Source organism: Microcaecilia unicolor, chromosome 10, assembly GCF_901765095.1.
Source record: "Microcaecilia unicolor chromosome 10, aMicUni1.1, whole genome shotgun sequence".
NCBI classification, from domain to species: Eukaryota; Metazoa; Chordata; class Amphibia; order Gymnophiona; family Siphonopidae; genus Microcaecilia; species Microcaecilia unicolor.
In genome coordinates, this window is record NC_044040.1 from 174,839,023 (window position 1) to 175,127,380 (window position 288,358).

General features: G+C 44.9%; 2 protein-coding genes and 1 long non-coding RNA gene across 6 annotated transcripts; 2 read left to right on the forward strand and 1 right to left on the reverse strand.

The window, feature by feature from the left end:
- Positions 1-6,381: 6,381 nt before the first annotated feature.
- Positions 6,382-8,016, reverse strand: PAQR9 (progestin and adipoQ receptor family member 9). Its single transcript, XM_030216520.1, has one exon. It carries the CDS (start codon positions 7,951-7,953, stop codon positions 6,910-6,912), a length of 1,044 nt encoding a protein of 347 aa, XP_030072380.1. The 5' UTR covers positions 7,954-8,016; the 3' UTR covers positions 6,382-6,909.
- A 49,187-nt stretch (positions 8,017-57,203) lies between these two features.
- U2SURP (U2 snRNP associated SURP domain containing) lies at positions 57,204-235,863 on the forward strand. Of its 4 annotated transcripts, none has more exons than XM_030216897.1 (26): positions 57,204-57,329; positions 76,982-77,083; positions 96,317-96,431; positions 105,895-106,022; positions 114,451-114,518; positions 124,643-124,737; positions 131,481-131,516; positions 131,620-131,702; positions 144,174-144,339; positions 150,696-150,907; positions 151,795-151,838; positions 154,286-154,390; positions 155,919-155,985; positions 156,072-156,235; positions 157,722-157,884; positions 159,240-159,319; positions 163,141-163,228; positions 182,130-182,280; positions 192,925-193,083; positions 194,836-194,931; positions 205,815-205,881; positions 212,774-212,927; positions 213,498-213,608; positions 214,961-215,079; positions 219,252-219,422; positions 235,327-235,863. In XM_030216897.1, the coding sequence occupies exons 1-26, from the start codon at positions 57,285-57,287 to the stop codon at positions 235,463-235,465; spliced, it is 2,928 nt and encodes a 975-aa protein (XP_030072757.1). In that variant the 5' UTR covers positions 57,204-57,284; the 3' UTR covers positions 235,466-235,863. The 4 variants fall into 4 exon arrangements, with proteins under 4 accessions (XP_030072757.1, XP_030072758.1, XP_030072759.1 ...); XM_030216898.1 differs by having other exon boundaries at positions 182,130-182,249; positions 192,927-193,083; XM_030216899.1 differs by lacking the exon at positions 57,204-57,329 and adding an exon at positions 57,369-57,747.
- Positions 116,938-118,871, forward strand: LOC115479134. Its single transcript, XR_003943617.1, has 3 exons — positions 116,938-116,974; positions 117,671-117,674; positions 118,794-118,871. It is a non-coding gene; the product is annotated as an uncharacterized LOC115479134 (long non-coding RNA).
- Positions 235,864-288,358: the final 52,495 nt, after the last annotated feature.

Genomic DNA, 288,358 nt, shown 5'->3' on the forward strand with positions numbered 1-288,358 from the left:
CTTCTTGCCTAGGCCCACCCACAATCTGTTGTCTGGCTACGCCCCTGGGTGGGAGAATGTATCTTTGGAAGGAGGAATAGATTCCAGGAGATATGAGGGTGGTGGCAGGCAGGCTAGCAAGCCTGACCTTTCTTTTTCTTTCATTTTTGATTAACTGGAAACATTTTTTGAACCAAGTGACCCCTGAGGATCGTTACCATAGTTTTTTTTTTTTTTTTAAATTCTGGACCTTGATGTGAACTGCATAACATCCTAGTGACCTAGGGAGGACTTGGATGTTTTCATATCCCCATAGGATCTCACCATGGGGAAAGGCATATAGGAACCTATGTCCAGAAGGGGACCTGGACTCAATGTTGGAGAGAGACTGGGTGACTGTTGATAATCCATTTTGTGTGTGAGTACCAGATTCCAGACACAGCAATTGTTGGTCATTCGGAGGATATTAGCAGCCAGCTACTGTTGAAAGGACTCCAGAGCAGAGGACCCATCACAGCCTCCAATACTAGGAGGTGAAAGCAAAACTGACATATCTCTTTCTTCCTCCCCTTTCCTCTCCTAAAAATGAAATTAGTTAGCTATGTGAGCCCATCGAAATGTTCATCATCACCTTTTGCTATAGGCTCCTGGCTCTGGAGCAGTCATGGCAACAGCATTTCCCATCTTAGTCTCCTTTGTATATTATTTTACATGGGGCAGCTTGATGAAATGTTTCTATTTTACATTTGTGTTATTGTTAACTTAGTACTTAATAATTTTGGACCAATTATGTTTGTAATAATTGCACCTTATTCTGGGAAATACATGTTTAGATACTGAAAGCATTAGGCTGAGAGATGTTCACCAAAAGCTACATTACACTAATAAGATTCTAGGGGAAGTGTAGTAGAAAGTCCTGCTCTAAGATGCATGAGACAACAAGATTACATTTTAGATTTACAATATATAGGTAGCCTGTAAGAGCCTATAGCTGCACAAAAAGAAAGGTAGAAAAAAAGGATTTTTATAGATCTGGTGTTGCTCAGATGTGTAGCTGGGGGGCGCCAGGGGAGTGGCTGCTCCCTTAAACGGACTTCTGCCGGTGCCACTCTTTTCTATACCCATGATGTGGTTGCCATAATGGAGAGCTTCCCAAGGGCCGCCAACTGGTATGGTTTTCGGGATTTTCAAAATGACTGTACATGAAAGTCATACAGATATATTTTGTGGAAATCCCAAAAGCCAGACTGGTTTGTAGTCCTTAAGGGCTGGGTTTGGGGACTCATACTTGGAGAACTGTGTGGTGTCAGTATAATGCAGTTGGGGGCAAGATGGCTGCTGTTTGTTGCATTGATTATGACCTTTCCACTGTTGTGTAATTTCTTTTGCAATTTCCTATTAAACTTCTTCTTGTGATGAGTTAAAAAGAAGAGTAAGACATGCACTCACCATGCTGTACCATTGGTGACTCGAGTAGTGGACTGATGGATCATTTTTTAAATATCTATTTTGTCAGGCAGCATTTCACAGGTGATGCATGTACAGATCCGGCAATCTCTGGACATAGCAATTGTTGTTATCATTATTACTGTTCTTTCCTTTCCTATGATGATTGTATTTCATCTTTCTAATTTAGTTGATATGTTTGTTTATTATTATTATATTGTAAGCCACTTAGTCGTCTCTAATAGCCAGGATATCAAGCTATTCTTGAAACTAGATTTTTCTACCAGTGGAACATGGCCCCATTGCAAGAAGTTATGGGAAAAAGAGTGCCATCACCCTTGCTAGAGGCCAAAATCACTCTGAGCCCAGAGAGGCAAAATCTGCCAGCTCAAGCAGCTTTGTTGCTGGCTGATGATGTCAGTATCTCACCTGGAGCAGGCCTTGCATGATTTGAGTGCAGTTAATAGAAGCTGCATTTGTGGCAACAGTTCAGCTTTCTGCCAGTGTTAACAAAAACGGAGATGATGTGGGTGGTGTCTCAAGTTTGGAAATAGGCAATCTGGAGTTTTATGATGAATTAGTAAGTTTATTTTCTAGATAAAACTACCTTCTATAATGCTGGGCATACTTTGGGACACAATGGCTAAACTGGTTAAGTATCTCAAAAATCTTCACGGAATTTCAAACTACTGAGTCAACAGATCGCATAGATGATAATGTTAAGCTAGTGTTAGAGAGCGAGGCTGCCATTATTAAAGATAATGAGTGGATTCACAGAAGAATTGAAAATTAAGAGTCACTTTTACAAAAGCGTGGTAGGGCTACCGCACAGGTAGCTTACGCCAAATCGGTCCTACCGGGGTAGCACAGGAGCCTGGCGGTATTTCTGAAATTGGCGCGCACAGCTTCACGTGGTAGAAAATAATTTTCTACTTCCTACCACAGGGGCATTCCCAGTGGTAATTGGCAGTGCGGTCACATTACCACGCGCTGCCTGATTACCGTGGGGTTAGTGTGTGAGCCCTTACTGCCAAGTAAATAGGAGGCAGTAAGGGCTCACGCGGTACAAAGCAGGTGCTAATTTTGGACTTAGTGCCTGGTCATTACTGCTGAAAATAGAAATTCAGTTTTTTTGGCAGAAAGCGCTAAGAGATGGCCTGAGTACGCAGGAAAATCACCCGCTAAAAGTAGTGCAGGCCATTTTTTAGCGCACCTTTGTAAAAGGGCCCCTTAGAGAATAGGGTGCAATGAAGTTCCATATACTGCTCCACAAATGACACTTAAATGCTACTTGCTAGAAATTTGAAAAATACCCGAACAATCTTGGCTTTTGATTTGATACCATTTGTTAAAAAAGAAGGGCAATTACTGGCCCCAGGGTTGGATGTTTCCTTGGATATACTGAATTTGATTCAGACTTTTGAAAAAGAAGATCTGGGCGTTATTTCAGTTACACTGGTTGTGAATTTTGTCTTGGAATTGTGTAAGGACTGGGTTCTAAGACTATTCTTTTGAAGTAGGGAATTTTCCATTTTAAAATAGCAACTAATTAACTAACTAACTAACTTTCGCAAATCCCTGAAGACCCACCTATTCAACAAGGCATACCAATAAGAGCAACAACTAGAAATGTAATACATAGCAACCTTACCTATTATCAACAATGTTCTTGCTTATACCTGCTTGTCTGAATTTCGATTACGCTATTTTCTCTGACATCTCCACCTTACCTATTATCAGTAATATTTTTATACTTATATTAACTTGTCTGAATCTGGATCATGCTACTTTCCATGTAACACTAACTGTTATCTCCTGATCTACAATCTACTAATAACTACACATTGTAAGCCACATTGAGCCTGCAAAGAGGTGGGAAAATGTGGGATACAAATGCAATAAATAAATAAATAAATAAATAATAATAAAGATAAGAGTACATCTGGATGTTGCATGTGCTACTCAGAAAAGGAGTCAGCAGCTTTTGAGTTTGAGGTTGCGAGTGTAACAGCTTGGCGATCTCTTTTTGTTAATTTTTTCTTGTGTGTGTGCTACAGTTTAAGTCTGATAGATATATTTTTTATGAGCCAGTTCATCTGTCCACTTTTCTGAATTCAAACTGGTAGGAGGTTCACTTCCACACACCCCGCCTTCCATCTTGGAACCACTGGTAACACTGACTCCATAGTTGAATTTGCTCTGCTTAGGCTACCTGCCAGTTAATCTTTGTATTGATAATTTTCCTCAATTCAAGGCATCATCTTTGTGGTGATATTTTCTTGTCTTCTTTTAAGTGTATGCATTAGCAGCTACATATGTTTCTGTTACAAATATATAGAAAGCTAAAAGAGAAACATAATGCAAACAAATGACATTCCCTGCTTTGGTTTCAATGTACTAATGTCAGGGTAGCTAAGGCACAGGACTGTCTAAACTGACCAATCAAAAATTATTCCAGCTGCAAAGATAGTAACATAGTAGATGACGGCAGAAAAAGACCTGTCCTGCACGATCCATCCAGTCTGCCCAAGAAGATAAATTCATATGTGCTACTTTTTTATTTGTACTGTCCTCTTCAGGGCACAGACCGTATAAGTCTGGCCAGCCCTATCCCCGCCTCCCAACCACCAACCCCGCCTCCCACCACCAGCTCTGGCACAGACCGTATAAGTCTGCCCAGCATTATCCTCGCCTCCCAACTACCAGTCCCGCCTCCCACCACCAGCTCTGGCACAGACCGTATAAGTCTGCCCAGCACTATCCCTGCCTCCCACCACCGGCTCTGGCACAGACTGTATAAGTCTGCCCAGCACCAGTCTCATTACCTGGCAGTCAGTCGTATTTAGTCAAATGCTTGCTGTGATATTTTATTTTTTTTTGCATTTGAACTTTGTAATGATGTCAGATGCCATGAGGATTGCTTTAATTTATACTGGGTACTTAAATCCTGTGAACAGCTGCTACTCCGTAATCTTCGCTAGAATTGAAATGCTTGGTGCCGTACAACATCCCAGGATAATATTTTACAGTTTAGACCAATAACCATATGATACTCTATATTAGATTTTGGGCTCTCAAAATCCCTTGTTTCAACGCCTAAGTTAATGTACAATAATTCCGAAAGATACACTTGATCCAGATTGTGCTTAATATCCCAGCCAGGCCTCTAACAGCCATTGATAGAAGGTTTGCTAGGGCAGGCTTGGAGTAGACCATTGATCTCATTGGATTTTGTTTCCTAAAAGCAATCAGGTTTTTAAAGATTCTATCCCGTCTGCAAAGTTTGTTTTCAATGTAGGGTTCTCTAAACATCAGCAGAAGCTGCAGATTTTCAACCAATCCAATAATGAATCTTCTCATACACCTTTGGGCTCAACAGACCTCTAAGGGGCCCTTTTACTAAGCTGGATTAGGCGCTAATATGCGCCTAATGCAACAAAAAAATGTAGTACCATGAGACACGCACAGGCATCCTTTGAAATATGTGCATGCTAACTGTGTGCTAAAAAAAAATTCAAATTTTTAAAGGGGACACGTCAGGCAGACAGTGAGTGTTCCTGTGCTAACCAGTTAGCACATCTATATTACCGCTCGCTAACTGGTTAGCTACAGATAATGCAGGAGCCCTCTCTGCCTACAAACTATGTGGTAGTGGTAAGTACTCATGTAATAATTTTTAAAAAATGGCTGTATGCTAATGACATTAGTGCATGGCTATTAATGTAAAAAATAAGGAAAAGGCTTTTTTTATGGCTGCAGTAAAAATGGCCTTACCGTATGCGAAAGACCCATGTAAGGGCACACTAAGACCACTTTTTACGGCAGATAAAAGACCCCTTAAATCTGAACAGTTTTTTTAAACTAACAGGGGGAAAAAAGCAAAGTGTCTAATTTACTAGGCAAACTAGGTTACTTTTTAATTTTTTGCTAATCGATCATAGTACATTGCTTTCTTGAACTGTGGACTTTTACTGTTGCTTTCCCATGTAATATTTAACAGTGTTACTTTAGTGTCAGATTTAGAAAGTGGCATAGGTTCTGGCTGATGGAAGCCTTTCTGTACAGCTGAGCCATCAGGGATTGATTTGCACAGGGTAACAAGCTTCTTTGTGGCTGTTTCTTAGAGTAGGGTCAGACAATAAGTCATAATTGCCTCTCACTCTCATCCTACATATGATCTGTGGTTTGTAGTACATCATTGCTTCTTTTAACCTTGATCTTGTGTGAGGGAGGTTATGAAGATGATCTGCAGGGCCTTTGATGAAGTTAACCTGCACAGAAATGGAGGATAGTGCAATGAAGAAATATATGGTGGAATTTCAAGATACATTTGGAGGGGAAACGGTTACATTTGTCTGGCTTTTGCATTGCACCATTAAATTATAAGCAATAAGGGGGTTGGATGTATTTTTTTTTTTCAACCAGTTGCCTCCCACACGCTGAAAACATTCCTTGTGCTTCCCTTCTCTTTCTGTACATTAAGTCATCATTTGCAGAATTCAGTTTGATGCTGCATAACAATTAAGAGGAACGAGCAATCTGGTTCTCTAATCATGAAGGGTCTGGTTTAACGATCAGTGCAAAGAGGAACTGTTAAAATAATAGATTAGACCACCAGAGCTCTGTATTTGTAAACTAATGAAAAATCTGAAATAGCACCCCAGATTTTCAGCCTCCTACTCCTCTCTACCTAGTTTCCTTTGTACTGAAGCTGTTTAATGCTGATTATGGGCCTCTTACTGACCTGTTCCACCTTCTCTAACGTTGTTTTTGTTTGTGATCCTCTGAAACTGCCAAAATCCCTTTGACCCATTGTCCAAATAGCCAAAAGCACCTGTCGACTCACCAACTTGATCTATCTGAGGCGTTTTAGAGATTGAACACACTGTATAATTAAGAGTAAAGTAAGCATTCTGATTACCGTTCCTAAGGTCAAACAGATTCCGAATCAGAACGGATTATATTGTGATTTATTGAATGAGACACCTGAGTACTCAGCGACGCCCCAGTAAAATATGGAAAGGAAGCGGGGGTGTTAAAAATGTCAGGGCACACAATTTTCAGTTCTGCACTGCTGACTCGGAGCTGCAGTGCAGTCCAGTTCCTAGAAGCAGTTACTGCAGCCGGTGGGCTGTTGGCTATCAAACCCCAATCCCACTAGAAATAATGAGGCCGGAATAACAGCAAACATAATGAGGTAAAAATCAAAGAAATCCAGTGTAAATTATGCACAAGACCAGAAGTGACCTGATGTACAAAATAGAAAAGTAATCGTTTCACGTATGACTACTTAATATCCTAAAAGGTTAAAATAATTTACTAATCTTCCTGTTTCATGCGTTTTAACATAACAATATGTCATAGTAATCGTGCTGTGTTAACTAAAAGGGTCTCTTAATTTCCTGCAGCTTGCAAGATTCATTCAAATGCCCTGTTTTGCTCGATTTTTGTCAGTTAACGTTCACAGTTGAATATCTGGAACCGTTACTCTTCTTTGCAGAGGTTTGATCTGCTTAAAAAATTTCTCACTACGATCCCCAAACAAAAGATTAAAAGCATCATGAATCCTAAAGTCCCCGAAAAGGTGGGCGACGTGGGTGGAGATTTTAAAAACTGGTCAAGTCCGTCTTCCACGTAATGCATTTGATCATATATGCTAAGAAAGGTGAAGATGTGGAATAACTGGTGACTGTGCCCTACGATATCAAAAAGCCCAGGATGGATCCTCTCGGGGATTTTGCTGACATTGAAAAAGGCAGCTACTAGGAGCCAAAAATAGCGCCTGTAAAAATACAAAACCAGAGTCGGGTTTTTGCGGTTCAGATCGAAAAGCAAACTTTCGATCATGACCGGGCAGGCCATGCTCAGAGGCATGACGAAGACGAAGGTGCGGATGGCAAAGGGGTAGGAGCAGTCCCCGGTTCGACTCTTGCAGCAGGCAAAGGTGCAGGTCACCGCTAGGACAAAGGCCACCGGCAGCACGAAGGCGCTGTAAAGACCCAGCAGCAGCGCGTAGTCCACGTGCCAGCCCAAGCCGCGCAGATAGGGAGTCATTGCGCTCGAATCCAGCAAAGTCAACTGGGGCAGCAGATAATAATAATAAGCCACTGTGCTGCCGAAGCCATAGTAGCTGATGGAGGCATAATCCAGATAGAAGAAAGCGGTGCGCAGGCGCAGAGAGTGGCAGCTGAACACATGGGCTGTGCAACTCATGGCAAATGTCAGAACGACTCCTGAAGCGTAGCACCAGAGCGGTAGCAAGAAGGGGTGATGGAAAGGCAGGTCAGTGGCCAGGAAAAACAGCTGGTAGAACTTGCTCAAGCACACCACCAGAGGAATGAAATGCGTCCAGAAATTGAGGGTCTCGTTGGTGGGCTGGAAGATGGAAGCCAGGCACTCCTGTGCGGTGCAATGCAGCTTCCTGTAGCCCGACAGAATAAAGCACTCCACGAAATCGTCGGGGACCTCGTCCCATCGCAGCAGAGGCGCGCTGCTGTCTTTTCCCCGGCTGTAGGATGGCAGTGGCATTATTAGAAGCTGCTGCTGCAGCTAAAAAAAAAAAAAAAAAGAAGGGAAGGGTTAAATACCTCCTTCCCAGCACCTGAGTCTCTCAGCGATTGGAAGCAAATGCTGAGTTGCAACTAACCACTTCCCTGCTGGAAGGAGAAAGGTTTGCTCTTCTCCTTCAGTATCATTGCGGCACTTGCACCACGTAGCTCTTCTGCATAATTGAGCATCGCGGTAATTCAAAACCTGAAGGATTTCTTGGCTGTAGAAAAGTGCAGCCTCGGGTTCTCGGCTGACGTGCCTAGGCAGTGCAGCCGCCTGCTCGATAATGTAACCGTTTGGTTAAAGTATCAATTATTTGTTTTAGATGCGTAAATCAGTGGCGGACGGCTGGCCCTTTAAGAGATTTAAAAGACCGCAGAGGTAGGACAGGCTGCAAAAGTGACAGCCAGAAATGCAAGCGAGACAGATGAGCAGAGATCAGATGATATCAATTTCATTTATTATGTTTCTATACTGCCTTCCATAGACCAAATCAACAGCAATAATAATAATAATACCTTTTTGAGAAGATAAGAAGGGAATAGTGGTGTGAATGAATCTTTCCATGCTGTTTGAGGACACAATGAATGCCAGACAGCATTAGCAAACAGGACAGTGCAATCCATACATATAGAAAGGCATTGCTAACAATTGTGAGTAATTTAATCTACTGATTGGCTCCAACTTGCTGATGAGAAACCTCTAAATCGCTATAACAAGCAAGTATAACATACCCCTAGAAAAATAATCAATCTTGTTGATGGAGGAAAAGATTTCAGATGCTCGGCTTTCAATTGAATATTTTCCAATATAGAAGCCAGGTGAGCTTCCTCATAAGTCTTAAAAACATCCCTCTATGATATACATTTTAATGATTTTTATGTTTTTTTTCCTTTCTTTCTATATTAACCATAATTTTTTTTCATTTTTCAGGAACTTAATGACTTGAGGACAGTTATCTTAGTAAGGCGTGGCTTGTTTCAGTTTGCTCTACAGAGCACCTCTGTTTCAGTTATCGCTTCCTCAGGAGTCAAACCGCCATCCCTCTTTGTAACTGTGAGTACCAAGCAACTATTCTGTACAATGCATTGGAGAGAAAGGAGATCATCTGGGAAGCCAGATTTCAAATTCTGCTCCTCCCACTGATGCTCCTTGTGACATTGAACAAGTCACTTCACCCTCCATTGCCTCAGGCACAACTTGGATTGTAAAAACACTTAGACAAAAACTTCACTTGTATCTCTGCTTTGTACAGGTGAGTAATTAAATTTAAAATCCAAATGCAAGATATGCAATCAGAGACCAAGAAAATGCAGTAGAAAAATACAGAAATACTCCCAGTTGTACTGGGCATCATTGTCCTAATTTTAAAAATTTCCAAGTGCACTTCATGAATTGGTTATACATACTATAGCCTACAAACTCTAGAAGGATGCATAGTTATTAAGGCAAGCATTAGCAGTATATCTGAGAGATTAAAATTATAGCAAAGGTACCCTGGCGTAGGAGTGAGGTTCATTACAGTCATGATTTACACAAAACTAACACACCTGTAAAAAGAACAAGCAGCTTAAATAACCGGAAAATCTATATATAAACTGAACAATCAATGTGATCTAACAAAAAATGTTAGGGAAAAGAAAAAGACCTCGGAATTAGAGCTATATTAAATTCACTGACCCCCGGATTCTATATTCGGCAACTAAAGGTGCATTGTGCAACTTAATTGATTAATGAGCCAATCAGTGCCAATAATTGGCTGTTAACAACTAATTATTGGCATTAATTGGCCTTAATTGGGAGTTATGCACACATCGTGTAACCCCTATACCCCCAGATTCTATATATGGGGCTTAGATTCTGTGCGAAAATACGCATGTATCTTAATATGGCAGAACAAGGTAATTAGTGTTTGTAATGGCAATTAACAAGCTTGGCAATAATTACAATTTATGTGCAGAAATCGCTAAGCATATTCTATAAAGAACTACTACTATTTCTCACTTCTATAGCGCTACAAGGCATATGCAGCGCTGTACATCATACACGAAAAGACAGTCCCTGCTCAAAGAGCTCACAATCTAAATAGGATGGACGGACGGACAAACAAACAGAACAACTAAGAGGTAAGGGATAAAAGGGTACAGGGCAAGTGAGTAGTGGTTAGTTGTGAAAAGCAGCATCAAAGAGGTGGACTTTCAGCCTGGATTTGAAAACGGCCAAAGACGGGGCTAGACGTACAAGCTCGGGAAGTTTATTCCAGGCGTGAGGTGCAGCGAGATAAAAGGAACGGAGTCTGGAATTAGCAGTAGAGGAGAAGGGGACAGACAGGAGAGATTTATCCACAGAACGGAGTACCCGAGGGGGGGGGGGCGTAGGGAGAGACAAGAGCGGAGAGGTACTGGGGAGCGGTAGAGTGAATGCACTTGTAGGTCAGTAAGAGAAGTTTGAATTGAATGTGGAAATGGATAGGGAGTCAGTGAAGTGACTTGAGGAGAGGGCTAATGTGAGCATAGCGACTCTGGCGGAAAATGAGTCGTACTGCAGAGTTTTGGATTGATTGAAGAGGAACTGCGCCTAAATTGCAAAGCATGCAGTTCAAAATAAATGCAAGTAGCTTAAAAGGGGCATATTTATGGGCATTTCATGGATGTTCTAAAATTTCCATGTGTAATTACAGAATATGGGTCAATGCGCCTATATCTACATGCATGGATTTACACCAGGTTTTTATTGGCGTAAATGAATGCCTGTAGATTTAGGTGCTATGCTATCGAGTAAGAGTATTCTATATACCGCACCTAAATTTTATAGAATAAGCTTAGTTCCGCATGGATTTTTTAGGTACCAATATAGAATTTCCTCTGTAGCATCTAATTTCAAGGGGGCATGCTTAGGGGCATTTCGAGATGTTCCTATGAGTTATGTGCATTTTTATAGAATATGCCCAATTCTCACCTAATTTAGGACCAGCATTTACACCTGATTTCAGCAGGCATAAATGCAGGTGACTTAAATTAGGCATGGATTAGGCACTTAGGTGCTATTCTTTAAAATGAGATATCCTTTATAGAATAGCGCTCACCGCATTATTTTTTTCTGCACCAATTTTTTCAGTGCAGTTTACTGAATCTAGTCCTCAGTGCATGTGCTCCAGGTTTGTATAATTTCTGGTCAGAAAAAAACTCCTCCCAATCTAATTTAAATGTTCAAGCACACACACACACACACACACACACACAAATCCATAAACGTTCAATACAATTCAGCATTAATGTATTGCAAGGACCAATCCGGTAACGATTATATAGGAAGAAAAAAGTGGAACAACAGTCTATCATATTAGTCTATATAACCATGTGAAAAACGACTCCAAAATCCATTTATCTCCAAAAATGTGGGTTGTACTATAAACTACAGACTTCATGAAATCCCAATTCCCAGGGGCCCTCTGTTTTGTGTAGTTGCCGGAGCCATCACTTTTTTTCCATCTTGCTGAGGTCTTTTTCTCTACCCTACCGTTTTTTGTTAGATCACATTGATTATTCAGTTGCGGGGACCACGTGGTAACATCTAGATTCAGCAGTTTGCACAAAACTAAGCCATTTGGACACCTTGCCCGAGAAAGGACAAATAGGATCAAAATCAAAAACTTTTTTGCAGATGGTTGTATAGAGTTTTCTTTTTTAATATTTATTGTACTTTGGATAGAGTAGTCTCCAGAGGGACAGAAGTGATTGGGCTTCTGAGGCATGCCAGATAGGAATTATATTATACAGTTTATATATCGCCTTTAAAAGAGGGGGAGGGTTCTACACTGTTGTATATGTTTAACTCAACATTGCTGACTTGGATTGTATGATTTTGCACCTGTGCTGTATTACGCTGCAATTGTTGTCAATAAAAATGATTCAATATATATCGCCTTTAACCATGAGGATGCAAAGTGGATTACATATAAAAATGGATATTAATCCCCTATAAACTAAATTATTTAGGGCCCCTTTTAAGGGGGCCTGCGGTGGCGTTGGCAGACTGATTTGCCGCGCACAAAAGGCCCTATTTTACCGCTGTGGCTAAAAGGTTGTTTTTGGCCCAAAAAAGAGAAAGAAATGGCCCTGCACTAATCACAGGGCTTGGTGTGCGGCCATTTCCAGAGCGAGCCTTTACCGCCACCTATTTAGGTGACAGTAGGCGCTCCCACGTTAACCCGGTGGTAACAGGGCAGTGTGTGGTGCTGCCTGATTGCTGCTAGGTAAGCCCAGGTGCAACAAAAATGAAAAATATTTTTGTCATGCTGGAAATGGCATGCACTGGGGGGGGGGGGGGGGGGGGGTGGAACATACTGCCAGTGGTAGTTCTGATTTGGCTTACAATAACACAGTGGTAGCTCTACCATGGCATTGTAAAAGGGCCCTGTGGAGGGGCATAATCAAACAGGGTGCCCAAGTTTTCATGAGGGTGTCCTCGCAGGACAGCCCCGTAAAGGGGCGGGGCAACCCATATTATCGAAACAAGATGCGTGATAATATGGTCGGGGACGCCTAAATCATGAAATTTAGGTCGACCTTCGAGATGGTCGTCCTTACGTCGTTTTTGAGATGGTCATTCCCGGTTTTCGGCGATAATGGAAACCGAGGACGCACATCTCAAAAACGACCAAATCAAAGCTATTTGGTCATGGGAGGAGCCAGTATTAGTAGTCACATGCCAGGACACCAATCGGGCACCCAAGGGGGCACTGCAGTGGACTTCACAAATTGCTCCCAGCTGCATAGATCCCTTACCTTCGGTGCTGAGCCCTCCGAACCCCCCCCCCCCAAACCCACTCCCCACAACTGTACACCACTACCATAGCCCTTACAGGTGAAGGGGGGCACCTAGATGTGGGTACAGTGGGTTTTGGGGGGGTTTGGAAGGCTCAACATTTACCACCGCAAGTGTAACAGGTAGGGGGGATGGGCCTGGGTCAGCCTGCCTGAAGTGCACTGCACCCACTAAAAACTGCTCCAGAGACTTGCATAATGCTGTGATGGAGCTGGGTATGACATTTGAGGCTGGCATAGAGGCTGGAAAAAAATGTTTAAAAATTTTTTTTTTGGGTGGGAGGGGGTTGGTGACCACTGGCAGAGTAAGGGGAGGTGATCCCTGATTCCCTCCGGTGGTCATCTGGTCAGTTTGGGTACCTTTTCGAGACTTGGCCGTGAAAAAAAATGGACCAAGTAAAGTTGGCCAAATGCTCGTCAGGGACGCCCTTCTTTTTTCCATTATTGGCCTAGGACGCCCATCTCTAAATCACGCCCCAGTTCCGCCTTTGGTACGATGTCGACATGCCCCCATGAATTTTGGTCATCCCCGCGATGGAAAGCAGTTGAGGATACCCAAAATCGGCTTTCGATTATGCCAATTTGGGCAACCCTGAGAGAAGGATGCCCATCTCCCAATTTGTTTCGGAAGATGGGCGTCCTTCTCTTTCGAAAATTCACCTGTTAGTCTACGATTATTGTCTTGTGAAGAGATATGTTTTAAGAGCCTTACAAAAGTGCATGTAAAATGATATTTTATGAATCTGAACAGGAGTGTTCCATATTTTAGCACTTTGATAAAGAAATGAATGTTCCCAGATAGAACTATAATTTACATTTTTCGTTGAAGGAAAGTCAAGAGTTAATCTTTGAGCACTTCTCAAAACTGACCTATTGATAGGAAATACTAAAAGTCATGTTATATTTTCAGAACCCAATCTGTAAAAACATTTAGGGCCTCTTTTACAAAGCCGCACTACTGATTCACGGTGTGGCAAATCAGAGGAAGCCCATTCAATTCCTATGGGCTTCCTCTCATTTGCCGCACAGGAATCACTAGAACGGCTTTGTGAAAGAAGCCCTTAAAAACCAAGCAGGCCTTCTTAAAGTGAATATGTGATTCTATTTTATGTTTAAACTGTTTTATTAACAATTCTCACAATACAAAGTAATGTAGAATATGCATATAACATTGTTTGAAATACAAAACAGCATTTTTACAACATATTCAACTTCGCCAAACACTTTTCATCCCCATTTTTTCCCCCCTTCCCCCTCCCCCTCTTGACAATTCCTTGGCCCATGCTAACAATAGGTTTTGAGTGACTCTTGTTCCTAATATCATACTCTTGAATACTTCATTAGGTAAAATAGTGCTTATCACAAAATATCAGTAACTAAACATCAAAGCTCTAGATCACTGCCAAGCTTAGCCATTTACGTCTCACTCAACCCCTCCAACCCCCCACCCAATACCTCCCCCCCTTGCAAGCAGAATTCCACTTTAGATTAAATTAACTACTCCAGGCTATCCGTACTCTCTATTATTCTACTATTTATCAGGCATTAACAAGCAGACTACGTCCCCTTGGACTAAGCATTTGCAGGTATGGTTCCCAATCTGCAGAAATCGCACTCTACGTTTAGGCGATCGTTTTGAATCCCTAGCCTCCCAAGAGGCCAGGAGATGCACCTGATTGCGCCAATGCCAGTAAGCTGGCCCTTCCGATGAGACCCAGTATTGCATAATGCATTTTCGCGCTACCAAGCTCAGCTTTCTGCATAGCATTATAGCGGGGGCTCCCAATGGGGCAAACGCTCTTGGTTGATCCAACAGAAACTGCCGCTCCGTTCCTTGAACTCTGTTCCCCAATCGAATCAAAAACCCTCTTACCCTCTGCCAAAACATGCGCACCTTGGGGCATTGCCACAATGCATGATATAACGAGCTGGGACCCCCTCCGCATTTAGAGCATCCCGAGTTGTCCGGCCCCAACATATGAGCCAGTTGTGTTCTAGACATATACCCCCGTAAGACCACTCTATAACCACACTCCCTCAGCCTCTCATCTGTTACCAACGCCCGTATGCCCTTCAAGGTAGCTGACACATCCCATGTTGCCAGGGAGATCCCCATATCTTGTTCCCATTTTCGCTTAAGATCAACGTATTGCCTCTGAGGCCTACGCCTAGCCAGTGCCCCATACAGTGCTGATACAGACTGTTTCTCTATCTGCAACTCCTCAATGAAAACCCTTAGCAGCTCTCCCATCCGCCCTCTCAGGGATATTTGGCTCAAGGACTTCACATAGTGTCGGACCTGTGCATAGGCAAATCTATTACCCCAAGCTGATCCCACTTTATCTTGAAGAGCGTCAAATGTTATCATTTCCCCATTGTCCAACAATAGGTGTTCCAATCTTGTGATGCCCAGCCCTTGCCACCTGCCAAATGTCGGGTTATCTATCCCTGCCTCAAAAACAGGATTGCCTACGATTGGGATTTGATCTGTAACGTGTGGTTGGCCCCCCATTTGCCGCATCCACCACTGCCACGCCTCCCGAAGGGGTTGTAGTATGATACTTTTTTTAAGTTTAGAGGGGAGCTGACTTCGAGGTAAGTGGAGCAATGCTAATATATCATAGGGAGCAAAAAAAGCTTCCTCCAAGCCCATAGGTGTATAATGCTGCGTGGCATTCACCACATCTACTAAGTGGCGCAGCAAACACGCCTGATTATATAGGAACACATCCGGGATACCCATTCCCCCCTGTCTCCAGCTCCCTATTAACTGATTTTGGCTAACTTTAGGCTTTTTGCCTGCCCAACAAAATCTACTGAAAAGGCGCATCATCCGCTTCAAATCAACTCGCAATAGACGTATGGGTAAAGTTTGAAGAACGTACAACCAGCGCGGAAACAACACCATTTGTACTACATGTATCCGTCCCATTAATGACAGTGGCAGACTCATCCAAGAGTCCAATTTAGTTTTTGTATATTCCAGTAAGATTTTAACATTCAACTGATATAAATCTAATGTATTCATTGTGAGTCGGATTCCTAAGTATTTAAAGGACTCTCTGGCCCATCTCAACGGAAATTCGGGAGCCCAATCCCTCTGGTTCACCTCTGGCGAAGCCAGCGCTTCTGACTTGTCTAGATTAATACGGAAACCTGAGTAGTCGCCATATTCGCGGAAGGTTTCCAATAACGTATCTAAGGATTCCCTTGGGTTTGTGAGATGTACCAAAATGTCATCCGCAAATGCTGCAATCTTAAACATGTGTGTCCCTAAGCCAACTCCCCGGATCAAAGGGTTTGCCATGATGTCTCTAATAAGGGGATCTAAAACCAAAACAAAGAGAAGAGGGGACAATGGGCACCCCTGCCTCGTGCCCCTCCTAATACAGAAACTTTCCGATTCTATCCCGTTTACTCTCAGAGTGGCACATGGGTTGGCATATAAAGCATGTATTGCCTCAACAAATCTCCCTGAAAATCCATATTGTTCCAACGTGTCAAAAAGAAACTTCCAGTGAACCTTATCAAAGGCCTTTTCCGCATCAAAGCTGATCAGCAATGATGCTACCTTCGCCTGCGAGCTGTGTTCTAGTGATGTCAATATTGCTCTCAAGTTCTTACTCACAGCTCTACCTCCCACAAATCCTACTTGACTTTCATGAATCAACCTTGGGAGCAGCCTCGCCAATCTATTAGCCAAGATTTTTGCCAATAACTTGGTATCATAATTTAACAGGGAGATAGGCCGGTACGATGTCGGCTCTAGAGGGTCCCTCCCCGGTTTCAACAAAACTATTATTTGAGCCCTATTCAAGTCTGGGGGTAACCTTTGTCTCTCTATCACTTGGTTCAAAAATCTAGTAATTGCAGGTATAACCCCTCCTTCCATTAATTTATAGAATTCTCCCCTTAACCCATCTGGTCCCGGGGCTTTTAGTCGTGGGCTGTGAGCAATAACCAAACTGACTTCATCTTCAGTAATTAATTGATTGAGACTATCCAGCTCTTGTATTGTAAGCTTTGGTAGAGCCAGATTTTCTAAATACATCTGGTTTAGCAGACCGTCTTCCTCTGGGGAAGCGTACAGCTCTTGATAAAAGGCCCGAAAAGTTTCACATATTGCTTTGTCTGATGTGTGGAGCCCTCCCCCCCTTTGTCTCAGTGCCAAAATATTCTTTGTCCCTCCCCGGGGGCTAATTATTTTTGACATCAACTTGCCTGTTTTATTACCATGTTTATAGAGCATATATCTATAGTATAACTGTGACTTGTGTGCCCTTTCTTGCAAAAGTACATTTAGGGCGGTCTGAAGTTCCAACACTTGTTGTTTATCACCTATCGCGTGTGTCTCCCCATATCTCTTCCGTGTCTTACAAAGTTGGGTACTCAAACGCAAGATGTTTCTATCTCGTGTCTTCCTCACAAAGTGTGCATGACTTATCACTTCGCCTCTAAGAACCGCCTTAGCCGCTTCCCAAAACAAAACTGGGTCTTCTATGTGTTCTTGATTATGAGTACTATATTCCGCCCAGCAAGCTTGTAACCTGCCTTTAAGCATTGGATCTGAACTGAACTCCAGGGGAAATTGCCATTTGTATTCCTGTGGAGTTGTACCGCTTGGTATCCATTCTATCTTAACCCAGGCGTGGTCCGACACCATGTACGGTCCTATCTCCGCTGTTGTCACTTCCCCAAACATCTGACGTGATGTCAGAATATAGTCAATTCTCGACTGAGTGGAGTGGGCCCGCGACAGGTGTGTATAGTCTTTCTCACCTGGGTGCAGCACCCGCCACACATCAACCAGGCCCAACATCTGGCTCAACTGTAAGAGGCCTCTATTATTATAACATGAAGAGGCCGTCTCCGGGGCTGATCTGTCCAGAGAGGGGTCCCAAGTTGCATTTAAATCACCCCCCCAGCACTATAGCTGCGTGCGGTTGCCTAAGCAAAAAGTTTATCAGAGTTTGATAAAACTTCCGATCATATCTATTTGGAGCATAAACATTACAGATAAGCAGTTTCTGTCTCCCAACTACCACTTCCAATATAACATAGCGGCCTTCAGTATCAATCAGAAGTGGATTAATTACAGAGGCTATGCCTTTTCTAATTAGTATCGCTACTCCTCCCTTTTTACCTTGTGCATTTGCTGCTATACAATCCCCGACCCACCAGGTGCTGAGCTTGGCATGTTCAATCTGGTTCAGATGCGTCTCCTGCAAGAGTGCTATGTCCGCCCTTTGCCTATTTAATTGCTGTAAAATCTTAGAACGTTTGATTGGCGAATTAACTCCGCCTACATTCCACGTTAGTATTCTTACTATTCTTGGATTTGAAAGTGTGTGCCTTTCTCCATAAATGTCCACTGTTGTACTCGAGGGGGACATCCCAGCCTCTGCCCCCCCCCCACTTGCACCTCCACTGTGTCAACTTCATTGTTATGTTCTACATCCTTACTAGTTAAGACTTGTGCCCTGCTTGCATCCCTCTTCCCTCCCCCCCCCCAAACCCTATATCCCTTATTCTCAGGTCCACCAATTAGGACCTTAACTTCCTTACGTCTCTCCCTCCCCCCTCCGCATTATACATTGTTACAATAAACATAAAACATAACTTTCTTGTCAAGCTGAGCAGACACTTACAGGGTCTCCCCCCTCTTACCAGGGGTTCAAATCGGTTCACCCACAGGCCATGTCTGCCATATAGTGTCTTAATTAACAGCAAAAAAAAAAAACAAAAAAATCAACATTCAAGTCTAACTCACAAACCATAGGACCTTAACTTTCCAACTGCAGCCTTCTTGCCAAGTTTTCTGCTACTATAAGTGGTCCATCTTTGTTCTTGGCTGGGAGATTACTGTAGTGTCATATCTTGACCAATCAGGTCTCCGCTGACCTCTCTGTATGACATTACTCAGTGTTCTCAGAGTGTTCTCTTTCTATGCTGTTCAACTTGCATCTGAAGATAATGTTCCCAGCTGTTGTAGAAATTCTTTAGCCGCCCCTGCCGTCTCATATGTCTTAGTAATACCATTATGCGTGACCCGCAATTTGGCAGGGTATTGTAGTGCAAATCTTATTTTCTTTTGGAATAGCGTTGAGCAAACCTCCGAAAACTGTCTCCTCCGTGTTGCTACCCCTGCTGAATAATCTTGGAAACATCTTACTGGGATTCCTTCATACTCCAATGCTTTCCCAGCTCTCAGCAACTTCATCACTTCTTGTTTTTGCGCATAGTTCAAAAATTTTAGAATTACCACTCTTGGCTTATTGGTGCCAGTCATTTTCATCCCGATGCGGTGAGCCCGTTCTATTTGTATCGGCCCCGAGGCTTCTGGGTATTGTAGTTCACTGGCAAACCAGCGTGCCAAAAAAACCTCCAAGCCCCGTTCGGGTAACGTTTCTGGCAGGCCCACCACTCGGATATTATTTCTCCTGGACCTGTTTTCTAAGTCCTCAATCTTTTCCTCCATCGCCTGCAGCTTTTTTTGAGTTATTTCTTGTATTGTCTCCACCTCCGTTACTCTATCCTCAATTTCACTCACACGTGTTTGAAAGCCTGCACAATCCCGAGAAAGATCTGTGAGCTGTTCTTTTACCTTTTCCAGGTTAGTATTTATGGGGGAAAGCCGGCGATCCAACATAGCTTCTAACACTGAGGACATTTCTGAGGTTATTTCGGCGATCCAAGCCGATGACACTGTTGGGCCCGGCGGACTTGCGGGCGGCGCCATCTTGTCTTCTGCTCCTCTACCACGGAGCTTATCTTTATGTACATTTTTCGCTGCCATTACGCCGCCAATTAAGTTAAAGTGTACGTTGCCGGCCTCTCTGCCGTTTCAGGCTGTGGCGAATTTCGTTTTTAGATCGCGGTTTGTGAGCTGATCATGCGGAGGGGGGATTGAAGCCGGAGAGATCTTTTTCCTTCAACCCCTCACGGTCATGACGTCACCGGAAGTCCATGTGATTCTATTTTAAACCAGTGCAACCTGTTCACAAGCGGAGAGGCTTTGAAAATTTTTTCTTTCCTACAAATTCTTGCAGCTGTATTTTGTAGTAGCTGCAACTTCCTCTTTAATTTCTGAGTGATGGAACAATATAAAGAATTACAATAATCTAAACGAGGAATGAAAATTGCCTGAGCTATAGTCCTGAAACTTACAGGGTTCAAGGAAGATCTTATAGCTCTTAATCATCGAAGATTCAAGAAAAATTTCTTCAGAAGTTCATTAATCTGAAATTTGAAGGTCAAATTTGAATCCAAAATTACTCCTAAAACTCTAGATTTATTTTCACATTTAAGAGATTCTCTTGAGGGCAAGATTAACTGAGGACGTTTTTGACTGATCACCAAACCATACTAGCTTAGGCCTCTTTTACTAAACCGTGCTAGCAATTCCTGGTGCAGCAATGCCAACAAAGCCCGTTTTGAATGGTGTTCATTGGCATTGCCCTACAGGAATTGCTAGCTTGGTAATGGTGAAAGAGGCTCTTCATTTTTTACTTATTTAGCTTAAGGAAATTAGTTTTTGCCCAATTGTCTACTGTAACAATATATTGCTTTTCACATAAGAGAGGGAATCTTCAAGAGAATCCACATCCAGACGGTCCAGGACAGGAGCACCTTTCAAATCCAGCCTCCTCAGACGATATCACTTCGACTTCCAGAGACATTAGCCCTGATTCCTGCTTGTAAGAACTATAACAAATAAAAGAAACGAGGCTGTGAATCTAATACCCAAAAGGTTACACACTATTGTTTGTTTCACCATTTTAACAAAAAATAATTAATTTATGAAACTTTTTTTTATATGGGGAATTATAAGCAACAACTGAAAGATAAAAGAAGAACTTATTATACCAGTGTGATAAATGAGACAAAGTTAGATTTGAAAAAAAATTATATCAGTTCGTAAATCATTGAAGGGATCCGACAAGAGTTATTACATTCAGAAGACAGAAATATTTCTACAGCTAATTGCTGGATAATTATTTTAGGGGGAAAGTAGAGAAATTTCATCAAAACATATTAGTAACAAATAATTTGACAATGATTCAGGACTACAATAACAGTACTTTAGACTCAGTTCCAGCCGATAGATTGTGGAGCGAATTTAAACCGATTAACATGGTAGAGCCAAGAGAGATGTTTAAGAAGTATAATACATCATTCTGCATACTGGATATTTGTCCTCCCTACATTATGAAGAGGCTTCCCAACTGTTTTTTGATAGGTTGAGAAAATGGCTGAATTCATAGTTTGCTGCTGGGATTTTTCTAGAGCATAAAACATGTAAAAAATGTATATATATTTGGATGTTTGAGGATGTGCCTGAGATGTATTATCCCAGAAGATGTCTGGCCGTCTTAAACTTATGGAATCCACATAGAACTATACTGTATAGGCTAAGGCAGAATATAAGAATCTTTTGTCATGTAATGTAATTCTCTAATGTGCTTTAAGATTCCGGTCATAGGCATAAAAAACCTTCCATATTCCTTTACAGTGACTACTTGTACAAACTTATTAAATGTGAGAATGTGTCTGAAAATCTAATTCCAGTGAATAAAGCAGGTGATGTGATCCATCTGACCAGTTCTTGCTCTATTCCATTGTTGTATCAGGGCTTGCGTACATATCTCTGCTTTGAGGAGTAATAGCTTTAATTGATGTAATCAAATCTCACTCTCGCAAATACTGCCCATTCCCCCCATACTAACTGTAAACGCAGTCTACGCTATTACAAATCATTTGTATTAAGCGAAATACATCAACTGAACTGAAATTCTGTAACCGTCTCTCTTGTAATATGTAAGCCACAATGAACCTACCAATGGGTGTGAAAATGCAGGATATAAATGCAATAAGTAAACAAATAAATAACACAGGGCTCCTTTTTCTAAGCTTGTGCTTACCACGGGATGTGCTGGGGTGTTCCATGGTAAGTTCCAAATGTGTATGCACAAATCACATGCGAAAAATTTGTAAAAAAAATATTTATGGGAAGGGATGTGCCTGGAGTCGGACAGTGAATTTTTCTGTGCTAATCAATTAGCCACTGATATGGCAAGGACAAACCAAGATCAAGTATACATATGTAGTGTCACATCATACCTTATGCTATGAGTTTATCTTGTTGGGCATACTGGATGGACCATACAGGTCTCTATGTTAGAGTGGTATATTAAGCTATAAACTATAAACTGTGATACTATCTACATTGCTACATGCTAAGGGCCAGATTCCAAATAAGGCACCTAAACAAATCCATGCGGTAAACGTTTCTGGCTAAGCGTATTCTATAAGTGGCACCTAGATTTAGATGGGGTATATAGAATATATTTAGTTGATATCCCCGTGATTTACACGCACTGAGCCATATTTTATAAATGTGCACGTGAATTTTGTATCACCCATGGAACGCCCATTTCCTCACCCATAACTTTGTCCCTTTTGAACTGCGCACATTAGAATTTAGGCGCAGTTCATTACAGAATATGATTAGAAAGTTGTGTTCATAAATTCTAATTATTGCCAATTATTGCTTGTTAGTTGCACTGATTAGCTTGTTAAGCCAATTAAGTTACATGTGTAGTTGTGGAATCCTAGGCGTGCTATATAGAATCTGGGGGTAACTGATTAATGTGGGATTAGCGTGTGTGTCCTTACTGCCTACAAAATAGGAGATGGTTAAGGCGTCACTTGTTAATTTTTGATAGTGTCTGCATGCTAATGACAACAATAGTGTATGGCCATTAATTCAGAAAATGGAAAATTGGTCTTTTCCTAGCATTGTTAAAAATGGCCTTAACATGCGGGAAAGACCCGTGTAAGGGTGTGCTGAGGCCGCTTTCTACTGCAGCTTTGTAAAACAACCCCATAGGATTTAAATGGCTATACGGTAAGAGGTGAACATATTCTTATGCATACATGTTTTGTGTGCAAAAGTCCTTCCTACATCAGGTGTTGAGCTATATACACAGAACTGTGCACACAGCTGAGCACTCCTCATTACATCAGTCTACCAGTGTAGGTATTAATAACGGTAGAAGCTAACGGATAACATCAACGCTAGGTTACTGTAATGCACTCTACTTTGGTGTGACTACAAATGGCTTGCACCAGCTCCAATTGATTCATAATGCTGCAGCAAGACTGATAGAAAGCTGTAAGCAACATGACCACATCACATCTTTTCTGCAGAAACTCCATTGGCTACTAGTGCAATACCGAGCTAAATTTAAACCTCTGTATCGGATTTTCAAGGCTTTCAAAGGAAATGGGCCAGAGTACTTGAAGAGCACACGAAAGAGAAGTCCAAATCTCCCGTGAAATCAGAACAAAACACAAAAAATGGCGGAAGATAAACCAAAACAGACCAAAAAAACCAAAAAACAAGGGAGTAAGAGCCAGGGGTGTATCTGCGTGGGGCCACAGGGGCCTGGGCCCCCGCAGATTTCGCCCTGGACCCCCCTACCATCGACCCTCTCCACCTCCCCCTCCCTCCCGCACGCCCGCCACCAACCCGTCGCCGATCTTTGCTGGCGGGGGACCCCAAGCCCCCGCCAGCCGAAGTCCTGTCTTCCATGCAGGATGCAAGTTGCAACGCTTCCTGTCCTTCTGAGTCTGACGTCCTGCACGTACAACGTGCAGGACGTCAGACTCAGAATTTGGAACTCAGTCTGACGTCCTGCGCGTTGTACGTGCAGGACGACAGACTCAGAAGAACAGGAAGCATTGCAACTTGCAGCCTGCATGGAAGAGAGGACCTCGGCTTGCGGGGGGTTGGGGTCCCCTGCCAGCAAAGGTAAGTGACAGCAGCAGGGGAGGGTTGGCGGCGGTGGGAGGGGGTGGAGAGTGTCATTGGTGGTGAGGGGGGGTCTGGTAGTGGCGGGGGGGGGGGTCCGGAAATGGCGGGGCGGGGAGAGGGGATCAGTGGCGCCGGGGGGGGGGGGCTAAAATGTGCCCCCTCCCACTGGCTCTGGCCCCCCCTACCGCCAGAGTCCAGATACGCCCCTGGTAAGAGCGCCAGAAAAGTTTAATGGGACCCTACAGGGTCCATGTTTCGGCCAACAGGCCTTCCTCAGGGGTCTAAAATAAAACAAAACAAATAAATTAACATATGTACAACTTAAATATGAAAGTACAATTGTTCCAAAATTTAAAAATTAAAAACATGAAAAGTGAAGGTTAAAAACAAATTAACAATGAGTCCAAAGATGTAAATGAAATGCCAAAGCGCATAGACACACATCACAGACAAAATTAAAATATCAGGACCTTATAATAGGAAAATTATACCACATAAAATATGGGTTATATACTGAAGAAGGTAACAACGGTACTAATATGTGTTCCATATCATCATGCTGATCAATCCATAGACTGGTGATCAATCCATAGACTGGTGGGTTGTGTCCATCTACCAGCAGGTGGAGATAGAGAGCAATCCTTTTGCCTCCCTATATGTGGTCATGTGCTGCCGGAAACTCCTCAGTATGTTCTCTATCTCAGCAGGTGGTGGTCACACACAGCAGCAGCTCTGGCTAGGTCTCCAAGCCTAATTTTTAGGTTTTGTTGAGTACCTGGGGTTGAGGGCTCTTCTTGAGCAAGTGCAAACCTGGTGGCGCCAGGTCCCTCCTTTTCTCCCCCCTCCCGCTGGCTCCGTTAAAAAAAAAAAAATTTTGGACGTCCTTAAGGGCGTTTATTTTGACGTTTATTTAAACGTTTATTGCAGCTACTCACTGGGACACCAGGTCGTTACAGCTCGGAGCGAGAAGCAGGTAATTTTTACCTTTTTATAGCGGGCAGGGGGTTCCCCGATCGATCTCCACGTGGCCTATGGCGTCGGAGGCTGAGGGCGCGAAGAATCACTCCCCGGACCGCGTGTGCGCTTCTAGCGGGGATGCGGGGGTCTTAAAGTCTGATTCGCCCTTGTTGGGTGTCAGTTCGGAGGCCGGTCAGTGTCCTGGGTCTTCCTCCGATGCGGCGGTTTTTCCCGCCATAAACGCCCATCCCCCGCTGCTCGCCTCCGCCATCTTGGCCGGCCACTCTGCTCGGACGGCTTCTTCTTGGGCCGCCCTTGAGCTGGGAGATGTTAATGCCATGGCCGCCCTTGATTTGGGCGACGGCAAAAAAGCGGCTAAAGTTAAGCGCCGTTCTTCCCGCGCGGCTCCTTCGGGGAGTGTCGCACCGGACGCCATCTTGGATGCGCAGCATGTTTCTCCCCCGCTCTTGCGAGCGCCGGTTGAGGGTGCGTCTAGGGCTGTGGCCCAGGCTGCTGAAGTGCACAGTCTGGGGGGTTTCTTTCCCGAGTTTATTTTGCTGCTGCATCAGGCCTTCCTTATGCAAAACGCTGCCCCTTCTCCCTTGTCCGATAAAGGGGTTGAGGCCCCCGGAAGTAAACGCCCTCGGGTGGATTCCCAGGCCTTAGAGGACTCTGTTTCCTCTGATGTAGATGAGGGCAGCATATCTGAGTTCTCCCAACGGTCCTTTGGGGATTCCTTGGAGGAGACGGATTCCCGCTCGGATGGAGCGGATGACCCCTCTGCAGCGCGGATCTTTCGCTCAGAGGATTTGCCCAACCTGTTAGTGCAGGCCATGAGCATTTTGAAGATTTCCTCTCCAGAGGACGTCTCTCCCTCAGCCCCTGTTGGCTCCGCCATTATGCTGGGGACGAAGCGCCCGCCTAGAACCTTCCACGTGCATGATGCCATGCACACCTTAATTTCGGCTCAATGGGATGTCCCGGAAGCTAGCCTCAAAGTGGCTAGGGCTATGTCCCGCCTCTATCCTTTGCCTGAAAGTGAACGTGAGGCCTTTCTTTGGCCTACCGTGGATTCTTTAATCACTGTGGTGACTAAGAAAACGGCGTTGCCGGTGGAAGGTGGCACAGCCCTAAAGGACGCCCAAGACAGAAGATTGGAGGCAGCCTTAAGGTCGTCCTTCGAGGCGGCTGCCTTAAGTTTGCAGGCCTCAGTTTGCGGCTCCTACGTGGCCAGGGCGTGCCTGACGATTGTGCAGCGGGCTTCCCCCTCGGATCCTTCCTTGAGGGCTGATTGGCCGGCCCTGGAATCGGGCTTGGCTTATTTGGCAGACTTACTGTATGATGTCTTGAGAGCCTCGGCTAAAGGTATGGCTCAGACAGTCTCTGCGCGGCGGTGGCTTTGGCTAAAACATTGGTCTGCGGACCATGCCTCTAAGTCCCGCCTGGCTAAGTTGCCTTTTAAAGGCAAGCTGCTCTTTGGGGTCGAGCTGGACAAAATTGTGACCGATCTCGGCACATCTAAGGGCAAGAGGTTACCAGAGGTCAGGGCTCGGGCCAGTGCTTGCCCCGGTATCTCCAGAGGACAGTTTCAGGAAGCCTGTCGGTACCGCCCGGGCAAGTCGGGCTCCTCTGCCCCCTCTTCCTTCAAGAGGAACTTCTCCCCCAAGCAGCATTCCTTTCGCAGAGACCGCCGTCCCGGAGGTGCGCCCTCCGGTCCTCCCCCAGGGTCTCGTACCCAATGACGGGGTCCTGGTCCATGGCCCAGTGCAGATTGGAGGACGCCTGTCCTTGTTTCTGGGCGAGTGGACCAGGGTAACTTCAGACGCTTGGGTGCTGGAAGTCATCAGAGACGGCTACAAGCTAGAGTTCTGCCGACCCTTAAGAGACGGGTTTGTACTCTCTCCCTGCAAGTCTCCGGTCAAAGCTGTGGCAGTGCAGCAGACCTTGGACAATCTGATCCGCCTGGGTGCGGTCGTTCCGGTGCCAGAAAATCAGCTTGGCAAGGGACGTTACTCCATTTACTTTGTGGTACCAAAGAAAGGAGGTTCTGTACGGCCTATCCTCGACCTCAAAGGGGTCAATCGGGCCTTGAAAGTTCGGCACTTTCGCATGGAGACTCTCCCCTCTGTTATAGCGGCAGTGAAGGCAGGGGAGTTCCTGGCATCCTTGGACATCAAGGAAGCGTACTTGCATATTCCCATCTGGCCTCCTCATCAACGCTTTCTGCGTTTTGCAGTCCTGGGCCGACACTTCCAGTTCAGATCCCTCCCGTTCGAGTTGGCTACTGCTCTGCGGACCTTCTCCAAAGTAATGGTGGTCATCGCAGCCTTCCTGCAAAAGGAAGGAGTACAAGTCCATCCTTATCTGGACGACTGGTTGATCCGAGCCCCCTCTTATGCAGAGTGCGGCAAAGCTGTGGACCGGGTGATTGCTCTTTTGAGCTCCCTGGGGTGGATCATCAACTGGGAGAAAAGCCAGCTGTGCCCGACTCAGTCCCTGGAGTATCTGGGCGTTCGATTCGACACCCAAGTGGGCAGAGTGTTCCTGCCGGACAATCGGATTGTCAAACTTCAGGCTCAGGTGGACCAGTTCCTAGTAGCCTCTCCGCTTCGGGCTTGGGACTATGTGCAGCTGTTGGGCTCTATGACGGCCATGATGGAAGTAGTGCCCTGGGCCAGGGCTCATATGAGACCACTACAACACTCTCTGCTGCAGCGCTGGACTCCGGTGTCAGAGGATTATGCTGTGCGCCTTCCCTTGGACCCAGCAGTGCGCAAGGCGCTGAGCTGGTGGCTGAAGACAGACAAGTTGTCTGCAGGGATGCCTCTGGTGACCCTGGAGTGGATTGTCGTCACGACGGACGCCTCTTTGACGGGCTGGGGAGCCCACTGCTTGGGAAGGACAGCGCAGGGGCTCTGGTCTCCTGCAGAGGCAAAGTGGTCTATCAACTCCTGGAACTCAGAGCCATTCGGTTGGCGCTTTTGGAGTTCCTCCCGGTACTGGCGTTGAAGCCAGTACGGGTCCTGTCGGACAATGCCACGGCTGTGGCCTATGTCAACCGCCAGGGAGGTACCAAGAGCGCCCCTCTAGCCAAGGAAGCCATGAATCTATGCCAGTGGGCGGAAGCGAACCTGGAACAGCTGTCAGCAGCCCACATTGCCGGAGTCATGAATGTCAAGGCGGACTTTCTCAGTCGCCATACCTTGGATCCCGGAGAGTGGCAGTTATCGGCTCAGGCGTTCTTGGACATCACGAAGCGCTGGGGCCAGCCGAGCCTAGATCTGATGGCATCATCGGCCAATTGCCAAGTGCCGCGCTTTTTCAGCAGAGGACGGGACCCTCGATCTCTGGGAGTAGATGCTCTTCTCCAACAGTGGCCGACACAGGAGCTTCTCTATGTGTTCCCACCCTGGCCCATGTTGGGCAGGGTACTAGACCGGGTGGCAAAGCATCCGGGCCGAATAATCCTGGTGGGGCCGGACTGGCCCAGACGTCCCTGGTATGCGGAATTGATCAGGCTCTCAGTGGACGACCCTCTGCGGCTGCCAGTGGAGCAGGGCCTGTTGCATCAGGGTCCCGTGGTGATGGAGGATCCCTCCCCCTTTGGTCTTACGGCCTGGCTATTGAGTGGCAGTGTCTGAGGAAGAAGGGCTTCTCAGACAAGGTCATCGCCACTATGCTGAGAGCGAGGAAGCGCTCTACTTCTACTGCTTACGCCAGGGTTTGGCGTACCTTTGCAGCGTGGTGTGAAGCAGGCTCACTTTCTCCCTTCACTGCCCCAATTTCTTCAGTGCTGGCGTTCCTGCAAGAAGGTCTGGAGAAAGGCCTGTCGCTCAGTTCCCTTAAGGTCCAGGTGGCGGCTCTGGCTTGCTTCAGGGGCCGCCTGAAGGGTGATTCCCTGGCTTCGCAGCCAGATGTGGTACGTTTTCTCAAGGGAGTTAATCACCTGCGCCCTCCTCTGCACTCAGTGGTGCCTGCGTGGAATCTCAACCTGGTGCTAAGAGCCTTGCAGAAGCTGCCTTTTGAACCCTTGTTGAGGGCATCTCTGAAAGACCTGACGTTGAAAGCAGTCTTTTTGGTGGCTATCACTTCAGCCAGAAGAGTTTCCGAGCTCCAGGCACTCTCATGTCAAGAGCCTTTTCTGCAGTTCACTGAGGCAGGAGTGACTATTCGCACAGTGCCTTCCTTCCTGCCCAAGATTGTTTCTCGCTTCCATGTGAATCAGCAGCTCTGTCTCCCTTCCTTTCGTAGGGAGGACTACCCAGAGGAATACTCTGCTCTCAAATATCTGGATGTGAGACGAGTCATCATCAGATACTTGGAAGTGACCAATGATTTCCGGAAATCGGATCATCTGTTTGTAGGTCCTCATAAGGGTCTGCAGGCTGCTAAGCCTACAGTGGCAAGATGGGTCAAGGAAGCCATTGCAGCGGCTTATGTGGCCGCGGGGAAGGTGCCGCCTATTCAGCTGAAGGCTCACTCCACTAGAGCTCAGGCGGCCTCGATGGCAGAGGCCGGGTCCGTTTCCTTGGAAGAGATATGCAAGGCGGCAACTTGGGCATCGGCCCATACCTTCTCCAGGCATTACCGCTTGACTGTGGCTGCTCGGGCGGAGGCCCGGTTTGGAGCTTCAGTGTTGTGGTCAGGGATTTCAATGTCCCGCCCTGGGTGAGTACTGCTTCGGTACATCCCACCAGTCTATGGATTGATCAGCATGATGATATGGAAGGTAAAATTATGTATCATACCTGATAATTTTCTTTCCATTAATCATAGCTGATCAATCCATAGCCCCTCCCAGATATCTGTACTGTTTATATTCTGGTTGCATTTCAGGTTCAAGTTTAGTCTTCAGTTCCTGTTCAGGAGGACTTCGTGTTCAAGTTTTTTCAATTGGATTCTTCAAGAGTTCAGACGAGTTTGTGTTACAGTGAGCTGCTGCATTCCTCTCCCCTCCGTTTTTCGGGGCTGGATTGAGACCTAAATTCTGCCGGCGCTCCCTCCCGCTTCGTTCGGCTGTAGGGCAGCTTTGTACCCCTCCCGCTTCGGCGGTGTTAGGGTCAGTCAGCTCCTCCCGCGGTTGCGGTTGCAGGATAAGCCAGATCCCCCCGCATCGGCGGGGTGGTGTCCCTCCCCCGCTCCGCGGGGATGAGCTGGACGGATTCCCCTCCCCCACTTGTGTGGGGATGAGCTGGGTTAATTCCCCTCCCCCGTTTCGGCAGTGGTGAGCTGGGCAGAGTGTCCCTTTCGTGGGTGTAATTCTTTAAGTGCTGAGTCCTGCGGATGGAGCTTGGATATCGACATACTGAGGAGTTTCCGGCAGCACATGACCACATATAGGGAGGCAAAAGGATTGCTCTCTATCTCCACCTGCTGGTAGATGGACACAACCCACCAATCTATGGATTGATCACCAGTCTATGGATTGATCAGCTATGATTAATGGAAAGAAAATTATCAGGTATGATACATAATTTTACCTTAATAAAAATCAATCCTACACTTCATGGATAGAATACAATGCAATTATGTAACATCATTTAGAATATTACAAAATAACATAACCAGCAAACACAGACAGTTGGTAACATATACAGAATTGATCTGAAAGAGGAAATAAAATGTGTAGAGCTGATGTGAAAGAGGAGATAAGAATCCTAACCGTTATTTAATAATATAAATAGAAATATGGATAAAATATTAATATTAACAATATTAATAAAAATATTAATATTAACAATAAAGACAACACCACTTAAGCCATCAAAAACAGGTATATAAAGATGAGAGATATAACATTATGACCTACCCTGAATCTGACGTTTACAGGTACACCTCCAAGATATTCATGAAACAAAAAACCAAAATACTGCAGAACAGAAAAAGAATCACAATATGGATGGTTAAACTTATATTGTTCTGCAGAAAAATGAATATAAAAATGTACTCACATATGGCAAAAATAGTAAAAGAATATCATGGCTTAAAGATATAGGCAAAATTGCCTAACCATTTAAATATAAGCATAAAGAAAATAACGAAGAAAACCCTAGAAAAATGACACATAAAAGTAACTGACAAGGAGAACCGAGAGTGATGAGTTATGTATACATCGTCTATATGGGTTTATAAAAAGAACCAAGAGCAATAGACGTAACCAACCGTAATATGCACGAAACAGAAAACGGAAATAGCCATCAAAAACATATGAGATACGATACCACAAGCCGTTTAATATAAATAGCTACCACCCGCCCTTTAAAAGTACTTGAAGAACAGGATCTCCCCTCTATACACCTCCAAGGTTGCTAAGGTCTTCCCAAGCAATTCCCACTAACCACACCCTCTCCAAAGGACATCACACAATATGATATCCATCAGCAAGCCTTCTCCATTGTAGTTCCCACACTCTGGAATGCACTCCCTGAAAGGCTTCACTTAACACAAGACTATCTCTTCTTCAGGAAGCAGGTAAAGCCTGGTTCTTCTCCAAACCTTTAATGGAAGAAGCAGTTATTTAGCTAGTCACACACAGAAGGACTAACATTGGCTGTAGTTACTGCAGCAGGACTTGCTTATGACACACCGTTTCTGACTCCAGCTGCAATTTTTCCTTAAGTTAGTCATGTTTATCTTCTATCTAAATTCCTGTTACTATGTATTATCTGTCTACTAGTAAAAAAGGCCCGTTTCTGACACAAATGAAATGGGCGCTACCAAGGTTTTCCTCGGAGTGCGTATGTTTGAGAGAGAGTGTGTGTGAGAGTGACTGTGAGAGAGAGAGAGTGAATGTGTGTGTATGACAGAGAGAGTGAGTGTGGGTGCGAGTGTGTGTGTGTGAGAATGAGAGTGTGTGCGAATGCGTATGTGAGCCACATTGAGTGTGAGAGAGTGTGTTTCACACAGATACAGTGTGTGTGAGAGAGAGTGTTTGTGTAAAACAGAGTGTGAGAGAGTATGTGTGCGATACACAGACTCTCTGTGAGAGCGAGTGTATGAGATCGAGAGAGTGTTTGAGAGTGACTGTGTGACACATAGAGTGAATGTGATACAGTGTGAGACATAGAGTGTGTGGTAGACAGTGTATGAGAGTGAGAGAGACACTGTGTATGCCAGAGATACCTCCCCCCCTCCCTCTGTGTGGTCGCAGGACCCTCTCCCCCTTCCTCTGTGTGGTCGCAGGACCCCTCCCCCTCCCTATCTGGTTCCCCTCCCCCCTCCTTTTAGGTCTCCCTCCCCCCCTGCTTTCAGGTCTCAGGCCCCCTCCCCCCTCCGTATCTGGTCTCAGGACCCCTCCCCCTTCTTCCTCCCCCTCCCAGGTCTCTGGACCCCCTCCCCTCTGGTCTCAGGACCCCCTCCCCTTTGGCCTCAGGACCCCTTCCCCCTCCGTTGTCTCAGGCCCCACCCCTACTGCTCTCGCCACCACGCCCCCCCCCGAGGTCGCAACTGCTCACCCCTTCACCCCCCCGGGGTGCCATCGCTCCTCCCCTCCACCCCCCCAAGGTCGCCGCCGCTCCCCCCCCCCCCCGTCCGACGTCAGCTCAGCTGCCATTTCCAGCCACTGCTGCTTCTCCTGTCGAGCAGCAGTGGCCGATACAAAAACAAAAAAAACAACTTAAACCTGCAAAAATGCTTTCAAAAAGGAAGCGGGGCACCGTAGGCAGCCTTTGGCTGTCAGCTCTGCATCCGCTTCTCTTCTCACCTCTCACATCACTGCACCTGGAGTAAAAGCCCGGAGGAGCGCAGTGACATGAGAGGTGAGAGGAGGAGCAGGTTTAAGTTGTTTTTTTTGTTTTTGTACCGGCCGCTGCTGCTCAACAGGAGAAGTGGCAGTGGCCGGAAATGGCAGCTGAGCTGTTGTTGGATGGAGGGGGGGGGGGGGCGGTGGCAACTTGGGGGGGGGGGTGGAGGGGTGAGGGGCGAGGGGCGGCGACCTCGGGGGGGGGGGCGTGGCGAAGGGCTGAAACTGCACCTCCAACGTTCCGCACGCTGCTGCATTTTGATTGGGCACTTTCGCTGCTGACGCACCCGGAAGTGGGAGGCGTCAACAGAAGCACGAATGCCTCAAGGCTTGTGTCCACGCAGTCAGCTTCAGAACGTTGGAGGTGGATTTTATTACATAGGATATGTTCCACCTCTGTTTGCTCCCTGTGCTATTAAGATGTTTTAATGTGTGTTGTGTTGACAAACATAGTAACATAGTAGATGATGGCAGATAAAGACCATTATGGTCCATCCAGTCTACCCAACAAGATAAACTCATTGTATGAGTTACTTTATACTTTATATGTACACCTGACCTTGATTTGTCCTTGTCAATTTCAGGGCACAGACCATAGAAGTCTGCCCAGCACTAGCTTTGCTTCCCAATTACCGGTGTTGCCACCAAGTCTTCATAGGTAACTTAGTATTACATAATTTCATTTTCAAAACACTTAAACTTACAGAGTTCCATAGGTTATTATGTAACTTTGTAAGTCTAAGTGCTTTGAAATACACCTCAAATGGGTACTATTATTTGAATGTTTGTAGCAGTTTTGTAATCACTTATTGGGTATGTCCATGTTATTCTCGCTATACATCCCCTTGGGTGAATTTCTTCAACAAGGTGAGATGGCCGCCATTAGTTTCCATTATCGGCGAAAACCAATGGTGGCCATCTCTAACGCCGGCGATCTCTAAGGGCGGCCCAAATGTTGAGATTTGGCTGGCCCTGACTGTATTATCGAAATGGAAGATGGTCGGCCATCTTGTTTTGATAATACAGTCAGGTACGCCGCTTGACAGGGCCCTCATTTGAGATGGCCGCCCTTATAGATGGCCGGCCCTGTTCGATTATGCCCCTTCAATTATAGTGGGGTATTTGTCAGGCCTGGGAATGCATTAAGTTCCCAAACACAGAAGCACAGCATAAATTTGGATGGGATTTAGTAACCTGCTCTTTTTGTTTGCTAAATTTGAGCTTGGGATCCTGCCAGGTACTTGGACCTGGATTGGCCACTGTTGAAAACTGGATACTGGGTTTGATGGACCTTCGGTCTGTCCTAGTATGACAACACTTATGTTCTTATCACAGTTTATTAAGAGGGGCCTAAATACCTGGAACCATAGGAGCCAACTTTTCAAAATTATTGGGGGTGCTAAGCCCAATGGAAATAACCCCTCCCTGGACACATACAAGGAATTTTCTCAATATTGGGGGTGCTCAAGCACCCACAGAGTCGGCTCCAATGCGGAACGTAGCAGTTTGCTCTTCTGATTTTTGGTTGTTGTCTTAGTTATTGTTTCTGGATTTTTAAAGCAATAGGGATTCAAATTTCAGTGGGTGCCCACAGGAGCTTCACTGTTTTCCATGGAGCCAGTAGTGGTTTTCCCTCTGCACTGCTCATACATTAACACAGAAAGCTGTGGCTTTCTAGGGGTTTGTGTTTCTTCTATTTTGGGCTTACATGTTTATGTTCTTTTGGTGTAATTCAAACATCCCATTTCATGCAGACACTTATGTTTGCTTGCAAAGTGTCACACAGTCTGCAATCTTTCTAATAGATGTCTGTGCTGCTTGCTTGCTTGCTAAAAAGAGAACTGATAAAGCATGTTTTAAAATTTTCCCAGGGTCGAGCAAAGCTATAAGGTGCACTAGAGAAACTTTTAGCTTTGCACCCACTCCCAATTAACTGTCAAGTCCCTAGCCCATCTTATCCCCAGGGGGTTTTATAATTAAACTCTACAGTCATGATTACCCCCAGTACCTACAAGAACAATCCTGACCAAAATGGACATCATGATTTGTTTTGCATAAATGTACATAGTACATGACTTGGGGGGGATTGTCAGGTAGAAAAAGTGAAGGCCAAAGCCAGAAGGATGCTTGTGTACATAAAGAGAGGCATGACCAGCAGGAAAAATGAGGTGATAGTGCCATTGTATAAGTGTCTGGTGAGGCCTCATTTGGAGTACTGCGTGCAGTTCTGGAGTCCGCACCTACAGAAAGATATAAACAGGATGGAGTTGGTCCAGAGGTCAGCTACGAAATTAGTAAGCAGTCTTGAATGCAAAAATTATAGGGACAGGCTTATGAACCTCGACATGTATACGCTGGAAGAGAGGAGGGAGAGAGGAGACATGGTAGAAATGTTTAAATATCTTAAGGGCATTTATGTATAGGAAGAGAGCCTTTTTCAAATGAAAGAGGGGGCATATGACAAAGTTGAGAGGGAATAGGCTTAGGAGCAACCTGAGGAAGTATTATTTCACAGAAAGGGTGATGGAGGCGTGGAATGGCCTCCCGGTGGAGGTGGTGGAGTCGAGGACTGTTCCAGAGTTTTAAAAGGCATGGGATAAGCATGTGGGATCGCTTAGGAACAGGAAGAATTAGGGTTTACAGAGGATGGGCAGACTGGATGGGTCATATGGCCTTTATCTGCAATCATGTTTCTATGTAAATAGCAAGGACAATTTCGAAAGAGCATTCAGGAGCCCTTTTATTAAGGCGCACTAGGCCTAACATGGGCCTACCATGCACTAAAAGGGTACTACTGTGGGATGCACTGAGTTGTCCCACAGTAATTTCTCACTCAGTGTGTGCTAATCCTGCACTGGAAAATATTTTTTACTTTCCAGCGCAGGAGGCATGACCATGGGTGGAGAGTAGGCATGCCTGCACTGATCAAGTAGCATGGGCACATTACCACACACTACCCAATTAGCGTGGGAGCCCTTATTACCTCCTAAATAGGTGGTGGTGAGGGCTTCTACGGTAATGGCCACACGCTAATGGGGAAAGCATGTGGCCACTACAAAAAAGCATGGGATGGTGGCCATTTTATCTCTGTATTAAACGTGGCCGCAATGCATGGAAAATCCAGCTGCTGACAACAGCGCCGGCCACTTTTTAGCACAACTTGGTAAAAGGACCCCTTATCGAGTTAAGTGGGCTATTTGAAAACTGTCCACCCTTCCTGCCAGTAAAGTTACATACTGATGGTTCTTTGTGTTTGTGTGGCTGAGGGAACCTAGTCATTTTCATGAATTGCAGCTGTTTCTTGTGGCTGCTCTAGGTGACTGCCTAGTTCACCTAACAGTTAAGCCAGCCCTGCTTTCTCTTTCTATAAGCTTTACTAAAAATAGGAAACCACAGAGTTTGATTCATCCTCACAATTTTGGGCATTCACCGGATGATTAGCGTCTGATATTTAGGGATTTGATAGATAAAAGGGTTTATTCAGAGGACATACAAGGCAGTCAAATATTCAGTACAGTTTTACGAAAAGAAATTTGGGATATGCACGAGGCAGAGCTTCAAAAATTGTTTCACTAAAATCCTTTGAGATATTGCTGACCTGGCCATATGAGATAATTCATCCCCATGTTCCCTGTAGATAGTATATCCACACCATCTTAAAGTAGGAGTAATCTTTTTGGTCATCTGCTTTGCTCACTTCTCTTGCTATTTTATATGGGAATAAATTTGTTTAAGTTATTTTCTTTTAGTCCCAGAGAAAATCACGGGAGCCATGTGTGCTGTCTTTGTTTTTATTCTATCATATTCCAATCACATAGACTATGGATAAAGTGACAGGAAAAGAGCCTTCACAAATAGGTTCCTTGGCAATTTTTATCACTGCTTTCTCCACCAAAGATCACAACACATCTTTCTAAAAGCATTCTGCCAGACCTTCAGGCTCATTTTCAAAGCACTTAGCCTCCCAAAGTGCTTTGAAAATATGCCTCAAGCTTACCACCTACACAAACATCCTCCTAACACTCTTACTGATCAAACGTGTAGAGATGGCTCGGGTACTGCTGGTGCTGCAGTACCAAAACCGTCAGCACTCTACCAGAAAGAGAAAACTTTTTTTTAACCCAACATACAAGTTTCTCTGCCCTAACAGTTAGGTTACCCCTAGGGCTGTATCTTCCTTCCTGACTGATAGGGTAGTAGGATCTATCCCTTGGAGGGAAAACAGGGCTCCTATAATTAGCCAGCATAGGGGAGGGTCTTTGGCCTACAGCCCCGCACCATTGCACCAAAACTGTGGTAGGGGACTAACCATCACTATTAGATTCCAAGCTGCAGCAGCCTCTTTATTGGGGCAAAAACCAGTCTAAGACTAACACAGTCATTGACCTGGAGAAGTCAGGAGTGGGAGCCAGCCTCAGGGCCCACTAAATTGCTGGACTGCGTCTACAGGCAGAGAGACAAGAGGTGCCAAGTAATCCAACTGGTGAAGAAGAACAGTGCCCAAGGTAAAGACATATCTATTCTCCAGACTTCCCTCTGGAAGGACCCATCAGTATAATGAGAATGTAAATATAAGAGGACTAAGGAAGAAGCTTGCATAGGAATTGTAAGTGGTGGGGGGGGGGGGGTTGGGGGGGGAGGAATACACAAGGAGAGATTATCCCTGTTGGCTATCCAAGTTGCAGTAAACCCTTCACAGTTGGACGCAACCTTTACTGTGTGAACTGCTTTATTGCTTCAGAGACAGATACTTTGGCTTTCTAGCATTGCTAGCCCCCACTCTGCCCTTAAATCAGTCCTCAAAATGTTATTCTCACGTCCTCTACTCACACTGTAATCATGCAACCATATTTCCAAACTCATATCCATCACTTATGCTCACATAATGCTAAATTTCGAAAGAAAAGTCACAGGACACTAAACCTAATAAATAAATAAAAACACTGGTAACCCACCACACCATCTGTCTGTGCCCCTGGTTTTCTGCTCATGATTAGAATCAACACATCACTCCACTTTCTTTTATATTGTTCCATCGCTATGAAATTCCCTCCTCACAGATATTAGGGCAGAATGCTCACCATTTCAAAACTCTCTTGAAGACTCACCTCTTAAACCTGGCCTTTAACTAAGGCTTGTAGGGGCTGGTATTGATGGTTTAGTTTGCAGCTTAACTTTTCCCCCTTCCCTGATCTTCATCCTCCTATCAATTTAAATGTACTTCTTTTCCTTTTTGATTGTAAACCGCTTTGATTTCAGTTCTGAAAGGCAGCATATTTATTTATTTATTACATTTGTACCCCGCTCTTTCCCACATACAGCAGGTCCAGTGCGGCTTACATAGTAAAAGAAAGCATCTTACAAGGTAAAGAATACAGTAAAAACAAGGAATTGTAGGAACAGTATTATAAATTGTGATGATCATAACTACTTACATTATGAAAGGCATTACAAAGGACATGTGAAAAGAACGTAATGAACTAGAATAGGGAAGGTAGACAAGGATATGATAGGTGAAAGGGAAGGAGAATGGGAGGGAAATGGTAAAGGATGGAGGGAAGAAGAGGGATTGAGTATAACATTGGGGTCAGAGTAAGCGTCGACGTCTTAGCAGGAGTATCGTAGGTGATCTGGTGGAATCAAGTTCTCAATAAACATAATTCAAGAAAGTATGGGACAAGCACAGAAGATGTGTGAGAGAGGAAGGGATTATAGAGATGAGCAGTTGGTGTGAGACTGGAGAGGCTGTATCATCATTAACTGCCATCATTTTCTGTGTTTCTGTTTTTAAGATATTCTCTTTATTTCCCGCTGATATTTTTCCTGTACCGTAGTACACCTTACTACTACTACTTAACATTTCTAAAGCGCTACTAGGGTTACACAGCGCTGTACAATTTAACATAGAGGGACGGTCCCTGCTCAAGGAGCTTACAATCTAAGAGACAAGTGAACGGACAGTCCGATAGGGGCGGTCAAATTGGGGCAGTCTGGATTTACTGAACGGTAAGAGTTAGGTGCCGAATGCAGCATTGAAGAGGTGGGTTTTAAGCAAAGACTTGAAGATGGGCAGGGAGGGGGCTTGGCGTAAGGGCTCAGGAAGGTTGTTCCAAGCATAGGGTGAGGCAAGGCAGAATGAGCGGAGCCTGGAGTTGGCGGTGTTGGAGAAGGGTACAGAGAGGAGGGATTTGTCCTGTGAACGGAGGTTACGGGTGGGAACATAAGGGGAGATGAGGGTAGAGAGGTAGTGAGGGGCAGCAGACTGAATGCATTTGTAGGTAAGGAGAAGCTTGAATTGAATGCGGTATCTGATTGGAAGCCAGTGAAGTGACCTGAGGAGAGGGGTGATATGAGTATATCAGTTCTGGGGGAATATGAGACGTGCAGCAGAGTTCTGAACAGATTGAAGGAGGGATAGATGGCTAAGTGGGAGGCCGGTGAGGAGTAAGTTGCAGTAGTCAAGGCGAGAGGAAATGAGAGCATGGACGAGGGTTCGGGTGGTGTGTTCAGAGAGGAAAGGGCGAATTTTGCTGATGTTAAAGAGGAAGAAGCGACAGGTCTTGGCAATCTGCTGGATATGCGCAGAGAAGGAGAGGGAGGAGTCAAAGATGACTCCGAGGTTGTGGGCAGATGAGACGGGGAGGATGAGGGTGTTATCAACTGAGATAGAAAATGGAGGAAGAGGAGACATGGGTTTTGGTGGAAAGACGATGAGCTCGGTCTTGGACATGTTCAGTTTCAGGTGGCGGTTGGACATCCAGGCAGCAATGTCGGATAGGCAGGCTGATACCTTTGCCTGGGTCTCTGCAGTGATGTCTGGTGTGGACAGATATAGCTGGGTATTATCAGCATAGAGATGATACTGGAAACCATAAGATGAGATCAGGGAGCCCAGGGAAGAGGTGTAGATTGAGAAGAGAAGGGGTCCAAGGATAGATCCCTGGGGAACACCAACAGATAGGGGGATAGGGGTGGAGGAAGATCCATGAGAGTGAACTCTGAAGGTGCGGTGGGAGAAATAGGAGGAGAACCAGGAGAGGACAGAGCCCTCGAACCCAAATGAGGACAGTGTGGCAAGAAGTAATTCATGATTCACAGTGTCAAAAGCAGCGGATAGATCAAGGAGGATGAGGATGGAGTAGTGGCCTCTGGATTTGGTCCTTCTCATGGACTAACTTTTAATATTACTCCGGGGTACAAGGGCACTGCTGCATTGGAGCCAACTCTGTGGGTGCTGTGAGTGCTTGAGCACCCCCAATATTGAGAAAATTCCTTGTATGTGTCCAGGGAGGGGTTATTTCCATTGGGCTTAGCACCCCCAATAATTTTGAAAAGTTGGCTCCTATGCACTGCTATATTATTTCCTTGTGGTAGCTATATGCTTACTTTGTTATGTTACAAGTTTTACATGAGGTAAACTCAGGGTAGTTACAAATAAAGGCTCGTGGTATCATTGATCCATAGAATCTGGTTCTGACTGTATTGGAACTAAGGGAGCAGAAGGAAACACCACAAAAATAAAAAAATGAAAGAAACTCTTCCAAACCTTTATGTGGTACAGCCTCCTTTCTGGCCTCAAGCTGCATGTATGGGCCCCATTACTTCATCTTATTTAAAAGTATTTTTCTTTAAATGTTGAACAATCTGGGTTAATCATAACAACTGAATGCTTATAATTAACTTGGTCATGACTGTATTCAGGGTTAAGTTATAACATATTTGCCTAGTTAGACTACACACAACAGGCAGAGAAGAGCCCTCACCAAAGAATGGCTCACCGTGCATACGTAACCTTCAGCACAAAAAGGTTATTTTAAACATTTTATGTCCATCATTAACCATATTGTATGAATCTATACTCACTATTACAGCCTGTAATGTACTGATAGTAAATTATACATATTCAATCTGTATCAGTTAAAACATTTGCTTATTGAGGGCAGATTCTCTTACTGATGCAAAGTCTTTGGGTACTTTTACATGTGGCGTTTGTATGAATTTTCAAAAGGAAATTTCCCCAGGGCCCGCTGAGAATAAAAGCATTGCAAAATTGAAAATGTAATCTACACGTCTTGCTTCCCTGCTTCTCTACATTGTAGCCAACCAAAAGTATCGTGGGTAATTTTCAAACAGCCAAGTTACCTAGGTAAACTGGTATTTACTAAGGTTGCATGTTAAATTGCAATTAATACAATATTTATTAATCACAATTAAAAATATTAATTGCAGGCATGCAGCACATGGTTTGGGGAGGAAGGAGGACAGTAGGGAATAAAGAAACTGTCACTCACACCCAAAGAGATTTACTTTACAGGAGACGGCAGGAGCTTGGCCCATTATTTATTTATTTACAGCATTTATATCCCACAATTTCCCACCCATGGGCAGGCCCAATGTGGCTTACAACAATCTGCATAAAAACACAGCATGTCAGGGGTCAAACAATTTATGTCCTAGAAGTATAATGGGGAAAAGGCGAAGCGAGGTAAAGTAAAAGAGAAAGAGCAGCGGTGAGTAATGTGACACCGGGGTAAGACAGATCAGAAGGTAGAGATGCCTGGCGGGAGTGATGCACACGCTTTGCCAAATAGAAAGGTCTTGAGGTGCTTTTTGAAAGTAGGGTGATCAGTAGTAAGTTTCACCAGTTTAGGCAGTTCATTCCAGAGATGAGCGCTAGAGTAGGAGAAAGTTGATGCATAGGTGCTTTTGTATTTAAGTCCATTATATACTGGGTAATGGAGGTTTAAGTACGTATGTGAGGATCTGTGGGAGTTCCTTGGTGGCAAGTTGATTAGGGTGTCCATGTATGCAGGGGCTTCACCATAGATGATTTTATGCACCAGAGCGCAAATTTTAAAAGTGATACGGTCTTTGACAGGAAGCCAGTGCAGTTTCTCTTGCAGAGGCCTTGTACTTTCAAATCTAGATGCACCATAAATGAGCCTGGCAGCCGTATTCTGAGCTGTCTGTAGTTTTTTCAGAATCACATCTTTGCACCCTGAGTAGATGCCATTGCAATAATCAAGACGGCTAATGACCAGTGATTGTACTAAAGTGTGAAAGACGTCTCTAGGAAAATATGGTTTTATGCGTTTAAGTTTCCAAAGAGTGAAGAACATGCTTCTGACGGTAGAAGTCGTATGTTGCTCCAACATTGTTTCGGTCGACTTTCACTCCTAGGATTTTCAGGGATTCAGAGATTGGGAGGGTAAGCTCAGGAGTAATTAATGCTTGCCGTGTGTATTTGTTATAAGGGGAGGAAAGAATGAGGCAATGAGTTTTCTCAGTATTGAGCTTGAACTGAAAGGAGTTAGCCCAATCGAGCATGGTGTGTAATCCAAGTCGTAGTTCCTCATGGATCTTGCTAAGGTCTGCTTTAAAAGGAATAGAGATAGTGATGTCATCAGCATAAATAAACAGGTTAAGACCAAGTTTGGATAGGGCAGTGGCCAGAGGGACCAGCATGATGTTGAAGAGAATCGGCGAAAGTGGGGAGCTCTGTGGCACACCGCTTTGCCTTCCAGATAGGAGATAAGCTTGAGCTGGAGTACACTTGATAGGTTCTTGATGTTAACAAACCTTTCAACCATGCTAATATGTTTCCACTTGTGCCAAAGTAATCAAGTAACTGTAGCCAGTAGGTGGAGCTAGCAGCCATACTGAGTCACCCAAAACAATAGCAAACACTTATGAGAAATAAGGACCACCTATGCGTGGCTTGGTGTGGACCAATAGTTTGCTTTCTTTTGAGTGTATCAAGATGGCAGCTATGGCTTGTCTTGTCAAATGACACCCTCTTCTGTCAGTTAAATCACCTTGCTCACACTTGTGTGACTGCATCTCTCTTCCCTCCTATCCTCCCCCCCCCTGCAGTGTGCTACCTGCCTGCCTGCCATGCTCTGTGTGCCCTAGTAGCCGGCTAAAACACTAAGATAATGTATGCATTTTGCTGTTCTTAAAAGACAGTATGTATAGTTATTTACTAATGCTGAATGCGTTTTTGGTTTTTATGGCTATTTATTAATAAATACAATTTTAAGTTTTCCTTGTTTCCTTTGTTATTAATCATGATTAAACATTTTAATCACAATGCAGCCCTAGTATTTACATGAATAGTTGGCTTCTGAAGGTTGCTCTTTTAGAAATCAATAGTCAAAGCCCTTTGTGTGGGCAAAAACATTTTATCCACAGAAGTTAGGAGATTTAAGTATTGCCCAACTTGTTTGCAGATGAAAGCATGTTTATGATTAATCAATGCATGCATTTTTATCTGCTGGTCCAACCATTATGCATGACTAGGTGGTTGCCTATGGCAACATCTTCTTGAGTTCAACAAAAAGTAGATGCTGTCAGAGTAAAACAATAACACAGCCACACAAACTCAAACAAGCATTATAACTGGATGTTTTAAAGTTGATCATGATTGAGTTTAATTATCAAAATCTTGGGGGACTGCGCAGACTAGGGGTCTGAAAGTTGGGAGGCAGGGCTGGTGGTTTGGAGGTGGGGATAGTGCTGGACAGACTTATACGGTCTGTGCCCTGAAAAAGACAGGTACAAATCAAGGTAAGGTATACACAAAAAATGACACGTGAGTTTATCTTGTTGGGCAGACTGGGTGGACCATACAGGTCTTTTTCTGCCGTCATCATCTACTATGAGAGAGGTTTAAGATGAAAGATTCACCCAGGGCATCCACTACCCTTGCACTGGCTGTACTGCAGACTACAGAGAAAACACTGGGGGCAGAGGGAGGGTAGGGAAGGGGTGTCCAATGTGTGACCCATGAACCAAATGTGGCCTATCTGAGCTTCAGATGCAGCCCATGAGACTTCTTGCTAAACAAGTTTTTGTTCTGATCAGCAAACACAAAATATTTTGAAGCACTTCAGAGCTAATTTTTTTTCTCCTCAGCTCTAATTCTAACCTTCCCTCTTGCTACAATCAGATTATCACAGACTCTACATACATATTTTTGTTTATATTTATTGACTGATTTAGCTAACTTGGGTAATGTAGCATAATCCATTGCCACAAATCCTTTAGTGTATTTAGAAAATGTAAGTATACTGCTTCTACCCTCTAGTGATCAACAAGAGTAATACAACTGACAATGGATTTTTAAAAATCTTTTTATTATGATTTATTCTCTAAGGAAAGGTCCACCAAATTAGAAACCATCAGTGCTGCTTGACTACTCATAGGGGTTGCATTTCCAATGGCAATCACCATCTCCTTCTGCTGAGGCGCCATGCCTATCCTCACATGAGGACAACACACCTCCCAGTCCCAAAACCTTGGGTCTTCTATCCTGTAAGAAAATGTGATTAACCTTTCTGAAATTTTTTCAGTGTCAATATGTTCAGTAATAACCATGGAAAAGAAGTGTGCAGACTGAAAGCAATGAGACACCACAGCTGAAGAGTACACTGCTGTGATTCTAGTACAGTTATGTGCTCATTCATCATTTCCCAATGAAGACCTACACTTTATCAGAAGTAACTGGTAATGCTATGGAAAAAAAAATCAATATATCAGCCTTGCTATACCGCTAGGCTTTAAAACAAAGATCACAGTGGTGTATAATAAACACAATAAAATATGAAAATACCAATAAAATTGACAGTAAAGTTCATCACTCAAGACTATTCATCCACAGCATCATTAAAAAGAATGGCCATTTTATAAACAGGCACCTACCGACATATACGCTGTGTTCCCCTAATCAGCATCTTCGTGTTGTTCCTTCTCATCTTCAGATTCAATCTGCTTCGTGCTGTTGTCTCTGTTTTACCCCTGTTTACTAAGCTGCACAAGCAGCTGCCATATGCTAATGCTGACGGGCTGTGTCGGCTTTGCCGTGCAGTTTAGTAAACGGGAGGGGGGGGGGGGGGGGGGTTAGTGTTCTTGCTTCTACTTTATACCTTTGCTCTGAACTGTCTTTCCTGAAATTCAAAACCTTAATGAAAACTCATTAACCGTGCCTTCCCCTCTATGATAGTTTGATCTTTTTTGGTCAGCCGCTTCCCTTTGTCTCACTAGTGCTCTGTCCCTCCCTGCACTCCCTCTCTTTCTTTTGTATCTCTACATTGGTAGTTGGGTCATGTGTTTGTTCCCCCTCCCTTATAATTATTTACTTGTAACCTACAGGCTCATTTTCAAAGCACTTAGCCTACCAAAGTTCCATAGAAACCTATGGAACTTAGCCTCCCAAAGTGCTTTGAAAATATGCCTGCTAGTCTCTTTTTGTATCCTTCCTGACCCCTTCATACAAGTTGTTTTTGGAAACTGCTTAGATATATTTACTATTTGCAGTATATTAAACAAAAGATGAAATGTAAAAGGCACATGTTTTTTTTTATAAAATACAAATAATGCCAATGTCTTAATATAGGGTGAGATAAACAAAAGTAGTATCAAAATCACCTATCCCAATAAACAAGTATATCCAAAACATAAGTACATAAATTGCTGCCATACTGGGACAGACCAAATGTCCATCAAGTCCAGCATCCTGTTTCCAACAGTGGCCCAATCTAGGATACAAGTACGTGGTAGGATCCCAAAACAGTACATTTTATGCTGCTAATCCTAGAAATAAACACTGGATATCCCCCAAGTCCATCTTAACAATGGTTTATGGACTTTTCCTTTAGGAAGCTATCTAAACCTTTTTTAAACTCCACTAAGCTAACTGCTTTTACCACATTTTCTGGCAACAAATTCCAGAGTTTAATTACATGTTGAGTATTAATGAAATTGTATTAAAAATTATTTTAGGATCCTCAGAGAAGAGGCTTATGAGCTTTCAAAGTATGATTTCCTTATGAACTTTCAAATTATGATTTCACAAGAAAGCCACCATCTGCAACTTTAATCATGAGATCCAAATAATCAGTGACTCCATCATAAAGGATAAATAACAGAAAAAAAAAAGTATCTTAGAAAATCAAATAGAGAACCAACATGATCATGTTTCAAGCACTAGCTCTTCTTCAAGGTGCCATTAGTTGAAAAAGCATTAAAGCTGATTTCTCTCTGATGATTCCCAAATGAGAGGATGTGCACAATATATTTATAATGGAGTCACTGATTATTTGGATCTGATGACTGAAGTTGCAGATGGCAGCTTCTTATGAAATCATACCTTGAAAGTTCATAAGCCTCTGCTCTGAGTGCCCTAAAATAATTTTTAAAAAAGATTTGATGAGATTTTTGGATATACTTCTTTATTGGGATAGGTGATTTTGATACTCTTTATAAAATAGGCATAAATTACCACTACGGGGAAATTCTATAAATGTTGCCTAAAAAATTAGTGCCAAAAAAGCATGTAGCAGTATTCTTTAAACCAAGCCTAAAGTTAGGCACCCTTGATAACAATAGCACTTAAGCCCAGGGACCATGCCTACATTTAGGTGCAGCCATTTGCACCAACAAAAACTGCTACTACTGCTATTAATTTCTATTGCACTACTAGATGTATGCAGTGCTGTATACATTATATGCAGGTACTTTTTCTGTCCTTAGTGGACTCACAATCTAAGTTTTTGAACCTGGGGCAATGGAGGATTAATTGACTTCCCCAGGGTCACAAGGAGCTGCAGTGGGAATTGAACTTAATTCCCCAGGATCTCAGTGTGCTGCACTAACCATTAGGCTACTCCTCCTTCTCCAAGATGTGTATGATGACCAGCTGCTATAGTGGGATTTGAACACCACTTGGTAGCATCAAAGATCAGTGTGCTAGCCATTAGACTACACTACATAGACAAATGTGGAGCCCTCTTATTTACAATTATGCACATAACTAAATGTCATGCCCCTGATCCAACCCACTCAGAACTGGAGATGTTACGGGCTAGAAATTTTATAAGTAACTAGCCCTCCCATTTTTGCACCCCCTTTTCTGACGTGTAAAATGTAGGTGCGCATCCTCCACCTATATTTACATGTGTACATGTTAATTGGATCTAAGTAGTGCCAATAATTGCTTGTTAAAAAGCCACTTATTGGCGCTGATAAACTTATTCAATTAAACTGCACACACTCAAATCTGCATGTGCCCATGCATGCACATTTTTTAGCGCTTTTTACAGAATTAGGGGGTATATGCCTATCTGCCTTTACATAGTAACCTTCTGGTAAGTACCTGTGCACATGTACACAGACTCTCACCCTTTCATAAATCTCCTGCTTTATTTTATGTGACGGGAAAATTAGGTTCTTATCGTGATAATTTTCTTTCCTTTAGTCATAGCAGATGCAGCCATTACAGATGGGTTGTGTCCATCAACCAGCAGAGGGAGATAGAGAGCACACTTTTTTCAGTGCCTCATACCAGCTTGCTCCACTGCCTCTCTTCAGTATTTGAAGCTTCCAAAGCAGTATGGCAAACCGCAATGGGAATAACATGAGCTTTCCTCACAGCAAACGATGGCCCTACAGCAAAGGGCATTAACTCAGAATGGAGGGCATGAAACATCCTCCTGGAGGGCATAAACTCATCCTCCACTGAGACATAACTGGAGGGAATAAACTCATCCTCCCGGAGGGAATAAACTCATCCTCCAAAACATGAAACTGGAGGGAATTAAGTCATCCTCCTTTAATTGAACAAGAATCCTGAAGACTGTTTTCCGACTTTCTCCGAAGGACGGAATCTCCAGGAAACATGAACAGAACCTGAAATAGATTTACAGCAGATAGCAATCAGACAGGGAGGGATCATGGCTGCATATGCTATGACTAAAGGAAAGAAAATTATCACGGTAAGAACCTAATTTTCCCTTCCTTGTCATCAAGCAGATGCAGCCATTACAGATGGGATGTATCAAAGCAATCCCTAGATAGGGTGGGAACAAGCCACACCACACGCCAGCACTTGCGCTCCAAAATGTGCATCCCTCCTGGCAGCCACATCCAGCCTGTAATGTCGGGCAAAAGAGAGCTTAGAAGCCCACGTTGCTGCACTACAAATCTCTTGAAGAGAGAGTGCTCCAGTTTCAGCCCAAAAAGAGGAAATTCCTCTAGTGGAATGCGCCTTAAAGGCATCAGGCGGAGGCCGGCCGGCAAGCAAATAAGCTGAAAAGATAGATTCTTTGAGCCAGCGGGCAATAGTGGCTTTAGACGCTGGAGACCCTCAGCGAGGACCTGATAGCAAAACAAACAAATGATCAGAGGTCCTGAAAGAGTTAGTAACTCGCAGATACTGCAGCAGAGTCCTGCGCACGTCCAACAGGTGCAATTGCCCAAAAGATTCTGGAAACTCCTCCTTGACCAAGGAGGGCAAGAAAATAGGTTGGTTTAGGTGAAACGCTGAAACCACCTTAGGCAAAAAGGAAGGCACGGTCCGAACCGTGACCCCGGACTCTGAAAATTGCAGAAAAGGGTCTCTACAGAACAGCGCCTGGCGCTCTGACACCCGTCTCGCCGAAGTAATGGCCACTAAAAAGATGGCCTTCAGTGTCAAATCTTTCTCTGAAGCATGCCGAAGCGGTTCAAAAGGAGCACCCTGATGGGCTTTCAGCACTAGCCCCAGGTTCCAAGCTGGACAAGGTGCACGCACAGGAGGACAGAGCCGAAGCACCCCTCTAAGAAACCGTGCCACATCTGGATGAGCAGCTAAAGACACACCTTCAACCTTGCCACGCAGGAAGGCCAACGCTGCCACTTGCACCCGCAGGGAAATATAGGCCAAGCCTTTGTACACCATCCTGCAAAAAGTCCAGAATCGGCGAGACAGGAGACCGCAGGGGTGTGATCTCTTTGGAAACACACCAGACTTCAAACTGGCGCCAAATCCTGGCATAAGCCACGGAAGTGGAATGCTTGCGGGCTTGCAGGAGAGTGGTAATTACTTTATTGGAATAGCCTTTGTCCCTCAATTGTGCCCTCTCAATCGCCAGGCCATAAGACCAAATCGGCCGGCGTCCTCCATGATCACTGGACCCTGTGACAACAGGTTGGGAACCAGAGGTAACTGAAGGGGATCCTCTACGAGCATCTGTCGGAGGTCCGCATACCAAGGCCTCCTGGGTCAATCCGGGGCAAAGAGAACCACTTCTCCTGGATGCAGCTGAATCCGCAGGAGCACTCGCCCTATCAAGGGCCACGGAGGGAACACATACAGTAGGCCCGGAGGCCAGGGTTGAGCCAAGGCTTCCAACCCCGCTGTGCGAGGATCTCTCCGTCTGCTGAAGAAGCACGGGACTTTGGCATTGGAGCTTGTCGCCATTAGATCCATCACAGGCTTGCCCCACTTGGCACATATCTGCAGGAATACTTCGTCTGCAAGTTCCCACTCCGCTGGATCGATCTGATGCCTGCTTAGATAATCGGCTTGCACTTTGCTCTGACCTGCAATGTGAGCTGCCGACAGAAACTGTAGATGCAGCTCGGCCCAGTGGCAAATTTGTTCGGCCTGCGCGGCTAGAGCTCTGCACTGAGTGCCGCCTTGTCTATTTATGTAGGCCACTGCTGTTGTGTTGCCCGACATCACTGACAGCCAATCCTTCCAGGGTCACTTGAAAGGCCAGAAGCGCCTGAAACACCGCTTTCAACTCTAGGCGGTTGATGGACCACTCCGACTCCTCGGGTGTCCATAGACCCTGGGCATGCTTCCCCTTGCAATGTGCGCCCTAGCCTTTCAGGCTGGCATCTGTCACCACTAGGCACCAATTGAGGAGCGCCAGCGGCATTCCTCACCGCAGCATGCTGTCTGAGAGCCACCACTCCATGCTGAGTCGGGCCGCAGGGAGCCAAGAGAGTCTGCATTGATAATCCTGAGATACTGGAGGCCATCTTTGGAGTAGAGCATACTGTAGAGGTCTCAGGTGCGCTCTCGCCCAGGGCACCAGTTCCATGGTGGCCGTCATCGATCCAAGCAGCTGGACAATGTCCCAAGCTCGCGGGCGGGGCATCCTCAGGAGCAGACGGACCTGATTCTGAAGCTTGCACCGCCTTTGCTCGGGTAGGTACACATACCCTGAGGCTGTGTCGAACCTGGCCCCCAAATATTCTAGAGACTGCGAGGGGGTCAGGTGACTTTTGGCCAAACTGACGACCCAGCCCAGAGATTGAAGTACTGAGACCACTCTGGCTGTTACATGCTGACTCTCTGCAGCAGAGTTTGCTTGAATGAACCAGTCGAATACCCTCTCGCCTTAGAAAGGCAGCTACTACCACCATAACCTTCGAAAAGGTGCGGGGAGCTGTGGCGAGGCCAAAAGGCAAGGCCCGGAACTGGAAATGCTTTCCCATCACTGCAAACCTCAGAACCGTTTGGTGCAGGGGCCAAAATGGTATGTGCAAGTAAGCTTCTTTCAGGTCCAGAGACGTGAGAAACTCTCCTGGCTGTACCGCCGCAATGACGGAGCACAGGGTTTCCATGTGAAAATGCCGCACTCTCAGGGACTTGTTTAATTCTTTTAAGTCCAGAATAGGGCGAAAAGATCCTCCTTTTCGCGGCACCACAAAGTAGATGGAGTAGCGGCCGCAGCCGTGTTCGGCAGGAGGTACTGGGGACACGGCCCCTATCTGAATCAGACCTTGCAAAGTCTCCTCTACCGCTGCCCGTTTGGCGGCAGAACCGAATCGGGACTCCACAAACACGTCTCTTACAGGGGCGTCGAATTCTATTCTGTAACCGTCTCTGATCAGGTCCAAGACCCACTGATCTGAGGAAATGTTGGCCCACTCCTCGGCAAAGAGGGAAAGGCGTCCTCCGATGACAGGACTCGAGGAGAGGGCCGGCGCACCATCATTGAGAGGGTCGCCCCTGAACTCCAGGCCTTGAGCCAGTGGCTGTGGAACATTTGTCCGAGCGAAAGGAGTTCCTCTGCTGAAAACGGGCACGAGAAGTGAACCCAGCAGAACGCCCCGGGCGGTACCTTCAAGCTTCATGGAAGCGAGGTCTGTAAGAGGAGTAGACCGCTGCACCCTTAGAGGAAGGCCGAGGCCTATCTTCGGGCAAGCACTGGGGTTTAGCCTCACCCAGGCCCTTCACAATTTTCTCCAACTCCTCACCAAACAGGAGAAGGCCTTGAAAGGGCAACTTCACCAACCTTTGCTTAGAGGCCATGTCCGCCGCCCAATGCCGTAGCCAAAGAAGACGGCGAGCCGCCATTGCTACTGCCATGTGTTTAGCTGAAGCTCTGACAATATCATAAAGGGCTTCAGCAAGAAAGGACAAGGCCGACTCCATCCGCGGAGCCACATCTGAAAAGGGCTCCGCTCCATCACCGGGCTGTTCCACTGCCTGTTGCAACCAAGCCAGGCAGGCTCTAGCAGCATAACAACTGCATGCAGACGCCCGAATAGTGAGACCTGCAATTTCAAATGACCGTTCAAGTGCTGATTCCAGTCTACGGTCTTGAATATCCTTCAGGGCAACACCTCCTTCAACAGGGAGGGTAGTTCTCTTTGTCACAGCTGTGACTAGGGCATCCACTTTAGGCATAGCAAAGCGAGCCATATGCTCCTCACTCAGAGGGTATAATTGCCCCATAGCCCTGGAAACTTTCAAAGGTCCCTCGGGGTCAGCCCATTGAGCCGAAATAAGCTCTTGGATGGAGTCATGCAAAGGAAAGGCTCGAGCAGGCTTTTTGGTACTAGCCATCCTAGGATTCACAGAGGAGGCTATGCCACTGGTAGGGTCCTCAATAGAGAGAGCCTGCAGGGCATCAGAAATAAGCGCTGGCAGCTCATCACGGTGGAAAATCCTCAACGCGGAGGGATTGACAAGATCCTGAGTCACTTCTGCACCAGACTCTGGCTCCTCAGACCATGAAGGCCTGCCAGAGTCCTCCGAATCTTCGCAGCCCGACCACGGAGGGGGGGGGGGGGGGGATGGAGGTGCAGCACTCTCTGAAGGCGAATGAGCCCTTCTGCGCTTCATATTCTGCCAATTATCAGGGAATAACGCCTCAGAGGGCATACCCAGGCTAGAATCCACCGGGGGGGGGGGGGGGGGGCATTAGAAGAGGCCCCTGCAGGGCTTTGTGGGAGAGCTCATTTAAGCATGTATGCTTTATGCATTAATAAGACAAAATCAGGGGAGAAAAACTCACCCTGGGCACCAGGATCTCTGCCGGGGCCTCCCCCCGGGCTCAGGACTCTCCGTCTCAGCGGAGGTCGCGCCATGTGGTAAATTAAAAATGGCGTCCGCTGCCAGCTCAGAGTGCGAAGAATCGTCGCTCGCCATGCTCGGGCCGGCTCTAACGTCTGTATAGCACGATTTACAGAGCCCTGCTGTTGATCTGCACTTGCCACACTTGGAACAGCGCTTTACTGTCTCCGCAGCCATCGCCGAAAACGGCGGTAAAATTAAAAATGGCGGTTCGTGCCAAAATCGCTCCAATCGCAGGCCCACCCCGGAGGAGTCAGAAAACACTCTTACCTCACTGGACCGAGTATCACAGCTCCGGTCTCACAGAAAAAGGCAAGGATAAACCTCTGTTCCAGCGTCTAAGCACCAAAGCGCGACGCGACTTTTTTTTTTTTTTTAACTCTGTGAGGAAAGCAGAGGTAAATAGAACTCCAGAGGCTCAGGTGAGTGGGAAAGGCAGGGAAAGGGCGAACTTATGTGCCTGCATCCACTGTTGGTGGGGAAGGACAATGTGTCCACATCCACGGAGGTATGGGTAAGGCAGGGAAAGGGCGAACCTATGTGCTTTTAAAGTGAAGCTGCTATAGCCTCCAACACCCCTGCTAACAACTGGCAAAAGCACAGGAGCAACCTCCAGGCAGATTTTGGATGGAGCTCGAAGAAGCTGCAGCCACTCTGCTAGGGGAGATAGAGAATACTGAAGAGAGGCAGTGGAGCAAGCTGGTATGAGGCACTGAAAAAAGTGTGCTCTCTATCTCCCTCTGCTGGTTGATGGACACAACCCATCTGTAATGGCTGCATCTGCTTGATGACAAGGAATCTGTGTGTCTTTTATAAAATAAATACATAAGTCACATTTCTACCCTTGGGAATAAGGGATAGGATTTGATATGACACCTTTCTGTGTTTACAATCAAAGCAGTTAACATATTATACACATGTACTTATTTTGTACCTGAGGCAATGGAGGGTAAAGTTACTTGCCCAGAATCGCAAGGAGCTGCAGTGGCAATCAAACCCAGATTCCCTGGTTCTCAGGCCACTGCAGTAATCATTAGTAAAAGAATGCTGTTCGAGTAAAAGGTTGTCCGCACAGACTTTGAACACTGGGCAATTTTACAAGATCCTATTTCTGTGCATAAAATTATACTTCACCTATAAAAAAAACTCATAAGTTTACACCAAATAATCTTTTATTGATTATAATTGTATCATAGGCTACCTTTTGTGTTTTCCTAGACCATGTCTGCCCCATTCTTTATTTGATTTTGTTTACATCACAAACCGCATTTACTGATTCAGCGGTATATCAAATAAAGTTGTTGTTGTTGATGATGAGAATGATATATCTTCTTAATTATATTAAATAGAGTCAATTTGACTTCAAGAAAAAAATATATATCTGAACAAAACCACCTTATTCTTTTTTCTACAACACACTACAGTAAAAAGCCTGGTGAATACTGCATTATCTTCTGCTAGAATCGGAAGATTCACGATCTGTCGTCAGTCACATCTGAAAGAAAGCATGAAAGCAAGTGAAAACTCAGGGGTCAATAAGTAAAGGGTTTATGCTCCTAACTTCGAAAGACACAGGGCCGTGCCTAGGGTCTCTGGTGCCCCCCTGCAGACTATCAGTTGGCGCCCCCCCCCCCCCCCCCCCCCGGTATGGCACAAGATGGGAAGGCTTATAAGCCTTTTTTGCGAAATACTTGATCGCAAATAATTTTTTATGATTTTTAACCGTGAAAATGATCGCTCACCACTTGCCACACTGACAGGAATTGTCAGCAATATTCTTAGAAAACAAATTGCTATACATTGCAAATAAGATAGCAGATGTAAATTCTCAAAGTGGACATATTCCAAATACTAAAATGAAAGTAAAATGATTTTTTCTACCTTTGTTGTCTGGTGACTTTGTTTTTCTATCCATATTGGTCCGAGTCTCTGATTCTGCTGCTCTCTATCTGTTCTCTTAACTCCGTTTCCAGGGCTTCCTTTCCATTTATTTCTTTACTTTCCTCCTTTCTTCTTCATTTCTTGCCCTACATCCATAAGTAAAAGCTGTGTCCTCCTCTGTGGAATTGACTGGAGGAGGTATAACATGGATCCAGCTTTTGCCTATTTTCTCCATCCATGTGCAGTTTTTCTCCTCTCTTCCCTTTCCCTCATCTCCATCCATGTGCATCTTCTTCTTTTTTCTTTCCTCACTTCCATCCATGTCCAGCACTTCTCCTCTCTCAACCCCTCCATCCATGTTCAGCATTTCTCCTCTCTCGTCCCTCCCCTGTATCCATATAAAGCAATAATTCTCTCTCCCCTCTCCTCCATCCAAGACCAGCATTTCTCCTCTCTCCCCGCCAACTCCTCCATCCATCCATGTCCAGAGAATCACACCATAATTGCAATTCCTCTTTGTTATAACAAAAGGCCCATAAGAATTGTACATAGAAAATGGAGGATGTTGCAGGGACACTGACCTCACACAATTATAACTGTTTAATTATCATCTCCCCTTTTCTTCAGTGATTATATTTTTCCCAACACCCATTTCCTCATTCAATTTTAATCTAATACTGATTGTACATTGTTCTGATGATTGCCTAATGGGCTATATTAAACACCTAATAAACTTGAAATTTAATTTGTAAACTGCTTAGGATTATCCCTAATAAGCAGTATATAAGACTAATAAATGAAATGAAATCATTTTCTATACTGCTCAATGTCTAGGGGCAATGACTGTTTTATGGAGAGTGTTTGAGATGGATGAACTTGTTGACAGAATAAGCCAGAAGGATACTTGGGCGAGCAAGGAGAGTAATAACCAGCAAGAGAAAGGAGGTGATAGTGCTCTGTATAATTCTCTGATCAAACTGTGTACATTTCTGGAAGCCGCACCTTCAGAAAGATATAAATAGGATGGAATTGGTCCAGAGGATGGCTAATAAATGCTCAGTGGTCTTTGTCATAAAGCACATGGAAACAAAGATCTCAATATGAATACCTTGGATGTGGGGGGGGGGGGGGGGGGAGGAGGAGATATGATACAGACATTTGAATACCTCTGTGGCATAAATGCACATGAGCCAGGACTTTAAATTGATAGGAAGCTCTGGGAGGAAAGGGCATAGGATGAAGGTGAAAGGGGATAGACTCAGGAATATTCTAAGGAAATATTTCTTTATGGAAAGGGTGTTGGATGTGTAGAATGGCCTTGCAGCAGGGGTGATGGAAATGAGGATTTTATTTGAATTCACAAAAGATAAACAAAGAGGATCTCTGAGTAAGAGGAAAGAACAGTAGAGCTCAAAAGGTGGCTTGGATGGACAGACTTAATAGGAAATATGGAGACCTATTTTCAAAGCACTTAGATTTACGAAGTTACATAGTAACCTATGAAACTTTGTAAGTCTAATAAGTGCTTTGAAAATGAGCTCCATAATCTTTATCTGACATCATTTTCTATGTACAATTCTTATGGGCCTTTTTTTATGACAAAGAGGAACTGCAATTATGGTGCTATTTTGTAAACAGAAAGCTAATCTGTTTACTTTAAACTGGATTCTTCTGTTGGATTAGAAATAATTGTCCAATGGAGAAAATATTATGTTTTGCATTTTTTTCAAGACATGGCCAGAGGTCCAAGGGCAATTATTATTATTTTAATTCAGGTAATGTTTGGCTATACATATTAGAAGGTTGGGTCCATTAGTTCTGAAGGGAATGTCGTCATGAACCCTATCCATCCATCATTATTACACAACAGTTCTGAGATCCGCAAGAAGGCAGATAAGATGGCCTGTCTGATACTGTGGGATATACCCTAGGTAAACATTACAACGTTGTCAAAGACAAGGTAAGTGATGTCAGCTTCTCCCATTGCACTGCAGCACTTGTTCTGTCTCGCTTAATTTGAAACAAGCCAACAGGTGAAGTAGACAACACCAGAATCTCATAATAAGACTTCATTAGGAGAGGAATGGGAGTGGGTCATACTGTGTCAGACCAATGGTCCATCTAGCCCAGTATCCTGCTTCCAACAGTGGCCAATCCAGGTCACAAGTACCTGGCAGAAACCCAAATAGCATTAACATTCCATGCTACCAATCCCAGGGAAAGCAGTGGCTTCCCCCATGGCCATGTCAACAACAGACTATGGACTTTTCCTCCAAGAACTTGCCCAAATCTTTTTTAAACCTATATACGCTAACTGCTATTATCACATCCTCTGGAAACGCATTCCAGAGTTTAACTATTATTTGAGTGAAAAAATAATTCCTCCTATTTGTTTTAAAAGTATTTCCATGTAATTCCATTGAGTGTCCCCTGGTCTTTGTACTTTTTGAAAGAGTGAAAAATCAATTTACTTTTACCCATTCTACACCGCTCAAGATTTTATAACCTCAATCATATCTTTTCCAAGCTGAAGAGCCCTAACCTCTTTAACCTTTACTCACATGGGAGGACGAGGTGGTGGAGATGAAAACGGTAACGGAATTCAAACATGCGTGGGATATGCATAAAGGAATCCTGTGCAGAAGGAATGGATCCTCAGAAGCTTAGCCGAAATTGGGTGGCGGAGCAGGTGGGGGGAAGAGGGGTTGGTGGTTGGGAGGCGAGGATAGTGGAGGGCAGACTTATGGTCTGTGCCAGAGCCGGTGATGGGAGGCGGGAAGTACTGCTGGGCAGACTTGTACGGTCTGTGCCCTGAATAAGGCAGGTACAAATCAAGGTAAGGTATACACATATGTTTGTCTTGTTGGGCAGACTGGATGGACCGTGCAGGTCTTTTTCTGCCGTCATCTACTATGTTACTATGTATCATTTTGGTCACTCTCTTTTGAACCTTTTCTAATTCTGCTATATCGTTTTTTTTTAAGATATGACAACCAGAACTGAATGCAATTGTCAAGGTGAGGTCACACCATGAAGCGATATAGAGGCATTATAATATTCTTGGTCTTATTTTGCATCCTTTTCCTAATATTTTTAGCACCCTGTTTGTTTTTTGCCTGCCGCTGCCACACACTCAGCAGATTTCAGCATACTGTCTACAATGACACTTAGATCTTTTTCTTGACTGCTGGCTCCTAAGATGGACCTTAGCATCAGGTAACTGTGATTCAGATTATTCTTCCCAATGTGCATCACCTTACATTGCTCCGCATTAAATTTCACCTGCCATTTGTATGCCCAGTCTCCCAGTTTCCTGAGGTCTTTTTGCAATTTTGCACAATCTGCATTGTGATGCTATGAATAGTTTTGTGTCACCTGCAATTGTAATCACCTGACATATCGTTCTAATTTCCAGATCATTTATAAATATGTTAAATAGCACTGATCCCACCCTGCAGCACTCAACTATTCACCTTCCTCCATTGAGAAAAATGGCCATTTAACCCTACCCTCTGTTTTCTGTCCAATAACCAATTCCTAAGCCACAGGACATTTTAATTTTCCTTTCATGAGGAACTTTGTCAAAAGCTTTCTGAAAATCTAGATACACTACATCAACCGGCTCACCTTTATCCACATGTTTATTCAAGCCTTCAAAGAAATAAAGCAGATTGATAGGGAAGAAGACTTTGACTGAACCCATGCTGACTCTATCCTATTAATTTGTCTACACAGACTATTTCTTCTACACTTTCCTGCGACAGAGAAATATCGACGTACCAACCTGCGCAACCCTTTTCCACCCGGGCCGCGCGTCCCACAGGCGGTCGAGAAACGTAACGCTACTGAGACGCAGCCGTCCGTTCTGTACTCCGGTAATCGATTTAGTTAATCCCACCCCCTGTCTTGTTCTCATCTCACAGTCGGCGCTCGATTCGCTGTAGCTGAGCTACACGTAAGATGGCGGACAAAACGGCAGGCGGGTCGCAGAAAGCAAATCCAAAGGTGAGTCGAGGCTTTTCTTACCGTGTAGCTAGCTGGTGAAGAAATGCCGGAGAAAGCGAGTCTGAGGTTCTTGTAAGAGCGGAGGTTGATGGCTGACTGGTGCGGGTCGTCGCGGTGGACGGCGGCCGGCTAGACGTGCGCAGGTTCTCGGGCCTGTTCTCTTGCGGCCCGGCTAGGCCTGGCACAGTGAGACATGCTGTTGGTCCTCAAACGGCTTCGCTCCTCGGGTTGGATGGTCCTTCAGCGCCGTGACGTTGGTCCTAAGAAAGGTGGGCTGCTCTGGTGAGCGATCTGGTCGGGAGGCTTGCTGGAGGGGGCGTCGTGGTGCTGAAGGTTGCGCCCGGGATTCCGTGGCTGTTCTTTAAGAAAAAGCCCTGCCCTGACTTCTTAGCAAGGCCTACATCCAAATTCTATAAAGGTATGATTCTACCAGCTATTAGTATAAAGTATTTAATGTTTGTTTTCGTGTACGTTTTGTTCACAGTTGGAAATAGGCACGTATTTTACGTTTTTGATGTATATATCAAAATAACAATAATATATGCCTGTTAGTGTAGCGGTGGTTTCTGTTCGTGCATTTTATCGTGTACATTCCAATGTTTCCCTGAAATTAAGAGTGTAGCCAGAAATCAGAAAACTAATGGGATGTGGCCATGCATAAATTAATATATAAGGAGCTAATCCAGTGTTAAACTAGTCAATTTTAAGCAAACTAATGGATTTGGATTTTAGCTTATGTCTTTGCATTGGTAGCTCAAGCTATGTTATGGTTGGGTTTAGTCTGTATTTCCTGGAGAAGATGTTTTTAAATTTGTCTTGAGTCAGTGGAGGGTAAAATAACGTGGGCAAAGTCCCTAGGATCATTATTGGGAGGAGAGATCAATTTTGAAAAAAAATTAGAATTGTTTATGAGAATTTATAAACTACCTATACAATGTGATAAAGGGACCTAGGTAATGTGCAGTTAAAACACACATAAAGCAATACAAAAATCAAAACGCCCACAGAAAATATCAAACATCCCTCCCCCCCCCCCCCCGTTTACTAAGCTGCACAGCAATACTGACTCAGCCCATTTAAAGTGAATGGGTTGTGTCGGCGTTAGCAGGTGGCAGCTGCTATTGCGGCTTAGTAAGATTACTAAAAATCAAACAAAAAAACCCCAAAAAACCAAACCTCACAAGAAACAATGGACAACAGTATTTGCAAAATTTTAAGACATTTCATTATTAGTTTTCCTTGCCATATGTATACTGGGTCACAGATACTGTGTGTGATCATAATGTTACATGATTGATGTATTAAACTAGAGTTAAGTTCTGTAAATGTGAGCCTCAGAATTTATTTATATATTTATTATTTGTTACATTTGTATCCCACATTATCCCACCTCTTTGCAGGCTCAATGTGGCTTACAATTCGTCATGGATACTGAAATAGAAGAGAGTATATATTTGGCTTTACAGAGTGTTTTGGGTTACATGAAGATGAAATACATGATAGTATAAGAGCAAAAGGCATTATAAGATAATGCTGGATGTATTAAGGGTTGTACAGTTACATGTGTTGCTCATTGTGATATATCTTGTCAAAGAGATAAGTTTTTAATGCTTTACGGAAGTTGGTCAATTCATACACCGTTTTCAGGTGCCTTTGAATGTTTTATTGTTACCTTGAACTGTTGCAAGATGGTAACAAATAAGTGCCTTTAAATAAAATAAAATGGCTGCATAAACACTGATACATTTTGCTTTGTATTAAATGTTTAGTTTATATTAGCTTGTAATGTATTCTGTAGCTTACGGTAAACAGTTCAGATATAAAGTGAATGAAAGGTTAGTTTGTATGAGGATTTATCTTTTGTGTCTAGTTGAGTGAGCTCTTTGTTCCTATTGGTTGAAACTTACCCCCCCCCCCCCCCCCGTTTACTAAGCTGTGCTAGTGCCGACACAGCCCATTCACTTTGAATGGGCTGTGTTGTCATTGCTGTTAGTGTGTGTTAGTGTAATAGAATAAACGGCGGTGCATATCTGCTTAATATACACAGTGACCCAAAAGGTTTACAGTTGGAGTGGGTACCTGAGACAGTGGGAGAGAGAGTGACTTGTCCAAAGAGTGTCAATAACTGACAGAAGTGGGATTTGAACCTTGTCTTCTCTGGCTTGAACCCCATTGTACTAAGCACTAGGGTGCTTCCTCTTTTTTTTTTTTTTTTAATACGAGTGTTACTTGTTTTATAATAACCCTGTTTATATAATTACGTTAGTGGGCCCTATTAAGTATAAAAGCTGGCTGTTACAGTAGTAACTAAAATGATTAGAAAGCTTGGCTCTATTTTATCATTGAAGTTGAATTGCCTGGAAGCCAAGGGATTAGATATAATTCATAGGTGTAGCACTTCATGTCCGCAGTGGTTTATGGTTTATTAAAAAGTGATGAATTGTCTTTCCTCATTAAGATAACAAGGCGATGCACAAATGAAACCAAATAAAACAAAGTTAAAAAAGATCACCACTAAATTAAATAGGAAAAAGTAATCAGAAGAGAAAAGTGAGACCCTTGTAAAAGGAAACAGACTTTGAACCTAGTGAAACTGCTGGAGACCATCAAGGGTTAATTGAATGGTGAAGGCTTGTTCAAATATGTGCTTTCAGCAGACCTTGAATTTTTGGGGTAAGAGCGCTAAAGCCAAATCTGAGATTGAAGGAAATTCGAATGAAGGTGCCCCCCAAAAGAAAGCACGCTCTTGGTGGAGTCATAACAAGCTTCCCTTAGGGATGGAATACAGAGACGGTTATCATTGGGAGAGTGAAGAGTTCTGGGTAGGGCATAGGGAAGGATAAGGGATGACAAGTACAGGGGTATGCCAGAGTAAAATACTTTATGGGCAAGAGCCAAAATTTTGTATTGAATATGGTAGGGAAACCAGGGTTGCTTAATGAGGAGAGGAGTAACATGGTCAAATCTAGATGCGTTGGTGAGAATTCGGACAACTGTATTCTGAATCATTTGATGACGACCAGTTGAGTGCTGTGGGAGACCAGAATGGATGACACGAGTAATCTAAATGTGGCATAAGGGTGTAGAGGGAGGCTTTCTGTGATGACGGGTCAAGATAATATTTGACGTATCTGAACTGTCACAGGAAAAGAAACAAGCTTGGGCCAGACTAGTAATTTGTTGGGTGAAAGAGTTCCTGATCTATGATGATCCCCAGGTACTTAAAATGGGATACTGAAGTTTGAAATGGTGGGAGAAAGTGAAAGACCCAGTTATCCAGTTCACAGTACATTTTGATGGGTTGAGGACAAGGAAGTTGTCTGCTAACCAGGTTTTAATAGGGGCCAGAGCTGCATATAAGTCGGTAAGATCAGAGGTTAGAGAGTTGTTTTCATAGAAAAGAAGAAGGGCTAAGGAAAATATTGAATAAACGTAGAGCTTTTGTGGCATCCTGCAGGACATCGGATAAGAATCTGAGAGTGAGGAGGCATGAGAAATGTAGAATGTACGAAAGTTGAGAAACACAATAAACCATGAAAGAACCGAGCATTAAGTCTTAAGACGATCATGGTCAACAAGGTCAAATGCTGCTATAAGGTCAAGAGGTACTAGAAGGGTGATGTTACCAGAATCCAAAGTTTAATGAAGATCACTTAAAAGAGCAGTTAGAATAATTCCAAAACTATGGCCAGGGTGGAAACCGCATTGCCGAGGCTTCAAAATGTTGCAATCCATTGTGTGAGCCAAAAGTTGTCTGCAGATATATTCAGTAATTTTAGAGGCGATACAAAGATTAGTAAAAAGATGATAGCTGGAAGTATGGTCAGGACATAAGTTTGTTTTTTTAAAAATTGCCTTCACTACAGCATTCTTCCAGGTAGTTGGGAGAGAGACTGGTTGAAACCATGTGAAAAATGAAAGGTAGGAAACAATGGTAAGGAATAGTGAGCCAAGATGACAAAATTGGATATGAGAAACTAGTGAATCTGATGGAACCAACGAGTTTGGTAAGTGAAGTTAAGCTTGGAATAGAGAACAACTGCCAAGAATGAGTTGACAGTTTGGGAATAGCAATGGAAGGGGAGGGCAAGAAAGGCTGGTTGAGGAAATAGGAGAGGGTGGATTATAAGGAAATATAACCATAGAAGTGGGTAATTGAGAAAGGGATCCTGAGGAGGACAAATGAAGTGGGGAATGGGAAGTGGTAGGACAAGAAGGTGGAAGCTGTAGTGATGATCAGAGATTGGCTATTTTATTGATAAATGAAGTTGCCTGAGCATCAGGTGAAAGGGAACTCATAGGAGGATTTTCCGAGAGCTTAAGTTCTGTGAGCCTGAAATCTGGTTTCGCCACCAGTTTTCATTAGTAGTTAGCTGCAAAACAACCTGTGTTCTGGATATGTTTAACCAATTGGCCGTATGTGTAGAACCAAAATTGCAGTTGCTGTGAAAGAATTTCAGGTGTTAAAGGGAAAACTATGTGTACAATCATCTAAGTTGATTTGTGTTAGAGATGATTGGAAGCAACTTTATTTTCAAATGATTTTTCAATGTTTAAGGGCCCTTTGACTAAATTGCTTTATAAAGTGGCCTTAGAGCGTACTTACACAGGTCCTTCCTGTGAACTAAGACCATTTTTACCGCAGCAGTAAAATGGATGATTTTTTTTTTCAAGCTTTAATGGCCGTGCATAATGTTGACATTAGTGTGGAGCCATTAAAAAAAAAAATACCACATTAGCACTTAGCAACACCTATTTTGTAGGCAGTAAGAGCTCACATGGTAATCTATGCTAAGTAGTATGTGGTAATGAAAATGAGCTGATAAGTGAGGACGTGCCCACTCTGCCCCAGGCATGCCCCTTCCATTCAACAATAAGCAGTATTTTTAGTACATGGGTAGTGTGCACAAATTATAAACTTACCACAGGAAAATGCCTGAGCGCATCCCGTGGTAAGGCATTTTAAGCTGTGGTAACTGCGCACAAGCACTTACTGCAGCTTAGTAAAAGTACTTTTTAATGATCACATTTGTCTGATTAATGTACACGTAAGAAAATAATAGTATTAAATTTGTAGATGCAAATTTGTTTGTAATAATAATAAACTTCCCTGAAAACTTAATTCCGTTTGTCTATAAAAATACACATTTTGGGGGGAACGACTTATTGACCAATTTTTGAAATATCAAAAGAATTGTTCAAATCAAGATTTAAGGGTGAAAAAATTGGATTCCTACAGTTAAGGAGATGAGGGGAGAGAGGATGAGAAATAGAATCTTATGGTTATGGCTCTCACCAGTGGAATGAACTCCCAGGAGATATTCAAATGGAGGATAGGAAAACATTGTGAAAGATGATCAAGACATGGTTGTTTCTGGCATAAAGATACTTTCAAGTCAACGGGCTATTAGGATGAGGTGGGGGGGGGGGGGAGGTTCTGACTGAGACTGAGGTTGCTGAAGCTCTTTATTTTATTTTGCTTTGCTTTGTTGAATATGGTGTATTTTATGATTTCATGGATGTTTAATTGTGGACATCTTTAAACAAATAATCCAGTAACTGTTGTATAGGTGGTATATTTTTTTAAAATACAAGTTTAAAATTAGGGAGTGGATTTTAAGACTGCATAGTCCTTCCTCTTGGTTTAAACGAGGGGTTTTTTTTATCAGTCCTTGGATAGGTGTGTCCCAATCAGGTTTTCAAGATATCCCTCAATGAATATGCATGACATAGATTTACATGCACTGCAGCAGTCTGCTTCCAACTTGTAGGAAGTTTACTCATTTAAAAACTTGATTGGCTAGGTTTGTCTTGAGGACAAACTAATATGTGCCACTTACAACAGAGTAACATAGTAGATGATGGCAGATGATTGACCTATATTGTCCATTTGGTCTACCTGACAAAATAAACTCATAGCATAAGGTATGATGCATATTTGATCTTAAGTACATAAGTAATGCCACACTGGGAAAAGACCAAGGGTCCATCGAGCCCAGCATCCTGTCCACGACAGCGGCCAATCCAGGCCAAGGGCACCTGGCAAGCTTCCTAAACGTACAAACATTCTATACATGTTATTCCTGGAATTTTGGATTTTTCCCAAGTCCATTTAATAGTGGTTTATGGACTTGCCCTTTAGGAAACCGTCTAACCCCTTTTTAAACTCTGCCAAGCTAACCGCCTTCACCACATTCTCAGGCAACAAATTCCAGAGTTTAATTATGTGTTGGGTGAAGAAAAATTTTCTCCGATTTGTTTTAAATTTACTACACTGTAGTTTCATCGCATGCCCCCTAGTCCTAGTATTTTTGGAAAGTGTGAACAGACGCTTCACATCCACCTGTTCCACTTCACTCATTATTTTATATACCTCTATCATGTCTCCCCTCAGCCGTCTCTTCTCCAAGCTGAAAAGCCCTAGCCTCCTTAGTCTTTCTTCATAGGGAAGTCGTCCCATCCCCGCTATAATTTTAATCACCCTTCGCTGCACTTTCTCCAATTCTACTCTATCTTTCTTGAGATGCGGCGACCAGAATTGAACACAATACTCAAGGTGCGGTCGCACCATGGAGCGATACAGTGGCATTCTAACATCCTCACACCTGTTTTCCATACCTTTCCTAATAATACCCAACATTCTATTTGCTTTCCTAGCCACAGCAGCACACTGAGCAGAAGGTTTCAGTGTATTATCGATGACGACACCCAGATCCCTTTCTTGGTCCGTAACTGCTAACGTGGAACCTTGCATGACATAGCTATAATTCGGGTTCTCTTTTCCCACATGCATCACCTTGCACTTGCTCACATTAAACATCATCTGCCATTTAGCCCCCCAGTCTCGTAAGGTTCTTCTGTAATTTTTCACAATCTTGTCGCGAGTTAATAACTTTGAATAATTTTGTGTTATCAGCAAATTTAATTACCTCGCTAGTTACTCCCATCTCTAAATCATTTATAAATATATTAAAAAGCGGTCCTAGCACAGACCCCTGAAGAACCCCACTAACTACCCTTCTCCATTGTGAATACTGCCCATTTAACCCCACTCTCTGTTTCCTATCCTTCAACCAGTTTTTAATCCACAATAGGACATTTCCTCCTATCCTATGACCCTCCAATTTCCTCTGTAGCCTTTCATGAGGTACTTTGTCAAACGAGTCATTCCGTGTCAAGTGGACCAGGGGTCCCCACCTCACCATCTCAGATTTTGATGAAATTTGGTACATAGTTTCTTTGTGATAAAAAACTAAGCTGTGCAAAAGTTTAGTTCAAAAGACTAAAAATTGGAGGTTCTAGGGGACCTCAAGTAAAGGGTTGCAAAATGTCGCCTGAGCAAAAATGACATTTTGGGCCAACTTCCAGAAGCTGTAAAACTGGAAGTTTTAGTAGTACAAGGGGGATATTTGGAGAACCTGCACTACATTTAGGGCTTAATGAACTGGCAAAACCCCATGTTTCTTGTCCTCTTACTTTGTGAATGGTTTAGGCTCAAACTTTGCCAAAAAAACGGCAAAAATCAATTTACAGCGATGTTGAGGCTGCTGTAGTTTCTAAACTAGTTGGCCTTTCAGGTTGATTTTTGGTAGGTGTACTAAATGCACGGCTGTAATGAGGCATTCCAATTTGCAGCACTTTCCTTCAAGTGGTTGAAAAATTATAAGCGTTCAAAGTTGGTATAAAAAGCATTTTTGCCCATTTTGGGCTATCTTTGATGCCCTTGATCTCCAGTGGGACAGCTTCAATATTCTTTCTTTTAGCACCATTAGAAAGAGCAGATTTCCTTCTATCAGAATATGTAATTTTCATTTTGGAGTCTCTTCATATAAGGATTGCAAAAATGCCCTCAAATGTTTGCGGGCAGCAGCCTGTGATTTCTTCACTACACCCTTGATGCAAGTGTAGTAAAACTGATTCTTCTTTCAAAAAGCACCAAATTTTAAAAATAAAGAACACATTGAGGCATATTTTCAAAGCACTTAGCCTTCCAAAGTTCCATAGAAACCTAGGGAACTTTGGAAGGCTAAGTGCTTTGAAAATATGCCTCTATATGTTATAAAACTGTATTCAAGAAAACTAAAAAAAACAGGAATGTTTTTTAGGATGTGGAAGGATGAGGCCAGGTTTCAAAACAGGTTTAAAGAAAACTGCAGTCAGTTAGGATGACCGACTTGGCCAATTATGATTGGTGGACCCTGTTGCAAGGCGTCTGAGTGTCTGTTGCTGGTGTTTCTTCACCCTTGCTACAGTTTGACCTCTTAGTGAACTGTAGGCATCAAAGTAAGCCTAGCAACACTCAGGAGCCAGGAGGTACCAGAAGCATACAATTGGGCAATGAAACAAACAATTCTGCCTTGCAACAGGGTTCACCAATCATAATTGGCCAAGTCTAACTGGCTAAAGAAGTTTTCTTTAAACATTGTTATAAAACTGTGTTCAAGTAAACTAAAAAAACAGGGTGGAAACCATTGTATACATACTTCTTGTTGAAGAAACTCGCACCTGCACCGACAGGCTCATTTATATTGAATTAAATGCCACAAATGAAGATATTAATCACTTTAGACTGAAGTAAAATTTTACCCATTGAAAACCTGATTGCAAGAATAAATGCGTTTGTTGAACTGATGCTAATGGTCATCAATGGATCCAGAAAGATCAGATGAATTTCCACTTTGCTCAGTTGGCTGTTCAAGTACATCAGAGTGTCATTTACTGACATACAATAAAAATAAAGGTTTGAAATTAATTGAAGAGCTTCTGCCTGATCAACAGAAGTTGTTACAAGAGCGTTCTGGTCAACTTTTCGATGCTGGATCAACTATTTGCCTTCATGAGTTCAAAATGGCTGCCGAGTAGATAGGACGTGATTTTTAGAGCTCCTGGCGAACCTACCTTATAACTCCTAGAATGCCCAAGAGAAGGGGGAAAGCCGCTGCCGCAGCCTCCCAGCGGCTTGGAACCCCGACTCAAAGAGGACCCATCGATGCGTTTTTCCAGCGGGTTTTGGACACAAATACATCGGTGAGCGGCTTGCTGTCGACTCCAGTGCAAGTTGAAGGTGCGAGTGAGTCTTTAGAGCTGGAAATCTCCCTTAGCCCCGATGCTCGAACACCACCTCCTCCTCCTATGCCTCGGGAGCTCGGTGCTCAATTGGTAATGTCTTCAACTCCAATCCCGGAAGTGGATGTGAAGTTAGGCAGTAGTGAGGCAAGCAAAGATCTAAGAACAGAGCTTACCACGACGGCTGAGTCAACTACGGAGGATCAAAGTGTTTCCAGTATGGCAGGAATCTTTCCACTGCAACAAAAGACGGAGGTAGGAGCTTTTTCATTTGCTCAATTACAGGTTAAACCTCCTGAAGTCACGTTAGACTGCCTTTGGACCTTAATAGTAGATTTAGGCAAGGCATTAATTCCCCAAGTACAAAAGGTAAAACATGAAGTTGAAAGGGTGGAAGAACAAGTAAAACAAGTAAATATTCAAGTGGAAAAACAAGAAAAGGATATAAAACATTTACAAGATGTACAACAGACTATCTTAAAGGATTTAACAAACTCTAGAAGGAAGATAGAGATTTTGGAGAACTCTACCAGAAGTAACAATTTACGTTTTGTGAATTTTCCCTATCTGAAAGAGATATCTCCTAGAGAGATGCTGAAATTATATTTTCAGGAAATTTTTCAAATAAAAGAAGAAAATATTCCCTTGTTTGCACAAGCATATTATCTTCCTTTCAGGAATCAACAGGTTTCAGATACTCAACCCCTTAATGTGACGGATTTGCTGGAATCTTCTATAACAGACCAAGCAGCAGCCGCTACCTTGGTAGCGACTGTTACTTTTTCCTCAGATAAATTTTGGATTTTTAAACTATTTTTCAAAAATCGTGAAAAGACCTTTAAGGGACATAAAATCAATGTCTACCCTGATGTGTCGAGAGAAACACAAGCACGGAGGAAGAAATTTCTTCAGAAGAAGCAGGAAACGTTACAAATAGGAGCAACTTTCTTTTTAAAATTTCCCTGCAAATGTTTGGTTACCTACCGGTCTGAAAAATTTGTCTTTTTTGATCCCTCTCAACTGGAAGCATTTATAACATCTAGAAGGATAATTGGAACAATTCTACCAACTATAAACAATGTTTGATGATATAAAGAATGTCCAAATCACACCTATCTACTATTTTGTTTTATTTTTATTTCCTTAAAGTTCTTCAACTGTAATCTATATTTTGAACTCCCAATGTGGACTTATATTGGTTTCTGAGGAAATAGTTGGTAATAGATTTTGTTTGATATTGTAACCTCATTTACTGATTTTCTTATCAATTTTGTGTAGTAGCGAAATTGAAATATAATAAACAATACAATTATAAAAAAAAAAAAAACAAAACTATTTGCCTTCATCATGAATCCTTACTGTTGAAAAAGTTTGAATTTTTGCAAAGAACCTGCTGTAACCCATTTTCCAAAGGTGGTCATAATGCAAAAAGGGGCTTAAGAGTGCTGGATGACACACTAGCAGCCCAGCTAAAGGCCTTAACAAGCAAAATATTTGTGCCGGGTCAGAAACTATGTCCATCTTGTCGAAAAGACGTCAGTAACAGAGCTGCTGATTCTTTATCATCATCAACAACAGCAGATGATGAACACAGTGACATTTCTGGCAAGTTGAACAAAAGTTTGACATCTCTTGGTATTTCTCCATTAAAGTTCAAAAAAGTCAGCAAGTGTGATGTACGAGGCTACACCAAGCGCAAAATCAGGCGAGTGCAAAATACTTTGAGTCATCATCTTGCAGTTGCTGGTGGCTTAGACCTAAATGAGTTTGAAACTCAACCTTCTACCAGTTAGAAATGTGACAAATGTTCTGATTATGATGACCTGCTAAACGAGTTGAAAACAAAGTCCAAGTTTCAGCAAATCATGCAGAAAAGCTGCAAATACTAACTTTAGCACCAAACAGCTGGTCTATTGAAAGAATTACCTCAGAATTCATGGTTTCAACTAGAATGGTTAAAAAAGCAAGAAATCTGAAATCAGTTTGTGGAATTCTGGCAAAACCAGACAAGAAGAAAGGTAAAGTTTTATCAGAAGAAACAGAAAAAAAAAATTCTTGGCTTTTTTGAAGATGGTGAATTCAGTAGACTGTGCCCAGGGAAAAAAGATTTTGTCTCTGTCAGAACTGGCACTGAAAAAATTCAAATGCAAAAGCGCTTGCTGCTTAGCAATCTAAAAGAAATGTATGTTGCATATCATACTCGAAATGGGCCATAAGTGGGTTTTTCCAAATTTTGTGAGCTAAGGCCAAAATGGTGTGTCACTGTTGGCTCATCTGGTATGCATTCAGTGTGTGTTTGTGTCATTCATCAAAATGTGAAGCTTATGCTTGCTGGAAGCCATCTGCTGAACGAAGATTACAAAGCACTGATGGCTAAAACTGTGTGCAATTTGGAATGCAAAGAATGCATGCTTCACAGGTGTGAAATATGACCAGGTAAAGATGTGCTTGAAAATTACCTGACAAGTGTTCAGTGATGCTGACCCAGGTGAAACAATCGAGTTTAAGCAGTGGGTTCATACAGATCGCACCACACTGGAGACCAAACAGATGTATGTTGATGATTTTGTATCTGAGCTTGCATTGAAAGTTTCAAACCTGTCAATTCACCATTACATTTCCAAACATCAGACACAATACTTAAAAACTGTTAAAGAAAACCTAAATCCTTGTGAAATTGTTGTTCTCTTGGACTTTGCTGAAAACTACTCCTTTATTGTCCAAGATGCTGTTCAAGGTTTCCACTGGGAAAACAGTCAAGCTACACTGCATCCATTTGTTGTGTACTTCCGTGATGCTTCAAGTGAAATTCAGTGCATAAGTGTTTGCATAATAAGTGACAGCTTGCGGCATGATGCAGTTGCTGTACATGCATTCTTGGAAAAATTAATCGCGTTCTTGAAAAGCAAAATTGGAGAAATAAAATATGTAACATACTTTAGTGATGGCTCAGCTGCACAATACAAGAACTTCAAAAACTTTGCCAACTTGTGCTATCATCAAACAGAATTTGGAATAAGTGCACAGTGGAATTTCTTTGGCACAAGCCATGGCAAGTCACCATGTGATGCCATAGGTGGTACAACAAAGCGACTAGCTGCTCAGGCTAGTTTGCAACGACCTAAAATTAGCCAAATTCTCACAGCACAAGGCTTGTTTGAATTTTGTGGTCAAAAAATAAATAAAATCAAGTTCATTTTTGTTTCCAAGGATGAAATTGAATCTTCAAGATCTGCACAAGAGGAAAGATTCAGTAAAGCTTCCACAGTTGCTGGAACTCGTGAAAATCACCAGTTTATTCCCATTGACTTGAACCAAATTTCAGTCAGTAGAGTGTCAAATGATTCCTCCTCCTCATTTGTTGTCAAACTTTGTCAGTCAGATGACCCAGTGAGTGTACCTGGCATAAATGTGTCTCAACTTCAGCCTGGGCAGTATGTTGCCTGTGTTTATGACAACAAATGGTGGATTGGCAATGTCTGTGACACATCATTTGAAGAACATGATGCCTTGGTCAACTTTATGCATCTATGTGGGCCTGCACGATCATTTCATTGGCCTAGCAGAAGAGATTCTTGTTGGATTTCTGAACAGCATATTCTAGCAGTTCTTCCAGTACCAGCAACTACAGCACTTGGACGACAGTATACATTTCCAGAAACAGCAGTGAAACTTATCAGTGAAAAATTCTTGTCACTTCAGCACTGAGGTTTTATTTGGGAACCATTAAGACACCCCCATTAGGCTTGAGAAACTAGGCAAAGACAACCAAATGAGGCTTGGGAACCTCAAGTAAGATGCCCACCTTCAGGCTTGGGAACCTGTGCCAAGTGGCTGGACTTGCCTGGCTATCGGGCGTGACCTCTTGGCGATGAGGTTGCCACTTCCTATTGAATTGGTAGTGGCGTAGCCACCATGGACCATCGCATGCTTAAAGCAACTGAGTGACTTATACAGCAATTAGAAACATCGATGGGCCCTATATCCGTTTCATCTATCATTCAACAATACTGGCCAAAAAACACTTTTTTTGCAATCCTTATATGGAGAGACTCCAAATTGAAAACTACATATTCTGATAGAAGGAAATCTGCTCTTTCTAATGGTGCTAAAAGAAAGAATATTGAAGCTGTCCCACTGGAGATCAAGGGCATCAAAGATAGCCCAAAATGGGCAAAAATGCTTTTTATACCAACTTTGAACGCTTATAATTTTTCAACCACTTGAAGGAAAGTGCTGCAAAGTGGAATGCGTCATTACAGCCGTGCATTTAGTACTCCTACCAAAATCAACCTGAAAGGCCAACTAGTTTAGAAACTACAGCAGCCTCAACATCGCTGTAAATTGATTTTTGCCGTTTTTTTGGCAAAGTTTGAGCCTAAACCATTCACAAAGTAAGAGGACTAGGAACATGGGGTTTTGCCAGTTCATTAAGCCCTAAAAGTAGTGCAGGTTCTCCAAATATCCCCCTTGTACTACTAAAACTTCCAGTTTTACAGCTTCTGGAAGTTGGCCCAAAATGTCATTTTTGCTCCGGCGACATTTTGCAACCCTTTACTTGAGGTCCCCTAGAACCTCCAATTTTTAGTCTTTTGATCTAAACTTTTGCACAGCTTAGTTTTTTATCATAAAGAAACTACCGTATTTTTCGGACTATAAGAAGCACTTTTTTCCCCTAAAATTTGGGAGGAAAATGGGGGGTGCGTCTTATAGTCCGAAGGTAGATTTGGCTGGCTGGCAGGCCGCCCGCCCTCCGAGTTCGGGATCGCCCTCCCCCCGGCCCTGTCACCACTTCTCCCTACTCACGTCACGCAATCTTCCCTTGGTCTAGTGACGTTGGGGCAGGAAAGAGCCCCCTCTTTCCTGCCCAGCGCGCTGCTCTCCATCCTCCTGTATGCAGCCTGACGCGGCCATTTGAATCTCGCCGAGACCGTCAGGCTGCATACAGGAGGATGGAGAGCAGCGCGCTGGGCAGGAAAGAGGGGGCTCTTTCCTGCCCCAACGTCACTAGACCAAGGGAAGATTGCGTGACGTGAGTAGGGAGAAGTGGTGACAGGGCCGGGGGGAGGGCGATCCCGAACTCGGAGGGAGGGATTCGGACAAGACGCACCGGAGCACCTAGGTTTTAGAGGAGGGAAAAAGGAAAATTTTTTTTCCTGTTTTCCTCCTCTAAAACCTAGGTGCGTCTTATGGTCCGGTGCGTCTTATAGTCCGAAAAATACGGTATGTACCAAATTTCATCAAAATCTGAGATGGTGAGGTGGGGACGACCTTTAAAATTGGTCCACTTGACACGGAATGACTCAAACGCCTTTTGAATATCCAGATACACAATATCAACTGGCTCCCCTTTGTCCACATGTTTGTTTACTCCTTCAAAGAATTGAAGTAAATTGGTCAGGCAAGATTTCCCCACACAAAAGCCGTGCTGACTCGGTCTCAGTAATCCATGTCCTTGGACATTTTGTTCAAATTTTATCTGTTGCACGAGTCAGGTGTTAAACGAAGTTTCCCAAAATTTGAGGTCTCTAACTGCAATAGTTGCAGATCTAGACCCTCTTTTCTGAAAGGTTGTCAGTCTATGAGCGCGCGACATTTACCAAAATGCCATTTTTGGGGTCTAATAAAATCCAAACACATTTATAAGAATGGCTAAAAAATTCAAATCCTGTACAGTTTTTGATGCTAATTCCAATGAAATACATTTTAACATTATGGATGCAAAATCCAGTCAAACAAGTTGACTCAAAGTGTGAATCAAAATTGGTCGTGACTCATTGGAACATATTTGGACCAATATTCAGACCGCAACAACTTCCATGCAAAGATACGGACTTGAAATTTTGAACAAGCATTATGCTTGTGCTGGACATAATACTGCCAGATTTGCAACTAACCAGCATCTATAACCGCCCTGCAGGATCTCTTCAAAGGTGGCACTGTCAGCGCAAATGGTAAAATGTACCAAAGTTCAAAGCCAATTTATTAAAAAAGAGTCTGCCTGAATCAGCTTGTGAACAGTATCATCTGAAAGAGAAAATTGTGCTCTACAACACTGATATGTTTTTGTTTTGATTTATGAACTGATTTCTTCGTCAAACCACCAATACAGAAACCTCCTATTTGTAAAATCAGAATGTTGCCCTTTCATCTCTGATGAAACATCCATTTGAGCGTATGGAATCATCGTTAACCAAGAATTTGGTCTGGAAAGTGATTTTCCTAGTAGCTGCTATTCTAGCCAAAAGAATTTGTGATCCTCGGGGCTTTTAGTATAAGGTTCATATGTGTCTGTTTCATAATAAGGTAGTTCTGTATACTTGCCCTAAATTCCTGTCAAAGGTGGTGACACCTTTTCATATGAATGAAGAAATAACTCACCATGTGTTTTATCCTAAACTGCACAAGCATTCATATGAGAAGGCCCTCCACATTCTTCACAGCAATTAGGCTCTTGCTTACTATTTAAATAATCAATCAATCTACACAACTGTTTTAGCACCAACAGTCAGTGGCAATGTGTATACTAGTAAATTGGCTAGTTTCCTGTATTCAATTATGCTACGAGCAGATGGGATCCTTCTAACCAATATAGTCGGACCTCATGAGCTTGGAGCCACTGTGGCTACTGTAGCTCTGTTGAAATCTGGTTTGCATCCTTCCTGGGGACCCGAGAAGTAAAGGGCTCTGAGGGCCACACTCCATCTGGCAAAGCAGGCCTGGGCAGACTCGATTATGCAGAGCCTGAGGGGGACCCCCTGGTGGATCTGGAAAGCCTGCACATGCTCTTCTTACCGGAGAACTCTACGTCAGACCCCAATCCTCCCCAGTTGGAGAAGGAGGTGCACTCACAGGTCATCTGGCTTCTTAGACAGGAAGAGCTCCCCAGCCTCATTGATGCTGTCATAGAAGTATTGCAGTTGTCCATCTCCACCCTGGAACTGGACAAAGGAGACCCACTTCTGGTGGCCCCCTCCCTTCCTTTTCTACAGATGTCTCATACTCATGATTCTGGTGGAGCCTCTGGAAGGGATGAAAGCCCTCGAGATGTTCTACCCTGTAGTGCCGAACTGCTTGAAGTTGAGAAGTGCTGGCAGGTCCAAGGTGGGTGCCTCAAGTAGTGCTGGCAGGTCCAAGGTGGACGCCTCATGTCAGCTCTGACCAAGGTCATCACTGTCTTGGTGGTAGTGGTGGGGGGTGTTCACCACTTGAGACACATGAAAAGGTGGTGGAGCACCTACTTAAGCAAGCCTTCAGCATATTCCTGGTTCCCCAGAGGAGGCGAATTTAGAGTTGGGGACAATCTTTCTGTAGGATGACCTGTATGACAAGTCTGTATTTCATCTTGTTTGGTTGGGTGGTTATAGCCAGGTGGCAGCTATGGCCCTACCAGTGGTCAACAGGTGTCTTCAAGGTGCTCTTGAGCATGCTGCCTTTCAGGATGTGCTTCTTTTTTGGGAAGGATCTGGAAAAGTTGGTAAAAGACCTGGAGAGGCTTAGCCTCTGAGCTTCCCAGAGGTATGTCAGAAAGCCTGTGGCTAGTTGGACCTGGGCCTGGACAAGGCCCATTTCCTTGTCATCAGCAGCAGATGAATCCATTATGAATGGGTTGTGTCCACCTACCAGCAGGGGGAGATAGAGAACAGTGAAAACCATAGTGCCTCTAGGATGGCTAGCTCCATCTGCCTCTCAGTATTTCTCTATCTCCCAGCAGGGTTGGACGCAGCTTGTTCAACTCCTTGAAGATTCTGCCTGGGGTGGCTCCTGTGCTTTTGACAGTTGTAGCAGGGGTGTTGTGGCTAAGTGGAGCCCACTTTAAAGGCACATAGGTTCGCCCTTTCCCTGCCTTACCCTTCCCCCTGTGTGGATGCAGGCATATAGGTTCACCCTTTCCCTGCCTTTCCCACCCTCTTCTGCCTCTGGAGTACCTCTGTAGCTGTTTGCCTCTAACTTTCCTCACAGCGTTAAAAAAACCCCCAAAAAACAAATCGCGCTTTGGCAGAGCTGCTATTTCTGAGGCTTTTCCTGACTGTGCAGCGTGACCGGAGCTTGTGGACTCGGTCCTTTGAGGTAAGAGCGGTACTCGGCTCCTCCGGGGATGGCCCGTGGATGGAGTTCCGATCGGGTTGATTTTGGCGCGAAGTCGCCATTTTGAATTTTATTCCGCTGTTTTTCGGCGATGGCTACTGAGGGAGCTAACCGCTGTTCCCGTTTTGGCAAACACAGATCAGCAGCGGGGCTCTGTAAAACGTGCTGTTTAGATGGTAGAGCCAGTACGAGCATGGCGAGCGATGATTCTTCCTGCTCGATGGAGCTGGCAGCGGGTGCCATCTTGGAAACGCCGCATGGCTCGACCCCCGCGGTTGCGGAGGAGTCTGAGAGCAGAGGGGCGCCTCGGGCCGAGCCTACCAGAGGAGCTCCGTTCCCTGTAGCTCCTAATTCAGAGACGGGAGGTCAGGTTGAGTTTTTCTCCCCCGAGTTTGTGCTTATTTTATATAAAGCCTTCATGCTGAAAAGAGCTCTGCCGCAGGTGTCTGACACTGCGTTGCTACCTGGTCCCCCTCCAACTGTTGATGGCCCGGGGCTGATGTCAGACGTGGATTCCCCTGAACGTTGGATGCACGCTAAGCATAGACAGGTAAATTCCCCGTCGGAGAGTGGCGCACCCCACCCCCCCAATGGTTAGGCTGTGGGGACTCTGAGGGATCTGGCAGGCCTTCGTGGTCTGAGGAGCTAGAAGAAGTTGCCGGTTTGCCACGGGATCTGGATGATCCCACTGTGGTTCGGATTTTCCAGCGCGATGAGCTGCCAGCACTTATCTCTGATGCCTTACAGGCCCTCTCTATTGATGATCCTGTTAAAGGCGAGGCCTCCTCTGGTAATCCGAGGATGGCGAGTACTAAGAAGCCTGCTCGAGCCTTTCCTTTGCATGACTCCATCCAAGAGCTTATTTCTGCTCAATGGGCTGACCCTGAGGGGCCCTTGAAAGAGGCCAGGGCGATGGGGCATCTTTACCCTCTGAGTGAGGAGCACTTGGCCTGTTTTGGGATGCCTAAAGTGGATGCCTTAGTCACGGCGGTGACAAAAAAGACCACCCTCCCAGTAGAGGGAGGGGTCGCCCTGAAGGACTTTCAGGACCGGCTACTGGAATCAGCGCTAAAACGGTCCTTTGAGATTTCGGGCCTAGCCTTAAGGGCGTCTGTTTGCAGTTCTTATGCTGCTCAAGCCTGCCTCTCTTGGTTTCAACAGGCAGTGGAACAGCCCGTGGATGGTGCGGAGTCCCTCGCTGAGGTTGCACCGCGAATGGAGTCGGCCTTGTCATTTTTAGCTGACGCACTCTATGATCTGGTCAGAGCTTCGGCTAAACAGATGTCTGTGGCGGTGTCCGCCCTCCGCCTTCTATGGCTACGGCATTGGGCGGCTCACATGGCCTCTAAGCAAAGGCTGCGGTGAGGAATGCCGCTAGCGCTTCCCGATTGGTGCCTGGTGGTAACGGATGCCAGCCTGAAGGGCTGGGGAGCACATTGCCAGGGAAGCTATGCCCAGGGTCTATGGACACCCGAGGAAACGGGGTGGTCCATCAATCGCTTGGAACTGAGAGCGATATTCCAGGCTCTTCTGGCCTTTCACAAGACTCTGGAGGTACTGGCTGTCAGAGTTCTGTCAGACAACACGACAGCAGTGGCCTACATAAATCGTCAAGGCAGCACTCAGTGCCAAGCACTGGCTGCAGAGGCTGCTCAGATATGCCACTGGGCCGAGCTACATCTTCAGCTTCTGTCAGCAGCTCACATAACAGGTTAGAGCAACGTGCAAGCCGATTTTCTAATCAGTATCAAATCGACCCAGCGGAGTGGGAACTGGCAGATGAAGTGTTCCTTCAGATCTGTGCCAAATGGGGAACGCCCGTAGCGGATCTTATGGCCTCATCCAATTTGTGACCCCAGTTGGGTCTCAATCCACAGTTTGAGAAGTCCTGGCTTTTGTGTTATCCGAAGACTGCAATGGCGGTACAAAAGTGGTGCTGAGCATTATCCAGAGAGTAGCAATATTCAGTCTACTCTCCGGATAATTTCTCGGATAAAGTTAGGATAAAAAAACTGCTGTCTTGTCTTTATCCAGTTATTAATTCTGGAAGCAGTTTGAATATCACTGCTATTTGGATAGCAGCACAGCATACCTATGTACTATTTAACTGCTGCAGCTGGTATTTAAAAATTTTGTCCACAGTGGTGACTGAATATTGATTCAGTTGTTTCTCTGTCTTTGGATTGTATTTAAATTTAATTGCTGTCAGCTACTGACTGTGGACAATTTGTAAGGAATGTAAATGCAGGATATTGCGCGCAGACAGCGTTGTCTGAAATTAATCCTGCGAAATAAAGTTAATTGGTTTGCAGCTTATAAACATTTTATAGTACATCTTCAGGTCTTTAACAAAAATTGAGTTTTTTGTTTTCTGGTGTCGTCTCTTTTCTATGTGATACACTTGCAATGTAATTTTGTTTCATTAATTTTGGAGAAATAACCAATGTGATGCAAAATCTTTTGATTTGAACAGGTTTTTTTTTTTTTCTCTCTTTTAGCAACCTTTGTTGGAAAGCAAACTTAAAGCATTCAGCATTGGCAAGATGAGCACAGCTAAGAGAACTTTAAGCAAAAAGGAACAGGAGGAAATGAAAAAGAAGGTAATGTAATTTCTAGAGGACTTTTTAAAAAAACTTTTTAGATTGAAGTTTTTTAGTGACTTACCTTAAAACGGAATATTCACTAATACTAGTGAGAACTGAAAGAGTAATCCTAAGGAGAAATTTTGCAGACTTATTTAAAAACCCGTGATACGTTAACTGCTTGAATTTTCACTTTTATCACACAATTGTTTGTTTCTGTGGTACGTTATGCAGGAATTATGAACTGTTGCCTGAAAAGGCCTGTAAAGCAATTGCAAGTATTGTGATAAATGTGCCCATCCACGACAGGCTAATGGAAGGGTATTGGATATAAAACTTGCAGGTTGCTATTGACAACATTTGTAGGCTTGTAAAGAGGACTACTACTATTATTTAGCATTTCTATAGCGCTACAAGGCGTACGCAGCGCTGCAGAAACATAGAAGAAAGACAGTCCCTGCTCAAAGAGCTTACAATCTAATAGACAAAAAATAAAGTAATCAAATCAATTAATGTGTACAGGAAGGAGGAGAGGAGGGTAGGTGGAGGCGAGTGGTTACGAGTCAAAAGCAATGTTAAAGAGGTGGGCTTTCAGTCTAGATTTAAAGGTGGCCAAGGATGGGGCAAGACATAGGGGCTCAGGAAGTTTATTCCAGGCGTAGGGTGTAGCGAGACAGAAGGCGCGAAGTCTGGAGTTGGCAGTAGTGGAGAAGGGAACCGATAAGAAGGATTTATCCATGGAGCGGAGTGCACGGGAAGGGGTGTAGGGAAGGATGAGTGTGGAGAGATACTGGGGAGCAGCAGAGTGAGTACATTTATAGATTAGTAGAAGAAGTTTGAACAGGATGCGAAAACAGATAGGGAGCCAGTGAAGCGACTTGAGGAGAGGGGTAGTATGAGTAAAGCGACCCTGGCGGAAGACGAGATGGGCAGCAGAGTTTTGAACCGATTGGAGAGGGGAGAGGTGACTAAGTGGGAGGCCAGCAAGAAGCAGATTGCAGTAGTCTAAACGAGAGGTGACAAGGGTGTGGATGAGGGTTTTGGTAGAGTGCTCGGAAAGAAAGGGGCGGATTTTACGGATGTTGTAAAGAAAGAAACAACAGGTCTTGGCGATCTGCTGGATATGAGCAGAGAAGGAGAGAGAAGAGTCAAAGATGACCCCAAGGTTTCGAGCTGAGGAGACAGGGAGAATGAGAGAGCCATCAACAGAAAAAGAAAATGGGGGGAGTGGGGAGGTGGGTTTGGGGGGAAAAATGAGAAGCTCGGTTTTGGTCATGTTTAATTTCAGGTGGTGTTGAGACATCCAGATAGCAATGTCAGACAAGCACGCTGAAACTTTAGTTTTGGATGCAAGGTGAGATATCAGGGGTAGAAAGGTAGATTTGGAGGGAGTCAGCATAGAGATGGTAGGAAAAGCCATGGGATGAGATTAATGAACCAAGGGAAGAAGTGTAGATAGAAAAGAGGAGGGGACCAAGAACAGAACCCTGAGGTACGCCGACAGGCAGAGGGATAGAAGTAGAAGAGGATCCACCAGAATGAACACTGAAGGTGCGGAGGGAGAGGTAGGAAGAGAACCAGGAAAGGATAGAGCCCTGGAATCCAAGTGAGGACAGGGTATCGAGAAGTATGCTGTGATCGACAGTGTCAAAAGCAGCGGAAAGATCAAGAAGAATGAGGATGGAATAGAGACCTCTGGATTTAGCCAGTAATAGGTCATTGGAGACTTTAGTAAGCGCAGTTTCGGTTGAGTGGAGAGGGCGATAACCAGATTGTAGTGGGTCAAGAATAGCATGTGAGGACAGAAAATCAAGACAGCGGTGGTGAACAGCACGCTCAAGTAATTTGGAGAGAAAAGGGAGGAGGGAAATGGGTCGGTAATTAGAGGGTCGAGTGAAGGCTTCTTAAGGAGAAGTGTGACCACAGCATGTTTAAAGGCAGTAGGGACAGTTGCAATGGAAAGTGAGAGGTTGAGAATGTGACAGATAAAAGGAATAAGAGCAGGTGAGATGGCATTAAGAAGGTGGGTGGGAATGGGATCAGAGGAACAGGTGGTACATTTTGAGGAAGAAAAGAGAAGTGTAGTTTCCTCTATAGTAACTTCAGGAAAGGAGGAAAAGGAATGAGGGGAAGGAGAGAGAGGGGAACGGACTAGTGGAGGGAGAGGTGGCGAGGTAGAGAATTCAAGGTTTATCTTTTGAACCTTGTCGTGAAAGAATTCAGCAAGGGTCTGAGGAGATAATGAAGGGGGAGTTGGGGGAGGGGGCACCTTGAGAGAGTTCAGTGTGGTGAAGAGAAGTCGAGGGTTAGAGCCAAGAGAGTTGGTCAGTTGGATATAATAATTCTGTTTGGCGCGTAAAAGAGCAGATTGGAAGGAGGTCAGCATGAACTTAAAGTGTAAGAAATCAGCAAGGGCCCAAGATTTCTGCCAGAGGCGTTCGGCGGAGCGGGTACAGGAACGTAGGTAGTGGATATTAGAAGTCAGCGAAGGTTGGGGTTTTGTACGCCTTATTTCTAGTCTCCATCTTCTGTTTCTCAACTCAACCCCCAAAGGTTGTCAACAGTCAAAACACCAAGCATTAAGGATGGATCCTCTCCATCCTTCTAAGTGAGCATAAAAATCAGTCACCAGCTTCAGTTTAGTTTCCTTTTCCCTTGCCTTCCATTGTCTTCTCCCCATCCACTGCATGTGCAGCACTTGGAAGTTTTGCTTATGCTTCCCTATTCCTTGCTGCCCTTATGTGCTGAGAGCTGTGGGCTGCCCTCATCTTTAGTCAGAGGGAGCACATGCAGTTTATCCCCGCCTAACCCTCCTAGCCCCTATTGTGGTTCAAAGCAGGAGTATCTACCATTCCTTTTATCTGGCTGCCTGTCCTGGATCACAGTGCAGCAGCATGGAGTTGATGCAGCCGCAGGTGTCATCTTCTGTCAGGGGTATTCCTGGATTCTGCCAGGTACTTGTAACCTGGATTGGCCACTGTTGGAAGCAGGATACTGGGCTAGATGAACCTTTGGTCTGACCCAGTATGGCAGTTCTTATGGTCTTAGGTGTTAAACTGCTGGGGATGCCTAAACATTTTGTGCTGAGATGCAGAGGTGCCTCAGGATCAAGTAGTTGTTGCCAATCACACTTCCGAGAGCCACTGTGTGAGGCTTCAGCTTGGCCCTGTTGGGCTATGCTACAGGGATGCAGGTCCCCCTTCTCCTCATCTCCTGTAACACTGGGTGTTCCCCCTTAGGGCTCCACCTGCAGGCTTAAAAGAAATCCTTTTAACTTGATCTGGGGAGGGGGAAGAAAACCCACAATAAACAAGGGAAGCCTGATTTAATTTGTTTCCCTTTTAGCGCATCCAGAGAGAGCCAGGAACATGGGAGATGCCAGAGGCCTGGGCCAAGGGAGGTATGCATTGGCCTGTCATGTAGTTGGGCATGCTGGCCTTGCAGGCTTTGAGGGGTTTGCAATAGCTGGCACCTAAGTCCTGCTGCTGGTTCTATCAGCTGTTTATGTAATGGGCAATTTTTTACTTCAGGAATGGCCCTGGGGCTGCCGGAGCTAATGTCTCCCCTCCATCCACTGAAGCATCGGGATTCAATGAGAGTTCAGTTGGCAGCTTGGGCGCAAGCCAGAGCAATGTCTCCAGAGGATATTTGTAGGATGGCAACTTAGTTGTTACTGCATTCATTCATCAGGACATGGGGCATGGGGTACATAAGTACATAAGTAATGTCATACTGGGAAAAGACCAAGGGTCCATCGAGCCCAGCATCCTGTCCACGACAGCGGCCAATCCAGGCCAAGGGCACCTGGCAAGCTTCCCAAACGTACAAACATTCTATACATGTTATTCCTGGAATTTTGGATTTTTCCAAGTCCATTTAGTAGCGGTTTATGGACTTGTCCTTTAGGAAACCGTCCAACCCCTTTTTAAACTCTGCTAAGCTAACCGCCTTCACCACTTTCTCCGGCAACGAATTCCAGAGTTTAATTACACGTTGGGTGAAGAAAAATTTTCTCCGATTTGATTTAAATCTACTACACTGTAGTTTCATCGCATGCCCCCTAGTCCTAGTATTTTTGGAAAGCGTGAACAGACGCTTCAGATCCACCTGTTCCACTCCACTCATTATTTTATATACCTCTATCATGTCTCCCCTCAGCCGTCTCTTCTCCAAGCTGTATAGCCCTAGCCTCCTTAGTCTTTCTTCATAGGGAAGTCGTCCCATCCCCGCTATCATTTTAGTCGCCCTTCGCTGCACCTTTTCCAATTCTACTATATCTTTCTTGAGATGCGGCGACCAGAATTGAACACAATACTCAAGGTGCGGTCGCACCATGGAGCGATACAACGGCATTATAACATCCTCACACCTGTTTTCCATACCTTTCCTAATAATACCCAACATTCTATTTGCTTTCTTAGCCGCAGCAGCACACTGAGCAGAAGGTTTCAGTGTGTTATCGACGACGACACCCAGATCCCTTTCTTGGTCCGTAACTCCTAACGTGGAACCTTGCATGATGTAGCTATAATTCGGGTTCTTTTTTCCCACATGCATCACCTTGCACTTGCTCACATTAAACTTCATCTGCCATTTAGCCGCCCAGTCTCCCAGTCTCGTAAGGTCCTCTTGTAATTTTTCACAATCCTGTCGCGATTTAACGACTTTGAATAACTTTGTGTCATCAGCAAATTTAATTACCTCGCTAGTTACTCCCATCTCTAAATCATTTATAAATATATTAAAAAGCAGCGGTCCTAGCACAGACCCCTGAGGAACCCCACTAACTACCCTTCTCCATTGTGAATACTGCCCATTTAACCCCACTCTCTGTTTCCTATCCTTCAACCAGTTTTTAATCCACAATAGGACATTTCCTCCTATCCCATGACCCTCCAATTTCCTCTGTAGCCTTTCATGAGGTACCTTGTCAAACGCCTTTTGAAAATCCAGATACACAATATCAACCGACTCCCCTTTGTCCACATGTTTGTTCACTCCTTCAAAGAATTGAAGTAAATTGGTCAGGCAAGATTTCCCCACACAAAAGCCATGCTGACTTGGTCTCAGTAATCCATGTCCTCGGATGTGCTCTGTAATTTTGTTTTTAATAATAGCCTCTACCATTTTCCCAGGCACCGACGTCAGACTCACCGGTCTATAATTTCCCGGATCTCCCCTGGAGCCTTTTTTAAAAATGGGCGTTACATTGGCCACCCTCCAATCTTCCAGTACCACGCTCGATTTTAAGGATAAGTTGCATATCACTAGCAGTAGCTCCGCAAGCTCGTTTTCAGTTCTATCAGTACTCTAGGATGAATACCATCCGGTCCAGGAGATTTGCTACTCTTCAGTTTGCCGAACTGCCCCATTACGTCCTCCAGGTTTACCGTGAAGTCAGTAAGTTTCTCCGACTCGTCCGCTTGAAATACCATTTCCGACACCGGTATCCCACCCAAATCTTCCTCGGTGAAGACCGAAGCAAAGAATTCATTCAGTCTCTCCGCTACATCTTTGTCTTCCTTGATCGCCCCTTTTACCCCTCGGTCATCCAGCGGCCCAACCGATTCTTTTGCCGGCTTCCTGCTTTTAATATACCGAAAAAATTTTTTACTATGTTTTTTTGCCTCTAATGCTATCTTTTTTCATACTCCCTCTTGGCCTTCTTAATCTGCGCCTTGCATTTGCTTTGACACTCCTTATGCTGTTTCTTGTTATTTTCAGACGGTTCCTTCTTCCATTTTCTGAAGGCGTTTCTTTTAGCCCTAATAGCTTCCTTCACCTCACTTTTCAACCAGGCCGGGTGTCTTTTGGACTTCCGTCTTTCTTTTCTAATTTGCGGAATATGTATGGCCTGGGCCTCCAGGATGGTATTTTTGAACAGCGTCCACGCCTGTTGTACAGTTTTTACTCTCTCAGTTGCCCCCCTAAGTTTTTTTTTTTACCGTTCTTCTCATTTTATCATAGTCTCCTTTTTTTAAAGTTAAACGCTAACGTATTTGACTTTCTGTGTACAGTTACTTCAAGGTCGATGTCAAAACTGATCATATTATGGTCACTGTTATCAAGCGGCCCCAGTACCATAACGTCCCTCACCAGATCATGCGCTCCACTAAGGACCAAGTCTAGAATTTTTCCTTCTCTCGTTGGCTCCTGCACCAGTTGCTCCATAAAGCTGTCCTTGATTTCATCAAGGAATTGTATCTCTGTAGCGTGTCCCGATGGGTCTTCCTTTCCTAACCCCCTTTGGTCTGACTAGGGGGGGTTCCCAATGGGGCCTTTGGGGCTTTTTGGCTGCAGGGCTTAACCCAGCTGGTTAAGCAGGCCATGTAGTTGGATCTTGGGTCCCCACCCAGTAGTATGGTCTCGTTTTGGGCTCCAAACTATTCATATCGGATTTGAAGATTCCGGAGGGGCTGGCCTTCTTGAAGGTGATGGGGAGGACTCTGAGGCCTTCTCGGATTCAGTCCTCTGTGGATTTTGATTCCAAAGATTTTTGCTCCTTAAGAGGCGGAGGAAGAGTGGTTTCATGTGATCCAGCTCTTTCACAATGAGGAGCTGTCTCGCCTTGTTGACAAGGTCATGAGGGCTGTGGCTGTACTGATGCCACCCGCCGTGGATCACACAGAAGGGGACTCGTTGCTGGAGGTCTTCTAGGGGACTCCAAAGCATTTCCCGCTTTATAAAACACTCATCCGTGTAATGACAGAGAGGGAGACCCCAAGATGGTCCATACTAGGGTGCTTGATCGCCTCTACAACTTTGCTCCTTAGGAGGTGGAAAAGTATTGGATGTTCCTCAAAGTGGACTCCCTGGTTATGGCAGTCATGAAAGCAACCGCAGTGCCAGTCTAGGGGGACTCAGCCTTTAAGGAGCACCATAAAAAGGTGGAGCAGCAGCGTCCAGTATTCAGGTCGCTATTTGTGGTAGTTATGTCACTAGGGCCATACTATGTTGTATGTAGCAGTTGCCGGAGTCCGCCGAAGTATCTCGCCTGGAATCTGGGATGGCCTTTCTTGCGGACATTTTGTTATGATCTGGTCCATTTGGCTTCCTGCTCGTTGGCTGCTTTTAGTGGTGGGGTGCCATTAGTTTTGACTCCGCCACTGAGTCATGGATGTGGCCTCTAAAACGCTTTCAAGCCAGCAGCCCTTTAGGGGGTGCTTGCTCTTTGGTAATGACCTGGAGAAGTTTGAAGGATATGGGGGAGGTGTAGCCTTCCATCTCCCGGAGCGGAGGCAAAAGAATGCTCGTGTTTTTCAGTCTCTGTGGGGTGCTCCAAGGAGGTGGGCTGCTTTAGGTCCAGTTTGGGTAGGAGGTCAGAATAGGTCCTTCAAGCAGGGGTCCGTTTGTGGCCCAGAGTGAGCTGGGCAGTTGGGTCCCTTAGGACGGGATTGCAGTGTCCAGGCTTGCCTGATGAGGGTGCACAGAGCCCTCATTGGTTTCAGTGGAAGGCAGGTTGTTTCTCTTCCCCAACAGGTGGGTCCACGCCATCTTGGATTAGTAGGTTCTAGAAGTGGACGAGAGGGGATACTCTCTGCAGTTCATCCATCTGGTTCTAGACACCTTCATGGCTACCGCTCGTGGTTCAGCCCTAAAGTGCCAGGGTGTCGCTCTTACCCTTCAACATATCTGTGATCTAGGAGTGGTGGAACCCATTGCTCTTGTAGAGCACTGCCTAGCAAGGTACGCCATCTATTTTGTGATCCCATAGAAGGGCGATTACTTTTGCCCCATCTTGGACCTCAAATGGTGACTGCTTGTCTGTGAGTCCAGCATTTCCAGATGGAAAACCTCTGCTCAGTCATCACGTCAATGTGGCTTGGGGAGTTTTTGACTTCCTTAGATCTCCATGAGGTCCATCTTCACATCTCCATTGCAGCTCAACAGGAGATATCTGCACTTCTGTCTGTTGGGGCAGCACTTTGTTTTGGGCCTTGCCTTTTGGTTTGGCTACGGTGCCCCACATGTTTTCCAAGGTGGTGGTGGTAATGGCAGCTGTACACCTCTGTCATCAGGGTATTTGGGTTTATCCCTACCTGAATGACTGGCTGATTCAGACTGAGTCAGCTGCATAGGCCCATTTCGGTCACCTCTCAGGTCATTTCCCTCCTGGAACCAGGTGGCCCAAGGGTCATCTGGTTCCATCTTAGTCCCTGGAGTATCTTTGAGTCTGGTTAGACACGGCCAAGAGAATGTTGTTTCTTCAAGCAGAAGGGATACAGAATCTCTGAGCACAGCAGCACAGGTTGTGCAAGCTCCCAGGGCCCATGGTCTGGGACTATTTACAGCTCCTTGATTCTATGGTAGGGACTCTGGAGGGTGGTGCCTTGAAGGTGAGGGCACACATGTGCCCACTGCAGTGGACCCTGTTATCCCAGTGAGCCCTCAAAGATATTAGCCTCTGCCTCTCCTACCCAAGATGAGGCTCTGTCTAGTCTGGAGGGTCAGTTTGCTTCTCCTGCTGAGAGGGATTCGGCTGGATCATCATTGGATTCTGGTTACTACAGATGCAAGCCGCCTTGGCTGGGAAGCTCACCGCTTGGGATGGGTGGCTCAAGGAAGCTGGATGAGGCAGGAAGGCCTGGTCCATCAGTTGTCTGGAGACCTGGGCGGTTCAATTATCCCTGCGGAAGTATCAGCTGCTCCTCAAAGGGAAAACGGTCAGAGTGATGTACACCAAAGCTGTGGCTGTCGGATGTCAACGAGCAGGTCAGAACCAGGAGTCAGTTGGTGACCATGGAGGCCACATGCCTGACGGACAGAGAAACTATCAGCTCTGTGGTACATATTGTAGGCACACAGACTTCCTAAGTTGCTCTCTCCTGGATCCAGGAGAATAGCTGCTGGGGCATCGGGCCTTTCAGCTCATTCTGGATCACTGGAGTACTTCATGGTTCGACTTAATGGTGTCCAGAGCCAATGCAAAGGCAAAGTGCTTTTTCAGTTAGAAGGGGGTAGATGCCCTTGTTCAGCCATGGCTGTTTAGAGGACTTCCCCCCCCCCCCCCCCCCCCCCCCCCGCTATGGCCTCTAATCGGTTTGTTTGCTGTGCAGGATTGTGTGCCATCCTTATCTGATTTTGCTAGTGGTCCAGACCGGCCTTGCAGGCCTGGTATGCAGATCTCCAGCGCATTCTGGTAGAGGACTCTCTTTCATTGCCTAGGGGTCAGGGTCTTCTGTGGTTTCTACACTGCTTCACTCCAGAAAGTTCTCTATGTCCCTGACTTATGTCGGGATCTGGCATGTTTTTGAATCCAGATTGGGAATCAGTCTCTGTCTCCTTGGAGAACTCAGATTCCTGATATCTTGGGTTTTCTGCAGCAAGGCCTAGAGCATGGGCTGGCTTTGAGCTTTCTGAGGGTCTGAGTAGCTCCTCCGTCCAGTTTTCAGAGGAAAGTGAAGGGCACCTCTCTGGCCTTGCATAGAGGTGACATGGTTCCTAAAGGAGGGTGGCACGTCTGCGCCCCCACTTCGCCTTTCCTTTGTTCGATCTTGGTCTGGTTCTCTGGGTGCCATTGAGGCGTCATATGAGCCTCTGCACTTGGCCTCCATTAAGGAGCTCACTTTCAAGATGGTGTTCCTGGTGTCTATCACCTCTGCTTGTCGGATGTCTGATCTACATGTTCTGTCTTGTCAACACCTGTATCTTTCCTTCATGGAGATCTCAGCGTCCCTGCATATGGTCCCCTCCTTTCTGCTAAAGGTGCTGTCTCTGTTCCACATTTGCCCTGTTTTGTGAAGGAGGGTTTGACTCCTGCGGACAGGAGGCTCCACAAGCTAGATGTCTGGAGAATGCTGCTGTAGTACCTGAAAGAGATGAATGAGTTTAGTCTCTGACCACCTCGTTGTACTTTTCCACAGTCCCTGTAGTGGCCAGGCAGCCCTTAAGGCCTCCATTGCAAGGTGGATCAAGGCAGCTATTGTGTCCACCTACATCTGCAAGAATCGTTGATACCTCATGGACTGAAGGCCTACTCTACTAGGGCTTAGGCAGCTTCCAGGGCGGAGGCTAGGCGTTTGTCCCTGAGGCGATTTGCACAGCGGCAGCTTAGTCATCACACTATATTCTTTTGACAAGCATTATGGATTGGATGTGTTGAGTCTGCTCTGATTTTGGCAGAGCAGTCATTTTGGGAGGGGGGGGGGTGGTCTTCCCCTTTAGTCTGCTTCAGTACTCCCATCCATGCAGAATAGTGGAGTTGATGTTAAGGATGGAGAATTTGTGTCCTACCTGATAATTTTCTTTCCTTTAGTCAGCTACACTGTTCTGCAACCCGTCCTTGGAAGACCTTGGCCCGAGGTTCTGGGTGTGCTCTGTGATTCCTTTTTTTACTTAAAAAAAAAAAAAAAAAATCCAAAAAAACCCCCGGACCAATACGGGGTTACCATGATATGAGTACCATTCTGTGGTGGTCTGCTTGCTTATCATTGCAGCTGCAGTGTTGATGGGTGCTTTGCACAAAGGGTCCTTCTGCTACTTGGTCAGATGAATACTGGGTTGTTCCAGGGAGCACCCCAGCTTATACTGGTGATGTTGCTGGTAGAATTCATTTTCTCTGCTTCAACCTGCTGGTAGGAAAGGATTACACCCATCTGTGCAGAACGATGTAGCTGACTAAAGAAAAGAGAATTTATCAGGTAGGACATAATTTTTCCTTATGGCATTTTCTATTCTATTCTTCATTCCTTTCATAATTAATATTCAGTTAACTTTTTGGCTGCTGCTGTACAGTGAGCAGAGGATTAGGATCACTGTGCGTAAATGGATGTTCTAGAGTACACATCTATTATCTAGAAGTCACTAATTCTTTTTGCAAATTGGATCATAAGGGGTAAAATGTCAACTCTGGGATGTTGCATTATGGTGGTAGTTGAAGTGGTATACATTCTTAACCAGAAAATGGCCTCACATGGAGGTCTCTCTCATTCAATGAGAATTCATTTGGCAGCTTGTGCGCAAGCCAGAGTAGTGTCTCCAGAGGATAAGGATATTTGTAGGATGGTGATTTAGTTGTCACTGCATTCGTTCATTGGGCCAAGGGGACACTAACTTTGGTAGGGCCATTTTGGAGAGAGCTTTATCGTCTTTCCAAACTAAGGGGTAAGCTCTGGTACATCTGAACTGATCTAGTAGGATGATAAGGAAGGTGAAATTTTCTTTTTCCTTGGTGTCCCTCTGGACCGGCCCAAAATGACTGACTTGGGTTGTGCACGCCTCCAGCAGGTGGAGACTAAGAACACTGAATCTTGACAGAGCCAATAAGAGCCCAGCTCAGCTCTTGCAAGCCTCAATATTCTCTCCAGCAGTTGAAAGATGTGGTGAGCCCTTCAGTCTTATTCTTTATCTATCTTTTTTTCTTATTAGAAAAAAAAAAGAAAAGAAAAAAGAGGAGTACTTTCTTTTAGTGTAGCACTTTCTTAATCTGTGCGCTGTTTGCTTGTTCTTGGCTGGCAGAGGGCCGCAGGGGTTCTCTAGTTCCTCGGTGGTGTGTGCTCCTCCCACCTCTCTCCCCAGGCAGACCCTTGGTCATTGGGTTCTCTTAGCTCTATTACCGGCCTCCATCCATTCGAGGGAAGGGTGCTGTAGAGCCGCAGGAAGCAGTCACAGTTTAACAGAAAAAAAAAACTCCAAAAAAACCCCAAAACAACAGGCAGTGAGAGAGAGCATACAGCAGAGTAAAAAAAAAAAAAGAAACCAATGCAGCTCCGCTCTCTCCCTTAAGTGACTGTCTCCCCTCAGAGTCTAATGCTGGAGTTCAGCATGGCAGTATGGTGGAGAAATTGCACGGTCGGCGTTCTGCCATACCGCCACAGGGGTGTGTAAAATATGTACCGATTCTGATCCTTTGGTGCCTGTAGCATCTGTGGACACGGGAGCTCGGAGTTTGGCTGCTCCCTCTGTAGCAGTTATGTTGTTGGATGTGGGAGTGAGCAGCAGACTGGCCTTGGTTTTGCTGGGAACTTCTGCCATTTTAGATCAGCCGGCCAAAGCAGGGCAGGCCACAGTGAAGCTCTTGCGGCAGTCTGTTAGTTTCGAATGAGCCTGAAGGAGCGCACGGAGGGATACTTGAGGGGAGATTCCCTCCGGAGTTTGTGCTAGCAGTGTACAAAGCCTTTTTATTAAAGTAGTCCTCCCCTCTTCCTGCTGTGGCCCCAGAAGCATCCAGGGGAGCCTTTTCAGGTGGAAGGATACCAGGGTTTCCTGGGAGGATCAGAATGAGGTGGGATTCAGAGCCCTTTGAAGCAGATCTAGAAGCTCTGGACTTGGACATAGATGAGTTGAGGGGTTATGAGCTTGTTTTTCCTGCTCAAGAGGATTTGCCTTCGGGGGAGGACCCTTCAGTGGCAAGAGTCTTTTCATAAGGAGGATTACAGGAACTTTTTGTGTTGGTGTCGTCCACATTGAATTTTGAAGCAGGGCGAGAGGCTACGGAACAGCACAAGGTTGATCCCTTAGTTAAGGAGGTTTGCAAGTCTAGCAGATCTCTTCCCATGCATCAGAACATAAGGGATATTGTTCAGGCATAGTGGGATGCTCTGGATGCCCCTTTCCAGCTAACGCATTCCATGATTCGACTTTACCCTGTGCTGGAACAGGACAAGGACTGGCTCAAGCCTCTAGTAGTGGATGCAGTGGTTTCTGCAGTAACCAAAAAGAATATGGTACCGGTGGATGGAGGCATGGCTCTCTGGGACCTTCATTTAAAAAAAAAAAAAAAAACAACCCCAAAAAACAGTAAGAGTACTCAGTTGGCAGTGGTCGATTGCCAGCAATGTTTTATGGGTCTGTGGCTGTAGAGCTGAGCTGCGCATAGATGTTACATTTGTCTCTTCTTTCCTCTTGCTTTGCTACTGAGATACTGAGGCTTTCAAGGGCTGAGTTGGGCTTTTATTGTCTCTTGTCAAGATTCAAATTTCTGAGTCTCCACCTGTTGGAAGGCGTGCACAACCCATCAGTCAGTCAATCTGGGCTGACCCGGAGGGACTAAAGAGAGCAAATTAGCAGGTAGGACTTAATTTTGCCTTACCTGATAATTTTCTTTCCTTGAATCTGGTGGGTAAACTAGTCCAGGACCCCCTCCCCCCCCCCAATCCCCGGAAGAGTGAGGGTTTTGGGAGAGCGAGGGTTTTGGGATATCCAAGGATTCTTTGACACTGGTTGTGTAAATATAGTTTAATGTTTTCCAGAGGTGTTCCAGAAGTATTTTTTGCTTTCTCAAGTATTTAAATCTGGTTCTACTAGCTACTTGTTGCTTTGTAGCTTTGGGATTAGCATACTTATCCAGGCTGCAGTACGTGTCATTACATTCCTTTTTTCTCTCTGTCTCCATCTACTGGTAAAGGGATGTAACCCATTCCTTGTCATCAAGCAGATGAAGCCATTACGTATGGGTTGTGTCCATCAACCAGCAGGGGGAAATAGAGAGCACTCAACTTTTCACAGTTCCTCATGGCCAGCCAGCTCCACTGCCTCTTCAGTATTCTCTATCTCCCCAAGCAGGGTGGCTGCAGCTTCTTCGAGCTCCATCAAAATTCTGCCTGGGGGTGGCTCCTGGCTTGCCAGTTGTTAGCCGGGGTGTTAGAGGCTATAGCAGCTTCACTTTGAAGGCACATAGGTTAGCCCTTTCCCTCCCTTACCCATGCCCCCGTGGATGTGGACATATTAGCTTGCTTTTCCCTGTCCTTTCCCACTCAGTGGATGCAGGCACATTGGTTCGCATTTCCCTGCCTTTCCCACTCATCTGAGCCTCCGGAGTTCTTATTACCTCTGCTTTCCTCACAGTGTTAAAAAAAAATGGAACAGAGGTTTTCCTTTGATTCTTCTATGGGACCGGAGCTGTGATACTCGGTCCGGTGAGGGCCCGCGATCGGGGCGTTTTTGGCGCGGAACCGCCATTTTGAATTTTCCCGCCATTTTCAGCGATGGCTGCAGAGAATGTAAAGCGCTGTTCCCGGTGTGGCAAGTGCAAATCAGCAGCGGGGCTCTGTAAATCGTGCTGTACAGGTGTAAGAGCCGGCCCGAGCATGGCGAGCGATGATTCTTCCCACTCAGAGCTGGCAGCGGACGCCATTTTGAATTCTCCACATGGCGCGCCCTCCATAGAGACGGAGAGCCCTGAGCCCGGGGGGGGGGGGGGACCTCGAATTGAGGCTATTCAGGGAGCAGCTAGCCCCGGACGGGATCTGGGTGCCCAGGGTGAGTTTTTCTCCCCTGATTTTGTGTTGTTATTGCATAAAGCATACATGCTGAAAAGAGCTCTCCCTCAAGGGTCGTCTGAGGCCCCTCCTATTGTTCCCCCCCCCCCCCCCCCCGGTGGATTCTGGCCTGGGATTGCCCGCTGAGGCTATTTTCCCTGATAATTGGCATAAAGAAAAGCGTAGAAGGGCTAAGGAGGATTCGGAGAGTCTGGCAGGCCTTCGTTGTCTGAGGAGCCAGAGTCAGGTGCAGAATTACCACAGGATCTGGATGATCCCTCCGCGGTGAGGATTTTCCACCGTGATGAGCTGCCAGCGCTTATTTCAGATGCCCTACAGGTCCTTTCTATTAAAGAGCCTGACAGTGGCACGGCCTCCTATGTGAATCCTAGGATGGCTAGTACCAAAAAGCCTGCTCGAGCCTTTCCTTTGCATGACTCCATCCAAGAGCTTATTTCCGCTCAGTGGGCTGACCCCGAGGGACCTTTGAAAGTTTCCTGGGCTATGGGGCAATTATACCTTCTGCGTGAGGAGCATTTGGCTCGCTTTGCAATGCCTAAAGTAGATGCCCTGGTCACTGCGGTGACAAAGAGAACTACCCTCCCTGTGGAAGGAGGAGTTGCCCTAAAGGATATACAAGACCGTAGGCTGGAAGTAGCACTTAAACGGTCTTTTGAAATTGCAGGTCTTACTGTTCGGGCGTCTGCATGCAGTTGTTATGCTGTTGGAGCCTGCCTGGCATGGTTGCAACAGGCAACGGAACAGCCCGGAGATGGAGCGGAGCCCTTCTCGGATGTGGCTCCGCGGCTGGAGTCGGCCTTGTCCTTTTTGGCTGATGCTCTTTATGATATTGTCAGAGCTTCGGCTAAACACATGGCAGTAGCAGTGGCGGTTCGCCGTCTTATTTGGCTACGACATTGGGCAGCGGACATGGCCTCTAAGCAAAGGTTGGTGAAGTTGCCCTTTCAAGGCTTTCTCCTATTTGGTGAGGAGTTGGAAAAAAAATTGTTAAAGGCCTGGGAGATTCTAAACCCCAGCGCTTGCCCGAAGATAGGCCGAGGCCTTCCTCCAAGGGCCAGGTGGTCCACTCCTCTTATAGACCTCGCTTCCGTGAAGCTAGAAGGTACCGCCCGAGGCATTCTGCTGGGTTCACTTCTCATGCCCGTTTTTCAGCAGAGGAACTCCTTTCGCTCGGACAAGTGTTCCGCAGCCACCAGCTCTAGGCCTGGAATTTAGGGGCGACCCTCTCAATGATGGTGCGCCGGCCCCCTCCTCGCTGCCTGTCATCGGAGGACGTCTTTCCCTCTTTTGCCGAGGAGTGGGCCAATATTTCCTCAGATCAGAGGGTTCTGGACCTGATCAGAGATGGCTACAGAATAGAATTCAACGCCCCAGTAAGAGATGTGTTTCTGGAGTCCCGATGCGGTTCTGCCGCCAAACGGGTGGCGGTAGAGGAGACTTTGCAAGGTCTGATTCAGTTAGGGGCTGTGTCCCCGGTACCTCCTGCCGAACACGGCTACGGCCGATACTCCATCTACTTTGTGGTGCCGCGAAAAGGTGGGTCTTTTCGCCCTATTCTGGACTTCAAATAATTAAACAAGTCCCTGAGAGTGCGGCATTTCCACATGGAAACCCTGCGCTCCGTCATTGCTGCGGTACAGCCAGGAGAGTTTCTCACGTCTCTAGACCTGAAAGAAGCTTACTTGCCCATACCAATTTGGCCCCCGCACCAGAAGTTTCTGAGGTTTGCGGTGTTGGGAAAACATTTCCAGTTCTGGGCCTTGCCTTTTGGCCTCGCCACAGCTCCCCGAACCTTTTCGAAGGTAATGGTGGTAGTAGCTGCTTTGCTCAGGCGAGAAGGTATCAGGGTTCACCCGTACCTAGACGACTGGCTCATCAGAGCAGACTCTGTAACAGAGAGCTATCAAGCTACAGCCAGAGTGGTCTCAGTACTTCAATCTCTAGGCTGGGTGGTCAATATGGCCAAAAGTCACCTGACCCCCTCACAATCTCTAGAATATTTGGGGGCCAGGTTCGACACAGACTCGGGCTATGTATACCTACCCGAGCTAAGGCGGTGCAAGCTTCAGAATCAGGTCCGTCTGCTCCTGAGGATGCCCCGCCCGCGAGCTTGGGACATTGTCCAGCTGCTGGGATCGATGACAGCCACATTGGAAGTGGTGCCATGGGCGAGAGCGCACCTGAGACCTCTGCAGTATTCCCTACTTCAAAGATGGTCTCCAGTTTCTCAGGATTATCAATGCAGACTTTCTTGGCTCCCTGCGGCCCGACTCAGCATGGAGTGGTGGCTCTCAGACAGCATGCTGCGGCGAGGAATGCCGCTGGCACTCCCCGATTGGTGTCTAGTAGTGACAGATGCCAGCCTGAAGGGCTTAGTGACAGATGCCAGCCTGAAGGGCTGGGGCGCACATTGCAAGGGGAAGCATGCCCAGGGTCTATGGATACCCGAGGAGTCGGAGTGGTCTATCAAACGCCTGAAGTTGAAAGTGGTGTTTCAGGCGCTTCTGGCCTTTCAAGTGACCCTGGAAGGATTGGCTGTCAGAGTGATGTCGGACAACACGACAGCAGTGGCCTACATAAATCGACAAGGCGGCACTCAGTGCAGAGCACTAGCCGCGCAGGCCGAACAGATTTGCCACTGGGCCGAGCTGCATCTTCAGTTTCTGTCGGCAGCTCACATTGCAGGTCAGAGCAACGTGCAAGCCGATTATCTAAGCAGGCATCAGATCGATCCAGCAGAATGGGAACTAGCAGACGAAGTATTCCTGCAGATATGTGCCAAATGGGGCAAGCCCGTGATGGATCTTATGGCGACAAGTTCAAATGCCAAAGTCCCGTGCTTCTTCAGCAGACACAGAGATCCTCGCTCGGCAGGGTTGGATGCCTTGACTCAGCCCTGGCCTCCGGGCCTACTATATGTGTTCCTTCCGTGGCCCTTGATAGGGTGCGTGCTCCTGTGGATTTGGCTGCACCCAGGAGAAGTGGTCCTCATCGCCCCGTATTGGCCCAGGAGGCCTTGGTATGCGAACCTCTGACAGATGCTAGTGGAGGCTCTCCTTCCTTTACCTCTGGTACTGAACCTGTTGTCACAGGGCCCAGTAGCCATGGAGGACGCCTGCCGCTTTGGTCTTATGGCATGGCGATTGAGAGGACGCAATTGAGGGACAAAGGCTATTCAAACACAGTCATTTCCACTCTCCTGCAGGCCTGCAAGCGTTCCACTTCCATGGCTTATGCCAGGATTTGGCGCCAGTTTGAGTCTTGGTGTGCTTCAAAAGCGATCACACCCATGCGGGCTCCTGTCTCGCCGATTCTGGACTTTTTGTAGGATGGTGTACAAATAGGCTTGGCCTATAATTCCCTGCGGGTGCAAGTGGCAGCGTTGGCCTCCCTTCGTGGTAAGGTTGAAGGCGTGTATTTAGCTGCTCATCCAGATGTGGCACGGTTTCTTAGTGGGGTGCTTCGGCTCTGGCCTCCTGTGCGAGCACCCTGTCCAGCTTGGAACCTGGGGCTAGTTTTGAAGGCCCTGCAGGCTTCTCCTTTTGAGCCGCTTCGGCGTGCATCGAAGAAAGATTTGACCCTAAAGACCGTTTTTCTTGTGGCCATTACTTCGGCGAGATGGGTGTCAGAGCTCCAGGCGCTGTCCTGTAGAGACCCATGTCTGCAATTCTCAGAGTCCGGGGTCACGGTTCGGACCGTGCCTTCCTTCATGCCTAAGGTGGTTTCAGCGTTTCACCTAAACCAGCCTATTTTCTTGCCCTCCTTTGATAAGAAGGAGTTTCCAGAATCTTTTGGGCAGTTGCACCTGTTGGATGTGCGCAGGACTCTGCGGCAGTATCTGCGAGTTACTATCTCTTTCAGGATCTATGATCATCTGTTTGTTTTGCTATCAGTCTCCGCCTGTAGCCTTTAAGGCACATTCTACCAGAGCGAATTCTTCCTCTTGGGCTGAAACTGGAGCACTCTCTCGTCAAGAGATATGCAATGCAGCAACATGGGCTTCTAAGCTCTCTTTTGCCCGACATTACAGGCTGGATGTGGCTGCTAGGAGGGATTCGCGTTTTGGAGCACAAGTGCTAGTGCGTGGTGTGACCTGTTCCCACCCTATTTAGGGATTGCTTTGTTACATCCCATACGTAATGGCTTCATCTGCTTGATGACAAGGAAGGGAAAATTAGGTTCTTACCTTGGTAATTTTCTTTCCTTTAGTCATAGCAGATGAAGCCATGAGCCCTCCCTGTATGATTGTCGGTATGCTGTGAATCTGTTTCAGGTTCTGTTCTTGTTTCCTGAAGTTCCTTCCTTGGGAGAAAGTTGGAAAACAGTCTTCAGGATTCATGTTCACTTATGGGAGGATGAGTCCATTCCCTCCAGTTTATGTTTTGGAGGATGAGTTTATTCCCTCCAGGAGGTTGCGTGTATCCCCTCTAGTTATACAATAAGGAGGACGAGTTTATTCCTTCCAGGAGGATGTGTTCATTCCCTCCTTTTGAGTTAATGCCCTTGTTAAGGGGCCATCGTTCGCTGTGAGGAAAGTTCATGTTATTCCCATTGCGGTTTGCCATACTGCTTTGGAAGCTTCAAATACTGAAGAGGCAGTGGAGCTGGCAGGCCATGAGGCACTGTGAAAAATTGAGTGCTCTCTATCTCCCCCTGCTGGTTGATGGACACAACCCATATGTAATGGCTTCATCTGCTATGACTAAAGGAAAGAAAATTACCAAGGTAAGAACCTAATTTTCCCTTATTTTGGACTGGTCTAACAGGATTCAGGATAAGGAAATGATCAGGTAGAAGTAATTTATCTGACATTTATATTCTTTTATTTCCAAAATGAGCAAGTAAGATATTTTATAAATTTTATTTTCATAACTGCAAGTGCTTCCTACATGTAGGACAGAAATATATTCAGAGATAAGTAAATACAAAGTTGGGAAAAAATGGAGCCCTATGCAAAAGAGAATATGTGTGTTCAAAGTTTTTTGGGATTTTTTTTTTTTAATCAAAGCAAAAACTTATTTTGTCTGCATAGGAGGATGAGAAGGCAGCTGCTGAGATCTATGAAGAATTTCTTGCTGCTTTTGAAGGAGGAGATGTTAGTAAAGTGAAAACATTTGTAAGAGGTGGAATTGTTAATGCAGCTAAAGGTAGGTGACCTTGGAATCCATGGCTTGGAGCAATTCTATTTGCATTTTCTAGAGGGGAGGGTTTTTAGGTTTTTTTTTCAGGGCCTTTGGCTGTTTGAATGTTTTATTGTAATGTTTTATGTGTTTTTTTTTTTTAATGAGTGGTTCATTGTACCTCGCTTAGATGTTTGGATAGGTGGGCTATAAGTGTATTAAATATTTAGTAAAGGAGCAAAGAAGAGAAATGTAGTTTTCTTGTTTATATAAGATATGAAGTGAGGAGTATACTTGTTGAAATTTTCTTTGCTGCTGTGTAGTTTTTCTAAAATTTTGTTTGGTCAGTGACAGTGATGCTGAAATCTGCAGAACTGTGGAGTCTACTGATATTGGACTTTAAATATTTTGTTTTGTATTCCAAGATAAAAAAAATAATATATAAGTATAAAGTGATACATTTATCATATATTATGTTGTATGTGTTGATTTTGAAGCTGGAGTTGAAAGTCAGTACTCCGACTCCACCCAAAATTGCTTCCAACTTCATAGCCCTGGAAATCTGGTATGTGGCTCATGATTTTTATAGTTTCTAACTACTGTTTCCTTGTCATCAGCAGCAGATGAATCCATTACATAGTAACATAGTAAATGACGGCAGAAAAAAGACCTGCATGGTCCATCCAGTCTGCCAAACAAGATAAACTCATATGTGCTACTTTTTGTGTATACTTTGATTTGTACCTGTCCTCTTCAGGGCACAGACCGTATAAGTCTGCCCAGCACTATCCCCGCCTTCCAGCCACCAGCCCCACCTCCCACCACCGGCTCTGGCACAGACCGTATAAGTCTGCCCAGCACTATCCCCGCCTCCCGCCACCGGCTCTGCCACCCAATCTCGGCTAAGCTCCTTAGGATCCATTCCTTCTGAACGAATTGGTTGTGTCCACCTACCAGCAGGGGAGATAGAGAACACTGAAAACCATAGTGCCTCTTGGCTCCTTGTTCAGCTACTTGAAAATTTCTGCCTGGGGAGGCTCCTGTGCTTGGCCAGTTGAGCTGGGGTGTTGTGGCTGCTGGTGCCCACTTTAAAGGCACATAGGTTTGCCCATTCCCTGCCTTACCCCTTGTGGATGCAGGCACATAGGTTCGCCCTTTCCCTGCCTTTCCCACTTCCCCCTTGTGGATGTAAGCATATAGGTTCGCCCTGTCCCTGCCTTTCCCACCCTCTACTGCCTCCGGAGTACCTCTGTAGCTGTTTGCCGCCAACTTTCCTCACAGCGTAAAAAACAAAACAAAAAACCCGCGCTTTTTATGTGCTGTTATTCTGAGGCTTTTATTGACGTGCAGCATGACCAGAGCTCGGTGGACTCGGTCCTTTGAGGTAAGAGCGGTACTCAGCTCCTCTGACGAGGGCCCACGGACGGCGTTCCGATTGGGGTGATTTTGGTGTGAAGCCGCCATTTTGTATTTTATTCCGCCGTTTTTCGGCGATGGCTGCTGAGGGAGTTAAGCGCTTTTCCTGTTGTGGCAAGCGCAGATCAGCAGCGGGGCTCTGTAAAACTTGCTGTTTAGACGGTAGAGCCAGTACGAGCATGGCGAGCGATGAGTCTTCCCGTTCAATGGAACTGGCAGCGGGCGCCATCTTGGAAGCGCCGCATGGCTCGATCCCCGAGGTTGCAGAGGAGTCTGTGAGCAGAGGGGCGCCTCGGGCAGAGGCTACCAGAGGAGCTCCGTTCCCCGTAGCTCCTAATTCGGAGACGAGGTCAGGCTGAGTTTTTTTCTTTTTCCTCCCCTAAGTTTATGCTTATTTTACATAAAGCCTTCATGCTGAAAAGAGCTCTGCCGCAGGTGTCTGACACTGCGTTGCTACCTGGTCTCCCTCCGACTGATGATGGCCCGGGGCAGATGTCAGAAGTGGGTGCCCCTGAGCGTTGGATGCATGCTAAACATAGGTAAATTCCCCGTCGGAGAGTGGCACACCTTCTCTTCCCCCCCCCCCCCCCCCCCCCCCCCCCCCCGTGGTCGGGCTGTGGGAACTCTGAGGGATCTGGCAGGCCTTCGTGGTCTGAGGAGCCAGAGGAAGGTGCCGGTTTGCCACGGGATCTGGATGATCCCACTGCGGTTCGGATTTTCCACTGCGATGAGCTGCCAGCGCTTATCTCTGATGCCTTACAGGCCCTCTCTATTGATGACCCTGTTCAAGGCGAGGCCTCCTCTGGCAATCCGAGGATGGCGAGTACTAAGAAGCCTGCTCGAGCCTTTCCTTTGCATGACTCCATCCAAGAGCTTATTTCTGCTCAATGGGCTGACTCAGAGGGGCCCTTGAAAGTGGCCAGGGTAGGAGCACTTGGCCCGTTTTGGGATGCCTAAAGTGGATGCCTTAGTTACGGCGGTGACAAAAAAGACCACCCTCCCAGTAGAGGGAGGGGTTGCCCTGAAGGACATTCAGGACCGGCGCCTGGAATCAGCACTAAAACGGTCCTTTGAGATTTCGGGCCTAGCCTGCGTCTGTTTGCAGTTCTTATGCTGCTCGAGCCTGCCTCTCTTGGTTACAACAGGCAGTGGAACAGCCCGTGGATGGTGCGGAGTCCCTCGCTGAGGTTGCACCGCGAATGGAGTCAATTTTAGCTGACGCCCTCTATGATCTGGTCAGAGCTTCGGCTAAACAGATGTCTGTGGCGGTGTCCGCCCGCCGCCTTCTATGGCTACGGCATTGGGCGGCTGACATGGCCTCTAAGCAAAGGCTGGTGAAGTTGCCCTTTCGGGGCCTTCTGTTATTTGGAGAGGAGTTGGAGGGGGATGCTAAACCCTAGCGGTTACCTGAGGCTAGGCCGCGGCCTTCTTCCAAGGGTCAGGTGGTTCCCTCCTCCTCCAGACTTTGCTTCCGTGAAGCTCGAAGGTATCGCCCGGGCGCTCTGCTGGATTTACTCAGCGTGCCTGTTTTCAGGAGAGGAACTCCTTTCGCTCGGACAAGCGATCCACAGTGGCCGGTGCTAGGCCTGGAGTTCAAGGGCGACCCTCTCAATGATGGTGCGCCGGTCCATTCCTCCTTTACAGCTGTAGGAGGATGCTTTCCCTCTTTCTAGAGGAGTAGACCAAAATTACCTCAGATTAGTGTGTCCTGGACCTGATTGGAATTCAATGCCCCGGTAAGAGACGTGTTTTTGGAGTCCTGATGTGGTACTGCCGTCAAACAGGCGGCGGTAGAGAAGACCTTACAAGTCTTGTTGCACCTTGTGGTGGTGATCTCTGTGCCTCCCGCTGAACACGGCTGCGGTCGTTGCTCCATTTACGTTGTGGTGCCGCGAAAGAGCGGGTCTTTTTGGCCCATTCTCGACTTGAAGGAAGTCATTGCGGCGGTACAGCCGGGAGAGTTCCTCACGTCTGTGGACCTCAAAGAAGCTTACTTGGGAAGGCATTTCCAGTTTCGGGCCTTGCCTTTTGGACTTGCCAAAGCTCCCCAAACCTTTTCAAAGGTAATGGTGGTAGTAGCTGCCTTTCTCAGGCGAGAGGGTATCCGGGTTCACCCGTACCTAGACGACTGGCTCATCAGAGCGGACTCGGCAAAAGAGAGTCATCATGTCACAGTCAGAGTGGTCTCAGTACTGCAATCTCTGGGCTGGGTTGTCAATATACCCAAAAGTCACCTGACCCCCTCTCAATCTCTAGAATATTTGGGGGTCCGGTTCGACACGGCCTCAGGGTTTGTTTATCTATCCGACCAAAGGCGGTGCAAGCTTCAGAATCAGGTCCGTCTGCTCCTGAGGATGCCTCGCCTGCGAGCTTGGGACTTTGTCCAGCTGTTGGGGTTGATGACGGCCACCTTAGAAGTGGTGCCATGGGCGAGAGCGCATATGAGACCTCTGCAGATTGCCCTACTTCAACAATGGTCTCTGAAGTCCCAGGATTATCAATGCAGGGAAGCTATGCCCAGGGTCTATGGACACCCGAGGAAACGGGGTGGTCCATCAATCGCTTGGAACTGGGAGCGATATTTCAGGTGCTTCTGGTGATTGATGGACCACCCCGTTTCCTCAGGTGTCCATAGACCCTGGGCATAGCTTCCCTGGCAATGTGCTCCCCAGCCCTTCAGGCTGGCATCCGTTACCACCAGGCACCAATCGGGAAGCGCTACCGGTATTCCTCGCCGCAGCATACTGAGAGCCACCACTCCATACTGAGTCGGGCCGCAGGGAGCTACGTGAGTCTGCATTGATAATCCTGGGACTTCAGAGACCATTGTTGAAGCAGGGCAATCTGCAGAGGTCTCATATGCGCTCTCGCCCATGGCACCACTTCTAAGGTGGTCGTCATCAACCGAAGCAGACCCAAGGGCGGGGGAAGATAAGGCCCCCTGAATGACTGCTCTGCCAAACATCCAACCTGTAGTGCTTAGCAAAGGAATATAGCGAGGAACATGTCACTGCCCTGCAAATCTCCTCAGGCGAAAACGACCCAGGCCTTCAGTTCTTGAGGTACTGGACGACCCAAACCGATGTGGACTCAATAGCTACCTTAATCTGTCTCACAATAGAAGTCAGAAGCTACCTGGCCCCTTTCGAGGGCCATGAAAGAGCACAAAGGTGATCAGAAAGATGAAACTCATGCATTTCCTTCAGTTACCGGACAAACATCCTCCGGACATCCAGTTTGTAGAGCCTCCGGTCCACAAGGAATGAACCCCCTGTCACAAAGGCAGGCAAACACCCTCCTGATTCACATCAGAAGGATGGGACCGTACACAAAGACACCAAATCCTTCGCAAAGGACAGATACGGGTCCCAGCATCATAGGGCCTGAAGTTTCGAGACCCTCCGAACAGAGGATCGCCACCAGAAACACTGTCTTAAGTGCGAGATCCTTGATGAAAGCAGAGCGCAAGGGCTCAAAAAGAACCCAACAATATATGGAGAATGAAAATGAGGCCCCACAAAGGAAAGAAAGGATGAAATGGAGGTTCCAAGTGTGTCACCCCCTTCAAGAATCAAGCCACCTCCCTGTGCAGAGTCAGAAGTGCCCCCACCTTTCCCTAAAAGCTGGAAAGTGCAGTCACTTGGACCCTCAGGGAGCTCAATGCAAGCCCCTGCTCCAAGCCCTGCAACAGGAACCCCAAGACATCGGGAACCTGGGCCCACAGGACCATTTCCTGCATGAGGATTCAAAAGCCCGCCAGACCCAGACATAAGTCTGCGATATGGAGGTCTTCCTGGATCACAGCAGAGTAGAAATCACTGTGGGGGGAACCTATGTCTCTCTAAACACCGCCTTCCAATGGCCACACCATAAGCCAAAAGGAATCCGGATCCTCCATGTTTACTAGCCCCTGCCAAAGGAGCTCCCAACCCCTGGGCAGAGGAAGAGGGTCGCCTACCATCAGACACTGCAGATCCACAGGACCAATCCAGCACCACTAGCAAGACACTCAACACTCGGCCCACTACAGGTCACGGAAAGAACACAGAGTAGGCTGAACCAGGGCATCTAGCCCCCGAGAAGCCAGGTCCCTCCATCGAATGGAAAAGCTCTGCCATTGCAATGGCTTGAGAAGCCATCAAGTCACGCTGCAGCGGTCCTCAGTGGTCCACTTTGAGCTAAAAAGGCCTGTTGCTTCATTTGCCACTCTCCCGCAGAGAGCGGCAGAGAAAGTCTGCTTGCACATTGTCCTTGCCTGCAATATGGACCACTGAAAGAGCCTGCAAATGCACTTCTGCCCAGCGGCAGAGGTTCATCGCCTCCAGAGACACCACCCGACTCAAAATCCTGCCCTGCCTGTTGACGTACGCCACCGCTGTCGTGTTGTCCAACATCACTAACCACTTTTCCTTCCAGAAGCTGCTGAAACTTCAACAAAGCCAACCGGACCACCTGGGTCTCCAGGAGGCTGATGGGCCAGGACACCTCCAGGTGCCTTGTGCTACTTGCCCCAAGGCAGCAAGATCCCCAGCCAAGGAAACTCACATCTGTGGTGACCAGCACCCATTGAGGAGGATCCAGAGGGACCCGTCCTCCTCAACAGGTTCACTGGACTATCTCATCAGGCTAGACTGAGCCTGGCCTTGGGTGCGAGTGGTAGCGGAAGTCCTGAGAGGCCAGAGTCCGCCAAAAGGACCCACTGCAGAGGACACGTATGAGCCCTAACCAGAGGCACCTCTTCTAGAGTAGCTGCGATAAAGTCTAGAAGCTGAAAGTAGTCCCAGACTGTGGGCCACGGAAGCTTGCACAACCAGCATTTCTATGCCCACAGCTTCTCCACCCACTCCTCTAGGAGAAACTCCATTCCTCGATTCATGTTGAAGCGAATTCCCAGGTACTCCAGAACCTTAGACAGAAACAGATGGCTCTTGGGATGATTCGCAACCCAGCCCAGGTACTCTTCCAGAGAGCACCACAGATTATAACTAGTGATGTCACTGGTAGAATTCAGTTTTCTCTACCTTCATTTGCTGGTGGAAGGGGATAACACCCGCTGGTTCAGAACAATGCAAACTAGCACTAAGAAAGGTCTTTTATTATTTAAAAATAATATATTCTGGCTTGGATACTGTGTGTTTAGCAGAGAGATGCAGACTGCAAGCTCTGAAAATCCACATCAGCCCTCACTGGTTTACATTCATACAACCAAACAGCCTCAGCCGAAACCAAGTGATGAGTTTTGGCTGCAGTTTCAGTTTCGGCTAAAAGCTTTCAGACAGTTTCTGTGTGAGCCAAAACTGAAAAAAGCAGTTTTGGTTAGCCTCTAACCTCCTTGCTTGTCGATGTTTGCCATAGCCGTGGCATTCTCCAACATTACACAGATGCTCTTCCCTTCCACCAGGGGGAGAAACTTTTGTACAGCCAATCACATGGCCTTCATCTCCAGCCAGTTAATGAGCCAGCCCAACTCCAGCCAGATCACAACCCCTGCATGATGTGACCCCAACTGGGCCCCAATTGAGCAGACGGAGGAGACTGTTCCACCATGACAGAGCGGCTCCTGTGCAGGGCCCCCAGAAGGGGAGAGATGCAGCTCGAACTCTTGGGACTGAGCTCAGCAAGAAGGCAATGCTGACTGCAGTAGATGCATATGCACATGCACCCAGGGAACCACTTCCAGTATCACTACCAAGGAGCCAGGAAGCTGCAGATAGTCCCGTCCCAAGCGCTCCCTTGAGCAGACAGATCCCACTTCTGGGACTGCAGTTTGTCAATCTATACCTCAGGAACTCAGTCATTAATTAATGGGATTCCACGTGGGTCAGCTGGCCATCTCTCACTACAAGGGCTCTGCTTGTGTGTGCTTCTCTCTCTGCTGCCAACTTTTTTTTTTTCAAAGAATTATTCCCCCAACAATAAGAGAATAAAACCTACGCCAAAATTCGAAATTTTGTTTTTACGTTTTTAAACTAACACTGCAGGAGAGTCCAAGAGCATGATGAAGATGGAGTAATCTCCTCCCCCCTTCCAAATACACACACACTCTGGTAAAGGCCCCACGAGTCCAGAGCCCAAAAGTCTCTTTAAGCTAGAGCCCATGGGCTAAGGACTGGGGCTAAGAAGGGAGGTTACCTCCAAGCTCAATTGGGATAAGAGCTGTAGTCCAAATCCCAGGAACAGCAATGGCCCAAAGGACTCAACTGCAAGAGATGCAGGCAATAGCCTGTGTCCTGGGAAGTCAGGCCTGCCAGGACCTATTGCACCAGCCCATATCTGTATCTGCTGGAGGCAGAGAAACATTTAGGAATTCCAGGGTGCACCGATTCATATCTCCTTTATACCTCACAAAGGGGACTTAAACTTGCTTGTCTAGATTGGTATAGCAGAGACCGAAAGGAAAACTTGCATCAAGTTTGTACAAATTATAACTCTGCCACAGCAGTACTTCAAAACAAGATTGTGACAGGGGGTTCATTCCTTGTGGACCGGAGGCTCTACAAACTGGATGTCCGGAGGATGTTTGTCCGGTAACTGAAGGAAATGCATGAGTTTCATCTTTCTGATCACCTTTGTGCTCTTTCATGGCCCTCGAAAGGGGCCAGGTAACTTCTGACTTCTATTGTGAGACAGGTTAAGGTAGCTATTGAGTCCACATCGGTTTGGGTCGTCCAGTACCTCAAGAACTGAAGGCCTGGACCGTTTTCGCCTGAGGAGATTTGCAGGGCAGTGACATGTTCCTCGCTATATTCCTTTGCTAAGCACTACAGGTTGGATGTTTGGCAGAGCAGTCATTCAGGGGGCCTTATCTTCCCCCGCCCTTGGGTCTGCTTCGGTACATCCTGCGGGTTCAGAACAGTGAATTTATTTATACCTGTTGATTTTCTTTTCTAGATTCCTGCTGGACCAGTCCAGTATCTTCCCTGGAAGACTAAGGCATTTGAGATCTCTTTTGAGCTTTGCCTATTATCTCACTCTATATAGTTCATTCAGAGTTGTGAATTTGTTGTAAGCTGCAGTGGTTTTGATGGGGTTAAAATGGTGTGTCTTTGACAAGGACATTCTAGAGAATTCCAGGGTGCACCAGCCCTTTATACCAGTGATGTCATGGAATAGTTCAGTGTCTTTATCTCCATCTGCTGGTAGGGGGGATTCATCTTGCTTGTCTGGACTGATCTAGCAGGACTTGAGTAAAGGAAATTGAACAGGCATGAATATATCTTACCTTTTATATGTCTTACTACTACAACACATAAAATTTTGTATCAGCAGAAGAGAATGGGACAGGACGGGGACAGAGCCCACGGGGACGGGGTGGGGATGGGGACAGAGCCCATGGGGGACGGGGACAAACTTTTTCCCCATGTCATTTTCTACTTTGAAGCCTGTTAATGAATTGGACTGTTGTTTGTTTGAGTGATGCAGACAACAGTATTTTGATTTTTTGTAAAAACAAGCAAACATGATGGCCACATCTAGCAAAATTTGCATGGGGGATCCTGTACATCCTGCTACCCAGCACATCTTCTAAGAAGACATCTTCTATTGCAGGATGGACTGTGCAAGACAGGAGAGCTAGACTGAATCCTGAGATTGTTGATGACTTATTCACCCACAGATTTAAAAAAAATCATAATCGTACTTCTTAGGGCATATTTCTCCCCTCTAGGGCATACAGAACGGGTTGTCTTTTGTACCCCTGGACATTTTAACAGGGTGAATTAGGATTTCTTGGAGTAGTAGAGATCAGCTATTGTTGGGGTTGGAAGGGTAGAAGGGTGGTGGCGAGGAGGGTTACTGCTCTCTGTTATTGTTTTCTGTTTGTAATTTATACAGTTGCACAGCATATTGTTCCTTTTTATACTTTAATAAAAAAGATTTAAATATAAAATCATAATTGTTTGAGGCTTCTTCAAATGAAGACAGAGCCCATGGGGATGGGCCTGCGAGGACGGGATGGGGCGGGGACTGAGACAAAACCCTGCGGGGATGGGGTGGGGACGGAGATCTAACTCATGGGGACTGGGACAAACTTTGTCCCTGTGCCATTCTCTAAGTGTCATTTCTTTTTCCTCAGAGGAACACGAAACAGATGAAAAAAAAGGTAAATTGTACAAACCTTCATCACGGTTTGCTGATCAGAAAAGCCAGCAAAGCAGCAATGAGAAGCCTCCTTCTCTTTTAGTGATAGAAACAAAAAAGCCGGTAAGTGCAATGTTGACATACTTAGATGTAATTATAGTCAAATATACAGTCTTAGGGGCCTGTTTAGTAAACTATATTAAACACATCCTACTCATTTAAGGATTTGTACCTTTATTTAACAGCTTAATCTCTAGCTGTAGTACCACAAAACTACTGCTAGAGGTCAACGATATCATTATGAATCCAACGATCAATGGGCTAGAAGTGACTGGGGTGACAGGATTACACCTGCCTTCCATAAGGCATGACGGAAATCTCTTGTAAAAAAAAAAAAACAACCCAGGGGTGTCTGTCCTGTCAGAAGAGGGAGGGGTGGGGTGTGGAAAGGTGAAGTTGTTCTGGGTTGTTGAGAGGAAGGCAGAGGTGGGTAACTTTGCACCTGCCCCTTTATTCACACTTGCACTTGTCTGGGGGCAGGTGTAAAAGCCAACATTTGAAAGTTTTTGGTATACATGGGCATTCCCATAGTGAAATAGGGAATACACATCTACATTTTGGGATGCCCAGGACATAGCTCCTTTGAAATCTCTGCATGGTGTGAAGTTCCATGGGTAAATAGTGGCTTTCTAAAATCACTTTTTATACCTGTATCCAATATACATACATACATGCCACTGTTTACGTATGGAGGTACTTCTAAAATAAGCGCTATTCTGTCCTACCTCCTTTTTTAAAGTGTAATGTCCAAGCTAAGATCTAGAAACTGATATTGAGCAGGACTGATGTATGGATTTTTATGTTTTATTTCATGTTACTCAGTGAAGATCAGCATTCACTGTCTTCTCCAACCTAGTCTGTTCACTGCTGCCTTGACTACCCCTCTGCCTTACCAGTTACCATCCTGCTTTCCCATTCATTCACCTTACTTCATCTCGGCTGATAAACTGGCAGAGCTATGTGTGTGTGTGAGGCCTGTTTTAATTTCCCCTCTTCTAGACCTCTATCTGACTCCTTCACACGGGGGACTAAAGGTACTTATTCCATATAACAGGTTCTGTATAGTTTCTCTGACCTCCATTGTCACCCAATCCCAGGCTTATTAAAAATCTGTCTAAGTTTCTCTAAAGACTGAGTGTCACTTGTATGTGATCTACCTTGTAGGCTAAATGTTAGGTAAAGAGGAGACAGAATCTATAAAAATAGAGACAGAGAAAGGTTTAGATAGATAGGTACATTTTATTTCTTACCCAAAGACAAGTCTTCAAATTGGTACAAATACAGACATCAGATTCTGGTTTCAACCGCACAGGGCTCCGCCGTCTGACAGAAGCGTTGGAGAGGAGTTCTCTCCTAAGGCAAAAGTCTCCCCTCTTTTATACCCAAACCTCTCCATAGAAGTAAATGGTGGGATACCTAGCTCTCAATTTCTGAGATGATACTTTCCCACGCGGTCTTATCAGCATGTTTTGGGAAGCGTTGAGATAACAGTTTCTCATCTCTCTGTTGCAATACTTTTCACACCATCTTATGAACTCTGTATGACTTCTGTATCCCTTTTTTTTTTTTTTTCACAAAAGTAATAAGCTTCTTTTTATTCATCTGATCTGATCCATCATTCTTTCATTACAGGTGCTGTATTTGAATTAAAAATTGTACCAATTTGTGGCAGGACTCATTGTTCAGACCAGCTTTTTTTTGCAGATTCTCAAATATTAAATCACTTACTTGTTGTTTGGCCTAGTCAGTACTTTTTCAGTTGTTCTAGGCTGCATAGCTTTGGCCATCAGTATTCCATTGGTAGCCTTAAAGCCAGGCCATATATTAACATTCCCCTCTTCACCCTATCCCATAGGGTGACACCAGGGTTAACGTACCTTGGTACCATCCATTCCAGAAGGTATTCTAGGAGGCCATCAAATTGTCTGCGTCTTAAGATCAACTGGTACAATTTTATTTTTTTGCTTCAACCTTTTAAAATGCATGTTTTGTCTTATTCTTATCTATGTGATTATATATACATTACTATCAATCAAAAATTCTTTGGTTATATACTGATTATATCTTAATTATACATTTGCATAGATTTGCACATTTTATCACATCATCTTATAAAGCTTTATATGGTTACATTATATCCCCCTGTGCTATTATCTGATTATACAGTTGCAGACATCTCTCCAGTGTCTCTAACAGTTGCATAGCGATTGGTCCTTCTCAGAGGGAGATAGTCCAATGTGTTATCTCCTGTGGTGTTAGGAAGGAGATTTTCGTGCAGGGTATACTGTCCTGCTGCTGTCTTTTTCATTATTGCGGTTTCAATTAAGCGTTCTACTAAGCCTCTAGCACAAGGGATTATGCAACATCCTATTAAAACAAAAATTGCCACCACTATGATTATTGTCGTGGCTGCTGAGATGATAAATGTTTTCCATTTACCAAAAGCTCTATCCATCCAACCTATCCAGGATGTATCAACGCCAGAGTTCTCTGCCAATTCTTGTGACAGGGAGGTTAAGCCTTCTAAAGCTCTGGTAATTGATCCATCTGGAGCTGTATTGTTGGGGATAAAGGTGCAACACTGTGTACCTATCTTTTGGCACACCCCGCCATCCGCTGCTAGAAGTTGGTCAAGAACTAATCTATTTTCCAACGTCATCCGGCTAGTGGCGTCTAATTGTGTTGCAATTCCTTGAACTGCATCCCTAGTGTAGTTCACAAATCTCTGCTGATTGTAATATATATAGTTGATCCAGTCAAGGTTCTTATTGATAGTCGCCCACCAAAAGAAGAACAGTGGTGACCAGCCGTACGCTGACCGTTCACTCTATCCTTCTTTCTCTTCCTTTGAACGCAAGAGGGGATACTTAATTTTGTGCGTTCAAATGTTCTCTGTTTCTCTCTGTTACTTTATTTTCCTTCTCTCTCTTTCTCTCATACTCACCTGCCTCTCCCTGCCGCTACTTTCTGTCCTTCTGTCTCACACGGACACTGCCCACTTCAGGGGTATTGGGCACTATTGTTCTGTCCCATTTTCTTGTTCTTACCCCTGTCTTTTACTCCTCTATCTTTTCTGTCTTCTCCCTTCAGTTCTACGGTCTGGGCGGTAGGGCCGTGGGCCCTGATTTCGGCCATTATTGTCATAGCGTTGGTCAGCATACATAACAATAACAGGGGGAGAAGTGTCAGGAGTATTGGTATCAGGGTCAGAGCTCTTAGAGGCTCTTTTCTCTTTGAGATCTTCAGTCTGTAGCACCTCCAAGTTAGTGTGTACTGTCTTACGGTGTTGGGCTTCATCTTGCTTGCTTTTAATAAGCCGTCTGCAATGATGAAGGATGTGTTCACGAATTTTAGGCCATTTTTCCAATTGGAGACCTACGGTGTTCTCTAACTTAAGTTTAATTTCTGAAGGTAAGGTTCCCTTCAGTAAATGGTAGAATACTGGGAGGGCATTATCAGAGTCAAATTTTTCCTCTGTTTCTTCCTTATAGAGGTCTTGGAGTCTGAGTAAATAAGCCTCAATAGGCTCTGAATCCATTTCCCATCTTTGGGAAGTGATAACCGAAAAGTCTTTAAGGGTCGGATACATGGTCCGGATTTCCTGAAATATTTTTGTCTGAATTTCAGTCAAAGGGTTACCATCATATTGGGTATCTGTAACAAATTTTGCATAGCCCGATTGAGTGAATATGTCAGTGACACTAGCGTGTGGGGTTCTGCCCAGGAGCGCTTTCATATCGCCGACTGATAGAGTAGTCCCCAGGGTAATGTCCTGTAATTTCTTCAACCATCGGTTACCTCCCTGTGCAATGTCCGGGAGTTGTAGTATGAGGCTATTCAATTCAACAGCTGAAAGTGGGGTGTATTCCGTATGAGGGACACCTCAGGAAATGTGTGTAACAGCTGAAAAGATAGCACAGGAGCATAAGATAGAAACTATATATCTGTAAGGAGAAACGGAAATCAGAGGTTATAATGCAGCGTAAGGAAAAATAGCCGAGAAAAATGTGGACAGGAAGGGGGGGCTGTGGGCTGAGTAATTAGAGAAAAAGCATAGTTCAGAAGACTGCAGAAACTGATTAGGGTCTTCTGGGAAGGGTAGTGCACAAGGCTGTAGATCTTGCATACACCACGAACTGTAAAGGAAAAGTATATAGGTGAAGAAGTATAAGGACAGTTATCAGATGAACGGATAGAGTGACAAATCAAAGTCATGAGAGGCAGGGAAGCGTAAAACACCCGCAGATAAGAAACAAGTCCTTAGAGAGATAAGGGGAAAACAGCAGTTGGACGACGGTACGCAGCTACAAAGCTGAACACTGTTTTCAGCTGAAAAGGAAAGAAAGTTGTAGGAAGTCCAACCGAAAGAATGAGGAGGAATAGAGTAAAAGGGACAGTCCCGAGACATTAAAAAAATCTCGTGGATAACTGTTTCAGCACAAGATCAGAAGTATGTGTCGCACACACAGAATGAAGGCAATAGCAGATGTGGAAAGGTGGGGGCTGTCAGTACTAGGAGCAGAGAAACCAGAAGGATTTTAGAGGAGAGCAATCTGAAAGCGTGCTGTTCTCCCAGAGTAAAGAAAATTCCCCCGATACGGGAACATACAGATGAGAAAAGAGCAGGATTAGACCCAGGGGACTAATAGGAAGAGGTAGGCAGAAGAAGTTAGGATGAAGGAGAACAGGAAAAGGGATAGGGGAAGAAAGTAAGGTCGACAGAAGGAGGAAGAACAGAATACATAGTGAGAACAAGGGGACAGGGATTTGAAAAGGAGGGATTAAGACAGGACCCAGGGTGGGATGTGAAACAGAAAATGCGCAATCTCTAAGGATTGTTAAGCGAGAATGCTAGCATAAAGACCAATCCAAAGATTTTGAACATTGAAATAAACTTGCAGCAAACCCCAAATCGCAGTCGCCTGGATTCGGTGTTATGCACCATTCACACAACAAGCACAGTCTTGCGCACATCACGCAAATCAAAGAGGTGGACAGGATGGGAGAAAGAAAAAGGGGGTGAGGAAGAACGGAACAGAATATTGAAAGACAGAAACAAAGGTTTGAACGCAAATAGAGATCAGCATAGACAAGGGCAGAGAAGCAGGTGTGTTAGTTCAGCGCAAGGCATGAAGACAGCAAGAAGATAGAAGAGTGTGTAAGATAGGTGTCAGAAAAAGTTTAGCGCTCAAGAAGGGAACCTACAAAGAACGGATAGAGGAAAATTGGACAGAACAATAGTGCCCAAAACCCCTGCAGTGGGCAGTGTCCGTGATAGGGGAAAAAAATGAAGGAATAACAGCAGGGAGATTAGGGAAGGAAAGATGAGAGAAAAGAGAAATAATAATAAAAAAAGTCATAGAAAGAAAACATAGAACCTTTGAACGCACAAATTTAAGTATCCCCTCTTGCGTTCAAAAGAAGATCAAGAAGGTCAGTGAGTACGGTCAGCGTTCGGAGTCACCACTGTTTTAATTTCCCCTCTTCTAGACCTCTATCTGACTCCTTCACACGGGGGACTAAAGGTACTTATTCCATATAACAGGTTCTGTATAGTTTCTCTGACCTCCATTGTCACCCAATCCCAGGCTTATTAAAAATCTGTCTAAGTTTCTCTAAAGACTGAGTGTCACTTGTATGTGATCTACCTTGTAGGCTAAATGTTAGGTAAAGAGGAGACAGAATCTATAAAAATAGAGACAGAGAAAGGTTTAGATAGATAGGTACATTTTATTTCTTACCCAAAGACAAGTCTTCAAATTGGTACAAATACAGACATCAGATTCTGGTTTCAACCGCACAGGGCTCCGCCGTCTGACAGAAGCGTTGGAGAGGAGTTCTCTCCTAAGGCAAAAGTCTCCCCTCTTTTATACCCAAACCTCTCCATAGAAGTAAATGGTGGGATACCTAGCTCTCAATTTCTGAGATGATACTTTCCCACGCGGTCTTATCAGCATGTTTTGGGAAGCGTTGAGATAACAGTTTCTCATCTCTCTGTTGCAATACTTTTCACACCATCTTATGAACTCTGTATGACTTCTGTATCCCTTTTTTTTTTTTTTTCACAAAAGTAATAAGCTTCTTTTTATTCATCTGATCTGATCCATCATTCTTTCATTACAGGTGCTGTATTTGAATTAAAAATTGTACCAATTTGTGGCAGGACTCATTGTTCAGACCAGCTTTTTTTTGCAGATTCTCAAATATTAAATCACTTACTTGTTGTTTGGCCTAGTCAGTACTTTTTCAGTTGTTCTAGGCTGCATAGCTTTGGCCATCAGTATTCCATTGGTAGCCTTAAAGCCAGGCCATATATTAACAGGCCTATACAAGATAACCTTTTGGGGTGCTATTGGAGAACATGACACTTAGTATAGAATACAAAAAGAATGGGAGCTTGCCACATTCTGGCATTAGATGGTGGAATGTCAGAAGCAAATGTTCCCTCTTATCTCTAAATCTGAGCTCACAAAACTCAAATAGTAAAAGAACTAATTCCACAGTCAAGTATTATAAAAATAAAATGCTTATTTATGTACAGTAGTAGCAAAGATAATACGCAGAGAAGGTAAGAATAAAGACATGGGAAGTCTTATCATAGAAACAGCACAGTAAAGGCACACAAAATTCCTAGGCAGACTTATAACTCGGACTACTCTATCCTCATTGCACTACACAAGAGTACATAGCAAACATACACCATGATGTAGACGTCCGGCATATGGCAGAGTACACCTCAGAAGGTCAGTCAGATGGACAGCACGTCTGCTCCTTGGATGGAATGTCAACACAGCCACCTTTGTATCGGATATGAGTGCCTTTTTATACAGTAATGACAAGCTACAGCTGGGCTAATGAAGTGCATTTTGGCCTTGGGGTTGATGTTGTTGCTTCACGGGCCACATGATTGTTTCACTAGCACCACATTGAAGGAGTCACCTTGACACACAGCCAGGGTTTCTTAAACAACGTGCAATTTTGCCAACTACAGTGTCTCTCCGTCTGCAGGGGAGATTCCAAGAGTCCTTGGCTGATCTGGCCATTCCAGCGGTGCTGATGACAAAATTATTACTATGATACATTGTCACCCTTGGCAACATTCTTTATCTGTATGCAAGGTTGAAGCCCATTAAGCAACAGGCTCTAGCAGTGAAAGACGAAAAGTCTGAGTTTGTCTTTTAAAGTCAGGTTGTGGTAGCCCTGTTCTAGCAGCAGCATCTGTTCCCAAGTTCAAGGTCTGAGAGCCAGCTTACTCTGTCCTTTTTGGAGGCCTTGCTTTCTCTTACAATACAAGCTTCTCATGTAAAGTAAACTTGCGTTGGAAGCCATTATGGGAATAGCCTCTGAATCTCCTGGGTCTGGATATCCATCCAGTTGATTCTGCCCACTATTTAGGGGTAATTCTGGATTCTCAACTCCCCTTTGCTCCTCATATCGAACGTTTGTAAAACCAGTTTTACATTCTCTGACAGTTACGTTCCGTCCGCCAGTATTTCAAATCCCACACTTTTCTTTCATTTCTCTTTCACTCCTCCTCACCAGACAAGACTACTGTAATGTAGTGTATCTGGGCTGCCCCCGCTTTCATTTAAAAAAAACAAACAACCCTTCAAACCTTACAAAATACTGCGATTAGGCTTCTTTGTCACGCCTGTCGTCGTGACTGTTCTTCTCTGCTTTTCAAATCCAACCATTAGCTTCTGGCCGAACAGAGTTCAAACTTCTTACTCTCACCTTTAAGGCCTTTTGGATAGGCCTCCTTCAGTATCTAGCAAATCTCACCGTTCCGTACATCCTGGCATGAACGCTCCACTCTTTCAATGATCATAGGTTAGTACTTCCAGGTCCCAAACAAGCTTCTTTAGAATGTACACATCATAGTGTGTTTTTCTTTGCTGTACCCTCCCACTGGAATTCACTCCCCTTAGATATTTGAGTTGAAACTTTTTTGACAAATTTAAAGGCGCTTTAAAGACATGGCTGTTCAAGTCAGGTTTTGATTGAGATTTTTGATCTCTGGAGTCCTGTGTTTTCCCTATCCTCCTGACCTTTACCCCATGTTTTCCCTCCTTTGCCCTCCCTTGTTTTGTCTGTCCTTTACCCTGCCTTTCCCCTCTTTCTGATTCTTGTTATTTAGCATGAAATGTGATGACCTGTTTGACTGGTTCCCTCTTTCCTATTTTTTGAATTTGTAGTTCCCTTCTCTTTTCTTGCCTTATTGAATTGTGTTGTCTTTGATCTGCTTAGATAGGAATGGCGGTATATCAATGCCAGTAAATAAGAGTGTAAGCAAGCAGGTCTAGGACTCTGTTGTTTGAGGACACAGATGGTGGGAGGAGTGAGGAAGAGGTACAAGGGGGGAGGCTTGTATAAAAGAAAAGTGGAGGGGAAATGTCAATCTGTGATGCCTGCATAGTAGCACCATCTCTGTATATTACAAAGTTTTCATTTTGTGTTTCTCTACTGTTGTCTTGTACATCTTTTTTTATAGCCTTTGAAGAAAGGGGAGAAAGAAAAGAAGAAAAGTAACTTGGAACTGTTCAAGGAAGAATTAAAACAGTAAGTTTGACAGATGAGCGTATATCATCCAGGGGATAGTTTCTGCACCAACTAGGTATTTCTGTAAACTGTCAGAGATCTGAGATCATATGGACTCCTGAATCAGGGAAGTTCCAGATGTCTGTCCATTTAGTTATTTTCTGCTTTACACAAATGCTTGATAACTAAAGAAGTGTGAAGTGAGAATACATCATAATTTGGTTCATTATAAAATAAAAATGTATACATAATACATCTGATTATTTCAGAATTTATATTCTGCACTATCTATTGATTGTAGGCTGATCTCCATCCGTATTACCTTCACTACCTAAGATAACCTGACCATTACCCTTACAATATATACATTGTACAGGATTAACAGTTCAGGCCAGAAAACACTGTCATCAGATTATAGCAGGTTGATGATATAGGCTTCCTGAAATAGCAGGGTTATAAGCTCAGGACTAATCCAAGGAAATACCGTTCTACAGAAAGGGTGGTGGAAGCGTAGAATAGCTTTCTGGTGGAGGCGGCGAAGACAAAGACTGTGTCTGAATTCAAAAAAGTGTGGGACAGGCACATATGATCTCTTAGGGAGAGGAGGAGATAATTGATGCTGCGGAGGGGCAGACTGAATGGGCCATTTGACTTTTTTTTTTTTTTTTTTTTTTTGTTTCATATTTTTATTAAGGTTTTTCAAAACATAAAACAGGAAAAATCAAACGATAACAATCCATGGCAAATAAAATAAGCATAAATGAAAAGACTTTTATCTGCTATCTGTTTTTATAACTTCCACAAGCTGACCCTGTAAAGCCAAGGTTAAAACCTCAAAGGACACTTCTTCAAAGCTTGGTTTTATCTCAATTGGATTATTGTAGTTTCTTGCTTCTAGAGCTTCTGTTATCCCATCTGAAACCTCAGCAGATGATGCAGCTTGATTTTTGAGTGGAACCTAGAAAATGCAGCACATTATGCCTGTTCTACATTAATTACGAATTCATACAATCAAGTTAAACATTGTATTGATTCATAGAGCTCTATAGAGTGAGGCTGTGCTCTGTTTGAACTTTGTTATGAAAATGTACAAACCTTTTGTTGTCTGTCTGGATGGGACTTGGCTACTTTCTATTCTGCTGTTTGGAAGACACGTTCTCCAAACTTCAATCTTCTCACAAGTGGGTGATGCCGATCCGTGTCGCCCGTTCTAACTTTTGCCATAGTAAAAAAGAGCTTTGTGAAGTGCGAGCGCCTTCCCGCCCATTGCGGGAACGCGGTCTCCTCTGTTCTCTTTTTTTTTTGTGTGAAGAGAAGGTGCGTTTTTTTTTTTATTCCTGTCCTCACTTGCTCAGTTCTTGAGAACATTTAACTGCCTTTTGGCTACTTTTTCTCATTTTTCTTGTGGTTCCTTTTATTTGGGCCTTTTTCAAGTACTTTTTTTTCCTTAGTTTTATTTTGCCCGGGTTTAAGTTTTCTTATTTTTCTGTTGTCGGGCCGTTTTTAGGCCCTGACTTTGGTCGGGTTTTTCCTTTTCTTTTTTTCCGTGCTTTGTCCCTTTTTTAGGCACCATCAAGTTGTTTAACTTAGCCGACAAAGTTTTCCCGTCCATGTACACGAAGACTCGCAGTGGCTTCAAATGCTGTACTGGGTGCAGTTGGACTATCTCTGAAAAAGACACCCATTCTTGGTTTCTGCAGTGTCTTGGGCCCGACCATAGCCCTGCTAACTGTGTTCTTGGTCTTAGCATGAAGAAGAGGACCCAGGTTTTCCGAGAGGCTCAACGAGAGAGAATGCTTGGAGTAGAGGTCTGAACGGGGTTTGCGGGGATCCCGCGGGGTTTGTGGGGATCCCGCAGGTTTCCCCCTGGTCAGCGGGAGTGCCGTGGGGACGGAGCCCTGGTCAGCGGGAGTGCTGCGGGGACGGAGCCCTGGTCAGCGGGAGTGCCACGGGGATCGAGGCCGCAGCCAAAAAAAAAGGCCGGCCAAAAATCGTGGCTGGCCAAAAAAAAAAAGCCCCCCAAAATCCGGCAACCCGCACACGGCATGAAAAAGCCGCAGCGGGTCACGGAAAGGGGCAGCAGAAGATTCAAATTTCAAACAAAGCATGGTTACATGAAGATTCAAAAAGAATGTCTGCTGTTGGTTCGCCCCTTCTTTAGGTAGGCGGAGACATCAAGCTCTCCTCCAATGAGGCGCCACTCAGAGTCAGCAGGAGAATGAAATTTCTCGTCTTTTTTGCCAGCCAGTTGGACTTCGTTAATGATGTCATACTGCTGAGAACAGCAGGCTCCAGCCAGGTCCGCTACCAGTGAATAAAGGCAGACTCTGACCATGCTTAGAATCAGAGACTCGTCATCAGTGCTGTAGGAGGAGAGAGAGGAGGACAGCAGCAAGCAGCAGCACGAGGAGCACTGCAGGTGGAGGAGGACTTCTCTCATAGGTAGCAGGAGCAGATCAGCTGTGTCAAAGAGGAGAGTTCTTTGCTTCGGTCTTCACCGAGGAGGATTTGGGGGGGACACCGGTGCCGGAAAGAATATTTGAAGCGGGGGAGTCGGAGAAACTAAACAAATTCTCTGTAACCTTGGAGGATGTAATGGGTCAGTTCAGCAAGCTGAAGAGTAGTAAATCACCGGGACCTGATGGTATTCATCCCAGAGTATTAATAGAACTAAAAAATGAACTTGCGGAGCTACTGTTAGAAATATGCAATCTGTCCCTAAAATCGAGTGTAGTACCGGAAGACTGGAGGGTAGCCAATGTTACTCCGATTTTTAAGAAGGGTTCCAGAGGAGATCCGGGAAATTATAGACCGGTGAGTCTGACGTCGGTGCCGGGCAAGATGGTGGAGGCTATTATTAAGAATAAAATTGCAGAGCATATACAAAAACATGGACTGATGAGACAAAGTCAGCACGGATTTAGTGAAGGGAAGTCTTGCCTCACCAATCTAATGCATTTTTTTGAAGGGGTAAGCAAACATGTGGACAATGGGGAGCCGGTTGATATTGTATATCTGGATTTTCAGAAGGCGTTTGACAAAGTGCCGCACGAAAGACTCCTGAAGAAATTGCAGAGTCATGGAATCGGAGGTAGGGTATTATTATGGATTAAGAACTGGTTGAAAGATAGGAAGCAGAGAGTAGGATTGCGTGGCCAGTATTCTCAGTGGAGGAGGGTAGTTAGTGGGGTCCCGCAGGGGTCTGTGCTGGGTCCGTTGCTTTTTAATGTATTTATAAATGACCTAGAGATGGGAATAACTAGTGAGGTAATTAAATTCGCCGATGACACAAAATTATTCAGGGTCGTCAAGTCGCAGGAGGAATGTGAACGATTACAGGAGGACCTTGCGAGACTGGGAGAATGGGCGTGCAAGTGGCAGATGAAGTTCAATGTTGACAAGTGCAAAGTGATGCATGTGGGTAAGAGGAACCCGAATTATAGCTACGTCTTGCAAGGTTCCACGTTAGGAGTTACGGATCAAGAAAGGGATCTGGGTGTCGTCGTCGATGATACGCTGAAACCTTCTGCTCAGTGTGCTGCTGCGGCTAGGAAAGCGAATAGAATGTTGGGTGTTATTAGGAAGGGTATGGAGTCCAGGTGTGCGGATGTTATAATGCCGTTGTATCGCTCCATGGTGCGACCGCACCTGGAGTATTGTGTTCAGTACTGGTCTCCGTATCTCAAAAAAGATATAGTAGAATTGGAAAAGGTACAGCGAAGGGCGACGAAAATGATAGTGGGGATGGGACAACTTTCCTATGAAGAGAGGCTGAGAAGGCTAGGGCTTTTCAGCTTGGAGAAGAGACGGCTGAGGGGAGATATGATAGAAGTGTATAAAATAATGAGTGGAATGGATCGGGTGGATGTGAAGCGACTGTTCACGCTATCCAAAAATACTAGGACTAGAGGGCATAAGTTGAAGCTACAGTGTGGTAAATTTAAAACGAATCGGAGAAAATTTTTCTTCACCCAACATGTAATTAGACTCTGGAATTCGTTGCCGGAGAACGTGGTACGGGCGGTTAGCTTGACGGAGTTTAAAAAGGGGTTAGATAGATTCCTAAAGGACAAGTCCATAGACCGCTATTAAATGGACTTGGAAAAATTCCGCATTTTTAGGTATAACTTGTCTGGAATGTTTTTACGTTTGGGGAGCGTGCCAGGTGCCCTTGACCTGGATTGGCCACTGTCGGTGACAGGATGCTGGGCTAGATGGACCTTTGGTCTTTCCCAGTATGGCACTACTTATGTACTTATGTACTTATGTACTTATGTACTTAGAGGGAGGGAGCAGGATGGAGCAACTGGCACTGAAGGAGAGAGAACTGGAAGGCAGCAGAAGTTCAGCAGCTGTGGTACTGTGACCAGAGCCAGACCAGAAGAGAAGGGGCAGTGAGTACTACTAGTGATTGTGAGTGAGTGAGTGGCTAAGTCATCCACAGAAGAGAACTGCACAGAGGTGAGCTTAGCTAACTACTTTTATTATTTATATGTATAGGCAGTTTATTTCTCTCATGGTGGGAACTGGCTATTTTATGGGGACGGGCGGGGATGGAGGAGATCACTCACGGGGACAGGGGAGATTACTCACGGGGATGGGCGGGGACGGGGGAGATTACTCAAGGGGATACGGGTTAGATTCTGGCGGGGATGAGCGGGGACGGGTTTGATTCCGGCGGGGATGGGTCGCATTTCTGTCCCCGTGCAACTCTCTAGTTTTGAGCCAAGTCCAGTTCCTTGGCATTGATGTTGAGTATCTCACCGGGAGCATCAGTAAGCATGTCTACTTCAAGACCCTTAGACCCTGGGAGCAGTGAAGTGTCGAGTGGGTCTCCACCTGTCTCAAGGCCTCCTGCTGTTCAGGCACCCCGGGACCGTTCATCGCCTGACCCGACCCCAAGGTGGCGTGAGGATTCGATGTCATCCTTGGCACCTAGGAGCCTTCGCAGCGTGCTTTGGGCGAAGGCCAAGAAGCATCGTCATTGGTCACCCTCGACACATGGTTCTTGGAACTCTGCTTTTCCCGGTGTTGGCCCTAGATGAGCATATATGGGCCTTGCTCTTAGAGCTGTTGGATGGCCTTATGCAGCGGTGTGTGTCAGTATGGGGGTGCTTGTGCCTGTCATACCCTCCCATTGCAGCCCCGTCTGGACCTCAGCCTGTGGTGCTGCCTCACCCATTGCCGCTTGCAGCCCCGGTGTTGACTGCCACCCAAGCCAGTACCCCCTCAGAGTCAAGATGGGAGCTGGCTTCTCGAGGGCGCACGGATCCTCTGCATCGAAGGAGGTTCGGTCTCTGCAATCCCATAGGGAGATACATCCGACACTGAGGATGAGTGCTAAGGGTATTCAAAGGAAGATCCCAGATACTTCTCTTCAGGTGATTCTTATGGGATCCCCTCTGAATCCTCCCTTTCACCTTAGAGATGATCTCCGCTGGAGAGCTTTTCATTTCCATCTTTTGTTAAGGAAATGACTGATGCCATTCCATTTCCTTTGGGAGTGGAGCATGAGCCCAGGGCTAAGATGCTCGAGTTCCTGGACTACACATCTCCTCCTAAGGAGGCTGTAACTGCCCCTCTCCACGAGGTACTCAAGGAAGTTCTCATTAAGAACGGGAAGTACCCTCTGTCAGTCCCTGTAATGCCCAAGAAGATTGACACCCAGTATCGGATCCACAGTGAACCTGGTTTTGTTAGGCCTCAGTTATCTTAAAATTCTGTGGTGGTGGAGTCCGCTCTCAAAAGAGCCAGGAGTATTAGGTACTATGCCTCGACGCCCCCATGTAGAGAAGCTAAAAGCCTGGATTCTTTTGGGAGGAAGATGTACCAGGCTTCAATGCTCATCTCTTGTATACAATCCTAGCAGCGCTTCACAAGCGTCTACTTGTGAAACTCAGTGTGACAGCTGTCGGACTTGGTGGATGCAGGCCAAGCCTTTTTGGCAGTTGGTCAAGCAGCAGAAGGCATGTTGAAAGTTCTTGGCCAGGGGCACTTATGACACTTTTCATGTGGCATCCAGGATCTCTGCTCAAGGTATAGCAATTTGCAGACTCTCATGGCTGCATGTTTCTGACTTGGAACACTCTTTTTCAGCAGCGGTTGGCAGATGATCCTTGCCGGGGAGATAACCTTTTTGGAGAAAAGTTTGAGGAGGTCGCTGACCAAATCAAGAAGCATACTGATGCAATCTCTTCTCTCTCCCGTTGGGTGCCTTCTGCACTTACCTCCTCAGCTAGGAGGGGTTTTGGCAAGCCAAGCAGGGATCCCTACTACTATTCTAGGCGTAGGTACACTCCTTTGGCTCACCAGCCTACTCAGGCTCAACCCCAGCATGCTTGTTCACATCAGCAGTGTGCGCCTATGGCCCCTGGTGCTCCCAATCAAAGCAAGGTGGCTTCTTATAACCTTCGACCAGTGGGTTCTTCAAATAGTTTGTCTCTGATACACTCTCAATTGGCATCTCTAAACCTCCAGGTTGCCCGATGAGAACTCATTCATTCAGCTCTCAGCACAGGGGAGGTACTTGTAGAGGAACTCTCTGGCCTTCTAAAGGCCCATGTGGTTGAACCTGTTCAACGGGAGGAAGGGCAAGGATTTTATTCCAGGTACTTTCTTGTGGAGAAGAAGATGGGAGATGTGTCCCATCCTAGACCTAACGGCCCTGAAAAACTTTCTAGTCCGAGAAAAGTTCAGGATGGTTTCTCTGAGCACCCTTCTTCCAATGATTCAGGAAAATGATTGGCAATGCTCTCTGGACTTAAAGGATGCACATACTCGCATTCTGATACTTCCATCCCACTGGAAGTATCTTTGATTTTGGCTGGGAACACATCATTTTCAGTATCACGTGTTACCTTTTGGCCTCACATCAGCTCCAAGGGTCTTCACCAAGTGTCTAGTGGTAGTTGCAGCATTTCTACGCAGACTTGGAGTCCATGTGTTCCCGTATCTTGACGATTGGCTGGTGAGGAGCACTTCAGAGGACTGTTCTCGGTGGTCCATGCCGATGACTATATTCAGGTGCTAGAGCTTACTAGGGTTCATTTTAAACTACCTCAAGTCCCCTCTTCACCTTGTCCAGTGATTGGATTTCATAGAAGCCTTGCTTGACAAACAGAGGGTTTGAGCCTACCTTCCGGAGATGCTTGTGCCCAAGGTTCATGCCTCTCGGCAGGTCACAGCTCAGCAGATGTTGAGATTACTGAGCCACACGGCTTCCACAGTGTACATTACACCCATGACATGTCTTCACATGAGATCAGCTCAGTGGACCCTGGCTTCTTAGTGGTATCAAGCCACAGGGAATCTAGGAGATGTCATTCAAATGTCGCTAGAGCTTGTATACCCTCTTTAGTGGTGGACAGTTCAATCCAGTTAGGGACTTCCATTCCAAATTCCTCAGCCACAAAAAGTGCTGATGGGGAGCTCATATAGATGGGCTTCACACTTAACATGTTTGGTCCCCCCAGGAAACAAATCTTCAGATCAAGCTTCTGGAGCTTCGGGCAATCTGGAATGCTCTAAAGGCTTTCACAGATCGGCAGTCTCATCAAATTGTTCTTATTCAAATAGACAATCAAGTTGCAATGTACTACATCAACAAGCAGGGGTGCACCAGATCACACTCTGTGTTTCAGGAGGCCGTCCGGCTGTGTAATTGGGCTCACCAACATGACATTTTCCTTCGAGCCACTTATCTGTCGAGTGCAAACAATACCCTGGCTGACAGGTTGAGCAGGATAATGCAACCACACGAGTGGTTTCTCAATATGGGCATAGCCTGCAAGATCTGAGCATGGGGCACCCCCTCGGTAGATCTTTTTGCCACTCAGCTCAACCACAAGGTCCCTTGGTTCTGTTCCAGGCTTCAGGCCCATGGCAGACTAGCATCAGATTTCTTCCTCCTCAGTTGAGGGACAGGTCTTCTGTATGTGTTTCTTTCAATACCTCTAGTAGGAAAAACTTTGTTGAAACTCAAGCAAGACCGTGGAACCATGATTCTGATTGCACTGCACTGGCCATGACAGATATGTTTTCCTCTTCTGGAATTATCCTCCGAAGAACTGTGGAGATTGGCGTGTTTTCTGACCCTCATTACACAGAACGAGGGGTCTCTTCTACATACCAACCTGCAATCTCTGGCTTTCACAGCTTGGATGTTGAGAGCCTAGAACTTTCTTCCTTGGGTCTTTCGGAGGGTGTCTCCCGAGACTTGCTGGCTTCCATGAAAGATTTCTCTAAGAGGTGTTACTCTTTAAATGGAGGAGGTTTGCTGTATGATATGACTTAAAGGCCCTAGATCCTGTTACTTGCCCTACACAGACCCTGCTTGAATACCTTCTACACTCGTCAGAGTCTGGTCTAAAGACCAACTACGTATGGGTTCACCTTAGTGCAATTAGTGCTTATCAACGTGTAGAGGGTAAGCTCGTCTCTGGACAGCCTCTACTTGTTTGCTTCATGAGAGGTTTGCTTTTGTCAAAGCCCCCTGTCAAACCTCCACCAGTGTTATAGGATCTCAACGTCGTTCTCACCCAGCTGATGAAAGCTCCTTTTTAACCACTGAATTCCTGCCATCTGAAATACTTGACCTGGAAGGTCGTTTTCTTTTGTGGCTATTACTTCAGCTTGTAGGGTTAGTGAGCTTCAGGCCTTAGTAGTGGATACACCTTAGCTTCATCACAACAGAATAGTTGTGCTCACACATCCTAAGTTCCTGCCAAAGGTGGTGTCAGAGTTCCACCTGAATCAGTTGATTGTCTTGCCAACATTCTTTCCCTGACCTCATGCCCATCCGGATGAAAGCCGTTTGCACACCTTGGATTGCAAGAGAGCATTGGCCTATTACATGGAGCGGACAAGGCCTCAAAGACAGTCCGCCCAACTTTTTGCTTCTTTTGATCCCAACAGAATGAGGGTCGCCATCGGTAAATGCACCATTTCAATTTGGCTGGCAGATTGCATTTCCTTCACTTATGCCCAGGCTGGGCTGGCCTTGGAGGGTCATGTCACAGCTCATAATGTCAAAGCCATGGCTGGGTTGGTAGCCCATTTGAGGTCAGCCTTCATTGAAGAAATTTGCAAGGCTGCGATGTGATCTTCAATCCACACATTCACATCACACTACTGCCTTGAGCAGGATACCCGATGTGATAGTCGGTGTGGGCAGTCAGTGTTGCAGAATCTGTTTGGGGTCTAGAATTCAACTCCAACCTACTAGGCCCATTTTAGTCTATTCCAGGCTGCACCCTCATTCAGATTGTATATAGTTTCAGGTTAATCTGTGTTATGTGCTCGCTGTTGCGAGGCCCAATTGACTGTTGTTTTGGGCGAGCCAGGATGCTAGGGATTCCCACTTGTGAGAAGATTGAAGTCTGCTTGTCCTCTGAGAAAGCGAAGATACCTGTAGCAGGTATTCTCTGAGGATAGCAGGCTTCATAATCTCAGTCCCGCTCACCTCCCTTTGGAGTTGTCCCCTTGGTTATTTTTTGCTTTAGTATTAAACTGATGACGGGCGGGAAGTCACTCATGCGTGCGCACTCATTTTTTTACTATGGCAAAAGTGGACTGGGTAACGTGGATTGGCGTCACCCATTTGTGAGAATATGAAGCCTGCTGTCCTCGGAGAATACCTGCTACAGGTATGTATCTTCGCGCTTTGGGACACGTGATTGCTCTTTTTCGGTTGCAGGTCCTGGAGCATGGAGTCCAGTTGCCTATGGGTCTGTGGGTTTTATCTGATACTCCTTTAAAGAAGAAGTTAACAGCCTTTTTATTTATCGGTGTATTTTCTTGAGAATGTGTGCAGAGTCCTGTAATGCTGGTTGGTAGTTTGAGATGTGCACTTTCATGAGATCACATGCAGAATCTTGATGAGCCAGGTTAACAGGTTGGGATATACTGTTTTATGTAGGCAGAATATGGTTTAGTTTGTTGTTTTTTTATGTTTATTGTAACCTGCTTAAATATTTGACAGGCAGGCTAGAAAAAAATTAAATACTATGGGTAAGAATACAAAACTCTATATTTAATGCAGACTATGTTAGCCTCCTGAATATCGTTAATTTCACTTATTTTTTTTTCCTTGTTAAAACTTAGCAATGTTTTATTCACATAAATGAAAACCTATACTATTTATCTAGAATTCAAGAAGAGCGTGATGAACGCCATAAAACAAAGGGCAGGTTAAGTCGATTTGAGCCACCTCAGTCGGACTCTGATGGTCAGCGGCGATCTAGTAAGTCATTGGCTTCAAACCATTCTGCAAACAAGCCTGAGCTGATGGTATTAGCAATATGTTGCACCTCATAGATTTCAGGCATGTGGTAGAGGGTTTTCCCCTCCTGGTACTTTTTCTGTTGCCCTACCCCTTCCAGCCATTTTCAAAATCCTTTCTCTCAATTTCTTCTACACTTTTTTTTTTTTTTTTTTTTTTTTAATCACCTTTTCAGTTGTCTTTCTGTTTCATTGTGCCTTGAGCATTCAGTTCCTTCATCCTTTCCTCCCTCCTCCTCCCCCCTTTATCTCCATATGTACTTTGTCTCACTGCAGCACGCAGAGTACAAGCAGCAGTGGGTGACAGCAGAAGAGAGTATGTTCCCAGTGCTTACTGCTACTCTTTCTCTTCCTTGTTGGGTTTGTTTTCTAAACAAGCAACATGTGAAGTGAGAGCAATTGAGGACTTCGAGCATGTGCTCACTCTGTCACTGTACTTATGGCTTTCTGGTGCATGGTGTCCTGTGGCCTGAGAGGACAGTGGAGAAGCAGATGCCCAAAGTAAGAAAGTGTTCATTTCTTATCCTGGAGTTTGCTGCATCTCCGCATGTGTGGCATATATCACAGATTGGAAAATATAGTGATGATTTTTACTTTACTATGATATTTTTATTTTTTTCATTGGTCTTGAAGGCAAAGTTATAACATTTAGCATGCTACAGCTGAAATGAAGACTGTGATGAATGTATTACAAAATATTCAGAAAAGAGAGCTTTTCTCTGAGGATAACAGGCTGCATTCTTCCCTTATATGGGTGACGTTATCCAACGGAGCCCTGGTGCGATCGCTGAATCACTAGCACTAGAGAAAGTTCTAGCAGAATCCCACCATGCATGCACTGGTGCCTTTCCGCCTGACGCTGGAGCACGGGTCCATCTGTCCCCCCCCCCCCCCCCCAATGGAGCTGCGAAGATGTGTTTGCGTAGTCTTCTCATGATGCACTTTTCAAAATTTTCCCCTATTGCGAATGCCTTCCCCTGCAGTTAATCATCTTTGAAAATTTATTTCTCCCGTTTTCCCTTCTCAGTTTTTTGGCTTTCTTTTATAATTCACGAATGACTTTGCGGTTAAGCCACAGCCCTAACCTCAATTTGGACACTTCCTCATTGTTCGAGTTTAATTTATCAGAAATTCTTTTTTCAGTGTCTCGGAAGGCACCCAGTGGGTTCAGGCGGTGTGCTAAATGTTGCCGTATTTATCTCTTACGGACCCGCACAACTGATGCATTGGGTTCCTTTTGATCTTTGTCTTCTTATGCAGGCCAGGACACAGAGTGCGATTGGCTCAACAGGAGAAGCTTTTTGGCTCTTCAAAGGCCATCAAACAACAAAGTACTGGGAATTGGAAGGAGGCTCAACACACAATGGGACTTGAAGATAAAATAGTACTTTTATTACATGAAATACTCTTTTTCCAATATTGTAAATTATATTATAAAAGACTTGACATGACACCCATGTTTCAGCATGAGGAGTTACGCAACAGGGAGGGAGTTGGTTATCTAGGGGTCTTTGAAAAGAACTTGAGTGTTCAAACTGGTCAAAAGAACCGACTCTTTAAAAAAACACAAAGAGGGGGAGAGCTCCGCTCCTTCACTATCTGTACTGTTCTAGCATCGTCCTTCTCGATGTGCTTCTCGATGGGAGCACTGGGGCATCGGACTCTTCCGATACCTGATAAGCGCCGGCATTAAGAGGAATGCTCCCCCTCCTTGGAAGAGGTGACAGTCATCGAGCGGCCAGGTTCTCATTACTGGTTTAGCACCGATGACTTCGCTCCAGCTCCCATGCCTTTGTTGATGTCCGTCCTTGATGAGCGGTTGTGGATCATGCTCTGAAAGGAGCTGGTGCAGTTGCTGCAGGGAGGAAGCTTTCCTGCAGTCTGAGAAAAGGGCTACACCTCGACGCTCCTCGGAGCGTGGACGTCATACCACTAGATTAAGGCTGATGCACACTCAGTCTTCTGATTCAGAAGAGGAAAAGGAGTCTGACTGGAACCGCTCATGGATATCAGACAAAGATCCATGCTGCATATGTCTAGTAGCGCTATAGAAATGATAAGTAGTAGTAGTAGTAGTTACCTCTTTTCAGTTTGACCTACAGTGCCTCTTCCTTACCCTGTAAGTCCTGAAATTCATCTTTAACATAAAATGCAACTCTCTCTTTCCTTTCTTCCTACCCTGTCTTTCCTGAACAGATTATAGCCCGGTAGAACTATACCTCAGTCAGGATTCTCCATGAACCACATCTCTGACTGCCACTAAATCCAAATTGGCCTCTTTCATCACAACCTCTAGATTCATCTTTGAAAACGCTGACATCCTGAAGAGTACTGCTCTAGGTATACCATTGGTCCCCAATGTTACCTCAGTGCTCCAAAGAAGAAAATATGATGCCAAACAGAAAACTGCAAAAATGTGGGAGAGCTAAAAAGGAACTAAAAAAAAGTCAGTGGCTGCATACAAGCACATTCCTTGCCCTGAAGCCCTGTTGCGGAAAACCGAAAGACTAGGTGTGCAGAGAAACCATGAAACAGCCATTGGAACAAAGCCATGAAGGAACTTACCTCAAACCCTTCATGAGGATTTGAAGAAATGGAAAAAAAAAAAGAGAAAATTTTCTCAAGAGAAAAAATGAAGGGGAGAAGGAGAACTTGGTACCTCCAAGTATTACACTGATCCCGGAATTTAGTTTTCCACAGCAGCTCTACTCTCTGGTATTTCACACAGACACTGTCTGAAGCTACTGCATACTAGTTCCAGCTACCGCTGTATCTAAGCAGCACCACCAGCTGTATGGCAGTGTGTCTCTAAATGCTTCTGTTGCACTTTTGCACCTTTTAATTGTATTGGACAGCTGCATCTCAGGTCAATAAGGCGTACCTCGTCTGTGCAACATAACCAGCCAAAGTAGTTGACTAATGCTTTAGCCCAGAATAGTGCACAATGGCACCATCCAGCCATATTCTGTTACACTATTTAGCTCTGGCTCTCGGCCATACCACCTGGCTTAGGCATGTGTCTGCATCAGCCAGTTTATACACCTGCACCAATGTATTGCTTGGCTTCCGTCAGCCATCTACCTTGATCGCCTGATCCAGATAGCAGTATCACGCAGTTGCTCCAGCTGGTTGTATTACTCAGTGGTACCAGTCAGAGCTAAGGCACTTTTCCCCCAGTTGCTAGTATTGCATAAGGGTTCCAGCCAGCTGTCAGGCGCATTTGCACCACCTAGTTTTATTGCTTGCTTGCTCCGCCTGGATGAGTTGCTCGGTGGTCTTGCCCAGCTGCGCTGCCATCTATATTGCTCAACTCCACTGCCTGACAGTGTGATATAGCTGTATCAACCAGATGGGGGATTTTTGGCGGCTCCAGTATCTTGTTCTTGGATGACTGTCTTGTGCTTCATGCTTTATTCTGGACTACTTTTGTCCTGGCTGGTGAATAGTGTTCCCTTCCCTGGCTGACTCGACTGTTTCTATTCTAGCCATGTTGCTCCTTCTGTATAGGGATGGATGGGCATCTGGCTTCCTTTGTACTCTGCTTAGATTTAAGCAGACTATAAATGAATAAACCATATCCATCATGCATATATTGCAGGACACCACATTGCCATGCTCTCTTTCTGTCATTTGGACATTTGTCTTCCTGGAGCAGGCTATTAGACTAAGTGAATCAGAAGTTCTTGCTCTTAATCCTTATCTGTAGTCTGTGGCTTTTCAGCCACTTTGAGAGCCTGTAAAAGGTGCTACTATGTCCTTCCACCCTTTCCTTATAACTAGTAGATTCCTCTTCAACAAGTATCTTCTGGTGCATTCTCTTCTTTAATATGATATGTGTTTCTACTGCGTCACAATGAACTAGGGAGCAGAGGAGGTCTTTCCTTCAACTTTCTTGTGGTCTTAGTACCACTTAAGCTGAAAAAGGGCAGTAAACCTAAGACACTCCCTCCATTTTCATAGGGGAATTCTCTTCCTTTATTTTCACTTCTATTTGTGTCATGCGACATCTGGTAACACTTTTCTGCTAGTTGGCTACTGATTAGGTTTCAGTGTCTGTTGCTAATTCTTCCTAGCAAGTCAACTTTGGTACTGCCTTTCTTGCTACCTTCTATGTTTTATGGTATCTTGATAAAGGATCATGTCCCTTGGCTGGATCATATCATTATTTTATGGATGATTTTTACTCCCCATTCTTGTATACATTCCAGCTGGTCTATTTTGCTGTTCAGCATTTCTTCCTCAGGGGTTAATATTTCCTTTTCAAGTAAGGCTTTGGAATCCTTCTATGGTCCGTCTTGGCTTCAGCATGGCTGCTGTATCACCAGTTTTGGTCTTTGCACTCCTGACTGATTGGACCTTATTTTTTGCTTCCACCATTAATTTTTTCTTCCTTATCATCCATTCAAGACCAGTTGAAAACAAGTAAGATGTAGCAAAGCATCCTTAATGTCCTAACTGTTTAATTTTCTTTTCTTTAGTCCTACCAGATCAGTCCAGAAGCCCTCCCTCATGGTAATTGAATTTCTTTTTGTTGTTTCCTTTTGAGTCCATTCTGTTTATGGCATCGTTCCTCATGGATATTGCCATGATGCATTACGGATCATATATCTCCTGACTTGGTGGAAGGTACTGCATGTCAGTAGAGCCTATGCTTATCTGATTGGTAGATGTATTAGCTGAGTGTGGAATTTTGCCTCAACTATTCATTATGAAGTGACACTTTGAGCACCATTACTTGGCTATTCATAATACTGAACATTCTATGGCTGCACAATCCCTTTTAAGGGAAGACACATGGAACTACTTTCTTGCTTTGTATCCATAGTCGCCGAGAAGGAGGGGGGGGGGGGGCAGGGGGGGACAAAATTCCCGGCGCCGCAGTCCCACCCACCCTCCATTGTCGACCGTCTGCCATTGGGCCGGGCCCCCTTCATTGAAATCACAGCACCTCTCACCTCCATGTGAAAGTGCTGCGGGCAGCAGATCGCCTCCCTTCGGCCCTCCTTCCTTCTCTATGCCCAGGCGATCTGCTGCCTGTAGCGCTTTCACACGGAGGTGAGAGGGGCTGCGATTTCAATGCAGGGAGCCTGGCCCGGTGGCGGACGGAGGGGGGGGGGGGGGCGGGTGGAGGGCAGAGCGGCGGCGACCTCGGGGGGGGGGGGGGGGGGGGGGGGGGGGGGGGGAGCGGCGGCGGCGGCTTTGCCCCGGGCCCGGCCCAGTCTCTTGGCGGCCCTGTTTGTATCCATCTGTGGTCGACAGACACACCCACTTGTTCTGGATTGGTCTGGTAAGACTGAAGGAAAGAAAATTATCAGGTAAGACATAATTTTTCCTTTGTCTTCCACACTAATGATTAAAATAGATTTCATAAACAAATTACTTATTGCCACAACTTCTAGTCTGAGAGATGCAAAAAAGACCCAAGGTCAGAAACACACTTAGTGTAATCTTTACTTTGAGCATTTATTCCTTCATCTCTAAAGTAACAGGACTCTTAAGTCAAAAGAATATGATCTAGTTTTCAAGCATCCTTGAATTGTAGTTTACAATTTAAGATCATTTTATTTATTTAAAATGTTTATGTACTGCAACTCTGGTATATGTGGTAGATCTAGACCTACTCCTGGATGGAGCTTTGGTTCTTCACAGCAAGTTTTGTTGGCTCACCTCTCTGCATTTACCAAATTTTCAATAAGGCAGCGTGCATTTGAGTTTCCCCATGCTTGTGGAATAGCGGACCCTAGGAATCACCGTTGAAAGTTAGAAATAAGTTATTTGAAAAAGAACTGAAGGCCTGGCTGTTTGACTTGGCATTTGACCAATAAGTTCTGGTGGGGGTAGGGAATAGAGTTGGAGTGATAATGTGCAGGTTCAGCAATTTTTTTTTTTGGTGGTTTTTTGTGTGAATTTTATGTGTCTCATTTATATGACCAATGATTTTTAATATGTATTGGTTTCATGGTTTTTATTTTAACTCTGTTCGATTCATGTGAAAGATGAGATCATTATAAATAGAAAATAAATGAATGTTGGAAAAACTGGCATATATATAGTCCAGATTAGTTTGCTGTAATATCTGATTATATCATTCATTATGGGACTAGTGGAATTGTCGAAAAGCTTATTAGACTGGTGTGCTTCACTGCTAATGTAATGAGGCTGCTTATCTTTTTTTTAATAGAGTATAATCCATTTAACACAATTTTTTTTTTCTAATTGTGCTTTTTGCATGCTCATGGAGAATAATGGAGACCAGAATGAACTCCCTGTTCTGGGAATTTCTTGCAAGGAGTACATGAAAAATAATATTGTAATGCAACAGGGAGCATTGTAGCACTTGGGTCACTCGCCTACTGTTAGGTTGTAACCCAGCATACTAGTATATGCTGATATGGAGGGATTGTATAAGAAAGTTTTAAAAAAAATCTTTAAAAATCAATATTGAGGTTTTCTGCACTCGAAGCCCTTCTTTGGTTTTAAAGCAATTAGAAGCAGTATGAGGTTCTTTGAGAAAGAGGTGTGAAACTTGCTGTGGGATCTGAAATATTGATGCTTAAAGCATCTTAGAGATCCAAAATGACGACTTGGCCATTCAGAAATAATGTATAATTTTTACTAATGAAATCATTAAATCATTTTTCAACTGTGCTACTTCAATGCATGGAAATGGGATTAGACTGAATCCAGGTATCTTCCTTTTTTCAGTGGATGCTCCCTCCAGAAGAAACAGATCATCTGGTGGTAAAACATCTATTGTTTTGTTATTCTGAAACATATCATAGAATTAGAATAAGAAGTTAACCTGTGTTTGACACTTTTTAATCTAGTTTTCTCCCCTTTCTAGCTCTAGATGATTATGCACCAGGTTCACATGATGTGGGAGATCCAAGCACAACAAATCTGTACCTTGGAAACATAAATCCACAGGTAATATTGGAGATAAATAAAGCCAACGCACTTATAGGCCTCAATTCTGTGAAAATCCTGAGCTGGATATTTGTCCGAATACCTGGCTGTGGTATTATATTGCAAAGTATTTATTTTGCTGTAACCACTGGAGACCTACCCATCTGTATTCTTTCTTTGACTTACATGCTGAATAAATTGGAGGGATTAGAGTTCTCATTGAAAATTAGTCTGGCCAGGGTTCGCCTGTTTTGTTTTGTTTATTAAGACTTAATATACCGCTCACATTAACTGGCAGATGTAAGTGGTGCTCAGAATCTGGTTCAACGTACTCACAATTTGTGAAGGCATAGTTTGTGGGGAAATTCGCTCTTCCATCAAGCCAGTCCTAGGCGTTTCTATTGGCGTGAGCAGGTTCCCTCCCTGCTCGTTTGCGTCCCCGTCTGGAGTCCGAATTGCAGGACCCGCCTCCGCGTCTATCCCTCTTAGCTGTGGGGGAGCTGCATGCTGAATGGGGCTCAAAGAAACCCCATTTTCACTGCTGGCCAACTCAGGAACCTCGGCGCCGATAGCAGGAGAGGAGGCTTGCCTGGGACCAGTCGTCATCCCAAACTGCTCCAACATCGGTTGCTGCTGGAGGTAGGACACAGTTGGGGGTAGAGGGATTATCCCGCACTTTGCCTCTCCTTTTCCCCATATCGCAGGAGATTCAGAGAGCCTTCGCAGCGTTTGCTTAGAGAGTGTCTGGGCGCGTCTGAAGCCATAACTCACTATGAGGCCATCTTGGATCGCTCCAGTCCAGACAGTTGTATGTTGTGTTTAGCGGTAGTAGCTGCTGACCTTTGTAAGAATAAAATCTTTCTTCCTATTGCCCTTTCCAGACCAGTCTAGAATTTATAGATTATGCCCACCAACCAACATTTGGAGACAGAGCCTAAAGACCCATAAATTTTGCCCTGTAAGGGCACCGTGTAGCCTTAGATATTCAGTATTTCTCTGTCTCGAGCAGATGGTTATGGGTGAACTGTGCAGCTTCTGGTCTAAAGACAGATATCTACTCTTGGGCTAGTTGGCAACTTGAACCCAGTTGAGTGTGTGTGTGTGTGTGTGGGCGGGGGGGGGGGGGCCCTTTTTTGTAGACTTCAGCTGCAATAATGGTGCAGGGGGGTGGGGGGCAATGAGCCAAGGAGATCTTAGAGGTGATTCCTCCCTCCTAGCTTATTTCAGACATATTTCATTTCCCTGTGTCTAGAAATTAATTTCCCAGAGAAATAATTAAAATACATATGGAAGAATAATTTTCTTTTTCTGCTACATAAGACAGGTGTCTCAACAGGAGATGTCTGTAGGAAGGGGGTGTTCCCTCCTAAGTAGGTTAGTCTTGAAGTAGCTCAGGCCAGCAGCCATGCTTGTGCAGCACCAAGACACTGGTTTTCTTAGTTTGCATGAGCTGCAACATTAGGCTGAATCTCAGCTGCATCAGCCACCACTGAAGTAAATTGTGGCATCTGTGAGGTGGAGGCCCTGGCAGAGGTGTGCCAAATGCTGCTCCTGCTTTGGAGACTGGTGTGGGACTATGGAGACTGTTCTTTTTGTCAGGCCGTGACACGTCCTATGACTGAGCTTGGGAAGAGCCCTTCAAAAGGATAGAGGAGCATTTATAGGCAAGAAAGAGAGCCCTATTAGTTTGAGTTCCATGTGGTTCTTGGGTGGAAACTGAGAAGGGCAGTTGTGATACTTTGCAATTTGTCTTAATCTGCTTTGGCCTTGGAGGCCCTAAGTGAGAGAACGCCAAGGAGGGTGGTGGGAACATGCAGAAATTTCTGCTAATCTTGAAGGAACTTGTGGAAATTCGGAGGAATCTCTGGGAGTAGGGCTTTTATTTACTCTAGAATTTGTTTTGCTATGGATGTGGAATGTTTTTTTCTGGGTGGTAGTCACTTCTTCCAAATATCATTTATATCTTAGATGTGACCTCTCAAGAGCCAAGCCATTACACAGAAAGGAGCTTGGCTCTTCATTATAACCAGCCTCTAAAGGCCTTTTTCCTAGGGAAGATACAGAAGTGTTTCAATCTTGAGACTGTCCTTTTGGGAGGATCTTAAGATGGATTAAGTCTGTGAATTTAGGTCTCTTGGGCCATACTAGAGCAATTAGAATCACTTGGCCTGAGTGAGCCGAGTTTATTTGAAGCACCCAGCCTAGTATCGGAAGTGGCCAAAACATATACAAGAGCACTCCCGATTACGAAGGCTATAATAGCACATCCAGCTCTTTGGAGCAGTGCTCTTTTCACCATCTGAAGAAGCAAGAATTATCCTTTGTTGCCTTGAGATCCATTTTAACAGCTTGCCCCACTGGTTCATTACAAGCGTGAAGGCTGCAGGAGACTGTTCCACAAATCCAGATCTAGATAATGCCTGTTGAGAAAATTTGCCTGGATATTCGGAATTCTGGCAGCATTCACTGCCAACAATCGGTGAATACTGCTCCACCCAAGATATCAAGAGACTTGTGTCTCAGGCCACAGGAATACTTCTGGTGCTTTGTTGATGTAAGTTACCATGGTCCTATTGTCAGAGAACACCCTGTCTGTTCTTCTGTGGTCTGTGCTAGGCACTGGTGCTGACTCTCATATTTTCTCCTTGGGGTATTTTTGAAATGGAAATCCTGTAAAATAAATCCAATTCTACAAAAGGTCAGTGAATCTAGTCATTTATTTTAGAATGGTATAAAATAGCCTGTTAACAGGGAGGAAAAACCGGCAGGGGACATTGCTCTCCTTGTAGTTTTTCCTAATCCACTAGTCCAAATGGTTACATTGTATAGCCTAAAATCACGGATGATGTAATGAATCCAGATAACAAAATACAAAGATCCGGGGTCTGACAGGATACAGATGGTCAATTCCAGGACCATAAAACATGATGATTTCTTAACCATAAACAAGTCATTTTGGAGCTTGAGAGTCAAAGAAACATCCCTCATTAGTCACACTTGTCTGGCACCCTGGGGCCTTTCAGACCTTCAGGAACAATCAATCTACATAGATTGGAAAAAAAAAACTAAAAAAAAACCCAAAAACAAGTTGGTCTCCTATAACCTAGCAGCATTTTTCTACTAATTTCTTTGATTAGCTAAAGATATTAATTCTGCATTTACCAAATCCACAGTATCTTCCCTCCCCCCCCTCAGAAACAGCTTTAGCAGCATTCCTGCTGGGAGGCAGATGTTGTGGAATATGTAGGAACTGGTATGTGTCTGTAGTGTGGCTGTCTCCTACTGCCCCATTTGTAATGGGAGAGGAAGTTCTTCCTACATGGTCCTTCTGGTTGCAGTGGGGCTGCTTGCAGAGACTAAGCAGCAGGCTCCCATGGCTGCTTCAGGAGAGCTGATTTTGGTGTGAATGGCAGCCATTTTGTCATCAAAGATAAGAGTGCTGAAGTGAACTCCAGAGTTCTAGGAAGCTGGGGGCTGTAGAGCTGTCTCCTTCCTCCATGGAAGGGAAAGGAGGGGAATCCGGGGAGCCTGATATAAGTTACAGGCCCTAATTGACTGTTTTGAAAAGGGTCTTCAAGTGGTCCACCTGAATGCCCGTGGGCCTTGGGGGGGGAGCCTGGTCTTATCTGGGGGTCTTTCTGCAGTGAGCACAACTGTGGTTCATCTCAAAGGAAGTGGCCTCTGGGGTATACTGTCTGGTGGATGCCCTTAATGGGTGCACCTGCTCCAGCAGTCTTCCTTGACCCTTATGTGGGAGGTGAGGTGCAGTCTGCCCTGGTGAATGAGTGCAGGAAATCTCAGTCGGGGATGAGTCTGGATTATACAAACAGATGCATTTCTGTGGTTTGAGAGCCCACTGCCAGGGATTGCTGGCACAGGGCCTTTGGTCAATTCATGAAGCTTCTTGGCCGTTCATTTGCTTGAAACCAAGGTTGTTCATCTTGCTCTACAGACATTCCTGCTTTTGATCCAGCACAAAGTGGTTTGAGTAATGTCCAGCTGTGAGATGGCAATAGCATATGTAAATTTCAAGGAGGCACCAAATGTCGGCTAGTGGCAGAAGTAGTGTGTCTTCTGGTGCATTCAGTGGAGTTTCATCTTCTACAGCTGTTGGTGGCTCACATGGCAGGATTGCAAAATGTTCAGGTGGATTTTTCTCAGCAGGAACACTCTGTACTCCAGCGAGTGGAGTTTCTCGGCCGAGGCATTCGACTGCATTGTCCAGCATTGGGGGACTCCAATTATTATGGATCTCATTGCAATAGTAGCCAGGAACACCAAAGCACCCAGGTTCTTCTGTCGGTGGAAAGAGATGTCAGAAGGCATAGGTGTGTTGGTTCAGCAGTGGCTGACAGGTTGCTGTATGTGCTTCCTCCTTGGCTTCTGCTGGGCAGGGTCATTCAGCATTGTGGATATGTGGTCTTTGTACCTCCAGATTGGCTGAGGCAGGCGTGGCATGGAGATCTAGTATGGCTGTTGAAAACTCTCCCCTGCCACTGAATCAGTTCAGGACTCTGTTGGTACAGGAACCAGTGGTGAAGCAGGATGTGACTTTGTTCTCACTTACGACATGGCTCTTGAGGGGACAAGGTTTATGAAGAGGCTATTCTTCCCACATTATAGTCACTTTGTTGCATTCAAGGAAGAGGTCAACTTCATTAGCACATGTGAGAATCTTGCACATGTTCGAGGACTATTGTGAAGAGTCAAGTAATGCCTCTGAGTGCCTCTGTGCTGAACATTTGGGACATTCTTCAGGATGGTTTGGAAAAGGGCTTGTCATTTGCATTCTTGAAAGTCCAAGTGGCAGCATTGGCTTGTTTTCAGGGGTTCAGCCTGTGGTAAAATGTTAGGTTCTCATCCAGATGTGGTGCATTTCTTGAAGGGCATGAAACAATGGAGACCTCCTCTATACCCATTGGTTCCTCCACTCTGCTCCCTTTACTGGTGATGCCCCTGAAATAGTTCAGATCCTGATTTCCATTTGCTGTTTGGGTGACATAACCCCCTCCAGTCTAGAAGGGTCTAGCAGGACACAAGGAAAGGACATTATTAGGTAAGGGTAAATTTCACCTTTCTGAAGCTTCACAAATGGTTTTTAAACTATGGGGTAGTAGAAGATATTTGTATAGCGGGAAGTCCTAGAAGTAGATGTCTTTAGTGCCAGGAAAACATGAAACTTCCATGCCAAATGAATATAGGCTGTCTTTAGATGCTTTCAAAGCTTCTTTATGCGTATCCCCCATTTTCCGAGGACAAGCAGGCTAATTGTTCTCACGACTGGGTTGACGTCCACGGCAGCCCCCACCAACCGGAACAAAATTTTGCGGGCGGTCCCGCACGCAGGGCACGCCCACCGCGCATGTGCGGCCGTCTTCCCGCCCGTGCGCGACCGTTCCCGCTCAGTTTTTTCTATTCCGCGCTGGAGAGAGACGTGTTGTCGTCTCTCTGTCAGCCCCGGAAACCGAGTTTTTTCTCCTTCGTACGCGTTCGCGTCTTTCTTTCTTTTTCAATTGTGTTAAAAAAAAAAAAAAAAAAAAAAAAGAAGAAGAAGAGAGTCCCCTCGTCGTTTTTAACGAGGGCACTTCGTTGCGGCCTTGTGGTCGCGTGGTCGTTTCTTTTTCGGGTGTGCTTTTCACCGGCACCATCGACGACTTTGACTTCGCCGACACGATTTTTCCGTCGATGTCCTTGAAGGTCCCGAGCGGATTCAAGAAGTGTGGTCGGTGCGGCCGGCAGATCTCGCAGACCGATACCCACGCTTGGTGTCTCCAGTGCCTCGGGCCGGAGCATAATACCAAGACGTGCACCCTGTGTCTCGGCTTACGGAAGCGGACACAGGTGGCGAGGCAAGTTCTTCGGGACCGTCTTTTCGGAACTTGCGCCGGCCCCTCGACGTCGACCTTGACGGCATCGGTGTCGACGGCTGGATCTTCAGTACCGGTACCGATGTCGGCGAAATCGGCACCGACGATGGCACCGACCCCAGGAGTACAGGTACCGTTGGCCTGCCGGCGGGGGCAATCGGCCCCGGCCACTCCCTCTACCCAGGGCCATCGGGACCGAACCCTGTCAGACCCGATTCCTCGAGGCCGGGGGGGTTCTTCCTCCTCTTCGTCTCTACCGCCAAGCGCCGATGACGGGCACCAAAAGAAAACCAAGAAGCACCGTCATCGGTCGCCCACGGCGCACGGGACTGCCAGCTCCGGCACCTCGAGGGATGACTCAACACCAAGGAAGCGGCAGTGCCGAGAGGAGCGTTCCCCCTCGGTTGAAGAGGTGTCGCTGCGTCAGTCCGCGGGTGCTTCGGTACCATATCCTGGACCCGAGCAGCTTCCGGCACCGACACCTACACTGGCCCCCCTGCCTTTCCCGACAGCGGGCCTTGATGAGTGCCTCCGAGCCATCCTTCCGGGGATTCTAGAAGGGCTGATGCGCCAGGCTCTGCCCCGGCGCTGTTGATGGAGGCGCCGGTGTGCTCCAGCCCGATGCTGCGGCCTCCGACGCCGCTTGTGGCACCGGTGTCGACCGCCACGCAGGTGGAGTCGACATCGATGGTGGGAGCTTCACCCCCTGCCGGCGCGGGACTCCACCGATCGACGCCATCATCGGGGACGTGGTTCCTCGCAGTCGAGACGGGCCCGGTTGAGGTCTGAGCTGCAGGAGCTCATGTCCGACACCGAGGAAGAGGCCTCGTGGGGGGAGGAGGAGGACCCCAGATATTTCTCCTCAGAGGAGTCTGTGGGCCTTCCCTCCGACCCCACTCCTTCGCCGGAGAGGAAACTCTCGCCCCCTGAGAGCCTCTCCTTTGCTTCCTTCGTCAGGGATATGTCTATTTGCATTCCCTTTCCCGTGGTCTCTGTGGATGAGCCGAGGGCTGAGATGCTTGAGGTCCTCGACTATCCATCACCACCTAGAGAGTCTTCCACGTTGCCGTTGCACAATGTCCTCAAAGAGACACTGCTTCGGAACTGGCTGAAGCCATTATCTAACCCCACCATCCCCAAGAAAGCGGAGTCCCAATACAGGATCCACTCTGACCCAGAGTTGATGCGGCCCCAATTGCCTCATGACTCGGCGGTCGTGGACTCTGCTCTCAAGAGAGCACGGAGTTTGAGGGATACCGCTTCGGCGCTCCCGGGGCGGGTGTCTCGCACTCTGGACTCGTTTGGGAGGAAGGTCTACCTACCAATCCTCCATGCTCGTGACCCGCATCCAGTCATACCAGCTCTACACGAGCATCCACATGCGGAACAATGTGAGGCAACTGGCGGACCTGGTCGACAAGCTCCCTCCGGAGCAGTCCAGGCCTTTTCAGGAGGTGGTCAGGCAGCTGAAGGCGTGCAGAAAGTTCCTGTCCAGGGGTATCTATGACACCTGTGATGTGGCATCCCGAGCTGTGGCCCAAGGTATAGTGATGCGCAGACTCTCGTGGCTGCGTGCCTCTGACCTGGACAACCGCACCCAGCAACGACTGGCGGATGTCCCTTGCCGGGGGGATAACATCTTTGGCGAGAAGGTCGAGCAGTTGGTGGACCAACTACACCAGCGGGAAACCGCTCTCGACAAGCTCTCCCACCGGGTGCCTTCAGCACCCACCTCTACAGGTGGACGTTTTTCCCGGGTTTGGCAGGCTGCACCCTACGCCTACAGCACGCATAGGTACACCCAGCCGGCCCGAAGGCCTCCTCAGGCACAGGGACAGTCCCAGCGCGCTCGTTCCCGTCAACAGCGTGCGCCTAAGCAGCCCCCTGCGCCTCCACAGCAAAAGCCGGGGACTGGCTTTTGACTGGATCCATGGGAACATAGCTGCCATCAAAGTGTCCGTTCGGACGACCGGCCAGTCGGAGGGAGTTTGAAAGCTTTTCACCAAAGGTGGCCTCTGATAACCTCCGACCAGTGGGTTCTCCAAATAGTGCGGTGCGGATACACCCTGAATTTGGCCTCCACTCCACCAAATTGCCCACCAGGAGCCCAATCCTTCAGCTCCAAGCACAGGCAGGTACTTGCAGAGGAACTCTCCTCCCTTCTCAGCGCCAATGCGGTCGAGCCCGTGCCACCCGGGCAGGAAGGGCAGGGATTCTATTTCAGGTACTTCCTTATGGAAAAGAAAACAGGGGGGATGCGCACCATCCTAGACCTGAGAGGCCTGAACAAATACTTGGTCAAAGAGAAGTTCAGGATGCTTTCCTTGGGCACCCTTCTACCCATGATTCAGAAAGACAATTGGCTTTGTTCCCTGGATTTAAAGGACGCTTACACTCACATCCCGATACTGCCAGCTCACAGACAGTATCTCTGATTCCATCTGGGAACACGGCATTTTCAGTATTGTGTGCTGCCCTTTGGGCTCGCCTCTGCACCACGAGTGTTCACGAAGTGTCTTGTGGTGGTTGCGGCGTATCTACGCAAGCTGGGAGTGCACGTGTTCCCGTATCTCGACGATTGGCTGGTCAAGAGCACCTCAGAGGCAGGAGCTCTTCGGTCCATGCGGTGCACTATCCACCTTCTGGAGCTGCTGGGGTTTGTGATAAATTACCCGAAGTCCCATCTCCAGCCAGTCCAATCTCTGGAATTCATAGGAGCGCTGCTGAATTCTCAGACGGCTCAGGCCTTTCTTCCCGAAACGAGGGCGCACAACCTCCTGTCCCTCGCTTCCCAGACCAGAGCGTCTCAGCAGGTCACAGCTCGGCAGATGTTGAGACTCCTGGGTCATATGGCCTCTACAGTTCATGTGACTCCCATGGCTCGTCTTCACATGAGATCTGCTCAATGGACCCTAGCTTCCCAGTGGTGCCAAGCCACTGGGAATCTAGAAGATGTTATCTGCCTGTCCGTCAGTTGCCGCAATTCGCTGCACTTTTGGACAATTCGGACCAATTTGACCCTGGGACGTCCATTCCAAATTCCGCAGCCCACGAAGGTGCTGACGATGGATGCATCTCGCCTGGGATGGGGAGCTCATGTCGATGGGCTCCACACCCAGGGCCTGTGGTCCCTCCAGGAACAAGATCTGCAGATCAACCTCCTGGAGCTCCGAGCGGTCTGGAACGCACTGATGGCCTTCAGAGATCGGCTGTCCTACCAAATCATCCAAATTCGGACGGACAATCAGGTTGCTATGTATTATATCAACAAGCAGGGGGGCACCGGATCTCGCCCCCTGTGTCAGGAAGCCGTCGGGATGTGGCGTTGGGCTTGCCAGTTCGGCATGCTTCTCCAGGCCACATACCTGGCAGGCGTAAACAACAGTCTGGCCGACAGACTGAGCAGAGTCATGCAACCGTACAAGTGGTCGCTCCATTCCAGAGTGGTACACAAGATCTTCCGAGAGTGGGGCACCCCCTCGGTGGATCTTTTCGCCTCTCAGACCAACCACAAGCTGCCTGTGTTCTGTTCCAGACTACAGGCACACGGCAGACTGGCGTCGGATGCCTTTCTCCTCCCATACCTTTGGTGGGGAAGACCTTACTGAAGCTCAAGCAAGACCACGGCACCATGATTCTTTTTGGCCCCGTCAGATCTGGTTCCCTCTACTTCTGGAGTTGTCCTCCGAAGAACTGTGGAGATTGGAGTGTTTTCCAACTCTCATTTCGCAGAACGACGGAGCGCTTCTGCACCCCAACCTTCAGTCTCTGGCTCTCACGGCCTGGATGTTGAGGGCGTAGACTTTGCTTTGTTGGGTCTGTCTGAGGGTGTCTCCCGCGTCTTGCTTGCCTCTAGAAAGGATTCCACTAAAAAGAGTTACTTTTTCAAGTGGAGGAGGTTTGTCGTTTGGTGTGAGAGCAAGGCCCTAGAACCTCGTTCTTGTCCTGCACGGAACCTGCTTGAATACCTTCTGCACCTATCAGAGTCTGGTCTCAAGACCAACTCAGTAAGGAATCACCTCAGTGCGATTAGTGCTTACCATCACCGTGTAGAGGGTAAAGCCATTGGAGAGCCTTTGGTCGTTCGATTTATGAGAGGCTTGCTTTTGACAAGGCCACCTGTCAAGCCTCCTGCAGTGTCATGGGATCTCAACGTCGTCCTCACCCAGCTGATGAAACCTCCTTTTGAGCCACTGAATGCCTGCCATCTGAAGTACTTGACCTGGAAGGTCATTTTGTTGGTGGCAGTTACTTCAGCTCGTACAGTCAGTGAGCTGCAGGCCCTGGTAGCTCATGCTCCTTATACCAAATTTCATCATAACAGAGTAGTACTCCGCACTCACCCTAAGTTCCTGCCAAAGGTGGTGTCGGAGTTCCATCTTAACCAGTCAATTGTCTTGCCAACGTTCTTTCCCAGACCACATACCCGCCCTGCTGAACTTCAGTTGCACACATTGGACTGCAAGCGAGTGTTGGCCTTCTATCTGGAGCGGACACAGCCCCACAGACAGTCCGCCCAATTGTTCATTTCTTTTGACCCCAATAGGAAAGGGGTCGCTGTCGGGAAACGCACCATCTCCAATTGGCTAGCAGATTGCATTTCCTTCACTTACGCCCAGGCTGGGCTGGCTCTTGAGGGTCATGTCACGGCTCATAGTGTTTGAGCCATGGCAGCGTCAGTGGCCCACTTGAAGTCAGCCACTATTGAAGAGATTTGCAAGGCTGCGACGTGGTCATCTGTCCACACATTCACATCATATTACTGCCTCCAGCAGGATACCTGACGCGACAGTCGGTTCGGGTAGACGATGCTGCAGAATCTGTTTGGGATTTGAATCCAACTCCACCCTCCAGGACCCGATTTGTTCTGTTCAGGCTGCACTCTCAGTTAGTTGTTCTTCGTAGGTCAATTTCTGTTATGCCCTCGCCGTTGCGAGGTTCAATTGACCTGGGTTCTTGTTTTGAGTGAGCCTGAGAGCTAGGGATACCCCAGTCGTGAGAACAAGCAGCCTGCTTGTCCTCGGAGAAAGCGAATGATACATACCTGTAGCAGGTGTTCTCCGACGACAGCAGGCTGATTGTTCTCACCTACCCTCCCTCCTCCCCTTTGGAGTTGTGTTTTACTCATTCCTTTGCTTGTCATTCAACTGAGCGGGAACGGTCGCGCACGGGCAGGAAGACGGCTGCGCATGCGCGGTGGGCGTGCCCTGCGTGCGGGACCGCCCGCGAAGTTTTGTTCCGGTTGGTGAGGGCTGCCGTGGACGTCAACCCAGTCGTGAGAACAATCAGCCTGCCGTCCTCGGAGAACACCTGCTACAAGTATGTATCATTCGCTGACTCCTAATATCTAAGACTCCACATAAGATAGGACAGGGCCTTTATAGTCCCATCCAGGCATTTTTAAATCTGATTTCCTTATCTGTGTCAGCTATTGGTCGAGTCATCTACCAGAGTTTCTTACTTTAATTACTGAAGATCAAGAGAATTCTCCACTCAAACATCCAGTCAGTAGTAATCAGTACATGAATGTTGAGCACCTATGAATAGTATCCCTCCAACATTATCAGATAATAGAGGATATCTTGATAATAGGCAATGACACTCAGGAAAATCTTAAGTCAGATAGAAGAAATTCTTTTTCTGGTATATAGCAATGCTCAACACTTCTACTTGCTCACCATGAAATTTGCTTCACTATTTGTTCCAGTGTTCCTTGTTGGTCTACAGACCATTTCACTGAAAGTGTGGCATTTGACACACTGCAGCTTGGAGAACGACATCTCTGTGATTACCTAAACGAGGATACTCGTATGGTATCACTTGAACTTTTCTGCATTGCTTGGAGAGCAGCACTAGCGCTATTATACAGTTGTGACCCCTGAAGCAGGTGGTACTTCTGCTGAAATACGTCTACATGTCAGGTCTGTAGACAATTGTGGTGCTTAAAAAAGACTGGTCTTCTACTCTACTGGCTGCAGAGTACTTTTGGTCCACCCCTATTTCCTTGCTTTTCTGAGAGCAGTAGCAGCATACCATTCTCACAGAGACTGAAATCCTGCATTTCTATATCCATTAATGTCCAACGTATAAGGGGGTTGTAGCACACACAACCCTCAGTTGGGAAGCTCCAATTCCATGGGGCCTTAGTGTTGCTCTAGCCCAGCTCATGATTCGGAATCCCTGTCTAGGGATGTTTTCTTCTTGGTTCATAACATTCAAAAGACCTTTTGTGTACTGACTACAATATAAAGGTACAGATTTTTTTTCCAGCTTAGTAAAAGGATACCCTTAACCCTCCATTGCTCCTGGTACAAAAACTTAGATTGTGAGCCCACTTGGCTTATAATATATGTAAATCTGCTTTGGTTGTTCCACAGAAAGGTTGTATAATAAATCCTTTTATTCCTTTACATTATTTTCATAATCTTTAATGAAACCCAATTTAGTCTTTATTTTTTATTTTTAAATAAGTGTAGACCTTGGAATTTAGCCCACAATTTTTGTATGGGTTGTCTGGCAGTGATGGTTGGGAATAAACTTTGTCCATAGTAAAATTTTGTTTGAAAAAGAAGTTGAAATAGATTTTCACACTATTGGATTAGAATATAATTGTTTTTTCTTTTAGATGAATGAAGAGATGTTATGCCAAGAATTTGGGAGATTTGGACCATTAGCCAGTGTTAAAATTATGTGGCCAAGGACAGATGAAGAAAGAGCAAGAGAAAGGAACTGTGGTTTTGTTGCCTTCATGAACAGACGAGATGCAGAAAGGGCTTTAAAAAATTTAAATGGTATGGATGGTTTATTTTGTTTACATTTACGTTCATGCCTTTTTTTTTTTTTTTAAATCTCAAAGCAAGATGTTTCAGTTACACTACGTATTTCCTTGCCTCCAGGTGGCTTATAAATCTATATTCAAAGCGATTTAAATGGCCAGAAACTACTCTTGGCAGGTTAAATCGCGTGTTTGGGGCTAAACTCTAATTTTCAACTGTGCATAACCAATTAGTACCATTGAAAATGACCGGTAGTGCCCAACTCAAAACTGGCTATTTTGGGTGCCAGTTAAGTGCTGATAAAATATTTCCTAATTATGACTTCTGCCATTGTTTCGAATCCTAGTAGGCCTAAAACTTTGGTCTTGACTTTTGTAGTCAAATATTGGGAAAATTCCATATGGTAATATATTAAACAGGTATTGGCCAAAAAATATTTTTCATGGCTTTAAAGATACCTTTAAATACTTCATTAACTGCCTTTTCCTTTTTCATAGATAATGCCAATGAACACACATTCACCCAAATACATATTTTTTAATTCTCCTCTAGTAACCCTCAGTTCCATCCTGGAACATGGACACAGCCTTGCAGCTTCCATTTATGGTTGTGTGAAAATAGGAAAAGAAGGTTCCTTAACTCTTATCTGATAACATCTATGTCCCCTCTCATCTCCTCAAGTAAATTTAACAGCAGCCTTCTGTTTTTGTTAGACATCGGCTAAGTCCCCCCCCCCCCCCCCCTCCGAAGCTGCTTCTGAAGAACCAGTGCATTTCAGCACATGTTTTAAAAATTCACGAACTGTGTAACTATTTACTAAGACTAAGATGTATTACCTGTTAACATAGCAGTTAATGCATTTATAATGAATTTTGATTATGACCAAAAAAAAAAAAAAAGTACTGTCATCTAAGATTAGTCATGCTACATGAATCATTCCTGGACAAAGCCACTGTGTGAACACTATTTTGTGTTTAGTCATTTGGATTATTGCAGTTCAATCCTTGTGGTTTTTAATTTGAAAAGGAGAAACTTCATATTTTGTCATGGCTTTATTTACCCAAAATGTGAATCAAATAAGGGTAAAATATTTCCCATAAACAAATTGTAAAAATAGAATTGAAATGTTGTATATAAAATGTGCTCAGTTTTTTTTATTTAGTGCCACATATAAAATGAATGAGAAGGCAGCTTGAGAAAACACAGCACATAAAAAAACTAACAAGTACACTTCCAGTAAACTTATTCACATTGCACTGATATAAAATCCAAAAAGTGCACTTATCTTGGTGCTGGTCAAACTGCTGGAAATAATAACTCTGAAGTCCTTCTCATTGCCTGAATTCCAAATGGCAATCATTTTCAAAACCAGAAATTATTCATAGCAACTTTCCTTTACCACACGTTTGTGTTTTCTTAGTGTCAGCTCCATTGTTCAGAATGAATGGGTTGTTACCCCATCCTACCAGCAGATGGAGGTAGAGAAGACTGAATTCTACCAGTGATATCACTGTATAAGTTGCAGTGCTCCCTGGAATAATCCAGTTTTGTTTTTCTCTACCTTCCAGGAGGTGACAGGTCTGCTGTTGGTGCTCCTGTCCCTAGCCTAGCTCCCCGCTGTGCTGGCTGCAGCTACACAATATAAAAGGGGCATTCAGGGAAGACAAGGCCATAGCAGAGAGACTACATTCTTTGCTTTGGCTTTCACTGAAGGAAATGTAGGGGAAACACCATTGCAAGAAATGGTACTTGGTGCTGATGAGTCAAGAGAAACTGAAGCAAATCTCCGTAAACCTGGAAGATGTAAGGGGGCAATTTAATAATTTAAAGAGAAGCAAATTGCCTGGACTGGATGGTATATATCCCAGAGTACTGATAGAACTGCAGAGCTATTGTTAGTAATATGTAATCTCTCTATATAAAAGGCAACCCCAACGTTCTGAAGCCTCCACGGAAGTTGAGGCGCCCGAGATATCCGGTGTGCCCTGGAGTGTCTGCACCGCCCTCGCGTCAAAACGTCATGACGTCGAGGGCGGAGCTATAACACTCGGAGGGCCGAAACGCGAGGCGAACGCGAACCCCGAACAACGCAAATAGCTCGGAGGGACGGAGGGAGGGTCTGCACCACCCTCGCGTCAAAACGTCATGACGTCGACGGCGGAGCTATAACACTCGGAGGGCCAAAACGCGAGGCGAACGCCAACCCCCAAAAAGGCAAGTAGCTCGGAGGGATGGAAGGAGGGGGATAAAGATGAGCTGGTCGATGTTGTGTATCTCTGTTTTCAAAAGGCATTTGACAAAGTACCTCATGAATGACTCCTGAGGAAATTAGAAAGTCATGGCATAGGAGGTAGTGTCCCATTGTAGATTAAGAACTGCGTAAAAGAAAACGAGTAGGATTAAATGGCCAGTATTCTCATTTATAAATGATCTAGAGATGAGAATAACTAGTAAGATAATTAAATTTGCTGATGATACAGAGTTATTCAAAGTTGTTAATCACAAGAGGAAGATGAAAAATTATAAGAGGACCTTATAAGACTGGGAAGACTGGGCATCCAAATGGCAAGGTTATACACTAGACGTCACCATCCAGGAACAGAGGGTTTTGACGATGATACGTTAAAACCCTCTGTTCGGTTTGCAGCAGTGGCTAAGAGAGCAAATAGAATGTTAGGAATTATTAGGAAAAGAATGGAAAACAAATCTGAGAATATTGTATCACACCATGGTGCAACCGCACCTTTAATATTGTGTATAATTCTGGTCACTGCTTCTCAAAAACGATATATAGAGGAATTAGAAAAGTACAGAGAAGGGTGACGAAAATTATAAAGAGGATGGGATGACTTCCCTATAAGGACAGATTAAAGAGGCTAGGACTCTTCAGCTTGGAGAAGATATGCCTGAGTGGAGTGGAATGGGTAGATGTGAATCATTCCATTTTACTTTTTATAAAAATACATGGACTAGAGGCAGTTGGCCCAGCAGAGTATGAAAAAGGTTTGAATACTTTTTTGAAAGAAAAGTCTTAAACTATTATTAAGATGAACTTGGGAAAATCCACTATTTCTAGGATAAGCTGCATAAAATCTGTTAGGTGTTTTTGGCCTGGATTGGCCACTGTTGGAAACAGGGTACTGGGTTTGATGGACCTTCGGTCTGCCCAGTATGCCAACTCTTATGTTCTTACGCTAAATATCTATCTATCTTTACTGCCTTTTTGAAGGAATTCACTTGAGGCAGTGTACAGTAAGAATAGATCAAACATTAGCAATAGGCAATTACAGCAGTAAAAATATTCCAATAATACAAAGTATGGCATAGTATACTACTTATGTCAACACAATAAGTAATAGAACATTTTAATTGATAGTGAAGGGTAAAGCAAAGATGGAACATATAGATAGGTAAGAAAGTAAGAAGAGTTAGAAAGTAAGGTGACTAATTTAAAGCTGCACATGAGATATCCTGCTGCAGTATGTGCAGCCCGAGTCACTCCTTGTGTGTGTGTGAGTTAGACTAACAAGTTAGTTACTTCTTCCATTAAAGGCCTAGTTGAAGAGCCAAGCTTTTACCTGCTTCCTGAAGTAGAGATAGCCTTGTGTTAAGCGGAGTCTATCAGGCAGTGCATTTCAGAGTGTGGAGGCTACTCCGGAGAAGGCTTGCTTGTGGGTAACACTTCGTGTAATGTCTTTGGAGAGGGTGTGTTTAGGGATACTCTTTGGGAGGACCTTAGTATCCTTGGAGGTGTGTAGAGGATCATCCTATTCGTCAGGAACTCGGGGCCATTTCCTTTGAGGGCCTTGAAGATCAGACACAGAGTTTTAAATTTAGCCCTGTATTGTACTGGCAGCCAATGAAGTTTTTGTAAAAATGGTGTGATGTGGTCACATCGCTTGCAACCTTCTGTTAGTCTTACTTTGTTCTGAATCAACAGGAACTGTTGCAGGCTTTTTGTAGTCAGACTATTGTAGTAATCCAGTATTGATGTTATCGTAGCATTCACAACTGGGATAAGATTTACCTTCTCGATGTAAGGAGAGAGACAGCAAATAGTAGAAGCAGCTCTTGAAGTTTGCTTGGTTTTGGGGAATCGAGAGTAAGTGTTGAATCTAACTGTATTCCAAGGTTCCTTACTTGTGATTTGAGGGGGAGTTCGTACTTCCCCAAAAGGATTTTGATGTCAGGTATGTATCCACTTGTGTTAGGGACGCGGAGAAGCTCGGTTTTACTTGGGTTCAGGCAAAGTTTGTTGTGTTTAGCCCATTCTTGAATTGATGTTAGACAGGTGATCAGTTTATACAGGACTGTAGGTAAGTCAGGTTCAATGGGTATGAGTAGCTACACATCATCCGCATAGATGTAGAACTGAGTGTCCATTGACCAAATCAGCTCAGCTAGTGTCTTGAGGTAGATAGTGAACAGAATAGGTGACAGTATTGATCCTTGTGGTATCCCACAGGTCAGTGCCCATGGTGGTGATGAGTTGCTGCCAAACATTATGGATTGTTGGCTGTCTGATAGGATTTGAATGAAGCAAGTACTCTTCCATTGTGCTAGCATGATATCATGATCCACAGTGTCAAAAGCTGCTGGGAAATCTAGCAGTACTAACACTGAGGGAATCCCCTGTCTCGATTTCTGTGAAGATCATCTGGATACAAGGACTGTTTCTGTTCCATAATCAGGTCTGAATTCAGATTGACGTGGATTTAGCCAGTTTCTCTCTTCTACCCAATCATTGTTTGTTCTATGAGTTTCCCTAGAAACGGGATGTTGGATACTGGCCGGTAACTTTCAAGTTTGTCCTGGTCAAGGTTGTTTTTCTTTAGCAAAGGGTGAACCACTGCCCTTTTTAATGCTGTTGGTAGTTGCCCATTAGAAAGAGAGGTGTTCACAATTTTTGTGGCACCTTCTATGAGGCCCATACTTGCCTGCTGCACTGTTTTTATGGGCAGGGGTCGAGGGAGCAGGTAGTTGGTCGAAGGCCTCGTAGGATTTTGTCAAAGCTCTCCTCTGTCATTGGGTTAAAAGTGTTCCGTCTGTCAGGAGGGGGCGAGTTTGTGCATCAATCTATGTATTGGATGGATGTTTTATATACTTTTAAGTCAGTGAATCTCAATATGGTTCATCAGGTAAAATATTATAAAATTTAATCAACAAATCATACAGAAGGAACGTCTCTATCCAGATACCCAACCTTCAAACCTCTAAGTTTTTCCAAAGACTATTTTAATAAATAGGTCTTACACTTATTTTAAAAGTCCATTGTTCTGGTCCCACACATTAGAGCCTGCTTTTGAGTCTGTTAAAAATATACCTCCCATCCTTTTCAGGGCAGCCTGTTAGAGGAACACAGGCATATATATCCCTGGTTATAGTCCTTAAAACAATTCACTATGTCTCCTCCAATCCATTCAGAATTTTGAAGATCAACATTGATATTTTGAATTTGGGTCTCTTCAATAGGTGACCAGTGAAGGTCATATAATGTTGGACGTATGTGATAGCTTAACTTAATTTAGCACTCATAATTACTCTTGCTGCCATATTCTGTTAAAGCTGGAGTTTCTTCAGCTGATATTTAGGCAGACCCACATGCAAAGCATTGCAATAATCCAACGTGGAAGTAACCCAACCATGTACTAAGGTAACCAGATTTAATAATTCAAAATAGGAGCATTAAATAATGAATATTCCATAAGTGATATTGACACTTCTTGACCACCATTCCAGTATGCTTTTCAAAAGTGAGATGAATCCAACAGTACTCCTAATAATTTAATGTCCTCCTTTAGTGTCAAATATGTCCTTTGTTGATTATAGAAGTAACAAGTTATAAATCTGTCTGCGCAGCCACACATCTGTCTTTGTATGATTGCAGGACTGCACTAGGTCTATTTGGAATCTAATGTTGTTGCTGGCACAAGAAATATTATAAGAAAAGGTCACATGATTAAACAAAATTAAAAAAAAAAAAACAACCTTGTAAATGGTTTCACTAATTTCTTTCTTTCTTAGCCTTGTTTGAATATGAAGAGAGAGATGAGATAGTAGTAATGTTGGTGTGTGGCAGTTTGCCTGTATGTTTCTCTCCCCCGCCCCCACACCACATAAATTTTGAACAAATGAATTGGTTTGGAGGTAGGTCTTTGGGAATACATTGGAACATTTTAATTTTAAAACTGGAGGGGGAAGAAGGAGGGTGTGGAAGAGCTGCAAAGTTGTGGTATTTGCCTTAGGAAGTACTTTGAGATTAAGACCAAGGCTGGGTTGAATATTGCTCCTTTGAGTGGTGAGCAAATATATTTCTGAATTCAGGTCAAACAGTTACACGTTTTCTTGTTTCCTCCTCCCCCCATCAACAGGAAAAATGATCATGTCCTTTGAAATGAAACTAGGCTGGGGCAAAGCTGTACCTATTCCACCTCATCCAATATACATTCCTCCTTCCATGATGGAGCATACTCTTCCTCCACCTCCATCAGGACTGCCTTTCAATGCCCAGCCCAGAGAGAGGTTAAAGAACCCCAATGCTCCATTGTTACCGCCACCAAAGAACAAGGAGGACTTTGAGAAGGTAATTAAACAGAATATAAACAGGGGTAAAGATTTTTATAAATACAAAATCTATGGTAATCCATTTGAAATTTTTTTTTTTAATTATGTTTAGATTTAGGTTTTTTTGGGTTTTTTTGTTTGACCTATAGAAATGCATGAGAGACAATTATGTACTTTAATCAGAAGACCTCCATTTTGAGATGTTTTAGTTTATTAGACTTAGTTGAGATATTGGGCCTAATTGTGGGTTTCACCATGTTGTCACAGGCCATTGCTCGCCACCCTACTGCTTTTTAATTCTTTGTGAATTGTCATATTTTCAGTACTCGAACATAGGGATAAATTTAGACAAAATTCCAGTGCCTTTCATTAATATTGCATACATATAGAGTTAATGTTGTAGATGGCTGTTAGTTGCTGGAATATTATAGTTTAGATACCTTTAAATCCCTATAAACAGTAGACAGAGGATTTTCTGTGTTAAGTAGCTTAGTAAGGGAAGGGTAAGTATTTAAACATTTTAGTATATTGATGGATGCGTCAAAAATAAAATCAGGCTAACATTTACAAGATTAGGAAGTAAAAGAAAAATTATATGGTTCAGGACAAGTAGTTTAGAATTGTTCACAAATACATACACTAGTTTTAGTTCTCAGTGTAGTACGTAATTGGTGTATTAATGTGCATTCTAGTAGGAATGTTCTTTTATTTCACTTTAAGTGAACATTTAGGGTTCACTGGACACAGTGTGCCTATTATATACTTGCTTAGTGTAAAACTTCACAGCAGTGATTGCCTGCAGAACTTTTGATATGTAGTAATTTAAATGCATTTGTATATTTTTGCTTGTTATTTAACAATACTCACATATTCTATGTTTATTATCTGATGTGACTTCATATACAGACTCTGTCGCAAGCCATAGTCAAAGTGGTTATCCCAACAGAAAGGTACATGTTTTTTCTTTACTATTACTGATGTAAATATAGAAAATATCCCCCTCTGAATTAAAGAAAAAAAGTGATTTGTGATCTTGAGGATAAGGCAGTGACTTCACTGAGCAATGGTTTAGTGACTTAAAAAAAAAAACAAACCTCTGTCTTTTTACTACTTGTTTACTCTCACATTTCTTAAAGCAGTTTGTTTCATTGTTGGATATTTAATTTTGTTAATTGCTTTCTCAACCACTGAGATGTCATTGAAGGTATTGTCTTGTTTTATAACAGAGTTCTACAAGGCTGATTTTTGAGTATCCCAGACCATGACAAACTTAACATGATATCTTTATCTCCACTTTGGATATTCAGCAACACTTACCTGGTTTTAGCTGCTGAATATCACTGGCTAAAGATACCCAGTTAATTTTAGGCACTCTCTTTGTAAGATCAAGGTTGTCCTGCTAATTTTACCGAATATTGGCGTCTTGCTAAACTGAAGCCACACTCCTAGAATGCCCAACTTCTGTTGCTTCAAATCTTACCCATTTATAAATAAGGAAATACTTCTAGAATCATAGGCTTGTTTGGGTAACTCCTGAGCTTTCCTAGACAGATCTTCCAAATATCAAGCTCAGGTATATAATTGGACTTTTGTAAGTAATAAAGCTGTCTTTGCCTTTGTGGTGTTGGGAAAGATAACAGTAGCATACTTAAAATAGACTTTTCTTCTCCAACTTCTACATATTACATTCGTATCATATTGACTCAAGTCATCTTAAAATAGACTCGTGTGCTAGTTTATGGTAATGGTAGTTGTGACCACAATAGAACAGGAAATAATGTAGAAATGTGTGAAGATTTTTTTTTCACTATGTTAGGTAGCTTAAGATGTTTTAGGTGAACCATTGCTCAGTGATGATTCAGTCTTTTCCCAAAGACCTAAACACAACACTGGTTGAAAAGGAAATGAATACAAGCAACCACCAAATTCACTATGACCTTTGACATTGGCCTTGGTGAGCAACACCAGCTGAACTGTCTGCGGCAGCGGGGGACCAGGAAAACATCAAGGGATGAATTGGGAAAGTATACAGTTTTTGACCAGACATTGGTACGATCGGCTCCAATAAATATGGTTTTTATTGTGATTAAAAAACATTTTGGTTTGCTGGCCAGCTTAAGGCAATAGACATTTTTAAACTAATGCACTTTAAACTATCATCCATTTGTACTACACTGTTTTTATTCAGTGAAGAGATAGTGGCTATATGCTGTATTTATTTAGAATAAGTTTTCAAAACCAACAATACAAATATGTTGGCTTAATTTGATTTATAAAATGTAGATAGCTGTTGTAATGGTAGAGTAGTTTTGGCACCGTTTCAAGGGATAGTAGAAAAGAATAAAAAAAATAGTGATTTTAAATGGCAAACCCTGACTGCTGGAATTTTTTGTATGTTAGAAATGTTGGTTTGTATCTAGTTGACTTTTACAGCCTTGTAGAAGCTGTATGCTTTCTTTGCTTAGTTTTTCAGTTTTGAGTATTGTAGGTACCTATGGTTTTCCACAAAGAAAAAATTGAGTTCTAGATGATATATAGGTGATGTAGCAAAAATGTCCTGGTAGTCCTTGAAAATTTTGTATTAAGTTTTAAAAGTGTAAGGACAGAATTTCTATATCTGCTGGGTCTCTAGATAAGTTTCAAAAGTTACAACAAAATATCTGACATGATATTGAAACAAACATTTTAAATATATTAGTTGATCTGTAAGCTATTAGCAACTGCCTAGTTTGAATTTTGGGCCATAAGCTAAGGACCCACCTGATCATTAAATTATTTTTATGTTGTGATACCCAAATTAATATAACTTTAGTTATTTAATTGACCAATACTATTTTTTTGTACATGATGAACATGAGAACAATATTTTTAAGTAGGCCCTAATTCACTTTCTTTACCTTTTGCAGAAAATAAATTTAGTTTAGTAGTAGTTTGATTGATTCAGCTACTTTACAGAGCTGCAGTTTAGACCCCCTTTTGCTAAGGCGCACTCACGTTTTTAGTGCACGCTAAAATTGGGCATGCGCTAAACGGAGACGCTAATGTATTCCTATGGGTGTCTCTAACGTTTAGCATGCGCCCAATTTTAGCGCATGCTAAAAACATGAGCGTGCCTTAGTTAAAGACCCCCTCAGTGGTGTATAGAGACCATAGCGTTACTGTGTTCTATAATGACGCAACAGAAAATATGAGCTCAGATTAGAGAGAGGACAATCTCTCTGGTAGCAACAGTTACTTCTTTTATGATGAAAACATTCCACCCATTTCAGGTTATGTTCACTTTATAGCAGTGCAGCAAGTATCTTTCCTTGTACAGGGCATAGTACCTTAGGTGCAGTGTAGTTTTATGTAGTGATAGGTCTGAATACATTTTTCTTTAACTGTGTTGTTGTTGTAGGAATTTACTCGCTCTGATTCATCGAATGATTGAATTTGTGGTGCGTGAAGGGCCCATGTTTGAAGCCATGATCATGAATCGAGAAATCAACAATCCAATGTTCAGGTATTCTTCTTGGTTGTATTGATCTTAAAATACTTCTACATACGAGAGGAGAAAAGTTTGGAATATTGAGCTGTGGATTTGAAGGACTGGTGTACGTTCAGATCATTTCTTCCACTGTTCAATTTCATCTTGATAGTTTTTAAAATTTCTAAGCTGCAATTTACCTAGCTGGTAATGGTTGATGATGATAATGTTCATTTCCCCCTTAACATTTGAAAATTATGATTTAAGAATCCAAGCAGTCAAAATGTGCTGTTAGAGTACCCATCCCAAAGACAACTAAGTATAGTACTAAATTATAAGAGCATTACACATTGTTGGGATGAAATGTTGCCTGAATCTTAATAAAGCAGTACAAATGTGTATGACTCAATGTTATCTTAAATAGCAAGTTTTTGTTTCTAAAAAGCACTATACAGTGGAATAGTAAAATTAGAAAATTGAGAAGCATGGGTTTCCTGAAGCTGGAAGGTGATAGGGAGTTGAAATCAGGTTAGCATAGGCGTACTGATTCTAGTAGAAGGAGTAATTCTAGGAGTCGCAGAAGAGAGCACCTGTGATTGAGTAACGAGATATTGACTAGAAAGTGAGGCAGTTGTAAAAGTGTTAGATTGATGTAGCAGGAATGGTGATGGCTGTGTGAAGCATGTATGTGAAGTAATGTGGAGAGATCCAGAATCTTTTCAAAGTACTGTAGAAACTAACACAGTAAACAGTGGCAGAGAACATCAGCTGGCTCAGTTATTGCTGTCCTTACTGCCAAGGACATATCCCAACTGCTAGCCACAGAGAATGATCACCTATAGGATATCGCCCCTTATCCAGTAGAGTCTGTTGTCTTTCTGCTTTGTAGCTCACTCTTGTGGGTAATTAAACATACAAGATCCCCTATTCATATCCAGTATTTATTCCCTCCTGTATCACAAAATCCCATAGTAGAGACTGAAATCATACTTCAAATATCTTGACATGAGACACGTGCAGAACTAACTCATTTGGAGACATTGGTCCCGTAATAATTCAAAGCAGCCACCCACACCAGTGAAACTGTAGCTGGACCTGGCCTTTCCAGATGGTACCCTGGCATCTTCAGCCTGTTGTACAAGGAGTACATTTCCTGTATTTCCATTAGGACTTCTGACATTTCATATCACCCACTTTAGCGTTCATTTGAGTGTGATGATACTTGTTGAATCATTTGAGTGTGATACTTTAAAAAACTTGGGCTGGTAGGTTATGCTTTTGCTGTCTCTCTACTTTTTTGCAACTAAGTACCCTCTTCTTATCCTATGCCTTTGTGAAGTCTTATTGTTTTAGCTTCTGTCACTTTCTCCAGGAGGGCATTCCACACACCCCTCATCCTTTCTTTGAAAAAATTTCCTGACATTGCTTCTGAGTCTTCCTATTAGAATATGATATCATGACTATTTTAGAACTTCTTTTCAGAAAGTCAGTGGAAGATGGGAGGAATTCATTTGAATTACTAACTGAAGCAGATTTTTACATGTATAAATGTTTCTCTTTCTAGATTCTTGTTTGAAAACCAGACTCCAGCCCATGTGTATTACAGATGGAAGCTTTATTCCATTTTACAGGCAAGTAAACATAAAGAAAAAAACCCTATCCTTTATGTTAATGTTCAGAACTTTATATCTTAGAACATTTTTTTGTTTTTGTTTAGGGAGATTCACCAACTAAATGGCGGACAGATGATTATCGTATGTTCAAAAATGGGTCATTATGGAGGCCACCACCATTAAATCCATATCTACATGGAATGTCAGAGGAGCAGGAGGCAGAGTCATTTGTAGAAGAGTCAATCAAGAAGGGAACACTTAAAGAAGAGTAAGGGAGCCAATACAGATGCAAAAAAGTTTGTGATAAAGTGTTTTTATGGGTTCATATTGTACCACAAAAGATACATGCATGTTAACAGGGGTTTTAAAAATGCTTTTCTCCGAGGACAAGCAGGCTGCATTATTCTCACACATGGGTCGACGTCCGTGTCGCCCCGGGAATTCACATTTTGCCATAGCAAAAAACAAAAAAAAAAACTTTGCTAGAGTCTTCTGGGACTGACTTTCCTCGCAAGCGTGTACCCCAGTTATTTTTTTTCTGCGACGAGTTGCGGCAGGTTCCTCCTGTGCTCGTTCTGGCCCGGGAAAGAGTTTCTTCTGAAGAACGATTTTTTTTTTCTATATTTTCTTCGTTTTCTTTTTAAAAAAAAAAAGCATAGGATACCCTTTTGTTAAATCCTCATGCTTTTTTCTTTATTTTTAAGTTTCCTTTCTTTTTCGACGCGGTCGGTTTTAGGCATTGAGTGAAGGCGAAGAAGCACCATCACCGATCTCCTTCCAACACACGGTGCTGGGAGCTCCGGGGCGTCGAAGGATTCGGCACCCGAGAAGCATCAGCGCCGAGAGGACCACTCCCCCTCCATACAGGAGGTGCCAATGCGTCGGTCTCTTGGCAGCCCGGTACTTGCTCCTGAACCTCAACAGGTTCGGCCTGTGATTGCTCCACTGGCCCCTCAGCTTTCTAAGCTAGTATGAAAGCTGATAGTTGTGGGAGCAGCATCTTCAGGCCTGATTGGGAAGCCATGGAGAGGGGAAGAGAGAGATTTAAAGGCATGCATGGGGGAGAAAGAAGAGGTGAGGCAGGAGAAGGTCTGCTTGGGGGAGAGGGGGGGGGGGGGTATAAAAGAAGATAAAGGATGTGAGAGAGGGCCGCATTGGGGTGGGTAGGGGGTTCTGTAAGCACCAAGAAGGCATACACTTATTATCCTACCGCTGTTCTTTGTGATCTTGGGCAAGTCACTTAATTCTCCATTGCCTTAGCTTCAAACTTAGATTATAAGCCCTTTGGGGACAGAAAAATGTACCTACTGCACCAGAATGCAATTTGTCTTGAACTTTTGAGAAAAGATGTGAGCTAAATCCAAATGTACTCATGCTGTTTCATCCAAAAGATCAATTATTTGGATACAAGGGTTAGACAGAAATATATTTTATCCCAAATCTGTAACTTCTGAAAAAACTTTAGTCCTTTTCGATTGTGTGGACAATTTAAAAGGAATTTCCATGGGTAAAACAGGTCACATGCAGAAATAGCTTTTTATAAAATTGCCTAGAGTATGTGTGAGAGAGAGAGAGATGGAAGCTTAAACGTATACAGCTTGTATGCATGTAAGTTTATCAGACTTCATTGTTTTTCGGGTGTGAGGTTTGGCTTTATTCATATAAAATATGTTCATGCACATATGAAATGGTAATTTTATCCTCTTTTTTTTTTTTTTTTTTTTTTTTTCCCTTCCTTTTTTTTGAAATTATAGACAGAGGGACAAATTGGAGGAAATACTACGAGGGTTAACGCCTCGGAAGAACGATGTTGGCGATGCTATGGTTTTCTGCCTTAACCATGCTGAGGCTGCTGAAGAAATTGTAGATTGTGTTACTGAGTCTTTATCCATTCTGAAGACTCCACTTCCAAAGAAGGTACAGAATAATGCATTGAAGCTGACTATACTTAGTCATAAATCCAGCAGTGCTAAACAGAAATTGTTGTTACCAAAGAAGGTAATGCTGGGGTTGAGGAGAATTTTATTGAACTAAAACTTGCTTTAATTTTTTTTTCTTTATTCCAATTCTGTCTTTAAGTTAAAGGGTTCATAATATGTTCTTCAATAATCTTGTTTAGCATGGAAAGACTGATGAACTGCCCTAGCTTTTTGTCCTACAGGACTTATAGAGTGGCTTACAACAAATGTAAATACAATTTCAAAAGTGCAAATGACAAAATGCAGCACATTTTTATACTGCTACTAGACGCAGAAGCTCCATGAAGGATCTCTTACAGTATAGTTAAGACATAGACAAGAAGCTTCTGGAACATGGTTAGCATCAACAAGAATGTAATTGTAAACGGCTAGGGTTGAAGGTGTGAAAGCCACCTTAAAAAAAAAATCAGGTTTTTATGTAGGATTTTTGGTGTTTGTATGCTGTCCTGCACCTGTATGGACAGACAATGATACATTTTGAATTTGGCTGGCGAGGGTAACATGCCACCTCAGGAAGGGTGTTCTAGACAGAGAGAGCAGTAGTGGAGAGTTGGCGATGGAAGGGAAAGGGACCAATAGGATCTTACCACCCACTGAATGGCTGCAAGTAGATGTGAGGGGAGGGGGGGGGGAGAGCGGTGAGGTAATAAGCTGTGACACAGAGTACTTGTAGATGAGTTGAAATGTGAACTGTGTAGAAATGGATGGGGACCTGAAAGATACGTTCACAGATTATGCTAAACAGTTGCCATCTGCTGTTTTATAGGAATTCCTGCTACAGAATGAATGCTTTTATAGAGTAGTGAGGTGTGGTAGGGTAGTGACATTGCACAGAATGATAAACTGCTGTAAATGATGATGCAGCTTGGAGAGCAGATTACTGGGGGGGGGGGGGGGGGGGAGGGGGAGTGGAATATGATAGAGGTATACAAAATCCTGAACGAAGTGGAATGGGTAAAGGCAAATCAGTTTTTTTACTCTTAAAAATTACAAGAACTAGGGGACACGCCTCGTTGCCAAAGGATGTGGTAAAAGCAGTTAGTGTAGCTGGGTTTAAAAAAGGTTTAGACAAATTCCTGGAGGTAAAGTCCATAAACTGTTATCTAGGCAGACCCTGGGAAAGCCACTACTTGTCCTTGGGGTCAGTAGCATGGAATCTTAACTACTTTTTAGGATCAGATATTTGTGATCTGGCTTGGAAGCAGGATACTGGGCTAGATGGATGTTTGGTCTTAACCCAGTATGGCAATTCTTATGTCCTTATGCGTTCATTCTTTTTGCTTTTTGTTGTAGATTGCCAGATTGTATTTGGTATCGGATGTGTTATATAACTCATCAGCTAAAGTTGCCAATGCTTCATATTACAGAAAATTGTAAGTGTGTTTTCTTAATTTGTTTTTTTTAATTCTAGCAGAATTATACAATGACAATGAATCTCTAAATATTGGAGTGCTATTTTCTAATCTGTTTCATAATGTAATTTGGGAAAGCAATAGCCAACTAAAAGCCTAAGGGGTCCTTTTATTATGCTGCAGTCAGCACTAGCACGTGCTTACTGCAGCTTAGAATGGCTTACTGTGGGGTGTGCTCAGGCAGTAAATTTGAGATTTGTGCACTCAAACTGTGCTAAAAAAAAGATTTTATTTGTCATGCAGAGGGGTGTTTTAGGGGTGCAGAGTACATTTCTGTACTGATCAGTTAGAGCAGCTACATTATCATGCGCTAACTAATCAGCACAAGATTAGTGCGTGAGCCTTACCTCCTACAAAATAGGTCTCAGTAAGGGTACATTCGCTAATTTTTTTTTTTTAGTGGCTGTGTGCTAATGACAACATTAGCGCATGGCCATTAATTGAAAAAGTGGAAAATTGGCTCTCTTAATGCAGTGGGAAAAAATGCCCTTAGCGCACAGGAAAAATCCACATAAAGACATAAGGCCACTTTCTAGCACAGCTTAGTAAAAAGACCCTTAAATTAGGCCTGTGGGAGGTAATTTTGTAAAGCATTCAGCTTTTCTATAGTGTCCTCCAGATCAGTACAGGCACATGAGTTAAGTGCATTTACCAGCAGATGGAGACTGAGAGCCACTGACTTCTATGTTACCTATAAGTAGGCTGTGCAGTCCCCCTAGAACCAGTCTGTTTTCAGTCTCCAGCTGATGGTAGATATAGTAAGTCTGTGCAGTCCTGGGAGTAGGCCTTGAGAGTTGTTTTGGTTCTGCTTATTAAATAACGAATAAAAAAACCCCAACAAAATAAACAATAATACTGGTTTGTTGCTGTTTCCCTCTCAGTGCAGTTGTATTTCTTTCTGCTGGACTGAGGTGGGGTCCGCAGGTGTCTCCTTTGCCTTGGGTGTTCTCCACCTGGGTGGCTGGGTCTCCCCCACCCCCCTCACCTCCCCTTTCCGGTATGTAGTGCCTCATCTGCCTTTCTCGGTCTCGGGATAGATGGGCAGTTCCGAGTGCCTGGAGGTCTGCCTACCTTCTGGCTCCTCCTTTTAAGTTCATGAGCACATTATGATTCAGAGCAGTTTACAGGTATTCAGTCTATGCAGCAGCTTTTCTTGCAGCTATCTTTGCAGCATTTCGGGACTGCTTTGGACAGTGTTTGGCGTCTTCCTTGGGTATCCGCGGGAATGGTAGTTTCTTTATTAGGACTTGTTAGACTGCATGTACCAAGCAAATGAATCTAAGTTGTGTAGTGTTGTGCAGGGGCGAGTTCTGGCTTGGTGGTAGCACTGCACAGCTCAAACGCTGCTTGGTGTTCTCTTAAAGAGGATTGGACATCTCCAGGGTCTGTAAATATTGTTCAGACCATGCAGGCTCCATGATTGCGGTTGCAGCTGATCCGGGGGCTTCTTTGGAAGTCTCCTATTAGCAGCATGGGGGCTGAGGAGAGCGCTGGTAATATGGAGGTGCTGCTGGCAGCACCGAGCCCTGAACCACCTGTGTGGCCGGATCCAGTTTCTACCCCCGCAACTGGATCTTGTGCTGGGCTGTCTCGGGAATCTCTTGAGGGGGAGGTTTCCTCTGGATTTTATCCTTGCAATGTATCAAGATTTTTGTTGAAGTAAGTCGGGGGTTGTATTTGACTTGGAAGAGCAAGGTTAGATCTGGACAGAGAAGAATTTCTGTAGGCAGATTAGTTTTTTCTGAGGATGAGCAGGACAGGGTTCAGGAGGAAACCTTGGAGCCGACGATGGCCAGCGTTTCGTGCCACTGCTTCAGGGTCTAAGTGGCGGGGTTATTTCTGCAAATGGAGAATATCGGTAAGGAGACATCTCTTAAGGTAGCACAGTAGCGCTATCAATCTTACAGTCAAAAACGTGCCGGTAGCGTCCCACGATTGAAAGATAAGTTTTCTTTCAGTTTGTATTAATAGTATTGAGTGTAGCCTGTGTCATTTAAAATCTAGATGGATGCAATGAGAATGTTAACACCATTGCAATAAGAGCGATTTTGAAAATTAGTTACCCATCTTTAGATCAAAGGTTTTTGAGACCAATGATGAACAGAGGACCAAATTGGAGTCCGTTTTAGCTCTATTAGATCATGTTGATCTGGGAGCTCTGTGAGGCCATTTTTCCTTTGATAACATTATTCATATTGAGTGCATTTTCAGTTTGTGGAAGTTTTCAGTAATTGATCTTGCGATTGAGCACTTCTACACTTTATATTTTGTACACTTATTTTATAAAACATACATGTACACACAGAGTACATGCACAAATTTATACTTTCTTTAGAGCAGGTATAAATTTATGCATCAGCATCTGTACACTGTTGGGATCCTATTGTTGTATAGACATATAGATTCCGTCACCTTTTTAAAGTACATCTAAAAATGGTGCTTTTTTGGATATTCTACATAGGCACTTTTTTGTAATATTACCCCTTAATGTTTGCTAAAACTTCCAATCTTTGACATTTCCAAGATTTTATGTATGAATACAATTTTGGGCAGTGCTTTGCAGGAAGTTTGGGTTTGTGGAGGCAGTATTGATCCCTCAGGGAGGAAATCGTTGCTATCACTTGTAAAGATGAGGAGGCTAATGTGAAGATGGTGAAGCTCCCACCTCAGGCTCCCAGGTCCCTCTTTCACTCAGGGTGAGCTAGTTCTTAGTATGCAGATTTTATGCAAATTCAGATCCTACCCCTTTTTACTCGGGGTGACCTGGTTCTCAAAAAAAGCAAACAGAGTCAGGTCTTATCAACAGGATTTCTTCCATACAAATCTTTATTTCCGCCCATGGGGGCACACCTCTCTTAGCTTAAAACACTTTCACAAGCTCAACAGTTCTTCCCGCTTAACCATTTCCTTTCTTCCTCTCAGTGCAATCTTCCAGTTTAAACATTTCTTCTTGCACAGTCCCATGTCCCTTTATTTCTTCCCCCTGAGCCCTTTCCCACTGGCATTTGGGCTCAGTACTAGCTCAGTCCAGGACACCCAGTCTCTTCTCAATATTAACTCTGGGACACACAGTACCTCTTCACTGTTCTAACCACAGCCTTGGCATCTGGGACACACAGTAGTTCTCTTCACTGTTCTAAACACAGCCTTGGCATCTGGGACACACAGTAGCTCTCTGAACACATAGTTCTTATCCTGGCACTCTAGGGCCTTCTTACCCCAGCCAGCTTCCCTGCCTTGCACCCAGTTCACCACAAGTCAAAAGGGCTCAGCCAGTACTTCACCTGGGGATCTCCAGCTCCAGCCACCAGCCCCCAGCTCCAGCTACCAGCTCTCTTCTTCAGCTGCTAGCTCTCCCTCTTTCTCCTTTTCTCAGGTGGGGTATTAAGGGTTTAATGGCAAACAGGACCCAGCCCATAACCGGCTGCACCTGTTTCCACCCCCAGGACTCTCCCCGGTCCTAGCGAGCTCCAGCTTTACCTCCCCTTTGACTCACCTAGCCCTTCTCTCTGGACATTTTAGGGGGGTCAGCGCCCTCTAGGGGCCTAACCAGGGTAGGACAGCCTCATAATCCTTACACACTCCGCAGTGATATACAGCAACCCCAATAGGATCCCAGATCTGATTTGAGTTGGAGGAAAATTTAAGGCAAAAAAAAAATCAGTAGCGACACATTCTGCTAATACCTAAATCTGCTGAATAGTGACACTCTTTGCATATTTGCAATTCAAAAGAATTATAAGCATGAACAGCTTGAATTGTAATCCTGTTTTTTATTTCAGTTTTGAAACAAAATTATGCCAGATATTCTCTGATCTTAATGCTGCCTACCGAGCAATACAAGGACATTTACAGTCAGAAAACTTTAAGGTATTTGAATTTTCTCTTATATACTAAAATTTATAAAATGTAACATTCTCTTTTGCTGCAAATGCTGTGATTGGTTAGCAGGTCTGTTTTCAACTTTGCATTAACCCCCCCCCCCCCCCCAGTATTGCTAGCTCCAAATAGACGTTGGTGAAAGGTTTTTATAAAAGTCTTTTTTTTTTTTTGTTTGTTAATCTTTTACAACATAATAATAGAGCAATACATGTATATGACTTTACACTTGACTAGTAAATAATGAAAAAGAATTCAAAGAAAATGAAATGAATAAGCCCTAAGATTGTACCTCTAGCCCTCAATAAACGAGAACTCTTTATTAGAAACATGTGAGGAAAGTTTTACTACAATCCCATCAAAATCAAAACTAACTGCTCCTTGACTTATCAGGAAAGATTTAAAAATTAGTAGATTTGTGATTTAATGTGGGGGAGGGGAGGGGCTGAGTTCAAATCTAGAGCTTTTGGGTTCCTTTTTCTTTTACCTAATAACAAGGTTAAAAAAAAACCAAACAAAACATATTTAGAGGAATGAGTTAACAAAACATTTGCATGAATTTTCTATGAAAAAACAAAGCATCCAAATAGACAACAGTGAGCTTAACAGCAGAACTGTTTCCTTCTCTTTTGTGTTTCCCTAGCTCTATCAGAAAAATCCAAACAATATAATTGAAAAAAGAAAGGTGACAGTATTTAAAGAAGAATTGTAGCCAGCCAGTTTTTAGCTCTGTGTCAATATCACCAATAAGGTAGCAGGAATATACGTTATGACCTCTGATGCAGGCACTTGCCGAAACATGGCTGTGCCGGGTCGTTAGGTTATTAACCTGACTCTAGTTCTAGTGACATACTTATCCCCTTGGCCTTCTCTGCTTTTTGCTTTCTTGACCAAAGGTATTTTTCATTAATCTACCTGGGAGGATAACTCAGATTTGGGTTAGGTTCTTGAGCCTCTGGTAAGAATTTTGTCTGCTATAGTGCAAGAACATAAATCCAGAATTAAAAAAAAACAAAAAAACCTTGAAAGAGGTTGCTCAGGTACAAGTTATGATGAGTAGAGGAGTGGCCTAGTGGTTAGGGTGGTAGACTTAGGCTTTGTAGAATAATACGAGGAATTGCAATCTTCAAATTATTAGTTTTCCTGAGACACTTAAGTCTCCTTATGAGATTTTCAAAATTTCAACCAAATAAAGATTTCAGAAAGTTTATTGTTTCCTATAAAGAATATACCCTGTTTCCCCGAAAGTAAGACCTAGTAGAGGTTTTCCTGAATTGGTAGATATAAGGCCTCCCCTGAAAGTAAGACCTAGCAAATTTTTGTTTGAAAGCAGGGCCGCCGAGAGCCGGACAAGGCCGCTCCCGGGCCGCCCCCCCCCACCCGAGGTTGCCGGGCCCCCCCTCCACCCACCCTCCGTCGCTCCCGGAACTAACCTTAAACGCCTCCTTTCACCTTCGCAGCAAGCAGCAGCAGGGCAGACCTCTCCTTCCGTGCCCCACCCTCGCGGACGTTACGTCCGCGAGGTGAAAGGAGGCATTTAAGGTTAGTTCCGGGAGCGACGGAGGGCGGGCGGGCCAACCCCGATGTTTCCCCGAAAAATAAGTCAGCCCCTGAAAATAAGACCTAGCGCTTTTTTGTGGGCAAAAATTAATATACGACAGTGTCTTATTTTCGGGGAAACACGGTATTATCAACTAAGAAGAAGCCTGAGGAATTTCAGCAGAACATTGATCACTGGATTGAACACTGGACATTAGAAAAATCTGAATTGGAATTGGCTGTTACATGAATACGTTTAAGTAAATATTTTCAAATACGTATAAATGCTTACAAAGCGCATACAAACGTATGTATGAATTTAATATAAAAATATATAATATGAAAGTATAATCAGCATAAATCAAACACAAGCTTACTTCAAATTTAAAAAAAATGAATGAATAAATGAGTAAACCTTTAAAAGACATACAAATTTTTGTTAATGGTTGCACAGTAATGGCAACATTGGTGTATGGCCATTAATGCGGAAAATGGAATATTGCCCTTTTTCCGCGCACAGACCACTTTTTAATGCAGCTTAGTAAACTCAGTAAGTTTTCACAAACAATAAGCTCCTCACACCTAAAGGATTGAAAAGATGTGTTATAATTTTGAAAAATGTTTTAGAAAATGAGTAGATGATGGCAGATAAATACCTGTAAGGTCCATCCAGTCTGCCCAACAAGATAAACTCGTATGTGCTACTTTATATGTATACCTGACCTTGATTTGTCCTTTCCATTTTCAGGGCACAGACAGTAGAAGTCTGCCCAGCACTAGCTTTGTTTCCCAATTACTGGTGCTACCACCTAATCTCCGCTAAGATTCTGTGGATCCATTCCTCCTTGAACAGGGCTCTTTTGTGTTTATCCCACGCATTTTTGAATTCTGTTACCATTTTCATCTCCACTACCTCCTGTGGGAGGGCATTCCAAGTATCCACCACTCTTTCCATGAAAAAATACTTCCTGACATTTTTCCTGAGTCTGCCCCCCTTCAACCTCAATTCATGTCCTCTAGTTCTACTGCCTTCCCATCTCCGGAAAAAGTTTGTTTGCGAATTAATACCTTTCAAATATTTGAACGTTTATATCATATCACCTCTGTTTCTCCTTTCCTCCAGGATATACATGTTCAGGTCAGCAAGTCTATCCTCGTACATCTTGTAACGCAAATCTCATACCATTTTTGTAGCTTTTCTTTGCACCGGCTCAAGGTTTTTTACACCCTTAGCAAGATACAGTCTCCAAAACTGAACACAGTACTCCAGGTGGGGCCTCACCAATGACTTATACAGGGACATCAACACCTCCTTTCTTCTGCTGGTTACACCTCTCTATACAACCTATCATCCTTCTGGCTATGGCCACCGCCTTGTCATTCTGTTTTGTCACCTTCAGCTCCTCAGATACCATCATCTCAAGATACCTCTCCCTGTCTGTGCATATCAGACTCTCACCGCCTAACGCTTACGTCACCTTTGGATTTCTACTCCCTAATTGCATCACTTTGCACTTCTTTGCTTTGAATTTTAATTTCCAAACATACCATTCTTCTAGCAAGTGCCTTAACTAAAATATTATATAAAAAAATGTAAGCTTACAGTAAGTGAATCCAACAAAGACACTGTTGCACCTTTCAAAACAATATTGACCAGAAAGGTTACAGCAGAAGGAAAACTTCCTAAGCAGAAACAGCAGCCTTAAGCTGACCTAAGTCTCTCAAAATGTGGCCATGTCTTCAAGGCCCTAGCTCCTGATAAGATCATGCCAATCATGGAGTCTCCTAGGGCCCTGTTTATTAAGTTGCACTAGCATTTTTAGCACGTGCTAAAAATTAACACGCTCTAACCATGTAGATGCCCATAGGAATATTTTGGGCATCTTCATGGTTAGCACGCGCTAAAAACGCTGACACGCCTAGTGTGCATCTTTAGCCTTCATTTTTGCTAGAGTGTTTTCCTGTGAGGGAGTTGGAATAACCACCTCACCGGTGCTCCCTCCGTAGATAGGTATGATTCTGCATCATTGGCACATGTGGCCACAACTAACACTACGTAGAATGCTCCTGAAGTGGACTGAGGTGGTGAAGTCTACTAGTCAGGGCTCAGTAATGTTTCCATCACAAATGGCACCAGGCTCCCTGATTTCTTTGTTGACATAGCTGGGTCAGCACCTGAAGCAACTTTCTGAATACCTGACTGTGACACAGAGGTGTCCATTGGACTCTACTACGAGCTGTCAGGATTCAGAAGGATAAACCTGTGGCCTGACAATATTTCAAGCAAGTAATAATGGTCAGATAGCAAGAGAAACAGGTGCTGCCACCACCATCTTGGCTTCCCTTTCATTTTTAATTTTATATTCAATGTCATTGTCCTAGTAAATGTCAACAGAAAAAGCTTATCCAGTCTGTTTAGTTATTTTGCCCCCACTGATAAAGATACCACTCAGTTGCCAGTCAGAGTGCAGCCACCTTTAATATTTCTTCCTAACATGGGCTGTACTTTTCTTTTCTTTCGTGCTCTTGCTATTTTAGGTACCGCAGCTCTCTCATTTTTCTGTGCTTAAACAGAGCACTGTAGTCATCTATCCTACTTGGTCCCTCTTGTAGGCTGTCACAAGCAATGTGAGTGCCTGTATTTCTGTTAAGAATTCTGATTAACGACAAAACTTGCAATAACAGTACACAGTTTATAGAGACTTCTCAGGGGATGAAAGTACATAGCTTTATGAGAAGTAGACCCAGAAAAATAGATGCAACAAATTTATTTGAAATACTATATTCTGTGACCAACGAATCTTTGAGATTCATCAAGAAAAATACAACAATTAGAAGGGCCCTTATTTTCTTGCCTAAGTGTTTTATGACTTTCATACCACAATTAAAAGGGTAAGTATGTGTGTTAGTCTTAGTTGTGCACAAACGTATTCAGCCAAAATCTGGTGGTCTCACCTTCCAAATTCTTTATAAATAGATTATAAATGCTATATACTGGCATTGGTGTAATACTACCACTCTTCTGGTCTCATCTGAGTGTATTTTTGAAGTTCTCCGAGGACAAGCAGGCTGCTTGTTCTCACATATGGGTGACGTCCACGGCAGCCCCATGTCCGGAAAATCTTCCTAGCAACAAAAGTTGCTAAAGCCTTCGAGTGCGCGGCCATCTTCCCGCCCGTCGTGCGAGAATCCCGCTTCAGTCTTCTTTTTTCCACGGTCAAGAGCGGCTGTTTACTGCGGTTCTGTGCCCCAGTAAAGAAGAGCCTTCGTTTTTAGCCGGCTTTTGCTGGTTTTTTTCTTCTCCGTTTGTGCTCGTGAACGAGCTGTTTTGTTTTTCTTTCAAAAAAAAAAAAAAGGTTTTTCCCTTAGTTTCTTTAGTTTTCCCCTCAAGTTTCCTTTTGTCGTTTTATGCGGCCATTTTGGCTGCTCATACAGGTTTTCTCCCTTTTTTGTGCCTTTCCTTTGGCACCATCATGAATTTTGATTTCACCGCCGCTATTTTTCCATCGATGACATTGAGGTTCGCCAGCGGCTTCAAGAAGTGCACTCGGTGCAACCGGGCAATCTCAGGCACCAACCCTTACGCGTGGTGTATCCAGTGCCTTGGGCCCGACCATCGCCCAGACGCATGTAAGTTGTGTCTTAGCCTTAAAAAGCGGACACAAGCGTCGAGACAAGCTCAACGGGAGCGCCTGTTTGGAGCTTTGCCTGGTACTTCGGCGTTGGCGTCGACAGCGGTACCGAGGACGGCGGTGGCGGTATTGATGTTGGCACTGGAGAGTGCATAGACCTCGGGAGCTCAGGTAATGGCTGTCCAGAGACCGTCACATGCTAGCAGCAATGAACCATCGAGTGGGTCTCCACCTTCCTCGACGGCTCCTGCGGTACAGGCCCATTGGGACCAACCCCTTTCGGACCCGACCCAGAGGAGGCGTGTGGATTCCACGTCCTCGTCGGTACCGAGGGGTACTGGTGATGTGCCTCGATCGAAGGCAAAGAAGCACCGTCATCGGTCCCCTTCTCGTCACGGTACTGAGAGCTCCGGGGCGTCTAGGGAATCGGCACCTGTGAAGCGTCGACGCCGGGAGGACCGCTCACCCTCTATATAAGAGGTGTCAATGCGCCAGTCTCCGGACAGCCCGGTACCGCGTCAACTCCTGTACCGACTCCACAGCTTTTCTCGACAGACACTCTTGACGAGCACCTCCACGCCATTCTTCCAGGGATCCTGGAGGGGCTGCTGCGAGAGTCTGTTCCGGTACTGGGGGTGCTTGTGTCGATAGATGCGGCGGCTGGCTCCCCGCCTGTGGTGGTGAGGCCCTCGATGTCGGTGCCGCTTGCGGCCTCGGCTGCCCCCCCCCCCCCCCCCGAGTTGACTCGACGTCGATGGAGGGAGCTTCATCGCTGCCGGCACGGGAGTCAACTTCTTGGCATCGCCATCGGGGACATAGCTCCTCAGCGTCGAGACGGGCTCTGCTTCGGACTGCAGTCAGAGAACTCCTGTCCGATACCGAAGGAGGGGCCTCATGGGAGGCAGAGGAAGACCCAAGATATTTCTCTTCTGAGGAGTCTTGTGGCATTCCCTCTGACCCTACTCCCTTCGTCAGAGAGAGAGCTTTCTCCCTCGGAGAGTTTGTCTTTCTCGTCCTTTGTCCGGGAAATGTCTACGGCCATTCGCTTCCCGGTGGTAACTGAGGATGAGCCCAGGGCTGAGATGTTTGAGGTCCTAGACTATCCTTCGCCACCTAAGGAGTCACACTGTTCCTCTACATAATGTTCTTAAATAGACACTGTTGAGGAACTGGATGAAACCCTATCTAACCCCACCATTCCCAAGAAGGTTGAATCCCAGTATAGGATTCACGGGGACCCAGAGTTGATGGCCCAGTTGCCTCATGACTCAGGGGTTGTGGATTCTGCTTTCAAGAGAGCCAAAAGTACAAGAGATTTCACCTCGGCACCCCGGGACGGGAGGCTCGGACTTTGGACTCTTTTGGGAGGAAGGCCTACCAGTCAGCTATGCTCATCTCCAAAATCCAGTCCTACCAGCTTTACATGAGCATTCACTTGCGGAATAATGTGAAGCAACTGGCGGACCTGGTCTATCAGCTCCCTTCGGAGCAGGCCAGGCCTTTTCAGGAGGTGGTCAGGCAGCTGAAGGCGTGTCGTAAATTCCTGTCCAGGGGTACTTACGATTCTTTTGATGTGGCGTCCAGAGCCGCTGCTCAGGATATAGTGATGCGCAGACTCTCATGGCTGCGTGCCTCTGACCTCAACAATCGAGTCCAGCAGCGGCTTGTGGATGTTCCTTGCCGGGGGGGGGGGGGGGGGGGGGATAATATTTTCAGCGAGAAAGTCGAACAGGTGGTAGAGCAGCTCCACCAGCGGGAAACCGCATTCGACAAACTCTCCCACCGGGCGCCTTCAGCATCTACCTCATCAGGTAGACGGTTTTACGAGGGAAGGAGGAATGCTCCCTATGCTTACAATAAGCATAGGTACAGTCCACCTTCCCGCCAGCCTGCTCAGGCTCAACCCCAGTGTGCTCGTTCACGTCAACAGCGTGCCTCCTCGACAGGTCCCTGCAGCGCCCCAGCAAAAGCAAGGGACGGTTTTTTTGACTGGCTCCAGGCAAGCATAGCCGCAATAAAAGTGTCCATGCCAGACGATCTACCGGTCGGGAGGAGGTTAAAGTTTTTTCACCAAAGGTGGCCTCTTGTAACCTCCAATTGGTGGGTTCTTCAAATAGTCCAGCGGGGATACTCCCTCAATTTGATCTCCAAATTGCCCACCAGGAGCTCAGTCCTTCAGCTTCCAGCACAGGCAGGTACTTGCAGAGGAACTCTCTGCTCTTCTCAGCGCCAGTGCGGTCGAGCCCATACCACCGGGGCAAGAATGGCTGGGATTCTATTCCAGGTACTTCCTTGTGCAAAAGAAAACAGGGAGGATGCGTCCCATCCTAGACCTAAGGGCCCTGAACAAATATCTGATTCGAGAAAAGTTCAGGATTCTTTCCCTTAGCACCCTTCTTCCCATGAGTCAGAAAAACGACCAGCTGTGCTCCCTGGACTTGAAGGATGCTTATACTCACATCTTGGTACTGCTAGCTCACATACAGTGTCTTCGATTCTGTCTGGGAGCACAGTACTTTCAGTATTGTGTGCTGCCCTTTGGGCTTGCCTCTGAGCCCCGGGCATTCACCAAATGCCTGGTGGTCGTTGCAGCGTCTCTACGCAGGCTGGGAGTGCATGTGTTCCCTTATCTCGACGACTGGCTGGTGAAGAACACCTCGGCGGCAGGGTCACTACAGTCCATGCAGATGACTCTCAAACTCCTGGAGCTACTAGGGTTTGTTATAAATTACCCAAAGTCCCATCTCCTTCCAGTTCAACAACTAGAATTCATAGGAGCTCTGCTGGACTCTCAGTTAGCTTGGGCCTATCTTCCCGAGGCGAGGGCGGACAACCTTCTGTCCCTGGTTTCCTTGGCCAGAGCGTCTCAGCAGATCACAGCTCGGCAGATGTTGAGACTTCCGGGCCATATGGCCTCCACAGTTCATGTGACTCCCATGGCACGCCTTCACATGAGATCTGCTCAGTGGAAGTGGACCCTAGCTTCCCAGTGGTATCAAGCTGCAGGGGATCTAGAAGATGCAATCCTGTCGTCCACCGCTTTTCACAACTCCCTGATATGGTGGACAATTCGGTCCAATTTGACCTTGGGACGTCCCTTCCAAATTCCTCAGCCTCAAAAAGTGCTCACTATGGATGCATCTCTCCTAGGGTGGGGAGCTCATGTAGATGGGCTCCACAATCAGGGAGCTTGGTCCCTTCAGGAATCAGGTCTCCAGATCAATCTCCTGGAGTTGCGAGCGATCTGGAACGCTCTAAAGGCTTTCAGAGATTGGCTGTTCAATCAAACTGTCCAAATTCAGACAGGCAACCAGGTTGCCATGTACTATGTCAACAAGCAGGGGGGCACCGGATCTTGCCCCCTGTGTCAGGAAGCTGTCCAGATGTGGCTTTGGGCCCGCTGTCACGGCATGTTTCTCCAGGCCACGTATCTGGCAGGCGTAAACAACAGTCTGGCTGACAGGTTGAGCAAGATAATGCAACCTCACGAGTGGTCTCTCGACAGGGCGGTTGTCCGCAACATCTTCCGAGAGTGGGGCACCCCCTCGGTGGATCTTTTTAGCACTCAGATCAATCACAAGGTTCCTCAGTTCTGTTCCAGACTTCAGGCCTATGACAGGCATGCCTCGGATGCCTTTCTCCTACATTGGGGGTCAGGCCTTCTGTATGCGTATCCTCCCATACTCCTGGTGAGGAAGACTTTGCTGAAACTCCAGCAAGACCGCGGAACCATGATTCTGATTGCGCCCTTTTGGCCGCGTCAGATTTGGTTCCCTCTTCTTCTGCAGTTGTCCTCCGAAGAACCGTGGAGATTGTAGTGTGTGTGTTTTCCAACCCTCATCACTCAGAATGATGGGGCGCTTCTGCATCCCAACCTCCAGTCTCTGGCTATCATGGGCTGGATGTTGAGGGCGTAGATTTCGCCTCCTTGGGTCCTTCTGAGGGTGTCTCCCGAGTCTTGCTTGCTTCCAGGAAAGATTCCACGAAGAGGTGTTACTCTTTTAAATGGAAGAGGTTTGTCATCTGGTGTGACAGCAAGGCCCTAGATCCTCGCTTTTGTCCTACACAGACCCTGCTTGAGTACCTTCTGCACTTGTCGGAGTCTGGTCTTAAGACCAACTCTGTAAGATTTCATCTTAGTGCAATTAGAGCTTTCCATTATCGTGTAGAGGGTAAGCCTATCTCGGGACAGCCTTTAGTTGTTCGCTTCATGAGAGGTTTGCTTTTGTCAAAGCCCCCTGTCAAACCTCCTCCAGTGTCATGGGATCTCAATGTCGTCCTCACCCAGCTGATGAAAGCTCCTTTTGAGCCACTGGATTCTTGCCATCTGAAGTATTTGACCTGGAAGGTCATTTTCTTGGTGGCTGTTAGTTCATTTCGTGGAGTCAGTGAGCTTCAAGCCTTGGTAGCCCATGCTCCTTATACTAAATTTCATCATAACAGAGTAGTCCTCTGCACTCACCCTAAGTTCTTGCCCAAGGTGGTGTCGGAGTTCCACCTGAACCAGCCAATTGTCTTGCCAACATTCTTTCCCCGTCCTCATACCCGCCCTGCTGACTGTCAGTTGCACACATTGGACTGCAAGAGAGCATTGGCTTTCTATGTGGAGGGGTAAGCCCCTTCAGACAGTCCTCCCAAATGTTTGTTTCTTTCGACCCCAACAGAAGGGGAGTGGCTGTTGGGAAACGCACTATCTCAAATTGGCTAGCAGATTGCATTTCCTTCACTTACGCCCAAGCTGGGCTGACCCTTGAGGGTCATGTCACGGCTCATAGTGTTAGAGCCATGGCAGCGTCAGTGGCCCACTTGAAGTCAGCCACTATTGAAGAGATTTGCAAGGCTGCGACGTGGTCATCAGTCCATACATTCACATCTCATTACTGCCTTCAGCAGGATAGCCGACGCGACAGTCGGTTTGGGCAGTCGGTGGTGCAGAATCTTTTCAGGGTTTAGAATCCAACTCCACCCCCCTAGGCCCATTTTTATTCTGTTCCAGGCTGCACTGTCAGATGTTTATTCGTAGGTCAATTTTTGTTATGTCCTCGCTGTTGCGAGGCCCAATTGACCCTGTTGTTTTGAGTGAGCCTGGGGGCTAGGGATACCCATCAGTGAGAACAAGCAGCCTGCTTGTCCTTGGAGAAAGCGAAGTTACTTACCTGTAGCAGGTATTCTCTGAGGACAGCAGGCTTATTGTTCTTACCAACCCGCCTGCCTCCCCTTTGGAGTTGTTTTTTTCTTTGTTTTTACTTCATAAGTTGACTGAAGCGGGACTCTCGCGCTACGGGCGGGTAGATGGCTGCGCATGTGCGGTGTGCGCAGCCGCGCGCTCGAAGGCTTTAGCAACTTTTGTTGCTAGGAAGATTTTCCGGACCTGGGGCTGCCGTGGACGTCACCCATATATGAGAACAATCAGCCTGCTGTCTTCGGAGAATACCTGCTACAGGTAAGTAACTTTGCTTTACTGATTTCTGCAATGCTGTTTGGGCTGTCTGGGGCCTCTGTTTTTTTTTTCACCTAGGTATTCCTTTAAGCAGGGCTGACCCAATAGGATTTTGGGAGCTGTGGGGCACATCAGTCTGGTGAACCTAATCACCTGTGCCACAATCTCCGTCCCTCTCCAGCTAGCAGAAGAACTGCTTCTTAGAGTTGCTTCCTTATCTGCTTCATTGTGAACCATGCAGTTCCATATAGTGGTCTCTGATTCTCTGGCCCCGCACAGTTCATTGAAGCTAGTATAGCATGAGACATCCAGAGGTCAGAAGTGCTACTACATAGTAACATAGTAGATGACGGCAGAAAAAGACCTGCACGGTCCATCCAGTCAGCCCAACAAGATAACTCATATTTGCTGCTTTTTGTGTATACCCTACTTTGATTTGTACCTGTGCTCTTCAGGGCACAGACCGTGTAAGTCTGCCCAGCACTATCCTCGCCTCCCAACCACCGGCTCTGGCACAGACCGTATAAGTCTGCCCAGCACTATCCTCACCTCCCAACCACCAGCCCTGCCTCCCAACCACCGGCTCTGGCACAGACCGTATAAGTCTGCCCAGCACTATCCCCGCCTCCCAACTACCAGCCCCGCCTCCCGATCTTGACTAAGCTCCTGAGGATCCATTCCTTCGGCACAGGATTCCTTTATGCTTATCCCACATATGTTTGAATTCCGTTACCATTTTCATTTCCACCACCTCCTGCGGGAGAGCATTCCAAGCATCCACTACTCTCTCCGTGAAAAAATACTTCCTGACATTTTTCTTGAGTCTGCCCCCCTTCAATCTCATTTCATGTCCTCTCGTTCTACCACCTTCACATCTCCTGAAAAGGTTCGTTTGCGGATTAATACCTTTCAAATATTTGAACGTCTGTATCATATCATCCCTGTTTCTCCTTTCCTCCAGAGTATTCATGTTTAGCTCAGCAAGTCTCTCCTCATACGTCTTGTAACGCAAATCCCATACCATTCTCGTAGCTTTTCTTTGCACCGCTTCAATTCTTTTTACATCCTTAGCAAGATACGGCCTCCAAAACTGAACACAATACTCCAGGTGGGGCCTCACCAACGACTTATACAGGGGCATCAACACCCCCCTTTCTTCTGCTGGTCACACCTCTCTCTATACAGCCTAACAACCTTCTAGCTGTGGCCACAGCCTTGTCACACTGTTTCGTCGCCTTCAAATCCTCAGATTCTATCATCCCAAGATCCCTCTCCCCGTCCGTACCTATCAGACTCTCCCGCCTAACACATACGTCTCCCGTGGATTTCTATTCCCTAAGTGCATCACTTTGCATTTCTTCACATTGAATTTTAATTGCCAAACCTTAGACCATTCTTCTAGCTTCCTCAGATCCTTTTTCATGTTTTCCACTCCCTCCCGGGTGTCCACTCTGTTACAGATCTTAGTATCATCCGCAAATAGGCAAACTTTACCTTCTAACCCTTCGGCAATGTCACTCATTCTTCTGCTGGAGGAAGGTTGAGAGTATTGAAGCACAAGGCTTATAGATTGAATTCAACTTTTGTAAGATGTTGCAATATATGCATTCCCAAAATTGATATCTGATGTGTGGGTTTTTCTGTATTAATGCATGCAGAAAAAGCACTATTTTGTACAGTCTGAGTTGACTCTGCTGTTTCAAACCAAGGAGGAAGTTATAAGTATTAACTGTTTATAGCTCTGATTAATTTTAAATGCTACTTCTGTTAATTCTACTTCTTCAGTAACCTTTTATCGTCCTTGTTTGTGTATGAATTTCAGAATTTTAAGAAAGCTCTTTATAAAGTTTCTGAAGCTTGATTTTTAAATTTTAACTTCAGCACTATTTAAGATTACCTTTCGACGTCCTTTCTGTGTCGTTTTAGTATTTCTCCGAAGACAAGCAGGCTGCTTGTTCTCACTGAGGGGTGACATCCACGGCATCCCCCTCCAATCGGAATCTTCACTAGCAAAGATGTTTGCTAGCCCTCGCGCACCCATGCGCACCGCGCATGCGCGACCGTCTTCCCGCCCGAACCGGCTCGTGTTAGTCAGTCTTCTTTTGTCCGCGCTCGGGACGGTCGTGTCTTGCCACCGTTTCGTGCCCCTCAGAAGACCTCGTGCGTCTTTCGTGTTTCTAATCACTGTGTTTCAAATAAAATAAAATAAGAGGTTCCTTTTTTCTCGTATTTTTAGTTTTCTTTTCCCCAGCGTAAGTATTCTTTCGCTTTCGGGAGCGGCCTTGTTGGCCGCCCGTACGGGTTTTTTCTCCCCTTTTTTCTCGGTGCCTCTTAAAGCGAATTTTGATTTCGCCAGCGCGATTTTTCCGCCCATGTCATCGAAGCCTTCCAGCGGCTTCAAGAAGTGCACCCAGTGCGCCCGGATAATATCGCTCACTGATAGGCACGCTTCGTGTCTTCAATGTCTGGGGGCTGGGCACCGCCTGCAGGCTTGTAGTCTTTGTGCTTTTTTACAAAAGAGGACTCGGGTAGCGAGGTTAGCCCAGTGGAACGTTCAGTTCTCCGGCGCTTCGACGGCAACAGCATCTCGGGATTTGTTGGGTGCATCGGCGTCGGCAGCACAGAAGTCTTCGGAGCTTGCATCAGCGTCGGACGGTATCGAGGCGGTCTTCCTCCTGCATCATCGGTACCGAGACTTCGAAAGAGTGCGTCGGCGGTACCGGGACCCCCGCTGGTGTTGATGTCGTCGGACGGTGGTTCTTCGTCTGGAGTGCAGATGAGGGCTGTCCATTCCCCTGTTGGTGGCGGTGAGCCTTTGGGTAGGTTCTCCTCCTGCCCTGAGGGCTCCTTGCGGTACAGCCCCCCCCGGGATCGACCTTCTTTGGCCCCGGTCCCGAGGAAGCGACATCTGAATTCTACGTCCTCATCGGTACTGGGGAGCTCCGGTGACATGCTTCGCTCGAAGAAGTCGAAGAAGCATCGTCACCGGTCGCCTTCCCGACTTGGTACCGGGAGCTCTGGGTCGCCGAGGGAGTCGGCACCCAGCAGGCATCGGCACCGGGAGGACCGTTCATTCTCCATCCAGGAGGTGTCGGTGCGCTCTGCCCCGGACAGCCCGGTACCGCCTCCGTGCCTGGAACAGGTTTTGACCTAGACGCCTGCATCGGCTTCTCAGTCTTTCTCCACAGCCGCTCTGCACGAGAGTCTCTGGGCCGTTCTTCCTGGCATCCCGGAAGAGCTGTTGCGCCCTTCTCCGGTACCGGGGGTGCCTGCGCCACCGGTGCCATCGAGTGAGGCGACAGCTGGCCCTTTGCTTGGGGTGAGGTCCCCGGCTTCGGCTACCTCCCAGGTGGACTCCCCGATGACGTAGGGGGAGGCAGCTTCGCCGCTGCCGGCCAGGGAGTCCATCTCTCGACGCTCCCACCGTGGCCGTGTTTCCACGGAGTTGGGACGGGCGCGGCTTCAGACGCAGGTTCGTGAACTTTGTGTCTGATACCGATGACGAGGCCTCGTGGGAGGCAGAAGAGGACATCAGATATTTCTCTGACGAGGAGTCTGATGGCCTTCCTTCTGACCCCACTCCCCTGAAAGGCGGCTTTCTCCTCCCGAGAGTCTGTCTTTCTCTGCCTTTGTCCGGAAGATGTCTATGGCCATCCCCTTCCCGGTGGTCGTGGAGGATGAGCCAAGGGCTGAAATGTTTGAGCTCTTGGACTATCCTTCTCCACCTAAGGAAGTGTCCACAGTACCCATGCATCATGTCCTGAAAAAGACATTGCTGGCAAACTGGACCAAGCCACTAACTAATCCCCACATTCCCAAGAAGATAGAATCCCAGTACCGGATCCTTGGGGATCCAGAGCTGATGCGCACTCAGTTGCCTCACGACTCTGGTGTGGTGGATCTGGCCCTGAAGAAGGCTAAGAGTTCTAGAGAACATGCTTCGGCGCCCCCGGGCAAAGACTCCCGAACCTTAGACTCCTTTGGGAGGAAGGCCTATCATTCTTCCATGCTCGTGGCCAAGATTCAATCATACCAGCTCTACACGAGCATCCATATGTGGAATAATGTGCGGAAGCTGGCGGACTTGGTGGCCCAGCTCCCTTTGGAGCAAGCCAAGCCGTTTCAGGAGGTGGTCAGGCAGCTGACGGAATGTAGGAAATTCCTGGCCAGAGGGGTATTTGATACCTTTGATGTTGCGTCCAGGGCCGCTGCTCAAGGTGTGGTGATGCGCAGGCTCTCATGGCTGCGTGCCTCCGACCTGGAGAATAGGATCCAGCAGCGGATTGCAGACTCCCCTTGCCGAGCGGATAACATTTTGGGGGGAAAAGTCAAACAGGTGGTAGAACAGCTCCACCAGCGGGATAACGCTTTCGACAAATTCTCCCGCCGGCAGCCTTCAGCATCTACCTCTTCAGGTAGACGTTTTTATGGGGGAAGGAGGGCTGTTCCCTACTCTTCTGGTAAGCGTAGGTACAATCCTCCCTCTCAACAGCCTGCGGCCCAGGCTAAGCCCCAGCGCGCTCGCTCTCGTCAGCAGCGTGCGCCTCAGCAAGGCCCCACAGCTCCCCAGCAAAAGCAGGGGGCGAGCTTTTGACTGGCTCCAGCAGAGCATAGCCGAGACCAAAGTGTCCGTGCCGGACGATCTGCCGGTCGGGGGGAGTTTGAAAGTTTTTCACCAAAGGTGGCCTCTTATTACCTCCAACCGTTGGGTTCTTCAAATAGTCCGGCAAGGATACGCCCTCAATTTGACCTCCATGCCTCCAAATTGCCCACCGGGAGCTCAGTCTTTCAGCTTCCAGCACAAGCAGGTACTTGCAGAGGAACTCTCCGCCCTTCTCAGCGCCAATGCGGTCGAGCCCGTGCCACCGGGGCAAGAAGGGCTGGGATTCTATTCCAGGTACTTCCTTGTGGAAAAGAAAACAGGGGGGATGCATCCCATCCTAGATCTAAGGGCCCTGAACAGATATCTGGTCAAGGAAAAGTTCAGGATGCTTTCCCTGGGCACCCTTCTTCCCATGATTCAGGAAAAAGATTGGCTATGCTCTCTGGACTTAAAGGATGCTTACACGCATATTCCGATACTGCCAGCTCACAGATAGTATCTTCGATTCCGTCTGGGAACACGTCACTTCCAGTACTGTGTGCTACCCTTTGGGCTCGCCTCCGCGCCCAGGGTGTTCACGAAGTGCCTGGCTGTGGTAGCAGCAGTGCTCCGCAGGCTTGGAGTGCACGTGTTCCCTTATCTCGACGATTGGCTGGTGAAGAACCACATCCAAGGCAGGAGCTCTACAGTCCATGCAGATGACTATTCAACTCCTGGAGCTACTGGGGTTTGTGATAAATTATCCAAAGTCCCATCTTTTCCCAGTTCAGAGCCTCGAATTCATAGGAGCTCTGCTGGATTCTCGGACGGCTCGTGCCTATCTTCCGGAGATAAGGGCCAACAATCTGTTGTCCCTCGTCTCCCGGGTGCGAGCGTCCCAGCAGATCACAGCTCGGCAGATGTTGAGATTGCTCGGCCACATGGCCTCCACAGTTCATGTGACTCCCATGGCTCGTCTTCGCATGCGATCTGCTCAATGGACCCTAGCTTCCCAGTGGTTTCAGGCTGCTGGGGATGTAGAGGACGTGATCCACCTGTCCACGAGTTTTCTCGAATCCCTGCACTGGTGGACGATTTGGTCCAATTTGACTCTGGGACGCCCTTTCCAAATTCCTCAGCCGCAAAAAGTGCTGACTACGGATGCGTCTCTCCTGGGGTGGGGAGCTCATGTCGATGGGAAGCTGGTCCCTCCAGGAACAAGGTCTACAGATCAATCTCCTGCAGTTACGAGCGGTCTGGAACGCTCTGAAGGCTTTCAGAGATTGGCTGTCCCACCAAATTATCCAAATTCAGACAGACAACCAGGTTGCCATGTATTGCATCAACAAGCAGGGGGGCACCGGATCTCGCCCCCTGTGTCAAGAAGCCGTCAGCATGTGGCTGAGGGCTCGCCGTCATGGCATGTTTCTCCAAGCCACATATCTGGCAGGCGTAAACAACAGTCTGGCAGACAGGTTGAGCAGGATTATGCAACCTCACGAGTGGTTGCTCCACTCCAGAGTAGTGCGCCGGATCTTCCAAGTGTTGGGCACCCCCTTGATAGATCTCTTCGCCAACCACAAGGTCCCTCAATTCTGTTCCAGTCTTCAGGCCCACGGCCGCCTGGCATCGGATGCCTTCCTCCTAGATTGGGGGAAGGCCTGCTGTATGCTTATCCTCCCATACCTCTGGTGGGGAAGACTTTGCTGAAACTCAAGCAGGACCAAGGCACCATGATTCTGATTGCTCCTTTTTGGCCGCGTCAGATCTGGTTCCCTCTTCTTTTGGAGTTGTCCTCCGAAGAACCGTGGAGATTGGAGTGTTTTCCGACCCTCATCACCCAGAACAAAGGGGCGCTTCTGCATCCCAACCTCCAGTCTCTGGCTCTCACGGCCTGGATGTTGAGAGCGTAGACTTTGCCTCTTTGGGTCTGTCGGAGGGTGTCTCCCGTGTCTTGCTTGCTTCCAGGAAAGATTCCACTAAGAGGAGTTACTTCTTTTTATGGAGGAGGTTTGCCGTCTGGTGTGACAGCAAGGCCTTAGATCCTCGCTCTTGTCCTACACAGACCCTGCTTGACTACCTTCTGCACTTGTCTGAGTCTGGTCTCAAGACCAACTCTGTAAGGGTTCACCTTAGCGCGATCAATGCATACCATTACCGTGTGGAAGGTAAGCCGATCTCGAGACAGCCTTTAGTTGTTCGCTTTATGAGAAGTTTGCTTTTATCAAAGCCTCCCATCAAACCTCCTCCAGTGTCATGGGATCTCAATGTCGTCCTCACCCAGCTGATGAAACCTCCTTTTGAGCCACTGAATTCATGCCATCTGAAGTACTTGACCTGGAAGGTCATTTTCTTGGTGGCAGTAACTTCAGCTCGTAGAGTCAGTGAGCTTCAGGCCCTTGTAGCCCATGCTCCTTACACCAAATTTCATCATAATAGAGTAGTCCTCCGCACTCACCCTAAGTTCTTGCCGAAGGTGATGTCGGAGTTCCATCTGAACCAGTCAATTGTCTTGCCAACATTCTTTCCCCGTCCGCATTCCTGCCCTGCTGAACGTCAGCTGCGCACATTGGACTTCAAAAGAGCATTGGCCTTCTATCTGGAGTGGACACAGCCCAACAGACAGTCTGCCCAAATGTTTGTTTCTTTTGATCCCAACAGGAGGGGAGTGGCTGTGGGGAAACGCACCTTATCAAATTGGCTAGCAGACTGCATTTCCTTCACTTATGCCCAGGCTGGGCTGGCTCTTGAGGGTTATGTCACGGCTCACAATGTTAGAGCCATGGCTGCGTCAGTGGCCCACTTGAAGTCAGCCACTATTGAAGAGATCTGCAAAGCTGCGACGTGGTCATCTGTCCACACATTCACATCTCATTACTGCCTGCAGCAGGATACCCGACGCGGCAGTCGGTGCTTCAGAATCTGTTCGGGGTTTAGAATCCAACTCCACCCCCCTAGGCCCATTTTTTATTCTGTTCCAGGCTACACTCTCAGTTAGTTGGATAAGTTGTTAGGTCAATCTCAGTTATGTCCTCGCCGTTGCGAGACCCAGTTGACCATGTTCTTTGTTTTGAGTGAGCCTGGGGGCTAGGGATACCCCATCAGTGAGAACACGCAGCCTGCTTGTTCTCGGAGAAAGCGAATGTTACATACCTGTAGAGGGTATTCTCCAAGGACAGCAGGCTGATTGTTCTCACAAACCCGCCCGCCTCCCCTTTGGAGTTGTGTCTTCCTGTGTCTTTGTCTTGCTACATACGGGACTGACGAACACGAGCCGGTTCGGGCGGGAAGACGGTCGCGCATGGGCGCGCGAGGGCTAGCAAACGTTTTTGCTAGTGAAGATTCCGATTGGAGGCGGATGCCGTGGACGTCACCCATCAGTGAGAACAATCAGTCTGCTGTCCTCGGAGAATACCCTCTACAGGTATGTAGCATTCGCTATATGTACACACACAGTGCTAGTGATCTGAGTGTACAAAAATTCCGTACAATGATCTGTGGCCTGGGATTCACTGTGGAACAAGTCTTAAATGGCATTGAAGTTACATTAGATCTGGTAAACACTTTTATAGCATGAAAAGGGTTTGCATTAGGCTTCATATGTTGTGAACAGTTGCCATAACTTTTAATGACTTTCTATTGCAGTCTTAATCATCTATAATTATATTAATAAGGGTTTTTTTTCTGATTTCTTTTAAGCAACGGGTGATGACATGCTTCAGAGCATGGGAAGACTGGGCAATTTATCCTGAGCCATTCTTGATCAAACTACAGAATATTTTCTTGGGACTTGTAAATATAGAGGAAAAAGAACCAGTGGTGGGTATTCAGAACCATGGAAGACATATTAAGAACATTTCTTTAACCTAGGCACCCACATTTACGTGCACGTTACATGTGTAAATATTAAAAATACTATGTACTCAAATATCCATGCCAGTGCTAGCAGGGCACCAGGACTATTCAATTACTCAGTCAACTTACTGAACATGTATTTTCTAGGGGGCTGTATACATGGGTGGTGAGTAGGCAGGGCAGAGGCATGGCTCTCACTTACATGCGTAACTTACAGAAGTTGTTTTCTTGCCACATTTAGGTGTCCACTCCTATACCAGTTTTAGGACTGGTGTAGTTGTGGGAACCTAAATGTTAGGCATACCAATACTGGGTTACACTTGCCTTCTATAACAGAACCTAGGCGCCTACTTGTGGTCTTGGTGCACCCAAATATAGGTGCCTGGTTATGGAGTTACCCCCATTTATGTCTAAATGATAACAGAATACCAACTTGTGTATTATGTTGTTTATTTTGCATCAGAATGGATTGTGCTTGACATGATTTGTACTGATATAAAATATATATAAGCAGGTATCAGAGCATGGAAACTTGGCAGGTTGCCTGTGCTAGTGTGAGATTAGCATGTACAGCAACAGTTTCTGAGAACAGGACTACTGATTACCACAAGTGTGTGACATTACATCCAGATACCTCCTGATACTTGGACGTATCTCGGAGTTTGAGAAGGGAAACACCACTACCAGTACCACATCCTGCCATCTGGCTTCGTGTCCACTCATAGAATGTTTACAGCAGTGATTTTCAACCTTTTTTTCATCTTGTGGCACACTGACAAGGCACAAATATTTTCAAGGCATACCATCAGTTTCTTTTAAGGTTATATATGTTATTTAACAAGCGAGTATTAAAATTGTTTAAAATTCCATAATTACATTTTTAATCATTGTGTTATCTTTATAGTTGAATATTTTTATTAAAGACACAAGTTGGCAAAAGGACAACAAAACACATCAAAGATAATGAAATTAGCCACAAATAACATGCATTCAGAAACATGAAAGGCACAGTTCAACAATATTCTGATTCTCATGTCATCTGAGCCATAGCAAAATAGCTCTGCACTACTAAGCACATTGTAAAAAAAAATACAAAACCTGAAAAAAATAATAACATACGTTTACAAATGTCAACAGTAGCACTAATTCCTATGACTCAAATAACAAGAACCCTACATATGAATAGGCAGCACTACAAATATTACCACTGGTAAAATAGAACAAATGGGGCAGAAGTTAAATGCCCACAGAATACTATACCTCAGTCACATGCCAAACAGACAGACCCTCACCAAATACAGAATGGGATCACAAATTAGAAATAGAGATACAACAACAAAAATTGAACAGGGAACCCCAAGAAGTCAAACTAGGCATGTATCACATCATGGGAGAAATGAAAACAGGAATGTATTTCCTCTTATGAAGAATATAATACAAATACATCCACGGTGGACATTTCCTAAACTAACATAGTTAATAAATTCTAAATAAAATACTTTTTTTCTATCTTTGTTTTCTGGATATTTTTCCCATCATGTTGGTCCTAATTTGTTTTTCTGCTTTCCTGTCTTCTCCTTTTTCCAGGGGCTGCTGTCCACTTCTCGTTTCTCTTTCCTCCTCTCTTCCTTATTAATCTGTCTCTGACATTGATCTTTCTCTTAGCTCTTTCTTTTTCTGCCTCTGTCAACTCTGATTTCAACTGCTTTCTCACCCTGCAGTCCTCCATCTACTTCTTTTTACTTTTTAAACTGCCTTTATTCCTTCAGTGTCGCTATGCTCATATTAGCCTTTTCCTCAAGTCAATTCATTGGCTCCCTATCCATTTCATTTGCATCGCTCATCAGGTTTGCAGGTCAGTTTGGAAGATGTTGAGGTTCTTATGTCACTTGACTTCCACTGTGCATGCCTCCATTTATGAGGTGTTCAGTGGACTCTGGCTTTCTAGTGGTGTCAGGTCACGGGGCATCTGAAGGATGCCATCTCAGTCACCCCAGAGTTGTGGCAATCCCTTCTCTGGTGGACAATTCTGACCAATTTGACTCACTTTCATTCCAAACTTCTCTCCCCCCCCCCCCCCCTTCAAAAAAAAAAATAATAATTTTGACCACAGATGCATCAAACCTGGAATGGTCTGCTCATGTAGATGAGCTTGACACCTAAAGTCACTGGGAACTCAGCTTCACATCAGTCTCCTGGAGCTGTGGACAATATGGAACACAGTAAAGGCTTTTTAAAGAGAGGCTGTTAAACCAAGTTATTCTGATCTAAACAATCAGGTTGCCATATACTATCTCGATTATTCAGATCTAAAAAATCAGGTTGCCATATACTTTCTCAACAAGTGATATGGGATCCTACTCTTTGTGTTAGGAAGCAGTCAGGATGTGACAGTAGGCCACTAGTCATGTCATGGTACTCAGAGCCACATACCCACATACTTGGGAAAAGACAATAATCTGGCATACAGACTGAGCAAGGTGATGCAACCGCACGAGTGGTCTCTCAGTATGAACGTTGCCATAAGATCTTCTGAGAGTGTGACACCCCTTGATTGATTTTTTTGCGAAAGTAACTCAGTACTGCTCCACACTCAGATCGCATGACAGACTAGCATTGTATGCTTTCCTCTTAGATTGATAGGAGGGCCTTCTGTATGCATATCATCCAATCCCTCTAATAGGGGAACTCAAGCAGGACCAGGGAACCATGATTCATCACGCCTTATTGGCCAAGGCAGATCTGGTTCCTCTTCTGGAGTTTTTGTCCTCTGAAGAACCTTGGAGGTAGGAGTGATTTTTTTTTTCTGACAGAGAATGAGGGGGTCTGTTGTGAATCCCAACCCCTAGTCCTTGGCCCTCGCAGCTTGGATGTTGAGAACATAGAACTTGCATCTCTTCAACTGCATCATGGTATTTCCAAGGTCCTGCTGGCTTCCAGGAAAGGTTCCTCTAAGAGGAGCATTACTTTCAAATATAGAGATTTGCTGTCTGGTGTGAGGGCAGGGCCCTTGTTCCTTTTTCTTGCCCTAAACAAATAGTGCTTGAGTACCTTCTACACCTCTCTGAGTCTGGTTTAAAACCCAACTCTGTAAGGGCTCACTTTAGTGCAATTAGTGCTTACCATCACCATGTAGAAGATAAGCCCATCTCTGTACAGGCTCTAGTTGTTCCTCTTCCACTATGTCATGGGACCTCAACGTCATCTCACGGTAATCTGTCTCCTGCTGTTCTCTGAGAACACCTGCTACAGTTGAGTAAGTTCTCTATATTTGTAGCTTTTTATGTTGAAAATAAGATTTCCAGTTCTTTGAGAATTGGTGTAACGTCCATTGATAAAATTGTGTGTAGATTTTGCCCCAAAATGTATTGTAAAACTCGGATGGCAATTTTGAAACTTGTACCTGTTTAGAGCATCCAATGTGGTATAGGATAGGTGAATGTTAAGTCTGAATTGTGCACAGTGAGGGTAATTCCATAAGGAGGCACTAATGTGTCTGTACACCTTAATAACAAAATTTTTCTAAGCTGCTTCACAAAATTAGACATTCTGTAAGAGAGGAGTGCTTTTGTGCCTGTTTGTGCTATTAGGATTGGTCTTGTATGTGTAAACCGACCTCTCTTCTTCCCTCATTCTTTATTTCTGTGGATAACACTTTCATACGCCTTGTCCCATAACCTTGCTGCCCTTTGAATCCTCTCACTCTTTTTCTGCACATAATCTAACAGACTGCTAAAACTGTCGTTTCTTTCTCTGTAACATCTCCAAAATTTGTCCTTTCCTTTCTGTGCATACTACCAAAACCTTTTATCCACTCTCTTTATCACCTCTCACTTAGATTACTGCAACTTGCTTCTCACAGGTCTCCCACTAAGCCATCTCTCTCCCCTTCAATCTGTTGAAAACTCTTTTGCACGACTTATATTCTGCCAGTGTCGCTGTACTCATATTAACCCTCTCCACAAGTCACTTCATTGGCTCCCTATCCATTTCTGCATACAGTTCAAACTGCTCTTAGTGATTTACAAGTGCATTCACTGCACAGCTCCTTAGTACCTCTCCACTCATTGCTCCCTACACATCTCCCTGGGAACTCTGTTCATCGAGTACATTTCTCTTATCTGTACCCTTCTCCTCCACTGTGAATGCTAGACTCCGTTCCCTTTATCTCGCTGCTCCATATGCCTGGAATAGACTTCCTGAATCAGTACACTAAGCTCCATCTCTGGCCATCTTCAAATCTAGACTAAAAGCCCAACTTTTTGAGGCTGCTTTTAACTCCTAACTCCTATTCACTTGTTCATTACCCATGTCTGTTTTATAATTCCCACCTTAAATAATTCCCTTATCCCTTATTTGTCCTGTTTGTCTTGATTAGATTGTAAGCTCTGTCAAGCAGGGACTCTCTCTTACATTTTCAGTGTACAACGCTGCTTTCCATATCATCATGCCGATCAATCCATAGACTGGTGGGTTGTGTCCATCTACCAGTAGGTGGAGATAGAGAGCAATCCTTTTGCCTCCCTATATGTGGTCATGTGCTGCCGGAAACTCCTCAGTATGTTCTCTATCTCAGCAGGTGGTGGTCACACACAGCAGCAGCTCTGGCTAGGTCTCCAAGCCTAATTCTTAGGTTTTGTTGAGTACCTGGGGTTGAGGGCTCTTCTTGAGCAAGTGCAAACCTGGTGGTGCCAGGTCCCTCCTTTTCTCCCCCCTCCCGCTGGCTCCGTTAAAAAAAAAAAAAAAAAAAATTGATCATCCTTTAAGAGCGTTTATTTCAACGTTTATATCAGTGTTTATTGCAGCTGCTCACTGGGACACCAGTTCGTTACAGCTCGGAGCGAGAAGCAGGTAATTTTACCTTTTATAGCGGGCAGGGGGTTCCCGTTCGGTCTCCACGTGACTTATGGCGTCGGAGGGCTGAGGGGCGCGAAGATTCGTTCCCCCGGACCGCGTGTGTGCGTCTAGCGGGGATGCGGGGGTTTCAAAGCCTGACTCGCCTTTGTTTGGGCGTCAGTTTGGAGTCCGGTCAGTGTCCCGGTTCTTCCTCTGGTGCGGCGGTTTTTTCCCGCCATAAGCGCCTATCCCCCACTGCTCGCCCCCCCATTTTGGCCGGCCACTCTGCTCGGACTGCTTCTTCTTGGGCCGCCCTCGAGGTGGGAGACGTTAATGCTATGGTTGCCCTTGATCCGGGCGACGGCAAGAAAGCGGCGAAAGTTAAGCGTCGTTCTTTCTGTGCGGCTCCTTCTCGGAGTTTTGCGCCGGATGCCATTTTGGATGCGCAGCATGTTTCCCCCCCTCCCCCCCCGCTCTTGTGAGCGCCGGTTGAGGGTGCGTCCAGGGCCGTGGCCCAGGCGGCAGAAGTGCACAGTCTAGGGGGTTCTCCCCTGAGTTCATTTTGCTGATGCATCAGGCTTTTCTTATGCTAAACGCTGCCCCGGCTCCCCCCTCTGATCAAGGGGTTGAGGCCTCCGGAAGCAAACGCCCTCGGGTGTACTTCCAGGCCCTAGAGGACTCTTGTCTCCTCTGATGTAGATGAGGGCAGCGTATCTGAGTTCTCCCAACGGTCCTTTGGGGATTCCTTGGAGGAGATGGATTCCCGCTCAGATGGATCGGATGACCCCTCTGCAGCACGGATCTTTCGCTCAGAGGATTTGGCCAACCTGTTAGTGCAGGCCATGAGCATTTTGAAGATTTCCTCTCCGGAGGACGTCTCTCCCTCAGCCTCTGTTGGCTCTGCCATTATGCTGGAGACGAAGCGCCCGCCTAGAACCTTCCACGTGCATGAAGCCATGCACACCTTGATTTCGGCTCATTGGGATTTCCCAGAAGCGAGCCTTAAAGTGGCTAGGGCTATGTCCCTCCTCTATCCTCTGCCTGAAGGTGAACGGGAGGCCTTTCTTGGGCCTACCGTGGATTCTTTAATCACTGCGGTGACTAAGAAAACGGCGTTGCCGGTGGAAGGTGGCACGGCCCTAAAGGACGCCCAAGACAGGAGATTGGAGGCGGCTTTAAAGTCGTCCGAGGCGGCTGCTTTAAGTTTGCAGGCCTCAATTTGCGGCTCCTATGTGGCCAGGGCGTGCCTGACGCTGGTGCAACGGGCTTCCCCCTCGGATCCTTTCTTGAGGGCTGATTGGCCAGCCCTGGAATCGGGCTTGGCCTACTTGGCAGACTTGCTGTATGATGTCTTGAGAGCCTCGGCTAAAGGTATGGCTCAGACAGTCTCTGCACGGCGGTGGCTTTGGCTAAAGCATTGGTCTGCTGACCACGCCTCTAAGTCTCGCCTGGCTAAGTTGCCTTTTAAAGGCAAGCTGCTCTTTGGGGTTGAGCTGGACAAGATTGTGACCGATCTCGGCACGTCTAAGGGCAAGAGGTTACCAGAGGTCAGGGCTCGGGCCAGTGGTGCCCGCCCCGGTTCCTCCAAAGGACGGTTTCAGGAAGCCCGTCAGTATCGCCCGGGCAAGTCGGGCTCCTCTGCCCCCTTTTCCTTCATAAGGAACTTCTCCCCCAAGCAGCATTCCTTTCGCAGAGACCGCCGTCCCGGAGGTGCCTCCTCCGGTCCTCCCCCCAGGGTCTCGTACCCAATGACGGGGCGCTGGTCCATGGCCCAGAGCAGATTGGAGGACGCCTATCCTCGTTCTGGGCGAGTGGACCTGGGTAACTTCAGACGCTTGGGTGCTGGAAGTCATCAGAGACAGCTACAAGCTAGAGTTCTGCCGACCCTTAAGAGACGGGTTTGTGCACTCTCCCTGCAAGTCTCCGGTCAAAGCTGTGGCAGTGCAGCAGACTTTGGACAACTCTGATCCGCCTGGGTGCGGTCGTTCCAGGCCAGAAGATCAGCTTGGCAAGGGACGTTACTCCATTTACTTTGAGGTACCAAGAAAGGAGGTTCTGTCCGGCCTATCCTCGACCTCAAAGGGGTCAATCGGGCCTTGTAAGTTCGGCACTTCCGGATGGAGACTCTCCACTCTGTTATAGCGGCAGTGCAGGCAGGGGAGTTCCTGGCATCCTTGGACATCAAGGAAGCTTACTTGCATATTCCCATCTGGCCTCCTCATCAACGCTTTCTGCGTTTTGCAGTTCTGAGCCGACACTTCCAGTTCAGAGCCCTCCCGTTCGGTTGGCTACTGCTCCGCGGACCTTCTCCAAAGTAATGGTGGTCATCGCGGCCTTCTACGCAGAAAGGAGTACAAGTCCATCCTTATCTGGACGACTGGTTGATCCGAGCCCCCTCTTATGCAGAGTGCGGCAGAGCTTCAGACCGGGTGATTGCTCTTTTGAGCCTCCTAGGGTGGATCATCAACTGGAGAAAAGCCAGCTGCGCCCGACTCAGTCCCTGGAGTATCTGGATTTGATTCGACTCCCAAGTGGGCAGAGTGTTCCTGCCAGACAATCGGATTGTTCAAGCTTCAGGCTCAGGTGGGACAAGTTCCTAGCAGCCTCTCCTCTTCGGGCTTGGGACTGTGTGCAGCTGTTGGGCTCTATGACGGCCACGATGGAAGTAGTGCCCTGGGCCAGGGCCCATATGAGACCTATACAGCTCTCTCTGCTGCAGCGATGGACTCCAGCTTCGGAGGATTACGCTGTGCGCCTTCCCTTGGATCCGGCGGTGCGCAAGGCGCTGAGCTGGTGGCTGAGGCCAGACAAGCTGTCCGCAGGAATGCCTCATGACCCCGGAGTGGTTTGTCGTCACGGCGGACGCCTCTTTGACGGCCTGGGGAGCCCACTACTTGGGAAGGACAGCGTAGGGGCTCTGGTCCCCTGCAGAGGCAAAGTGGTCTATCAACCTCCTGGAACTCAGAGCCATTCGGTTGGCGCCTTTGGAGTTTCTCCCGGTCCTTGCGTTGAAGCCAGTACGGGTCCGGTCAGACAATGCCACGGCCGTGGCCTATGTCAATCGCCAGGGAGGTACCATGAGCGCCCCTCTAGCCAAGGAGGCCGTGAAGCTATGCCTGTGTGCGGAAGCAAACCTGGAACAGCTGTCAGCGGCCCACATTGCGGGAGTCATGAATACTGCTCAGGCCTTCTTGGACATCACGAAGCGCTGGGGCCAGCCGAGCCTAGATCTGAGGGTGTCATCAGCCAATTGCCAAGTGCCGTTCTTTTTCAGCAGAGGAAGGGACCCTCGATCTCTGGAGTAGAGTGCTCTTCTCCAACAGTGGCCCGACACAGGAGCTTATCTATATGTTCCCGCCTTGGCCCATGTTGGGCAGGGTGCTAGGCCTGGTGGCAAAGCATCCGGGCCAGATAATCCTGGTGAATCCGGATTGGCCCAGACGTCCCTGGTATGCGGACTTGATCAGGCTGTCAGTGGACGGCCCTCTGCAGCTGCCAGCGGAGCGGGCCTGTTGCATCAGGGTCCCGTGGTAATGGAGGATCCCTCCCCCTTTGGTCTTTCGGCCTGGCTATTGAGCGGCAGAGTCTGAGGAAGAAGGGCTTCTCGGACAAGGTCATCGCCACTATGCTTGAGAGCAAGGAAGCGCTCTACCTCTACTGCTTATGCCAGGGTTTGGCATACCTTTGCATCGTGGTGTGAGGCAGGCTCACTTTCTCCCTTCACTGCTCCAATTTCTTCAGTATTGGCGTTCCTGCAAGAAGGTCTGGAAAAAGGCCTGTCGCTCAGTTCCCTTAAGATCCAGGTAGCAGCTCTTGCTTGCTTCAGGGGTCACCTGAAGGGTGCTTCCCTGGCCTCGCAGCCAGATGTGGTACGCTTTCTCAAGGGAGTTAATCACCTGAGCCCTCCTCTGCACTCAGTGGTACCTGCGTGGAATCTCAATCTGGTGCTAAGAGCCTTGCAGAAGCCGCCTTGTGAACCCTTGTTGAGGGCATCTCTGAAAGACCTGACGTTGAAAGCAGTCTTTTTGGTGGCTATCGCTTCAGCCAGAAGAGTTTCCGAGCTCCAGGCGCTATCATGTCGGGAGCCCTTTCTGCAGTTCACTGAGGCAGGAGTGTCTATTCGCACAGTGCCTTCCTTCCTGCCCAAGATTGTTTCTCGCTTCCATGTGAATCAGCAGCTCTGTCTACCCTCCTTTCGTAGGGAGGACTACCCAGAGGAGTGCTCTGCTCTCAAATATCTAGATGTGAGACGAGTCATCATCAGATACTTGGAAGTGACCAATGATTTCCGGAAATCGGATCATCTGTTTGTGCTGTTCGCAGGTCCTCGTAAGGGTCTGCAGGCTGCCAAGCCTACAGTGGCACGATGGGTCAAGGAAACCATTGCAGCGGCTTATGTGGCCGCGGGGAAGGTGCCGCCTATCCAGCTGAAGGCTCACTCCACTAGAGCACAGGCGGCCTTGATGGCAGAGGCCGGGTCCATCTCCTTGGAAGAGATTTGTAGGGCGGAAACTTGGGCATCGGCTCATACCTTCTCCAGACATTACCGCTTGATTGTGGCTGCTCGGGCGGAGGCCCGGTTTGGAGCTTCAGTGTTGCGGTCAGGGATTTCTAAGTCCCGCCCTGGGTGAGTACTGCTTCGGTACATCCCACCAGTCTATGGATTGATCAGCATGATGATATGGAAGGTAAAATTATGTATCATACCTGATAATTTTCTTTCCATTAATCATAGCCGATCAATCCATAGCCCCTCCCAGATATCTGTACTGTTTATATTCTGGTTGCATTTCAGGTTCAAGTTTAGTCTTCAGTTCCTGTTCAGGAGGACTTCGTGTTCAAGTCTTTTCCATTGGATTCTTCAGGAGTTGAGGCGATTTTGTGTTACAGTGAGCTGCTGCATTCCTCTCCCCTCCGTTTTATGGGGCTGGATTGAGACCTAAATTCTGCCGGCGCTCCCTCCCGCTTCGTACGGCTGTAGGGCAGCTTTGTACCCCTCCCACTTCAGCGGTGTTAGGGTCAGTCAGCTCCTGTTGCGGTTGCAGGATAAGCCAGATCCCCCCGCATCGGCGGGTGTGGTGTCCCTCCCCCGCTCCGCGGGGATGAGCTGGACGGACTCCCCTCCCCCACTTGTGTGGGGATGAGCTGGGTTGATTCCCCTCCCCTGTTTCGGCGGTGGTGAGCTGGGCAGAGTGTCCCTTTGTGGGTGTAATTCTCTAAGTGCTGAGTCCTGCGGATGGAGCTTTGATATCGACATACTGAGGAGTTTCCGGCAGCACATGACCACATATAGGGAGGCAAAAGGATTGCTCTCTATCTCCACCTGCTGGTAGATGGACACAACCCACCAGTCTATGGATTGATCGGCTATGATTAATGGAAAGAAAATTATCAGGTATGATACATAATTTTACCATGTCTAGTAGTGCTATAGAAATAATTAGTAGTAAGTTGTAGTAGTATTTAATGAGATGCATGTATAAGTGATAATTCTTCTGTTCTATATGCTCAGATTACCCCCAGTTTGGATAAATAAGTGGATTAGCAACTTAGATAAACTGGATATGAATGTTAAAACAGGATATCTAGGGCTTGGCTTGTCAATATCGTTTTCCATAGATGTAGAATGTTGAATGTTCATGAATCATTGTGGAGCACATCAAGGATTAGACTAGTAAAAACTTTAGAATCTGAATTTAATAGGTTTTTCAGAGGCCAGAAGCACCTTGAAGAAAGGGTAAAACGTATCATTTTATTAGTCGAACAGTAGATAATGTTTCTTTTATACATGATTTTTGCTTACAGGATGTCCCGGATGACCTTGATGGTGCTCCTATTGAGGAAGAATTAGATGGTGCACTTTTAGAAGATGTAGACGGAATTCCTATTGATGGTGCGCCTATTGATGACATTGATGGAGTCCCTATTAAGACGCTTGATGATGACATTGATGGTATACCATGTAAGAAGATTTCCATTACTATTCTTTGGAGAGTATGCTGTCAATATTTTTCTTGATGGATTAATAGAAAATGCACCAAAAGTCTTTGTGAACATTTGTCATGTTAAGGTTTTAAAGAAGAAATATTTAGGTCTAGAATTTGGTTTCGAGCAGCAGAAAGCAATACAAAACTCTATTTTTAGAATAAAAAAATGTATGACTGAATAGTTTGTTTTAGGTGTATTCTGCAAATAACTGTATACATCTTGAGGTTTCTTTTGTCCCAATCTTTGTATGCACAAACAAGTGCATAGGGGGAAAGGCTGAAACAGAAGAAGTAATGACCTGCAGGATGATGGGGAACGGGCGCCCATCACCCAAAGCAATGGTGGGTCTCCACCCCCTTTCTACACCTACACTTGCATATCTTTTCTCCTACTTTTCATTTTAGCTTTAGATTTAGCTGACAGTTTTTCATTGGTAGCCAAGGCAAGATTATATTCAAGTACAGAGGTATATCCCTGTTCAAGAGGGCTTGGAATCTAAAATCTGTTAACTTGCATAAATGCGTTTAACACAATTTATTAATAAACTAGCCGTTAAGCCCGTTAAAACGGGCGAGTGTTGGTATGCTCTATTTTGATGTCTAACTCCCTCCCAGCTCCAAGGCCCCTTTCCCTCCTCCCTCCCTCCTTCCCTCCCAGCTCCAAGGCCATCTGTCCCTCCCTCCCAGCTCCAAGGCCCCCCCGCCCTCCCTCCCAGCCAGCTCCAAGGCCCCCCCTCTGTCCATCCCTCCCAGCTCCAAGGCCCCTCTCCTTCTGACCTCCCATGTCCAGCATCCTCCCTCCTTCCCTGCCAGCTCCAAGGCCCTCTGGCCCTCCCTCCTAGCTCCAAGGCCCCCTCCCGTCCCAGCTCTAAGGCCCAAGTTCCAAGGCCCCCCCTCCCTCCCAGCTCCAAGGCTCCCCTCTGTCCATCCCTCCCAGCTCCAAGGCCCCCCTCCTGAGACCTCCCATGTCCAGCATTTCTCCTGCCCCCCCCCCCCCCTCCACCCGGGCTGGGCCCTCTCCTCTCCATTAAACGTACAGCACCTCACCTCTGAAACTGCATCAGGCAGATCGCCTCCCGTAGGCCTTCCTTCCCTGCCTGTGTCCCGCCCTCATGTGACGTAACGTCGGTGAGGGCGGGATACAGGCAGGGAAGGAAGGCCGACGGGAGCTGATCTGCCTGCTGCGGTTTCGGCGCTGTAAGTTCAATGGAGAAGAGAGGGCCGGGGGGGGGGGGGGGGGGGGGGAAACAGTAGCAACCTCGGCGGTTCCTTCCCTCCCCTTCTGTGTGGTGCACTCCTCAGCGCAGTTTCCCTCTTTGTTCCGTCATCACGTCTTGACGCGGGGGCGGGACAGAGAGGGAAGTCTCTACTGCGCATTTGCAGGTGAGTCAGTCATTTGCCATTTATATGTTTGATAGGCTCCACTGGAAATGATGAGGTTTATATTAAATAATATGTGTTAAATCTAGCTGTAAGTTTGAACCTAAGACAGAGAAAGGTGAAAGGATCTGTGCAAAGTCAAAGAGTATGATTTGAATCTTGCCTTCTTTTTTTTCTGTCTGTTTCAATAACAGCTAAGCTGCAATTCCACATCTTCCTCCTCTAAATACACCCATCCTCCACTTCTGTATCCCTTACCCCCTCCCCCAGTGTAGTCTGCTATGTATCACATATTTTCAAGGTATAATAAAAGAACTTGCTTAATTGCATTTTATTGTCTTACACAGTGGATATTCCCGAAGACTCCAAGAAGAGTGAGCCAATATTTAAAGTTGCACCATCTAAGTGGGAAGCTGTTGATGAATCAGAACTGGAATCACAAGGTTAACTTAAGTATTTTCTAATAACTGAAGTTTCATAAATAGTTCATATAGGAGTAGTTTTCAAAATTGGATGCTTCCTGGAATGCTTTGTACATTACTTGTACATTGAAGTGAGTTTTTCTGAAAGCACACTTTGGGCAGCTTTCATTACCCATTTTTTTAAAAATTGCAATTCATGTATGTTACTGCCTACCCCAACTTAACCAAGCACCAATCCCTCCTTCAGTTCTTTTGCACAGACTTTGAAAATTGCCTTCTCATGCCTTGATTGTGTGGAGCTGTGTGGTCAAACCTGAAATCAGCTCTGTGCAGTGTTGTCTGAAGTGCAAACGTGCTTGGCCATGCTTCGATCTTCTCATGTGTACTGTATGGCTGTGTTGCGTGGTATGGATTGTATATGTGACTGAGAAACAAGACTCAGTTGTAGACAGAACTGAAGAAACTAACTTGCCCTTGCTGATCCAAAGAGTAGTATCTGAGGTAGAATTCATGCTCTGGTCTCCAGTGGGATGAGGCAGTATTTCTTCTAACGTGTTGCCATGTTTGTTAGGTGTAAGTTGTAGTTAAACTAAAAAAAAATTAGCCTTCTCTCTGAAGACACCTGAAGGCTTTCCTTTCAAAGAAGACTTCTAAGGTTGCTATGTCTGTATTTGTTCCCTAATAACATTTAATTTTATTTTGCATTGGATTTTTAAAACATGTCAGGGGTAGAAAGGACACAAAGGCATTGAGGGGCCAATGCAATAGTGCGGCTTCAACCCAGTTTTACCATGGGTTTTACTTGCCGAGCAATAGTCAAGTTGGTTTCAGTGTATTAACTTGTGCTGAAACCATTAACCGCAGATCGCATTTGCATTCATTTAAATGCATGTTAATGTGGTCATTTAGTATTCTCTGGCCATTCTTAAAAAAAAAAAAAAAAAAAGTTTCTCGCACATGTTTAGGGTGGGAAGCTTTTTGCCAGGTCCAGGGCAGCATAGAAGGGTTGGTTGAGAGGAGGTGGTCTCTAGTAGCACATTCTTTTCTTTCAGCCTGACCACCCTACCTTGGACTTTTGTGCACCTGTCCTTCCTCTCCCCGACCTGACCCAAACATTCTCCCCCCTGTAGTCTAGTGGGTCCCCCAGCACCCAACTACTTACCAGCGGGCCCCCCCCCCCCCCCCAGATATTTAATCCCTGGTGATCTAATAGCCCCCTTCCCGAACACCCCCTTTTACTCCCCTGGTGGGCCCCCAGGGCCTCCTCTCACCAGTCACAAAAAATAATCCCTGGTAGTCTGGCATGTCTTTAAGGAATGGATCCTCAGAAGCTTAGCTGAAATTGGGTGGCGGAGCAGGTGGGGGGAAGAGGGGGTGGTGGTTGGGAGGCGAGGATAGGGGAGGGCAGACTTATACGGTCTGTACCAGAGCCGGTGATGGGAGGCGGGACTGGTGGTTGGGAGGCGGGAAATACTGCTGGGCAGACTTATATGGTCTGTGTCCTGAAAAGGACAGGTACAAATTCAAGGTAAGGTATACACATATGAGTTTGTCTTGGGCAGACTGGATGGACCATGCAGGTCTTTTTCTGCCGTCATCTACTATGTTACTATGTAAGAGCATAGTGGAGTCTAAAGTTTTGGTGGAATCAATCCACAACCTCTCTTGAAAAAAAATCCCTTATCCCCCAGGCCAGTCCAGACATTTGAGTTTGTCATCTCCTGCCAACAGATAGAAACTAAGAACTATTGAACTAGTGACATCCTTTAAGTCTTTTGCAGATGCTAGGTAAAGTATCCTGTGCACTCTGTGGCTGGTCTGGTATGCCAGGTTGTAAGGGCTTAGCATAGGTTATAAATATTTGGTTCTCTCCCTCTGACCATTAGTATAAGGTTGAAGCAGGGCTTGAACTGGCTTGGCTGCTCCATTTACCCTTGAGGTGCCACACCTGGTTGTGCACCTCCCCTGCCTCCATAGAAACACTTTTGGTTATAGGCCTGGTAGAGTAAGTGGTTCTCATTATGGTAGATTTCTCTTTTTGGGGTCAGCCTTATCATGGCGGTTGCTGAGCAGGTTGCAAGATGGGGGCTGGGAGTACTGATGGGGTTAGAACCACACAGTGAGGTTTTGGGGGCCCACACTCAATTTCCTGCTTGGGGGGGGGGTGGAGAATGCATAAGGCAGTTTTACCAGAAGTGGAATCAAATAACCTTGAATCAGTGGGTCCCCAAAATAATACGTGACAGTTACACTTTTGAGTTTGCCTATCATCTCTTGGATGTTTACTTGAAGTCTGCTTACTAGTCAAGCCAGTGTTCAAGACTAGTCCTACTGGAGAAACCAGGAATGAACCACTATTCCATGGTCAAGAAAAAAGCCACACTCTGACCCATCTTGGATTTCAATCAATTTGTGATTTTGGATTGTCAATTCCAATTTTGTGCGCTTGTTTGTTCTGGCCCTAACCCCCACGAACATTCTTGAAGGTGATGGTGGTTGTAGGAGTGAGTGGCCTTGTGGTGAGCAGGGTGTTATTGCATCTGTATTTGGATAGTTGGTTAATCAGAGTGAAATAATGTCTGGTGAACATGGAGACCACTTCTCATGTGAACTAATTTCTGGAGGAGCTGGATAGTCAAATTAGCCATGAGCAAATTGATTCTGTCGCAGACAATAGAGTTTTTGGGTGAGTCTTCCAACACCTGGCAGGGGAAGGTAATTTTGACCAAGGAAAGGGAGCTCTATCTTCATTCCAGAGGCTGATGACTCGCTTACCTGGTTCTTCCTTCTGTAGTCTTTCAAGGGTTGACTGCATTTGAGCTCAACATAGAACAGTTTTGGCAATTTGTTAAAAAATGTTTCTTTATGTTACTGTCTTTGATCAAATTTTTAGTAAGACTAGCACTAGAAGTTCTCCAGGGCAAATTACCATCATTTTAAAGTGATCTCTCAAGCCAAAAACACTTTGCCAAGCCTTAGTGGCAAAAACTTGCACTTTAGAGGCTCAAGATCCTATCTGCTCTGCCAGGTTTCTCTTCAGTTAATCCATGCAGCCAGCAGAACTTTGTGATCCAGTGAAATAAGAACCAAAAATCCTTTTAGACCTTTCAATTTATTCCACAAGTGAAGACCATGAATGTTCGTTGTGAATACTCCTAAGGAGGTTCCTGGAAAAGTGACAACAGGATTACCCTCAGACCTTCTCATCGCACTATCTAAAAGTGCTTCACCACCTGAGGAGTTGTAACTTACCTGTCTACAATCATTTGGGTGAATTTAAGATGTCTTTTACTCTGCATGAAGAGAGCCCAGAGTGGGTGTATTCAGATCTAGTTCGTTGATGCCCTGAAAAAGATGTGCAAAATCCCATCTCATGTACAACAGTGGTGACAAAGCTGGGTTTGAAATATAAAGTCCAGTAGCGTCTAGGATTTGATGGTGGTAGAGTCCAGCTGGGTAACGGGCAAATACTTGAATGACCACCTGAATACTCCACCTGGGAATGATCTCATGGATGTGTTTTAGGGTGCCATGCTCAGTTTTGGAATAGCAGTGCATCGGCTCTACATGATAAAATATATGCATTGGTACCTACAGAAACTGAAACAGTTTTGGAGACTTTTTCCCTTGTGGTGAAAGATAAGTTTTTGGTTCATCTAACTAGTGTTGAAGAGTGTAGAGCTATGAGTCATTTGATACTTTGGGGGATACTTTCCATTGTATTGATTGGGGTGAGAGACAGTCTACACGAAGATGTCTATGATGATCTGGTAGATAGCTCATGCACCAATGAACACTAAAGTTCAAGAGGAAAACCAAACTGTTATCTTAACGAGTAAGAATGAGTTGCTGAGTGCTTCACTCTCTTCAGTGATGAAAGAGATATGAGCAGGTGGTTTAGGAGTTTCTGTTCCGGCAACCTCAGCACCAATTAGTGTTGATCACACCTGTATCAAATATAGAGTGGGGAGCTCATACGTAGTCTCTTCAGACCCAGGGAGCTTGGATCAAAAGAGATAAGCCTTACTGAATTAACCTTCCAGAGCTAAGAGCGTTGTTGGGGAAGATAATCTTGATACAGACAGCCAAGTGGTAATCTCTCATTTTCTGTAAAGAAGCACTAAAATCTGGAATTGGGCAATTTTTCAGTAGATGCTTCTGCCAGCATTTTACCTCTTGGGATCATAATATATGATGCAGACAAACTTTCATTGCTTGGAGCTTCACAAAATGGTTCCTGGACTGAAACATAGGTGTGTGGGGTCCCCCCCCCCCCCCCCAAATCTAATCATTGTTTACTCCTGAGGGAATTCTTTGCAACTGCCAATTGCAGAATTTGCGTAGAAGTTTCCTGTTATGAACAATTTAACTCTTTCTGTGCAGAATTCACTGGGGAGATGAAGCCGTGATTCAAACACGGCTGCTGCTGTGGCCCTTCTACACTGTGCAGCACTTCCAGAATGCTGTCAGCATAATGCCAAAGTCTTGTGCTGTCCTGACTTTGAGAACAGCACAGGATTTTGAATACTACCCGTGTTGCAGGTTAGGGAAACGGGGTAAGAGGACACGTGGAATAGTAGATGGAGATGGGTGTGTGGTGGGAAAGTGGGTAGGAGAAGAACTGGAGACCAAAGTGGTAAAGAGGATGTATGGATAGGGAGATAACCTAGAAGAGAGAAAGTAACAGAATGTGGGGTTTGGGGGTATATGAGCTGAGAAGAGTGTTGAAGGGGGGGCTGAGTTGGGGTAGGAGAGCTTTGGAGTGGGACAGTGTGTATATGTGTGTTCTTATGTAGGGAGTAGTGATTTTCAACCTTATCATTAGGAACCTTATCGTTAGGGCTTCTGAATTTCATGTGTTTTCATTTGGTGATCTGCATACCCAAGAGGAATCGCAGATAGCATCAAATTTTTTTCAGTTGCCAATATTTGTAGCAACAACTGTCCACTTGCTGCAAGAAGTCAGCACTACCTACAGCTCAGTGGACTCTATGTACTGCTGAAATACAAATCACTGAAAGCCAGAAGCCCTTGCTATGATGTGCTGTAAATATGCTCCTGGGAAATTCTACATCAAAAACTTTATAATTTTTGTATTTTTGAGTAAGTACTTTGATCTAGAAGTTTAATTACTGTTTAGACACAGTAGTTTATAAGTATTATTTTGATAAATGGAGTATGCAGAATTTTTTAGAATTGTAAATATTGTACACAAAACTCTTACGTGTTTTTTTTTTTTTTTTTTTAATACTGAATTCTCCCTGGGGTAGGTATTTCAGCTGAGGACTACATTTGTTCTCATCTTGAGGCTGGCTTGTGTGGCCAGGGAAAAAAAAAAGTCAAAGCACATCAAATCAAAGTCTTGACAGTCTATAGCACATTTAAGACATTTCTTTCTTTTATTTATGAAAGTCTTTTATTAAATCCATAGAATAAAATCTAACAAGAACAGATGATGATGAGTACTCCAGTTTAAACAGAATTACAGCTCAGAATAATATAAGAAAACAGGCAAAATACAACCACCATCATTATCTGTGAAACAAAAAGAAAATATAGCACAATGACTTCATTTTCTAAAGATTATTCCCTAGAAGAAAATAAAGGAGGGGTGAGGGAAGAAAACTAAGTAACTCACTCCCCCCCCCCCCACCTCTCCATTAAGACATTTCTGTAGAAGAAATCTACAAAGCTGCCACTTGGCCCTCAGTCATACCTTAACTCTGCACTATTGCCTGGTCACGCATCTAGAAGAGATGGTGCAGTAGGACTAGCAGTCTTTAAAATGAAAAAAAAAAAAACCTAGCTCTTCGAGAAATATTGGACCCAATATTCTGGCCACGGAGGTTAGTGGTCTTCTTAAACACTGACCACTGTGGGCAGAATTAGCCCCAGATTATTTAGTTCTGGGCCATGAATATTATGTGTTGGCTGCCAGAGCTTATGAGGGTCCTTTCTGATATTCAGTTGGGACCTGCATAAGTACTTCTAGCTGCGCGATACCCCTGAAACATCCCAAAGCCCCCTTCTGATTTCCCAAAATCAGGAATGAATGGGCATCACTCCTGCCTATTTACTCAGTAGATAAAAATTGGGCAGATAAGCCTGCCACAATCTGGGGGTAGGGGAAATGGGCAAATGGGGGCTGCAGGATGTTCCACAATGTGGGAAGGAGGGGAAGGTACTGGCAACACTTCAGGCTGGGACCTGGAAGTTAACTGGGCACCAGCTGATATTTAGATCCGTGCCTTGTTAATTTGCTGCATAAAGTTAGGGCAGGTGTTTTCTGTCCTGAATTCATGCAGTTATTTAGCTGGTTAGCGGGCTGAAAATTGCCACTATCCAGCTAAGTTTCCACTCCGCCCTAACTGTGCCTACAGATTACCCACAAATTAGCTGTGTTTGGTATGGGCAATTAGTGCCACTGAATCTCTGTCAGGTTTAGTGCCACTGAATTTCCTGGATAGCTCTTCACAAGCAGTTTAATGGCCTGGAGTATTTCTTGTCTGTTTAAATTACTTTGAATATTGACCCCTGCCTAGAATAGATTTCTTTGCATCAGAAGATAACTTCAAAACAACTTCCGCCATTCTGTACCAGAAGATCACACGAATATACGAGATTAACTATTTTAATCATTCTCTTTTAACTATGCATGTTTTGTTTTTATTCTAATTGTTTCAGATCTTCTGATCTATGTGAAAAATTGTCTTACAATAAACTAAATTAAAATAGTGTTGGATTCTTTCAACATACATTGAGAACAAGATTTGTTTACATCTATCCTCCAATTAGTTATCTAGGATTTGTTAAAAGGTAAACTGGGATTAGGCCTGATCAAGTTTTTCATTGGATCAGTAGAATCTCATTTCCTGATGATGCAAAATTGAAGGCAAGTTCTGTATCCTAGTGGTTAGTGCAGTGGATTTTGATCCTGGGAATTAGTTTGATTCCCACTGCAGCTCCTTGTGACTCTGGGCAAGTAACTTAACCCTCCATTGCCCCAGGTACAAATAAGTACCTGTACATACTATTTAAACTGCTTTGAATGTAGTTGCAAAAACCACAGAAAGGCGGTATATCAAATCCCTTTCCCTAACAGCATAGATGTTAAAGCATCCCTTAGTATTATCTCTCCCACTTCTCAAGCAGCAGAAGAGATCATTTGTATTAGACTGCTTCCTTGGAACTATTACAGTAACATCAAGTGGAAAAGGTTATTAGTGTGGTGTATTCATGAAGAACTTTTATGGAACCTGCTTTAATGTCTCTTCAATCAATCAATAGTTCCTTCAAATGGTACACTTTTCTGGGTTGCCTGACAATCTGAAAATGAAAATATGGCAACCCTCAGCTGTGGGTTTCCCTGCTTGTTTGGGTTTCAGACTTCTCTTCCAAATCAGAACTCAAGGCGTGTTACAATCAAGTACACAAGCTATTTCCCTGTCCAAATGAACTTGCCCTCTATTTCCTCAGGTAAAACTAAGGTGATTTGCCCATGGTCACAAGGCATGTTGGTGAGAGAAGCAGAATTTGAGCCCTGGCTTCCTAGGTACTCTAACCACTAATCCCCTCATTCTACTTCTGTACTCTTTTTTTGCACTTAGTGTGCAAAATTGTCCTTGCAGATTATAGAATAGTGCCAGTTACATATGTAAGCTAACTGCCTAATTAGGTGCAAATTGACACAAATCAATCAGCAGTTGACCATAATTGGCAGTTATGCACTTAACCTGCACAGGCATTATTTTATAATGTTAGCATTAAGGTCTACAGTGTGAAACTAAGAGGATTTTGGATATGGGAGGAGCATGGATGGGGTAGAGGCTTGCCAAGCACTTATATACTAACTTTTAGAATACTGTTTGTTATGCACATCACAGCAGAATTTAAGCATGAGCATTTGTGCATGTCATAGAGCTACTGTAAGTGCTCGTGCCTAAAATTACACGTGCAACTACACTTAACACTAGTATTCTATAATAGCAATTAAGCACTTAGCGTATATACTTCGGGTGGCCTGTAGAATTACTCCCTAATTGGCTACTCTGCTTTCTCCATCAACAAGTAAGATAAAGCATTAAAGTTGCTTGCTTATTTATTTATTTGGATTTATTAACTGCTTTTATGAAGAGATTGTTCACAACAAGGCTTTTTGTAGACAGCAGGATAAATCAGCTACCCACTCACTTTCCTGGAGGGTTGATTCCAAAGCTTTATAGAGTGGACTCACGAGGTAGCAGCTGCTCTGAGAGAACTAGTCTTTGCCAGCACTGTTGAATGACAGGACCCATATGGTTGTCTGCCATGTCCTTGGAGCAGCCTCAGATGTATTGATCTTATTCATAGTGGCTTTTATCCTTAGTGGATACAATTCATTCCTATTTTAGTTGCTCTCATTTTGTCAAACTTCCTTCTTCTGTGACTTTATTCACAGCGATGAAAGCTAAAGTTTCGATCTTGTCTTTCTGCAGTATCAATTATATAAACAATATAAAGCTTTTATAGCAAAAATAAGTACCCCAATTTGTCCTGTAGTATTGCCACAATATATTTCAACAAGGATATATTTCCTGCAGTTTATTCACACCCTGTTGAAATATAGCACTGTGCCCTTTAAGGGACACTTTCATTTCATTTTCATTAGCATCTTTAGGAGTTGCAGTTTCTTTATGATTATGGGTGTGAAGTTTGTTGGGTTGTCATCATACATTTTCTTGGGTAATGGAGTTCATTATGAATCTTTTAATGCTCCATGACATCACAAAAGCTGCTTGTTTCACCTGCTTTACCCGTGTCCTTTAAGATTATATATTACATGGAAGAAAGCGCAAGCTCCTTGTGATTCTGGGCAAGTCACTTAGCCCTCCATTGCCCCAGGTATAAAATAAGTACTTTTGTATATAATATGTAAACCACGTAAGGAGTCAAGAATGTCTCTCCATCTGTTTGGGGGCAAAATAGCTTTTTGAAAACTTTTTAGAATTGGACTTGTCAAGGGGATAAACCAATCCAGATAGTCAATGCTGGGGCATACATGGCTCCCAGCATTGAATATCTGGGTCTCGGAGGTCACCTGGAAGTTACGGGTACTGGCCAATATTCAGCCCTTTTGCTGTCTTAGCTTTGTTTGGTTATTTAGCCGGTCAGCAGACTGAAATTCGCAGTTAACCAGCTAAGTAGGTGCTCTGCTCCCTGCCTGCCTGTAACCTAACCACTTAGGAGATGGCAAGTTAGCAGTGATATTCAGCAGCACTAACCAGTTAAGTGTCACTGAATATCGTATGCTTGGTCACTCAGGGGGGTTTAACCAGGCAGTTAAACCCTTTTGAATATTGGGTGGAATGTTTCTAACCCCAAATAAAAGAAATAAACCCCAAATTTCAGCCTTTTTCCCCCCCAGTGTTCTTGACTATCAAGTACCATCCAGCCTTGAACCTGTGACCTTCAGATTGGAATGCAGCTACCTTCTGTTCTGCTTATTGAGTCTTACTGCCTAACTGTATCTTTTATTTCTGGTAATCTTAGTTCTTATTTCCTGACTGGCCCAGCAGGAACCAACTTGGGGAAGGTGTGAGCATTTCTGCCCCGTCTCTGTGCTTTCCTGTTTAGTGGCGTTCTCCTGAGGCTTGGATACTAGACTAGAGCAAGACAAGAACTAGGATACCTTCAGCAGTCCTCATTCTTGTCTTGTTTAGTCTAGTATTCAAGCCTTAGGAGTTACCTGTGTGACGGAATAAACCAGCCAAAGTGAAGGCATTCAAAGATTGACTCAGTCACCTAAACAATTAAAAATAAAATAAAGCTGATAAAAGAACTCAGCTAAATGTGAGTCTAACCCAAAAGAATGGAGGGGGGACCCTAAAATGACTGGTTTCTTTCCAGTGTTAACACTGGAAAAATGCTGAAATTTAATAGCTATCATGGACATTAGCCTTGAAATCTGTGACATTCCGTTTAGAAGACAGCCACCTTCCCGGAGTTAATATTCTGCTTTTTGAGAGTCTGCTATAACCAGCCCATGCCTAGATGTGTCTTGAATTTCTGATAATCTTAGTTCTTGTTTCCTGACTGGTCAGCAGGAGCTAGTTTGGGGCAGGCTTGAACATTACTGCCCTGCCTCTTGGTCTTGTCCTGTTGCTTCAGTGTTATGCTTGTCCAAATGTTCCCTGAAAAATATTTATAAACTTAAAACAAAAACTTGCAAATGACACAGGAAACTAAACAAAATTAACATTTTTGTACCTGCACAACCCTATAGCATACCACAGCTATGCAGTTCCAGATGTTTTCTTTTTGCCTTTGTTCTCCTCTCACTCTCAGCCAGTCCACACCTCATTCCTCACCTCTTCATTACCTAACTGCTAGTAGGAGGAGAGCGGTGGTGCATTGGGATACATACTCCTCTTCCTTGCTACTCAGAGTTCAGCTAACACTTTGAACAGTGTAAGATACCATACTGCTGCTTCATTCCATGTACCAGTTAGGCCATGAGAGACAGAAGAAGAGCAGGAATTGTTGATACACCACTGGTTTCCTCCTGCTACTGGTTCAGTCTGCAGTAGTGACGCAAGTATTAGCAAGTTTTCTAGTAGTATTCAGCTCAGAAGCAGTCTTCCATCCCACCATTTAAGTTCCCCCTTTGTGCAGAAATCTGTCTATATTTGTTCACAACCAGTCACGTTTACCTTGATGACATATTTTCATCAACTAGTGGTCTGAGTCGGGGTGAGAGAGGATTTGTCTTGTATGCTTTTCTCTACTGAAAATGTTCAGTATATTTCAATGAGGAATTGATCATGAATAGCTTGACCTTATACCCTTGTGTTTAGAATTGTAAATGCTTGCCATAATTTATATGTTTTAATATGTTTCTGAAGGGTTTTTTTGCTAAATTTTTATAGCTGTTACAACCTCTAAGTGGGAGATATTCGATCAGCATGAGGAATCTGAAGAAGAAGAAAATCAAAAGTAAGTAATGTTTCCCTTTTGTCTAAAATATTATGTCACTGACATCATTAAAAAAAATTGTTCAGCAGATGAAGATAAAAATCAATTTCTATACTGTTTGAATAAAATGAGACTACCCTTGCATTTTGTATTAGATAATAGCCATTGGACCTTCTGAGTTGGTTCCAGTGTTTTTCATCTTGGTGTCTTGGTACATAAATGCTTGAAATCCATTGCTACCACCGTTCTCTTTTGCCATTTTTTTTTGTTCTGCTTTGGTTATTTCTATGATATTTTTTGTTTCCTTATTCCATTCTCAAAGTAGTTTCATTACGGTAATTGTTTTTGCGATATCTGCAATAACACAAATAAGACATTTGTTGTTCAGATTTTACCAGTGCAGGCCTTTATTGTAGCTCACAGGCAAAGTGGAATAGCCAGTGTTCTACCATAAGTTCTGCTTTGTGATTTATGCTGTATACCCAGTTCATTAAAAGCTTTCTCGTATTTGGAAATGAGATACGTGGCATACATTAAAGGTTACATGATTGTATAAACCATAGATTCATGTTCAAAGTTCAGCCATGTCAAATTGTACATTACAAGTTTGTACTGCGTGCGAGTACGTTTTTCTAGAGTAACATTTTCTTCTTCCTCTGGTCAAAGAAGGATTTGGCTTTAACATGGCCATGGTGTCGGGGACTTTAAGAAAACTGTTATTCCTTAGCAACAATCCAGATTGGTCAAGGCGCTTGGGTATTGCACTCCTACCTGCAAATGGAGACTGAGAACACTGACTGTGAGAACTGTAATAAGACCCTTGTGCAGTCCCTCAGCCAGCCATTATTTCTCAGTCTCCTAGCAGATGCAGTCTGAGCTAGTCTGGTAGGCCCGGAGGGGTGGGGGTGGGGGGAAACGCCTCGTGGTGGTGGTGTGTTGTCTGTCTTTCTGGCTATTTCTTCTTGGTGGTGTTTTTCTTTCCATTAAAAAAAAGGGGGGGGGGGTAAGCTAGGAAGAATACTCCCTTTGCCTCTAGCTGGATGCCATTGGGGGTGTTAGTCCGCGGAGGACACTTCTTCCCTTGGGGGTGTTACACCTAGAAGGCTGGGTCCCTTCCTTCAACGTGCCACCTTTCTGCCCTGAAGGGTAGTGTTTTGATGTGTGCCTCAGCTCCAGGTGGCTGGATGTCTGAGTGCTGAGGCCCTGTCTGCTGCCTGTTGTTTTAAAACAAAAACATAAAAAAAAGAAAGAGGAGAACACCACATTGCAATTGCCTAGCACTTAAAAAAACAAAAAAAGCCCTTTTGAGGTGTCTGAAGTGCACTGCAGCAATAGGGTGAGCAGTGGTGGTCCCGGGGTCCGTGGAGGTGCCTGTAGAGAACAGTGCATGCTGGTTCTTGTCCGAGGCAGTTCGTTTGGAGTGTGTGTACTGCTGGGCTGGTTCCCTGTTTTTTTTTTGTTTGTTTTTTTTGCTGTGATGAGCATGGACAAGTTGCATCGCTGCTGCTTCTGTAAAAAGTGGGGCCTGTAAGGGTCAGGCGTGCAGTGTCAACTCTGTGGGGACCCGAAATCGGCCTCGGGTGCCGTTTCCGGCACTTCCCCGATGGAGAGTGCGTGTGGGGAACAGACATAGCAGATCAGATTTTGGCAGACTCAGCGGTGGTTCTGATTTCAGCGGGAACCGCTACCCTTTTGGATTTGGGTTGTCGGGTGGAAGAGCCACCGCCTCTGACACTTGAGGGCTCTGGCTGGGTCAGGGGGAGCTGGTTAGTGCAAGGCCTATGGGTTTTCCCCCAGAATTTGTGTGGTCCTTGTATCGGGCCTGGCAGTCCAGTGAGCCATTGGGGAGAAGTCCTTTGGGGGAGGGTTCCTGGTTCCCTGTTAAGCGGCCCCAGCTGGCCTGGGATGATGATGAGTCCCTGGAGCGTGACTTGGAATATTTGGAGGAAGATCTGTTGGATCTGGATGACAAGATCCATTCTGTGGGAGATTTTGAGGAGGAGGAGGATCCCCTTCCTGGAAAGGACCCCACCGGGAAGAATTAAAGGAGTTGATTACTCAGGTCTCTATGGTTCTCTGTTTTGATGATGACGTGGCTGGACAGCCTTCTCTGGTGAAGGGGATTAGGAGAGCATCTAAGACCTTCCCAGTGAATCAGGATATTAGGGACATGATGTTGGTCGAGTGGAAATATCTGGATTTGCCCTGTAGGGTGAATAGGTCCATGGCCAAGTTGTATCCCATCCCGGAGGGGGATTGGGATTCACTACGTTCACCCACAGTGGATGCCTTATTGACAGTAATCACTAAGAAGACCACAGTTCCTGTGCATGGTGGGGCTGTCCTTAAGGATCCGCAGGACCGGTGCTTGGAGACATTATTGTGCCATGGTTTTGATCTGTCTGCACTGGCACTTCAGGCCTTGGTCTGTGGCGGTTTGGTGGCGCGCACCTGTTTTCGTTGGGCGGAGCTGATGTTGGCTGCTCCGCCGGAGGATCAGAGGGCTTTGCTCCAGAAGGTAGCTCTGCTGGAGATGGACGCTTCATTTGTGGTGGATGCCATTTATGATCTTTTGTGGGCCTTGGCTAAGAATATGGCATACTCAGTCATTGCATGGTGGGCTTTGTGGCTGGCAGTTGGGCAGCTAATATGGCTTCCAGAAATAAGCTCTGTACACTGCCTTTCAAGGGTTCCATGCTGTTTGACAAGCAGTTGGACAAGCTGGTGACTCCTCAGAGGTCCCGCATCTGCCCAAGGATAGGCCTAAGGGCGTGGGTCAGGGGTTTTCGACCTGTGGCAGGTTCCAGGAGGCGCCCAAATATTGACCCAGACGGTTCACTCCTCAGCTTAGTCAGTATTTTCAGAGGTCTCAGTCCTTTTGGGGTGGTCATCGGAGGCCAGGAGTCCGGGTTTGCAGCTTCAGCATCTGGTCACTCCTCCCACTGAAGGTGTTCGAGCCTAGCCTCTGGTCCTGGTTGTGGCATGGGTGAGGTGACTTCTACCAGAGGTGGGCCCAAATCACGTCCGGCCAGTGGGTGCTTGAGGTCATTCGCAACAGTTACTCACTGGCGTTCACCTGTTTTCTGCCTGGTATGTTTCTGGCGTCGCCCTACTGGTTGTGCTGGAAGGCAGGGGCGGTCCAGGAGATCTTGAGCTGGTTGCTCGCTCTGTGCACAGTGGTCCCGGTGCCTCTAGAGGAGCAGCGGTCTTGTTTCTTCTCCTATCTATTTCATAGTGCCCCAAAAGGAGGGCTACTGTCCTGTTCTGGATCTCAAGAGGGTGAACTGGGCATTCAAAGTGCCCAGTTTTCATATGGAGACATTGCAGTTGGTTATTGGGACCATGCGTAAAGTCCTTGGATTTGATGGAGGCATACCTGCACATTCCCATTTGGCACAATCATCAGCGTTTCCTGCATTTCGCTGTGCTGGGGCATTATTTCCAGTTTTGCACACTGGGTGGTCAAAATCACGCAAAGAGTAATCTTTATCCCTCTCAATCCCTCGAGTATCTGGGGCTTTGGTTCAACACACGACAGGGGTAGGTGTTTTTCCTCTAGGAGCAGATTCAGACATTGCATGTGCAGAGTCAGCGCTTGGCTCTGAGGCGTCTCCTCAGGCTTGGAACTTTCTACAAGTGTTGAGTTCCATGGTGGCGACTGGAGGTGGCCCCGGACGCATACGAGGCCCCTGCAGTGGGCTCTGCTCGCCCAGTAGTCGCCTCAATCAGATGCTGTGGAAAAGAGTCCCCTTGCAGGGGGAGACTTGAGCCCGCCCACCTGACAGTTGGCATGCCCTTGGAGACACTGGAGTGGATCATCATGGCCACCGATGCCAGCCTAGAGGGCTGGGGAGCTCAATGTCTGGGTCAGGTGGTGCAGGGTCGGTTGGCGCTTGAGAAACAACAGTCCATCAGTCGCCTGGAGACCACGGCATGTGTCTTACTCTGCAGCACTTTCAGGCACTGATGGAGGGCAGGGTAGTGTGTGTGCTATCTGACAACGCCGTGGCGGTGGCCTACGTCAATCGGCAAGGTAGGACTCTGTTGTCTGGTGGCCGCAGAGGCCTCTCTTCTTTGTTGGGCAGAGGGTCATCTGCTGGTGCTGTCCATGGGCCATGTGGCTAGGGTGGCCAATGTTCAGGCAGACTTTCTGAGCAGGTATATACTGGATCCTGGGGAATGGTCATTAGCAGTTGTACAAAAAACAGTATGGGCTGTTAATCCTCCTTTAGTAATCTAATACCACAAAAAAACAAGAAACAGCCAACCACAATCTCAAAGGGTTATGTAGAGTGAACAATAACAAACAAGTGAGAAATACCCTCAGAAACCAAGGTCTTCACCAAGGTCTGATCACCGAGACACTGACATCTATATAAGATTTTTGTGTCCGTGATCTAACCACACAGTTTTAGCATAAAACTGTGTGGTTCCTGATGAAGCCCTGAAGTGGGTGAAACGATCTGGGCCCCGTTGAATAACAGTTGCAATGTGGGGTTTTTCAAGCCAACAATGAGAAAGCTAAGTTTATTTATGCTATGTTGCAGCTTGGAAAGATTTCATACTCTTAAATGTTTTGGAGTATTGGTTCTATTTTGAACAGTTTTGATTGTGAACAGGTGGGAGAATTTACCCCATGAAAGAGAATGGTCATTAGCCCCAGAGGACATCCAGGCACTGGTGAGTCGCTGGGGGGCTCAATCTGATGGTGCCATCTCACAATGCTCGGGTCCCACATCTTGTGGGACTGGTGATCGGAGGGGATTGACTCGTTGCTATGGCTTTGGCTGTCCAATCGTCTACTCTTTCCACTGTGGCCTCTCATCGGCTGTGTGCATTAGAGGGTGGAAGCGCATGTCGGCCGATTGATTTTGTTAGGACAGGACTGGCCTTGGAGACCATGGTATAGAGATCTCATGCGTCTGGATAGACTGTCCTCTTCCACTCTGAGGTTTTCCAGGTTTTCTGCAGCAAGGTACCATGTGGATGCCGGATCAATGGGCGTCCGCAAGCGCTTCATGTCTTTAACATATGTGCGGATCTGGGGTGTGTTTGAGGACTGGTGTTCAGAGTGCGATGTTTCCTCTTTCCAGGCTTCGCTTCTGGTTCTTTTAGATTTTCTACAGGCAAGTGTTGATAGGGGGTTGTCACTGATGACCATTAAAGTGCAGGTGATGGCCGCATGCGGGGGCGCTCCAAGGCCACATTGCCAGATGTGGTTCAGTTTCTTCGTGGTGTGAAGCTCCTTCAACACCCTCTTTCCCCTCCTGGTTGTCCCCTGGTACCTCCTTGGAGTTTGAATTTGGTCTTGGCGGTGTTGGTATCTACGCCTTTTGAGCCTTTTGCCTTGACTATGGTGAAGGATATGACTTTGCCACCAAAAAGATGGTTTTCAATCTTGTTTGCGTTGCAGATCTCAGAATTTTAAGAAGTTGTTAAAGACATTCCTCTTTGCTAAGACTTACCCCCCAACTTACCATGTTGATTGATGCATCCCTTGTCCCTTACCCTGCCTAGTTCACACTGTTAGTTTCTCCCCCCCTATTTGCTTCTTTTATGCTTGCCTAAGCTTTAAACTTTGTACTCTTATTTAATTCTCTGTAAGCCACATTGCGCCTGCATGAGTGGGAAAATGTGGGATGTAAGTAACCCATAAATAAATAAATAAATTTCAGGCCTTGTCGTGTCGTACGCTCTTTCTGAAGTTTTCAGCGGAAAAGGTTACCTTGTAGATGGTTCTGTCTTTGGTGCTGAAGGTGGTTTCCGCCTTCTATGTGAAACAGGTGATTTCACGCCCGGTGTTGGGTGATGGTACTGTCAATCGAGAGCAACACTGCTTGGTAGAATTGGATGTGCAGCGAGTGTTGCAGCTCTATTTTTGCAGGATGGAGGAGTTCTGCAAGTAGGATCACTTTTTTGTATTTGGCGACCCTAAAAAAGGGGCAGCGGCTTCTAAGGCTTTTATTGCATGCTAGATAAAGGAGTCCATTTCTTCTGTCTACCTTCTGAAGGGCTGGGAGGTGCCACCAGTTCTGAGATGACACTCTACTCAGGGAGTTGCTGCTTCCTGGGCGGCGTGTAGTCCGATTCCTCCTCAGGCAGTGGTCTGTCTTTGTTGCATTTCTTTGCGAAGCATTACAAATTGGATGTGCGAGATATGCGGTTCTGTGCTCAGGAGCTGACTTCAGGCCTTTGTAGGTCGCACCCATGATTTTCTGCTTTGTTACTTCCCAAGCATCTTGACTGATCTGGATTGCTGCTAAGGAAGGAGAAATTAGGCCTTACCTGCTAAATTTCTTTCCTTTAGGCATCCAGACCGGACAAGAGCCCACCCATTGTCTTGTTCGGTCTGCTTTATCTGAAGGGTTTGCTCCTTTTTTTGTTGCAGTGGCAGATCTTGAAGACTAATCAATAAAAAAAAATAAAAAAAAAACAAAGAAACAATTCTTACAGAAAGATGAATACATTTTATGTAGTATCACGATGTTCTCTTTCTGGACAGCTTGCAGCCTGTTCCTGTGGGTGGTTCCTGCCGCTTTTCATTTGGGCCAGTTGCAGCAGTACAGAATGAAATGCTGTTTGGGTAGAGGCAAAGGGGTATTTACTTTTGGCCTTTGAGGGGTCTTTCATCTGCTGTGTTAGGGGAAATACTGGCTCTCTGAGGGGACTGCACAGGAGTCTTGTACAGTTCTTTCAGTTAGTATTCTCAGTCTCCATCTGCTGGTAGGAGTGCATAACCCAATCATCTTGATGGATCTGTATGCCTAAAGGAAAGAAAGTTAGCAAGTAAGGTCTGATTTCTCCTTAGTTTGCCAACATTGTAGTATTTTGCTGAAATATTTTTTTGTTTTATTTTTATTGCCTGGGAAGATTTGGATTCTTTTTATACTAATTTTCTTATTAAATCACAAAGCCAAGAAGAAGAAAGTGAAGATGATGATACACAGAGCTCTAAGTCTGAAGACCAGTTTTACTCTAACCCCATCAAAGATGACATGTCTGAATCTAAATCAATGAAATATTTGGAAATGAATGAAGAAAAACGTGCCAAACTTCGGGAAATTGAGGTCAGTGCTACAATGGAAATGAGTCTTAGATGATAAGAAAAAGAGGATTTGTTTTGTTTCTCTGCTGTCACTTTAATTTTAATTTTTATGCCATCAAAATCTTGTCTCTAATATCTCGGCCATGTTTTATAGCTGACTGCAGCTGCAGTGAGCTTTTTTAATGAGTTTCGTGCCTCTCTGTTCTGAATTGTGTAAGATTTTAACTACACACACAGTTACTTCTTGTCAGGCACATGGTATGTTTTGAAAATCTAAAAAAGCTTTGTTACTTTATAAAGAAGAATAAAACCACAAGCTTTGATTAGAAAGTGATACCAGTTGTAGTAGAGATGAAAACGTGACATATTTTGTTTTCTAAGCAGTTTGCTGGCTCCTTTTAAAACCTTTCTAACCATTGCTGGCTTAATTAGGAGAAACTGGGTAACTTGAATTTAGGGAATCCTTTTTTTTAATGCCTAATTGATACTTAAGGAAAGGGGTGGTAACTTTGGAAGCTGGAATAGTAGTTTGGCTGAGCAGCACAGAATTCTGAGTTTTTTAAAAAACAATCTTGTTTGTAATTGTGTTTAGTTAAAAGTAATGAAGTTTCAGGATGAATTGGAATCTGGAAAGAGGCCCAGGAAAGCAGGTCAGAGCTTTCAAGAACAAGTCGAACACTACAGGGATAAGCTGCTTCAGAGGGTAAGTTTGTTTTTTGTTTTTAAATCCCCCCCCCCTTCCTTCTCTTTCCCCCCCACCCCCCCTTATTGAACTTCCAAAAAAGAACTGTGACATGCTTTGTTTTGGCTTCCTGCTGGTTTGAGGGGTTGAATCTGTACCACTATTTAAGTGAATGTGATTTCAGTTTCAGATTGGTGATAGATTAAATTTTCCTTATGGCCTCACTTAGTGATTTCCAACAATCCAGAATTTAACAATTGGTATTAATTTGGGCATGAAACTCCTGATGAAATCCATCTTTAGGGACTGCAGCATTAATTTTATTTTTCTTTCATCTTTTGACCTGTTACTTTTCTTCTTTGTGTTGTTTTTGTTTTTTTTCTGACTGCTTGGTGCTGTGGTTCTACATTCACAAAGTATAGCACCAGCCTGTGCCTTTTTGTTCCCTTTGAGCGACCTAGCTGTGTAATGGTAGGTAGCCACAACGAGAGAGGACTGCTCTGGCCCTCTCTTTAACTCCTTTCCTATAATACTTTGTATTTCCTTTCCCACTATAATTATAATTATATTTTGTGTAAACCACTCTGAAGAATTCTTTAAGGGTGGTATATCAGATATTAAACTTAAAACTTATGTGATTACAGATACAAACAGTTCATTGATCATAAATGTAGTAATCCAGCAGCAAGAACATTATAGGTCTCTTTTTATCAAGCCGCACTAGAGGTTCTGACGGAGCCCATTCAGAATGAAAGATGTCGGCATTACCACACCAGGAGCCAATAGCATGACTTGATAAGAGGCCCTATGAGTCTTGGAGAAACCTGGGTTCTTTGAAAATCATGATGCCATCATGAGTTATCCAAAGATATGAATCTATATGAGCTGGGCATGCATTATCATTTGAATGAAAATGTGTTTTCAGATTCTCATGGACAAAACTCCAAGCATGTTTTTATAGCTACGTACTAACAAATGAGATGCTTATTGACTTTGAGAATGGTCCTGTGAAAGAATAGATAAGGTTTTATGTTACTTTCCTCTCAGCACAACTAGATTAAAAGATATAAATGAGCTAGAATATTTTCCCCTTTACAAGTTTTATGTGTGTATGTATGTTCAAATTCATATAAAATTCATGCCAGTATTTGATAACATGTAACTGCAATGTCTAGTAAGAAATACTGAATTTTAACTAGACAGTATAGTCAGTTCTTATTGTATTTGTGTTACTAAGGTAATGCAGGGGGAAGCTGTTACTTTTTTTTAATAGAATTGGTCTTTTATGCCATAAAGGGCAAATCATATAGATGCAATTGTGTAACTTAATATCTGCAGTCTTAGTCTTTTTTTTTTTTTTTTTAATGATTTAGGAAAGGGAGAAAGAGGTGGAAAGAGAGAGGGAACGAGATAAAAAGGAGAAGGAGAAATCTGAATTCAGATTCAAAGAAAAGAAGGAGAAAGAAGATTCTACACCAACAAGGAAAGAAAGGTAATACTTTTCAATGCACTCATTTAAAAAGGTTTTCCGAACTAGTAAAGTCTTTGCTTTGGGGGATGAGTTTCTAAAATATAGATGTGTGGTAGCCGTGTTAGTCCACTTTTAAAGGTAATCAATAGAAATAAAACAAAATAAAACATGGTAAAGAAAATAAGATACCTTTTTTATTGGACATAACTTAATACATTTCTTGATTTAGCTTTCGAAAGTTGCCCTTCTTCGTCAGATCGGAAACCTATGGAACTTTGGAAGGCTAAGTGCTTTGAAAATATGCTTCTTTATCTCTGTCTCCAGTTGGTGCTTTCCTGTCTTACTCTTTTCAGGGTCTCCTGTCCATTTGTCATTTTTCTCTTTCTTTATATCTGCTTCAGTTTTTCTACTATATCTGTTTCTGACATTGATATTTTCTTTTCATCTTTCTTCTGTTTTTCTCTATCCAGTTTTCATTTTCTCCTTTTATTTTTTTAACTTCAGCTACCTTTGCCTTTTCATCTTTCCCCCACTTAGGCCCTACCATTCTGCTTCTCTTATTCCCCAGTCTTTCACTAACTCTTCCCTCTTGCCTCCTGCCATGCAGCATCTCCTTTGACTCTCCCTCCAACCGTGCTGCATCTTTTGTGTTTCTCTCTCCCACCCCCATTCAGGATCTCCTGTTTCTGATTCCACCTGCCATTCAGCATTTTGTGTGTATGTATCTCCCAAAATCAACTTAAAAGTGGAAGTCACCACAAATAAGTTCCAAAGAAAAGCAGTCTAGGAATTATTCATAAAAACAGGTTTATTCTTCATTTTTTTTCTGTTTAAATAGAAAAAAATGAAGAATAAACCTGCTTTTATGAATCATTTATAGACTGGTCTTCTTTGGAACTTTTGTGGTAACTTTTTTTTTTTTTTTTTGTGGAAGTTTATCTTCCTTTTTTGATTTGTATGTATCTCCCCCCACCTAGCCTTCCAAGATCTCCTATCTTTCTCTCCCCCTCACCCACCATGCAGCATTTCCTCTGTCTCCTCCCTGCCCCCACTTTTGCTTTCATCACTTTATCACCTCTTTTTCTCTCTCTCTCTAGCCATGCAGCGTCTGTTCTGTCTCTCCTCCATCTCTTTCCCTCTTCCCTGCCATGCATTCTCTCCTTTCTCTTTCTCTCTCATTGTCCCTGTGTCTTTTTCCCCCATCATCCAGTATCCCCCCCTCTCTCTCTCACACTCCCCACCATTGTCCCATTTTTTTTTCTTTCCTCTCATCCTTTACTATCCAGCATTGGCCCATTTCTCTTGCTTTTCCTTTCCCATCACCATCCTGTCTCTTTCGCCACCTTGCCCACCCAATAACATCCAGTATCAACCATCTCTCTTGCCCCTTCTCTCGCATCACTCCTCTGTCTCTCTCCCTTCCCACCATTTGTCCCTTTTTTTTTTCTTTCCTCCCATCCCTTACTATCCAGCATTGACCCATTTCTCTCGCTTTTCCTTTCCCATCACCATCCTGTTTCTCCCCCCCCCCCCCCCCCCCCAACTAACATCCAGTATCAACCATCTGTCTTTTTCTCTCTCCTGCCACGTCACGCCTTCCCTCTTCTCCACTAGGCTGCCTTCCCAGGCCCACTGCTTCCCCAACTTAGAAAAACCAGGTGCAGGGCCATAATTTTCTGTGCATTGCAGCAGGCTCTACCGGGTCTGCCTCTGAAAGAGAAAGTTATATCATAGTGGGTGGGCTGAGTAGAGCTGGCTTTGATGCACAGAAGGTTATGGTCCCGTACCTGGCTTCTAAGTTGGGGAGGCTATGGGCCCAGGAATGCAGCAAGCGAATGAACCAGAAGCTGAGCAGCAGGGAGGAAGAAGGTTGCTGTTTCTGTTTGTCTGCACAGACTTGGGAAGGCAGCAGCCTGTTAGGGAAGGAAAGATAGTGGTTGGGGTCTCCCAAAGCCTCTTATACAGAGTGCCTTGGTTGCTAGCCTTCACCGTATAGAATCTGAGCAAGCTTTAATCTCCACTTTAGGATTACCAGAGCCTATTCAGGGTATATTAGTTGTTGCAATATGTTTAAGTGGAAAAAGTTTTCCATCTGGTGTTTAACAAATTGCTGTAACCATTTTTCCTGTTTTCACGTCACCATCCAGCACTACTTATCCTATCGATATCGTTTGGAAATCCAAATGTCCTCTTATCAGAGTTCATTTCAGCATCAACTATCAGAGTTCATCTCTGTGCTTAGTTGGCTTAAAACACTCCAGTTGATGGGCTTTCAGTTTCCCAATTTCTTTGTCATCTTTTGAGTCACAAAAGGGTTTCTCTGTGTCAAATTACAATTACAGAAGCTTCCTGTTTCATGGGACTTCATTGTCCTTATGTCGCATGTGATATATACTTCATTAATTCCTTATGTATCAACAAGATTTCTACAATCTTCCCAGCAACATAGGTTGGTTGTGCCTACTCACATGAAGATACGCCTAGGCCTGGTACACCAATCCTGTTTTCAGGTGGTAGCACCTACATTATGGAGTACTTTACCACTAAATATTCTGAGAACTCCTACAGTAAATTTTAAAATAGCTTTAAATCTTACTATTTTACTCGGTCAATTCCTAGCTGCCTTGTTGGTGACTTGGACACATGCTGGTCGATATTCAGTGCGAGTTAACTGGCTGAGAACAGCTGCCGAATGGTTAACTCGTTTATCAGCGACTATCCAGTCATTTTCAGTGGCACGGAACTGGTTTATCTATGCTGAAAATGACTGGTTAGTGCTGAAGTGCAAGCTGGCTATGCCGGGGACATTTCGGGGGTGGAATCTGGTTAGCTCCCGATATTCAGAGCTAAACAGCTTGAGTTGATGTATAAATAACAATCCTATCTTTATCTGCTAACATGGCCAGTTAGCTCTGAATATCGAGTTAACCAGGCATGCGCTGACTGGCTTTAAAAAAACAAACAGATATTCAATGCCAGCGACCGTATATGGTCTGACATAGAATATCTGGGTTTAACGCTGGCGGCGGACATCAGCAGTGCTGCTCAGTACTGACTGAATATTGGGTGGGAGGGGAGAGATGGTTTTCTTCCTGTGTTACCTAAGCACTTGTTCTTAATGGTCTCACAATCTTAAGTTTTTGTACCTGAGGCCATGTAGGGTTAATTGACTGAACTGCAGTGGAACTTTGAGAGCCAGTGAGCAAGTTAAACCTCTGCCAATTTCAGTGCAAGGTCCTATAAACTTTGAAGCAACTTTCTAGTGAAGGCCACCATTGGTGAGAACCTGTTATTTTTTCATTTGGAGTCACTCTCCTTGAAACACAGATAAGTCTTTAATTTTTTGTTTTTTTGCACTAACTAAAGAAATTATTTAAATATAAGAGAATTTTTTTTTAGCTGATGAGATGTACACCCTTCATTGTCAGGCTGTTTCAGCCCATACTCCTGACCTGGTTTCTGAGGCTTTTTCCTCCCATATTTTTAGGGAGAAAAAAGTTTGTCCCTGATTGATTAGTTTGGAGTCACTAATATCCACATTCTGATTGTGTGCAGAATTGATTTAAGTCAAATTTGTTTTGTATTGAAAATTGAACCACATTTCTCAGGTTCTCAGCCCACTGTACTAACCATTAGGCTTCTCCACCACTCCATATGTCTTTTTCTTCTCTTATCTGCAGTGTTAAGAATTTTGTGTTTAGAATATTTAATATTCTCTTGTGTTGGATATGGCTAGTATTCTTAGTATAGTTTATTATCTCTTTTACAAACACCGCTATAGCACATCTTGCTTATGACAGATCGAAATCTGTTTTTTTTTTACATAATTTATGTATGGAAGACCAGTTCTGCTATAACAAATCTTCTTGGTAATAAATTAGCTTTTCTCAGACTGTTCACAACTGAATACAGTAGATGCTAGTAATGACTTTATACCCACTGTTACCATAACCTAGAACTGTTTTCTCTTTCTGGAAATGCCTACCACAGAGTAAAATTTTCAGAGTAATTAAATTTCTGTATTTAAAATGTTAACTTTTTTTTATTGCTGTTTACAAATATCACTGCATCTGTTTGTATCATGGATACTTTTCATTATTACTGCTGCCAACAACACAAGCAGCAGAGTAGTTCACAAAAAGCTTTGTCTCTATCCTGTTCTAATGTGTGTATGTGTACTTGTTTTTGCATAGAAAAAGACGACACAGTACATCACCCAGTCCCCCTCGCAGTAGCAGAAGAGCAAAATCCCCGTCACCAAAATCAGAGCGTTCAGAGAGATCAGAGAGGTCCCATAAGGAGAGTTCCCGGTCCCGATCATCTCATAAAGATTCTCCCAGGGAAATCACTAAAAAATCTAAAAGGTAAAACATCCTGATAAAAATTGAGGCTGCTGACTTCATAAATACACAGTTCATTGATTTTAAAAAAGAAAATCCCCCCCGGATTATTCAAAAGTTTTTAACTGGCCAGGATCGGTGCCTGGATGGTTATATGCACCATAACTGGCTATCTGTGAATTTTCAGCGGGACATGGCCAACCTTGACCCGTTGAAAATTCACAGTTGGCAGCTAGTGGATAGCTGGTTATTTCTTGTGATAAAACTATCCGCCTATTTTCAGCACAAGTTTGGTGGCCATCTTTGGTTATGTGAATCTATCTTTGACCAGTTCAAACTTAACCGGCTAGCGCTGAATATCAGCTTGGCCGGTTAAATTTAAACTGGCCAAAAATGAACCAGATATTCAATGCCGGTCACCATAAACGGCCCGACATCGAATATCTGGGCTCAGCTTCAACCACAGGAGTTAGCCAGGCTAATTCTCATGGTCTGAACATCGGGCCCAATATATTTTATTGATTATGGTATTCAAAGCCATGAGTGGGATAGCGCGGGGTACAAATGTAACAAAAATAAAATAAAGAGGGGCTTAAGAAGATGGAACAAGGTTGAATTGCAAGGTTCTGGACTAGAAATTTTGCCACCAGTTCAGTCGTCGTCAGATATTTGAGTAAAATATGCTGAATGTTTGCAGCATGTTTCATTCAGGGAGAAACCCAACTCTTTATAGTTTGTGTTTCAGAAACACATATGCCTGTTTTAGGACTCGATAATGGTGATGATATTTTTTTCTGCTTAATAGAATGCATTAGTTTGAGGGTGTATATCAGAAATATTTCATTCAAGCACATACAACCCTCTTTAAGCTTGTTTTCTTTTATTTGTGATACTTGACTTCCCATGTAATGAAATAATATTCTGTGTAAGTAGCTGTATATCCCAACATTCAGAAATAAAACAGAGTGCACAAGCAAAAATCTACAGCTAAGCAGCTTTACAGACATAACATCATAGTATCATCATATAGATTTATCCAAACCAGATCTTTCTGGGTATCCTAAAAGTCCTTGTTCAACTGCCTGCCGTTTCTTCCTCAAACTTACTGCATTTTAAGCCCTTTTATTAGAGAGATGCTGCACTTTTCGCAGAGGGTCTGACTTCCCCACTAGGTTACCTGCTTTTAACCTGGTCTTGCTTTATCCTGAACTACTCCTGGATGGGTTTTATATATGAGATATGCAAATGAGATCCTGTAAGTTGTTTCAAATCAGTTTCTTTATACCAAATTTCATATATGTATATTTATCACAAGTGAAAAATAGTTGTCTAGCTTAGTTTTCAGAAAGGACAGAAAAAAAGCTTTTAAACATAATCACACACTAAAAACTCTAAAATGATTTAAATGTTCATAATACGTTGAAGAGCCAAGTAAACTTTACTAAAATATATCCATTAAATCAATATGTTTTGAACATTTTAAGAACTTCTTTAGTATATTATGAACATTTTAATCATTTTAACAAGCATTTTGGCATGGTTTTTGCTTGGGATTTTGTCCTATGAGCATAACCATTTTTCATTTTTTTTTCAGTATCTGTGGAGTTTGCTAAAAATAATTTGATATGAATCTTGAGCTAAATAACACTCTTTAAGTAAATGTTTAGGCATCCCAGGTCAAATGATGTACTTCAGTGAATCCCTAAGTAAACAAAAGCCTCTATGTGGTACAAGTTAAACATGACTTCTCCGAGGACAAGCAGGCTGCTTGTTCTCACTGATGGGTGACGTCCACGGCAGCCCCTCCAATCGGAATCTTCACTAGCAAAGTCCTTTGCTAGCCCTCGCGCGCCCGCGCGGCCGTCTTCCCGCCCGAAACCGGCTCGAGCCGGCCAGTCTTCTTTCGTCCGCACTCGGTACGGTTGTGTTTTCGCCGTGTCGAGCCCCGGAAAGTCGACCTCGCGCGTCCTTTTTCTATTCGACGTGTTTTTTCTTCGGAAAATCTTAAGAATTTGTTCGGGAAGTGCTCCGGAAGCCCCCTCGGGTTTCGTTTTGCACCTTCCCGTATTTTCAGTCTTTGCCCCGGTAAGTTTTCTTTCGTCGTCGGGGTAGGCCTCTTTTCGGCCTCGGTCGAGATTTTTCTCCCTCGAAGTTTTTGGTGCTCTTTTTCGTCATTTCGGATTTTGATTTCGCCGGCGTGATTTTTCCGCCCATGACATCGAAGCCTTCCAGCGGCTTCAAGAAGTGCACCCAGTGCGCCCGGGTTATCTCGCTCACTGACAGGCACGCGTCGTGTCTTCAGTGTCTGGGGGCCGAGCACCGCCCTCAGGCCTGCAGTCTGTGTTCCCTCTTACAAAGGCGGACTCAGGTAGCGAGATTGGCCCAGTGGAACGTTTTGTTCTCGGGCTCTTCGTCGGCATCGGCACCGGGGGTATCGTGTGCATCGACGTCTTCAGCGTCCAGAGCTTCATCCTCGGCCGCCAGTGCATCGAGTGCATCGAGGCATCGGCCCTCTGCATCGGCGCCGAGACATCGGATAGCTGCATCGACGTCGGTGGTACCGGGACCTCGTCTGCTGATGTCGTCGGACGGTGGTGCATCGTCAGGAGTGCAGGTGAGGGCTGTCCATTCCCCTGCTGGTGGCGGTGAGCCTTCGGGTGGGTCTCCTCCTACCCTGAGGGCTCCTGCGGTACAGCCCCCCCGAGACCGACCCCCTTCGGCCTCGGCCCCGAGGAAGCGACGGCTGGATTCTACGTCCTCCTCGTCGGTACCGGGAAGCTCTGGTGACATGCTTCGTTCCAAAAAATCGAAGAAGCATCGTCACCGGTCCCCTTCCCGTGTCGGTACCGAGAGCTCTGGGTCGCCGAGGGAGTCGGCACCCAGCAGGCATCGGCACCGAGAGGACCGCTCACCCTCTGTTCAGGAGGTGTCGATGCGCTCCACTCTGGACAGCCCGGAACAGCCTCCTCGCCCGGAACAGGTTCTGACGTCGACGCCTGCATCGACTTCCATGCCTTTCTCCGCAGCCGCTCTGAACGAGAGCCTCCGGGCCGTTCTCCCAGAGATCCTGGGAGAGCTGTTGCGCCCTACCCCTCCGGTACCGGCGGTGCTTGCGCCACCGGTACCGTCGAGCGTGGCGCCGGCTGGCCCATCGCCCGAGGTGAGGTCTCCGGCGTCGGTACCGCGTGCGGTGCCGGCTGCCGTCGCCTCCCAGGAAGGCTCCCCGACTACATCGGCGGAGGGAGCTTCGCCGATGCGGGCGAGGGAGTCTACCTCTCGACGCCCCCATCGTGGACGTGGCTCCACGGAGTTGAGTCGGGCACGGTTGCAGACACAGGTCCGTGAACTTGTGTCTGACACCGAGGGTGAGGCCTCGTGGGAAGAGGAAGAAGACCCCAGATATTTCTCTGACGAGGAGTCTGAGGGTCTTCCTTCCGATCCTACTCCCTCTCCTGAAAGACAGCTTTCTCCTCCTGAGAGTCTGTCTTTCGCTTCCTTTGTCCGGGAGATGTCTACGGCCATCCCCTTCCCGGTGGTTGTGGAGGACGAGCCCAGGGCTGAAATGTTTGAGCTCCTGGACTATCCTTCTCCACCTAAGGAAGCGTCCACTGTTCCCTTGCACCATGTCCTAAAAAAGACATTGCTTGCGAACTGGACAAAACCATTAACTAATCCCCACATCCCCAAGAAGATCGAGTCCCAGTACCGGATCCATGGGGACCCAGAGCTGATGCGCACTCAGTTGCCTCATGATTCTGGAGTTGTGGATCTGGCCCTAAAGAAGGCTAAGAGTTCTAGGGAGCATGCTTCGGCGCCCCCGGGCAAGGACTCTAGAACCTTAGACTCCTTTGGGAGGAAGGCCTACCATTCTTCTATGCTCGTGGCCAAGATTCAGTCGTACCAGCTCTACACGAGCATACACATGCGGAACAATGTGCGGCAGTTGGCGGGCTTGGTGGATGCTCTCCCCCCTGAGCAAGCCAAGCCTTTTCAGGAGGTGGTCAGGCAGCTGAAGGCGTGCAGAAAATTCCTGGCCAGAGGGGTGTATGACACCTTTGATGTTGCGTCCAGGGCCGCTGCTCAAGGTGTGGTGATGCGCAGGCTCTCATGGCTGCGTGCCTCCGACCTGGAGAATAGAATCCAGCAGCGGATTGCGGACTCGCCTTGCCGTGCGGATAATATTTTTGGAGAGAAAGTCAAACAGGTGGTAGAGCAGCTCCACCAGCGGGACACCGCATTCGACAAGTTCTCCCGCCGGCAGCCTTCAGCTTCTACCTCTACAGGTAGACGATTTTTCGGGGGAAGGAAGACTGTTCCCTACTCTTCTGGCAAGCGTAGGTACAATCCTCCTTCTCGACAGCCTGCGGCCCAGGCTAAGCCCCAGCGCGCTCGCTCTCGTCAGCAGCGTGCGACTCAGCAAGGCCCCTCGGCTCCCCAGCAAAAGCAAGGGACGAGCTTTTGACTGGCTCCAGCAGAGCATAGCCGACATCCAAGTGTCAGTGCCGGGCGACCTGCCAGTCGGAGGGAGGTTGAAAGCTTTTCACCAAAGGTGGCCTCTCATAACCTCCGATCAGTGGGTTCTCCAAATAGTCCGGCAAGGATACACCCTCAATTTGGCCTCAAAACCTCCAAATTGTCCACCGGGAGCTCAGTCTTACAGCTTCCAGCACAAGCAGGTACTTGCAGAGGAACTCTCCGCCCTTCTCAGCGCCAATGCGGTCGAGCCCGTGCCATCCGGGCAAGAAGGGCTGGGATTCTATTCCAGGTACTTCCTTGTGGAAAAGAAAACAGGGGGGATGCATCCCATCCTAGACCTAAGGGCCCTGAACAAATATCTGGTCAAAGAAAAGTTCAGGATGCTTTCCCTGGGCACCCTACTTCCCATGATTCAGGAAAACGACTGGCTATGCTCTCTGGACTTGAAGGATGCCTACACACACATCCCGATACTGCCAGCTCACAGACAGTATCTGCGATTTCAGCTGGGCACACGTCACTTCCAGTACTGTGTGCTACCCTTTGGGCTCGCCTCTGCGCCCAGGGTGTTCACAAAGTGCTTGGCTGTGGTAGCAGCAGCACTTCGCAGGCTGGGGGTGCACGTGTTCCCATATCTCGACGATTGGCTGGTGAAGAACACGTCCGAGGCAGGAGCCCTGCAGTCCATGCAGATGACTATTCGCCTCCTGGAGCTACTGGGGTTTGTGATAAATTACCCAAAGTCCCATCTTCTCCCAGCACAGAGACTCGAATTCATAGGAGCTCTGCTGGATTCTCAGACGGCTCGCGCCTATCTCCCAGAGGCGAGAGCCAACAACTTGTTGTCCCTCGTCTCGCGGGTGCGAGCGTCCCAGCAGATCACAGCTCGGCAGATGTTGAGATTGCTGGGCCACATGGCCTCCACAGTTCATGTGACTCCCATGGCCCGCCTTCACATGAGATCTGCTCAATGGACCCTAGCTTCTCAGTGGTTTCAGGCTGCTGGGGATCTAGAAGACTTGATTCAACTGTCCACGAGTTTTCTCGAATCCCTGTATTGGTGGACGATTTGGTCCAATTTGACTCTGGGACGTCCTTTCCAAATTCCTCAGCCAAAAAAAGTGCTGACCACGGATGCGTCTCTCCTGGGATGGGGAGCTCATGTCGATGGGCTTCACACCCAAGGAAGCTGGTCCCTCCAGGAACGCGATCTACAGATCAATCTCCTGGAGTTGCGAGCGATCTGGAACGCTCTGAAGGCTTTCAGAGATCGGCTGTCCCACCAAATTATTCAAATTCAGACAGACAACCAGGTTGCCATGTACTATGTCAACAAGCAGGGGGGCACCGGATCTCGCCCCCTGTGTCAGGAAGCCGTCAGCATGTGGCTCTGGGCTCGCCGTCACGGCATGGTGCTCCAAGCCACATATCTGGCAGGCGTAAACAACAGTCTGGCCGACAGATTGAGCAGGATTATGCAACCTCACGAGTGGTCGCTCAACTCCCGAGTGGTGCGCCAGATCTTCCAAGCGTGGGGCACCCCCTTGGTGGATCTCTTTGCATCTCGAGCAAACCACAAAGTCCCTCAGTTCTGTTCCAGGCTTCAGGCCCATGGCAGACTGGCATCGGATGCCTTCCTCCTGGATTGGGGGGAGGGCCTGCTGTATGCTTATCCTCCCATTCCTCTGGTGGGGAAGACTTTGTTGAAACTCAAGCAAGACCGAGGCACCATGATTCTGATTGCTCCTTTTTGGCCGCGTCAGATCTGGTTCCCTCTTCTTCTGGAGTTATCCTCCGAAGAACCGTGGAGATTGGAGTGTTTTCCGACCCTCATCACGCAGGACGAAGGGGCGCTTCTGCATCCCAGCCTCCGGTCCCTGGCTCTCACGGCCTGGATGTTGAGAGCGTAGACTTTGCCTCTTTGGGTCTGTCAGAGGGTGTCTCCCGTATCTTGCTTGCTTCCAGGAAAGATTCCACTAAGAGGAGTTACTTCTTTCTATGGAGGAGGTTTGCCGTCTGGTGTGACAGCAAGGCCCTAGATCCTCGCTCTTGTCCTACACAGACCCTGCTTGAATACCTTCTGCACTTGTCTGAGTCTGGTCTCAAGACCAACTCTGTAAGAGTTCACCTTAGTGCAATCAGTGCATACCATTACCATGTGGAAGGTAAGCCGATCTCAGGACAGCCTTTAGTTGTTCGCTTCATGAGAGGTTTGCTTTTGTCAAAGCCCCCTGTCAAGCCTCCTACAGTGTCATGGGATCTCAATGTCGTTCTCACCCAGCTGATGAAACCTCCTTTTGAGCCACTGAACTCCTGCCATCTGAAGTACTTGACCTGGAAGGTCATTTTCTTGGTGGCAGTTACTTCAGCTCGTAGAGTCAGTGAGCTCCAGGCCCTGGTAGCCCAGGCCCCTTACACCAAATTTCATCATAACAGAGTAGTCCTCCGCACTCACCCTAAGTTCCTGCCAAAGGTCGTGTCGGAGTTCCATCTGAACCAGTCAATTGTCTTGCCAACATTCTTTCCCCGTCCTCATTCCTGCCCTGCTGAACGTCAGCTGCACACATTGGACTGCAAGAGAGCATTGGCCTTCTACCTGGAGCGGACACAGCCCAACAGACAGTCCGCCCAATTGTTTGTTTCTTTTGATCCCAATAGGAGGGGAGTGGCTGTGGGGAAACGCACCATATCCAATTGGCTAGCAGATTGCATTTCCTTCACTTACGCCCAGGCGGGGCTGGCTCTTGAGGGTCATGTCACGGCTCATAATGTTAGAGCCATGGCTGCGTCGGTAGCCCACTTGAAGTCAGCCTCCATTGAAGAAATTTGCAAAGCTGCGACGTGGTCATCTGTCCACACATTCACATCTCTTTACTGCCTGCAGCAGGATACCCGACGCGACAGTCGGTTCGGGCAGTCAGTTCTTCAGAACCTGTTTGGGCTTTAGGATCCAACTCCACCCCCCGAGGGCCCTGTTTGTTCTGTTCCAGGCTACACTCTCAGTTAGTTGGTAAATTTTTTAGGTCAATCTCAGTTATGTCCTCGCCGTTGCGAGGCCCAATTGACCGTGGTTGTTGTTTTGAGTGAGCCTGGGGGCTAGGGATACCCCATCAGTGAGAACAAGCAGCCTGCTTGTCCTCGGAGAAAGCGAATGCTACATACCTGTAGAAGGTATTCTCCGAGGACAGCAGGCTGATTGTTCTCACAAACCCGCCCGCCTCCCCTTTGGAGTTGTGTCTTCCCTTCTCTTGTCTTGCTACATATGAGACTGGCCGGCTCGAGCCGGTTTCGGGCGGGAAGACGGCCGCGCATGCGCGGTGTGCGCGAGGGCTAGCTGCAGTTTCATCACTGACTATGGGGCATTAACTTCTAGGATTTTTTGATATCTAGTTGAATCCATTCTTCCACTGGCACAGTATCCATCATATGTATGCAATATCCTTCCACGCAATCCCAGAGCAGAAGAGAACCACCTCAGAAAGGTCCTAGCGGGACCTAAAGATTTATTTAATAAATCTTTAGAGACGGGAGAGGTCCGCGGGACTGGGGAAGAGCGGGTTTGGTCCCTCTTCACAAAAGTGGAGGCAGGGAAGAAGTGGGAAACTACAGACCGGTAAGTCTTACGTTGGTGGTAGGAAAAATAATGGAGTCGTTGCTGAAAGAAAGGATAGTTAACTTTCTAGAAGCCGACGGGTTACAGGACCCGAGGCAACATGGCTTTACCAAAGGAAAATCCTGCCAAACGAATCTGTTCAGAAGGAATGGATCCTCAGAAACTTAGCGGAGATTGGGTGGCAGCACCGATGGTTGGGAGGCGGGGCTAGTGCTGGGCAGACCAAAGAACTGGATGAAGGGCATGTGCTAGATGTAATCTACTTGGATTTCAGCAAAGCCTTTGATATGGTCCCCCACAGAAGACTCGTGAAAAAGCTGAAAGGGTTGAAATTAGGACCAAAAGTGGTGAACTGGATAGGAAACTAATTGACCGACAGGTGGCAGAGGGTGGTGGTAAATGGAATCCGCTCGGAGGAAAAGAAGGTGAGCAGTGGAGTTACTCAGGGGTCGGTGCTGGGGCCTATTCTGTTTAATATATTTGTGGGAGATATTGCTGAAGGGTTGGAAGGAAAGGTGTGCCTTTTTGCAGATGACACGAAAATAGCCAATAGAGTGGATACCCTGGAGGGAGTAGAAATGATGAGAAGGGATCTCTGAACCTTAGAAGAATGGTTGAGGGTCTGGCAGTTAAAATTTAATTCACTAAGTATTCTGAGCTTCAACTATAGTCTTGGTTTCCCAATCAGTGAATTTATCCAAAGTTATCAGAAACCATAAAAATAGAAATAAAAAAAAGAAATAATTTTTTTTTTTTTTACATTTAAAAAACTCAAACAAAAAATCTTATAGTTTAAATAATGTGCTCAGTTTTTTTGGTGTAATACAACAAGACCCAAAGACTCGAGATACGTACTTTCACCATACCACCATCATTACACACCTCCACTCCCTATTCTTGTTTATACAAGATGTAAAAAAAACTAGCATGTCTTTTGAAAGCAATGTTTCAGTACAAGATGAGAAAAGCTGCTTATCTTAAACGAGGAGGACAGGATGGAATCCCAATCTTCTGGTGAACCAATGTCGAGGGTGGTGCGAGTCCAAATGCGGGTTAGTGTAATACTTTTTTTTTTTTTTTTAAATCTCAATCACCCCTTGCACCCGTGTTTCTTGATCGACATACTGTTCCTAGTTCCCTACATGGGCCATGTTTCGCCAAAGCTGTCGTCATCAGGGGAACTGAACTACAAAACAAAAAGTAAAAATGAAAATTAAAAATCGCACAAAAAACCTCATGCTCACTCTGTTCATATTCTTATCATATGCAATGAGAACAAAAATCATCCCAAATAATATCAAGAAATGTTTAAGCAAATTTGTTTTATGAATGTAACTTAGTTCTGTGACTCATAGGAATATATTATTTAAACTATAAGATTTTTTGTTAAATGTAAAAAAAACCTTTTTATTTCTATTTTTATGGTTTCTGATAACTTTGGATAAATTTAGTTAAAATGTAATGCCAAGAAGTGTAGAATGATGCACTTGGGGTGCAGAAACCCTAAAGAGAGATACCGAATAGGAGGGGAGAGATTAGTAAGCTCGACTCAGGACAGAGACCTTGGGGTGTTGGTGTCTGAGGATCTGAAAGTGAAGAAACAAGGCGACGGCCATGGCCAGAAGGATGCTAGGCTGCATAGAGAGGGGCATAACCAGCAGAAGAAAGGAGGTGTTGATGCCCCACTTGGAGTATTGTGTTCAGTTTTGGAGGCCGTATCTTGCTAAAGATGTAAAAAGACTGGAAGCGGTGCAAAGAAAAGCTACAAAAATGGTATGGGATTTGCGTTGCAAACCGTACGAGGAGAGACTTGCTGACCTGAACATGTATACCTTGGAAGAAAGGAGAAACGGGTGACATGATACAGACGTTCAAATACTTGAAAGGTATTAATCTGCAAACGAACCGTTTCCGGAGACTGGAAGGTGGTAGAACTAGAGGACATGAATTGAGGTTGAAGGGGGGCAGAGTCAGGAGTAATGTCAGGAAGTATTTTTTCACGGAGAGGGTGGTGGGTATGTGGAATGCCCTCCCACGGGAGGTGGTGGAGATGAAAACGGTAATGGAATTCAAACATGCGTGGGATAAACACAAAGGAATCCTGTTTTGAAGGAATGGATCTGTGGAATCTTAGCGGAGATTAGGTGGCGACACCGGTAATTGGGGAAACAAAACCGGTGCTGGGCAGACTTCTACGGTCTACGCCATGATCATGGCTGAATAGATAGGGATGGGCTGGAGTGTAAATTTTAAGGGGCTTCATTAGCTTCAGAACCTAGTACAAGAATAGTGCTGGGCAGACTTCTACGGTCGGTCTGTGCCCTGAGAATGGCAAGGACAAATCAAACTCAGGTATACATGTATCACACACCATGTAAAATGAGTTTATCTTGTTGGGCAGACTGGATGGACCGTACAGCTCTTTATCTGCCATCATTTACTATGTTACTCCTGTGCATAATGGTTAGTGCGGTGTTCTTTTTTTCAAATGCTTAACCTTTTTTTTTCCCTCCAAATGTATCTTGTGTGGTTGTGGCAGAACAGTTTTGATTTTTTTTTTTTTTTTTAATCAGTCCAAAGCTTATCAAGGTCTTCCTTTGTCTACTTTAGACATTGGCTTTTTTTTTTTAATGAAGGATTAGAAAAGGTTTTCGCCTATACAGATCTTTGGGGTGCTTTACTGTGGACCTCTAGATAACAACTCCTGTGTCACTTAAATTTTTCAGCAGATTGTTTGCTTTGATCGTGGGATCTGTTTTGCAGATCAAGTGCTGCAAGACAGATTTTGGTCTCTACATCTTGCCTTAACTTTGACATTCCATGTACTTTTCATTTTTTAAGTATGTCTAAGAATTGAAATTGCCTGCCAGACATATTTAGATATTTCTTATAACCTTTTTGTAAACTTCCCTTGCTTTATAAGAGTGAGTTATCTTAATCTTGATTTTAATTGAACACCACCTTGATTCTTTAGATTAAAAGGCAGTATATCAAATACATAATGAACATAAGTATAAATGTTTTTAAATGCACAAACAGCTGCTGAGAGGAGCCTGTGGTGATTGAAAATAGAACATTGGTTATAAATTGAAAAGATAGAATCATCAAGAGTATTTGTTCACTCATTAATTTATTTTTAACTTAACTGATTAAAAGCTTGACAAGTCACTAAAGATTTTGGGCCTTGCTAACAACTTAAGGGGCCCTTTTACTAAAGCTTAGCATGTGCTAATGGACATTAGCATGCACTAAATTCTGCACATCTTATTTTATACATAAAGGCCATGTAACACTTAGCATATGACAAGCTTTAGTAAAAGGGCCCCTGAAGCAGTAGTGAAATCAACTGGGAGGGTATCTAAACTTTTGTACCAGCCTTATATGCTTATTCTTTTTTTTTTTTTCAATCTTGTTAAAATCAGCAAATAATGATTATGCATCAATTCATTTCAACTTCTTAAAAATGATGGTCTTAGAAAAAAAACTCTAACAATTTTTGTAACTTAATTTAAGACATGTCACTGAAAAACTTTCTTTATGATGATCGCACACATTCGTTGTCTCCACTTAATAGATTATAGAGCTGGAATCTGCATCTGTGATCATCTTCACATAAGCTTCACTCCTACTCTAGCTGTGATAACATTTACTCATCTCTCTGACCTCATGTGCAACTTTCTTTAAATTAGTCACCTTATTTTCTAACTCCGCTTACTTCCTTACCTATCTATATGTTCCATCTTTGCTTATACCCTATACTATTAAAATGTTCTATTACATATTGTGTTGACATTGTAAGTAGTATACTATATTCTAACTCTGGGTTGAAACAATTCCAATATGGTTGTAAATTCAAAATATACTTATCCAACACAACTATGCAAATACCAATATATTTATTTTGACTGCTTTTCATATCATATACATCTAATCATCAAAAAACTAAAACCATTCAATCATATCACTCCTACTCACTCAACACACATTCTTAACCATCTATTTATTCATTCACTTATTCACCTTTCTCTAAAACACTCTTCCAACTATTACATTTTCAATATTATAGGGTTGTACCAAACAGCTGTGAACAAAATTGAGTCAAATACTTTGATACTCCTGAACCCCATCAAACATAAAATTAATACAAGATCACTACTATTGCTGTCTCTATTGATTGCGTTACCGCTTCTCATTATTTGTCCGTGTCCATATGAACTACATGGTAATCTTGAAATTGGTGTGGGTATGATGCCGTGTTTCACTCTACAAGAGTGTCATCAGGGGTCTCTGGTCGCTCCTACCGAGCGTCATCAGAAATCTGTGTAGTTGAAATACAATTGTTATAAAACTTCTTTCAGTCTTACACACATACCTCCTTATAATGCTGGCCAAATTATCAGCCAACCTAAACATTTAGCTTATGAATTCTACCCAAAAACAATTTAATCTGATATACTGACCTTAATGGATGACTGGGGCTTCCAACCTGGATGCACTGCGAGGCAGGTCATGCACCGAAAAACGCTCACACATGCGTATGGCTGCGTGGCGGGAAACTCCATTTAAATACCTTGGTCAATCATAAGCTTACCCATTCTATTTCTTTATTCAACCCATAGGGGGCCACGGTGTTCCACTGAAAGATCATACGTTGCTCTTTTCTTATCAATATCAGAGGAACATTGCCCCCCCTCGGTGCAGAGATTGTCTGCAATACCACAAACTGCAAATCCTGTATGCTATGGCCTGAATGTTGCCAATGAGAGACCAGAGGAGCCTCCTCACGGAGCAAACAAATATTACTTAAATGTTCCGCTATCCGGATCTTAACCTTGCAAGTGGTCTGGCCGATGTACCACAAACCACAGGGGCAGATGATCCCATAAATACATCTCACTGTATTACAATCTGTATGATTTTTTAACTGGAACACTTGTCCTTGTGTGTATGGAATACTCGCATCTTTGACCCGCAGAACATGTGTGCAATATACACAATGCCTGCATCTGTAATGCCCTCTCTCCCCCTGCATGTATGTGATATGAAAAGCAGTCAAAATAAATAAATTGGTATTTGCATAGTTGTGTTGGATAAGTAGTATACTATCAGGCATATTTTCAAAGCACTTTGGGAGGCTAAGTTCCATAGGTTTCTATGGAACTTTGGGAGGCTAAGTGCTTTGAAAATGAGCCTCTATGCCATGCTTTGTATTGTTACTGCTGTAATTGTCTATTGCTTATGTTTGATTTATTCTTACTGTGCACCACCTTGAGTGAATTCTTTCAAAAAGGTGGTAAATAAATCCTAATAAACATAAGAATAGCCATATTGGGTCAGACCAGTGGTCCATCTAGCCCAGTATCCTGCTTCCAGCAGTACCAAGATTCATGCTACTGATCCCAGGGACAAGCAGTGGCTTTCCCTATGTCTGTCTCAATAGCAGTCTATGGACTTTTCCTCTAGGAACTTGTCCAAATCTTTTTTTAAACCTAGATACACTAACCGCTGATACCACATCCTCTGGCAACAAGTTCCAGAGCTTAACTATTCATTGAGTGAAAAATATTTCCTCCTGTTTGTTTTAAAAGTAGTACAGTGTAACTTCCTTTAGTGTTCCTAAGCTTTGTACTTTTTGAAAAAGTAAAAAATCAATTTACGTTTACTCGTTATATACCACTAAGTATTTTGTAGACCTCTATCATATCCTCCCCCCCCCAAAGCCGTCTCTTTTCCAAGCTGAAGAGTCCTAACCTCTTAAGCCTTTTCCTCATATGAGGGGTTTCATCCCCTTAATCATTTTGGCCACTCTTCTTTGAACCTTTTCTAATTCTGCAATATCTGTTTAAAGATATGGTGTCCAGAATTGCATACAGTACTCAAGCTGTGGTCGCACCATGGAGCAATGCAGAGGCATTATAATATTTTGTCTTATTTTGGCTCTGTACATCATCTTCTAGGTTCACTTTCAGGTCCCCTGCATCTTCACCCTTGAAAACCATCTCTAGTACAAGTAGATCTTTCAGTAAAGATCGAGGTAAAGAATTCATTCAGCCTCTCTCATAGTAAAATAGCACCTCTCAAAACTATATTTAGGGGTCTTTTAAAACTGCATATGCTAATGTCTTAAGATACTCCAAATAATCCACATAGCATAGAAATTTCACCAGAGCTAAAAACTTTAAATAATTTCACACAAGAGCTAGGTTACTTATTTCTTTAAAGCTATACATTGAGGAATCAAAAAAAATAAAAAAGAAATAGTCCATAGAGATTGAGGTTATATCAGCTTATGTTCACAAGCTGCTGATGCCCAAGCCATCCGACTGATGCATGGCAAAGACATAATAATAATTTTTAAAAATCCACCGCACTCACCTCTCTGGAAATCAGAATGGCCAGGAAAGCCGCCCCGAATACGGATAAGAACCGGGAACCACAGCTATTCATGGCCGAAACCAGAAGAGCCAAGAAATAAATGGCGAACCAGGTGGGCGTATTTGATACTCTGTAGCGACCACTGCTTCGCCAGCTCAGTAATTACCACTGCCCATTGCCAAAATGCCAGCCAATCACACACCCGTTCACTGAAAGGCCCCGCCTCTCTCCAACGCCCCTCCCTGCGTCAACCGGCCCCACCCACTCCCCCCTCCTCCTCGTTTCTCCTGGAAGCCGCACCCCTGCTCTCGTCTTAGCTTCTATCGATTTCTTCTTCCAGTGGGAGATATTAAAGCTCACGCCATCCAGGGCGAGTTGGTGTACTAGGAGGGGTGGAGCTGCGGTCATATGATGCACAGCGGGTGCTGCTGCCAGTGGTGTGAAGGTAAAATGTGAGCAGCATGGTGGTGGAGTACTGGAAATTGATGGAGACGTTTGGCGTGACATTGAGATTAAGCTACCTTAATTAAGTGTATTGTGCTGATTGCTCACATACCTTACCTGGTGAAACAAGACGAATTTGTGTACCCCGTCGTCACTTCCAGCCTGAAAGTTGATAGACTCCTGAATCTTATCTTCCCTATTCCACCATAACATCTTTTGTACTTGTCCCCTACCGGACTTAGTGAATGCCTTTACGGTACTATGTAAGGCACATTGAGCCTGCAAATAGGTGGGGAAAATGTGGGATACAAATGTAACAAATAGTGGTTCATTTAAACCCCTTTGCATACATGTATAAAGGGTTATTTGATCTTTTGCCTCACATTTATTTTCCATATGTTGGTTTATGGATTTTATTTAGACTACTGGAGGAGATTGGAAGGATGAAGTTATATAATTGTCTATTCATTAAATTTTTAATAAATTGAGGTGTAAGGTTGTTTCTCACCATCTAGGATTTCTCCCACTTTGTAGTACCATGCTGCAACCACTAGACAGCCATCTCTCACAATATTTGCAACAGTAGGTAATTGTCTGTCATTGACTATATACATTTGTTCATTACCATAACACTACAGAATTAGGTTCTTTTTAAAGATTTAAACATTTCTATGAAATCTCTGTTCTTCCTTTTCTTCTTTCAGAGTAAAACAAAAGAAGAGGAAGAATTATATTATAGTGCCATTTCTTTTAGTTCTGCTTCAATGCAAGCACAACTGAATTTGGATTCAACAGTGTAATGCAAACTGACAGCTATTTTTAAAAGTATGAAGGTGTTTGAGTTGAGATAATAGCGAGCTCTCTGTAAGAGTCATATGCTGGCCTTACAGCCTGGTGATTCTTGATATCTGCGCCAAGATAAGTGCGAAATGTCAGGTTGACTTTTTTATGTATAATCTCCACTGTAGCTGTCAACCAGTTGTGAATGTGCAATAACTTGTTACTATTTTTATTTTACAGATCCCCATCTGGTTCAAGGACACCCAAGAGATCAAGAAGGTCACGATCCAGGACTCCTAAAAAGTCAGGGAAAAAATCCAGGTCCCAGTCCAGATCACCCCACAGATCTCACAAGAAGTCAAAGAAAAGCAAACACTGACAAAACATTCACATTTTTTATGAAAGCTGTCACTTACTGGAAATGCGGTTTTGTTTTGTGCCTGAACAGTCTGTTTTAAAAAAAGAAAATATAACAAAAAAAAAAAGCATTCCTGAATTTTTTGTGAATGCACGTGTATATTCATGAGTAACTGCATCTCTAGACCTGTCATTGTTTTATATTGTAAAAAAAAAATCCATTGTGGCTCTTTTCTCCCAAATGAAACATTTTGTGTTAAACACGTCCTCCGAAGTGTGTATAGCTTATCTGCTGGCAGTAGTGGTATTTTGTTTTAGGATGTTGTGACATAGCAAAAATGACACAGATGTTTCTCCCCTCTTTTTGTAGCTTTGACAACTTAAAATTAGATTTCAAATAAAATCTGAACCGAAAGTTAAGGATGTGGTTTTTTTAACCCACTGGTAATTGAGACCCATGGAGTGATTATTTTCAGTTGCTTTGCATGCATCATGAGATTTTTACATTGCTTTTACAACTGAAACTACAATTAGGTTAGTATAGGTATCTAAATAAAAGAAGCTTTACACATCAGTTGTGGCACCACATGCCATGCTGGTAAGAGCTCTTGATCCATTTGATAATTTTTTGGCATAAGCTATTGTACCAGCACTTGTACTTCCATGGTGCAGCTTCCTCTGCCACTTGATTTTGTGCATCCTTTACGTGTCTGTCCTTCCCAACTGGTTTTGTTTTGTGTTTGTTTGTTTTTTTTCTCAATTCCAGACTTTCAGTACCTATAATATTTTCCATTGAGGAGCAGGGTTGATCTCATGGCACTAATACAGCTCTCCCAGCGCTCAGAACGAAGCGTAAAATTCTGAGCGTGCACAGCCCCTTCCTCCTGTTCTGAACAAAACAAAGCTCTCCGGTTAGTGAAGAGGTACTCCTGTTTGTCTTCTCCCTCTTTTTTTTTTTTTTTTTGTCAAATTAATGCAGTGTTTTTTTTATTCATATTTTGAAAGGAACAGACAGTCAGGATTCCAGTGTGGTAGAAAGATGTAAGAATTTTGACATGTTTTAAATGCCTTTTTTATTTTGGTGCTGACCATAGCCAGGCTGGGTGTAAGCACTGTGGAAGGATCTCTCTGAGATCTCAAAAGTATCTTCTACACTAGCTTACTCATTGAGGTAAAGAATACAGAAGGAAGTGAAACAATTATCTGCACAGAAGTCATTCCATAACGTCCCACAGATCAGTCCAGAGACTTGTGGGTTATGTCCCTCTTGTCTGTCTTCTGTGGGTGTTGACTCTACACCTGTGCACAATAGCTTTGAGTCCAGCTGTGAAACAGCAGCACCAGCGATCTTCCAAAGTGGTGTAAATCTCATCTGAGACAAGCCTAAAGTACAGTTGTCTTTAGTACTTGTGCATAAACCTGGGTTTATGTTGAGAGCCTCCCTCCAAAATCACTGAAGAAGCTTGGGTACTTCAGTGTGGACAATGTTCAGGGTATAATCTCTTGGTGCAGATGTGTTGTGCATAATCTGCACAGTGCATCAGGATTTTGACAAGACCATAGCACTGGCTTGGGTTCCCTGCCCTTAATACAGATCATGACAGCTTCTTGCATGGCAGATTGCATTGTGCCCCAAGCTGTCCAATTTTGAACCAGTGTTGATGACATTTTATTCTCCATTCATATGAGATGTCCAGGTTGATATTTCCAGCTCGATGATCTTCACCTTCTACTAGAGTCCACTCCAGTTTTGATCGCAGTAACCAAATCTTCTCATCAGTTTTGTTGCTTCTGTCAGAACAGTCACACTTGGTTCTGCAAAAGCTGTTGACAATTTTGTCAATATTTCTTCAGCCCAGTATCTGGGGAAAAATGTATAGTGCAAGTGTCTCAGTTCATGGGAGTTGCCTCTGCACAGAGCGACAAATTAATTCAGTTCAAGATCCAATAGTATCTTTAGTCTCCACATCATATTTTAAACAACAAGAAGGGCAGTCCATACCTCCCTCTTCATTGCATTGGGGAATTTCTCAATATAGATTAGATTACTCAGATCCTGACTTCATCTCTCTAGAGCAAGGATGGGCAACCTCAGTCCTCAAGGACCACAACCCACTTGGGTTTTCAGGATTTCCCCCAATGAACATGAATGAGATCTATTTGCATACAGTGGAGGCAGTGGATGAAAGTAGATCTCATGCATATTAATTGGGGAAATGCTAAGAACCTAACTGGGTTGAGGCCTTTGAGGACTGAGGTTGCTCACCCCTGCTCTAGAGGAAGGCAAATGTGGGAATCCCGTCTGAACCTTCCCTTCCCCTGCTCATAATTAATTTCCCCATAAAGATATTTCCTACCCAAAATTCATTCAGTATGTGTCCAGAGAGATTGCTCTACAACAGGAAGCAGAGCTTCAATTGGCTGTTTTTGCCCTCTTAAAATATATAAAGGTGTCAAAAGCCACAGTAAACATTCACATCTTTGGCCACTTGTGTAGTCTATAGCTTTGTTTGTGGCAAATCCCACTAAATTAAACCAGTCTTTAAAGATTGACAAACTATAAAGCTCATCTAATGCGTCCAGCTTTCTTACTCTAGTTGTCAAACTGGCAATTAAGAAGGTGAATAATTGTTTTCTAATATACCACCTGGTAAAGATCCCTTTAGCATAGATAATACATAGAAATAAAACATAGAAAAGAAAATAAGATACCTTTTTTTATTAGGCTAACTTAATACATCTGTTGATTAACTTTCGAAAGAAACCCTTCTTCAGATCAACTTATTTTCTATGTTTTGTATTTATTACCTTTAAAAGTGGGCTAACACGGCTACTACACCACTTTACTCACCATTTAGCATCAAACCTTAAAGTATCTTTTTTCCTATCTGTATAAGTTTTAGCCCATCAGCTCTTGAAGTATGTGGCTTTGTTGGACATAACATAGTAGATGATGGCAGGTAAAGACCTGTATAGTCCATCCAGTCTGCCCACCAAGATAAACTCGTAATATAAGCAAAGCATCTGTGTTCTTGCTTAATACTTTCACTTCTCATTACTCCATAGACCAGTCTTCAACTGGAGCAATGATTTTATTTGAGCTATATTGTCCAATCTGTCTCTAACTTCAGCAGCTCTTACCATCATCTATGAATGGGCTGTTGTTGCACCAGGAGTGAGTTACATACAACATTTTAGTGCACTGGGCATCCCTTAGCTTTGGATCATACACTTGCATGCCTGACTCAATCCTTGGAAGAAGCACTGTTGCTAATCTGTAACAGTTTTCTGTAGACAAGTAGGATTGATCAGGCATACAATCCCTCCCACCTCCCCAAGAGTTGTATCCCTTCTTGACATACGGAACTGAAAGATTGAGGGAGTTGGTGCATATGTTCAGAATTTTACGCTTTAGTTCTGAGCCCTGGGAGAGCTGTACCATCCTAGTGCTGTGCAGTGATGTATGCTTGATCATTCCTGCTGTCTATGGAAAACATCCATTACAAGTGGGCAGCATTGTTGTATAGTTAATGTGATAAAACTGTTCATTTTTACAGTTTCTGATTTTAGTCAGACCTCCTAAAGTACAAAGTATTGACTTTTATTTGCAGTGGATTCTCTATAGGCCAAAACTGGAGAAATGTCCATGTGCAGTTAGACTTGCAATAAAAGAATTGATGTATATTGTATGGTATTTTTAGTAGCCATGTGGTCCTGGAGGAAATGATTCTGCACAGTTAATGGTACCTGTTGTTGGATCAGCATAAGTATTATTTAAAGGTAATGGTATATATTGGTCCTATAAAGTATCATATCCTGCCCAGAATTCTGAATTCTGTACAATGTGAAAATATTTTAAAATGAATAAGGATTTTTAATGTCAAGGACTAGTTCAGAAAAACAATTATGGTTTAATTGTTTGAAGACTAGGATAGTTTCCATAATTGTTTGTATTTTCCCAAGCAGCGAGAATAGTAAAATGCCTTGTATATTGCATTGCAATACATACCTGCCATATTAACAAAGGACTGTTTCTACTGAATCGGAAAGCAGGAAGAATGCCATTAATGTTGTACCCTTTTCAGCAAAAGATGCCTGTCGAGTGACTTTTCTGAGCTACTCCAATTCTGTTTTTTTTCCTGGATAAAGCACGCCCAGAAAAGCTTCAGAGAAGGGTGACACAAAGGGGATAGAACACCTTTCTTGTGAAGAGAGGCTAAACAAGTTAGGGCTTTTCAGCTTGAAGAAAAGATAACTGAGAATGGATATGATAGAAATGTATGAAAATCAGGAGTGTGGGTGAAACAGTTGTTTCAATCTGTCAACACATAAACAAGAGGACATTCCATGAAGCTAACCACCAGCAGATTCACAACAAATTGTAGAAAAGTGATCATTTTTCTTTTTTCACTTAATTAAGCTGTGGAATCTGTAGCTGGAGGATGTGGTTAAGGCAATCAACATTGCATATCCCTGGAAGTGAACTATGGGAAATGATGTACTTTATGAAATCTGCCAGATTTGACTGGTTACTACTGTTGGAGAAAGGATGCTGGGCTTGGTGGACCTTGGTCTGACTCAGCATGGCTTTTCTTATGTCTGTATAAGTATGCTTCCTGGAAGACTGGAGGAACTAAATGCAGCATTTATGTATAACAAATAAAGTTTAATGAACCATCTCTAAGTTACAGCATGATACATTTTGTGTATGTAACTCGTCTGAAATTGAAAGAAAAAAAGAGATCTGGTTTAAGAGTGGGTTAGTGTTCCCTTTGAGAAGTTTGCAGTACTCTTTAAGTATGCTGTACAACATCATGTCTGTTAGTGACCATCTGACTTGGGTAAGTATGTAGGGTGACTGGTGAATTTGTCTCTGCCTCATGTACCTAAGCTGCTGAAAATGTCATGGGCATTGAATTTTAGAAGGCTCAAGCTGTGACACAATCGAAAAAGGAAAATGCTAGACAAATGTCTTTCTTCAGGTGAAAGAAAAAAATGTAAAATTTTATATGGTTGTTACCATTCCATATGTTACACATTGGAGCATTTTAGCGGCCTGATGTTACTTCAGTCCTTAAACACAAGTTTTTAGCTTTAGTTGTGTGTATTCCATGGATTGGAAAATAGGCAGTACTGTAAACTTGACAAAATAGAATTAGGTAACAATAGTTCCCTTAACATATAGTAAACTGTGTTATTGATTTACTACACAGAGCAGTAGTAAATGTAAATGTGATGCTTTTGGCAGCAGTCTTAATATAGATTAAGGAGATAATTAAATTGAGTCACAGTGAGGGGCATAATCGAACGCGAACCCCCATCTCTGAGGACGGATACACGAAGTGGCGGGACAGTTCATATTTTCGAAAAAGATGGGCGTCCATCTTTTGTTTCGATAATACAGTTGGTGCCGGGCAAATGCGGATTTGAGCTGGGCGGTATCGGTTTTCAGCGATAAAGGAAACCGAAGGCGCCCAGCTCAAAAACGAACAACTCCAAGGCATTTGGTCGTGGGAGGGGCCAGGATTTGTAGGGCTCTGGCCCCCTCACATGCCAGGGCACCCTAGGGGGCATTTGTAAAAAGTTTTAAAAATTAAAATACCTCCCAAGTCCATAGCTCCCTTACCTTGTGTGCTGAGCCCCCCCAAATCCCCCCCCCAAAACCCACTGCCCACAACTCTACACCATTACCATAGCACTTATGGCTGAAGGGGGGCACCTCGATGTGGGTACAGTGGGCTTTGGGGGCAGTTTGGAGGGCTCCCAATTACCAGCACAAGTTTAACAGGTAGGCGGGGATGGGCCTGGGTCTGGCTGCCTGAAGTACACTGCACCCACTAACAACTGCTCCAGGGACCTGCATGCTGCTGTGATGGAGCTGGGTATGACATTTGAGGCTGGCATACAGGCTGGCAAAAAAAGCTTTTAAAGTTCTTTTTTTTTTTTTTTGGTGGGAGGAGGGGGTTAGTGACCACTGGGGGAGTCAGGGGAGGTCATCCCCGATTCCCTCCGGTGGTCATCTGGGCAGTTGGGGCAATTTTTGGGGACTTGTTCATGAAAAAATAGGGTCAAAAAAAAGTGGCCCAAATTCTCGCTTCTGCTGCCCTTCTTTTTTTCATTATCGGCCGAGCGCGCCCATCTTGGCCGATAAACACGCCCCAGTCCCGTCTTCACCACGCCCCCGTCAACTTTGTTCCCGCGACAGACTGCAGTTGGAGGCGCCCAAAATTGGCTTTCAATTATACCGATTTGGGCGACCACGGGAGAAAGGCGCCCATCTCCCGATTTGGGTCGAAATATGGGCATCTTTCTGTTTCGAAAATAAGCTGGAGTGTGTATTAAGAGCATGCAGCCTGTATATCAGGACTGAGGCACAGGATGCATAGGAAAAAGTTTCTAAGGGTTTTTAAGTACAGTCTAACAATGCTAGTTAATAGTTTAAAATATTTATTTTCATCTTGTTATATCAACAAATCTCCAAACTTCACATTTAACATACTAATAATAAATTCATCAACAAGAATACTTGCATATTAATCATTTTCCCATTTTTCTCTAATCCCTCATATACTTTGCAAGAAGATCAAAGTCAGATACTAAAAACCAACAGACGAGCATATTTAATAATATCTTCTGGATCTACTCTTCCGGTTTATAATCGTTTTTGTGTCAGTGTTGTACGTGCATGGGATTCTCATAAGGATCCACACAACAGTACACTAGTTTATTTAGATTTGTAATGATGGGCCTGGCTAAACAGAAGTAGCTTTCAACTGGAAAATAAAAAAAACTCCAATAAAAAAAAAAAACTGTGGAAAAAAAAAAAGGAATGACCAGGAATTAAACATTCTTAAAACCTCAGATTTTAGCTAACTTTAATTGGATTGTTTTTCTTTTTGTTTTGCTCCAGCTGTCTGGGGATTTGAATTGATGACCATCTGCAGCAAGGGCAGTGCATTTAACATCTGAGCTATGGGCTAGACCTTCCAAAGTGTTGCTGATACCCTTGTGCATATAATATGGATGCATTGAGTAAGGTGCTCTTGTACATTCAATAGTTTGGTGCCGTTTGACTCCTGTAATATTTTGTAAATTGAGTGTTATGTGATACTATGGCTGATGTTCTTTGGTTAAGCATGGGATGTGAACATTTCCAATCAGGATTACAGATCTTTAGGTCATTTAGAAATAAATGTATTAGTTTAATTTGTGTTCTATTAAAACATGAAAATTTACAGGTTGTGGTTCTAATTGAAAATAGTGAAGTAATTAAATTTGAGCCAAGATTCCTCCTGTATTAAATATAGTAAGAATAAATTGGCTGTTTAAGTGTAGAATGTGGCTCACTTTCCTGAGGAATACCTGACCTAAAGAAGTCAGAATGTAACATTTCAAGAAATGCAGTTTAGCTATTATGGATAGGTTGCATTCCACATAAAAGTCTGAAGACTTGTACAGGTTTCTCTTTCTTCTCATAGGCTTCTGCACCTGGCATCATAATTCTTGAAGCTGTCCGGGTGGTGCTGATGTTTCAGCCATCTTTGTGTCTTTTTTTCAAGGTGATGCTGAAACATCGATTAAGCAAACCAGGGCAACTTCAAGAACCTTCTCTTTCTCATCTCATTTATGGATGCCTTTCCATCCTGTTTGGTTTCTTTGTGTCCTCTCCTAGGAGGTAAGCACAGAATTATGGTAATCATATAGTACAGGAGATTACCATTTTATTTATGTCTCTTTGGCTGAAAAATTATTAACTGTAATCTCTTGTCTATGCCATCAGAATATTCAGATTGTAGTTACATTTATTTCAATTTGTATTTAGTTGTATTTAATTTATTTAGCTTATCCCACCCAGTTAATAACATGGGGTGCTTACCCTTTTCTGACCCCTATGTAGGCATTGCACTGTTGCTTGTAAAGTATGCTTATGTAGCATAAATAACTGAAAAGCGGGTTGGTAAAGTTATAAACAAGCAATATGGTCATAATAGAAGGTGTTACTCTATATATCAACACAGACCTAGTAGAATATCACACTTAACTAAACACATCAACTCAAACTGATCTCTACTTTTTGATTCATGAAGTGGTGATGTCTCATCAAAAGGAGGAAAAGCCTCAAAAAATAAGGTACTCCTTTGTCGATCAGTTAATCAACCTTAGGGAACCCCATTCATCACAGGCTGAAAAACCTCCCGTTATTCTTTACTATAAAGTAATTCATTCATGTACAGTTGCACTTAATTCAACTTTATCCAGACTTCTAGCAATAGGAAAGAAACTTATCTCTGCAGCTACTCAGTCTCTTCTCGCTACCCACAGCCAACCTTGGCCAGGGTTTCGACTCCTGCTTCAGGGTCCGTGGGGTCCACTGACTAATATTTGTTACTACTTAATCCTTTCTCGATGAACGAGAGAGGATTAAGCAGTAACAAATATCCTTCTTTTGATGAGACATCACCACTTCATGAACCAATAAGTAGAGATCAGTTTGAGTTGATGCATAATAGAAGGTGCACAGCTTGTACATCTGAGAATAAAAGTATAAGAAAATGAATTGGTTGGGGAAGCAGGCGGAGCATGTCTCGGAGAACTGTTTTATCACTGTGTGTGCTTGCATGTGTTAACTTGCATGCACCAAAAAAAAAAAAAAACCCCCAAAAACAACTTTGTGTGCCTTTGAACTGGAGGGGACAGGTGGTTTGCAACGTTTCCCAACTATTCTGTTAGATTGGAAAGAATAATAACATGAATCAAAAATGTGATAATATATCTAATCCTCAGTTATCACTGTTGACTTAAAAGTATGCATTTCACATTTAAAACACAGGCTTCTATAGCAAGGCAACAGGTATTGCTGTGCTTCATCACTAGGACGCTTCACCAGTAGCAAACTTCATGGGTCATTGACTGTCATCTACAGAAACCATTAAGAAAACTAAATAGTTCAGATACGAGGTTTCATAGTAGAATGTGTAGGGCTGAATGGAGCCAACACCCTAGGTGATGTCAGCATTGCCGTTACTGGAATTTAAGGTTCAGGAGAGCCATTTGGGAGTTCCCATACTGGTAATGGTCCTAACTTGCCTTCGGTTTTAAATATCAATGCAGACCCGCTGGCTATCAAATCCATGCTCTCCTGAGAGCTATGCTTTAAAAAAAAAAAAAAAAAAAAGTAAGTAAAAGCTGTGATGGTTGTAACTAGAACCTTTAAAGGCTTCTACCACCACTACCACTCACCAGTGGGCTCAGAGTTAAGATCCTGGATCCCTCCTTCTTTGGGACTCTACCTGGGTACCCATAGGCATTTCAGAGACCAACTTGAAGTTTCTTGACCTCCAGGGTCATCTCATAAGCACTGTGGTTCCCACCTAATCAGCAAAGTAATGCTACTAGACCTCAAAAAACAATTATCAGTTCTCATCCATGATCATGGTCCCCTCCTAAGTAATCAACGTCTTCAACAGAATCAACCAAACTGAGAGAAGAACACCATAAAAAGGTTGGTAAAAGCAAAGTCTAATAAAGGTGTAGTAACCTCTGCAATGGGCCCAAAATGTGAATCAATCTCTGCTTTGCCTAGAGCGCTCAAACACCTCAGAATAAAGGTCCATATGCATAAGAATAGCCATACTGGGTCAGACCACTGGTCCATCTAGCCCAGTATCCTGCTTCCAACAGTGGCCAATAGTACCTAGCAGCCCCCTTATGGCTTCACTAGGTATAGTTTCTACCCCAACCTCAAAGCCTTGGTCCTGACAGACTGGATATTGAAAGCAGTGTCATGATATACCAAGTTCTTGCATCCAGAAAACCATCTACATGCAAACCTTACCACCTGAAGTGGCAGCAGTTTGTGCTTTGGTGCTCTAACAGGGCTACAATCCAGTACAATGCCTAATCCAATGATGCTGGACTACCTTCTGTATTTAACCAGCTCTAATCTACAAACCTCTTTGGAATACCTGTATTTATCTGCTATTACAGCATATTTATTTATTTATTTTATTTATTTTTGTTACATTTGTACCCTGCGCTTTCCCACTCATGGCAGGCTCAATGCGGCTTACATGGGGCAATGGAGGGTTAAGTGACTTGCCCAGAGTCACAAGGAGCTGCCTGTGCCTGAAGTGGGAATCGAGCTCAGTTCCTCAGTTCCCCAGGACCAAAGTCCGCCACCCTAACCACTAGGCCACTCCTCCACCCAGTGGACAGTAAACCTGTCTTGATTCATCTCTTGGTCTCCAGATTCATATAAGGACTCTTGCACACTAGAACACCTATCCAGCCTCCTCTCAACCCTTAAGACTTTAATGTCCGCATGCAGTTGACCCAGGCCCCCTTTGAGCTGATGTGTACTGCAACATTTCAGTATATTTCTTGGGATGTATTTCTTCTCATTGCTATCACCTTGTATTGTGGGATTGATTTGTAATCTTTTCTTTTTATTATTTGGTTTATTCCCAGAGGATTGTTCTGGTTTCTTTATCTTTGTGGCTCACTTAAGAATTGAAAAGTGTGAGCAGGATAGAAGTCAAGATCTTATGTTGGTCAAGTGAGTTATTTTCCATTACTTTTTCATACACTCAAGTTTTTCGCTGCCTAAAGTGCTGAGTTCCATCTTAACCAGAATGACATCCTTCTGGTTCCCCCTCCTCCTTTTGAGTTTTCAGTATTACACATTGCACTGCATGTTTTCCAGGATTATTGTCGTTTTCAAGATGTTTATCTTGAACCCTACTTGTATCAGAAACTTTATATATAGACCCCTGATGCAGGCTTTCTGCTGAAACACAGTAGGTGCTCCCTCTTCCCCAAACCATTTCCACCAAGCTGCAGCTACGGTACATACACTCAATTGCAAGAGAGTCCTGCTTTACTACTTGAAAGCTATTCATCCAATCAGGCAAGAGTTTCTGCTTTTTGTCTCATATAATCCTAATAGTTTGGGCCAGACCATAACCAAGCAGTTACTTTCCAGATGGATTGCAGACTGTATAGACTTTTGCTTTGCCAGATGAACCTGCCTCCTATGGAGCATATTTCCATTCACCAATTGCGCTCAATATCAACAACCATGGCCAATCTCAAATCGAATTTAGTAACTAATATTTGTAAAGTGGCCACAGGGCTTTCTTTTCACACCATCATGAAGCATTACTGTTTAGATGCATTTTCCTGTAATGACAGCATTTTCAGATAGTCCATAATCTTTCTGATCGAATGCCGCTTCCTATACTGGCCTGGGTCACCTAACAGCAGGAGCCAGTGAATCTCAGTTCTGCAGCCACCTACTATGTTGGCTCCATTCAGCCTTGTTTGTTCATGGAGAAAGATGATGGTTCTGAATGGATAGCAGGGGAATGGAGCCATATATTCCCACCTGCCTTCCCCACACTGGATTATAACTCCAACTATGTTATGAACCGGAGGTGAGTTGGGACCATTGCCATCATGGGAACATCTGTGCAGCTTCCCTCAGCTTTTAAGGAGTGTGATAAATTCTAGAAAGGACAACACTAGATGACGTTGCCTACTATGTTGACTATTCCTTTGTTGACCATAGAGTCTTGCTATCTGAATCACTAGGAGCCAATGGGGGAGGGGGGTGCATGTAGAATTTTCCTCTTGTAATAATATCCAATCCCTCTGCATGCTAATATATTTGACTGTGTATGTATCTGTGTTGGCTCTGTGTGTTTGACTAGGATTGGGGAGGTAGAGTTTGAAAGGAGCAAGTCCCCAAATGCTATTTTTATTCTTTCCAACCCAATGGATGTTAAAAATACTTTTGACCCCTTATGTATAATTTATCTGTCCATAGACAACTTTATCAACATTTAAACAAATGGGACCAAATTTACTGTGTGTGTGTTCAGAGAAATGAAGTACCTCCAAAAATTGACACAGTGCATGTCTCTAGAAGAAGCATTTCCAGCTTCTGCTGCATAGAAATACTGTTATACTGACATATAGCAGTTAAGGAATTGCTCCTTTTGAACTTCATTTCCCCTCTACTCTCCTGGTCAGAGATTAGTAGAAAACAGTAATTCCCCACGATGCACTTTACCTCTTCCCTCCCATGCTACCACATAGTCCATGGAGGGCTGGTTTTTAGTGATTCAAATGTGTATTTCTTTGTAACAGAACTGTATAGCTATCATAATGGTTTTTGTGTATAGTGGCATCTAGTGACTGAACTGTGTAGTTTGGTACTTACTAATTGCTACCTATACCATCAACTAATGGATGAGAATAATGGCAATACTTGTTGCCATGGGTCAGTACCACCCTGTGGTTAAACTCTAAAATCCATCCTTTGAAATCTGTTGGCACTGACATCTAATGGTTTGACATATTATCACACTTGGTTTCATTTTATTCTTTCCAAACCAAATAAATGTTTGCATACCACTCCTTTCAAACAGCCTCTCCTGTCTTCCCACCAGGTTGGAGACATACATAGATACAACACATGCAGCAGAATCGGAAAGAATTATATGAGCCATGCTGCACTTACTTTTCACATGCATTTAGAGTAACAATGGTTCTCCAAGGACATACAGGCCTATCTATTCTCACAAATGGATAACACAGGTCGTGTTGCCTTGTCCAGATCCTAGGACAAGCATAAGAACAGCTTTGTGGAGCATGAGACATGCTCCACTGTGAATGTGCGAGTGCCTTCCTGCCCGCCATGTGAATGCAGTCAGCTCAGTTGCTTTTTTATCACAGTGAAGAGAGGGTGTACTTTTTCACCATCTCCACACTGCTCAGTCCAAGAGCTTCTTTTCAGCGCTACTTCTGTTTGAGGTACTTTCCTTTTCCTTCCCTTTCCTTTATTTTCTTAGGTTTTTTTTCCACATTTTTTTCTTATTTTTTTTGTCATCACAAGGCAGCTTTCGGTCCTTGGCTGGGTTTCTCCCAATATTTTTTTCAGGTGCTTCGTCCCTTTTTCAGGCACCATCGCTTCCTTTAATTTAGTCAACAAAGTTTTCCCGTCCATGTCCACTAAAGTTCCCAGTGACTTTAAGCGCTGTACGTGGTGCAATTGGAAGATCTCTGGAACAGACACCCTTTCTTGGTGTCTCCAGTGTTTATGGCCCAACCATAGCCCTGCAAACTGCATCTTTTGTCTTCGTATGAAGAAAAGGACCCAACTTTCCAGAGAGGCTCAATGCGAGAAACTTTTAGGAGCCAAGACCGGTTCCTTGGCCATCGGCATCGAGGTCGAGCATTGCACCGGTGTCGGGAGCATCGGAAAGCGTAGCTGCTGCTAGACCTGCAGATACTGGGGTCAGTGGTGCATCGAGTGGGTCTCCATCTGCTTTGAGGCCTGCTTCTGTGCAGAGCCCCCGGGACTGTCTATCGTCGGACACAATCCTGAGGCGACGTGAGGATTCATTGTCATCCTCATTGGCACCAAGGAGCCTCTGTGCCAAGCTTTGGGCTAATGCCAAGAAGCATCATCGATCCTCTTCGACGAATAGTGATGGGATTTCCTGGACATCAAGGGATTTGGCACCTGAGAAGTGTCCACTCTCCCTCCATACAGGAGGTACTGATGCACTTTTCTGCCAGCAGCCACAAGCCAGCTCCAGTATCAAACCCGACAGTCCTGCAACCTGTCTCTCAACCGGAACCCCAGCTTTTTCGAATGTCAGCCCTCGAGTGCATCCGGGCCTTGCTTGCGCCTACCCTGCCTCCTGTGGCCTTGCCTGGCCCGCAGCCTGCGGTGTGGCCTTCGATACCGGTACTGCTTGCAGCCCCCAGTGTCGACTGCCACCCAAGCTGGGATCCCCTCGAAGTCGGTGGAGAAAGCTTCGCCGGAGTCAAGACGGGAGCTGACTCCTCGATGCCACTCTCAAGGACATGGCTCCTCTTTTTCGAGGCAGACTCTGTCTTGACCCTCCCATAGAGAGGTTTTGTCTGACACCGATGAGGAGCACTCATGGGAGTCAGAGGAAGATCCCAGGTACTAAGTCCTATGGGATACCCTCTGAACTCACCCCTCCACCTGAAAGGAGAAAGTCTCCCCCGGAGATCCTTTCATTTCCATCTTTTGTAAAGGAAATGATGCCATTCCATTTCCTTTAGAAGTGGAGGACGAACCCAGGGCTAAGATGCTTGAGGTCCTGGACTTACACGTCTCCTCCTAGGGAGGCTGTAACCATGCCCCTCTATGAGGTACTCCAGGAAGTCCTCGTTAGGAATTGGGAGACCTCTCTGTTGGTCCTGGTACAGCCCACGAAGATTGATTCCATGTACCGGATGCACAGCACATGTGGATTTGATAAGCCTCAGTTGCCTCACAATTCCATAGTGGTGGAATCCACTCCCAAAAGAGCCAGGAGTTCCAGGGACTATGCCTCGGTGCCCTCAGGTAGAGAAGCTAGAACCCTGGATTTTGGGGGGGGAGAAAAATGTTCCAAGCCTCAATGCTCATCTCCCGAAAAATACATAGTAACATAGTAGATGACGGCAGAAAAAGACCTGTACGGTCCATCCAGTCTGCCCAACAAGACAACTCATATGTGCTACTTTTTGTGTATACCCTACTTTGATTTGTACCTGTGCTCTTCAGGGCACAGACTGTATAAGTCTGCCCAGCACTATCCCCGCCTCCCAACCACCTGCCCCGCCTCCCACCACTGGCTCTGGCACAGACCATATAAGTCTGCCCAGCACTATCCCCGCCTCCCAACCACCAGCCCCGCCTCCCGATCTCGACTAAGCTCCAGAGGATCCATTCCTTCTGCACAGGATTCCTTTATGCTTATCCCACATATGTTTGAATTCCGTTACCATTTTCATTTCCACCACCTCCCGCGGGAGAGCATTCCAAGCATCCACTACTCTCTCCGTGAAAAAATACTTCCTGACATTTTTCTTGAGTCTGCCCCCCTTCAATCTCATTTCATGTCCTCTCGTTCTACCACCTTCACATCTCCTGAAAAGGTTCGTTTGCGGATTAATACCTTTCAAATATTTGAACGTCTGTATCATATCATCCCTGTTTCTCCTTTCCTCCAGAGTATTCATGTTTAGCTCAGCAAGTCTCTCCTCATACGTCTTGTAACACAAATCCCATACCATTCTCGTAGCTTTTCTTTGCACCGCTTCAATTCTTTTTACATCCTTAGCAAGATACGGCCTCCAAAACTGAACACAATACTCCAGGTGGGGCCTCACCAATGACTTATACAGGGGCATCAACACCCCCTTTCTTCTGCTGGTCACACCTCTCTCTATACAGCCTAACAACCTTCTAGCTGTGGCCACAGCCTTGTCACACTGTTTCGTCGCCTTCAAATCCTCAGATTCTATCATCCCAAGATCCCTCTCCCCGTCCGTACCTATCAGACTCTCCCCGCCTAACACATACGTCTCCCGTGGATTTCTATTCCCTAAGTGCATCACTTTGCATTTCTTCACATTGAATTTTAATTGCCAAACCTTAGACCATTCTTCTAGCTTCCTCAGATCCTTTTTCATGTTTTCCACTCCCTCCCGGGTGTCCACTCTGTTACAGATCTTAGTATCATCCGCAAATAGGCAAACTTTACCTTCTAACTCTTCGGCAATGTCACTCACAAATATTTTGAACAGAATCGGCCCCAGCACCAATCCCTGAAGCACTCCACTACTCACCTTTCCCTCCAAGCGAATTCCATTCAACACCACCCTCTGGCGTCTGTCCGTCATCCAGTTCCTAATCCATTTCACCACTTCGGGTCCTCTCTTCAGCCCATCCAGTTTATTTAAGAGCCTCCTGTGGGGAACCGTGTCAAAAGCTTTGCTGAAATCTAAGTAGATTATGTCCATAGCTCATCCCTGATTCAATTCTCCTGTCACCCAATCAAAGAACTCAATGAGATTCGTTTGGCACAATTTCCCTTTGTTAAAACCATGTTGTCTCGGATCTTGCAACTTATTGGCTTCCAGGAAATTCACTATCCTTTCCTTCAGCATTGCTTCCATTACTTTTCCAATAACCGAAGTGAGGCTTACCGGCCTGTAGTTTCCAGCTTCTTCCCTATCACCACTTTTGTGAAGAGGGACCACAATCCTACCAGCACTTCATGAGCATCTACTTGCGAAACTAGGTGCGCAAGTTGATGGACCCAGCTGAGACCCTCCGGAGCAGGCCGAGTCACTTTGCCAGTTAGCCAAGCAGCAGAAAGCGAGTCGAAAGTACTTGACCAGGGGCACGTACGACACTTTTGACATGGCATCCAGGATCTCTGCCCAGAGTGTAGCAATATGCAGACTCTCATGGCTGCGTGTTTCTGACTTGGAACATTCTGTTCAGCAACGGTTGGCAGATACCCCATGCCAGGGGGATAACCTTTTTGGAGAGAAGGTTGAGATCACAGACAAAGTCAAGAAACATAGATACCATCTCTTCTTTCTCCTGCCGGGCACCTTCTGCATCTACTTCCTCAGCTAGGAGGCCTTTTGGCAAGCCAAGGAGGAGTTCCTATTACTAACGAAGGCATAGGCACGACCCATAAGCTCGCCAGCCTGCTCAGGCTCAGCCCCAGTGTGCTCATTCACGTCAACATCATAAGCCTAAGGCCCCCTGCTGCTCCCCAGGCAAAGAAAGGGATGAGCTTTTGACTGGCTCCAGCAGAGCATAGCCGCAGTAAGTGTCCATCCCGGATGACTTCCCAGTCAGTGGCTCCTTATCACCTCTCACTAGTGGGTTCTTCAAATAGTCCATCTTGGATACGCCCTCAGTTGGTATCAGAATCCTCCAAATTGTTCATCATTCTTGGCACAGACAGGTACTTGCAGAGGAACTCTCAGCCCTTCTGAAGGCCCATGTTGTTGAGCCCATTCCACCAGGGGAGGAAGGGCACTGATTCTATTCCAGGTACTTCCTTGTGCTAAAGAAAACAGGGGGGATGCATCCCATCCTATACCTAAGGGCCTTGAACAAACTCCTAATCCTAGAGAAGTTAAGGATGGTTTCCCTGGGCACCCTTCTCCCAATGATTCAGGAAAATGATTGGCTTTGCTCTCCGGACTTAAAGGATGCTTATACTCGCATCCCGATATTTCCAGCCCACTGGAAGTATCTTCAGTTTCGGCTGGGAACACATCACTTTCAGTACCATGTGTTGCCTTTTGGCCTCGCGTCAGCTCCCAGGATCTTCACCAGATGTCTAGCGGTAGTTGCAAACGTTGCTACGCAGACTGGGAGTCCATGTGTTCCCATATCTCGATGATTGGCTGGTAAAGAACACCTCCAAGGACGGTGCTCAGGACTCCATGAGGAGGACTATTTGGGTGCTCGAGCTATAGGGTTCGTTTTAAACTACCCCCAAGTCCCATCTTCTCCGTGTCCAGCGATTGGAGTTCATAGGAGCCCTGCTTGACACATAGAAGGTTTGAGCCTATCTTCTGGAGACGAGAACGGACACTCTTGTCGCACTTGCTTCCAGGGTTTGAGCCTCTCAGCAGGTCACAGCTCGGCAGATGTTGAGATTGTTGGGCCACATGGCTTCCACAGTGTATGTTATACCCATGACACGTCTTCACACATGAGATCAGCCCAATGGACCCTGGCTTCTCAGTGGTGTCAAGCCACAGGGAGCCTGGAAGATGTCATCCAAGTGTCGCCAGAGCTTGTACGCTTCCTTCAGTGGTGGACCATTCAATACAATTTGACTCTGGGACTTCCATTCCAAATTCCTCAGCCTCAAAAAGTGCTGACGACAGATGCATCTTTCCTGGGCTGGGGGGGGGGGGGGGGGGGGCTCATGTAGATGGGTTTCACACTCAAGATGTTTGGTCCACCTAGAAACAAATCTGAAGATTTAATCTCCTGGTGCTGTGGGCGATCTGGAACACTCTGAAGGCTTTCAGAGATCAGCTATCTCATCAAGTTGTGCTCATTCAAACAGACAATCAGGTTGCCATATTATACCAACAAGCGGGGGGGGGGGGGGGGGGGGGGGGGGGGACCGTATCACACCCTGTGTGTCAGGAGGCCGTTTGGATTTTGGATGTGGCATTGGGTTCGCCAACATGGCGTGCTCCTTCAAGCCACCTATCTGGCGGGCAAGAACAACAGCCTGACCGACAGACTGAGCAGGATAATGCAACCACACGAGTGGTCTCTCAATATGGGCATTGCCCGCAAGATCTTCCAAGCATGACGCACCCCCTTTAGTGGATCTCTGCCACTCACATCAACCACAAGGTCTCTCAGTTCTATTTGTTTTCAGGCCCATGACAGACTAGCATCAGATGCCTTCCTCAATTGGGGGACAGGTCTTCTGTATGCGTATCCTCCCATACCTCTAGTGGAGAAAACCTTGTTGAAACTCAAGCAAGACCACGGAACCAAGATTCTGATTGCACTGTACTGGCTGTGGCAGATATGGTTCCCTCTACTTCTGGAGTTATCCTCCGAAGAACTGTGGAGATTGGAGTGTTTTCTGACCATCATGCAGAACGAGGGGTCTCTTCTAAATCCCAACCTGCTCTCACAACTTGGATGTTGAGAATTCGCTTCATTGGATCTTTCAGAGGGTGTCTTCTGGGTCTTGCTGGCTTCCAGGAAGAACTCCACTAAGAGGTGCTATTCTTTCAAATGGAGGTGGTTTGCCATCTGGTGTGAGAGCAAGGCCCTAGATCCCCTTGCTTGCCCAACATGGACCCTGCTTGATTACCTTCTACATCTATCAGTGTCAGGTTCTCAGGTTCAGAGCCCGCGGGGCTGGGCTCTGGAACAAACGTGAGCCCTTGGGCTGCTGACGAGGAGCGACAGCAGCAGGCAAAACCCACCAACCAACGCTGGGCAAGCACACCGACACCGGCAGGGACTGCAGGCACCGCCCAGCGAGCCGGAACACATGGACTGGAACACTGGACTGGAATTCCCCGGACTGGAACACTGGACTGAAATCCCTCAGACAGGAGGACACAGGACTGGAACCCCCCGGACTGGAACACTGGACTGGAATCCCCCGGACTGGAGGACACAGGACTGGAACACCGGACTGGTCCACACAGCTTCACCTGCACTTAGCTACTAAGCCCCCCAGGAGTTGAGCTCCTGGGTTCGAGTAGCCGGCAGGACTTACTGGATACCGGATGACACAGGGACCAGGACTGGAAACAGAAGTACTCCTAAACCTAAACTGATCTACATGCTCCCAAGCCCTAAACCAGCAGGAGTGTTCCTAATAGTAAACTGACAAAAGGACTTCCTAAGCCCTATACTAAACAGGAGCTCCTAAGCCCTGCTCAAGAAAGGGACTTCCTAAGCCCTAAACTAACAGAGCAGGGAACTAAACACAAAGCTAACACAGGTGCTACTAAGCACCAAGCTACAAGCAGAGCTTTACACTAATAAGCTAAACACAAAACTTAACCAGCTACCTAAGCACTGCTCTAGCAATCTAGATACAACTAACAAGGTGCTTCCTAAGCACTACTCTGGCAAGCAACCAGAAGAGCTCCTAGCACTAAAAGGGAAGACAGGGGAGGCACAAGGAAAAAGCAGGGAAGCTAACACATAAGCCAAAAGTGATTCTAAATCACCAAACACCAACAGCAAAGACTGCAATGCTCCTAATAGCACAAACACCAGAAGTATTTCTAAAAGCAAACTCTGCAGTGTTCCTAACAACACCAAACCCTGAAGTACTTCTATCAGCAACAGAGCTTCCAAAGCCCTACACATAGCAATGCTTCCAAAACCAAGAAGGAAAAGCAGGAAAGCTAAACACACAAACACCAGTGCACACTGCACTAACACTAACCTGGCCCTTAGCAAAAGCAAGCAGGGAAACTAGACACAAAGTCAGAAGTGCACACTGCACCACCCTACCTAAAGCAAATACCACTGTTGCAAAGGCTCTGAAGGAAACAACACCACTTTCTTATCAAGGCCCTCCCTGATGATGTCACACTCCCTAGACCCAGGCAACAGCACACTGGCCCAGAGAGCACACTGAAACCCAGAGAGGCCCAACCCACACCAATACAGCACCATGAAACACTTGAAGCCAGTACACCCAAAGAGAGGTCGAGCAACTCAGGCAACACACACAGGTGCAGTATAGTGAAACAATTAGAGCCATGCTGCTGGAAGCTGCCAGCACAGAGAGAGAGAGCCAGCTCAGACAGGACAGACAAAAGAAACAGAAGCCAGCTAAGAAGCTGACCCCCAGGAAAGAGGTAAGTTTGAGAGGGGTTCTGACCCCAATCATAACAATCAGTTTCTGGTCTCAAGACCAACTCCATAAGGGTTCACTAGTGCAATTAGTGCTTATCACTGTGTAGACAGTAAGTGCATCTCTGAACAGCTTCTAGTTCGCATCATGAGAGGTTTGCTTTTGTCAAAGTCTCCTGTCATACCTCCACCTGTGTCATGGGATCTCAATGTCATTCTTACTCAGCTAATGAAAGCTCCTTTTTAGCCACTGAATTCCTGCCATCTGAAGTACTTGACCTGGGAGGTCATTTTCTTGGTGGCTGTTACTTCAGCTCATAGGGTCAGTGAGCTTCAGGCCTTAGTAGTGGATGCACTTTATAATAAGTTTTATCACAACAGAGTAGTCCTCTGCACGCACCCTAAGTTGCTGCTGAAAGTGGTGGTGGAGTTCCATCTGATCCAATCGATTGTCTTGCCAACATTCTTAACCCCGACCACATGCCCATCCTGGCGAAAGCACCTTGCACACCTTGGATTGCAAGAGAGCATTGGCCCATTACATGGAGCGGACCAGGCCTCACTGACAGTCTGCCCAACATTTTGCTTCTTTTGATCCCAACAGGATGGTGGTTGCCATTGGGAAATGCACCATTTCTAATTGGCTAGGAGATTGCATTTCCTTCACTTATGCCCAGGCTGGGCTGGCCCTAGAGGGTCATGTCATGGCTCACAATGTCAAAGCCATGACTGTGTTGGTAGCCCACTTAGTCAGCCTTCATTGAAGAAATTTGCAAGGCTGCAACGTTGTCTTCAGTCCGCACATTCACATCACACTACTGCCTTGCAGGATACCCGACACAATAGTCGGTTCGGGCAGACCGTGTTGCAGAATCTGTTTAGGGTCTAGAATCCAACTCCACCCTCCTAGGCCCATTTTATTCTATTCCAGGCTGGACACTCAGTTTGTATATAGTTTCAGGTTAATCTGAGTTATGTCCTCACCATTGCAAGGCCTAATTGACCAATGTTTGTTGTTTTTCGTGAGCCTGAATGTTAGGGATTCCCCACATGTGAGAATAGATTGGCCTGTTTGTCCTCGGAAAAAGAAGGTATTCTCCAAGGACAGCAGACCTTATATTCTCACAATCCCTCCCACCTCCCCATGGAGTTGTCCTTTTTATTTTTATTTTTTTGCTGTTATACTCACCTGAGGTGACCGTGTTTGCACAACGGGCGGGAAGGCACTTGCATATTTATTTGTTACATTGCTCGGTGGAGCATGTCTCATGCTCCACAAAGCACTTCTTTTGCTTGTCATAAGATCCAGACTGGGTAATGTGGCCTGTGTTACCCACTTGTTAGAATATAAAGCCTGTTGTCCTTGGAGAATACCTGCTACAGGTAAGTATCTTTGCTTTATGCCTCAGCTGCTGAAACTCCCTCTCCCATAGAAATGCACTAAGGGCCTCTTTTACTAAACCGATAATCGATAAAATCACTAAACCACCCCACCAACCTACTCAGTTATGAAAGTCCACCTTCTATAACTACCCTAATCAATCCCTTCTTTCCTCTCTCTTCCCTACTTAATCTTTACACAATACTAACTGTATCTGATATCCTGAAATGACAATGCTATTAAAACTATGTAAGCCACATTGAGCCTGCAAATAGGTGGGAAATGTGGGATACAAGTGCAATAAAATAAATAAAACCATGCTATTGATTCCAGGTGCAGCAGTGCCGACAAATCCCATTCACTTTGAATGGGCTTCATCGGCAGTGCTGTGTGGGAATCACTAGCGCAGTTTGGTAAAGAGGCCCTAAGCCATTTTTTGTGGGACTTCATGTTGCTGGAACTCAGATCGATGTGGTCTATTTTTGAACTCAATGTGTCTTTTCAGTGATTTAACCCCATGCCAAGTTTGGTCCCATTCTGTAAATTTTTTTTTTTTAGTTCCATTGCCCCCACTCTCCCCCACCCCTGACATACAGATTTTTTTCAATCTCTTATGAATGAATACTTTCCAATATCTTGGGTTAGAAAAAATTAAAACAAAAACCCTAATTATCTGCAGTGATGGAATAACTATTACAGAAACTGTGACCATTAAAATGTAGTATTTCAAGAATTTTTTAGGATGAGTAGTAATACACTTTTTCTAGTGAAAGTATTAATGTAGAAGTCCTTCTGATTTTTTAAAGTTATTCCCTAGCAGTTCCTGAACCTTTGGGAGAAGTAGTATCAAGCAAGAATGTGAAACTGTGACGTACACTTTGATCTTTTCAGTTGGTATTAACTGTAATGTAATGAGCTGCCCAATCTGACATCAACATCAAATGTTTTCTTCGCTACAAAGGTTGATAACTATAGTATGCCAAGTTTCAGGGCTTCAGAGAGCTTGAAGGTGAACAATTTGACTAGGTCAGAAAAATAACCTAGAAGTGGAGTGCTGATATTTGTTTATGCTTTTGAAATATTGCACAGTATATTTTAAGTGGTGTTTTCATAAAATGCAAATGTTGTACAGCATTAAATTGGGTTTCTAATAAGCAAAATCTTGAAAATATTCCTTGTAAGTAGTAGAATGATCTAAAATCATCAGTTTGTCTACTTTGTTGTCTTTTTAAAATTCATGTGACTGCTTCTCATACTAGCCTCAGGAATTATGACATGTCTTAAGTATTAGACCATTCGAAGATAATGTGTTTATAGCCTTATTGCTTTGAATCCTGCTGTGCAGTATCCTCTGAATCCTAGATCATAATGGAAACACATTAACTTTCAAATACCAATTGTGATATATAAAATAAAACTATTTATAAAAGTTCAGATGCATATGTTTGAATCCTATTTTATCAAGTAGTGATCTTCTGTAAATGGGTGTATCAAATTTTATGGATGAAAGTAGTATGAAACCGAGAGATTGCAGCTTGAAAAATGTGCAATGCTTGTTGAATTTATTACATCTTATTTTTCTCTACTGACACAATTTTCACTGTATTGTCATTAAAAAAAAAATTTTTTTTTTGACCAGCAATTTCTTCCTCCTCCTATGGACTTTCATGCTGGAACCAAGGCTGGGATTCTGGCTTCCCTGGAGTTTATTTAAGGAATAACTTAAGGAAGTATTATTGCATGTAGATGTGGATTCTGTGGTATTGATTAACATTTATTTAAAGGGGTGATAGTAAATGGGAAAACTGGAGGATGGCATGGATCAGATTGCTTCACCTGACAGTTTTGATTTGCATCATCTGAAGATGAAATTCCTATGCAATCTACAATATTAGTTATTTTGAAGTCTGAAAGAAGAAAAGGATTATGACATTGTATTTTGAGGAAAAAACAAGTCCCTTTGTTGGCAAAGGATGTATCTTCCCAGATGTGGTCAGACTTACTCATCTAACTAGGAAGGCCTTCTTGGCATTGAGACCTCGTGTCCTTATTTTGAAGGCCTCTGTTTGCTTCAAAATTCCTTGTATGTTTAAATCTGTTTATTGACGTATTATATAAAACATATAGACATCATGCCCAACAAATAACCTTACTAATACAACAGACAACTTGTAATCCGTCCACATACATCAAGTCATTTTCTTCTTTTATCCCTTGACACTCCCTCCCCTCGCCCTCCCTTCCTTTTAGTATAAGGTTCAACAGTTTTTGTTTATGACAATTCAAAGATAACATTGTTAATCTGGTGCATATACAGAAATTCAGAGTATTTAAACAAGCTCTGTTTAAACCGTATGATACAGCTCGTTATCAAACTTTAACATTATTATCTCTACCCCTCCCCCCCTCTAAGTGTGAGTCGATATGTGCATGCTTTGACTTTCCATATTAAACTAGCTCCCCCCCGTCCCGGAGGAGGTCCTGGGTCTTGTACTCTGATGACCCCTCCCCCGTTCTGGAAGGTGACACTTTTATTGTGCAGACTTCGTCTACTATACCAAGCTACCAAGTGCTTTGGTTTGTTCTGTTAACCATGTTTGTATCTTAGGTGTAGCTTCTACTCCACCTTAACAGCTCTCCCATACATCAAAATTCCTTGTAAATATCTGGTCACAGTAGGTAGAGTATGGAATATATTTAATTAACTATTGAAATATCTAGTAATGTTTCCTGAGTTTTTTGAGGGCTGAGGTTTATTAGAGTGCAATTTTAAGAGTATTGTGAGCCTGCTGGTTTCCTTTTTGTTTTTTCCTTTTTGGTTTTATTAATTATGATCTTTTTCTCCCAAGGATATGGACTAGATATATATATATATATATATATATATATATATATATATATATATATATATATATATTTTTTTTTTTTTTTTTTTTTTACATAGTAACTTAGTAAATGACATAAGATAAAGATCTGAGTGGTCCAACCAGTCTGCCCAAGTCACACTCATTATCAATTCATTATTAAATTAACAATGATCATGGTCTTTCTTTGGCATTTCTGGGACATAGACCATAGAAGTCCACCCAGCCCTGTCCTTACGTTCAAACTACTGGAGTTGCTGTCGAAGCCCACTCCAGCCTATCCATCTTGCTGTTTGTGGGACACAGACCTTAAAAGTGTGCCCAGTACTGTCCTCAGGTTCCAACCACTCCAGTCTTATTTTATTTTCTTGAAATATGGTAAATGTAAATTCAGAAAATGCTTAAAAAGAAAGACTGAGATCCTGGGACTATGAGCCTTTATCTGTAACGAGCCAGAGATTATTCCTCTATTTTATACTTCACCTCTAATTTAGGTCATTGCAGTCATAGTCTTTGGTCAGGAACTGGGCAAAAGAGCTCCTGGAATTATGCAATCATGAGTCCTAAATCTGGCCACAACACCCTCTCCACTGAGAAGTTATTAATGCTGTCTCTGGGAACAAAACACCTGACAGATAAACCAAGGACCTTCCACATGGCAGTGCACAGGGCCCTTTGTCATGTTGACCAAGCAATTGCTTAATTACTCAGACTCAGAATGTGAGTTTCTGTTTCCAGAGTACTTTATGCCAGGAGGATTGCCCTTGCACAAAAATGTTAGACTAGAAAATCTCTACATGAAAAAAATGTAATCTACAAAATACAAATATTGACAGATAGCTTAGAAATATCCCCTTGAATGTCCTCTAAGAGAAACAAGGGCTTGGCAGTTAGTGCACTTTGTTCAATGCAGTAATACCAGAACTCTTACAAATGTGATCTCTGTTCTTTGGATGTTTTCCTTTTTTTAATTCTTGCTTTGCCAAAATATACAGTATATACATGGATATCTTTAACCATGTTTTAGTAAGATTTATTAATGGCCTTTATGAAGAGATTCACCCAAAGCAATTTACAACAGATGTAGTTTGAGAGGCCACTCACTATTTGACCAAATGTCAGCATTATACACAGTTAAATCAGAGAGGTAAACTTGGAAATAGGCAAATTAAATTACAGTAATAACAATATTAGGGTAGTATCAGTATTGTATATGTTAAAACAGCACACAAGAGCATTCGTATAATGGAAATATGATAGTGTCAGCACAGTACAATGAAACGTCTTAATAAGCAGCAGAAGGGCTGCTTATTGATGGGTAAAAAAAAAAGGCAAGATGGGTAAGTCAAAGACATTAAGATAAAGTGGATGGCTAGATTGGGAGTAAAATTATACGTACTCTTGAATAAGGTATGTACAACTGGTCTCAGAGGTTATGCTGCAACTTAGCACTGATGCAGTCTGAGTAAATAATCAGTCACCGTAGTCAGTAGTAGCTTGAGAAAAGAGCCAGACTTTCATCTGCTTTCTGATGCAGAGGTACAGTTCATTTAGGCATAGTCCCTATGGGAGTGAGTTCAAGTGTGTGGGGTTACTCCTGAGGCTCACCAAATGTGTATTTGATTGTGCCCTGTTTGTATTGAATAAAAAGCAGGTGTAGGTGACTTGTAAACCATTCTGATTTGCTATACTGTATAGTAAATAAATAAATGATAAACTCCTGGGGAGGGTTAAGTCATTTGGAAAGGGTAAGAATGGTCTTGGGCTACGTTAAGCTTATATGGTATGCTAAGGAACATGGACTAACAAGATGGGCAGCCCAACAGGCTGCTGCTTATTACCCGGAGGACAGGGCCTAAGAACCAAAGGCCCATCCTTGGGGTTTGTTTTGAGTGGGTGACAGAGTGGAAGTGGGGAGGTACACAATTATGTAAGCTCATCCTGTACCCTTTTTCCTTGTCGGTACATGTTAGAGGTATGTCTCTCCTTTTATTTGTTGGAAGAAATAAGTATTTGTTAGACTGTAGGGTGTGTAGGTCTGAGGTTGTCTATGTGTAGGGGGGCGGGGGAGAAGGTGGTTAGGTGGTGATGTGAATATTTCCAGAGATTATTTTGGTCAACCCCTGTGCACTTATTGTAATAAGATTCATAGAGAGAGAAATTGATGCTGCTGTGGTTATGATACATGTATATTGTATGTAAAAGGATAGTAATAGCATAGATCTCTAAGTGCTGCCCATTAGCACTTTGCTGTACTTAAAGTCACTGTTCCAAATGCTCCAGTATGACAATTTTCAAAAACTCTTGACAGAGATTTTCTATAGGCATTATATATAATCATGTAAAATCAATGGAGGAAAATTTAATTTTAACTGCAAGGTAAACATATTTCCTCAGCAACCCTCCAGACTGGTCAAGGCGCTTGGGTTTTGCATGCCTTCCAGCAGATGGAGTCTGAGGACACCTGATTCTAAGAATTGTATAAAAACCCTGTGCAGTTCCCAGTCAACCAGTATGTCATAGTCTCCCAGCAGATGGTGGACTTGCAGCCTGTACAGTCTGAACTGGTAGGCCTGGGGAGGTGGGGGGGAGGGAGGAGTTCTCAGGGTTAAGTTTTGGTCTGAAGGGTCTGATTTGGGTATTCTTAAAAAGAAATGTATCTTCTATATATATAAAAAAAAACCTTTGGCTGTCGTCTGGGCCTTGGTGCTCAGGGGTATTAGTCCATGGGGGTCACATTTCCCCTTGGGGTGCTACTCCCAGGTGGCCAGGTCCCTTCACCCTCCTCTGCCCTCCCTGTTTGGAGAGTACTGCAGTGTGCCTCATCTCCCCTGCTGTGAGATCCTTGAGTGCCCATAAACAGCTTTTCAGCAATTCAGTGCTCTTAAGATAAGAAAAGAAAACAGAAGAGCTTACAGAGGGCAGAGTGCAAGTCGGGAACCTTAAACTGGATGGAGAGCTGTCCTGGTTTCCTTCTCTGGTAGTTTGCTGCTGTTTTGCTTCCTCCCATCGACTGTTAATTTCTGCAGTCCCCATAGCTTCTCAAGGGTGGCCATGTGATGAGTCCAGGCGTCCTACATCATTGCCGCACATAACATAAAAATAGCCATACTGGGTCAGACCATGTAACCCAGTATCCTGTTTCCAACACTGGCAGAAACCCAAATAGCAACATTCCATACTACTAATCCCAGGGCAAGCAGTGGTTTTCCCATATCTATCTCAATAGCAGCTTATTGACTTTTCCTCCAGAAACTTGTCCAGACCTTTTTAAAACTGATATGCTAACTGCTGTTACAACATTCGGCAACAAATTCCAGAGCTTAACTATTCGTTGAGTGAAAAAATATTTCCTCTTATTTGTTTTAAAAGTATTTCCATGTAACTTAATTGAGTGCCCCCTAGTCTTTGTATTTTTTGAAAGAGTAAAAAATTAATTTACTTTTACCCATTCTACACCACTCAGGATTTTGTAGACCTCAATCATATCTCCCCTCAGCATTCTCTTTTCCAAACTGAAGAGTCCTTAACCTCTTTAACCTTTCCTCATATGAGAGGAGTTCCATCCCCTTTATCATTTTGGTTGCTCTTCTTTGAACCTTTTCTAATTCCACCATACCTTGTTTGAGATAGGGTGACCAGAATTCAACAATTGGCAGGGGAGCAGCTTAGAGGGGAGAGTGGCAGCAGGAAACCAAGCCACACTTCAGGAAATACAGTTACATGAACCCCGACGTTGCACTCCTTCCCAGATTTAACAACTTTGAATAACTTTGTGTCATTGGCAGTTTTAATCACCTCATTATTCCTGTTTCCAGATCATTTAGAAATATGTTAAAAAGCAGCAGTCACAGCACAGATCCCTAGGGAACTCTAGTAGTTACCCTTCTCCATTAAGAATATTGACCATTTAACCCTACTCTGTTTTCTATCTTTAAGCAGTTCTTACTTCACAATAGGGCACTGTCATCTATCCCATGACTTTCTAATTTTCTCAGGAGTCAATCATGAGTTCTTTGTCAAATGCCTTCTGAAAATCCAGTTGCACAATATCAACCTGCTCACCTTTAGCCACATATTTATTCCCCCCTTCATAGAAATGTAGCCGATTGGTGAAGCAAGATTTCCCTTGGCTAAATCCACGTTGACTTTGCCCCATTAGTCCATGCCTATGTATATGCTCAGTAATTTTATACTTTATTTTATTTGTTACATTTGTATCCCACCTTTTCCCACTTATTAGTAGGCTCAAAGTGGCTTACATAGTTATGGAGAGGTGGTTACAGACTCCAGTGTGAACAAACACAGTATAGGGGTACTATTACAGTGACAAGTACAGTAAAAAAGTATCGGTAAATAGGTTGGGGTGATTCAGACAAAATGTTAGGGTGTGATCATGGGTTGAAAACTGTCCATTGCCTGATTAAAATGCCATATTTCATTATTCTGTGTTTTGTCAGATACTGTGGGGTATGCCTTCTTAAACAGTTTTTAGATTTTTTTTAAATTCTAGATGATTATTCATAGATTTCAGGCGTTTTGGTAGAGAATTCCAAAGCTGTGTGCATATGTAAGAGAAACTTGACGCGTATATTGATTTATACTTCAGGCTTTTACAACTTGGGAAGTGAAGAGTTAGGTATGTTCTGGATGATTCAATTGTGTTTCTAATTGTTACATTCCTCACCTGCGGTGCGATCCGCACGGTCAGTTCGCCTCCGGATGCTACCTCGGTAGCGGTGGCCGGCCATGTTGGCGGTCAGCGTCAGTCATGGTCGCTTCAGTCGCGTGGCCGGCCATACCGATTCGACCTGAAGGCCAGCCACACGGACTGTCTGCATCTATGAGGTGGGGCTTCCTTCTGGCACGGTCCTTCATCCCGCCTGATGGTGCGGGATTGGCCGCTTCTCGCTACTGCTCCACCCCTCTCCAGCAGCCAACCAACCTGGGATCGTTCTCCCCAGCTGACTGATGTTGCTGCTGACGAGGGGACTATTTAAGAACCGCAGTCCCCTTCATACTTTGCTTCGGCTTCTATTGTTGTAGAGGTCTACATCGCAAGAAAGATATAGCAGAATTGGAAAAGGTGCAGCGAAGGGCAACTAAAATGATAGCGGGGATGGAATGACTTCCCTATGAAGAAAGACTAAGGAAGCTAGGGCTTTTCAGCTTGGAGAGGAAACGGCTGAGGGGAGACATGATGGAGGTATATAAAATAATGAGTGGAGTGGAACAGGTGGATGTGAAGCGTCTGTTCACGCTTTCCAAAAATACTAGGACTAGGGGGCATGCGATGAAACTACAGTGTAGTAAATTTAAAACAAATCGGAGAAAATCTTTCTTCACCCAACGCACAAGTAAACTCTGGAATTCGTTGCCGGAGAACGTGGTGAAGGCGGTTAGCTTGACAGAGTTTAAAAAGGGGTTAGACGGTTTCCTAAAGGACAAGTCCATAAACCACTACTAAATGGACTTGGAAAAAATCCACAATTCCGGGAATAACATGTATAGAATGTTAGTACGTTTGGGAAGCTTGCCAGGTGCCCTTGGGCCTGGATTGGCCGTTGTCATGGGCAGGATGCTGGGCTCGATGGACCCTTGGTCTTTTCCCAGTGTGGCATTACTTATGTACTTATGTCTGGTGCTTGTGATTGAGCGGTCTGCTGTCTACTTTCCTGCTTGACTTAACTCTCGGATTGTACCTGACTATTCTCTGTTTTGCTGCCTGCCCTGACTCTCGGATTGGATTTGGATATTCTCTGCTTTGCTGCCTGCCCTGACTCTCGGATTGTACCTGACTATTCTCTGCTTTGCTGCCTGCCCTGACTCTCGGATTGTTCCTGACTATTCTTTGCCCAGCTGCCTGTCCTGACCTGTGGGTCGGACTTGCTCTTCACGGTACTTCCTTTTCCTGCCTGCCACGGCCGGCGGCTGCCTGACCCCGTTCATATCCAGAAGTCCTGGTGGTCACCTGCACCTGGGGGCTCAACTCCTGGGGAATGGTGGTCGCTCCCAGGTGAAGCTGGGGTTGTTTGGTTGTCCGACCGAGTGCGGCGCTCCTCTTCTGTCTACAGTGGTCTGTCGGGGCACAAGGGCTCACTACCACTGTTCTGACACTAATTGGCAAGTCGGTTAGTTCAGACATATAGCTTGAAGCTAGACCATGTATTATTCTGTGAACAAAGGTACAAATCTTGAAAGCAATACGTTCCTTGATTGGTAGCCAGTGTAGTTTATCCCGGAGGGGTTTTGCGCTTTCAAATTTAGATTTTCCATAGATAAGCGTGGCTGCCATATTCTGAACAGTCTGTAGTCTTCTTAGGATTTGTTCCCTGCAACCCGCATATACTCCATTGCAGTAATCGACATGTGTTAATACCATTGTTTGAATCATGTTGCGAAAAGTTCCCCTCGGGAAGAATTGTTTTACCCATTTGAGTTTCCATATTGTGTGGAACATTTTCTTTGTAATGGCGGTGGCTTGGTTCTTTAGCGTTAGGTTGCTGTCAATAATAATGCCGAGGATTTTCAGTTTATCTGAGATTGGAAGAGTGTGTTCCGGGGTATGTATGGCTGTGGGGTAGGTTGTAAAATGTTGAGATGAAAGAATAAGGCATTGTGTTGTTACTTTATTGAGTTTTAGTTTGAATGTCATAGCCCAGGTATCCATTAGGCTTAGGCTGTTTTTTTTTTATATTGGTGATTTCTGAAAGGTTCGATTTGAAAGGTATGTATATTGTGACATCATCCGCATACAGAAAAGGGTTAAGGCCTTGATTGAAAAGAGACTTGGCTAAGGGGGGTCATCATTAAGTTGAAAAGGATGGGTGAGAGAGGTGATCCCTGAGGTACTCTGTAGTCGGTTTCCCAGGGTGGAGATATGTTGGAGTTTGACTTTACTTGATATGACCTTGTGGTTATGAACCCCTTGATCCATTTGAGTATATTCCCTCCGATTCCTATCCTGTCAAGTATACTTAGTAGTATATTGTGGTCTACCATATCAAATGCGCTAGACATGTCGAATTGAAGTAGGAGAATGTTTTTACCTAGTGCACTTTATAATAGTCTCTACCATTTGACCTGGTACTGACATCAGGTTCACCAATCTATACTTTACTGGGTCTCCTCTGAAATCTTTTTTTTTTTTTTTTTTTTATGATTTTACATCAGCCACCCTCCAAACTTCTGGGACCATACTTGATTTTAAAGATGGAAATTACAAGTTACTAATAGCAGCTCTGCAAGTTCATTTTTTTTCTATCAATATTTTGGCTTGTATGCTGTTCTTTAGTTTGTCAGATTGTCCCATTACATCTTCCAGGTTTACAAAGATTTGTTTCAGTTCCTCCAACTTATCATTAAATACCATTTCTGGCACACATATTTCCCCCCACATCTTTCACAGTGAAGCAAAAAATTCATTCAATCTCTCCACTATGGCCTTGTCCAGCTGAACGCCCCTTTTACCCCTCAATCAACTAGTGATCCAATTGATTCTTGTACCGGCTTCTTGCTTCAGATATCTAAAAATGTTTGTTGTGTGTTTCTGATTCCAAGGCAAGCCTCTTTTCAAAGTCTCTCTTTGCCTTCCTTATCAGTGCTTTACATTTTACTTGCCAATCCGTATGCTGTTTCCTGTTATCTACAGTTGGATCCTTTTTCTATTTTCTAAAGGATGATTTTTAGCTCTGATAGCCTGCTTCACCTAATGCTTTAACCATGCTAGCTGTTGTTTGGCCTTCCTTCTGCCTTTTCCAATACGTGGAATATATTCAACTGCAAATTTAATCACCTCACTCGTCGTTCCGATTTCCAAATCATTTATAAATATGTTCAATAGCCCTGGTCTCAAAACAGATCACTGTGGCACTCCACTATTCACACTCCTCTATTGAGAGAAATGGCCATTTAACCCTACCCTCTGCTTTCTGTCCAATAACGAATTCCTAATCCACAATAGACCATTGCCTCCTATCCCATGACTTTAATTTTCTCAGGAGTCTCTCATGACATTTTCTTTTTGAATATTATACAGGAACAATATTCAAGAGGCAAAAACTGTGCTGTAAATTATAATGGAAAATGTATAACAGTAGCATAGTATGCTTGATTTTCTGCTGTATAGTATGGTGGGGGCCATATTTTATGCTTTCGTCAAAGATAATTGGTAGCATATCTCCTCTACTGTAATAGTTCTGAATGTGAAAATTACAATCTCTCCTTTCTCCTCCAAGGACAAGCAGGACTGTGAATTTTTGCATATGGGGTGACATCACTAGAGGAGCTCAACATGGAAAACCATACAGCAGCAACTCTTCTAGAAATGTTTGGGCCATCTTACTGTGCATGCACACCTATTCTCATCAGCCACTATTGAGCAGGATCTCCTCAGTCTAATTTTTAATGCAGAACTGATTGTACCCATTTTTCATCATGGTCACCTCAGTGGTTCAAATTTTTATATTCACTTAAAACTCTGTAAGTTCTGTCCTGTCTCTGTTGTGTGCTCCTTAGTGTCTACTTGATAGTTCTTTAAGTTTTTAGCTGGCTTACAAGTTTTATATCTTTTTTTCATGTTAGCTTTCTTTAGGCCTTGAGTACCTAGCTGGGGTATTTTTGTCACCATTGAGTCATTTGATTTTGCTGTGGCTATTTTTCCAGACAATTTGTCTCAAAAGAAGCCCTCAATGGTTTCGAGAGGTGTACCTGATGCAACAGGACCATATCTTATGGATACCTACTCATGGTGCCTGCAGTGTAGAACAAACAGACCCGCTAAATGAGGAGGAAAAATTTTTTAACCCCAAATGTACCAATACTGAAATCACTGCTTAAACATATCACAAAAATTATTTGCAGAAAAATGTGCACTGGAGGAATGAAGGCAGACAGGAGCTGACTTATCTGATTATAGTACTACTACTACTACTTATCATTTCTATAGCGCTACAAGGCATACGCAGCGCTGTACACCATACACAAAAAGACAGTCCCTGCTCAAGGAGCTTACAAGTCGCTATTTCCTGAAGTTCCCACGTCCTACAGAAATTTCTGTTTAAAGAAATCTTCATCAGGGACGCCAGTGCTATTAATTAGCAAAGGTCCTCCATCTTGAATAGACCCAGCGTGAAGTTAGCATCGTAAACAAGTTCATGATGTTTAATATGGGCTGACGTCATTCAATCAAATGTTATGAATGGTAGTTTGGTTCTCAAATAGCAGCGTTCCATTCAATCTCTTCATTAAGTCCATGGGGGGTCACAGTGTTCAATTCAAAAATCCAAAATTGTTTTCGCAACGCTAAAAAAGCATCGCAGTCGCCCTGAAAATACAGGGACATTTGTTCGATAATTAACCATTGCATAACCGCAAAGTCATGCTCCTGTTCAAAACAATGGGTACATTTGAGGTTAAGGTTCCCCCCCCCCCCCCCCCCACACACACACATTTAGCGGGTCCATTTGTTGTACACTGACATCTACCAAGAAATTAAATATCAGTATTAAATTTGATTGATAGGGTTCACTTTTAGTTTTTTAGTTTCTTCTTCTTCTTGCAGAAGATATTTATCTATGTATCCACCTCTTCAAGATGTATTTGAGAATCTTAAAAACAAAAACTCTCAAATCTTCAATTGTATGGTCTTGAGTGCTCTACTAATGGTGCGGAGGTGAAGTTGCAACTAATGCAACTCCTATGTTCTAATATACAGGTTTTGATGGCCCTTTTTGTTTTGCCTAAATACAAAAGTTTAAATGGACACATGATGATGTGTTGTCTGGCTGCTGGAGGAATGTTTCAGGGTAAAGGCTTTATCTAATTGTGGTTGAGAAAAGGTTGTGATCTCAAGTGCATATGAACAGACACATAAGGTGGTTTACATTATTTTTTTTATATACAGTGTGTCTGTGACTCCTGAGGCAGGCGGCTGTGTCTGCCGAAACACAGAAACAGGTCATTCTTCTGGTGCTGTTCAATAAAGATCTTTTTGCACATTCATTCCTGGGTTGGGAGTCAGTTTGTCATCCTCTCCTCCTGTGTTGCTTGACAGAAAGATGTAGCCCATCATTACAGTACAGCCTGCTCTTTCTCTACGTACCTCCCCCATCCTCCTATATTTCTGGAACCTTCTTTACAACAAGCTTCAAGCCATTTATTGAAATCCTTCGTTTTAGCGCTGTCCATTTACAATTGCCAAATTTATGATCAAATTGCACGAAACAAGCCTAATACATTTCGACTTAACTTTCAGAGAAGAAAACCCCCTTCCTCAGGTCAGGATAGGATACTGTAACAGTACTATATTGTATTGACCTGAGGAAGGAGATTTTGGCCTCTGGAAGCCAAATGTATTAGTCCAATAAAATGGTATTATTTTATTTTCTGCATTTGTTTTATTTCTGTTTGTTAATATGTAAAGTGGTGATTGGTATTTGTTAGTTTTTTCAAATTTACATCTGCTGTCTTTATATTTTGCACAGTACTAGGGGACATTTTCTGTTACTGTGGTGTTGCATTGTATGCAGAGTCTGGCATCTTGGGGGTTCAGTTTAATTTTTGTCTAAATAGAAAGTTTATGATTACTTATTCTATAGTGGATTAGTATGTATCTGTGTTTGTGAAAAAGACATGGCTTTCGGTTGGCATTGACTGTGCAGGATTGATGATCTGTACTAATCAGGGGTGTAGCTATGGGTGGGCCTGGGTGGGCCCAGGCCCACCCAATCTCAGCTCAGGCCCACCCACGCAACTGACAACTCTCCAGTCCTCTTCCTCTTACCTACCACATTTTTTTTTTTTAAGTGCGGGCCAGCCAGGTCCTAATCCGGAAGTGGGTAGGCGTAGGCATTGTAGCACTGCACGTCAGCACCGCTACTCTGTCACTCCCCATTCGGTCTCACTCTGGCATCTGCTGCTTTGTGCTCCTCCTCCACACTACAGTGCGCATGATGGCATCACAGTGCAGCTGCCCCCCAACACCCAGATCCAAACCACTAGGCAGAGCGGCAACTTATCAGGGGTAACCTCCTCGCCACCCAAATTATGCAGTTCCAACTCCCCCCCTCATCATGGACAACTATTACAGATGAGCGAGGCCATAGGCGCCCGGTATAAGAGGCTTGGGGAGGCTAAGCCTCCCCAGCCCAACCGATCCCCCGACCCCCGCTCCCCCCGTCAATCATCTGACGTCAGCCCGATGGCCCTCGTTCCCGTCCTGCCCTCGCCCTACCTTAAAATAGTGTAATTCTCGAGCGGGCGGCGCCAGCATTGCAAGCAGCAGCAGGCTCCAGCATTCCCTCGCATGGCTCCACCCTTGCGGAAACACGTCAGAAGAGGGCGGAGCCATGCGAGGGAACGCTGGAGCCTATTCTGGAAGGCGACGGAAGCAGTAATGGTGGCACCTGTAGTGGTTGCGCTTGGGCTCGGTCTGCTGCTGCTGTCGGTACCGGGCGAGAGCAGTGACTGGACCGAACTCCCGGAGTTCTCTGCGCTGCTGGACCTGGACCCCGCCTGTCAGCTGGTGCTGAGGGAGATGGCGAACAGCAGCGTGGCGCTGAGCCAGTGTCTGGTGCGCTTTGCTCGGCCGGTCTGTCTGTGCTTGGGCTGCCGGGCCCAGTACCAGGAGCTCAGCAGCCTCCTCAGCAACATTTCAGCGGCGCCGCAGGTGAGAGAGAGAGCGAGGCCGGAGACTGGGAGGCTCTCTCTGTGTCCACCTCCTTCATCTGGCAGCGCTCCTCCCCATCTCTTCCAAACTGCACCCCCTCATCTCCCACCACCCTTCCTTTGGTAGCGCTGCCTCCTCCCCCAGCTCCCATCCCCTTCCTCTGGCAGCACAGCACTTCTCTCTTTTTCCCAGCTGCCCCCTCTACTCCCACCACCCCTCATCTGGCATTGCTGCTCCTCCTCCCCCCTCCCAGTTCCCACCACCCCTCATCTGGCAGCACTGGCCCCCCTCTTCCCCAGCTCCCACCACCTCTCATCTGGCATTCCTGCTCCTCCTCCCCCCCTCCCAGCCCCCACCACCCCTCATCTGGCAGCACTGCCCCCCCAGCTCTCACCACCCCTCATCTGGTAGCACTGCCCCCCCCCCAGCTCTCACTACCCCTCATCTGGCAGCACTGACCCCCCCTCCTCCTCCCCAGCTCCCACTACCTCTCATCTGGCAGCGCTGCCCCCTCTCCCCAATAATACAGTTGAGGGAACCTTATCTCTTGTTTGTCTGTCCTAATTAGATTGTAAGCTCTGTCGAGCAGGGACTGTCTCTTCATGTTCAAGTGTACAACGCTGCGTACGTCTAGTAGCGCTAGAGAAATGATAAGTAGTAGTAGTAGTATTTTCATTATAGTGTTTGGAATATGTCCACTTTGAGAATCAGGTGCTCAGCATTAAAAGTTTATATTTATTTACTTATTTATGGCATTTTATCCCACATTAAACATGAATTAGGATGTTTTGTGGCTCTACATGAGAATTGTGATATTATGATCCCTTGTTTCAATATTGTTGATGGTCTGCATTTTCCGTATGGGTGCTATATTGGTGTATTAGGTTCTGCCCAGTGTAATATTTATGGTACAGTAAGGTTCTGAGTGTGTTTTTGCACAAAGTTGTGCATAGTGTTTTGTAGTTACGATTGTGGTTATTATATGCTTTGAGCAACCAGTTTATTCTTTGACATATCATACATATCTAATATCTAAATTTAATAAAAGGTATTAATTGTGACTTTTATTTTTTCTGTGTGTTATCAGACAATTATGGATTTAAGCTCCACCCCTGGCCCAACCCCTAACCCCGCCCCCTTTAGCCTCCCCAAACAGTTGGGCCACCGACCGCCTATGAGCCGAGGCATTGAGAAGAGGGACGCTGACATTTGATAAACAAGGCGAGTGATCCTCAAACGTTCTTTCTTCTCAGACTGGCTGAGTTTCATCATTAGGTGAAGTGCCCTGAACAAAAGTTGCTAATTATTTTACAACAGTCCCTTGGTCACTTGTCATTGTAGAGCTAAGCAGCATTTGGCTGAGAAAGGATAAAAGCACCCTGGGCTTTGTTGTGGAAATCCTGCTATAGGAACAGGAACCTTTTTACTGGGGCAAAAAAAAAAAAAGTGCATTTAGCAATCACAGATGAAAAGACAGGAGAGGGGGAAAACAGCACAGCATACACAATTCGCAACTGGGAACGTAGTAAAGCAAGTACAAAACATATGAATTAGGAAACCTGAAGTATCAGGAGATGTGCAGAACTGTACAGAAATGAAGGTTTGCTGAATCTTAAAAGTGCCAAAGAGTTTGCTACAACAGATATCTGTCCGAGTGAGGTATAGTGAAACCAATTAGACTCTAAGTAAGAAAAAAAAAAAAACCCTTTGGGTAAGTGCAAATTTGATCCAGGACATCGGAATCTGTGCCAGCGAGCCAGAGAAAATGTAAAGCTGACCATGCCAACTGTAAACAAAATATCTGTCAGATGTTTCATTCTCTTCTGAGGAGATTGTTTTTGTCCTTGTTTTGTGCTACGTAGTGCTACAAATGGAATTCGTGTTTTGTTGTGTGTGTGTGTGTGTGTTTTGAAAATTGTCCAGGGTGGTTTGGAAAGCATGAGTCTGCTTCTTTCACTGCTCTCACATGTGTAAAACCTTGTGGGGAAGTTACTTCAAACTTACTCACTTAACTGACAGTCTGCCTAAATGTGGACAAGTATGTATAATGTCTGGAAACTTTGAAGCCATGTTATATGGTCCTCTGATTTGTCATGTGGATCTGCTGCATGGGAAAATTTGCTGGCTTTCATCACCATCAGTGTCACGTTCCTCACTGACCCTTCATGGATGAATCAGCCATTTTTGTTGATCCCCCCCCCCCCCCCCAAGGCCTTAGCCTCAGCACTCCCCTTTGGCCCCACAACAGCGCACAGTGCTTTCTAAATCTGCACCAGTGCCTGCCACCGCCGAAGCACAGCTACCCAGCCCAGGTAAAATATATTTTTAAACTTTTAATGTGTACAGTCTAATGCTGGAGGGTGGTGGGGTTCTGGGTGGGGGTGGGCTCTTCACAGCGTAGGGCAAAAAAAGATATAGGTTGGTGCCTTTGTGGGTTTTTGGATGGGGGTTGGACTTTGCAGTGCAGTGCCTTGGTTAAAATTTAAAAAAAAAAGTTTTACATTTAATGTAGGTGGGTTTCTGGGTGGAGGTGAACTCTGCAGTGCTGACATTAAAATAAAAAAGGTCTTATATTTAATGATTGTGTCCTTCAGGGTGGGGGTGGGGAGATGCCAGACCATGGGGGGGGGGGGGGTGGATGGGGGTACGACAGGGCTGATGCTAGGCTACAGGGAGGGGTGGGGGCAGCGTAGGGCTGATGCCTAGCTATGGGATGGATGCTGGGCTACTGGGATAGATGGGGGCAGGGGCGTAGCCAGATAGCCAGTTTTAGGTGGGCCTGAGTCCAAGGTGGGTGTGCACGGAATTCATGCCCCCTGTCCCTAGCCCCCCTCTGCTCTGCTTTGCTCTGCTCTCTGCTCTTTGTCCCTCCCTCCTCCTGCAAGCCCAAAATATTAAATACCTGAGCAGGAAGGGATCTACTAACTCCGCCAGCTGAAGATTTCCTCCTGCTCTGGCAGTCAGTGCTCTTCCGAACAGCAGCCAGCAGCCCTTTCCTCAAGCTGATGCCACGGCCAGCAGGCTGTGAATACATGACAACTGAGCACATGCAGAGGGGCTGATGTTGGTGTCAGCTTGAGGCAAGTGCTGCCAGCTGCCGTTTGGAAGAGCACCGGCTACCTGAGGAGGAGGAAATCTACAGCCAGTCATAGCAAGAGTGCCACAATTTTGGGTGGGCCTGAGACCAAATAGGGTGGGCCCTGGCCCACCCATGGGTATGCCACTGGATGGGGGGAGTAGGGAAGGAAAAGAAGGGCAGATTCTGGGCTACGGAGATGGATGGGGGGGATAGGGAGGGGAAAAGCTGATGTTGGGTTAAAGAACAATTTCTAATTTTTATTCCTTTATTCTGTCATTGATGAGGGTTGGTCTGTGTATGTCCTGCATGTGTCCGAGTAGGTGAGAGATTCTGCTGGCATGTGGTTTGTGTGGGGATCTATGAGCATGACTTGTCTGACTTTTCCAATGGGATGTGTAGTGCTGTTGTGTATATTCACTGCTGCCTTTGTAAAGGTACTGTTATTGGAACTGGTGTTAAGGTTTGCAACATAGGATCTGAGAAGCCTCTTTGCAGGATTTAGTGTTACTTTACAAAGTACCTGGCAGTGAAGGGATTTTGTTGCTATTATTGAGGTGCTATCAGAATTTGAATACATTGCTGTACGTCATTGCTGTAATTATATTGCAGGATCCTGTCACATGCATTGAGATGTTTGCCATTACAGTAGATCTATGTCTGATCAAATTTGATATGGCATAATGTAAATATATTTAAAAATATCGGTTCTCCTTTAAGTATGTCTGTGGTTTATGTCGATGCAGGGCAGCTGTTGGGCAGACTACTTAGAAATTCATCATCAAATGCATTCTAAGGCATTATTTTGTAGTATCCCAAGAAACATTATTCATACCTATATGCACAGTGCCCACCCATATTAGCTCTGGGCCCACCCAAAATGTCAGGTCTGGCTACGCCACTGCGGTGGGGGTGGGCTCTTCACTACCTAGGGCCAAAAAAAGGTATATTTTAATCATTAAATATACCTTTTTTGTCTTAGGCAGTGAAGTGATTACCCCACCCAGAAGCCCACCACCACCAGCAAGTATGAGTACAAACACAAATCAATTAATACATGACACGTTAAAAAAATTTAAAAATACATATGAATTTATTACCTGGCTCCCATAGCTCTGTGGGGCCATGGGGGAGTGCTGTTGCTGTGACAGTGATTGATTGACTCCCCAAGAGAACTGACTGAAAATCATTAACCCAGCTGGCAGGACAGGGCACAGGGTGGAGCACTTATCATTTCTATAGCGCTACAGCCTTTTACTGAGGGGAAAGAATTGGTTGTCTTGCTCTGTTCCCAACACATTTTCCTTCCTGAAACTTAAGTACAGCCCCCTGCTCCTCCCTGTCCGGTTTCAGACTATTGAGTGCAGACCCCAGTGCAGCGTAGGGCTGATTCCAGTGGAGATGCCCTGGCAGCAGCTCCAGTCCCTGCTCGCTCTTGTGCTGCTGCGACCGTGACCTTTCCCATGTGGCGCTGTGTGTGGTGCGGCGCCATCGTGCTGTGTGCAGCTGCACACTGTGGGCCCTGGCCAGGCTGGGGGGGGGAGACGGTAGTGTGGTGGCGTGCGTGCGTAGCGCTGGCCGCAACTCCACAAGACTTTAGCGCGAGGTTACATGCGGCCCAGAGTCTGGCCAAGGAGGAGCTGCCAGTGAGTGCGACTGCTGAGAAAAACAGGTGGGAGGTGGCTGAGCGGCCGACAGCAGATTGGACAGAAACTAAGGCTGTGGCTGCTCAGCTGCTGTAAAACTGGGTGGGCCTGAGCCGAGATCAGGTGGGCCTGGGCCCACCCATAGCTACGCCCCATGATTCAAGTACAATCTTACTGAGTGCTGAGAACTCCCCTCATAGCCCAATTTGCAAAGGCAAAGAATAAGGTGAATCACAAGTTATATTTAAAAACAAAATGCTGTCCTGATATATTAGGACAAGTTAAAAAATGCAGATGTTAATTTTTGGGTATAACTGGTGTGCCTGGTTATCAGCGGGCAATGTGATGTTTTTGACTGTGTAGTATTTGAAAAACATAGTAACATAGTAGATGATGGCAGAAAAAGACCTGCACGGTCCATCCAGTCTGCCCAACAAGATAACTCATATGTGCTACTTTTTGTGTATACCCTACTTTAATTTGTAACTGTGTTCTTCAGGGCACAGACCGAATAAGTCTGCCCAGCACTATCCCCGCCTCCCAACCACCAGCCCCGCCTCCCACCACCAGCTGTGGCACAGACCGTATAAGCAGTGCTTTTTTTGTGCCGGTAAGCGCCGGTACGGCATACTGGCACCTTTTTTTCCTAGGGTTCCCAGACCTGCAATCCCTGCCTGCCACCTGCTATCCATTCCTGCTGCCCGTCAAGATCCGTCCTCTCCCCCCCCCCCGCAACGCGTTTCAATCTTTTATTTATTTTTTTTACGTGCAGTCACAGCGCCGGCATTGCTGAGAGAATCAGGCTCGCCTCCTCCTGCCTTCCTTCCCCTTCGCTGTTCGCTGCCTCTCAGTGTCCCGCCTTCGCGGAAACAGGAAACACGTCACAGGAAGGCGGGACATGAGAGGCAGCGAACAGCGAAGGGAAGGAAGGCAGGAGGAGGCGAGCCTGGTCCTCTCAGCAATGCCAGCGCTGTGACTGCACGTAAAAAAATAAATAAAAGATTGAAACGCGGGGGGGGGGGGGGGGGGGGAAGAGGTTTGGACCAGAAAGCAGCAGGGCTGTCGGGAAGCCAAGAGGGCGGGCAGCTGGGGCAGGGGCGCTGGATCTCGACGTCGGGTGGGGAGAAGGTCTGATGTGGGGGCTGGATGAATGGCAGACCCTGGGGATGGGAGAACAGGGCACATGCTGGGCGCTAGGGGTTGAGGAGAGAGAAGGATATTTTGCTGGGGCTGGGAGAAGGGAGCTGATTTAGGGAGAAGAGTCTGACTCTGTGGCTGGGAGAAAAAGGGACCAAGGACAGACACAGAGGTTTGGGGCTGATCTGTGGAGAAGGGTCTGATGCTGGGGCTGGAGGAGGGGAGGGCAGGGAAGAGAAAATTGCTGGACATGGAGGGGAGGGGAGAGAGGATAATCAGTGGACATGGATGGCAGGGGAGGACAGGGGGCAGAGAAGAATGGCTGGTCACGGATGGCAGGGGAGGACAGAACAGAGAAGAATGGATAGCAGGGGAGGACAGGCGCAGAGAAGAATCGCTGGACATGGATGGGAGGGGAGGGGAGGGCAGGGGAAGGAGGGGACATACTGGACATGGATGGAAGGGGAGGGCAAGGAGAAAGGATAATCACTGGACATGGATGGCAGGGGAGGACAGGGGACAGAGAAGAATTGCTGGACATGGATGGCAGGGGAGGACAGGGGGCAGAGAAGAATTGCTGGACATGGGAGGGGAGGGCAGGGGAGAGAGGAGACATGCTGGACATGGATGGAGAAGAGAGCAGGAGATAGAGGAAAATTGCTGGACATGGATGGATGGAGGGGTTGGCAGGGAGAGAGGAGAAATGCATTTGGATGCAGGAGAGGGGAGAGAGAATTATTTCTTTATATGGATACAGGGGAGGGAAGAGAGAGGAGAAATGCTGGACATGGATGGAGCGGAGGAAAGAAAAAAGAAGATGGATGGAGATGAGGGAAAGGAAAGAGAGGAGAGAAACTGCACATGGATGGAGAAAATAGGCAAAAGCTGAATCCACGTTGTACCTCCTCCAGTCAATTCCGCAGAGGAGGATCTAGCTTTTACTTATGGATGTAGGGCAAGAAATGAAGAAGAGGAAAGGAAAGAAATAAATGGAAAGGAAGCCCTGGAAACTGAGTTAAAAGAACAGATAGAGAGCAGCAGAATCAAAGGCTAGGACCAATATGGATAGAAAAACAAAGTCACCAGACAACAAAGGTAGAAAAAAATCATTTTATTTTCATTTTAGTGTTTACATCTGCTGTCTTATTTTGCACTGGGTATACTTGGAGCTGTAACAGCTTACAGAAATTTTTTATAATGAAAAAAATCATGTTATTTTTTTTCTCCTATACTAGTATATTTTCAATGATGTCTGTTTATATGCGCCATGGCTGCTATAAGGGGTGTGTCCAATGTGGGTGTGGCTATCATAGGGGTGGAGCCATATGTGGTGACCCCGCCCATAATGAGTACCAGCACCTTTTTTTCTACAAAAAAAGCACTGCGTATAAGTCTGCCCAGCACTATCCCTGCCTCCCACCATCGGCTCTGGCACAAACTGTATAAGTCTGCCCAGCACTATCCCCGCCTCCCAACCACCAGCCCCGCCTCCCGATCTTGACTAAGCTCCTGAGGATCCATTCCTTCTGCACAGGATTCCTTTATGCTTGACGTTAAATTCTAGCATGGATTCAGGATTGCCCCTTCAGATTAAAGTCAGGCTGTACTGGCAACAGATAGGGATCATTGTTTTACTATATCTCTGGGAGCCAATTATAAAATGGGCAATATTTCCAGATTTATGAGTAGAAAGTGCAATCCTTGTTAGGCAATGTACAGAATGCACAAATGGCAGTGAATCAGATTATTTACAAGTTTCTTTGTGCACATAGTAATACAAATATTATAGTAATACAAATATTAGGAATCCTAGTGGAGGTTCAAAAGAGAATGAAAACATTGTAATAACTTGGATCATTCCCATTCTGTCTGTTAAAACATCTGATGCAAGAAAACCAAACACTGGTAAAAAGTTTTGGGGGTGGATGAAAAAGGAATAGCATTGAGGTGTGAGATAGGGAGGGTGGAAGGGGAGATAGGGATGGGGTAACAGAAGGGTTTGGGGAGGAAATGCATTTTGAGGATCTAGGTCAGTTGTTTTAGACAGGTATGGAATGGTTTTCTGTTAAAATGGGGAGATTTAGGTTTGTGGTAGATTTTGAGGGAAACTCGTGTGCGGGGAGTAGGGAAACTGTGCAACTGGAAAGTTATTCTTTTTCTTATGTATGAGGATAAGCAATATATGCATTTTGATGTTACTGTTTTTGGATGGCTTAAGATACTCAAAAAATTTAAAGTTGAAAAAGAAAAAGAAAAACACAAAGGCGGCATTACTGATAGAAGTATTAGTGACTATTCTATGAAATGTGGAGAAAAATAAGATTCTTGGGTAACAAGAAATGCAATCAAAGACCAAGAAAACGTGGCAGAAAGATACAGAAATAGTTCTAATTCTACTGGGTACCATTGGCTGGATTAGAAAACCTCCAGCTGCACCACTACACGTTACCTGTGTATATTACATGGTATAATTTCAAATACTAAGGTGAATGCTGGCAGTAAATTTGAGCGATTGAGATCATACCCAACATGCTCTGGCTTAGGAGTGATGCTCATTGCTGTCAGGGTATGTGCAAAACAAACCCATTTGGAGACACCGAGGCATATTTTCAAAGCACTTAGACTTACAAATTTTGGGGCTCATTTTCAAAGCAGTTAAACTTACAATCTATGGAACTTTGTAAGTCTAAGTGCTTTGAAAATGGGCTCCACTATCTCTGAGAGAATACATTTTCTATGAAATTGTAGGCAATTGTGCAGTTGGTGAGGTAATCCACAATGTCTGTTTTTGTGAACAGGGTTAAAAATAATGTACTTCATATAATTCTAATATCTGTTTTATAATGAACTAGATCCTATTCTCAGAGCAAGTCCCAATTTTTAGTCTAACACATTATATTATTATGTTTCTGGTTCTTAGTAGGTATATTATCTGATATTCACTGAGGCCATGATTTGAATGTTTTTTACAGGTATGCTGATTCTCCTGGGATATAAGGTTTAAAGGTAATACGTATTGTATTTATTTATTTATTTATTTATTTATTGCATTTGTATCCCACATTTTCCCACCTTTTTGCGGGCTCAGTGTGGCTTACAATAAGATATGAATAATAGAAATACATTTGTTACAACTTGGTTATGGATTACATTGTGCAGAGTTGTGCGAGACATTCGAATATCATTAGGAATATAGCAATGGGACATCAACATAGAAACATTGGAAGGAGACAATGGGAAGCTAAAAGGGCAGTGTTAGACACAAAGACATATGGTGTACATAGTTCCGTGAATAAATGTATGATTGACTGGATTTCGGGATGGGGGATCAGAAGTGGATGTATGTTGCATTAATGAACAGTGAGTATGGACTCTGTGTTTTGGCTCTTTCCGTAAGTTTACAACATTAAACACATGAGTATTGTCTATTAATTTGCTACATTAAACACTGCTAAAGCAGATAAATATGGTATGGGTCAGGTGGTCATATATACCAGTGAGAATAGCAAATAGAAAATTCTAGCTAGCATCTACTTGTAGAAGATGTGGGACTCTATCCAAGTCACTACATAAAATAGTAATATAAGCATGTATGCTAACATGGACTGTACTTCTTTCAGCTGAAAGAACTCCCCCATGAATACTGAAATGACTGTGTTGTGTTTAAAAGCTGGCACGTGTTAGTTTCAAGTGCTAATTATTTCGCAAGAGAAGCAAAACAACCTTCATCCAGCACTGTGCCCAATTACAACTGATTGTAATTGAATCACAACTGTAGTGATGAGGTTGGAAGGATGGGATCATAAGAAGGGAATATGAGAGAGATCATTTAATATTATAAGCACTCTAGTGAAACCAGCAGTAATCTTACTTCTGATAAAGCAGAACACAGTGATGTCTTCAGTAAAAAAAAAAAAAAAAAAAAAGAGAACTATAAGGAGCTTTGTTTTATTTAACTTGCTTTATTTTTTAAGGACTTTAAAAATAGCTGAAAGAGGCACACTTACTGCATTGTGCACTTTTTCCTCTCCTGCTAAACCTGCCCCCTGGCTTCCAGTCATATGCCACTTCAGTCTTTTTGCTGCCTTGTTAATTGCACTTTAAGCACTCCTTTTATAATGAGATCACTGGGGTTCTCCTAGATGCTTCATCATTTCTGCTCAGAGGACTGCCTCCGCACTCATGACCCAGTACAAGACACTGCTGCTTTCAAATTAATTTAAAAGAAAAATATGGTAACTTTGGTTAGACCAGAACTTTGATGGCATCTACATGGATGGCAAAATGGATTGTTGCCAGTGGGTATGATCTGAACAACAACATAAGTGTGATGCAAAAATAAAAAAAAGGGAAATATTAGGATGATACAAACTTGTACCAGCCATGTTGGTGTGGAAATACTTAAGAGACCTTTTAGTAAGGCGAGCTGAAAAATGGCCTGCACTGGTATAGGCGCATATATTGGATGCGCACAGGTGCATCTGCAAAAAATGGCCTTTTTTTGGCCAAAAATGGACGTGCGGCAAAATAAAAAATTGTCACGTGTCCATTTTTGGGCCTGAGACCTTACAGCCACCTGTTGACTTAGTGGTAAGCTCTTGTGCGTTAACTGGGCAGTAATCATCAGCGCATGTACACTGCCGATTACCGCCCAGTTAGCACCACACGATAAAAAATTGAAATTATTTTCGGGCGTGCTTTTTTAGACCCATATAAAAATTAGAATTACCATTTGGGGCACGCGGCAGTTCTAATTTGACACACATTGTATGCGCATAGGCGCCTATGTGCCTTAGTAAGGCTAAAGGGCCATGGATTTGATATACCGACTTTCTGTTGTATAACCAGGGCGGTTTCCATTTATTATATGCAGGTACTTTCTCTGTCCCTAGTGAGCTCTAAGTTTTTGTACCTGGGGCAATGGAGGGTTAAGTGGCTTTTGCCCAAGGACACAAGGAGCTGCAGCAGGCATTGAACCCAATTCTCAGGCCACAGCACTAACCATTAGGATACTCCTCCACTACTTTACTAAGTAAAATAATTCCAGATTAGGACACCTGTTTTATTAAAGGATTATCAACACACAGGCAAATCATGTTACAGAGGTTCATCCCAGGATCACATTAACAATAAACTTTTATTCTGTCCTATACCTCTCGGTTCAATGCTTACAGTGGTGGAAATAAGTATTTGATCCCTTGCTGATTTTGTAAGTGTGCCCACTGACAAAGACATGAGCAGCCCATAATTGAAGGGTAGGTTATTGGTAACAGTGAGAGATAGCACATCACAAATTAAATCCGGAAAATCACATTGTGGAAAGTATATGAATTTATTTGCATTCTGCAGAGGGAAATAAGTATTTGATCCCCCACCAACCAGTAAGAGATCTGGCCCCTACAGACCAGGTAGATGCTCCAAATCAACTCGTTACCTGCATGACAGACAGCTGTCGGCAATGGTCACCTGTATGAAAGACACCTGTCCACAGACTCAGTGAATCAGTCAGACTCTAACCTCTACAAAATGGCCAAGAGCAAGGAGCTGTCTAAGGATGTCAGGGACAAGATCATACACCTGCACAAGGCTGGAATGGGCTACAAAACCATCAGTAAGACGCTGGGCGAGAAGGAGACAACTGTTGGTGCCATAGTAAGAAAATGGAAGAAGTACAAAATGACTGTCAATCGACAAAGATCTGGGGCTCCACGCAAAATCTCACCTCGTGGGGTATCCTTGATCATGAGGAAGGTTAGAAATCAGCCTACAACTACAAGGGGGGAACTTGTCAATGATCTCAAGGCAGCTGGGACCACTGTCACCACGAAAACCATTGGTAACACATTACGACATAACGGATTGCAATCCTGCAGTGCCCGCAAGGTCCCCCTGCTCCGGAAGGCACATGTGACGGCCCGTCTGAAGTTTGCCAGTGAACACCTGGATGATGCCGAGAGTGATTGGGAGAAGGTGCTGTGGTCAGATGAGACAAAAATTGAGCTCTTTGACATGAACTCAACTCGCCGTGTTTGGAGGAAGAGAAATGCTGCCTATGACCCAAAGAACACCGTCCCCACTGTCAAGCATGGAGGTGGAAATGTTATGTTTTGGGGGTGTTTCTCTGCTAAGGGCACAGGACTACTTCACCGCATCAATGGGAGAATGGATGGGGCCATGTACCGTACAATTCTGAGTGACAACCTCCTTCCCTCCGCCAGGGCCTTAAAAATGGGTCGTGGCTGGGTCTTCCAGCACGACAATGACCCAAAACATACAGCCAAGGCAACAAAGGAGTGGCTCAGGAAGAAGCACATTAGGGTCATGGAGTGGCCTAGCCAGTCACCAGACCTTAATCCCATTGAAAACTTATGGAGGGAGCTGAAGCTGCGAGTTGCCAAGCGACAGCCCAGAACTCTTAATGATTAAGAGATGATCTGCAAAGAGGAGTGGACCAAAATTCCTCCTGACATGTGTGCAAACCTCATCATCAACTACAGAAGACGTCTGACCGCTGTGCTTGCCAACAAGGGTTTTGCCACCAAGTATTAGGTCTTGTTTGCCAGAGGGATTAAATACTTATTTCCCTCTGCAGAATGCAAATAAATTCATATACTTTCCACAATGTGATTTTCCGGATTTAATTTGTGATGTGCTATCTCTCACTGTTACCAATAACCTACCCTTCAATTATGGGCTGCTCATGTCTTTGTCAGTGGGCAAACTTACAAAATCAGCAAGGGATCAAATACTTATTTCCACCACTGTATATACCAGACATTTCCAGAATGTACACATTAATCATGTATAGCAGATACAAAATTTTGTTAAAATCTATTCACTATGGTTCAAGACAAACTTTCTAAAAAGATATGTTTTCATTTTTTTTTTTATTTTTTTTTACAAAACTGGTTTGGATTATTGTAATGCACGTTACATTGGTCTGACTACAAAGGGCTTGCACTAGCTCCAACTGATTCAGAATGCTGCAGCACGAGTGTTAGAAGGTTAAGTGACACCATCACATCACACCATTTCTCATCTTGTATGGTATTTGATCAGTTTTAGTGCTGGCTGATTTCTGCCTGTCCATATCATTTTTCCTTCTGTGAGGCACGGTAACTACCTTTCATTTCAAAATGAGTTTATTATTTTCACATCTTTGTCTCTGAAATAATCAATCAAATGCTATTTCTATTTCCAAGGGATATAAACTTTTACTAACAAACATTTCAATGATGCATTATTTCAGTAACGCATAATGTAAAGAAGTAATTTATTCTTAAAATCCCATACCATGATGTGTGTTGATAATCTTTTAATAAGATAGATGGCCTAATTTGGAATTATTTATCTAGTAAAGCACCCAACAAGTAACCTGCGGTAGGGTTTATAATCTCTTTTGGGGTGGATAACATTTTCAATTTATTTTTGGATCATTTTCAGGCCTATTCCCCAGCCTTTGGATATTTTTGGTTCATTTCTCACATTTTAATTAAAACATGTTTTAATGTATGCATTATAATTTATTAATACATATTAGTTGATGTAATATGTGTTAAGTCATAGATTAATGCATGTTAAATTGATTTAGTGTGCACCAAATGTTTAAAGGTATGTCATCAAAAAGACAAATCGTGTCACAGTGGTTCATGTCATAACATCAAGGCTGGATTACTGTAATGCACTTTAAGTTTGGTCTGCCTACAAAGGGTTTATACTAGCTCTAATTGATTAAGAATGCTGCAGTACAACTGTTAGATGGATGTTAAGACATGATCACATCACAACATTTCTGCAAAAACTTCACTCTGTATATGATCTTCAGGACTGTTAAAGGTAATGGATCAGAGTACTTGAACAAGCTCTCCCTCTGCATACTTCCAAGGTTGCTAAGGTCCTCCCAAGGAATATCCGTAACCACACCTTCTACAAATGAAATCATGCATTATACCACCTGCTAATGAGCCTTCTCTGGAGTAGCCCCCACACTCTGGCCCTCATGATCAAAAGCAAACTCTGGCGCTAGAGGCTGTTAACGCCATACTAGCGCCAGAGTTTGCAGCCGACCCATGAGCGCCTGAAACAGCGCACTCAAGGGCTCTCAGCGCAACTAGCATGCAAATGCATGCTAAACAGGGCTTCTAGCGCAATTAGCTTGCAAATGCATGCTAATTGGTGCTTAACGCATTCATCCCCAATGATCAGCGACCAGCGCGCCAAAGATTGGGTCGCTGGCCGCAGCAAAATCAACGCCAGCTCGGAGCAGGCGTTAGATTTTGCGGCTTATTGGGGAGGAATGGTGAGCCCTGTCCAGCATGCAGTTGCATGCTGGCAGGCCCCCCTTCCCCCCCCCCAAGGCAAACGCGAATGGAGGCTAGAGGTCCGGTGGGTCTCCAGCCCCTGAAACCCCCAGAAATCGTTGCTCCATCGACGGGGGGGGGGGAGGGGGTGCTGGGCGGGGCTAGAGACCATTTAAGGGAATCGCTCCCTTATATGCATCCCAGGATGCAGTGGGCGGTGCTGGGCGCCGCCATTTTGGGCTTCGACTGACTGGAAGAGGAGGGAGGCAGGCATGCTACGTCCCTCCTCCAACACAAGGTAGGGGGGCCGGGACGGGGCCAGGGGGGTGTCACGACACCACGGACCACCAGGGAATTTAAGGAGAACGCTGGGGGGAGGATTTGGGGTGGGCTGGAGGTCCACCAGACCTCCAGCCCCCCCCCCCCCATCGATGGAGCAACGATTTCTGGGGGTTTCAGGGGCTGGAGACCCACCGGACCTCCAGCCCTCACCCCCACCCCCCCGTCGCTGGGTGGGAGAGGGTTTGGCCGGCGGCGGCCACAACGTTTTCTGGGGGTTTGGGGGGGGGCCTCGTTGTTCGGGCCTCGGGGCAGGCTGTTTGACAGGTTTGGGCTTTTGACAGCCCAGACCTGTCAAACAAGTGCGGGAGGATTGTGCTGAGCGCATGCTCGGGCGCAATTCTCCCGCACTTCAACATGATAATCAAAGATAATAGCGCTGCTTAGATTTGCATGCATTATCTTTGATCATCGATGCAGAAAAGCCCTGCGCTGTTCCGGTGCTATTTTTAGGGCGCTGTTTGGAACATCTGGGCCTTAGGGAAGAAGCAACTATCTAGCTAATTGCATACATAAGGACTAACAGTAGATGCATATAGGGCTATATGGCGACTAAAATCTAGGCATGCCCACTTTATGTGCCTAGAGGTATTCTATAGGCTGTGTCTACATTCAGATGCAGTTTATAGAGTACCACACATCTACATCACAACCTTTTCTCCCAAATCCTCCCATGATTCTAGAACCTCCTTTTCTTGCTCCACCTTTTTTTTTGTCTCTCTTTCATACCCATCTTCCCTCTGTTCGTGCTTGTCCATCTCCATTTTTTCATCTTTTCCCTCCATTTGTGATTTTCCCTTCTCTTTACCCTCATTGTCCCAAACCCATCCCAATTCTCTCCTCATCCCTGATGCTGACCCCCATCTCTGGCCTCCCTCCTGTCTTCTTGCTGTCCCTAAGAACTGCTCTTTCTCTTTTTCCACATCAATACCTGAAGTTGGTCACCCATAAAGGACTAGATTTTATATATCACTTCTAAAACATTGGTGCTGAAACACCTAGGCGTACTTTACAGAATATGCTAACATTTCTGCATGGTTTATAGAACAGGCCAAGTGCCCTTCTGCATGACTACATTTAGTCATGGGCAGTTATGCCAAGTAAAACTTGGTGTAAATGCTGACGCGTAAATTATGTGTAGACAGGGTGTAGTCTATAACAACATGCATAAATTTTAGAAACGCCCATGGCCAAGCTCCCTTTTCAACATGTGACTTAGAATATACATGCATCACGTTATAGAATACGCTTAGACAGTTGTGTGCCTAAATTTTAATTAATGTCAATTAGTGTCAATTGATTGTTAATTGGCAATTTTCAGTGCTAATTGGCTTGCTAACTAATTAATTTGCATGTGCAAATCCAGAATAATGAATGGATTTGCACATGCAACTTAAATCGCGCTATATAGAATCAGAGGAGAAATTCCTAAAAGTAGAAGATAAATTATTCAGACATAAAATCAGATTGAAAGGCTACTTTGTTTTAATTAAGCAAAATAAATTTGTATTAATATGCAAACTCATTCAAACTTATGCAAATACAGTACAATTGCCATAGCATTTTGAAATCTTTGCCACATAAGGTGCTACGTGTTACTGCAGTATCCTGAATCCAAAATGTCTTTAGTTGTCACTCTGGTTATAACCCAGAAAGAGCAGCACTGTACATTTAAAATCCTTTAATCTGGCTTTGATGCAATATTATGTTAGAACACTGCTTAGCTTTGGTGCACAGTATTCTAAAGCACAAGCTAAAAACCCCTTTTATTTCTTATGCAGTAAACAAATAATATGCAAATTGCCTATGCTGTCAGAAAAAAAAAAAACAGCTTACACCTCCGTGGTAATATGCAGCTGTTTGCTGCGTCAAGAATAAAAGGTCTTCCTTCCTGACAGTGTATGAGGAGGGATTAGCTCAAGTACTGACAGGTACAGAATTATTTTTAAAACTGACCTGCTAGATTCCCCAAGACCTCATGTTCCCATCCTCTACCATCATCCTGCAAACTTTCCCTGGTGGCCAAGTGGGCCCAAGATCTCCACCCTTGACCCCACCAAAATATTCCCAGGCGGCTCAAGTGGGCCCCCAGACTCCCTCCATCGCTAAACATTTGGAGGTAGGAGCAAGGAATGATGCCCACTTGCTCTTACTTTGAATACTACCATCATCCAAATGGCAGTACCTGACTCCTAGTCAGGGGCAGTGGAACACTGGTTTGTTTGGCCCCTCCAACCAAATCTCCAATCCTGCTCCCAAGTTCTCTAGTTGCAGATGCTATCTTAGGCAAAATATTGGTAGGTCCAGGGTCTTGTT

Coding starts and splice junctions, on each gene's coding strand:
- PAQR9 (XM_030216520.1), bottom strand. CDS start 7,953: ATGCCACTGCCATCCTACAGCCGGGGAAAAGACAGCAGCGCGCCTCTG.
- U2SURP (XM_030216897.1), top strand. CDS start 57,285: ATGGCGGACAAAACGGCAGGCGGGTCGCAGAAAGCAAATCCAAAG. Junction 150,908..151,794: donor ACAAGGAGGACTTTGAGAAG/GTAATTAAACAG, acceptor CTTCATATACAG/ACTCTGTCGCAAGCCATAGT. Junction 151,839..154,285: donor GTGGTTATCCCAACAGAAAG/GTACATGTTTTT, acceptor TTGTTGTTGTAG/GAATTTACTCGCTCTGATTC.